Source organism: Leuciscus leuciscus (genome assembly GCF_965113295.1).
Source record: "Leuciscus leuciscus genome assembly, chromosome: 7".
NCBI classification, from domain to species: domain Eukaryota; kingdom Metazoa; phylum Chordata; class Actinopteri; order Cypriniformes; family Leuciscidae; genus Leuciscus; species Leuciscus leuciscus.
In genome coordinates, this window is record NC_138731.1 from 13,317,036 (window position 1) to 13,605,393 (window position 288,358).

At 42.2% G+C, this 288,358-nt stretch overlaps 4 protein-coding genes and 2 long non-coding RNA genes across 6 annotated transcripts in view; 3 read left to right on the forward strand and 3 right to left on the reverse strand.

The window, feature by feature from the left end:
- Positions 1–86,880: 86,880 nt before the first annotated feature.
- On the forward strand, positions 86,881–88,617 carry LOC309503356 (uncharacterized protein; the record flags this gene model as incomplete). The annotated part of the gene is made up of 2 exons (XM_082176153.1): positions 86,881–88,315; positions 88,352–88,617. 2 exons carry the CDS (start codon positions 86,881–86,883, stop codon positions 88,615–88,617), a joined length of 1,701 nt encoding a protein of 566 aa, XP_082032279.1.
- An 8,557-nt stretch (positions 88,618–97,174) lies between these two features.
- On the forward strand, positions 97,175–223,881 carry kcnj3a (potassium inwardly rectifying channel subfamily J member 3a). The gene is made up of 4 exons (XM_082176189.1): positions 97,175–97,514; positions 99,556–100,224; positions 101,579–101,795; positions 222,760–223,881. The coding sequence occupies exons 2-4, from the start codon at positions 99,562–99,564 to the stop codon at positions 223,350–223,352; spliced, it is 1,473 nt and encodes a 490-aa protein (XP_082032315.1). The 5' UTR covers positions 97,175–97,514; positions 99,556–99,561; the 3' UTR covers positions 223,353–223,881.
- On the forward strand, positions 126,029–127,354 carry LOC309503595. The gene is made up of 2 exons (XR_014207766.1): positions 126,029–127,072; positions 127,108–127,354. It is a non-coding gene; the product is annotated as an uncharacterized lncRNA (long non-coding RNA).
- Positions 137,108–140,468, reverse strand: LOC309502556 (uncharacterized protein; the record flags this gene model as incomplete). The annotated part of the gene is made up of 4 exons (XM_082174959.1): positions 139,486–140,468; positions 138,439–139,230; positions 137,697–138,264; positions 137,108–137,175 (listed from the first exon to the last, which is right to left on the reverse strand). The coding sequence occupies exons 1-4, from the start codon at positions 140,128–140,130 to the stop codon at positions 137,108–137,110; spliced, it is 2,073 nt and encodes a 690-aa protein (XP_082031085.1). The 5' UTR covers positions 140,131–140,468.
- On the reverse strand, positions 166,609–169,823 carry LOC309503483 (uncharacterized protein). The gene is made up of 5 exons (XM_082176323.1): positions 169,749–169,823; positions 169,608–169,674; positions 168,288–168,456; positions 167,376–167,876; positions 166,609–167,171 (listed from the first exon to the last, which is right to left on the reverse strand). The coding sequence occupies exons 1-4, from the start codon at positions 169,794–169,796 to the stop codon at positions 167,747–167,749; spliced, it is 414 nt and encodes a 137-aa protein (XP_082032449.1). The 5' UTR covers positions 169,797–169,823; the 3' UTR covers positions 166,609–167,171; positions 167,376–167,746.
- Positions 223,882–250,725: 26,844 nt separating the features above from the next.
- LOC309503548 overlaps positions 250,726–288,358 on the reverse strand; it is a 454,680-nt gene continuing 417,047 nt past the window's right edge. Inside the window, exons 2-3 of the long non-coding RNA XR_014207717.1 lie at positions 272,641–272,923; positions 250,726–251,474 (exon numbers count right to left, since the gene is read on the reverse strand). This is a non-coding gene — a long non-coding RNA (uncharacterized lncRNA). The remainder of the gene's footprint in view (positions 251,475–272,640; positions 272,924–288,358) is intronic.

Here is a 288,358-nt window from a genome sequence, read left to right on the forward strand (position 1 = left end):
CGAGAGCCAATGAGCGTTTGATATCACTGCCGTAAAACATGTCGTAACGCTTCTTGAGGGCGCAATTTTTGAATTTGAATTCATCACGAGCGCGGGATTTGACAGTTACGGACTGCGCTGCTGTGATAGAGACAGAGGCTGCGTCCGAAATCGCGTACTATGTGAGTAGGTACTACATTTAAATTAGAACGTACTTCGCGACCGGGTCATTCCACGAAATTGGTGCCTTTTGTGTCCCTGAGAAATAATCAGACTTAGAATTACTATAACAACAAATAAATTTGTGATTTAAAAACATAATAGTACTATGTATTATTTCCTCAATATTACATTAAATTAAAGTCATTTATATATTATTTTAAATAATTTAAATTGCATTTATGCTGATAAGGGTAAGGTTTTTGGCCTGTCCCTCCCTGTGATTGTTCTTTTTCAGCAGGACTTTTAATTTGCAAATTGAAGGCAAAATTATACAAAAATCACATTTTCATATTGTTCTAAGTATAGTGTCACTGTTAAGCAATGTTTTGGCATAAATATACATTATTTTTAATAAAATATAAACCATTTTATCGGTGTCCCCTGATTTCATGTCACGCCTGTTACCCTCACCAAAAACCCCTTGTAAAATAATGGTACATTCCTGTGACATCACTTCAAGGGAGTTACATCATCTCTCAATCATTATTCCAACAGTTAAAACACAAGTAAGTTTCTCTCTCTCTTCTATAATGCTCTATTTTGATGATTTATTAGGTATAACTGAGGTGGGGACATCATGCAATGTCAAAACTGTTACTGATTTTTAAAGTATAAATTTAAACAATTATTTATTTAACTTAATGTAATCAATATCTACAAGTAATATCCTTTCAAAGTGTACAACATGTGCTTTTATGGCCTTGCCCTAATAGCTAGCAATTAGCAAATTAGCTTGAATTTGTCAAACCTGTTACTGTCAGGCCTGTTACTTTTGTATAGTAACAGGTTTTGACATGTGGGGTAACAGGGATGACATAGATTAGGTGTCACCTTGGCCACACCGTCTCAAGGCAGGTGTTGCTGATTTGCAACAGTTAAAAACTAACTACCTTATTACTCCAGATACATATTTTATGAGTTTTTTTTACTCAGAAGTACCACTGCAGGACTTGGTTGTCCATTAGCAACAAACAGTTTCCCACTTGCTCACCAGATGGCAGTGTAGTCTCCCTTCCAACATGTCTGTTTCCATGGGTTCCCTGAAACTGATTTTCTTGGCATCAATTTCGTGTAAGTATCACTATCAACCTCCATTAATTTGAAACTAAAACTGCATAAGAAGAATCATAAGTGTATATAGACACAGTAAATGCCAATTAGTAGATTTTATCTCTTCTGGATTTTTCCCCTGGTGCAGCTCTATTTCAACGTTGCAGATTTGCAACGTGTGGCCAGATAGGTACCACTGGATCCCACATGCTTTATCTACTAGTTTGCCTATATTTTGAGCAACAGTTTATACTAGGGTTATTTTCCTATCACCAGTGTTTACGTATTACTTTGAGGTGTCACTGAGGGTATATCATATGGAAAATTTAATAATTTGGAGCAGACGAAAGTTTTACTCAGCCAGGGAAGTCATTGAGTACATTTGCCTTCCTGATGGTGCTTTATCTGACACAGAATCCATTCCAGACGATAAAATTGCTGCTCCTTGCTCCTGAAGCATACGAGTCTGACTCCAGCTTTGATGATGATAAGCCACTGGCAGCAATACCAAAAGCTAATCTCAACCACCTTGATGTTGAAATTCGTGGCATGCATGCGGGCGGTGGCACTGGGGTCCCGGATGGCGGTGGGCCTCGGCCGGGCCCGGCTCCGGTCGGCGGGGGGTTTTCTTGGGGGCGGGGGGGCCCCCGGCGGCTGGCATGGGCTCTTCGTTCCGGGGGCCTGCATTCTTGCCTCCCCCGGACGGGGTGCCGGGTCCGGGGTGGTGTTTTGATCAGTTCGTGGACGGGTCTGTGTTTGGACGTGTTTCTCGCCGGTCTGGCTTGTGTGCAGTTGTGAGGGGTGGCCCGGAGCTGGGGGCGGCCCCTTCTGGGGTGGAGCGGTTCATTGGTTTGCGCGTCTTGGTGGCCGTGGTGCGTGTGCCGTCGTGCCACGTGTGCTGGCGGGCGGCGGCCCGGTTGCGGCAGTCGTGGGACATGGGCGATTTGGTGGTCTGCGCGCATGCATTCACGTGGGCGGCGGTGCCGGTGTGGGGCGGGGGGATGTACCTGGATGCGGTCCGTTGTTCGGGGTGCGTCCGGTTCTTGGGGGGGGTCCGTGCCGGCTGTTTGGGGGTTGGGCCGGGGGGGGGGCGCTCCGTTGGTGGGCGGATGGTCCCCTTCGGGGGAGGGATTGGAGTGGGGCAGTGTGTCGGGGGCGGGCCGCGTGGGTGGGGGGTCGGGGTCTTTGCTCGTGCGGGTGTCGCTGGACTGGTCTGTGGCTTTGGGGTGTGCACTGGGGGGGGGGGCCGTGGCCGGTGAACTTTGCACTTCAGGCAGGCCATTTGCGTGTAGCCATTCTTGCGCAGTCTGCATCGTCCACGCCGGGTCCGCGCTCGTTGGTCGCGGTCCCTTTTCCGGTGTGTGCTTCGGGGTCGTGGACTGGTCCAGTGGCACCTGCGCGGGTGGGGGCCTTGGTTCCCCATTTGTGCGGCTTGTTCTTGGTGTGCTGTTTCGTTCCGGTCTTTCCTTTGGGGGGGATCGTCTGCTCGTCGGTGGGGTGGTTTTCTTCTGGTTCGGCCTTCGGGCGGTTGGCGCGGACTTTCTTGGGAGTTGGGCGCGCCTTGAGTGGTGGATCGTGTCCGGGCTCGCCCTTTTGCTTCGCATTGGTGTTGTCGTTCGTGTGGATGTGTGTGCGCGGATTGTCGGGTCGCTTGCGTCCCGTGGCTGTCGCGGTTGGGTCGTGGCGGGTTGCCGTCTGCCGGTGCGTGCGGTGCGGTGGCGTGCGTGCTGCGGTCGTCGGGGTGTGTGGACCGGTGGGTTGCTCTGTTTCGGAGGGGGTTGTTTTCGGTTCTGGGCCGTTCTTCGTGGCTGCGTGCGGGTTGGATTGGTGGGAGGTGTGTTCGGGCACGGATTTGTCCATGGGCTGGTCGGGGTGCCGCTTTGGGCTTGGTGTTTCGTCTGGGGGGGGGTGGGGGTGCGGGTCCTCGGGGTGGGGGGTCTGTGTCGGCTGCTGGGGGTTTCCTCTGCCTCCGGGGGGGCTCTTTGTTGGCTCCGGGGGGGCACTTTGTTACATTGTTTGAAAAGTTGTATATAAAAAGTTATTGTTCATATCATATTCAGTCGTCAGTGTCTAATTACCACACTGGGCCAATGTTGCAAATCTGCAACATCCCAGAACGCCTTGCATGTGAAAGTCTCTCTAAAAAAAAAGTCCGGATTTTATTGTACTACCCCATATGATAATTTTCCCCAAATATCAGATTTTTCCTGTTACTAAAACTTAATTTGAGCCTGAGAGGGTTAAAGAACAGTGATCTTTAAAAATCTTTAAAACATTTTTAAAGGTCATCCTGGGTGTTTTATTGAGCTAATGCCTATATCATTCAGAGTTGGTATTGCTGGTGCATCTGGCAATTAAAGTATTAACCCTCTGATGGTCTTTGGGGTCTTTTTGACCCGCAAATGACTTTTGCTCAATTAAAAAAAAAAAAATTATCTTTGCCTAAATGGCATGAAACTTTGTACGGCTCTCAACCCTTTCTAGATGTACAATAATAAAAAATGTTTTTATGTTAGCGTGAAAAAAAGGTGACTTTCGTGGTCTTCGGGGTCTCCAGAGACCCCAGACAATAACATGTAATTTTGTAGCAGAATAATTTTTTATTAATTTTTTTACAAATGTAAATTTACTCTGTTTATTAATGTTTTTACTCCACATTTGTGCAGTTTTGGGAGGATTTATGATATATTTTAAATTTATATAAATAAATTAAAAATGTTTTTTTTTTATAGGTTTTTATACAAAACAGTTCATACAGTTTTTTTTTAATGTAAAATTCACTTTATAAATTTCTAAATTTCATTCATGGGGATAACATGGATAATTTGAAATGGTTTTGTGTAAAATTTTTGCCCATATTTTGGAAAATGTAGTTTTAAAAGTAAAAAATTATAATTTTAGCTACTAGATGGCTATAGAGCCCCATTATATGCTATTTGCTATTTGACTAACTGAAAGATATCTTTTCACAAGTTTTTTCCAGTTGGATTCATATCTAAATATTATGAAATCAAAATTCTAACAATAAAAATGACTTTTTTGTGCGATTACAAACAATAGCAGTAAGGTGACTGCAGACCCTCGCCCCAATCTTGTAATGTTCAAGAAAGTGAAACCAAATGTTAGCATCTGTTTTCAGATCATCATAGAAAGACCAAGATCTGATTATCTTCCTTGCCTAATAATTGAACCAGATCAGTATATTTTAAGTTCTGTGAGGGGACATACTCACAGAGACAAACAGATGGACGCATGGGTCTAATTACTCTAATTACAATACCTTTAAATCTTTAGATCTCTTAGAAATGTAATGTGCTTCACTAATACAACTATGTCAAGTAATACAATTTAAAAAGGTAAAATTTTACAAAATTATGTAAACAAATATGTGCAGTGTATGCTGAAGAATGTGTGTCCTGTCATCCCTGTTACTCTGGTCAGTCCTGTTACTATGATGTCAATCCTGTTACTGTCATTAATTTCATAAAAAATATAAAAATTATATTTGAAATGGCCTTCCAAGTTTTTCCATTGTAACCCTATCTATATTGTATTTTTGACAAAGCCCTTCTTTTAATATCTCTCTTGTAAAAAGATATATTTTTCTTAATTGACATGTGATCACCCTCCAAAATTTTTATGTTCTTGGTCATCTGAATGACAAATATAATATTGAAAAAAAAAATCAAATTTTTTAAACAATTCCAGTGAAAAGAGGGACTAAAATACTGCTCATATATGTGGAAACTATAACATATTTCTAATTAAAACTATAGTATATAGTAACGCATGTGTCTGTAACAGGCATGACAAAAATATCAAAACATGAGGTAGATAAATAGTCATAAAATAAAAAATTACATAGCCTGAGATGGCACAATATGATTTCTTGTTATTTTATGCTGTCTTCATTTAATGGATTTTTTTAAAAATTGTTTAAACTTATTTTATATTTTAATTTTTCAAAGTTGAAAAGGCACTGATTTCGTGGAATGACCCGACCGTTAAAAAAGTACGTTCTATATAGTATGAATACAGTTAGTATGAATGGAGTCCGGACGTACTACATGCCATGTTGGTATTGTCACGTTACATGCGCAGTCACATCAGCGCGAAAAATGTAAAGAGCCCGTTCCACTGACTGCAATGTTTTTAGTTCTTCTTTCCGCTTTCGTCTGCGTTTTTACGTTGTTCGTGCTCACAATTCAGAGTCGTCGGTCAGTTGCTCGCAGTTTTAAGCTTTGTATTCTGTATCCATTTAAAAGTTAAATAATATACAAAAATAAAGCAAATACATTTGAAAGGTGTCTGGAGTGTGTGGGTATTTCTCTTCAGTGTGGCACTCATATTTTTCATACCTGCAATTTGCTTGTTTCAAAAAACATATGGAATCTGCCACAAAATAAGTGCACACAACACCCTTTAAAAAAATTAAATACTCAATGCCACATATTAAACACTTTACAACTGACAATCTAACTAGGCTACTGTAAATCCCTGGGAATTAAGTGTTTTGTAATAAAACTTGCTAAAACAGCATTACAAAATGAACTTACTAACAAATAAATGGAAAGAGAGTGTGAAACATTTGTTTTCTTTATTAATTTTTTTAGCAATTATTTCTAAAAGCTGAAGGACTCTTTCCTCTCTCTCGTCGCTCTTTCTTTTCTTTCCTCATCCCTTTCATTAGCCACTCTCCACTAAGAACACAGGTGTGTTCATCAGCCCCCTGCAAAATCAACACAGAATTTAACATTAGTGATGAACCATGGTCAATCTATTATTATATTAATATTACATGGACAAGTTGAGGTACGTTACACTTGAAACAGTAGCTTGCTACGTAGCCAACACATTACATATCAACACTGGTAAAGGAGAAATAAAATCGTTGTAAAATTAAAAAATAAAAGTTTTGTAACTCTCTCATTTAACTGAGAAACAACGTCGTTGTTTAAATAAAACAGTGTTAACTAGCTGACAGGCATTAGCTCGTTCTGTTCGGTAATAATAATAATGATAAAATTGTCATTTTGCAGCCAATTCACAAACTTGTACCCTCGATTTACATTCTTTAAACTTTTAACAAGTCAATCGTTTACTTATATGATGTTAAACGAATACAATTTAACCTCAAATAAACAAAAAGTGTTTTGTAAAGTACTTACACTTGAAAACAGCCGCGTCTCCGTTTTCCGCCATTTTCAAATATAACGACGACAACTCCTCTCCCGTGGCATCATGGGATAGTAAAGTGTCCATCGTATGCGCACTTCAGAATCTCGCCGGATGTAGTAGGTCATCCGGGTACTTTTCGCCTACTATTTTTCGAATTCTTTGATTTCGGACATACTACTCTGCTCGCGTACTGTTTTTCGCATACTATATAGTAGGGAAGTATTCGATTTCGGACGCAGCCAGAGCGTATTTAGGCCACGCCCACACCCAGGGGGAAAACAAACCAACTGTCTCCATTGACTTTGCATTGCGAGAGGCTGCCTCCTTGTCATTCCTTGCTTCTAACAAAAGACAGAAAAATGCCTAAAAGCTGTTGTGTGACAAGGTGTACAGCAAAGAAGCTAAAAAACCCAGAAATAAGTTTTTATTAGCTCTCGACCCCAAAAAACGAGTGTTTAGGACATAAAAGTGGATACAGGCAGTTGAGACAGAGCGTCACGTGTCTCATTACTCTGAGAACTAACGTACGTCCGCTGGAGGAGACCGTAATCGGCAACACAGGATAGTTTATCTTACAGAAATATAATATATAAAACTGACATTTGGATATTTGGCTCACCAGTGACCAAATGTTTAACTTACTGCACACGTGGTGTATTTTTAGTGCAGGATCCCACAATTTACCCATTTGTTCCAGCCTGTATCCACTTTTATGTCCTCAAACGCTCGTTTTTTGGGGTCGACAGCTTATGAAAACTTATTTCTGGGTTTCTTAGCTTGTTTGCTGTACACCTTGTCACATAGCAGCTTTTAGGCATTATTCTGTCTTTTCTTAGAAGCAAGAAATGACAAGGAGGCAGCCTCTCGCAATGCAAAGTCAATGGAGACAGTTGCTTTGTTTTCCCCCTTTGTGGGCGTGGTCTTCAGATTATGACGCGTTGCGCTCTGTCTCTATAGCCTGTGTGAAATGGAGATGAAGATCACTCACTGGATAAAGGGCTGAATTTGGATCTCTTTCTTGCAAACGTATGGATTCTAAAGATTTGGATTAACGTTATATCAAGTATAATAAAATTGATGTCTTTTGTGAATTTATGTTGGGTTTTGGTGTATTATTGTTCTATTGGAGAAAACTCATTTTGTGTCTCACTGTAAATAAACTAAATATTAAAATGGTTAAACGATTAAATAAGGTATTTTTAAGGTTTTAAAGTGTATTCTTGTTTAACTGCATGAAAACGTAATTGATAAGACATTTGAATGCAATAGAATCAAAACATTAATGCCACGATTTTAATATGCATAAATAAGAATACTTAACGTTACAGTTGTTCATACGTAAATAATTTACGTTTTTGTGCTGTTAATATGCAAACATTTTATGTTTTAGTGCTGTAAATACGTCAGTATTATACGTTTCTGTGTGTATAAAACGCAAGTAAATGTACGTTTGGTAGAATTACACTTTACTACGGTGGCCGAGAGAGCTCAACGCGCTGCAACTGAAGAAAACACATGCAAATAGAAAAACACCTGCAAATTAAGAAAACATCTTCATCAGTTTCACAACACATGTGTGCTCCAAATACTCAAAACACAACCAAATACAGAAACGCGCTGCAAAAGTTCAGAACACAACCAAATACAGAAACGCGCTGCAAAAGTTCACAACACAACCAAATACAGAAATGCGCTGCAAATAGGACAGAACACAACGGAAATGTTTCCGGGGAACCCAATAAGTGACGGACCCGGCAGGGACGTTTTTTATTGCTCGTGAGCATCACCTATGTCCTAACGTTACTCCCTTAAAAGGGCACTTTGGAGGGAGCGGGGCACTTGTGTGCCATTATGTAGCCGTTTGGAACGGACTTGATGAAGGGAGCAACGAAAGCCAATGTAATTTCCTCATTATTTTCACCTGGGATGTTCCCATGACAACGCAGCCGTCTCATATTTGGACCTCTTATATACCCTACTGTCTATGATTTGGACCCTTTATTTCTTATGAAACTTATTTTAACATAACATGAATGTGTACAATGTAAATTATGTATATATTAATATCTTTCCCTCATGTTCTTTTTCTCTATCTTTTTTTCTTTAATTTGTTTTAGTCTTCAGCTTGTTCTTTTCTGATTAGTATTCTTATGACATTGAACATATTATAAATACATTTTGTATATTGTAGGCTATACAAAGTTGTGTGTCATAAACGTGTAATCTCTGTATGTTTTGCAACAAAAATAAAATAATAAATTAAATTAAATTAAAGTAGACAGCTGTAAGCACGTCCCAGTCAGGTCCGTTACTTATTGGCTTCCCCGGAAACATTTCTGTTGTGTTCTGTCCTATTTGCAGCGCGTTTCTGATTTGTTTGTGTTGTGAACTTTTGCAGCGCGTTTCTGTATTTGGTTGTGTTGTGAGTATTTGGAGCACACGTGTGTTGTGAAACTGATGAAGATGTTTTCTTAATTTGCAGGTGTTTTTCTATTTGCATGCGTTTTCTTCAGTTGCAGCGCGTTGAGCTCTCTCGGCCACCGTACTTTACGTAAAAATACACACATATTCTCATGAGATCACGTTGAACATTCTCAGTAAGTAAAGTGAAACTGTACTGTAAAAGAAAGCCTTTTTATTTCCATGGAATTAATGGGATCTTTCTTACCCTATAATCTGTAATAGCTACAGTTACGTAGCTATTACAGACTATAGGGTAAGATCCCAGTAATTCCATGGAAATAAAAAGGCTTCCTTTTACAGTACAGTTTCACTTTACTTACTGAGTAAATTGTCATGTTTTCCTTGGTAACGTTGCAGGACATACTGTCACGGGTGTGTGGTGTGGGTTGAAGGAGACTCAAAGTCCAAAAGCTTCAATATAAATGATTTACTTAAATCTTACTCAAAAGTACATACAGGCAGGATGACAGGCAGGATAACACACACTATGAACTAAGTAGAACCGACAAGGACTGACTGAACAGAGGGAAACTAAATACAGATACCAAAGAACACTAACGAGGTGAGGACAGGTGACACAGATGATGAAGACGATGAACAGGTGTGTAATGAGGGAGTGAGTTCAGGTGTGAAGACACGAGGGATGCTGGGAAGTGTAGTGCAGACAGGACGGTGACAGACGGTGAATGTGACATTACTCCCCCCTCCCGCAAGGCGCGACCCGCGCCGAAGACGGCAGCATACGGGAGGGGGGGTGGGCATCCTGGAGTCCGTGACGGGAAGGTGGAACAGGTTCAGAAGTACGGACTCCAGGATGGTGGCAGGACAGACAGAGGAGGAGGTGATCAAGACGGTGCAGACAGAGCAGGGTACCATGGCGGTGAGGACCCTACAGGTGACCATGGCTGTGCGGACCCTTCGGGTGGCCATGGCGGTGCGGACCCTTCGGGCGGCCATGGCGGTGCGGACCCTTCGGGCGGCCACGGCGGAGAAGACCCTTCGGGCGGCCACGGCGGAGAAGACCCTTCGGGCGGCCACGGCGGAGAAGACCCTTCGGGCGGCCACGGCGGAGAAGACCCTTCGGGTGGCCATGGCGGAGAGGACCTCTCAGGCGACCCTTCAGGTGTGAGGCTTTGTGCTGGGCAGATCCAGCGGTGAAGGCCTTGTGCTGGGCAGGACCAGCGGTGAAGGCGTTGTGCTGGGCGGGACCAGCGGTGAAGGCGTTGTGCTGGACGGGACCAGCGGTGAAGGCTCTGGGCTGGACGGAACCAGCGGAGAAGAAGGCTCTGTGCTGGACGGGACCAGCGGTGAAGAAGGCTCTGAGCTGGACGGAACCAGCGGCGAAGAGGGCTCTGAGCTGGGCGGAACCAGCGGCGAAGAGGGCTCTGAGCTGGGCGGAACCAGCGGTGAAGGCTCTGTGCTGGACGGGACCAGCGGTGAAGGCTCGGTGCTGGACGGGACCAGCGGAGAAGGCTCGGTGCTGGACGGGACCAGCGGCGAAGAGGGCTCTGAGCTGGACTGGACCAGCGGCGAAGAGGGCTCTGAGCTGGACGGGACCAGCGGCGAAGAGGGCTCTGAGCTGGACGGGACCAGCGGCGAAGAGGGCTCTGAGCGGCGAAGAGGGCTCTGAGCTGGACGGGACCAGCGGCGAAGAGGGCTCTGAGCGGCGAAGAGGGCTCTGAGCTGGACGGGACCAGCGGCGAAGAGGGCTCTGAGCTGGACGGGACCAGCGGTGAAGAAAGCTCTGTGCTGGACGGAACCAGCGGAGAAGAAGGCTCTGTGCTGGACGTGACCAGCGGTGAAGAGGACTTTGCGGGTATGACGCTCACTGTCTCAGGCGCGGCGGGCATGACGCTCACAGTCTCAGGGGCGGCGGGCACGACGCATACTGTCTTGGTCTCGGCAGATTTGACGTGAAGTGCGGACTCGGCTGGACTGGCGTGAAGTGCAGGCTCGGCGGGACTCTCGTGAAGTGCAGGCTCGACTGGACTGGCGTGAAGTACAGGGTTGGGTGGCGTTCTGGACCGGGGCGCAACACTCTCCAGACACCGGATTACCGTCTCCTTCCAACTCAGTCCGGTGGTGTCTGGGAGGTTGAGAGGACGATGGAAAGTGGCCCCGATCCAGAACAGGTTGCTGAGGGTTTCGTCCTTCAAAGAGCTGATGAGGGCGAGCTGCCAAAACTTAGTGGAGAAACTACGGAGATCTTGGTCCTCCTGAGCCAGAAGGATGAAACTGAGGTGTTCATCCATTACTTGGTCGGTTCTTCTGTCACGGGTGTGTGGTGCGGGTTGAAGGAGACTCAAAGTCCAAAAGCTTCAATATAAATGATTTACTTAAATCTTACTCAAAAGTACATACAGGCAGGATGACAGGCAGGATAACACACACTATGAACTAAGTAGAACCGACAAGGACTGACTGAACAGAGGGAAACTAAATACAGATACCAAAGAACACTAACGAGGTGAGGACAGGTGACACAGATGATGAAGACGATGAACAGGTGTGTAATGAGGGAGTGAGTTCAGGTGTGAAGACACGAGGGATGCTGGGAAGTGTAGTGCAGACAGGACGGTGACAGACGGTGAATGTGACACATACGAGGTAAAAAAAAATGTGACTATGGATAAGGGAATGATCAAGTTATATGGTACAATTCCGGTAATACCATGGAAATAAACAAGGCTTCATTTTACAGTACAGTTACACTTTACTTACCGAGTAAATTGTCATGTTTTCCTTGGTAACGTTGCAGGACATACAAGCTAAAAAATTGTGACTATATGGAAAAGGGAATGATCAGGTTATATGGTACAATTCCAGTAATACCATGGAAATAAACAAGGCTTCATTTTACAGTACAGTTGCACTTTAAAGTAAATTGTAAAAACATCTGCAAGAACATACAGTACCCAGTATTTAAGATGTGCCATGACATTAGGGAAAACTGTTCCTGCGGGGTAGTTAGGTAAGTGTAAGGTAAATTATTTGATAAACCCTCTATAAATGGGTGTAGCAATGAACAACAATTATGTAAGACAAGATAATTTATTGGAAACTACCGTCTTAATTTCAAGATAATAATAAATAAACATGGACTGTTACCAACATAACCCTAGGATAACTACAAACCTAACTTGAATTGATGGGTAATACTGGAGGTGTTTCTAAAAATTGGCTGCCTACATTCTGAGGAAGTACACAATTAAATCTGAGTTATTACCAACCTAAACAGGTAACAAGTACACAGTACTTTGTTGTGTTGATATTTAACAGTGGTGTTTTTTTCCCCTGGTAGTTTCTCTGTAATTGCATACTAATCACCTTAAGTAATTACACACTAAAATACTATAATTTACCATATGCTTACCAGGTAAATACTTAGTAATTAGTTTCTCTGCATTTACATACTTGTTACCTGTGGTAATTACCAATAACCAACTATAACTTACCATATATTTACCCGGTAAATACCTAGTAATTAGTTTGTAGTTTCTCTGCATTTACATACTTGTTACCTGTGGTAATTACCAATAACCAACTATAACTTACCATATATTTACCAGGTAAATACCTAGTAATTAGGGGACTGTAAAAGGAAGGGTTACCGGATATTGATGCTGTGAGGGCTTTTCCCTCCAATTTGACGAGTCGACTGATATGGTGGATGTGGCACAATTGTGTGTTTTCATCAGGATGGTTTTTGAAGACATGAGCGCCAAGGATGAGCTACTCACAATTTTGCCATTAAAAGGACACACCAGAGGTGAGGATATTTTTAATGTTTTCATGGGATTTGTTAGCGAGACAAAACTGCCGCTCTTCAAGCTGATCTCCATCACAACTGATGGGGCGCCTGCTATGATGGGCCACACCAGTGGGTTCATTGCACTGTGCAAAGAAAGTGAATCTTTCCCGGATATCCTGAATTATCATTGTATAAATCACCAACAAGCATTGTGTGTGAAGATTTTAAATATGAAAGAAGTGATGGATATTGCAATGAAGACTGTGTGTTCAGTTCGGGCCAGGAGTCTGCAGAGAAGGCTTTTCCGTGCTCACTTGGAGGAGAATGATGCTGAGCACACAGACCTGCTGCTTCACATGGATGTTAGGTGGTTAAGCAGAGGTACATTTTTGGATTCACGGAGCTATTGCCTAAATCAAGGACTTCCTGAAGCTTTCAAAACATGTGGATTACCATACAAAGCTAGAGGACCACCAGTGGCTTTTACTAAATTTTTTTCATAGGGATTTTAAAATAGTCTTCGTTAAAGAGTTTAAAGCCATGAACCAAGCCACTCAGCTACAAGGTGAATCACAACACTACAAACTTTGATTTGAAGATTTTTATTTTTCTATTTTTTTAAATCAGACAAAGTTGCAAGATGTCTACTTAAAGGGACAATGTGTAGCTTTTTAGGTATTTTATTATCTAAAATCTATATTTTTATTCATAAATATGCCCTCAATGGTGTACAAATACCTATGCCAATGTTCAGACTAATCCTCGTAAACGAAGAATTTATTATCTTTATATACATGGGACGGGTAAGTCCACGGAGGCTTCCATGTAGTTCCGCCATCTTGAAAAACTATAATAGCAGAGAGAGACAAAAAGTACTAGGCCAACGCGTTTCCACAACGTGTTTCGTTCAGAGCCAGCGTCACGTGACTGAAGCCAGCAGAAGCGGAGGAGCAGAGCAGTGAGAGGCGCTTGTCACTGCCGCGGCAAGTTTAAAAGGCTGCACTGTTCCGCCATCTTGAAAAACTATAATAGCAGAGAGGGACAAAAAGTACTAGGCCAACGCGTTTCCACAACGCGTTTCGTTCAGAGCCAGCGTCACGTGACTGAAGCCAGCAGAAGCGGAGGAGCAGAGCAGTGAGAGGCGCTTGTCACTGCCGCGGCAAGTTTAAAAGGCTGCACTGCACGGTTATTTATACACCGTTCATTCATACATACATATGAGTCACAGGATAAGGAGTCCTCGTCGTCGAAAAAGTCCAAAATAGATCGTAAAAGGAAACGTGACCGGAGATTACAAAAACAAGGGTTACTGTCAGGATAGCTAATGCAGGAGAAAGCTTTCAAAAGAGACCCTGAAGTTGCCTGCTTTCTTGTTACAGTCTTAATTACAAGCTTTTTTTTCATTGCTTGGTTGTGTACTTTATTATATAGACAGTCGAACATTTATAGTTAAAAGTTAAACAGGCTCTTTGATGAATAGCAGCTATTGAGTAAAGTAACGTTAGAGAAGGCTCTGATGATGATGATATCTAACAATGCACATACTTCAAAAAATATAACGAGTAAAGAAGGCATTACTACTAATTACCATAGTTAATGTTTTTGACAGTCAGTAGTTCATACTGTAACATTCTTTTTTTCGTTGTTTCAAGTTTCAGTTTGTTTTAAATAACAAACATGTTCACCCGAAGAAAAACTCGAAGTGCTATTATAAGACATCCTGTCATAGCTTTTAGGTACATAACGGCTACCGTAGATGCAGCGCGTAAGTGAGGCGCTGGAGAGAATTATTCGTTTGAATGCAAAATACAATTTCACCACTAGATGGGAGAAATTCCTACACAATGTCCCTTTAAATGTTTTAATGAGGACTACAATCTCATGAAGCATTGTGAACTGCAAAATGTGCAAACACACAAATGTTCCAGTATTTTGAAAGCAGAGAAATTGACTCAATTACATCATTCGCAGTGCTTCATGGGAGTGGGTGGAACTAAAGAGCTATTTTGGAGTGTGTTGCTTTTCGACTCTTGAGTGGTGTCATTTTGTGTACAGCATCATGGGTGATGTAGTTTTTCACCAGGAATTCCACTGTTAAACAATTATTTTAAAAACAAGGTGACATAATGTGGGCTGGCGGCTTTAGCAAAAGCAAATAACATGGATTAAAGGTGCTGTAAGCGATGCCGGGAGTCATAACTTCTTGTTGACATTCAAATTGTTGTCAAACAAAACGGAGGCTAGCTAGACCCTCCCTCCTCCTCATCCCGTCTCCTCCCTCCTCCCCTCCCTTCCAATATTATCCGTAGTAGTCACTACAAACAAAGTTAAGTTTTACTGATACTTCATTCAATGTGTAATGTCGCTAAGTTTGATAAAGGGTTTTATATAATGCAGAACAGAATGCAGAAAAAGAGAAACATTATTTTAAAATCGTTTCGCCACCTGAAGCTATAACTATAGCTCCCATACAAGGACGCAATAATAGCAAGATAACGTAGCTTCGCGTTTCCCAGTGAGAATAAACAACGGCGGCGTCGTAAACAAATTTTGTCAAAGTTGTCAACAGCCTATAAATGAACATTCAAATTCATAACAAACAGTGGATGAAAACAATCATTCACACAAATTGTTGCCCTACTGTGAATTTGCTTGATCATTTACAATAGAGATTGATCGCTAGCTGCTAGAAACATAACGTTATATGTTGTATTCACCAAAGTTAACGCTGACTGCATAGTTCTAGCTAATTACATCCTTGTGTTGGTTTGGCGAACATGAACGTCAGTTTAGAAAGAAATATGGATTTACCTGTTCTGCAAAAACAGAGCAACTGAATGTGGATTGGAAGCCCTTCTGCCGGCGGAGTTCTCGCCACCTTTAAAAGTTTTTTCCGATGTAAATTCGGTATTTCGCGCGTTCCTTATCCTCGTCCCTTATCCTTGTCCCTCTTCTTTGCAATTTGTTCATCGGACACCTCTTTGGTCGTGTTTCTGCCATAATTCAAACTTCCCTCTTCATGCTTCTCTCTCCTCCACACACCCCCCTTCATGTGCACGCACACTAACCCCCCAAACCCCACCCTCAAATACTTCTTGTCGGTGATTGGCTGGAGCACTGTTTGGTGTGTTTTTGTTGCCGTTTGTGGAGCCTGTGGTGTCTACAGAGACCGCGTTTTTTTACAGTGTGTTCAGGGGACAGGCAGCTATCGGATAGTGAGGAGATGTTTGCTGTATGTGACAAAAAATGTTTTGGCCTAAAAAACGCGTGGCATCGCTTACAGCACCTTTAACAGCCCTGTAGCTCACAGTAGGTCTGTCTTTAAAGGTTTATAAGTTATCGTCCAAAACCAATTTCCTTGTGATTTCCGAAACCTTAACCCAAAATACCACTTTATTTTCTTGTAGTGCTATATTCAATATTTTTGATGACTGTGGCTCAAACAAACTTACTAACTTTATTGTATTAACAAAATCTAGTTTGGGACTGCTATTTAATAGCCTTACTTTATGTGATGTATTCATCAGTGTTAGTGATAGAGATAGTCTTACAATTGATGTTTTTGATTTGACATGATATGAAAAAAATGTCTTTGGTTCAAATTCCTAAAAATGTGGGTTGTGGCTTAATGATCATGGGAAAATGTGGGTCCCATGGCCAAACCATTTGAAAACCACAGCTCTAGAACATTAAAAGCTCCCTGAAATAAATGAGAAGGATTTTAGAAGAGCACTGCAATTTTTCTCTCATCTGATGCTGCTCAACATGCCTCTGGTGCCACACAACATAGACCCTCCTTTTAACCATGGAAACACAGCCTTATCCTTCTTACCATTCTGGGCCAGCTTTAAGGGTTTGGAATAATAGTGGGCATTTCAGACTGTTCTGTTGTAACGACGTAACCCTGGAGGCAAGTCGAAGTGAACCCAAATGCAACTTTAATTAACAAAACAAACATTAAACAAAGGCTGGAAACTGGAAACAAAGACAATAACCTGGACAAACATGCAAAACTAGACAAAGACACAGGGCAAACATAAGGGCTTAAACAAGACTAACGACAAGACAAGGGACACCTGTGAACAATAATAAGACGATAAACCAATGACAAGACACATGGCAGGATCACATGACAAACAGGGAATCACATGACAAGACGAGAACCAGGAACAAGAAACAAAACCTAAAACGTGACGTCTGCTGTCCACCACTGAAACTCTGCAACCAAAGCTAATTCTAAATCATCTGTCCACATCCTTCTAGACCGGTATAATACTTTCGACACACCACATCTTCCTGTTCACCCTTTTTGAACTGGGTGTCTTCACTGGTTTGAGTCCAACCTCAAGATCCTTTGAGGTTTTTTGAAAGGTAAGTGTCTGAGTCACATTAGCTAACCAGTGGGGTGCCTCAAGGTGCTGGGCTCCCTCTTCATCTCTATATATACACAACATTTTATCACAGGGTGAGCACCCACTTACCAGCACAGCCTTCCATCGTTCATCCATCATATGCTAAAACCAAATTGCAACTTTGAAAGAAGAAAAAAAATTGCTGAAGACACTTTTTTACTATTTACTTTTTTTTTCAAGTTTACTTGTTTTCCCTCTTTTTCTTTGCTTTCCTGCATTTTCACTATTGTAAATATGCTGTTGTTCTGTGAATTGTCATATGCTAAATCAAGCCATTTTAACTGGAATTCATATGATCAGGAATTTGACTTTCGTTATCACATTTTTTTTATTATAATTTTTTTATGGTTGTCTACATTACAATAAATTGTTTGTTATTTTCCTAATTTTTGAGAAATGCGTCTGCAAATGAATGAATCAAAATGAAAGATTCATGAGACCAAAACAGTAATTAATTATTTTTCAAATTAAAGGGATACTTCTGGATTTAGCATTAAGCTTTGTATTAGTAGAAAACCTGTAGTATTTTCGAATTACCGTGCTTTCCACCCTCATAGCTTTTCACCCCTTGAGACGAGAGATTTATGTATATTTTGTCTGGAAAAAAATCCTCCGATAACGCAAAAATCTTCATTTTGCGTCATCTGAGGATTTTTTGGCCAGAGGCTAAAGACTACAGCTAGTAGTAGGGGCTGTCCCGCATGTTTTCAACCCGCCCATAGAGGGTGGGATCTCACTCACAGAATGTATACATAGTGTCATCCATCTTTTTTTGATAGCTAAGATAGCAGGCTCTTGTTCTGTGGAGAAAGCTGAGTAGTAGGAGAAAGCTGAGTAATAGGGGTTACCATCCTCTTTTTCCCGGACATGTCCGGCCGTCGAGATAGTCCAAAAAGTTCCAGGATTCTGCTTTTGCTTTCTGCAGTTGCCATTCATTATTTACATGCACACCTTTTGTTTCAATCTAACTGAAATCATTCCGATTGGTGAATCTGAATGTAGTGTTTACATGAACGCTAAACAAGTGATCGGTCGATGTGCGTTTTAACATTACTAAGAAAATTCCCGCTCCTCCGTGAGAGATATGAGACTGGTGCGTCTCACAGGTGCCGCTCATCAGTAATCATGCCACCGGCCTCGCGCCGTTCTCCCGCAGCCCTAGCCTCGTCCTGCTCGCCACAGTAAACATAATGAATGCCGACTGTAGAACGCAAAAGCCGAATCCCGGACATTTTGGCCGATCTCGAAATTCCGGGCAGACTCGTCGTCACAGAGACTCACTAGTAGCCTAGCCTGCGCTCTCTTACCGGTAGGCGTGGCTTGGGAGTGGCCTCCTAGGGCGGCGAAGCAAGTGCATTCTGGGAGTTGTTGTCTTTCATCCACATAAGCCAAAAATATTTTCAGTCAGTCTAGAAAGCTCCAAATTCAAAAATAATTTCACATTTCTTTTACATAAATGACCCATTTTAAAATACACATTCATCTTTCCGGAGGTGAAGTATCCCTTTAAAGACCTCGAATTAGTAAAAGCTTTGACGTATATCAACCTGATATGACTATATTAGGTATGTTTTTGGAGCTATTAAAAGTGTCTCCATGAGAATGCCGTTTTAATTTTTTTCATGATGTCATCTCAATGGATAGAAAATCTGGTGTCAGATGTGACCTGATGTTACAGTTAAACTATATTACGGAGAAGAGATCAGCAGATGAACTGACAGACCTCCTCTCTAAAACAGGCTGGTTAATAAGACCCTCTGTTTCACGTTTAGGCTTGTTTTGTGTTTCTTTAAATAACACTGCAAAATAACTGCTGAAGATTATTTCTCCAGGGAGAAAGACAGTGAGGCAGAGGGAGACATGATGATAAATACAGTGTCTGGACATTTTGTGTGTGCATTTTGTGTGTGCATCTCCATGGGTATTGTGGTTTCATAAATTTGAGATGATTATAAAAATGTAAAAAAAAAATAAAAAAAATAAAAAACCAACAACAATTGGTCAAATTGGTCGTGAGGTAGCGTTGGTAGATAGGAATCATGGTGAGGCTGTTAGCCCATGTGTAGCCCACTATGAATCTCATTAAAACCGCCGAGCCAGTTCCTCATGCAATGCAAAAACATATTTATATTATTAACATGTTATAGAGGTTTATTATTGATTGTTACTTTTTAAAGATGTACAAATACATTAGAGTATGTTATAATGCTTATCAGGGTTATTATCTTTAAATTCAAACTAAAACCAATAACAAAATGTTACTTGAAATTAAATAAAGTTGAACTGAAATTAAATAAAATATAATATTAAAATCTTATTGTGTTTATTTTAGCTAGTTGCCAAGACATCATTTCTCATTTTATTTTATTTTAACTTTAAGTATTAAAAAAACACAAACAAAAACTTAAACAAAAAACAAGAACTATAGACATATAAAAAACTAATAAAAATGATAAAAACACTGCAAAATTACTAAAAATAAAAACTACTTCAGAATATTAATAAAAACTATAATAGTAATGATAATGAAATAACACTGATGCCTATAAATACTAAGATCGGGTTACAATCACAGTGGTCAAGTGATGCTGTACAGTCCTAATAAAGTAAGCCAGATGGTGGTAATCTGCTGTATTCCTTACAACCTCATACATTTAGAACTTAAACATAACTTAAACAAATGACAGTGGGCACAAAGTATTTTTTAGTGAATTGCCCCCGAGCGTTATAGTGGATACTGTGCATTGTAAAAACAAAAAAGTAAGCCGCATGTTACACCTCTACTGATCTTTGGACTCACTGAAATGTTTCTAATTTGCTATGGACAAAAAACAAAAAACATTAAACAAAAAACAAGAACTATAGACATATAAAAAACTAATAAAAATGATAAAAACACTGCAAAATTACTAAAAATAAAAACTACTTCAGAATATTAATAAAAACTATAATAGTAATGATAATGAAATAACACTGATGCCTATAAATACTAAGATCGGGTTACAATCACAGTAAAAGACTCACCTGGTGGTGAGTCTTTTACTCACCACCAGGTGTCTCATGTAATCGTCTGATCACCCAGATCTACGACTGCAATATTACAGAACATAGATAGAGTATCAACAAAACAGACAATACATTTCAGAGAAGATTGAAAATAGGTTGTGTATAGCATTTCCTCTGTGAAGATGAAAAGCTATGACCCAGAAAGCTGTTATTGGTAATCAATACCTTCACAACAGAACAACGGATTCCAATATCTGTGAAATAGCTAATCCCACACTACCCCACCAGTCTATGAGAGGTACTAAAGAAGACTCTAATAGACCTTTTCTGAGCTCACAATGGAGGCAAACAACCTCATGCAATAACTCTGATGAGAGTGATTAAGGCACGCAGTGGGAAACGAGAGAATGATTGTCTGGAGTGATTGGCTGAGTGACCCTGCATGGAAGTGCTGCGAGAGAATTGAACTCAGTCATTTTGTGTCCCCTTTCCTGGCTGATTATATTAATAAGATAAATCCAACATCCCCTACCAGGCCTTAACCCGACTATTTTTATGAAATGGGTTACACAAATCTCTTTCCCTGGTCTCTGGAGAGTGGAGTATCAGTTTTAGAGAGGAGATATAAGGGATCATTACTCTCAGAGGATTTGTCAAAGATTGGAAATAAATAGAAATGGGGCGGCAAATCGAAGTCAGAAATAGATAGAATTGGGGTTGCCAATCAGATTTTTCTGCCCCAGAATGGCACAGACCTAATTAGTGGTGTTTGTGCTACTGACATAAATGATCCCTCAATCATACGGCTTGATAAGAAGAATGTTTAGTTGCTTTTCCTCGTGGATGATGCAATGAGTGAAAAATCATAAATTCCATTAGACATGCAATGAAGGTGGATTCCAAGCATATATAGAGATGAGAATATCAAAAAGACACGTTGCAGTCACATTTACCATTGCTTGGTGTAATGTTTCTGGCAAAATTCAGTCATAGGAATCTGTGAGATTCATGTGAGAAACATGGGGTTTTGCGTGAGGGCAAAAAAGTTCCCCACACAGATTTAATGTAGCTCATGTTCAGTTTGGTCACATGAATTCACCACGCTGACCAACAGAAAGCTGCTTGGTTTGAAAGTGGCTTCTGTGTGAGCTATGCCTTAAACATCACTATGCTATTGACAATGGACATTGGACATATTTTTGCAAGAAAATTTCTCCCTAAAGTGACTGTGACTTGTGCTGGAGTTTCTGCTGGATTTAATGCATAAATCAGTGTTTACACATTGAATGCATAAGTTGTTATATGTATGTTAAATATTGCCGTTTTGACATTTTCATTGTGAATAGATTGCCCGTGTTTACAAAAGATTATTAAATTGACACTTATCTTTACATTTTAGCATTGTCAGAGGCATTGAGCATAGTTTTGTGTAAATGTAGCTTTAAGAACACATTAGCAACCACATAACATCACCCTGACGACTACCGGAAAACCCTAACATTGTATCTCTTTCTTGTTCAGCTAAATCAATCTGTCTTTATTTCATGCTCTTTTTCTTTTATGCCAAATGGTTCATTGGATATTTCTGACAGAATCTGTATCTCTACTGCAAAAAGATTCTTCACCCACAGCACCCCCTCATCTCTGGAAGATTTTTTGGCTGCTGTGTTAACTGCGAAAGTTTAAAATGCATTAATTGCTCCTCGCTGATGGGAGATAATCTGCACAATTAAAATAATTGTTCTGCTGGAGCTGTGCTGGAAGAGTCCCCTGTCACAGCTCTTGCAAGAGGCTGGCCATAAATAGCAAGATGCTTCTCACCATATGCTGTAGAGCTCATAGGGGACTGCTCCAGTTCAGACTGTCCTTATGCGCCACTTACTGTAAGAGCAAATCTTAGAGATAACAGCAGTCAAATTACATTTGTAACTGGCTGTTTTTGAGCATTACAAAGATCAAGATAACGTGTAAAGTCTTACCAGGAAATGTGATGTGTTTGTTTTACTTGAGTGAATGTGTGTGTGTGTGTGTGTGTGTGTGTGTGTGTGTGTGTGTGTGCGCGCGCGCGCGTGCGTGTAGTATGTTATGCTGTGTATTATGTATTGCCAGAAAGTAGAAGCCTGAGCTTCTTTTCATTGTTTGTTATGCTGCTTGTCATTTAAAACAAAACTGTTTTTAACCCTAGTCAGTTAACTTCTATGGAGGACACTTTCTGGTAGTGTTGTAGTCAAGACCACCTAAACTGAGACCAAGTCAAGACCAGTAAATTGAGGGGTTGAGACCAAGACAATACCAAGACCAGAAAAGACCATCTAAAAGATCCACATTATTTACTGCCTGTGACATGTCATATTTTTTATCAGTAAATACACCTAGAATAATAATACACTAGAGCTGTTACCAATCAAATGAAATCACTAAAAACAAAAGTCATATTTGCACTGCAGAGGTGGCACATGTCATGTGTGGCTGAGTAGAAACACACTACGTAGTAGAATATTAAAAAAACAAACAGTCTTAATTAAATCCAGACAAGAGAATTGCTGGAGAATGGGAAAACACAACCACATAACATTGACGAGACAGGACAAAGAACTGAACAAAACAGCAATATACCAGACTAAATGAGGGAACTAATGAGCTAATTAATGTACACCAGGTGAACTGAATGAAACTGACACAGACTTGGAAACTAGGGTTACGTTCAGACTGTCAGTCCAAATCCGATTTTTGTGGATATCCGATTGAAATCCGATCAGAATTAGTTAATGTGAACAGCAAAAAATCACATGAAATTTTTACAAATCCGGTTCAAGCTACATACATATGTGGTTTGAAATCCTATTCAAATAGCATTTCTGGAAATCCATTTCAGTCTGACAGCTCTGATCAAACACAACTGAACAGAAAATAATCCTAACATTACCCCTCTGGAAAGGCACATCCTTGCGCCATACAAGGTCCAACTAAGGAGGGAGCAGTCAGCAGGCAATCAGGAGAAAGAGTGGCAATGTAGGAACCAAGAAGTTCAGCCAGCCAAGAAGGAGGCCCACAGCGGCGTCGAGTGAGGGAGGAGCCATGGTGGAGAAGGGGACGGCATCATGGGGACACATCGATGACTCTCCGAGGAGGAACCGGGGTACCAGAGTGCTGAGGTGGAGCCAGAGCAAATGAGGCCCAAAATGAAGCCAGAGGGAGGGCGGAGCCAGACGGAGCTGTAGTGAAGTTGAGATTTAACCCTCTGGGGTCAAAGGTGTTTTTGGGGTCCTTGAGATTTTTTGACATGCCCTGACATTTGTGCTTTTTTCAGTTGCTTATAAACATATTATCCTCCTGGGGTCAGCGATCACGCCGCCGTGATCTGCCCGCTTTTTTTCTTATCAGTGCAAAAGAGACTCAAAATACTCTGTCAATTTTGATCTTACATATAAGTGTTACACATCATTCGATCCAGTTAAGTGTCTATTTTTTTTTGTGTATATTCACAATAAAAACAAAGTGTTGTGCTTTTTGCCAAATAAAGAAAAATAAACATGATGCGAGTTCTGCCTTTTCTCTGTCAGTAAAGACCATTCTGAAACGCGTCCGAAAATGAACTGTAACTCAGCGAAGACTCAGTCACATAGGCATACAGGCACACAGGCATAAAGCTTGAATTCTCTTCTTTTAAATTAAGTAATTTATATAAAAAACAAATATTCTCAGTTTATGTAATCTGTATGAAAAGAGAGAGATGTCAGTCGTGCTCATTTCAGCTCATTAAGTGCTAATGTGAACACGCCCACGGAGAGTGTGCGCTATTCAAACACAAATTATCTGAGGCAATCCATGCAAACGTGTCAACGCCCACATCAGCTCGATAAAACACATCAAGTGTAATCAGACTCATGCACTTTACGTCGTCTTGCTTCGCTGTGAGGAATAATCCTGGGAAATTTACCTCAGAATTGCGGTTTATTTTCACTTCGAGGAGCAACGGATCCAGCTGAGGACAGTGAATAGTAAGTTCTGTATTCTTAAGTGCTTTGTTCTAATCGCGATATGCAATAGTGTCTGTAAACCGCAAAAAGACTGTTTAAATATGAATTGCGTATCTGTGTGTGAGTGAATGAACGTTCATTCACACTTGCACTTACATTAGTAAACGTTATTTTTACATGTATACATCTACTAGTTTAGCTTTTACCAAACCATATTGCTATCCTGAGATGAGTAAAAATCGCCTGAAATATGTTGAAATAAAATGTCTTTGTATAAGCAACGTCTTAAATGGCAAATTAACATTTATATGCTAATATATCATAAGTATATGTGTTTCATAAATATGAATGTTTAGACAAGATTTAGTTGATTAGTTTTGGATGGATTATAAAGATTTTACTGCAAAAAAAGACTACTGTCACACACCTGAATGAAAGGCTCATTATGCAGCTCATTATGTGGGTTATTGTCTTCTCAGCTGTGAACCACATCATTATTCATGATCATTCACGCCCCCATACATATTGCCTTTCCAAACAAAATGTGTCTTACAAAGTTTAAATCAATGTATTGTTTTATGTGAATGATTAGGCAGGATGACTTTCAGATCATTTTGAAGCAAAAACTCTAGGCAACAACATCCATCAGTCAAAAGTCTTGTGGACACATATTTAGTATGTGTTTTGTGGCCATATTTCAGAAAGAAACTTTAATTTTTAGTTTCTTTTTTTCAATAACCATGCATAAACATTATTCTCTCAAAAATACAAACATGTACATACATGTTGCTCACATATTATGGTAGCCCTGTTTGTGCTAAATAGAGTGTAATTACACCTTTGCCATTAATATGTTTATAAGCAACTGAAAAAAGCACAAATGTCAGGGCATGTCAGAACATCTCAATGACCCCAAAAACACCCTAGACCCCAGAGGGTTAATGGCAAAGGTGTCAGAGAAGACCAGAGAATTTTAATAGATTATGATAAAATCTATTTAAAAAATAAAGGAAAATGTTCATGTCCGGTATACATTGACACAACAGGGTAGACATGTTATGTTTTATGTTATTAGTTAAGTCTCCTAAAAATGAGGAAACAAGAGAAAAGTGGATGACTAATACCAAGGGGCCTGTCCTAAAACCCTCACTTGTGGTATTTGCATTTCACCACTTGTCTAGTTACATGATGTATTTCCTGTATTTGGCCCAAGAGTTCAAGTGGGCGCAAAGACCACAAGTTTGCATATAACTTTTGATTACCCAATAAGACATGCTTCTAACATAGTATTGTAAAAAAGCAAGAGATTTATTTAAATTAAACATTTTGATTTGCAATACTCTTTAAAATAACATTTAGATTGTCTGTTCTGTCCCTGTGTAACAAACACAATTTAAAAAGGTTAAAAGATTAATTGTGGTGCTTATAATTAAGCGATAAAAAGCAGTTGCAATTTTTTTTTTTCAAAATACACATATCTCTGTACCAATAAAATTTCCACCACTTTACATTTCACTACCAGGTTATATGGAATATCTAATTAATTTAACTTACACTGGAAAGTTTTTCTAGACATGTAGCAAAAATCGGGGCATGCAAGTTCCTGAATGTGATATTAGAGATAGTGTGGATAAAGTGTAAGGGTGAATATCCTGCAGCTGTTCAGTCTGCAAGACTGCCGAATGACTAAAGAAATGTTCTTAACAAGATGGTAGAAATCTGGACATTTCTTGTCTATACCACCCACTGCCACTTATACCAACAAAATAAGCACAGTTACAATAGCTAAATATGTGGGAGAGCGTTGCTATATAGAGTGACAATATTTTATTGCAATAGGTAGCACTTCAAAGTCAATACCAAATCAAAACTAGTTAGCACATTATTTGTAATTGAAAAGTTTAATGACAAAATATGGTTATGGTTACTCTTAAAATAGTCACAAAATAGATGTATGAGATGATGATAACTTATACCAATAATCTTACCCAGCATGTAAAATGTTACGAGAGAGAGAGAGAGAGAGAGAGAGAGAGAGAGAGAGAGAGAGAGAGAGAGAGAGAGAGAGAGAGAGAGAGAGAGAGAGAGAGAGAGAGAGAGACCCAAGAAAGGGAACCAGAGAATAAGAGAGCCAGAGCACCAAAAAGAGGCAGAGCATCAGTTACAATCTTGTTTTATCCTTTCCCAGACCATGTGACTAAAACTCAAATGTGAGACATTCAAACTGACCAATCAGATAATTACAACTTCCCCCACCACATTAAAGGTGTGACAATTCATAGACCCCCAAAGTACAAACATCTTGGCCTACAGGCTTTGATCACTATCTGTGTCTTTGGGACCTCCAAATGGTCCTTGTGGTAGAAAGAGGGGGTAGAAAAACAGGAAAGCAAATGTTTGAAAGCTATGTTAGTTTCAAATATCTTGGATTATTTTCAATCCTACTAAAGTGTGAATTCCAAACTGCATTTTTGCTTCCTTGAAGGGCACTCTGGGAAGGGGATGACATTTGGAGGGTTGTTCCAAATGAAAGTTAACACCTGAATCCCTTCACGAAGGACCCTTCCACAAGTCGGTTACATTCGATGGTCACTTCAAGGAAGTAATTTTATCATTTATGGTCATGTGACCCAGGGTGGCGATTCATTTAAAAAAAAAAAAATGTTTGTGATATATTACACAGTTCTCTTACGAGAGGTCTCTCGTACTGCGTAAGATATCTTACGCTAGGGGAAAATCCTTTTTTCCGCGAGATATTGAAGCCAAAAATTATCCTTAATTTTGTAATAATGCAAAACGCGTTGCGGCAGCATGCAGACATAGGCGAGGCAGCTCGCGCGCCTATTGGCTGCTCTGCGGCAACTGCAGCAGCCTATCGAGCGAGGCCTGGCGTGACGGCAGACCCAATCAGGGCACTTCGCGCCCGCTGCGTCACGTCCCGCCGAAATGGGCGTGGTCTAGGCCTATAAATACCGCTCGCAGGCAGCTATTATCAGATTTTTTCATCCTTCAAGCGAAGCACACGCATCGCTGGAGCTGGATAAGAAGCCGCGCCGTCTGAAAGAGAGCACCTTCAGCGGGACGAGTCACTGAAGTCGCTGGCCGCGCCGCCTTCCTTGCCTTCCTGCTGCGCTATCCGGCGTTATATCCTTTCTCTGCTACTGTGTTTATGTATGTGTGTGTGCTCGCCGCCGCGACACACACTCCCATTGCACTAAAAGAGCTGGGCGTCTTTTTCAAGACGCCCCTTTTCCTGATCACGCAGCTCTCGCACTCGCTGACGGCGACTGCCCTCACTGCGAGTTAGTTACTGCCTATGGTGACTCTGAGGACTCACCTGGCATCCTTCTCCGAGACTGCTCCTCCCCCCGCAACCCGCAAAGCTTGCCGGTTCGCCCGCTTGCCTTGCCTGCTTGGGGGACGATATCTGTTCTCCCTCTGTTCGAGCCGCGCACACCGCGCCGCTCACAGAGGATGTCAGGAGCGGGCGGTCACGGGGCTAGCTTTCTCTCTCCCTCTGTTCAAGCCGCGCAAACTGCGCCGCTCACAAGGGAGGCTGGAAGCGGACGGTCGGGGTTAGTTTTTCTTAACGTTATAAGAAAGCTACCCTGCCTTCTGCGCCCCATTCATGCGTCACTCACCGGCGAAAGGAGAAAGGTGTGTTTTTAGTCCCTCCGAGGATGGACTGACCTTCAATTTCTCATACATTTCCCAGTTCCCTGATCATGCGACTGGAAATATCAATATTGCAGCAGGCGAGCCTGTTTTAATACAAGCGCGCCTGCAAGCATACGCTGAAGAAAGCATGTGATGCTCTTATATGCTCGTGCATCCAAAAGCCTTTGTGTTCCCCCCTGTGGCTCAGTGGCGGAATCATTGGTTTTCCTCACGAGAGACCGGAGTTCGAATCTAGCGGCAGTTAAAATTATGCCGCCAATGCTTCGCTCTGTCAGTTCCCTGAAAAGCGACTGCAGATGTGCATTTTGCAGCCAACGAGCGCGTTGCACAACCCGCTCGCCTGCACCCAAACACCGTTTCTATGGTTTCCGTGCGTCACTGGCGAAAGGAGAAAAGAGCGTTTCTGGTCCCCCCGCGGACGGACCGACCTCCTCTTTCTCGTACATTTCTCATTCCCCTCTGAAGTTCGGGCGACTGGAAATGTCAGTATTGCAGTGAGCAAGCCTGTTGTAATACACGCATCCCTGCAAACAAACGCCAGCACGTTGACGCTCTCTTATAATACTCGCGCTAACTGAGTTACAATGTGTCTCCCCCTGTGGCCCAGTGGCAGACTCTCAGGTTATTGCACGCGAGAGACCCGCGTTCGATCCCCGGGTCTACCGGCAGATAAAATTATGCCGTCAATGCTCGCTCTGTCAGTTCCCTGAAAAGGCGACTGCAGATGTGTATTTTGCAGCCAACGAGCGCGTTGTACAACCCGCTCGCCTGCACCCAAACACCGTTTCTATGGTGTTCCGTGCGTCACTGGCGTAAGGAAAAAAAAAGGGAGTTTTTCTGGTCCCGCTGCGGACGGACCAACCTCCTTTTTCCTATACATTTCCCATTCCCCTCTGGAATTCAGGCGACTGGAAATGTCAATATTGCAGTGAACAAGCCTGTTGTAATGCACGCAGGCCTGCAATAAACGCCAGCATGTTGACGCTCTCTGTTTCTATGGCAACTTCTCGCTCGTTCAGTTCCAGTAAATGTGACTGTTCCAGTGTATCCTGCAGTAAACAAGTCGGTTCTGTCACCCGCTTGCCTGCACACAAACGCCGTTTTTACGGCTACCCAGATAAATCCCATAAGTGTGAATTTTTCTGGTGTCCCGGCCACGGCCGATGGTGCTTTTATGTGTAGAAAGAATGCCCACTGCCCAGTGCCCATCTCTACACACAAGCACAGCCCGTCACACAGGGCTCGCGCACATGAATCGACTCAAACAAGCGCTTCAAACATGGTGAATGTGCCCACTAACACCACGTTATGCATGTCTCACGGTTTCTGTAAAAACGAAACCAACGTGCATTCGCTTCACTCAAGCGAACGATGCTTTCAGTGTGGTAAATGTGCCCGCTGTCCCGCGCCCACATCCACACATAGACATGACAGTTCCTACGGGAACCGCCCAGCCCTCCCCCTCGCGGTTGACCACCGCAGAGGAGTCGATCGCGGGAAATCTGCCCGCTGTTATCAGCGCGCCCCATGCCTCAAATGTCACGAGCGCGACGCTTGTGTTACAGCACTCCGAAGCCTCCCCATCACTGAGCGAGCGGAGCGTGCTTCGTATTCAACCCCTAGCTATTCATGCGGACGCATGGGCAAAGCTGCCCGGGGTTTCAAAGTGGGTGCTGAACATTATAAAAAGAGGCTATTCGCTACAGTTTCGCCGACGCCCTCGCCGCTATGTGGCGCGCGTCGAGACCACGGTAAAAACAGAAGTAGCACATTTACTTCGAGCCGAAGTGGCGAAACTATTGAGCAAAGGGGCCATAGAGCCTCTCTCTCAAGTTCAGAGCGAAGGAGGGCTATACAGCAGATACTTCCTGGTACCGAAAAAAGACTGGGGTCTCAGACCCATACTAGATCTAAGGCAACTGAACAAAGTGCTTGTGAAGCGACAGTTCAGGATGCTCACGACCAGACAAATCCTTGTGCAGATTCGCCAAGGAGATTGGTTTGTGTCAATAGATCTGAAAGACGCGTATTTTTCAAATACAGATAGCGTCACGTCACAGGCGATATTTGAGATTCGCCTTCGGGGGCCAGGCATATCAGTACACAGTCCTGCCGTTCGGTTTGTCCCTGGCACCCCGTACATTTACGAAGTGCATGGATGCGGCGCTCGCACCCCTCAGAATGAGAGGCATGCGAGTACTGAACTATTTGGACGATTGGCTGATTCTAGCGCAATCTCGCGCAGTACTCATAGAACACACGACCATTTTACTCGATCACCTCGAGGATTTGGGTCTCAGTGTCAATTGGGCGAAGAGCTCTCTGTCACCCAGTCAGAAGATATCTTTCCTTGGCACAGAATTGGACTCGCTGTCCATGATAGCGCGACTATCACCACAGCGCGCGGTAGACATTCAACGCACAGCGAACTCGTTTCGCTGCGGCGCGTCTGTCCCGCTCAAGAAATTTCAGAAGATGCTAGGTCTCATGGCCTCAGCATCATCAGTGCTCCAGCTGGGCCTGCTCCGCATGCGCCCGCTGCAGTTTTGGCTGAAAGCGCGAGTCCCACGCAGAGCGTGGGCATCCGGTTCGCTTCGCCTCAGGGTCAATCAGAAGTGCGTCACAACTCTGAAACCTTGGAGAGCGAACGACTGGTACCAATCAGGTGTAAGCCTGGGGACTTCCTCGAGGGTGAGAGTGGTGTCCACGGACGCGTCCACCTCGGGATGGGGAGCGCTGCTCGAGGGCAGACCGTTCTTCGGCCAGTGGTCGGAACGGGAAAAGCTCCTGCACATAAACTGCCTCGAAATGACCCACAGACAGTCCAACTGCTGTGGAAGAAATTCGGCAGAGCGGAAGTAGACCTGTTTGCGTCTCAAGAAAACGCTCACTGTCCGGAATTTTTCTCCAAGAGCAGGAACGCGCTGGCCCATGTGTGGCCCCGCCGCCCGCTCTATGCTTTTCCCCCCGTCTCTCTCCTGCCTCAGGTGATAGAACGGATCAGGGAAGAAGGATGCTCAGTATTGCTGGTGGCACCGTTCTGGAAAAACCAACCTTGGTTCCCAGTCGTGATGTAGTTAGCAAGTACTGCCCCGTGGCCAGTACCAGTGAGGAGAGACCTCCTCTCACAGGCCCACGGCTCGATCTGGCATCCTCACCCGGAACTATGGTCCCTTCATGTCTGGGCCATCAACGGGTACATGTTGGACTCCCTAAAGGAGTATTAAACACGATCACGCAGGCTAGAGCTCCGTCTACGAGACGGCTCTACTCCTCGAAATGGTCAGTGTTTTCGGGCTGGTGCACAGCCCGTGGTGTGTCACCCACAGACTGTGGTGTGACGGAGGTGTTTTCCTTCCTACAAGAGCTGTTGGATGAGGGCAGGGCCCCCTCCACGCTCAAAGTTTATGTGGCGGCTATAGCAGCGTTCTCAGGAACAACGCTTGGTCAGTCAATAGGAAGGAACGATTTAGTCATCCACTTCCTTAGAGGGGCTAAGAGACTGAATCCTCCCAGACCTCCCTCAGTCCCCGTATGGGACCTTTCTACGGTTCTGGAAGCCATGAAAGGTGCGCCATTTGAGCCTTTACAGTCAATTGATTTGAAACACCTGTCTTTCAAGACGGTGTTTTTGCTGGCTCTCGCTTCAGTGAAGCGCATAGGGGATCTACACGCGCTCTCTGTGAGTGCGGCGTGCATGGAGTTTGGGCCTAATGACTCAAAAGTTATACTCAAACCTAAGCACGGTTATGTTCCAAAATCCCTCAACACACCGTTTAGGGCGCAGGTTATCTCCCTGTCAGCCCTACCGGTCCCTGATGAGGAAAGAGACGCGAGCCTCCTTTGCCCAGTCAGGGCATTACGAGCTTATGTGTCTCGCTCGTCTGTTTTCAGACAGACGGAGCAGCTCTTTGTTTCATTTAGCGGGCGTTCTAAGGGACTAGCCGCGTCGAAACAGAGCCTATCCAGATGGATAGTTGATGCTATAGCGCTGGCATACGCCTCCAAGGGCATGCAGTGCCCGTTGTGTGTCAGAGCGCACTCCACGAGAGGCATGGCCTCTTCGTGGGCCTGGTCAAGTGGGATTGCCTTGCAAGATATTTGTATGGCGGCAGGCTGGGCCTCCCCGTCTACATTTATAAGGTTTTATAACCTAGAGGTTCCCGCCCTGCAGGCCAGGCTGCTGTCGGTCTAAGTTTACCAGTATTATCTGACCTGATGCTATCAGCTCAGAATGCTGCGTCTACTGAGCACAGCTCAATGTTCGACAGTAAAAAGTAGCAGCACGAGATGTGCCTGGGCAGACTGTGTAAGACCCACATTCCCCCATCAGTTCAGGCCGTACCCCGCCCTGTCTGTATGAAATTTGCGTCTCAGCGACGCTGCCATATGTGGAAGAGTGCGGCTTCGCCCCTCCCTCTTCCCGGACTCCCTGTGAGTTCCCTGAGTGATTGTGCACTATATGTACCCCGGCTTTCGCCCTTGGGTCTTTGGTGTCAGATCTCAGCATGCACGGCGTTTTGCATTGGGTCCCCTAGCGTAAGATATCTTACGCAGTACGAGAGACCTCTCGTAAGAGAACGTACTCGGTTACTAACGTAACCTCGGTTCTCTCTAGAAGAGGGAGCGGGCGTTCTAAGGGACTAGCCGCGTCGAAACAGAGCCTATCCAGATGGATAGTTGATGCTATAGCGCTGGCATACGCCTCCAAGGGCATGCAGTGCCCGTTGTGTTTCAGAGCGCACTCCACGAGAGGCATGGCCTCTTCGTGGGCCTGGTCAAGTGGGATTGCCTTGCAAGATATTTGTATGGCGGCAGGCTGGGCCTCCGCGTCTACATTTATAAGGTTTTATAACCTAGAGGTTCCCGCCCTGCAGGCCAGGCTGCTGTCGGTCTAAGTTTACCAGTATTATCTGACCTGATGCTATCAGCTCAGAATGCTGCGTCTACTGAGCACAGCTCAATGTTCGACAGTAAAAAGTAGCAGCACGAGATGTGCCTGGGCAGACTGTGTAAGACCCACATTCCCCCATCAGTTCAGGCCGTACCCCGCCCTGTCTGTATGAAATTTGCGTCTCAGCGACGCTGCCATATGTGGAAGAGTGCGGCTTCGCCCCTCCCTCTTCCCGGACTCCCTGTGAGTTCCCTGAGTGATTGTGCACTATATGTACCCCGGGCTTTCGCCCTTGGGTCTTTGGTGTCAGATCTCAGCATGCACGGCGTTTTGCATTGGGTCCCCTAGCGTAAGATATCTTACGCAGTACGAGAGACCTCTCGTAAGAGAACGTACTCGGTTACTAACGTAACCTCGGTTCTCTCTAGAAGAGGGAACGAGTACTGCGTATCTTGCCGTGCATGCACACGCTCTGGTTGCTTCGATGATGAAAAACCAGATAATAGCTGCCTGCGAGCGGTATTTATAGGCCTAGACCACGCCCATTTCGGCAGGACGTGACGCAGCGGGCGCGAAGTGCCCTGATTGGGTCTGACGTCACGCCAGGCCTCGCTCGATAGGCTGCTGCAGTTGCCGCAGAGCAGCCAATAGGCGCACGAGCTGCCTCGCCTATGTCTGCATGCTGCCGCAACGCGTTTTGCATTATTACAAAATTAAGGATAATTTTTGGCTTCAATATCTCGCGGAAAAAGGATTTTCCCCTAGCGTAAGATATCTTACGCAGTACTCGTTCCCTCTTCTAGAGAGAACCGAGGTTACGTTAGTAACCGAGTACGATTTATGCCTCTGTACAGGATGCTGCTTAGATTTAGGCTAAAATTAGTTTGTATTTGATTTGCTTATCATCATTATATTCTATTAATGTTGACAGATTAATGTTTCTTCCTTCAGTATGCAGATAGGAAGCCTTCAAATTCTGTATTTTTTAGTAGTTCACAAGGGTTTGGAACAAAGCTTGTTTACAATAAGATATAGCTACAATACAGTTATGTCACACTGCTCTTATTTTAACATCTCTGCATTAGGCTAAAGTTTTCTCTCTCTTCTTGCTGGCTTCAGAATCCATGTTTAGAGACTCAAGACAAACAGAACCTCTTCTGCTCATTAAGGAAGGGAAGAGCAGACGTTACACTGACCCGCTCTCACCCGGAACTCATTAATATCACTGACGCTTCCGTGAGCCGGGGCTGCTGCTCCTCTTATCTGACATCTCGCCATATTTAAGACTTAGAAGACTGGCCACAGGAAAGTTCATTATCTCTGAAGAAAAGGAAAAGGCCAAGAGAAACTGAATACTAATTGGATATATCTGTATATTATTGAAATAAAAATGTTCCCATTACATGACACATTAGGCTGAGTAAAAGTTAATAGCAGTGCATGTGGACACTTCTAGTGACAAACGATGTGTAATTTTTTTTCATTATATAAAAAATATAAAGATTTTTAATTACAGACACCAGTATATTTAATTTAGAATGCTATGAAGAATTATTCCCACTGTCTTCTGTACTGATATTATATACAGTATGTACTATACCATCATACTGTTTATGGAATTCATCATGGTGCTGCTCTTCTCTCTGGTAATATGGAACATAGTCTTAGAGCTCAACCATGACGATTTGGGGCTCAGGTCAGGAAGCAGACAGACTGGCTAAACCGACCACACTGTAAAAAAAATCCCGTTGTTTTTACGGAAAAAAACTGGCAGCTGTGGTTACCAGAACAATACTGTAAAAAACACATCAAACCGTAAACATACTTACGGAGTTACATGTAAATTTAACATTTTAAACATGTATATTTAACATTGGATTTCAGTAATATGATATAATGTTAATTTACCGACCTATTGAAGTGTTAATATCTGTTTTGTACCATAGTATTACACTGACAAACCAACAATCTCAGCAGCAAAGAGAGTCACATGATTAATCAAAGCTCATCACAAGTCGTTCTTCCACAAGACCGTTTATATTAATATATAGAAGGTGCACAGTGTGATTCACACAGACATTAAACACCATCATGGTAACACACATGAAATTTTAAAAATACAATAAACATTAATTTAACAACATTAAATGTAATCTAAAACCCTAATTTACATACTGATTATAAAAAAAACTAAGAAAACTATGACGAAACATAGTTATTTCAACAAAAATACATAAAATGTGAAGTGTCACGCAGGGAATTGTGGGAATGTCAATTCACGTTTTTTCACTGTAAATTATACAGTGACTTGTTCATTTTTACTTCCAAAATCTGTAAATTTAACGGTATTAAATGTATTAGATCTATCACAGTTATTTACCGTATATAGTACGGAAACTTTCTGTTAACCAATTAACAGTTTTTCACTGTAGCATTTTTACAGTCTTTTACTGTTAAAATCACGATAATTTTTTACAGTGTGGGCTAGCTGTCTCACATCACTGAGGTCAGATAAATCCCATCACATAGAGACTCTTTAACCTAGATATCATCATTTATAGAGACTGTGTCTGCTCCCCGAATTAGGAAATTCAAAGAACTCCCAAACCCATTTAAGGGTAAAAATGTAATTGATGTTCAACAAATAAAAAATAGGTATAATACAGATGAACAAAAAGTAAAGCTCGGGTTGCTGAATATTCGATCCCTTACTTCAAAAGCACTTATTGTTAATGATATGATTACAGATTATAACCTAGACATGTTGTGTTTGACAGAAACATGGCTAAAACCAGATGATTACATTACTTTAAATGAGTCCACCCCCCAAGATTACGGTTATAAAAACGAGCCACATCTGAAAGGAAAAGGGGGTGGTGTTGCTGTAATCTATAGTAATATCTTCAAAATGACTTAGAAGTCTAGTTTCAAATATAATTCTTTTGAAGTTTTGGTGCTTAATGTAACACTATCTAGTGTAAATGATAAATTGCGCTTTACATTTGTGCGATTTACTGTATAAAGGCCACCAGGGCACCATACAGACTTTATCAAAGAATTTGCTGATTTTTTTATGGGAGTTAGTACTGGCTGCAGATAAAGTCCTAATTGTTGATGATTTTAATTAGGGCTGTCCCCGACTATGGATTTTCATAGTCGAATCAGAATCGTCATGTCTTGCCTATAGTCGAATCATGTGTATGGGGGTGGGGGTGGGGCTGGGGGCGGGGCTTTAACGTTTCAAAGCCGCGATGTACAGAAAATCACACAAAGATATAGAAGAAAATGTATAAAAACATTTTTGATCAATAAAACTAAGAAATAACATAAATAACTCCAGAAAGGCCACACTGCAGATTTGCATTTCACATGCAAATCAAATTAAATCGGCTAAATTACCTGTGCGAGCAGGCCAGCCTACAGCACAACATCGATGCACCGAAAAAATAAACAATTAATTTACTAAATTAAATTAGAACAGAATATACCTTTCTAATAAATAAAAATACAAAACGAAATAAATCAGAATTAAGTCACAGGATGAGGAGCAAATGTGTGCAAAATGCCTAAAGTGCAGGGGAACATTATATTCAAAACACAAGCCACAAATAGTTAGATTAGATAACCCTGACAGATGAATAAATAAAATAAAAATAAATAAATTATTAAAATAACGATAGTAGCCAGAATTTTCAACTTTGTCTTTTTAACTGCAGAAACAACAATGCTAAACTGGAGAGGCAGTCTTTTTAGCTAAAAATGTTCACAGCATCCAAAAATAAAATTAGAACCGGCTGAAAAGTTTTGAAATCACTTGTACCTGATTGAGATAACAAATCCTGAAAGTCTTTCACTCTGTCTGTCCGTTGGAGTCTTTTCAAATTGTGCTCGCGGATAAAATACATTCTAACGTGAAACCCAGTCTATGCGTGAAACATGTTAACGTTGGCCGGCAGAAGTGCGATCATGGTTTTCCTGATGCTAAATCCAGCCTTGGAGAATATCCTTTCTGATGGTGTACATCCACACTTTAGATTTTCGTATCCCATACATTGTTAAAGATTTAAATCCTTGCCGCGAAGACGCTCCTCTGTCGGTCACGGATTGAAAGTGAAACTTAAATCTGTCACGGGGTGTTTGGATTTATTCACGCACGTTAAAAAATATTTATTAAAAGCTTCTTTCTTTGCATATATTTTATAGGCCTACAGCATTATCATAATAGGCTGAATATTAACGTATTGACATAAAAGCTAGTTCTATGTGAAATCAACGAGGCTGAATCCAGCTTCTTATTCGCAGCTTCTTATTGACGCTATCCGTTCCACCTTAAATGACGCGAACTTCCGCGTTTGCTGGCTTCTTAGGCTACGTTCACACTGCAGGCTGAAACGACCCAATTCCGATTTTTTTGCCCCTATGCGACCTGTATCTGATCTTTTCATGACAGTCTGAACGACACAGATCCGATCTTTTCAAATGCGACCCAGGCCACTTGGGTATGTGGTCCCAAATCCGATACATATCCGATCTTTTGAAATGCGACTTCAGTCTGAACGGCCAGGTCGCATGTATCCGACCCGCACGTCATTGATACGCGGAAAACGTCATAATTCTGCGTTGAAGTAGTCGTCGGTTTGAAAACGGACTGCATATTCGTCGAGCTGAGGTAAATCTGCCGAACGGGTCGACCTCGACGAGCCCGTTAATAAAAAATAAAATAAAATAAAAGCCCACGGCCATACGTTATGTTAACTTATTTGTGCTGAATCTTATATTAGATAGGTCAGCGGCTGCTGTCTGGCTCTTGCGTAATGGTCGCTGCGCGCGCTCGTGTATGTGTGTGTGTGAGAGAGAGAATCACAGTTAAAGTTTAGCTACTTCCGCAAACAACAAGTGACGTCGTTGACCGTTGAGTACTCTTCTGCGCATGCGGGTCACTTCTGGGTCATTTCACGTTCACACAGGAGATCACAAAAGGTCGCATTTAATTGGAAATGTGAACGGCCTTGCAAAAAAATCGAATTTTTTCAAAAAATCGGAATTGAGCATTAAGCCCTGCAGTGTGAACGTAGCCTTATTGACGCTCAACTTAGGGACCGTGCGGTTTTTCTCTTTTTCGCGTTTTTTAACGGAATTGTGTTACTTTTGTGTCTATTTTCAGAAGAAAAGAATACATTTTTTTTAAAATGCAAATAACACTGATATATCAGCGAAAATGGACTGTAAAAATATTTTTCTCTTACTTACACTTTTTAGGGACCCTGTTTATATTGTAGGCCTATCTATTTTCAGAAAATAATAATACATTATTTTGAAAGGTAAATAACAAATAATAATAACATAAAATGACTGTAAAAAATATAATGAGGCCTATAGGCTACATCAATCTTTAATTATTGCAAATAACATCATTTAAATGTATTTAAAAATAAATATATTGAATACTTTTATTTATTTATTTTTATTATTATTACAAATTAAAATTTCACAAGGTAACCAGAGATTATGCTCCAGCTTGGATCCAGCCCCTTATGAAGACTGATTATATGATAAATATATATAAATTATCATTTTATCATTGCTTTAAACTGCACATTAATTTTGCTTAAAATGCATGCGTTTGTAAATACTAATTTGTTCTATCTTATAACTGTACTTTCTGATATCTCATAAAATCCTACTGTGGTTTTGTAACAGAAATCTGCATTTTCTGTAAAGCTGCTTTGAAATATGTATTGTGAAAAGTGTTATACAAATGAATGTATGTATGAATTAAATTGAATTGACTTGAAAGAGCCATTGCATTGTTACTGTACATTTTTAAGTTATGGACCCAATCTGACAATACAGAAGAGTTATCACATTGTTGGCCCATTTGGGGGTGTTTCACTGATGCTTTATCCTGCATCTGTGCTTGAATATAATCATGCACAATTTCAGATATTTATACTGTAGAATTTTGAAATTATGGACCCATGAAAAAGGCCAAAATTACCCATTGCCCATTGGGGGATCTATATCTCAGCTGCCTTTGAGGGTGCGTTAAAAGTTGCCTCAATTATACCCATTGTGCTTGACTGTCACCATAAACAAATTTAGACATTTTTACTGTAGCATTGTGAAGTTAGTAGAGCTACTACTCTAACGAAATCCAAATTTTAAGCATTTTTTATTGTAGTATTATTTTTGTATGAATTTCTGAACTTGACATTTCACAATGGAAAATAATCCGCCTATTGCATTTTCTGCACAATTCGCGGCGCTGTTTCTCGGCAACCTCAGAGGGTGCGTTAAATTGGACATTATCCCATTATAGTAGAGCTACTACTCTAACGAAATCCAAATTTTAAGCAGTTTTTACTGTAGAATTATTTTTGTATGAATTTTTAAACTTGGCACTTTACACAATGTATAATAATCCGCCTATTGCATTTTCTGCAAAATTCGCGGCGCTGTTTCTCGGCAACCTCAGAGGGTGCATTAAATTGGACATGATCCCATTATAGTAGAGCTACTACTCTAACGAAATCCAAATTTTAAGCAGTTTTTACTGTGGAATTATTTTTTTATGAAGCTTTAAACTTGGCACTTTACACAGTGCACAATGAGCCGCCTAATGTATTTTCTGCCCATTTCGCGGCGCTGTTTCTCAGCCGCCTCAGAGGGTGCGTTAAATTGGACACTGTCCCATTATAGTAGAGCTACTACTCCAACGATATGCAAATTTTAAGCAGTTTTTACTGTGGAATTATTTTTTTATGAAGCTTTAAACTTGGCACTTTACACAGTGCACAATGAGCCGCCTAATGTATTTTCTGCCCATTTCGCGGCGCTGTTTCTCAGCCGCCTCAGAGTGTGCGTTAAATTGGACAAGATCCCATTATAGTAGAGCTATTACTCTAACGAAATCCAAATTTTAAGCAGTTTTTACTGTGGAGTTATTTTTTTATAAAGCTTTAAACTTGGCACTTTACACAGTGCACAATGAGCCGCCTAATATATTTTCTGCCCATTTCGCGGCGCTGGTTCTCAGCCACCTCAGAGGGTGCGTTAAATTGGACATGATCCCATTATAGTAGAGCTATCACTCTAACGGAATCCAAATTTTAAGCAGTTTTTACTGTGGAATAATTTTTTTATGAAGCGTTAAACTTGGAACTTTACAGTGCACAATGAGCCGCCTAATGTATTTTCTGCCCATTTCGCGGCGCTGGTTCTCAGCCGCCTCAGAGGGTGCGTTAAATTGGACATGATCCCATTATAGTAGAGCTATTACTCTAACGAAATCCACATTTTAAGCAGTTTTTACTGTGGAGTTATTTTTTTATGAAGCTTTAAACTTGGCACATTACACAGTGCACAATGAGCCGCCTAATGTATTTTCTGCCCATTTCGCGGCGCTGTTTCTCAGCCGCCTCAGAGTGTGCGTTAAATTAGACAAGATCCCATTATAGTAGAGCTATTACTCTAACGAAATCCAAATTTTAAGCAGTTTTTACTGTGGAGTTATTTTTTTTATAAAGCTTTAAACTTGGCACTTTACACAGTGCACAATGAGCCGCCTAATGTATTTTCTGCCCATTTCGCGGCGCTGGTTCTCAGCCGCCTCAGAGGGTGCGTTAAATTGGACAAGATCCCATTATAGTAGAGCTATTACTCTAACGAAATCCAAATTTTAAGCAGTTTTTACTGTGGAATAATTTTTTTATGAAGCGTTAAACTTGGAACTTTACACAGTGCACAATGAGCCGCCTAATGTATTTTCTGCCCATTTCGCGGCGCTGGTTCTCAGCCGCCTCAGAGGGTGCGTTAAATTGGACATGATCCCATTATAGTAGAGCTATTACTCTAACGAAATCCAAATTTTAAGCAGTTTTTACTGTGGAGTTATTTTTTTATGAAGCTTTAAACTTGGCACTTTACACAGTGCACAATGAGCCGCCTAATGTATTTTCTGCCCATTTCGCGGCGCTGGTTCTCAGCCGCCTCAGAGGGTGCGTTAAATTGGACATGATCCCATTATAGTAGAGCTATCACTCTAACGGAATCCAAATTTTAAGAAGTTTTTACTGTGGAATAATTTTTTTATGAAGCGTTAAACTTGGAACTTTACACAGTGCACAATGAGCCGCCTAATGTATTTTCTGCCCATTTCGCGGCGCTGGTTCTCAGCCGCCTCAGAGGGTGCGTTAAATTGGACATGATCCCATTATAGTAGAGCTATTACTCTAACGAAATCCAAATTTTAAGCAGTTTTTACTGTGGAGTTATTTTTTTATGAAGCTTTAAACTTGGCACTTTACACAGTGCACAATGAACCGCCTAATGTATTTTCTGCCCATTTCGCGGCGCTGGTTCTCAGCCGCCTCAGAGGGTGCGTTAAATTGGACATGATCCCATTATAGTAGAGCTACTACTCCAACGATATGCAAATTTTAAGCAGTTTTTACTGTAGAATTATTTTTGTATGAATTTTTAAACTTGGCACTTTACACAATGTATAATAATCCGCTTATTGCATTTTCTGCACAATTCGCGCCGCTGTTTCTCGGCAACCTCATAGGGTGCGTTAAATTGGACATTATCCCATTATAGTAGAGCTACTACTCTAACGAAATCCAAATTTTAAGCAGTTTTTACTGTGGAATTATTTTTTTATGAAGCTTTAAACTTGGCACTCTACAGTGCACAATGAGCCGCCTAATGTATTTTCTGCCCATTTCGCGGCGCTGTTTCTCAGCCGCCTCAGAGTGTGCGTTAAATTGGACAAGATCCCATTATAGTAGAGCTATTACTCTAACGAAATCCAAATTTTAAGCAGTTTTTACTGTGGAGTTATTTTTTTATAAAGCTTTAAACTTGGCACTCTACAGTGCACAATGAGCCGCCTAATGTATTTTCTGCCCATTTCGCGGCGCTGGTTCTCAGCCGCCTCAGAGTGTGCGTTAAATTGGACAAGATCCCATTATAGTAGAGCTATCACTCTAACGGAATCCAAATTTTAAGCAGTTTTTACTGTGGAATTATTTTTTTATGAAGCTTTAAACTTGGCACTTTACACAGTGCACAATGAGCCGCCTAATGTATTTTCTGCCCATTTCGCGGCGCTGTTTCTCAGCCGCCTCAGAGTGTGCGTTAAATTGGACAAGATCCCATTATAGTAGAGCTATTACTCTAACGAAATCCAAATTTTAAGCAGTTTTTACTGTGGAATTATTTTTTTATGAAGCTTTAAACTTGGCACTCTACAGTGCACAATGAGCCGCCTAATGTATTTTCTGCCCATTTCGCGGCGCTGTTTCTCAGCCGCCTCAGAGTGTGCGTTAAATTGGACAAGATCCCATTATAGTAGAGCTATTACTCTAACGAAATCCAAATTTTAAGCAGTTTTTACTGTGGAGTTATTTTTTTATAAAGCTTTAAACTTGGCACTCTACAGTGCACAATGAGCCGCCTAATGTATTTTCTGCCCATTTCGCGGCGCTGGTTCTCAGCCGCCTCAGAGGGTGCGTTAAATTGGACATGATCCCATTATAGTAGAGCTATCACTCTAACGGAATCCAAATTTTAAGCAGTTTTTACTGTGGAATTATTTTTTTATGAAGCTTTAAACTTGGCACTTTACACAGTGCACAATGAGCCGCCTAATGTATTTTCTGCCCATTTCGCGGCGCTGTTTCTCAGCCGCCTCAGAGTGTGCGTTAAATTGGACAAGATCCCATTATAGTAGAGCTATTACTCTAACGAAATCCAAATTTTAAGCAGTTTTTACTGTGGAGTTATTTTTTTATAAAGCTTTAAACTTGGCACTTTACACAGTGCACAATGAGCCGCCTAATGTATTTTCTGCCCATTTCGCGGCGCTGGTTCTCAGCCGCCTCAGAGGGTGCGTTAAATTGGACATGATCCCATTATAGTAGAGCTATCACTCTAACGGAATCCAAATTTTAAGCAGTTTTTACTGTGGAATTATTTTTTTATGAAGCTTTAAACTTGGCACTTTACACAGTGCACAATGAGCCGCCTAATGTATTTTCTGCCCATTTCGCGGCGCTGGTTCTCAGCCGCCTCAGAGGGTGTGTTAAATTGGACATGATCCCATTATAGTAGAGCTATCACTCTAACGGAATCCAAATTTTAAGCAGTTTTTACTGTGGAATTATTTTTTTATGAAGCGTTAAACTTGGAAATTTTACACAGTGCACAATGAGCCGCCTAATGTATTTTCTGCCCATTTCGCGGCGCTGTTTCTCAGCCGCCTCAGAGGGTGCGTTAAATTGGACACTGTCCCATTATAGTAGAGCTACGACTCTAACGATATGCAAATTTTAAGCAGTTTTTACTGTAGAATTATTTCTGTATGAATTCTTGAACTTGATACATTACACAATGTACAATAATCCGCCTATTGCATTTTCTGCACAATTCGCGGCGCTGTTTCTCGGCAACATCATAGGGTGCGTTAAAATGGACATTATCCCATTATAGTAGAGCTACTACTCTAACGAAATACAAATTTTAAGCAGTTTTTACTGTGGACTTATTTTTTTATGAAGCTTTAAACTTAGCACTTTACACAGTGCACAATGAGCCGCCTAATGTATTTTCTGGCCATTTCGCGGCGCTGGTTCTCAGCCGCATCAGAGGGTGCGTTAAATTGGAGGGGTTGGGCAATTGGACATTGTCCCATTAGAGTAGAGCTACTCCTCTAAGGATATCCACATTTTGAGCAGTTTTTACTGTAGAATTATTTTTGTATGAATTTTTGAACTTGGCACTTTACACAGTGCACAATGAGCCGCCTAATGTATTTTCTGCCCATTTCGCGGTGCTGTTTCTCGGCCGCCTCAGAGGGTGCGTTAAATTGGACATTATACCATTATAGTAGAGCTACTACTCTAACAAAATCCAAATTTTAAGCAGTTTTTACTGTGGAATAATTTTTTTATGAAGCTTTAAACTTGGCACTTTACACAGTGCACAATGAGCTGCCTAATGTATTTTCTGCCCATTTTGCGGTGCTGTTTCTCGGCCGCCTCAGAGGGTGCGTTAAATCGGACATTATCCTCTTATAGGAAAGCTGTTCCTCTAATGAAATCCACATTTTGAGCAGTTTTTACTGTAGATTTTTTTTTTTATGAATTTTTGAACTTGCCACTTTACACAATGTACAATCCGCCTATTGCATTTTCTGCACAATTCGCGGCGCTGTTTCTCGGCAACCTCAGAGGGTGCGTTAAATTGGACATTGTCCCATTAGAGTAGAGCTACTCCTCTAACGAAATCCACATTTTGAGCAGTTTTTACTGTATATTTTTTTTTTATGAATTTTTGAACTTGGCACTTTACACAGTGCACAATGAGCCGCCTAATGTATTTTCTGCCCATTTCGCGGTGCTGTTTCTCGGCCGCCTCAGAGGGTGCGTTAAATTGGACATTATCCTCTTATAGGACAGCTGTTCCTCTAATGAAATCCACATTGTGAGCAGTTTTTACTGTAGAATTTTTTTTTTATGATTTTTTGAACTTGACACATTACACAATGTACAATAATCTGCCTGTTACATTTTCTGCACAATTCACGGCGCTGTTTCTCGGCCGCCTCAGAGGGTGCGTTAAATTGGACATGATCCCATTATAGTAGAGCTACTACTCTAACGAAATACAAATTCTCAGCAGTTTTTACTGTAGAATTTTTTTTAATGAATTTTCTAACTTGGCATTACAGTGCATAATAAGCCGCCTAATGCATTTTCTGCCCATTTCGCGGCCCTGTTTCACAGCCGCCTCAGAGGGTGCGTTAAATTGGACATTATCCCATTATAGTAGTGCTGTTCCTCTAATGAAATCGAAATTTTGAGCAGTTTTTACTGTAGAATTATTTTTTGATACATTTTCTAACTTGGATTACACAGTGCACAAGCCGCCTAATACATTTTCTGCCCATTTCGCGATGCTGTTTCTCGGCCAACTCAGAGGGTGCGTTAAATTGGACATTATCCCATTATAGTAGAGCTACTACTCTAACGAAATCCAAATTTTAAGCAGTTTTTACTGTAGAATAATTTTTTTATGAATTTATGAACTTGACATTACACAATGCACAAAGAGCCGCCTATTGCATTTTCTGCACAATTCGCGGCGCTGTTTCTCGGCAACTTCAGAGGGTATGTTAAATTGGACATTATCCCGTTATAGGACAGCTGTTCCTCTAATGAAATCCAAATTTTGAGCAATTTTTACTGTGGAATTATTATTTTATGAAGCTTTGAATTTGACATTTCACAATGCACAAAGAGCCGTATTGCTCCTTAGGCCCATTTGGCGACGCTGTTTCTCGGCCGCCTCAGAGGGTGCGTTAAAGTGGACATTATCCCGTTATAGGACTGCTGTTCCTCTAATGAAATCCAAATTTTGAGCAGTTTTTACTGTGGAATTATTGTTTTATGAAGCTTTGAACTTGACACTACACAATGCACAAAGAGCCGTATTGCGCCTTAGGCCCATTTCGCGGCGCTGTTTCTCGGCCGCCTCAGAGGGTGCGTTAAAGTGGACATTATCCCGTTATAGGACAGCTGTTCTTCTAATGAAATCCAAATCTTGACCAGTTTTTACTGTAGAATTAATGTTTTATGAAGCTTTGAACTTGACATAACAATGCACAAAGAGGCGTATGTGTGCATTGTGTAATGTGTCGTTAATTGATTGATTGGTTAATGAGTATGCTCCTAATTATTGTGGATTCCTCTCAGGTGTGTTTGTTATGTGTCCATGCCATGTGATGTTCTATTTAAGCTGCACCTGTACCAATAAATGATTGATTGTGTGTTCTCACTGCAACCTGTGTAAAGCATGTTTATTCTCTGTCTTTAGCTCTGTTTAACATGTCAAGTTCAAAAATTCATACAAAAAGAATTCCACAGTAAAAACTGGTCAAAATTTGTATTTCATTAGAGGAACAGCTGTCCTATAACGGGATAATGTCCACTTTAACGCACCCTCTGAGGCAGGCGAGAAACAGCGCCGCGAATTGGGCGGAAAATGCAATAGGCGGATTATTGTGCATTGTTTAATGTGTCAAATTCAAAGCTTCATAAAACAATAATTCCACAGTAAAAACTGGTGAAAATATGTATTTCATTAGAGGAACAGCTGTCCTATAACGGGATAATGTCCACTTTAACGCACCCTCTGAGGCGGGTGAGAAACAGCGCCACGAAATGGGCCTAAGGCGCAATACGGCTCTTTGTGCATTGTGTAATGTGTCAAGTTCAAAGCTTCATAAAACAATAATTTCACAGTAAAAACTGGTGAAAATTTGTATTTCATTAGAGGAACAGCTGTCCTATAACGGGACAATGTCCACTTTAACGCACCCTCTGAGGCAGGCGAGAAACAGCGCCGCGAATTGGGCAGAAAATGTATTAGGCGGCTTATTGTGCACTGTAATGCCAAGTTAGAAAATTAATTTAAAAAAAATTCTACTGTAAAAACTGCTCAAAATGTGGATTTCGTTAAAGGAGTAGCTCTACTATAATGGGACAATGTCCAATTTAACGCACCCTCTGAGGCGGCCGAGAAACAGCGCCGCGAAATGGCCAGAAAATGTATTAGGAGTCTTATTGTGCACTGTGTAATGCCAAGTTAGGAAATTCATAAAAAAAATAATATTACAGTAAAAACTGCTTAGAATTTGAATTTCATTAGAGGAACAGCACTACTATAATGGGATAATATCCAATTTAACGCACCCTCTGATGCGGCCGAGAAACAGCACCGCGAAATGGGCAGAAAAAACATTGGGCAGCTCATTGTGCACTGTGTAAAGTGCCAAGTTTAAAGCTTCATAAAAAAATAATTCCACAGTAAAAACTGCTTAAAATTTGGATTTCGTTAGAGTATTAGCACTACTATAATGGGATAATGTCCAATTTAACACCCTATGAGGTTGCCGAGAAACAGCGCGGCGAATTGTGCAGAAAATGTAATAGGCGGATTATTGTACATTGTGTAATGTATCAAGTTCAAGAATTCATACAAAAATAATTCTACAGTAAAAACTGCTTAAAATGTGGATATCGGTAGCTCTACTATAATGGGACAGTGTCCAATTTAACGCACCCTCTGAGGCGGCTGAGAAACAGCGCCGCGAAATGGGCAGAAAATACATTAGGCGGCTCATTGTGCACTGTGTAAATTTCCAAGTTTAACGCTTCATAAAAAAATAATTCCACAGTAAAAACTGCTTAAAATTTGGATTCCGTTAGAGTAATAGCTCTACTATAATGGGATAATGTCCAATTTAACGCACCCTCTGAGGCGGCTGAGAACCAGCGCCGCGAAATGGGCAGAAAATATACATTAGGCGGCTCATTGTGCACTGTGTAAAGTGCCATGTTTAAAGCTTCATAAAAAAATAATTCCACAGTAAAAACTGCTTAAAATTTGGATTTCGTTAGAGTAGTAGCTCTACTATAATGGGATAATGTCCAATTTAACGCACCCTATGAGGTTGCCGAGAAACAGCGCCGCGAATTGTGCAGAAAATGCAATAGGCGGATTATTGTACATTGTGTAAAGTGCCAAGTTTAAAAATTCATACAAAAATAATTCTACAGTAAAAACTGCTTAAAATTTGGATTCCGTTAGAGTAATAGCTCTACTATAATGGGATAATGTCCAATTTAACGCACCCTCTGAGGCGGCTGAGAACCAGCGCCGCGAAATGGGCAGAAAATACATTAGGCGGCTCATTGTGCACTGTGTAAAGTGCCATGTTTAAAGCTTCATAAAAAAATAATTCCACAGTAAAAACTGCTTAAAATTTGGATTTCGTTAGAGTAGTAGCTCTACTATAATGGGATCATGTCCAATTTAACGCACCCTATGAGGTTGCCGAGAAACAGCGCCGCGAATTGTGCAGAAAATACAATAGGCGGATTATTGTACATTGTGTAAAGTGCCAAGTTTAAAAATTCATACAAAAATAATTCTACAGTAAAAAATGCTTAAAATTTGGATTTCGTTAGAGTTGTAGCTCTACTATAATGGGATAATGTCCAATTTAACGCACCCTATGAGGTTGCCGAGAAACAGCGCCGCGAATTGTGCAGAAAATGCAATAGGCGGATTATTGTACATTGTGTAAAGTGCCAAGTTTAAAAATTCATACAAAAATAATTCTACAGTAAAAACTGCTTAAAATTTGGATTCCGTTAGAGTAATAGCTCTACTATAATGGGATAATGTCCAATTTAACGCACCCTCTGAGGCGGCTGAGAACCAGCGCCGCGAAATGGGCAGAAAATACATTAGGCGGCTCATTGTGCACTGTGTAAAGTGCCATGTTTAAAGCTTCATAAAAAAATAATTCCACAGTAAAAACTGCTTAAAATTTGGATTTCGTTAGAGTAGTAGCTCTACTATAATGGGATAATGTCCAATTTAACGCACCCTATGAGGTTGCCGAGAAACAGCGCCGCGAATTGTGCAGAAAATGCAATAGGCGGATTATTGTACATTGTGTAAAGTGCCAAGTTTAAAAATTCATACAAAAATAATTCTACAGTAAAAAATGCTTAAAATTTGGATTTCGTTAGAGTTGTAGCTCTTCTATAATGGGATAATGTCCAATTTAACGCACCCTCTGAGGTTGCCGAGAAACAGCGCCGCGAATTGTGCAGAAAATGCAATAGGCGGATTATTTTACATTGTGAAATGTCAAATTCAAAAATTCATACAAAAATAATTCTACAATAAAAAATGCTTAATTTGGATTTCGTTAGAGTAGTAGCTCTACTAACTTCACAATGCTACAGTAAAAATGTCTAAATTTGTTTATGGTGACAGTCAAGCACAATGGGTATAAGGCCCCAGTGCAACTTTTAACGCACCCTAAAAGGCAGCTGAGATATAGATCCCCCCAATGGGTAATGGGTAATTTTGGCCTATTTCATGGGTCCATAATTGCAAAATTCTACAGTATAAATATCTGAAATTGTGCATGATTATATTCAAGCACAGATGCAGGATAAAGCATCAGTGAAACACCCCCAAATGGGTCAACAATGTGATAATTCTTCTGTATTGTCAGATTGGGTCCATAACTTTAAAATGTACAGTAACAATGCAATGGCTCTTTCAAGTCAATTCAATTTAATTCATGATACATACATTCATTTGTATAACACTTTTCACAATACATATTTCAAAGCAGCTTTACAGAAAATGCAGATTTCTGTTACAAAACCACAGTAGGATTTTATGAGATATCAGAAAGTACAGTTATAAGATAGAACAAATTAGTATTTACAAACGCATGAATTTTAAGCAAAATTAATGTGCAGTTTAAAGCAATGATAAAATGATAATTTATTTATATTTATCATATAATCAGTCTTCATCAGGGCCTGGATCCAAGCTGGAGCATAATCTCTGGTTACCTTGTGAAATTTTTATTTGTAACAATAATAAAAATAAAAAATAAAAAGTATTCAATATATTTATTTTTAAATACATTCAAATTATGTTATTTGCAATATTGATGTATAGGCCTCATTATATTTTTTACAGTCATTTTATGTTATTATTATTTGTTATTTACCTTTCAAAATAATGTATTATTATTTTCTGAAAATAGATAGGCCTACAATATAAACAGGGTCCCCAAAAAGTGTAAATAAGAGAAAAACCACATGGTCCCTAAATTGAGCTGATGACATGTACAATTATTAAAGAATACTGTAGCCTAATTATGTGCCTTTATATTTTTACAGTCCATTTTCGCTGATATATCAGTGTTATTTGCATTTAAAAAAATATTATTCTTTTCTTCTAAAAATAGACACAAAAGTAACACAATTCCGTTAAAAAACGCGAAAAAGAGAAAAACCGCACGGTCCCTAAGTTGAGCGTCAATAAGAAGCCAGCAAACGCGGAAGTTCGCGTCATTTAAGGTGGAACGGATAGCGTCAATAAGAAGCTGCGAATAAGAAGCTGGATTCAGCCTCGTGTGAAATCAGACATTGAGCGCCCTCATATAGCCAAAGTGGCATGATCCTCGTTTCATAACACCTCTGCGAAGATTCGACCGTGAGATCGGTAGTCGAATCAGGCTCCTCCAATCGAAGCATCGAATCTTCGACTATTCGGGGTCACCCCTAATTTTAATATACACTGAACAAAATTATAAACGCAACACTTTTGTTTTTGCCCCCATTTTTCATGAGCTTAACTCAAAGATCTAAGACTTTTTCTATGTACACAAACAGTTTGTGCAGAAATTCTTTGGTTATGCAAATCGATTGTTGCAGCAGCTGTCCGGGTGGCTGGTCTCAGACAATCTTGGAGGTGAAGATGCTGGATGTGGAGGTCCAGGACTGGTGTGGTTACACGTGGTCTGCGGTTGTGAGGCCGGTTGGATGTACTGCCAAATTCTCTGAAACGCCTTTGGAGACGGCTTATGGTAGATAAATGAACGTTCAATTCACAGGCAACAGCTCTGGTGGACATTCCTGCAGTCAGCATGCCAATTGCATGCTCCATTAAAACTTGCGACATACGTGGCATTGTGCTGTGTGATAAAACTGCACATTTTAGAGTGGCCTTTTATTGTGGCCAGCCTAAGGCACACCTGTGCAATAATCATGCTGTCTAATCAGCATCTTGATACGCAACACCTGTGAGGTGGATGGATTATCTCGGGAAAGGAAAAGTGCTCACTAACACAGATTTAGACAGATTTGTGAACAATATTTGAGAGAAATAGACCTTTTGTGTACATAGAAAAAGTCTTAGATCTTTGAGTTCAGCTCATGAAAAATGGGGGCAAAAATAAAAGTGTTGCATTTATAATTTTGTTCAGTGTACATGTAGATAATGAAAAAGACGCATTAGGATTGGCATTTAGAGACATTTTGAACTCTATTGGATTTAGACAACACGTGTCAGGACCCACTCATTGTCATAATCATACTTTAGATCGAATATTGTCACGTGGAATCAATGTTAACGCCGTTGAAATTCTGCAGCAGAGCAATGACATTTTAAATCTAGAAACACATCTCTTTAACCTGGCATACACATAAAATGATATATTCCTATTATTCAAATCAGTAAAATGATTATCAGGCTGCATAAATTAGGTCAGCCGGAACTGGGAACACTTCCTATAACACCCGATGTACTCGTTACATCATAAGAAGAATGGCATCTACGCTAATGTTAGTCTTTCTGCTTATTCCGAGGTTTACTGTAATCAGCTGGATCCAGGCCGTATCCAGATCAGATGGTGGACCTGCGCCTAGACTAGGGTTGTAACGAATTCTAATCTCTATCCCCCGCCGAAAAAAAAAGTTAAAATCTGCAGTGTGGGGATACTTTGGTTATCCGAAAAATGAACGCAGGGTTTTCTTTGAAGATGGATATCCAGCTGTGTCCAGAAATGTGGACGAAGAGTGGCTGCAAAAGGAGGAAATACGTCAAACATGTTCTCCCATATTCGGGAACACCATCCCTCCCTACAGATAAAGTTCCATTTATAACTTAAGGCTGTATTATTTCCGTGTTGCTGAGGAAATTTATAATATAACACAGATGTCACGTAAAATGTGCGATTTGATAGATGGATGAATAAATCTAAAATATAGCTGTGCCACAAATCAAATCGCTATATGCGTGTGTCGATTAATATACAGTGCAAAAAACTGCTATATACTGTAAACCTATATTCTGCTTGTTCTGCGTGTCTGTGTGAATGAGCAGCGCCGTTTCGTCTAGTACATAGGCTACTCAAGTACAGATGGTGGACAACCAGAATGAGACTTTTACCGCCGCCGTTCCCGCGGCGGCAAAATTGGGATGTGTATTTGCTGCCTTTTACCGCTGAGTGGCGCTGTAATCACAGACTTCGAAAAGTGTCAGTTTATTCTCTTTATGACGTAATCTGCCGCGGCAGTAATCTGAGCTGAGGTCACAGATAAATTCAAGATAAATCTTGTGGTTAAACGAATTCAAATTCATTAAATTTAAAAAAAGTAGACACACGTTAACATTGTGTGCCCAGTTTTTCTATAATTTAGAAAGGCTATGTCAATAGGTTACTTGTCATTTACTTCGTGTTATTTTAATGTGTTTGTAGATTTATTAACTGAAACATAACAGTGAAATAAATTAAAATAATTTACCGTAAAATTAAAACATTTTCAGGACTTGCAGTTAGGCTACTAACCGATGTTAGTCGGTTTAAGCATTCTTTGTTATATTCAGAATTAAATAGGCTTACTTGTTGTTATGATTATCAATTGAATTCTTTAATAAATAATCAACCACAATGCCTATTACTGCCGCAGCAAAAATAAACCAGTCGAATTTCAAAGTCGTTCGCGAAATGACTAGGCTATACCGGGTGGCGCAAGTGACAGGGCAAAACAGCAGCAACTGCGGCATTTTAAAGGGTAAGTTTCCTATCTGTTTATTATATATATATATATATATATATATATATATATATATATATATATATATATATATATATATATATATATATATATCATTATTTGAACAAAAATGAGACTGATTGAATATGTAAAAATATAAATCTGCTAAATAATTTTTTTGGGTGTGTGTGAATCATTCACGAGATTGAGATGACTGACAGTGATACCCGGCCATAGCAACGGAAGACATTTTTCAAAACAGATCGAACAAATCAGAAAAATACTTTCAATACAGTATTGCTTTCAATTAAAAAATAAACAATGAAAATGTAAAAGAAAATAAATTAAGTTTGAAAACCCATCGCACATTTCAAGGTATGAATAAAGTGTCGGGACAGTTTATTTATTTAAACAGGGTTGCATCGATAGTTTATTCCCTTTGTGATGCAAAATAAGAAACACAGAATCTTATTCTTGCAACATTTAAAATTTCTATTGTCAAAGAAATTGCAGCTAAATTAAAAAATTAAAACGGTACAAAACGAAAAAAGTTCAAAGCAACATAAATTAAGAACAGGCGTTTTTCTTTGCCTCTCTCGCGCTGGATATTTTTTTAGTAAGTTTGCTCTCCCTCACTGCGCGCGCGGGTCTTTCTCGAAATTAAGCATTTCAGCGTAAAAAAAACACCATACAGCTGATAATACTGTATATGTCGCTGTGTGTCATCCACACAAATCACGAAAGAAAAAACTGTAACAAATAGCTTTTGTTCCTTCAAAGATAGGCTACAACATGCCTTGCTGAATTCACCTTACAATAAAACGAGGTGGGTCGCGAATTAAAGAGCTGCTAAATTGAAATTGTTTGTGGAAAACCTTTAAATACAATCAATAAAACTACAATATAAAATTTAATAAGATATAGGGCTACTGTACATAGGCTATGGACTTTTGGAGATTTTGAGATTAATCCTTAGAATTTTGCCTTTGCCTGCTCATCAGGCTGGCTCCGACACTCTCCATATGAAAGACGGAACATTAACACCTCTGTCCTGCACCCCCACGATAAAGCAACTATTGCCTTCTCCAAACCCCCCACAGGCTAGCTGAGTTTGCAAAACAAAACAAAGAGTTTGCCACTCGTCGTGGTGTGCCAAAACACTTAATTATAAACTTCAATATTTCATTCAAAACAATCTCAAAACGCTTTGTGACATTTTGAAAAGCCGTGGATGCATTACTGCCACTGGAACCATGAACGCAACAGAATACTGGTTCTGATTTTATTGTTTGTCGTTTAAACGTCATATATATATATATATATATATATATATATATATATATATATATATATATATATATTTTTTTTTTTTTTTTTTTTTTTTTAACAGAACTGCTTTTGAAATTACGATTGGAATTATTATAGGTTACAGAAGAAAAGTCATTGTATAATATTTGTTCCTTGGTGTAAAATGGAAATGCATGGTGATTTTATTTTGTAAATAGGCTATAAGCAAAAAACTATGTTTTAGAACTATAGACAAATCTCTCTGCATCAACAATAGACTATACAATACGGAAGCCCTGAACCGCAACGTAAAAAAAAAAAAATTACTAAAAAAAAAAAAAAAAATGTAAAAAAAAAAAAAAAATGTAAAAAAAAAAAAAAAAAAATGCTATCATTTCGAGATTAAAGTCGAAATGTTTCGAGATTAAAGTCGAAATGTTTCGAGATTAAAGTCGAAATGTTTCGAGATTAAAGTCGAAATGTTTCGAGATTAAAGTCGAAATGTTTCGAGATTAAAGTCGAAATGTTTCGAGATTAAAGTCGAAATCTTTCGAGATTAAAGTCTTCCGTAGAAGTTGTGTGTGTGCTTGCCGTTATTTCACATTGCCGCACAGGCATTCATGCGTGTGCGTGTGTGTAAATACATGCTCTTGTGAAGTCGAACTGCCGTCTATAATAGACACCGTACGTTCTGGATACATTTTAAGTGCATCATTCTGTATCCAATCATTTGGCCGGATCCCGTGATTTCCTCAAATATAATAACCACTGGTGGTTGAGGAAAGATTCCCTGAAATGATTGTAAAGCGCTTTTAAGTGTAGGCCTACAGTAGACATATGAAAGCGCTATATAAATGCCTCATTCATGCATTCATTCATTCATTCATAAAGCTGGATATCTTGATCCAGTCTGACAGTATATTTTATAAAGTCCTATAGCCTAATGTCATGTTGTAGAATATCCCTTTGTTGAAAGCCCAGATAAAAGTAAAAAGCTATTATTTTGTATAGATCCAGTTCACACACACACACACCAGTGGCGGATACAGAATGTCATTAATAGGTGGGCCTGGTGAATATACGGGGGGGCCTCGGATTTTTAAGCTTATATACACGCCCAGTGGCGTAACTTTGCTAAATTAGATATATGTACATTGTACAATAACATTACGATGTCCAGCAATCGATTTAAATAGTAGGCTACATGGTGTTTAATTTGTCGTTTAATGAGATGTAGCCTTATATATTTTGTCAGTGCTGACAATTTTTGTGTGACTAAAGTACATAGATTCGCCTATTCAAACAACGTACACCTAAATGGTCCAGTGGTAGAACTTTCGCCAGCAGTGTCAGAGGTTGTGGGATCTAATCCGCACCAGTTTAGTTTTTTTTCTCATCAAAACTGATTATGTTCATCAGTGGTTGTATATCAAGGAGGGACATGTGTGCATTATGATGTGTGATTTCACCAGAACGAATAGAGTATCCGCAACGGATTGAAGCGCGCGTCCGGATTGAAGCACGAGCCACACGAGAGAACACTGTATCAGCGCCACTGATCGCAGCGGCAACGAGCACTTTCATCACTTGATTTAAAAAACACAGTTCAGCGCTAGATCGTCTCTTATTTAACAAACGAACGAAATGAATGCTCTGCTGGTTAACTGGAGATGTTTAATGTATTTGTAGAATTGGTACATTAGTGCCGCGAGATGTTTAAAAAAGTGGTGGGGACATGTCCCTCGCCCCACCCGCAAATTACGACTATGTAACACGCCTGATAAATATGTCAACTATAGCAGATCAGTACTTAGGTAGTGAATTTAACTACCTTGTACTCATGTCAGTCAGCCCTCCCGGCTGCTTTAAACCTGAAGTTCATCTGTCTGTTATGCGACTCGCATGTAGACTATCACAACGTTAAGTCAGTGCGCGCACAGAGAGCGGTGTTGCGTGATAGCATCACTGGACTGACACATGATATGCCGACATAATATTTTTCTTTTGTAGCTATTTTTCGTAGCTATTGTACATAAATGTCCTCAGGAAACTATTACAATGACATTATTTATTAATTCATTATTATTATTATTATTAAAATTAAAAATTAAAATTGTTTTTATTAATCTGATTGGGCGGGCCACCGGTCAATCTGGGTGGGCACGTGCCCACCCAGGCCCACCCATAAATCCGCGCCTGACACACACACACACACACGCATGAATGCCTGTGCGGCAATGTGAAATAACGGCAAGCACACACACAACTTCTACGGAAGACTTTATTCTCGAAATATTTCGACTTTAATCTCGAAACATTTCGACTTTAATCTCGAAACATTTCGACTTTAATCTCGAAACATTTCGACTTTAATCTCGAAACATTTCGACTTTAATCTCGAAATGATAGCATTTTTTTTTTTTTCATAATTTTTTTTTTTTTTTTTACGTAATTTTTTTTTTTTTAACGGATTTTTTTTTTTTTTTACGTTGCGGTTCAGGGCTTCCGTAATACAATGCATTAATAGGCTAATATAAAAATATCAGTAGTCTAAGTTAGTTCGGGTTTCGAACCCGTGTCATCTAAATGATCGTAACGTAAGTTCAACCACTCGGCCACGATTCACTCGTTGCGACATGGCCTAACGTTCGAGTGTGTGTTCGCTCACACGAGCGAGAAGCGCCGCCGCGTTTGTCGAACACTAATTCAACATGCTAGAATAAAACCTGGCTTTAGAACAATGCATAGCGCCACTCGTCGTGGTGTGCCAAAAAATTTACAATACTTTAGTTTCATTTATTTCAGTGTTAATGTTTGAGTTAAAAAAATCCTCTACAGATTAAATTAACACAAAGTCGGCTATAAGAATCCTTTATAGGCTACGAAAAAAGCAAAGGGCTTACAGTCTTAACATTTAGGCTACTTTGCTTAAATTCGATTCATTTATTTTCAGTAGGGCCTAATACATTTGTAGGGATGTAATTTCAGTATGCTTTACCAACGCTATGTATTCAATTAAAGTTCCAAGAGGTCTGGTCTCTATATTTCCTTCCCAGCTGACACTAATATGCAAGTGCACAGCAAAAATCACAACTTGTGCTTGCTGCGAACGCAAGTTATTTAAGGTGTCTCAACTGTACACAGTCTACCCTACAGTGTGAATTCGTTACAAGGTTTCATTTAATTAAATTAATGTGCAGCAATTTGTACAAATAGACTCTATAGGCCTACTATACTGTTGTAGCCATTAAATAATCTCATTTAGTATCATATTTGTTCAAATATTATAATGTTATTTTTTTCCATCTATGTTGAATATGAAAAGTGAACAGCACGAGTAAGATAGGATGCATTATATCGAGAGATGGATATGGAGTGGGTCAGACATGATTTTGACCACTTCATTAAGTTTTGTTTTGTAGAAAACCTTTCTTTAAAGTGAATTTCGTTTTCTATAAATTGTATCTTAATTTTAATAAATTTTTCATCAACCAATTGCTGGATTTAAGAGATAAGTAAGAGAAGCAAATATAACAGACACTAATCATGGAGGCGCCCGCGCGGTCACTTGCATTGCACGTCAGCTGGAGCGCATCTCATCCTCCTAACTTAACGAAACTCAGCGTATGCCTCACACAGACATGATAAATACATCAAATACACAAAGCTTGAAATGTCTTCAAACGAAATAATTCAAAACGAAAAGAAAAAGGCTACTCTCTGATTATGTCTTTACGTGCATTTCTCTCTAGGTGCGTTCACTACAAATATGGCGGCGATCGTCAACTTCATCTTTGCAGTCGACACTGTCAGAAAACACTAGTTTATTGATAAAAATCAATGCACGCATCACCGGATTTACAAATACACATCTTGCTTGTTGCACGCACATATTATGTCGAAAAAACGAAATATTATGTTGAAATAACATTATTATTAATAATACATCTTTTAGAATATTTGATTAAATGCTGCTTGTTCAATTTAATAAAATTAAAACTTTAATTGTGATAATTAAAATAATTGAAAATTAAATATTTAGTGGCCAAGTTTTGCTAATTTATTATATAGGCTATTATATGCCTATTGCCTATATTAAGTCATATTAAGACAAGGCATATATTAAGTTATTTTAGCTGTTATGAGAAAAAAAATCTAACGAAATCTAAAATCTAAAAAAAATTCTAACGCCAATTCAACATGCCAGAATAAAACCTGATTTTTGAACAATGCGTAACGCCACTCGGCCTGGTGTGCCAAAACACTACATTTTAAACTTCAATTTTTAATTCAAAACAATCTCAAAACGCGTTGTGACATTTTTTTAAGCAGTAGCCTAGCCTATATAAGGGCATTGAAACCAGGATCTTAACTAAAACGCGTTCCGCGTAATCTCTCAAAAATTATGCCTAACTACTCCATGTATTTTTTTTTTAAGGACTGCTTTTGAAATCACTATAAATTACTATGCAATTGTATCGCTCACGAGAGCTCTTCATTTATCTAATTCCTCAATAGAATAGTAAAAATATTCAGCGTCATTGCTCCTAATATTGTCTCTATTTTTAACTTTTGATTCTATTTTTTCAGTTCTAAAATTGATTCTATCTTTGGTTCTATTCTGTTGTAGCCTAATAGGCCTATTTATATATATGAACAATATGCCTATTAGGCTTAGGGTTTTATATTTAACCCACTTACAGTTTAAAATACGGCAATTGCTGCTGTTTTGCACAATGTCCCTTTGCGCCACCTGGCGGTCATTTCGGGGACGACTTTGAAATGCGGCTGGTTTATTTTTGCCGCGGTGATTTCGCCGCGGCAGCTGGCGCGGCGGTAATAGGCATTCTGGTTGTCCACCATCTGTATGTGTCACGTTCATGGCGTTTAAAGCGTCTGCCGTCTCACTCTCTATATGAGGACGTGAACACATGAACATATCCAGAGCTGCTCTGAGAGAACTAAATGAGCATTTCATAATTTTATTTAAAAGAATCATCGTCAAATACACTCTGACTGAAACTCATAGGAGTTTAGTGCAATCTGTCAAAAGCAAAGGCTTCCCTGCAAAGGCAAAAGACCTTAACTCGCTAGAGTGTGAAACTGAGAAAAATGACTTTAAAGTTTCTGTTTTGTCCAGACAAAAGTATTATAGGTAGGACTCCCAAAATGTTACAACTAGTTGCTATAATGAAGAAATGTTTGTATGCAAAAAATCTTGAGCTCAAAATTGACCTTTGACCCTTGTTTGGCAGTTACTTTACTCTGCCAAAAATAAGGAGTTGTGCAAAGGCAAAAGGCAGTAACTGACATATAATCAATATTTGCTTGCTGTTCACCATACTTACATCCATTATAAGAACACCTAACCAAGGTCTAGTCATCATGATATTTGTTTTAAATTATATAGAAGACCTTTGGTTGTTCCTATTTAGTGCTATAATGATCAGGATAGTGTGGCAACACTAACATGGTTAAACAGAATGACAGATAAGTTACTTTGCAGTACAGAATGAATACATACAAGAAATATTTTCTCAATAAAGATAATTTAATTATAATTGAATACAAAGGAATATTTATTTAATTGCAAGATATAGAGTAATAATTAATTAAACATTAGACCAAGACATTAGAGATTAGAGACTGTTCATTCTTCATCCTCCATGTTCACAGGCAGCGAGACCCAGAAGGCCCTTCTGCTGGAAGGCATAAGAGGACACAGGTTTTTAATAATTTCAATCTTCTTGCCCTCTTCAATCCCCCAGTCATGTGACCTGATGAGAGAGGGTATATTCATGCTGAACAACTTCTGGAGAAAGTCCAATTCAATGAAGCTTTCATCTGTGTGGGTGAGCTTGTAAAATAAACTCCTTGGCCCACGTCGCAGCTGAATTTCAGCCATTTCGCTCAACTTGTGGGCCATCTTGACCTTCGTAGTGGAATGGCCATCCCTCCAATTCAGTATATTGGCATTTTTCATTTGTAAACCCTCCACTTTTCCGGAGTTGGAAGTGGCCACTACACTAACAAAGTCCTCATAGTCACAGACAGCACCGCCAGGCCCAGCTTTATGTTCCAGCTCTACGAAATGGTGAAAACTGTCGGCGCTCATGAAGGTGTGTCCCTTTTCAAAGTACTTCAATGTGATATCCTCCCATTCCGAGGTAGCAGCATTGATGGTGCAGACTAACGTACTCAACAGACACTAGTTCTTGTTCTGGGATGCACAATTGTCCACCCAGAGGATGATGTGTCTGACATCTTGCTCTTTCTCCAATGCCATCACATAAGCTGATGCTATTTCTTGAGCACTTCTGCGCGCCATGCCCTCATGCCAGACCACAGAGATGGTGTGTTTTTTATTCCCTTTCTTCCCCACTGAGGCATTGGTCTCATGGTATGCCACTATATGCCGGGTGAAGATGGCAGTTTTAACTCCAAGCATGCATGGCAACATAATAACATTCTGGAGGTCCACACTCCTCACTGATGTGTCTGCTCTGCAAAGCAGAATTTTTATGTTTGCGCCAACGCTCATATTGCAAGCAGTCCATGACTTCATCATCACAAGCATGTTCATGCTGTTCATGTAGCAAGCACTCCTCACATTCCTCCTCTCCAAGCTTTGTGAAGCTGATGTTTTTTTGCCACACTGTTTTGCGATAGGTTTCGTAGGAGCACCTGTTGCCCTTTTCCAGCCAGTCTGCTTACATCAGTTTGCTGCTAATGTCACTAGGGAGATAGCGGCGATGGGGAGCATGTTCCCTCCGATAATGACTGACGGAAGGGTGAAAAGACTCAGGGCCCTATCTTGCACCCAGCGCAATTGACTTTGTACACTGACGCATGTATCATTACTATTTTGCACCTGCGCAAAGCGGACTTTTCCCTCCACAGACGCACGTCGGTAAGTTAGGAAATACACTTGCGCTCCCCAGGGCGGTTCAGCGCAAAGAGGAGGCGTGTTCCGGCGCAAACGTTCCTTCATGCTATTTTGCAGGTTTAGAAAACAATTGCGCCACTAACCAGGAAAAAATTGTTTTAAGTCAGTGGCGTGTTGCGCATGTTATTCATATGCTATTTTAAGGGCGCATGCTTGGCCATAATCAATGTAGCGTGTGCACAACGCGCACTTTGATTCTCTCATCTACACAGAAGCAGCAGTTTTCATTTTTGCAAATCATACATTATTACGATAGATAGATAGACAGACAATTTATTATAAAAGCATACATCTAGTTTACACATTTACCCAAATTATCATACGCCTGTTAACCGAAGTTAATTTGGGTGGGTTTCTCCATCCCCAATGTCCCTGACGAGAACGTTGGTCTCCTCGGCTGTGAACCGCTCCTGGCGCGTGCCTGGCAAATCCGCCGTTATAATAGGAATCCGCTTTAGAACAAGCACGCCTGCTCTTAAAGGGAATGTGAGATGTCGCTCTGATTGGTTTATTTCACGTTAAGCCCAAACCACACGCACCTATGAATAATGAAGCTACTTCAGACCAACCCCTTTTAGATTTGCCACGGGCGCAAGAGGCATTTATCCCGCCGGGAAAATAGCAACAGCGCCCAAGACCCGCCCACAAAGTTACTTGCGTTTTGCGCTTGACACTTGCGTTTCAGATCGTTAAAATAGGGCCCTCAATGTGATCCAACAATGGCTGCAGGTCCAGTTTGTTGCCCGGTATGTGTCTCTCTCTTTGATCCTTTGGGATCCCCTCATTTCCCATATCCCTTCTCATCACGACAGGACCAGGCTGCCATTTGTTGGGTGGTACCCCAAAGTGGCCAAAAAGCAATTCTTGGAGACCTGCTGTGGAACCTGATCCTCATATTTAAGCCTGTGAACAAAATACCTGTTGCACCGACTCGTTCCTTTTGGGACAAACAATCTTGCCGTTGGTAGCTGGTTTGTTTCAGAACATAAATGCACGTTTTTCGGTGTAGTCCATGTTCCAGTACATGGCCGAAATCTTCTTTCGCCATTCCTCACTAAATCTCTCTGAACATTTTCTCCTGTATTTCTGGCCACATGGTTCCCTCATCGGAGGGGCCGAGGTAGACAGGGCTCCGTTGGTGTTGGAGGCAGGCAGACAGGCAGGAAGAGTGGCTGAGACGAGGGCCCCGGTGGTGTTGGAGGCAGGCAGAGTGGCTGGGATGAGGGCCCCGGTGGAGTTGGAGGCAGGCAGAGTGGCTGGGACAAGGACTCCGGTGGTGTTGGAGGCAGGCAGACAGGCAGGCGGAGTGGCTGGGGAGAGGGCTCCGGTGGTGTTGGAGGCAGGCAGACAGGCAGGCAGAGTGGCTGGGACGAGGGCCCCGGTGGTGTTGGAGGCAGGCAGAGTGGCTGGGACGAGGGCCCTGGTGGTGTTGTCGACAGGCAGAGTGGCTATGTCTGGACTACTGGAGAAATCCAGAAGCGCATTTAAAGAGGTATCAAGCTGTTAAACAAGCTATCTGAACCAAATTGCGGGAAACTGATGTCCAGACAACTATCCAGGATTGCCCATGTTTTCATATCATCTTCTCGAACACAGTAATCCTTAAAAGTCTGAAATGAAAATTATAATTAGAAAAATTATAATTAGAGACATGGAAATCTCAAAAATATGAATATAAGACATTATGACATTAATTTGAATGAAAAGGCATTGTCTCATTGTCAAGAATTATCTTTTTTGTTGTGTTTGGTGCTTCTGGACCACATTGAATAGGCTTGTCCCTTCAAGGTTCTGAAATGATATGAAACAAGGAGATGATTAATACTGGTATACTAGTCCTTCTATTAATAACAACAACTGCCATGAGCCAGAGGGGCCCACAGTCTGCAAATAGCCAATTCAAGTGGTCGTGACGACCCACTGTGGCTCATGGACTATATGCCATCTAATGCACGGATGGCAAAGTTACGTTCATTTATATTTAAATTTCTTAGTTGATGCTTTTGCCCAACACAACTCATTTTATATTTTGCATAGGGACCTAACAAATCACCTGAGGAAGGAAGTTTAACCATACCCTCCATACTGGAGAAAAAAAAAATTGCCCATGTTTACAAACGACCTATCTGTGAAAAGAGCAGCACCTTGTGACCAAGCTGGTCAATAAAATTTAAGGGTTAAGGGTTAAGGGTGTAGGATTACAAATTTAAGAATATGTTTTAGATCTGCTGATCCTACTCCCTTACATAACATCACATAAGAAAACTAAGAGTTGAACTGTGTGTGAATGTTACATAGTCTTAGTTCTCCTGACCATGTGTTGTTTATACAATTTGGGGGGTACCATTATCTCAGTTGGGGGTAATTGCCTCTATTGTCTTTAGATGATTAGATTTAGTGATCATCCCTAAGGCTGTGTGTAAGGTCAGCATGTTGTGGGATGTGCCTCCAATGTGTTTAGTTTAGGACAGCTCAGTGTGTGTGTGTGTGTGTGTGAATGAGAGTGAGTGAGTGAGTGCGCGTGTTCGAGGCGCGCCCCTCCCCCCTGTATGATCCCCGTGAAGCAGCGGATGAGAGAGAGTGTGAGAGAGTGATACGGTGACCGGTGCAGGTAGTTAACGTTAGCTGTGTGTAGTGTATTTCAGTGCAGCCAGCAAAATAAAGCTCCTAAACTCTTCGGCAAGACGGCCTCTTTGTTTTAAATGCTACCATCACACTAAACAGCGTGAAGTTTAGGGAGTTAACACCGGGAGGAGAATTTCCGGCCCTGGAGAAGATGGATCTCCCCTGTGTCTCCCAACCACGGTTAGGAAACAGAAACAGGAAAGGTTAACATTGGCGACCACGAAGGGACCGTCACGTTGTTAAAAGACTGGTGAGCATTGAAAATAAAAGGGCAATAAAAAGTAAAACCGAGTGACTGTAATACCACTGTAATAGCGGCGCGGCTAAGTTAATACAACATGGCGGCCGCTCGCTATCCCTCCGATGTTTACGGACGAGAAACCAACTACTCAAACCCGTTTATGTCGCTAACCAATGTGGAGGACAACAGTCAAGGTACTGTGAAAGCTTATGAACGCAAGGCTGAGAGAAAACACGAACATTATAACCCATTCCTGTGTGATGAAAGTTGCACTAACACACTTGCTAATGGAGAAGATCTGTTTGCGCCGTTCAACAGCCCCGCCCATTTTTCGCGCACAAATCCCTTTTGCAGAGGCAACAGTCAAGGCCACAGCTCCGGGGAAAGGCCAGACAGTCACATTTTCACATATCCCGCTCCAGACAGGCCATTTAAGGGGCACTATGAAATCACAAATCCCTTTGCCAATGCTCACATGGGAAGTTTTGTACAAAGCACACCAGCTATATCCAAACCTGAAGCCAGTACGCTTCCCATGCCCTATTCTTTTATTAATCCCGACATGACTGTAAAACATGGACATTTCCCATTGCGCCAGCCCTGTCCCTCATCTCCAACACGTAAGAGCCGCTCTGCGTCCCGTCAGCCTCCTCTGTCGGACAGTGATGAGGACTATAACCCCAAAGAGAGAGTCCCCACTCTACGTCCTGGCCAGTACGACGGCAGCACACCGTGGAGAGAGTTTCTGCACAGGTTTGAGAGCTGTGCAGAGACAAATCACTGGTCAGTCAAAACAATGGCCATTCAGCTGAAATTCTGCCTCACCGGAGCTGCAGGCGCAATCGTCCACAGAAACCCTCGTTCATCCAAATGGGACTACCGCCGCCTGCTGGAGGAACTTGAAACTGCTTATGGCCCTTCTTCAGATCATGCAGCGGCTGTAGCAGTAGAGCTGAGGCAAAGAGTGCGTAAACCTGGTGAGGCGCTTCATGTGTTCAGAGATGACATTTATGGAAAAGTAGCTATAGCTTATGGTGATTGGTCAGAGGCTGAGCAAGACGCTATAGCTGTTGAAGTTTTCACAAACGGCCTGGGTGACGCGGAGCTAGTTCAAAGGCTGCTAGAAAAACGTCCAGCTACACTAGCTAAAGCTTACGAGATAGCCCACCGTCATGACACTACCAAGAGAGCTGCTTCCTATGTCACCAGCATCATGCAGCCAGGGGCCCGCAGCCTCACTGAACGCAGGCCCCGGGCCGCAGTTGTCAGAGAAAGAGACAAAAATGAGACTGTGACTACCACTACCCCTGCAGTTAGCCTATCACCCAATCACTTTGTCCCACGTACATCTGCAAAAACACTAAAGCAGCACAAGAACTTTAAAAAGGGTGACATTCGCTGCTATAACTGTAATGGTTGGGGTCACAAACAGAGCCAGTGCTCATCCCCTCAAAGAAATACAAAGACTTTCCTTTCAAGCGCCGACAAAGAAAGCCCGCTGACCACTGTGTTCCACCTTAAAAGCCAGACTCGTGAAATGAATATCCACATGCGCATATCTGAGCTGGAGGTATGTGCCGTCCTGGACAGTGGAGCGCGGAGGAACGTGCTGCCCCTTCACCAATACAACGCCATTCACCAAGACCTGAGACCACCGCTTCAGTCATCCATCGTAGAGACTTTGCTTGGGGTGGGACCAGGAGACTTGCCAGTGCTTGGTGAGGCCAAGGTACCGGTCAGTATCAACAACCGTCAAGTTGAAGTGGACTTCCTTGTAGCGGACATAGAGGGCAATGAGGTGCTGCTTGGCCATCCCTTCCTCACCCAAGCTGAGGCCCGCCTTGACTTCGGTAAGCACCGCATAATTCTGTTTGGAGAAGAAGTGCCCTACTTTCACCCAGAAACTGTTCCAAAGTCACACGCTGTAAGAGTAGCCCGAACTGTTGTGGTTGAAGCGGGACAAGAGTACCTAGTCAAGGGCAACGTTCACTTTTGCAGAGAAGCTCAGGGAGACATGATGCTTAGCCCCACAAAAGGCTTCATTGAAAAGCACAAAGTACTCATTGCCAGAGCCTTAGTCAACGCACAGCCCACCAACATCGTTCCATTACGCCTCTTTAACCCTGGCAACAAGGCTGTGACTATTAAAGAAGGTGCCATTGCAGGCCTCCTCCAGCCAGCTGAAGCTCTGCCCACGTCCAGTGTCCCCACAGCGGCAGACTTTCCAGCCAGCCCACCTGCAATTCCAGAGCACCTCCAGGAGCTCTATGCCCAGAGTTCCACTGACTTTAATGACAATGAAAAACTTGAACTATCTAACCTGTTGTGTGCCTATGAAAGTGTCTTTTCCAGGGGACCTGGTGATCTGGGCCGGACCAGTCTTGTGCAGCATGACATCATAACCCGGCCGGGACCTCCAGTGAAGCAGCCTCCTCGTCGTATGGCTGGGGAAAAGCAGCGAAGCGCAGAACGGCAGATCAGTGAGGGCCTCCAGAGCGGCATCGCCACACGCAGCCACAGCAGTTGGGCCTCACCGATCGTTATGGTGCGTAAAAAGGATGGGACTTATGGCCTTTGTATAGACTACAGGGCACTCAATAACCACACCATCACCGACGCGTACCCGCTACCCCACATCCAAGACACGCTGGACACTCTCGCCACCGCCAAATGGTTCAGCACTTTGGATCTTGCTTCAGGTTACTGGCAAGTTGAGCTAACACCAAGAGCCCGCCGTGCAGCCGCCTTTTGCACCCGTAATGGACTATTCGAATGGAACGTTATGCCATTCGGCTTATGTAACGCCCCGGCGACGTTCCAACACCTTATGGACCGCGTCCTTGCCGGCATGCAGTGGGAGACCTGCCTCGTCTACCTGGACGACATCATCGTGTTGGCCAAGGATGTACCCGAGATGCTGCAGCGACTGAGACAAGTGTTCCAGAGACTTAAATAGGCAAATCTCAAACTGAAACCAGCCAAATGCTGCCTGTTCCGCCGCCAAGTTGTCTATCTAGGTCATATTGTGTCCGAGCACGGTGTGGCCACTGACCCCAATAAAGTCAACAAAGTCCAAGCTTGGCCCACTCCCACATCAGTCCAAGAGGTCAGACGTTTCATTGGCCTCGCCTCCTACTATCGCAGGTTTGTGAAAGACTTTGCCTCCATTGCCGAACCGTTACATAACCTGACAAAGAAGAATGCACACTTCCAGTGGCACGCTGAACACCAAGCCGCCTTCGACACGCTCAAGCACCACCTCACCACAGCCCCTGTCTTAGGCTATCCACTGGACCATGGTGAAATGATCCTGGACACCGATGCCAGCGACACAGGTATCGGCGCTGTTCTGTCGCAAATGCAGGTGGCACGGAACGTGTGTTGGCGTATGGTAGCCGCAAACTAGCCAAAGCTGAACAGAACTATTGCACTACGAGACGGGAGCTGCTAGCCATTGTCGATTTCACATCTCACTTTCGGCAATACCTACTTGGGAGGCCTTTCAAGGTACGAACCGACCACAGCAGCTTGCGCTGGCTCACGCGAATGAAAGAGCCGGAAGGTCAGTTAGCCCGGTGGCTTGAGAAGCTAGCGGAGTACGAGTTCGAAATCATCCATCGCCCAGGTCGCTTACACACTAATGCTGACAGTCTCTCCCGCAGGCCCTGCCGCCAGTCCTGTCCTTGTAATCTGCAGGACCCTTCCACGCAGCCGAGAACCACAAGTCACCAAGCAATTCAGTGTGATTTGGACTCTGACACTAGCTCCCTATTGCTGAGTCCGGTGGGGGTAAGCGCTGTCAATGTTACCAACACAGACACTTTAAAACAAACAGAGATTATTTATGTGACAAACACAAACGAGACCAGACTGTTTCCTGGCTGGACTATGGAGGAGTTGCGCCAGGCTCAAGCTGCTGATACAGACATTGCACCAATCAGAGCTTGATTAGAGGTCAGCAGTGAGCGGCCCCCGTGGGTCACAGTCTCCCCATGTAGCCCAGCCACCAAAACGTACTGGAGTCAATGGAGAAGACTGTACTTCAGAGATGGAGTTCTGGTCCGCCGCTTTTACTGTTTAGACGACACACAGTTCTATCCTCAAATTGTTCTTCCCCGCAAAATGCAACCCGATGTGATGCGCCAAATGCATGAAGGGCCAGTAGGTGGACATTTTGGTATTGAAAGGACTGTGGCCAGGCTTCAAACCAGATACTACTGGTACCACATGAGAGAAGATGTGGCCCTCTGGTGCCGGACTTGTACAAACTGCGCATGCAGAGCCAGACCCCACAAGACTCCACAAGCACCCATGGGAACTGTCAGAGTTGGAGCCCCCATGGAGCGCATTGCACTGGACATTATGGGCCCACTCAATGAGACAGAACGTAAAAACAGTTATATACTCGTAATACAGGAGTATTTCACAAAATGGACTGAAGCATTCGCAATCCCCGACGAAAAGGCTGTGACAGTGGCAAATGTTGTTGCAACTGAGTGGGTGTGTCGCTTTGGGATGCCTCACTCTCTGCACAGCGATCAAGGACGCAATTTTGAATCAGAGGTATTCCAAGAAATGTGCCGTTTGTTTGGCATCGACAAAACCCACACTACACCATTCAGACCGCAGTCCGACGGCCAAGTGGAACGTTTCAACGCCACACTCCAAAAGATCCTGGCCTCCACTGCAGAACACTGTCACTGGGATTGGGACCTGATGATCCCATATGCAGTTATGGCCTACAGAGCGACCAAGCACAGCGCTACTGGTTTCACCCCCAACTTTATGATGTTCGGCCGTGAAATAAGTGAGCCAGTGGACCTTGTGGCTGGTTTGCCCCCGGACTCTGACCATGCATCTTCAGCCCCCGAGTATGTGCAACAAATGCGTGAGCGGTTGGAACTGGCTCACAACATCACCCGAGAAGCCCTCGGTGAGTCAGTCACGCGTGCAAAAAGACAATACGACAAAAACGCTTGCCACACACAGTACAAAGTCGGCGACGCGGTGTGGTATCTAATCAAAGGAACACGTCATGTCAAAAACAAAGTCAAAAAGTTCCTCCCCTCCTACGAAGGACCTTACTTTGTTATGGGACATTTAGACGATCTAGTCTACCGGATCCAAAAGGGCCCCAGAGCTAAGGTCAAAGTCGTCCACCATGATCAACTCAAATGCTACCGCAGCCGTGAGCCCCTGGACAACACCTGGGTCCTGGACCAATCCCAGAACTGGACGCCTTCTGAGGTCCTGCCACCAGCTGTGGACGGGCACCCAGCAGACCTGGAGGATCTCGGCCTGCTCAGCCTCTACTCTACTGCCTCGAGTGATGGCCCCAGCGACTCCCGGCCGTCCACCCCACCTGCTACTAATTCTCACATGATCTGGTCTCTTCCATCCACTCCTTCCCATGTGATACTTGGCCATGGTGGGGGTGTGGTGGGAGAGCCACACAACCAGTCTTCGCGCAAACCTCGGCCCCAACGTCAGCGCCGAGGACCACTCCGGTATGGGGACTGGGTCACTGAGTGAGTCACCTATGACAGTTCATATTTGCACTAGAGACTTTACAGTTTACGTTTTTTGGACTCTAGTCTAGTTTGTTCTATACTTTTTTTTTCTACAAAAAGCACTTTTTCACGTAAAAAAAAAAAGAGAGAAAAAGCTGAAGAGCATTCCAATGCGTTTACGTGCTTGCACTTTATTGCATCCAATGTATGTTTTGATTATTACCGGATTAGTCAGACAGTATTACCTCTGGTCACCGAAGAATAGGATTTAAAAGGTGATGTACTCTTATGTTTTATTAGGGACTATTGCATTTCTATTAAGTTTTCACTCCTGTGTTCACTGTTGAATGAGCTTTAGAACTTTTAGCACTGTTTAGGCACTTGTTAAATTAGAATAACCTACCTATTTGGATTTATACTATTTGGGACACAGCTATCTCTTCACATTTTAAGCCTACAGATAGAGAGTGTGTGCTAACTACATTTAGATGGAATGGAATTAGTGTTAATTGCCAGTCCATGGTGGGGGTAGTGTTGTGGGATGTGCCGCCAATGTGTTTAGTTTAGGACAGCTCAGTGTGTGTGTGTGTGTGAATGAGAGTGAGTGAGTGCGCCTGTCCAAGGCGCGCCCCTCCCCCCTGTATGATCCCCGCGAAGCAGCGGATGTGAGAGAGTGATACGGTGACCGGTGCAGGTAGTTAACGTTAGCTGTGTGTAGTGTATTTCAGTGCAGCCAGCAAAATAAAGCTCCTAAACTCTTCGGCAAGACGGCCTCTTTGTTTTATATGCTACCATCACACTAAACAGCGTGAAGTTTAGGGAGTTAACCCCGGGAGGAGAATTTCCGGCCCTGGAGAAGATGGATCTCCCCTGTGTCTCCCAAGGACAGCCCACTGAAATGCCTATAAGAAACCATGTAACGTTACGTTAGTTAGACTGTTGGAAGAACTGCAGCAACGCTCAGCGAAGTCCTCAATAAAGAACAACTTCTGCTTGAACGCGATCCCAACGTCTCCTGGTCTTGCTTCGATGACGGAATAAAGTTTCCAAAAAGGGCCACCAAACTGCTCAAGATGCACAGTCAACGAACTCGACTTGGATTACTAGTTTTTTAATTCTGAGATAACATAGACAGAGTTGACCGAAAGAAAGTTGGAATTACTTTTATCATTTAGGTTAGCCTACTTTGTATGGACGTTAGCGATAACTAGCTTAGTGCTATTATGGATTTGTGTAAGATCTGACATGAACACCTGCAAGAAGGAAATATGGCTCAAAAACGTATGGATTGTTGTGGATACAGCAGATGACATGCATTGCTATGGATTATATCTTCCATGGATTATATTGGATTGCATGGAAAGGTAGGATGCCTGTATATTTAATAATTGGTTTTCGGTGTCTGATGTGAGGCTCCGCCAAGTGAGGAGGTGTGTCAGCATCAACTTTAGCGCTACGTGACACAGATTAAACTTAGCTAGCTCCGGGCTGTCACTGACATTGACAGATCTGAACCATCACCCTGAACGAAAATAAAAACATTTATGACAACCTATTAGCTTGCATACCATCTAAGTGTGGCTCTTTCACCTCGCTTTGTTTCTGATTGCATACTTGGAGCAGTTTGTCTGGCCTGCTAAGTGGTGGTATGTTGTTCTCGCAAGCTAGCTGAATTAAGCAGAATGCAATCGAAAATGTATCATGTTTTTAATCAAATTCATCATCTTTTTGGTATATTCTTACCTTGCTCTTGATGTCTGCGTTTCAAGGCCATCTCCACCAACATTTTTCCACGAGAGTAATGGGCCATTACGCTATCACAGTGTGATAATACAAACAAGCACTCGGCAGTCTACACTTTATTTCAAAGATCGGTCATGTGAATGTTACGTGGTTTGGTGACAATTAAAGAGCGGCAAAATTTGACAGTGTGACAAAGCCAGAGTACAGTAACATCACGGCGGCACAGTAACATCTCTCTTGATTCCTGGCTAAAGTCAGAACACCCTAACTCAACTTCAGCGTGCCGGAACAAAGGCTAAGAGCCATATTAACTGTTGCAGCATTCTGCTGTGGTTTCTCGTATGGTTTTGGAAGTTACGGTTGTCATAGCCCTTGATTTTCTCGTTAAAATAATCAAATTGACTCATGATATTTATTCACATGATAAAGGAGGTCTCGAATACCCCAAAAATGACATTAACAAATTTTTGACCAAACATGATGTCACGCCGTTCCCTTTCGAAGGGAACTCAACACTACGTCATAGACGCTTTGGGGAACGCCTCAGGCGTGACAGGTGTCTGAAATCAAATATCAACTCACGGCAATCATCTTGACCGGCGACAGCCCGTGAATCATCAGCTTGATTGATTAACGCGCGACCTGGATGTATAAAGGGGAGCCTTGAAAACATGACAACATTCTTTTCGTCTTCAGGGACTGTTTGTTTGTTTAAGAGAATATCGCTTTTAAGAGGCATTATGAAATGCACAGAGAAGAAGGAGAATTTTCGCAAGTGTGCAGACCCATGCCCAAGATATTTGACACCGGGTGACACACACGATCTGTGCGTTTTTTGCTTGGGAGAAGAGAACGCACGGGAGGCTCTCGAGAGAGCCTCTTGTGCAAACTGTGAGCGTTTTTTCATTTGAAGATGCTCCGCTCTCGTCTGACCCTTTTCTTGAGGGAGGAGGGTTCAGTATCTGAGCCCCGTGATGCACGCAATCTGTGAAATAATACTGTTTGGGTGTGAGGCATTCACAGTCAGCTCCTGAGGGTGCTGGCAGAGTTCATTGAGAAATATCTCGGCGCGCATGCATTTGTGCGTTGTCGGATGTTTCAACCTCGCACCTGTTGACTTTCTTCTCGAGGGATGAAAGCCAAATATATTTGAACGGCAGTGTGTAGATTACGAGAACGTATAAATAAATATTAAAATAGTATTGTCTGGTGATTATGGCTGCATTTAATTCGGAGGAATTAAAATGATGGAATATTATCTGACTTTAAGAAGTTAGATATTTTAATTCAGCCTACCATCCAGACCGTTTTTCACTTATCCAGTGTTTTTGGCTGCATTTAATTTGGAGGAATTAAAATGATAAAAAAGAAGATCCGCACGCTGCAGGTGTACTGTCTGGTCTTTATGTAAAATGTTTTTTTGTGCGCAAATAACATATTCTGTTTTTCTTACAGACCTCGTCTCCTGTATAGAGTTTGGGGCATGTTATGGGTAAGAAAGTAAAATCTAAATGCTTTTTCGGAGGCTGCATGGTCAGGTAGTAGGCCTTAGCAGGCCTCCTTGACCAGACAGTCCCCATTTTGCAACTGGACAGCACTTGGGCCTCCCTGAGGTGAGCTCCCAGGAGTTGGCTGTCAAGGAGTATTTTCCACAAAAAAAACCCAAAAAAAACAAAACATATGTGGTGTTCAGGTAATAGGCTTCACCAGGCCTTCCTGAATATGAGCTCCCATATACTGTGGCTTATCAGGTCAGAGGCCTCACTAGGCCTTCCTGAGTATGAGCTCCCACATACTGTGGTTAGTAGGTTATAGGCCTCATCAGGCCTCACTGAATATGAGCTCCCACATACTGTGGTTATCAGGTCATAGGCCTCACCAGGCCTTCCTGAAGGTAAGCTCCCACATAATGTGGCTTATCACCAGGTGATAGGCCCCACTAGGCCTTACTGAGTACGAGCTCCCACATACAGTTGTTATCAGGTTATAGGCCTCACTAGGCCTTCCTGAATATGAGCTCCCATATATTGTGGTTATCAGGTCAGATGCCTCACCAGGCCTCCTTGAAAGTGAGCTCCCTCATGTCATGGTTGTCAGGTAGTAGGCCTCACCAGGCCTCCCTGGAGTTGAGTTTCAACATACTTTGAGTTTCCACTTAAGGTGGTCTTCTGGTAACAGGTAGTAGGCCTCTCCAGGCCTCTCTGTAAGTGAACTCCCATGTACTGTCGGTCGTAGGCCTCTCATGAGGCCTCCCAGTTAGATCAGTCCTTAAGTCCTCACAGGTCTCCTCAGTGTTTTGAAACACAAACACTGGGTAGATCCGTGGATCGAGTAGAGAAACTCCCCTCGCTGGCAAGGATTGTAAAGCACTATGCTGAGTCATACTCTTCAGGATATCCCGTCTCTGAGATCCGGGCAGAGTGGTTCACTGCCTGCTTCGCAGTCCCTCGGGTTGGATGCCTTACCTAAAGGCAAGTGTCCAGAGGCTCTGTCTTCAGACAGACAGGAAGTGGCCAGACTGTAGTGTCTTATGTAGTGACACCAGGTCAGGCCTGCCTGGTGGCATTTAAGGTGGCACATTCCCCTGAATAGTGACTGGCTGGGGTTCCCTCAGGTTCCCTAGCCACATTCCCTAGAAGGGACCCCTCTAAGAAGTTAAAGTTATGGTCCTAGGCCCTTGAGCAGGCCCATATAGAGTTTTCTGTGGTATCATATAGCTTGGGCTATGACCGTAGGGAGTGCTGTCACTGACAGCCCAGTGTGACCTGAGGGGGTTCTAACGTTCACTGAATTGCTGGTTCTGACAGTTGCCACTGCCTTTGGGTATGCACTCCCCTCAGCATGACGGAGTGGGTATTTCGTTCCCCAAAGCGTCTATGACGTAGTGTCGAGTTCCCTTCGAAAGGGAACGTCTCAGGTTACGACTGTAACCTATGTTCCCTGAGAACAGGGAATGAGACACTACACTGTAAAAAAAATCATCGTAAAATAACGGTAAAAAGTCTGGCAGCAAAGTTGCCAACCACTTACCGTAAAATTAAAGTAAAATATCTTAATTCCAATAAAGTGCAAAAACTATAATTTTACAGAATTTTTCATTAAAAGTTTTAGAAAAAAAAATACAGTTTTTTTACAGGTTTTTCCTTGTTTGAATTAAGATATTTTACCTTAATTTTACGGTAAGTGGTTGGCAACTTTGCTGCCAGACTTTTTACCGTTATTTTACGATTTTTTTTTACAGTGAACAACTTTTATTTTATGGATTTTTCCAATATTATAATGACCAAACACCTTTAATAAAGTTATGGCACTAAAAGTTCTACTGAGAAACACTGTTATTTTACAGGTATTTCCTAAATTATTACAATCAAACAACTTTAATAAAGTGATGGCACTAAAAGTTCTACTAAGAAACACTGTTATTTTACAGGTATTTCCTAAATTATTACAATCAAACACCTTTAATAAAGTGACGGCACTAAAAGTTCTACTGAGAAACACTGTTATTTAACACACCTTTCCTAAATTATAACGATCAAACACATTCAATAAATTGTCAAGACGTGCTCAAGAATGTAATAAAACAGTTTTATTTTAGAAGACATAATAAGTCTGTAAAAAAACGGTATAAAACTGATTAAAATCATCTCAAACTTTAATTTGCAGCACTTGTGTTTACATATAATTTAATAGTATTTAAACAATGTAAACTTGTAATCTAAATAAAATGGAATTATTCAGACCCCTGGGGGTCACATAGTTCTGATATTAAATATTATATGGTCTTTACATTCAGAATCCTTACTATACAAGTTTATTAATAAGTTAAATCAAAACATACAACAAAAGTGTACCAGTAGTGACAGATACAGCAAATAAACAGCAATCCAGCAAACGGCCAGTAATCAGCTTGGTGCATCTGGGAAGAAGAAGAAAAGGACACACTATGATTCTCTCAAAATGATTTCAATTATTTTTGTTTCCTTTAAACAAGCTTAATACATTTTTATTTAAATTGTCTGTTTGTCTTCTGATTTGTCTGGTATCTAAAACTTATGTCCGATTGAAAAATGTGCATCACCAAAAGAAGGAACATGTAGATTCACAACAATGAACATTCTTTTCCAGAGGTATCATTGCAAGGTAAACGCCTAAAAATGGCAATTTGTAAAAACAATATTTGTATTAACTGGAGGTGTTTTCAGACTGCTGTGATATGGGTAATGAGGGTCTTTCTCTCATTCTCCAGGGAATTAAATATATGATATGTGTTTTAAAAAAAAAGGTATATTCTCTAGGGCTGTACCCGAATAATCGAATATTCGAATATTCGTTCTGTGGGTTGGTATTCGATTTGAAAATTTGACATTCGAATATTCTTTTTTTTTTTTTTTTTTTTTTTGCACACCTGGGATCCCCCGCGAAACAGTTCTCATTCGCGCTTGAATAAGGCCGGCGACACACTAGCTGAGCGTCTGCGTGGCGTGTCCGTTTTTTTTTTCGCTCCCATGTTAACAGGTTGGAGTTTGCATGCATTCTAGAAATAGAACCGACGTCTATGTTCCAGCAACGGGAGTGTTCTCTGGCTAGAGCGCAGAACAGCGGCATACGTTTGAATGGACCGAAGTTCATGCCTGAGCTTGTGTTTTGGGTTAAGCTGCGTTGCTTTGACATTGTGGAAAATAGAATAGGCTAATATAAACAAAAAGTATTAGCCTTTTTACCCGTTATTATCAATCTAAATTAATCTCGTTTTTAATTTAACTTAATTTCGTTTTTCTTTATTTAAATTTCGTTTTTTCTTTATTTAAATTTCGTTTTTCTTTATTTAAATTACGTTTTACTTTATTTAAAATTCGTTTTTCTTTATTTAAAATTCGTTTTTCTTTATTTAAAATTCGAAGGGCGCTATTATCTGCTATTATCTGATTATTCATCCTTCAAGCGAAGCACACGCATCGCTGGAGCTGGAGAAGAAGCCGGGCCGTCTGAGAGAGAGCACCTTCAGCGGGACGAGTCACTGAAGTCGCTGGCCGCGCCGCCTTCCTTGCCTTCCTGCTGCGCTATCCGGCGTTATATCCTTTCTCTGCTACTGTGTTTATGTATGTGTGTGTGCTCGCCGCCGCGACACACACTCTCATTGCACTAAAAGAGCTGGGCGTCTTTTTGAAGACGCCCCTTTTCCTGAGGATCACGCAGCTCTCGCGCTCGCTGACGGCGACTGCCCTCACTGCGAGCTAGTTACTGCCTATGGTGACTCTTAGGACTCACCTGGCATCCTTCTCCGAGACTGCTACTCCGCCCCCCCCCCCAAGCCGCAAAGCTTGCCGGTTTGCCCGCTTGCCTTGCCTGCTTGGGGGACGATACCTGTTCTCCCTCTGTTCGAGCCGCGCAAACCGCGCCGCTCACAGGGGATGTCAGGAGCGGACGGTCACGGGGCTAGCTTTCTCTCTCCCTCTGTTCAAGCCGCGCAAACTGCGCCGCTCACAAGGGAGGCTGGAAGCGGACGGTCGGGGTTAGTTTTCTTTACGTTATAAGAAAGCTACCCTGCCTCTGCGCCCCATTCATGCGTCACTCACCGGCGAAAGGAGAAAGGAGTGTTTTTAGTCCCTCCGAGGATGGACTGACCTTCAATTTCTCATACATTTCTCAGTTCCCTGATCAGGCGATTGGAAATATCAATATTGCAGCAAACGAGCTTGTTTTAATACAAGCGTGCCTGCAAGCAAACGCCGAAGAAAACATGTTGACGCTCTTATATGCTCGTGCATCCAAAAGCCTTTGTGTTCCCCCCTGTGGCTCAGTGGCGGAATCTTAGGTTTTCCGCACGAGAGATCGGTGTTCGAATCCCGGTCTAGCGGCAGTTAAATTATGCCGCCAATGCTTCGCTCTGTCAGTTCCCTGAAAGGCGACTGCAGATGTGCATTTTGCAGCCAACGAGCGCGTTGTACAACCCGCTCGCCTGCACCCAAACACCGTTTCTATGGTGTTCCGTGCGTCACTGGCGTAAGGAGAAAAGAGAGTTTTCTGGTCCCGCTGCGGACGGACCGACCTCCATTTCCTATACATTTCTCATTCCCCTCTGAAATTCAGGCGATATTGTCAATATTGCAGTGAACGAGCCTGTTGTAATGCACGCAGGCCTGCAATAAACGCCAGCATGTTGACGCTCTCTGTTTCTATGGCAACTTCTCGCTCGTTCAGTTCCAGTAAATGTGACTGTTCCAGTGTATTCTGCAGTAAACAAGTCGGCGACGCAGCACGCTTGCCTGCACACAAACGCCGCTTTTACGGCTACCCAGATAAATCCCATAAGTGTGAATTTTCTGGTGTCCCGGCCACGGCCGATGGTGTTTTATGTGTAGAAAGAATGCCCACTTCCCAGTGCCCATCTCTACACACAAGCACAGCCCGTCACACAGGGCTCGCGCACATAAATCGACTCAGATCGATTGCGCATCAAACGTGGTAAATGTGCCCACTACCCAGTGCCCACAAACACTACGTTATGCATGTCTCACGTTTTCTGTAAAAACGAAACCAACGTGCATTCGCTTCACTCAAGCGATCAATGCTTTCGGTGTGGTAAATGTGCCCGCTATCCCGCGCCCACATCCACGCACAGGCATGACAGTTCCTACGGGACTCGCCCAGCCCTCCCCCTCTCGGTTGACCGCCGCAGAGGAGTCGAGCGCGGGTAATCTGCCCGCTGTTATCAGCGCGCTCCTGCCTCAAATGTCACGAGCGCGACACTTGTGTTACATCCCACCGAAGCCTCTCCATCGCTGAGCGAACGGAGCACGCTTCGTATTCAACCCCTAGCTATTCATGCAGATGCATGGGCAAAGCTGCCTGGGGTTTCGAAGTGGGTGCTAAACATTATAAAAAGAGGCTATTCGCTGCAGTGTCGCCGACGCCCTCGCCTCTATACGGCGCGCGTCGAGACCATGGTAAAACAGAAGTAGCACATTTACTTCGAGCCGAAGTGGCGAAACTATTGAGCAAAGGGGCCATAGAGCCTCTCTCTCAAGTTCAGAGCGAAGGAGGGCTATACAGCAGATACTTCCTGGTACCGAAAAAAGACGGGGGTCTCAGACCCATACTAGATCTAAGGCAACTGAACAGAGTGCTTGTGAAGCGACAGTTCAGGATGCTCACGACCAGAAAAATCCTCGCGCAGATTCGCCGAGGAGACTGGTTCGTGTCAATAGATCTGAAAGACGCGTATTTTCAAATACAGATAGCGTCACGTCACAGGCGATTTTTGAGATTCGCCTTCGAGGGCCAGGCATATCAGTACACAGTCCTGCCGTTCAGTTTATCCCCGGCACCCCGTACATTTACGAAGTGCATGGATGCGGCGCTCGCACCCCTCAGAATGAGGGGCGTGCAATACTGAACTATTTGGACGATTGACTGATTCTAGTGCAATCTCGCTCAGTGCTCATAGAGCACACGACCATTTTACTCGATGACCTCAAGAATTTGGGTCTCAGAGTCAATTGGGCGAAGAGCTCTCTGTCCCCCAGTCAGAAGATATCTTTCCTGGGCACAGAGTTGGACTCGCTGTCCATGATAGCGCGACTATCACCACAGCGCGCGGTAGACATTCAGCGCACAGCGAAGCTCGTTCCGCTGCAGCGCGTCTGTCCCGCTCAAGAAATTTCAGAAGATGCTGAGTCTCATGGCCTCAGCATCATCAGTGCTCCAGCTGGGCCTGCTCCGCATGCGCCCGCTGCAGTTTTGGCTGAAAGCGCGAGTCCCACGCCAAGCGTGGGCATCTGGTCTGCTTCGCCTCAAGGTCAATCAGAAGTGCGTCACAGCTCTGAAACCTTGGAGAGCGGACGACTGGTACCAATCAGGTGTAAGCCTGGGGACTTCCTCGAGGGTGAGAGTGGTGTCCACGGACGCATCCACCTCGGGATGGGGAGCGCTGCTCGAGGGCAGACCGTTCTTCGGCCAGTGGTCAGAACGGGAGAAGCTCCTGCACATAAACTGCCTCGAAATGCTGGCAGTAGACAGCGCGCTGACGAGTTTTGTCCCCAAATAAAAGGACGCCACGTCCTGGTCCACTCGGACAACATGTTTGTGGTGTCCTACATAAATCGCCAGGGTGGCCTCAGGCCCAGGAGCCTGTACAGGCTAGCAGAACGCCTCCTGGTATGGGCTCAGCGCAACCTGCGCTCGCTCAGAGCAGCGCATGTGCCAGGGCTCCTAAATATAGGACCAGACAGACTGTCCAGGAACAATGTTCCGGCAGGCGAATGGTCTCTACACCCACAGACAGTCCAACTGCTGTGGAAGAAATTCGGCAGAGCGGAAGTAGACCTGTTCGCGTCTCAAGAAAACGCTCACTGTCCGGAATTTTTCTCCAAGAGCGGGGACGCGCTGGCTCATGTATGGCCCCGCCGCCCGCTCTATGCTTTTCCCCCCGTCTCTCTCCTGCCTCAGGTGATAGAGCGGATCAGGGAAGAAGGATGCTCAGTACTGCTTGTAGCACCGTTTCTGGGAAAACCAACCTTGGTCCCCAGTTGTGATGCAGTTAGCGAGCACTGCCCCGTGGCCAGTGCCAGTGAGGAGAGACCTCCTCTCTCAGGCCCACGGCTCGGTCTGGCATCCTCACCCGGAATTGTGGTCCCTTCATGTCTGGGCCATCAACGGGTACATGTTGAACTCCCTAAGGGAGTATTTAACACGATCACGCAGGCTAGAGCTCCGTCTACGAGCCGGCTTTCAATTTTTGAATTTTTGGCTTCAATATCTCGCGGAAAAAGGATTTTCCCCTAACGTAAGATATCTTACGCAGTACTCGTTCCCTCTTCTAGAGAGAACCGAGGTTACGTTAGTAACCGAGTACGTTTTTCATATATGTGAGGGGCCATTTACACGACTCAGTTTCCAACTAAAATCGTCTCGGTCTAAACTACTGAAATGTGAATCTGTGAAAACGGTAAAGGCATGCATATGCATATTATGCGTTTAGTCTATAGGCATGCGTGTGTGAATGCGAATGTGCACAGGCGTGGTCTTTCTTTACAGAGTGACATCACCAGTTACTTTGTGGCATGGATAAAACAGCGATTTAGACGTTTTCGCCGATCTGTGCGAACGGGAATCGTTTTAATAACGTTGTCATCTGTACAAAGAAAAAAACTTTTCTGTTTTTAGTACATCGTTGTTGTGTAAAGTTCCTAAGTTTGTGTGTTCTTGACGTCTTTTCTTTGAACCCTGCAGGTAGTTTCATTTAACGTGTCTATTAATAGTTTTACCTATGGAACTTTATATGAAATGTATGATGAAAATGTGTGTAATATAGCAAACCCAAACAAACAACTCAAATTATTCTGTTAAATTGAACTCTTCCACCATATCTAGTTTTAAAATGAATCACTGGGACTTGCCATCCTAGGTCACATTACCATAAATATAAAATAAAATTACTACAAGATAAAATTACTTCAGTTAATTTACCATCGCATGTACCCTTTGCTAACGCATTTGTGGAAGGGGATTCTCCCCTCATTTACTCTCCCTTATGCCGTCCGAAAGGTATATGATTTTCTTTCTTCAGATGAACACAAATTTTAGAAAAAATAAACTAGACTTTTAGAAAAATTATCCATCTCTTGTGTTCGTGTGTCGAATAATGCAAGTGAATAGACAACAAAATGCTGAAGGTCAAAAAAGGCCAAACACACATCCCGACAATAATCCAAGAGCATTGTAAAGCTCATATGATAAGTGCAGAAAACTTCCTGTGTGAACAACACAGCAGGCTGTTTGTAGGCTGTATGTAGTTTATGGAGCATGCACTTGCATTAGGCTATATCGGCTTACAATAATGGATAATTTGTCAAAAAATCTCTGTGGAAAGAAAGTCAGATATACATCTGGGATGGCACGAGGGAGAAAAAAAATAGATAATTTTTTTTTTGGTTTTATATACTGCAGTGGATACTTGTGATGGGCTTGTTTCTCTGTTGGTGCCTGTTCTGCTCCGTAAACATTGTTCCAAGGCTTGATCTAAAAAATATATTTTTTAAAAAGTTAAAAAGTGTGTTAATTATTACCTGTGTTAACAGACTATTGATCTGGGTGACATAAGACCCTTTTTTAACGTGTTCCTTAAGTGTTACATACATCTGGAGAACTCTTACTAACATTAACCATTAATCAAAGGGGTGGTGTGGCGCAATGGATAAGACACATGCCTTTGGTGTGAGAGACCCGGGTTCGAATCCACTGTGAGACACCAATGTGTCCCTGAGCAAGACACTTAACCCCTAGTTGCTCCAGAGGCGTGCGACCTCTGACATATATAGCAATTGTAAGTCGCTTTGGATAAAAAGCGTCAGCTAAATAAATGTAAATTAACCATGGTTTTGCTACACTAACTAAATGGTAACAAAGTATTGTAATCAATCCACCATAAAAACATGGTAAACTTTTACTATAATAAAAAACCATGGTTAATTTATCAAAGGACCCTGGGAACACGTCCTTAAAAGAACAGCTCATCCAAAAAATAGAGTTCTCTCATTATTTACTCCATGTTGTTCCAAAACTGTATGAATTTATTTTGTATAACCTTAATTAAGATATTTTGAGAAATGCCTTCATTGTTTTGTTTTGTTTTCCCATACAATGGGTTAGAGCTTAGATTCTCTGCCCGAGCCCAAGCCCGGACTCGACCCGACCCGACCCGACCCGCGGGCCGGGCCGGGCCGATCTTTCCCGCCACTGTCCTCGGGCCGGGTCGGGTTGGGCCCTTGATAAAGCACGTCACGTGTCATGCGCAGCGTCTCGTCCACTCGCACTCGCAGTCTCGCACGCGTGACGCATCACACCTGCTGTGGTGCTGTACTATTCTGTAGCTTAAGTGCTTGAAGAAGCAAAGAAAAAAATTAAAACAGGAGAATTAACTTTGAGCAAGTTTGGAGGAAAATCGAAGGTATGGAAACATTTTAAACTAGTCGTGGGGAGTGACAACATATGTGTTGGCTTTGTCTCGTGCATTAAATGCGGCACGCTGCTCGCCTATGACAGCAAAAAAACGGGGACTTCGACGATGAACAGACACATGAAGCAGTCTTGCCATGACAGAAATTATGATAGTAGTCAGCCTCAGCCCTCGATGTCCTCTTTTGTTACTTTTCCGATCCATTCAATTATTTATGAATAAACAAACAACGCAGTTTACATGCTTCTTCCTTGTCGTATTATTCATTAAGATAATAATTAATAAATGCACGCACAATTATGAATGTGATAAATGTTACAGATATGTTTTATGCACAAACAAATGCCTTTCATGTGCAAAATTCAGAATTAAGTGAATGTGCTGCAATTTGTTCAAAAAGAGAGTCTGTAGTAGCCTATACGTGTTTTAGCCATTGAATAAGCACATTTAGTTTCAAGTTTGTTAAGTTTTGTTTTGAAGAAAGCTTTTCTTTAAAGTGAATTTCGTTTAGTATAAATTGTATTTTAATTTTAATACATTTTTCATCAATCAATTGCCTAGATTTAATACATAAAAAGCAATTTACCAGACAATATAATCATGACATGGAGTCGCGGGCGCGCTGCGGTCACTTACACCATTTGAAACTCGCGCTGTCACCGAATTTACAAATGCACATCTTGCTTGTTGCTCACACACATATTATGTTGAAATAACAATATGTTGAAGTAACATTATTAATAATAATTAATCTTTAAGAATATTTGATTGAATGCTGAATGTTGTGCTTGTCCAATTGAATAAAATTAAAACTTTAATTGTGATAATTAAAATAATTGAATATTTAATATTGAATGGCCAATTTTTGCTCATTTATTAATAGTATTTATATAATATATAATATATATATATATATATATATATATATATATATATATATATATATATAACTGCGCAGCTCCCCCCTGTAGCCTAAATGATCTAGCACAGCAGCACCTGTTAAAAAAAATCCTGGCGCCGCCCCTGGTTATAAGGGCCCACATATTAAAAATGGTCGGGTTTAAATCGGGCTCGGGCTCATAATTATAGTGAACGTGTCGGGCCGGGCCGGGCTCGGACACAATGGGCTCGGGCTCGGGTAGGGTCGGGCTTGATTTGTTGGGCCCGATCTAAGCTCTACAATGGGTTCCAATGTTGTTTTATTCCCAACATTCTTGTGTTTCACAGAAGTCATACAGGTTTGAAAATACTTTCATTTTGAAAGGACATTTATTTTTGGGTCAGCTAGGCCAGACAGGTAAAATATTGTCTGGAGGGTTTGAACCAGTGTGCCTTTGAGCAGAGTTTACATGTTCTGCCTCTATTTCACGTGTATTTTAATATAACAATACTCACCTTATCTGAAGATCATGTGGCTGGATCATATTTATTCCCAAAATTCCTGGATCATGAGGGAAACACACACATACAAGGCAATATTAGCTATTTGTATATTAGCATTTTACTAACAGAGACATTTGCGAAAGCTTGCAAAATTTTACTCACCAACTCATATAACGTTACTCAAAACATAGTATGATGACTGATCGGTAACGTTAGGCCTAGCAGCTAACGTTAACGTTATATCCCGCGATCAACAACTATTCAAAAGCCTAGTTTGCATATTCTTCTATAGTCAAAGAGTGTGGTTCGAGTTCCTCTCTGTCTAAAGAGACAATGTTCTCTTACGAGAGGTCTCTCGTACTGCGTAAGATATCTTACGCTAGGGGAAAATCCTTTTCCGCGAGATATTGAAGCCAAAAATTATCCTTAATTTTGTAATAATGCAAAACGCGTTGCAGCAGCAATGCAGACATAGGCGAGACAGCTCGCGCGCCTATTGGCTGCTCTGCGGCAACTGCAGCAGCCTATCGAGCGAGGCCTGGCGTGACGTCAGACCCAATCAGGGCACTTCGCGCCCGCTGCGTCACGTCCCGCCGAAATGGGCGTGGTCTAGGCCTATAAATATCGCTCGCAGGCAGCTATTATCTGATTTTTCATCCTTCAAGCGAAGCACACGCATCGCTGGAGCTGGATTAGAAGCCGCGCCGTCGAGAGAGAGCACCTTCAGCGGGACGAGTCACTGAAGTCGCTGGCCGCGCCGCCTTCCTGCCTTCCTGCTGCGCTTTCCGGCGCTTATATCCTTCTCTTTATTACTCTGTATTTGTGTGTGTGTGTCGCCGCCGCGACACACATTCTAAAAGAGCTAGCGTCTTTTTCAAGATGCCTTCCTGTGGCTCATGCAGAGCCACACTCAGCGACGGGGACCGCCACGTGATTTGCGTTTCCTGCCTGGGTGAGGAACATGCAGCTCTCGCGCTCGCTGACGGCGGCTGCCCTCACTGCGAGCTGATGGCAATGGCGACTCTGAGGACTCGCCTAGCCGTCTTCACCGAGACTGCTCCCCCGCCCGCCGCGGCGTCGCGCCGTAAAAAGCGCCGTGCTCAGCGGGCCCCGGAACCCTCCCTCAGCCGCCAAAGCTCGCCGGTTCGCCCGCTTGCTTCCCCGGCTTCGTCTGTCTCGCTTCCTGACGGACAGCGGCCGCCGTCTGCCGCCGCTTCCGTTGACATCGCGGATGAGGAAGCCCTGCTGGGAGAGGATGATTCCTGCTCTATCCTGGCGTCAGGCAGTGAGGATTGGGCGGGCTCTGAGGACCCCGCACCCCCTGCCCGCACGTCGTCAGGCAAGAGAGCTTCCATTGAGACGGAACTCATGCGAGTACTCGCACAGGCCGCGGCGAGCCTCGGCCTCGAGTGGTCTTCGCCTGAGCAGCCCGCTCACAACCGGCTGGATGGATTTTTCCTGCCTGGGGAGCGCACTTCGCCTGCGTCCAGACCGGCGCCTTTTCTTCCTGAGTTACACGAAGAAGTCGCCAAGTCCTGGAACTCTGGAACCTGGAACCTGGAACTATTCGGCTAGAGTGCGTCCTGCTGTTTCTTTGGCATTCTCCGCCGTTGACGATGCCAAGAACAAAGGATACCTTTCGCTGCCGCCGGTTGAAGAGGCGATAGCGGCCCACTTATGCCCGCCCTCCGCTGGACGGCGCGCTAAGCCGGCCCTACCCTCTAAAGCTTGCCGCACGACGTCAAGCCTGCTCCGCCGCGCTTTCTCCGCCGCCGGGCAAGCTGCGTCAGCGTTGCACACCATGGCAACGCTCCAGATCTTCCAGGCCGATCTCCTCCGTAAGCTGGATGAGGAAGGACCTGACGCGATCTGCATGCCGGACTTAAGGAGTGCCACGGACCTCGCTCTCCGTGCTACTAAGTCCGCAGCGCAAGCCATTGGACGGACTATGGCTTCTCTCACCGTGTCTGAGAGACATCTTTGGCTGACGCTCTCGGAAATGGCCGAGTCTGAACGCACCGCGTTCCTCGACGCCCCGCTTCCCGCCACAGGCCTCTTTGGATCCTCCGTCAAGGACTTCGCGGAGAGATTCGCAGAGGTACAGAAAGCGTCTCAGGCTATGAAGCACTTCCTCCCGAAGCGCTCCAGCTCTGCAGCAGGCCGTGCGAAACCGTCTGCTCAGAGCTCACAGCCACAGCCACCGTCCACTGCCTCCACTTCACAGCGCCGCCAGGCCAGAAGCGCGAGACCGCGCTCCCGCTCATCCGGTCGCCGCCCCGCAGGACGTGGCTCGCGACCTAGGATCACGGTGAAGCCCGAGGCCCCGAAGTCGTCCTAGCACAGCTAGGAAAACGACGGTGTTCCAGTCCCGCTGCAGCCGGACTCACACCAAAGCTATTCGCTCGTCCAGTTCCAGCAAATGTGACTGTTCCAGTGTTTTCTGCAGCCAACAAGTCGGTTCTGTCACCCGCTTGCCTGCACACAAATGCCGTTTTCACGGCTACCCAGATAAATCCCCAAAAGAGTGTATTTTCTGGTGTCCCGGCCACGGCTGATGGTGTTTCATGTGTAGTAAGAATGCCCACTGCCCAGTGCCCATCCCTACACACAAGCACAGCCTGTCACACAGGGCTCGCGCACATAAAACCGACTCAGATCGGTTGCGCTTCAAACATGGTGAATGTGCCCACTACCCAGTGCCCACTAACACCACGTTATGCATGTCTCACGGTTTCTGTAAAAACGAAACCAACGTGCACTCGCTTCACTCAAGCGAACGATGCTTTCGGTGTGATAAATGTGCCCGCTGTCCCGCGCCCACATCCACACATAGACATGACAGTTCCCACGGGAACCGCCCAGCCCTCCCCCTCGCGGTTGACCACCGCAGAGGAGTCGAGCGCGGGCAATCTGCCCGCTGTTATCAGCGCGCCCCATGCCTCATATGTCACGAGCGCCATGCTTGTGTTACAGCACGCCGAAGCTTCTCCATCGCTGAGCGAGCGGAGCGCGCTTCGTATTCAACCCCTAGCTATCCATGCAGACGCATGGGCAAAGCTACCCGGGGTTTCGAAGTGGGTGCTGAACATTATAGAAAGAGGCTATTCGCTGCAGTTTCGCCGACGCCCTCGCCGCTATGTGGCGCGCGTCGAGACCACGGTAAAAACAGAAGTAGCACATCTACTTCGAGCCGAAGTGACGAAACTATTGAGCAAAGGGGCCATAGAGCCTCTCTCTCAAGTTCAGAGCGAAGGAGGGCTTTACAGCAGATACTTCCTGGTACCGAAAAAAGACGGGGGTCTCAGACCCATACTAGATCTAAGGCAACTGAACAAAGTGCTTGTGAAGCGACAGTTCAGGATGCTCACGACCAGGCAAATCCTTGTGCAGATTCGCCAAGGAGATTGGTTTGTGTCAATAGATCTGAAAGACGCGTATTTTCAAATACAGATAGCGTCACGTCACAGGCGATATTTGAGATTCGCCTTTGAGGGCCAGGCATATCAGTACACAGTCCTGCCGTTCGGTTTGTCCCTGGCACCCCGTACATTTACGAAGTGCATGGATGCGGCGCTCGCACCCCTCAGAATGAGAGGCATGCGAGTGCTGAACTATTTGGACGATTGGCTGATTCTAGCGCAATCTCGCGCAGTGCTCATAGAACACATGACCATTTTACTCGATCACCTCGAGGATTTGGGTCTGAGTGTCAATTGGGCGAAGAGCTCCCTGTCACCCAGTCAGAAAATATCTTTCCTGGGCACAGAACTGGACTCACTATCCATGATAGCGCGACTATCACAACAGCGCGCGGTAGACATTCGACGCACAGCGAACTCTTTTCGCTGCGGCGCGTCTGTCCCGCTCAAGAGATTTCAGAAGATGCTAGGTCTCATGGCCTCAGCATCGTCAATGCTCCAGCTGGGCCTGCTCCGCATGCGCCCGCTGCAGTTTTGGCTGAAAGCGCGAGTCCCACGCGAAGCGTGGGCACCCGGTTTGCTTCGCCTCAGGGTCAATCAGAAGTGCGTCACAGCTCTGAAACCCTGGAAAGCGAACGACTGGTACCAATCAGGTGTAAGCCTGGGGACTTCCTCGAGGGTGAAAGTGGTGTCCACGGACGTGTCCACCTCGGGATGGGGAGCGCTGCTCGAGGGCAGACCGTTCTTCGGCCAATGGTCAGAACGGGAGAAGCTCCTGCACATAAACTGCCTCGAAATGCTGGCAGTAGACAACGCGCTGACGCGTTTTTGTCCCCAAATAAAAGGTCACCACGTCTTGGTCCATTCGACCAACATGTCTGTGGTGTCCTACATAAATCGCCAGGGCGGCATCAGATCCGAGAAACTGTACAGGCTGGCAGAACGCCTCCTGGTATGGGCTCAGTGCAACCTGCGCTCGCTCAGAGCAGCGCACGTGCCAGGGATCTTGAATATAGGACCGGACAGACTGTCCAGGAACAATGTTCCGGCAGGCGAGTGGTCTCTACACCCACAGACAGTCCATCTGCTGTGGAAGAAATTTGGCAGAGCGGAAGTGGACCTGTTTGCGTCTCAAGAAAACGCTCACTGTCAAGAATTTTTTTCCAAGAGCAGGAGCGCGCTGGCCCATGTGTGGCCCCGCTGCCCGCTCTATGCTTTTCCCCCCATCTCTCTCCTGCCTCAGGTGATAGAACGGATCAGGGAAGAAGGATGCTCAGTACTGCTGGTAGCACCGTTCTGGAAAAACCAACCTTGGTTCCCAGTCGTGATGCAGTTAGCAAGTACTGCCCCGTGGCCAGTACCAATGAGGAGAGATCTCCTCTCACAGGCCCGCGGCTCGATCTGGCATCCTCACCCGGAACTATGGTCCCTTCATGTCTGGGCCATCAACGGGTACATGTTGGACTCCCTAAAGGAGTATTAAACACGATCACGCAGGCTAGAGCTCCGTCTACAAGACGACTCTATTCTTCGAAATGGTCGGTGTTTTCGGGCTGGTGCACAGCCCGTGGTGTGTCACCCACAAACTGTGGTGTGACGGAGGTGCTTTCCTTCCTACAAGAGCTGTTGGATGGGGGCAGGGCCCCCTCCACGCTCAAAGTTTATGTGGCGGCTATAGCAGCGTTCTCAGAAACAACGCTTGGTCAGTCAATAGGAAGGAACGATTTAGTCATCCGCTTCCTTAGAGGGGCTAAGAGACTGAATCCTCCCAGACCTCCCTCAGTCCCCGTATGGGACCTTTCTACGGTTCTGGAAGCCATGAAAGGTGCGCCATTTGAGCCTTTACAGTCAATCGATTTGAAACACCTGTCTTTCAAGACGGTGTTTTTGCTGGCTCTCGCTTCAGTGAAGCGCATAGGGGATCTGCACGCGCTCTCTGTGAGCGCGGCGTGCATGGAGTTTGGGCCCAATGACTCAAAAGTTATACTCAAACCTAAGCACGGTTATGTTCCAAAATCCCTCAACACACCGTTTAGGGCGCAGGTGATCTCCCTGTCAGCCCTACCGGTCCCTGATGAGGAAAGAGACGCGAGCCTCCTTTGCCCAGTCAGGGCATTACGAGCTTATGTGTCTCGCTCGTCTGTTTTCAGACAGACGGAGCAGCTTTTCGTTTCGTTTAGCGGACGTTCTAAGGGACTAGCCGCGTCGAAACAGAGCCTATCCAGATGGATAGTTGATGCTATAGCGCTGGCATACGCCTCCAAGGGCATGCAGTGCCCATTGGGTGTCAGAGCGCACTCCACGAGAGGCATGGCCTCTTCGTGGGCCTGGTCAAGTGGGATTGCCTTACAAGATATTTGTATGGCGGCAGGCTGGGCCTCCCCGTCTACATTTATAAGGTTTTATAACCTAGAGGTTCCCGCCCTGCAGGCCAGGCTGCTGTCGGTCTAAATTTACCAGTATTATCTGACCTGATGCGATCAGCTCAGAATGCTGCGTCTGCTGAGCACAGCTCAATGTTCGACAGTATAAAGCTGGGCAAACTGTGTAAGACCCACATTTCCCCATCAGTTCAGGCCGTACCCCGCCCTGTCTGTATGATGAAATTCGCGTCCCATCGACGCTGCTATATGTGGAAGAGTGAGGCTGCACCCCTCCCTCTTCCCGGACTCCCTGTGAGTTCCCTGAGTGATTGTGCACTATATGTACCCCGGGCTTTCGCCCTTGGGTCTTTGCTGTCAGATCTCAGCATGCACGGCGTTTTACATTTGGTCCCCTAGCGTAAGATATCTTACGCAGTACGAGAGACCTCTCGTAAGAGAACGTACTCGGTTACTAACGTAACCTCGGTTCTCTCTAGAAGAGGGAACGAGTACTGCGTATCTTGCCGTGCATGCACACGCTCTGGTTGCTTCGATGATGAAAAACCAGATAATAGCTGCCTGCGAGCGATATTTATAGGCCTAGACCACGCCCATTTCGGCGGGACGTGACGCAGCGGGCGCGAAGTGCCCTGATTGGGTCTGACGTCACGCCAGGCCTCGCTCGATAGGCTGCTGCAGTTGCCGCAGAGCAGCCAATAGGCGCGCGAGCTGTCTCGCCTATGTCTGTATTGCTGCTGCAACGCGTTTTGCATTATTACAAAATTAAGGATAATTTTTGGCTTCAATATCTCGCGGAAAAGGATTTTCCCCTAGCGTAAGATATCTTACGCAGTACTCGTTCCCTCTTCTAGAGAGAACCGAGGTTACGTTAGTAACCGAGTACGTTCTCAGTCATTGTAAAGCTCCTATGGTGAGTTTTTTTTTTTAACCTAAGTTAGCTGACAATACACATGCTAGCAACACATAACATTAGCCTAATACATTGAAACATATACTAATATCGATATTGCTCTAATCGCGTTTAGATGATCAATTTAACACACTATATTTTGATGTAGCAGAATTGTTTTTATAAAATAAAACGTTATTTACCTTCCGCAGATTGCAATATGTCCGTTACACGTTGTTAAAATGCGTTGTCCATATATATTCCTTGTTTGTTCTTAATTTACATCCCGCAACTCGCTCAAAATAAAAATGTAGCAGTCCGATGTAAAATAATCCATGTTTTAAACAGTATAACGTTAAAAGCCACAGATCCCAAGCAGCAGCACACACACACCCACTCACTCCAACAGACGTATTCAAACATGACCTGTAAAAGGCGCACATAGCTGTCATTGGCCAGATTCCTGGATGACAGTCTGAATAACCAATCATGCTCAAAACAACTCGGAGAGACAGCCAATAGTGTGGTAACATTGCAACTACAAGAAAAGATGACATGTTTTAAAAGAAAGAATAGGAAAACACACGTTCTATTTATTTAGCTGTATTTGTAAGCTGGCTGTTATATTTATTCAATTGGTTAAATGGTGTTTTCATTGCAGTGTATGATTAAAAATTATATATATATATATATATATATATATATATATATATATATATATATATATATATAACAACATATATTTACCACTGCTCTGCTAAACAGCAATTTAACAGAGCAAACAGATTATATATTAAACAGAGCAAACACTGCATATGTATTCATGTAAAATTCTGTATAGACATATGAAAAACTAATGGATTGGTATACTCTGGGTGACATTAGTTACATCCATGTGACCCATAATGACCATTTTGCACTTTAACAAATTATTGTCCTTTCCTTTAGAAACACTCTTATGCCTAATAATGTATTGCTTTTCACCCTGTGTGGCACTGTTACACAACCTGTTGGTTTAGGGTTAATCCTCTGTCCAACACAACACTTTGCTAACATTGGCATAATTCTATACAAATTGCAACATACCCCGGGTTTCACAGGCAAGGCTTAAGCCTGTAGTCCCAGACTAAAATGCACATTTCAGCTGTTTTACCTGAAAGCAACTTGCACTGACTTATCTTAAAATATGTCAGTGCCATTGTTTTGTCTCAAGATGCACACCAGTAATGTGAAACCGGGTCTGGGTTAGAAACTAAGGGTTAAGGTTAACCCTAACTCTAACCCTAACCCTTGTCTACAGACCTTTATTTAACAGCATAGATACTCCAAGGTGTTGACTGCAGTGGTTAGGCCTTTAGCGTTGATACAGGACAAAGAACTTCTCGCTGCGACAGTCTGTAATGTAATTTAAGAGTAGTTGTGTGGATTGTCCCTAAGATAGAGCTATTGGTGCATTCAAGTCATGTCATAAAGATCGTATTTACGAGTTGAACGCACATAAACGCCACCACAATGATGAAAATATGAGTAGGAAGCTCAGAATTTTCTTTAACCCCGTGGTGTGTCAGTGCGAAACATTGAGGAATACCACAATACTTATACTGTAGCAGTGACATTGTCAGGCTTTTCTATTTACAATGAAGTAAGCTAATGCCTGCACAAAATATGAGCATTATAATATAGCAATATAATATGTAATGATACAGTGGCTTCATAAATTAATTTAAAACATAAAAAATTAATAGTAAAACCTCATGAATACAAACTTCCCAGGAGGACCTAAATGCACCATATGTTCCACCATGATCCCTGTTGGCCTGCTGTCTGACCAGCAAGGTCAGTTTAACAATAATTGTGCAGTTTGCTTGCATTAAATTTGTATCCAGAATTACAGAGTTTAAATGTAAAAATACACTTAAATGTAAAACTAATAACATTTACTTTAAAATGACAAGGAAATATGTTAAATTGTTAGTATGGATATAAACCTTTAATATAATGAGCTACATATTTAATTACACAATTTTATTGTAATTTTACACAACTTTGTATGTAATTTAAAATAACAGAAAAATACTGTATAAATAATACAGTAATTGTCCTGTGAAAAAAATAAGAATCACTGTAATTTGTAATTAATGATATAATCCTTAAATTAACAGTCAATTAATTAATTTACAGATATTCTTTGTAATTTTACAGAGTTTTGAATATAATTTAAAATAACAGAAAAATACTCAAAAAAAATTAGAGTTATTCTCTGTAAAATTAGGATTTTTTTTTACAGTGTACGTCTCCCTGCCATGCATCGGGGCCTGCCTACCAACAGTCCCTTCAGACGATAGGATGTTGTCATGTTTTCAAGGCTCCCTTTATACATCCAGGTCGCGCGTTAATCAATCAAGTTCACGGGCTGTCGCTGGTCAACATGATTGCCGTGAGTTGATATTTGATTTCAGACACCTGTCACGCCTGAGGTGTTCCCCAAAGCGTCTATGACGTAGTGTCTCGTTCCCTGTTCTCAGGGAACATAGGTTACAGTCGTAACCTGAGACGTTTTGCCTATGTAGGGCAGTATATATATAAATTAACTAAATTAATAACTTTTTTACAACAAAAATGAAACATCACTGAACTTACTTAAGCTGGACTGTGACGCTATTTTCTTCTGGAAACAAACTTTGTTGCATTATTTTCCTGTTATCTCTGTAAAGCTGCTTTGAAACAATCTGTATTGTAAAAAGCGCTATATAAATAAATGTGACTTGACTTGATTTGACATTGATCATTTTAAAGAAGGCAGACTAAGAAAATGCTAAATTAGGAAAATATCTTTACTGAAACTTTCTGGCCAAAGTATGATATCAACATTGATTTGAAAACTGATATTACAGGAGGTTTGTTTTAGCTGTTTGCACAGTTTTCTTAATTAAAATGAGCTAAAGCAACACAAATCTATAAATTTTACTTAATTGTCATTTGCACTCAAATGTATTACCTTTTCTATTAGTTTATTTTTTTTCTGAAGATCTACTGTAGTTAACACAAATAGCCAACATACTCACAAAACTAACACAACTTAAGAACAAGCTCCTATCCAACATAACAAGACATTAAACGCTTAAACACTAACAGATCTTTCCTTTTCCTCAAAAACTCAGAAAACTCACAGGGCACAAATCTCTGCTCTGCACAGGGCACCAATTTGACCATTGACAGCACTCTGGTTGGATCAACAAGAGTGAATTATGTTTAGGGAAATTAATAGTGATGGGAATAACACAGTAACATGAGATTATTTTCCCATGTATTGACTGACAGCTCTCTTGTCCTCATGTTGAACAAAATCGTGAGTAAGCACTGTGTAAACATGATGGTTATTGTAGACCTAGACTAAATGTGAGCATGCATTTACTCGCTGAGTCGCTTGCACAAAAACAGATTCAGTATTCCTCAAAATTGAATAAAAACAGTGAAATGAAAACTTTTTTCACATTTTTCTGCAATCCAGAATGGCACAGCTCTGACGGTTTGTTTGAGCTGAGCCCTCTACTGTACAGGCGTGAATTTGCATTTCCTTTAGACTGAGGCTTATTCTTTTCACTTTTGGTGTGAGAGAAAAAAAAAAATATATAAAAAATATATATATATATATATTTTATAAAACATAGAAGCAAGCCCAGCCCAGGTGAGAAAAAAGTATTGGAAAAGTAATGTAATGCATTACCTTCCATTTAAAGTAACTAACCAAATTATTTACATTTTAGGGAGTAAGGCAATATTGTAATGCCCCAACACAGCAAATGAAATTGGTGTGATTTCATTGAATTAAGATTCATTTTACTCATCATTACAAGTATTCTAGTTTCAGTTAATAAATCTATTCAACTGTGTGGAAATGTGTGTCATAATTGTATTAATTTAGACCAACAAGATATATATTTTTGAGTGTGTGGCAGGGAGTAAATAAGACAATAAAAAACAAAATCAAAAGGGAAAGGGAAAGGGAAAGGGAAAGAAGCAAGGAGCATGAAAGGGAAAGTGCAGATCAGGTCGCGCAAGGGGACAAAGAGATCATTGGTTTGTTTTTTTTGGTGAGAGAGAAAGAAATGCACAGCCAGCAAAGAGATTATTTTCTTTTATAGTATGTAAGATGCCACAATGGAATCTTTAAAAGCCTATTTAAATCTACTCAACCAAAGACTTTTCAGCCAAACATAACAATAATAAAAATATAAAGCATAAAATTAGGTCAATTTAAAAAAAGAATTAAAAAAATAAAAATAATAATCCCTTGTCATGAAAACAGTCAAGCATAACATTTCAGTTAAAAGTTATCTTCATTATAATCTCTTATCTGAACACCAGTGCGGTTTTGGTGGTTTAGAGATCAAAATTCACTAAAGATATTGTAATTGTATACTTCATTGTTTGAAACCAATATAGAAAATAACACTTCTTGACAACTGGCATTTCTGTAATTGGACATTTGACTCAAAACCTTCCAGTTACTGAGATATAACTCTTGTGACAACTTCCCAGTGGCACAATATGTGTCATATCAATGAAGTCTGTCTTTATCTAAAAGGAAAAACCAGAGTGAGGCAGATAAATCATTATTTTTCTTTGTGAGCTCTTTGATGTAAAGACAGCACTCATATTATATATTGCTATATCTATACTTCCAGTAGCTAAACTTCTGAGTCCGTTTCAGTGGTTATTGTGTCTTGCTTTAACAAGTATAGATCAATAATCTATTTGTCCTTGAATGATGGGAAGAGCTGCTGCTCATTTTTTCCAGGTGTAGTGGAATGGAAAATTTCTCTTGATTTGTGACACAAGGCATACACACACACACACACACACACACACACACACACACACACACACACACACACACACACACACACACACACACACACACACACACACACACACACACACACGCACACACACACACACACGCACGCACGCACACACACACACACACACACACACGTTGTGTTTTCATGTTTTATGGGGACTTTCCATAGATATAATGATGTTTATACTCTACAAACTTTAAATTATATCCCCTAAACCTACCCATATATAAACCTTCAAAAAACATAATTTAGTCTGATTTATAAGCTGTTTTCCTTATGGGGACCAAAAAATTTCCCCATGTGGTACAGGTAAACCCCTACGTTATGAGGACAAAATGTCCCCACAAAGATGGCAAAATAACCAAAATCCTTGTCCTTGTGGGGACATCTTGTCCTCATAATGCAACCCAGTTTACCTGGAACACACACACACACACACAACATAAAAACAATTTTAGAGTAAATATGCTGTTACTGCCTTGATAAATCAGGATAATGTATGTAAAATAATATATATATATATTTTCAGAAGGAAAAAATGTGCAAACGACTCTCTGATAGAAAAGATAATTTCAGCTGACTGCCTCACTTAGGCTAGGTGTAATCCAAAGAGCTTTTCTGTTTACAGAAAGTATTGAGATTCTTCAACGTGTCTCTAAGTCTACATCCTCAAAAGGCCTCAGTAAATCAGACTGTCAACACAAATCAAATTAGGCAGGTAGACTACAGCGATATGTCAGGCAGGTGGCTGGTCATCACTCTCCTTTGATGGGTAAATTACATTTGGCATCCACACAAGCTATAAATAGACACACACATACACACACAACAAGATGTTTGATCTTGATAAAAGAAAGATTATAGCAATCTGACAACAGACTATAACATAAATCATGCTTTATCTCTGCTGTTGTTTGACTCAAAGGTTTTCAGCATTAGTGTGTTTAATTTGTTGTGTAACCAGAAACCATAATTTGCTTAAGGTGAATATGCTGAATGCAAAGAGGATATAAACGTCCCAGATGTTCAGCTGCATTTGGAGTAGTCCATGAATGTGTATGTGTGTGTAGCCTTCATAGCATTGCTGCTGCACCATTGAGACATGTAGTGGTACAATGGATGTGAAGACTCAAATGCACCTGATGTGCGGTGTATTGAATTTGCTCACTGGATAACTTATCTCAACATAAAATAACATTTTAATAATCAGAATAATCATTTTCCGCAATAAAGTACCTTTTGTCCAATGAAAACGTGCCATGGATGTTAAAGGATGGATCCATAGAGACCAATAAAGAACCTTTATTTTAAAGGGGGTATACATAAAGTTAAGATCAGGAACTTGTATTAAGAAAGGGTTTCTTTTGAATTAATGTCAACTACATTAGTAATTACTGTTTATATGTTACCCTGGACCACAAAACCAGTCACATGGGTAATTTTTTGGCATTTGAGATTTATACATCATATGAAAGCTGAATAAATAAGCTTACCATTGATGCTATGGTTTGTTAGGATATGACAGTATTTGGCCGAGAAACAACTATTGAAAATCTGGAATCTGAGGGTAAAAAAAAAAAAAAAAAAAAAAAAAAACATTGAGAAAATCGCCTTTAATGTTGTCCATATATGTTCGCGATTGTGCTGCATTCACTCACAAAAATAAATGTTTTATATCTTCACTGTAGGAAATTTACAAAATATCTTCATGGAACATGACCTTTACTTAATATCCTATTTGATTTTTGGCATAAAATAAGTTTTACACCACTGGTCACCACCCATCGATTGCGATCGACTGGTATATAGCCTAGATCTGAGACTGTCCCTGTTGCTCCCGAAAATAATAGAAAATAAATACACAAATAGCTTACATTATGCCCGACTATAATTTACTGTGCAGTGTGCATCGAGCCTCTCTAAGGCGCTGAAACACCAAATCCTGAGTTGCAAGCATATGAATTCCTTGCTTCACTCTGAAACAGGCAGCATAGGCTTATAGCCTATGTATTTAAACCGCCAAAAATAAAAGCTTGATTGTTTAACGTTTGGAAATTACGAAGTGAGGACATGAATATTAGTAGGCTACTCTATTTTTTACAGTGCGCAATATATATTTTTAATAGGCTACTCAATTGTTTAAGTTATGACCATTTCATAATTTATAGTTTTATAAGGCTGCACAAGATGGGACATAGAACTGCACTTCGCTTAATTGAGAATTTTGTTCGCACACATTTCATTTCTAGTTTATAAAATGATAATGGTAAATGTAATTATTTCAGAAGCTTCAGTGGATAAGCATAAAAGTGAACAGTGGCACTTATGATCTGCTCACTGCAAGTGTTTTGCAACCACTGCACTTGGTTGCATCAATAAAAAAGAAAAAATTTAATTACTGAAATTCAAACACAATTAACCTGAAGTCAAATTCCTTGTAAGTATAACTTCCTTAGCCAATAAACGCGAATTGTCATTGTGAAGTTCCGCCCTCCCCTGCTGAATAACACACCTCAGTATCCTGTGAGGAGCATCAGACGCTGCGAGAGAAACGCTAGTGCACAGGGGAACTGAAGAGACAAAGAACAGCTTCACACACTCGCGCTGAGGGTCTGAAGGACACCCTGGCCGTCCCTGCAACCATTTCGGCTATTTTATTTCATTCTCTTGCAGCGAACTAGATAACACAGGAACAACAGAGCTTTGGGTTTGCGAGCAAAACATAGTGCAAATCTGTCTGTCCGAGGCGCGCCCGTCAGTTTGGTTTCACCACACAGGCTCTGAGCAACATAATCTGATTAAGTTGCAAACGTTCTACTGGTGAACATACAGAGGTGGAGAAAATCCAGCGAGATGTTGAAACGCATCTAGACTAGTTTTTTTTTGTATCCATCAATTGTTGGGCAAATCGGTGGACAGACGGACGCGCTAATCTATGATCGGACTGACGAAAATCATCCACAACTATGAGCTTCGGTTTGTGAAACTCAAATGAACAGACGAGTGAAGACAGACTGAGTGTTTCAGGACTCGAGCCGCTGGACAGCGCCTGTGGAGAGTTTCCTGCTTTCATCTCCAACGAGGGAACATGTCTCTTTACTCATTTTCCGTAAATAAACAAACGATTGCTTCCCTTTAAACTACGCTTTAAACTGAGATGATACGCAGGTTATGAGAAGAGAGGAGAAATCACTGTATGGTGAAATATAGGTAAGACTATTGTCTTTTCTTATGATTTTTCACATTTTCATTGGACCAGGTCTATTTTTCTACAATTTTTCTACAATTCCCTCTGATTATTTATCAGGTTTTGAAAAGTCAATGTTTATGTTTTATGACTACAAACAAGCTATTGGAATTTTCCATGCAAAGAGGTTAATTCACTATTATAGATATAATCATGGAATCTGCAGTGAAACGTTAACTTTCTTCTATTTAAAGTACAAAATCTATTTTCCACAACATGTTTCTAAAATATTACAGGCTATGGTTTTACAAAATGCAAACAATTAAAGAATTATGGAGCAAAAAAAGTTAATGAAACAGAGGAAAAAGCTAATAATAATAATAATAATAATCATATATATATATATATATATATATATATATATATATATATATATATATAAGACAAACATTAAATGGCACAACTTTATTTTGGTGTATTACGCATACAAGTTTGCTATAGTAAAAACAACAGTAAATGATGCATAATTATAAGCAAGTAATCCTAAACAACCCCCAACCCTAAAACTATAGTAGTATAGTAGTACCTATGTTTTTTTTTTTATATTACTTAGTGCTCCAACGGGGCTAAAGGCACACCTTAAGAATAAATGTGCTTTTCACTATTCCCATAGTGTATGATAGCAGAAAAATATATGTTTGTATTGAACATTTATGGAGCAACATATTTTGTGTGAAAATAAATCATAAAAGTGGTTTATTTTGTTTAAAAATCGTATAAATGGATGAGGTCCTGAGGGGGGCCTTTTTCCACACACAAGGCTCACCAGCATGGGGCAAAAGGCACACATTATTAATACAAATACGTAAACTAAAATGATATGTTTTAATAATGTCTAAGTTAGCACTTGTTCAAAATAATCACTTTAGCAAAGTTTGCACTATTTTCTATTTATTTTGGTAATAAAATGATTAATGTTTTGTTCAATAAATACACTGTCGTTAAAATATGTAAATATACAAATATTTATTTTTCAAATACATAAAAAAATAAATAAAGTAAAGATCCTGAAAGCATTGAATGAGATCCTATAATAATATATATTTAGAGTAGAACAATTAATTTTTTTATTTTTATATATGATATGATTAATATCATATTTTTGAATATGATTGTTTGATTCTAATTATGGTGATTATCTCTGAGGAGGACACCCAACTTAATATATGATACTTACTATCTCAATCTAACCATGTCATCAGATGGAAAAGACAGCCAGCTCTTTATTATCATGTTAATTATTATGCCTTTAGCCCCAACAACTGGGGTGCCTTTTACCCCAAATACCATACTTTTACATATTTTTCTTTTTATTGAAAACTGTTGCTTTAATTAGCTTGAAAATCTAAAAATCATTAAGAAACATTAACTGAAAATCATTAAGAAGACCTTTGTCTCAAAATATATTCAATAATTTTTACGATTCTCATTTGCTGCTTAAATATTGCCTTAAAAAAAAAAAAAAAAAAAAAAAATTATCATATTACTATATCAAATTATCGCAGAATCAACTTTGCTGCCAACGATCATGTCAAGGCTCTGCCTAATTTCCATGTGCTGTGGAAAGTTTTTGTGCCATCTACTGGTTTAGAGGAAAATAAAATCAAAGGAGCCTTTAGCCCCGTTGTACACGGGCCTTTTGTCCCGTTGTATTTGTGTAATTACACTGTGACAGATCTTAAAATAAACTGTAACCTGTAAAACTACTGTTCCGGTGAAATTGTAATAAATCAACTGAATAAATTTACTTTAAAACACGCGTGAAAACTTGCCCCTACCTGACATATCAGCCTTTCAGTAATTTGACTTTTGACTCAAAAGCTTGAACGATAAGAGATAAAGATCAAGTGATAAATTCTTCATGTGACAACTAGCTTCAGTCTCTTCTATTTCTGTGGTCTTGTTTTTACTTGTAACATCTTTATCCACTGAAATGGTCATGACAGGTCTAATACACTGCTAAAATATCAGACAGTCATGATAGTTTTACTGCTGTATCTGCAGGATAAAATGTCTGCACTTCGTAAGAAATTTGGAAGCGACTATCAGGTAGTGACCACCAAATCCTCCAGCCATCAGAAGGACAAGAGGAGGAAACGACAACGATTCGTGGACAAGAATGGACGATGTAACGTCCAGCATGGAAACCTGGGTGGAGAGACCAGCAGATATCTTTCAGACTTATTCACAACTTTAGTAGACCTCAAATGGCGATGGAACCTCTTCATCTTCATCCTCACATACACAGTGGCCTGGTTATTCATGGCTTCAATGTGGTGGATCATTGCATACATCAGAGGTGACCTGTACCGAGTCCACGATAATAAGTACACGCCGTGCGTGGCCAACGTCTATAACTTTCCCTCTGCTTTCCTCTTCTTCATTGAGACAGAGGCCACTATAGGATATGGCCACAGATACATCACCGATAAATGTCCAGAAGGAATTATTCTCTTTCTATTTCAGTCTATCCTGGGCTCCATAGTGGATGCCTTTTTAATAGGCTGTATGTTTATTAAGATGTCTCAACCAAAGAAGAGGGCAGAGACTCTGATGTTTAGTGAAAACGCAGTCATCTCCATGCGTGACGGCAAACTCACGCTGATGTTCAGGGTGGGAAATCTGCGCAATAGTCACATGGTTTCAGCACAGATCCGGTGCAAAATACTCAAGGTAAGAGCCTGCCTTTTGTCAGATTTTAGAAATTGTTAACTTGTAATTAGACATGTATGTACTGAGTAATATACATTAGCAGCATGTAAATACAGTAATTTGTTGCCTACTAATGTTGTGAAGCTGCATGTAAATATACTTTTTGTGTGTTTGCAACTATCTTTGTCTAGGTCTAACATGGTCACTGTAGATAAAATGATTATATCCAGATATGTTATGTTATAAGAGAAGTATCTTATGTTCACAAGGCTGCATTTATTTGATAAAAAATACAATAAAAAAAAGATATGATTACAATTTAAAATAACTTATTTAAAATGCTATTTATTCCTGTGATGGCAAATCAGAATTTTCAGCATCATTACTCCAGGCTTCAGTGTCACATGATCCTTCAGAAATCATTCTAATATGATGATTTGCTGCTCAAGAAACATTAGCATCGGTTAATAACAGTTTTTGCTGCTTGTTATTTTTGTGGAAACTGTGATACACTACCATTCAAAAGTTCGGTAAATAAGATAAAAAATGGAAGAAAAAAAATACTTTTCTTCAGCAAGGACACATTAAATTGATCAAAAGTGACAGTAAAGACATTTAAAATGTCACAAAAGATTTCTATTTCAAATAAATGCTGTTCTTTATATTCATTAAACAATCCTGACATTTTTTTTTATCATGGTTTCCACACAACCATCACAAGAATAAATGCCATTTTAAAATATATATTCAAATAGAAAACAGTTATTTTAAATTGTAATAATATTTGACAATTAAGTTACTGTTTTAATTGTATTTTTATTGTATTTATTTGCAAACAAAAAAATTGCAGCCTTGGTGAGCATAAGAGACTCAAGAGACAAAAACATTTAAAAAAATATTCCAAACTTTTGACCAGTGGCGATTTTCTACACTGTAGCTGCTGAAAGTGTTACTCTGCCCTCTGTTGTCCATCAAGAGACTCAGCTAATGCTTGGATGTGATACTTGACATCCTCCTCATTTAATAATAATAAAAAAAACCTTATAAAATGTTATGTCAGAAAATATGTTCTCAGTCCTTTAGACTGAGTTATGGCTGCCTTATATGCAGGCCTATATTTTAGTAGCCTACACTGGCCAAAATCTCGTACAGTAACCAGGAGACATGCTGCATAGTGTCTCCCTGACATCTTTGTTGTATTCAAAAACTAAACTAAAAATATAACATTGGTTCCCTTATTGTAAACGTTGAACTTTGATTTGATTTCCTTCCTGTCTCTCCTTTGATGACTGACTGTCTATCCTCACAGCTCACTTCACCGTACAGTTTGTAAAGCATTGTTTACGCCCCGTCTCCCCTCTTCTCGCTCCTGCAGTCCCGACAGACACCTGAGGGTGAGTTCCTCCCCCTGGATCAGCTGGAGCTGGATGTGGGCTTCAGCACCGGAGCGGACCAACTCTTTCTCGTGTCACCACTCACAATCTGTCATGTGATCGACACCAAGAGCCCCTTCTATGAGCTCTCTCAGCGATCAATGCAGACGGAACAGTTTGAAATAGTTGTGATTTTGGAGGGTATTGTTGAAACGACCGGTAAGTTATTTCGTCTGCTACTTTAATCTTGTATTGTCTTTCGCATTTTGATTTTAAATTTAAAAGGCCTCTGAAATGTAATTATACTACACAACCTTTGTCCTGCTTTTTGCCCTGATTTTGCCCGCATGAGTCAACTTTAGTTAGTAGTCAGTATGCAGATTCTGGGCAGTAGACTTTTTTAGCTTCAGATTTTCATTCCATCCATCAGAGGATATCAAACATATTGATATTTTGAGCTGATTTTAGAACACGTTGTTTTCATTTTCCATGCGTCTCTTAGAAACTAAGTGCATGTTTCTGCGTAATTTCTTTTTCATAATGTAGTGTGTGATCAACAGTCATTTAGAGTATGATGCTCTGTTTATCTCTGTAACCATTTACAAAGTCAGCAAGTGTATATGTTCTGACCTTCTGTCCATTTCTGTTCCGATTTTAAAAGTTGTGTCGAGTATTCCAGCCTTAAGCTGAATGCACAAGAACAAGGGACATTGTACTGTTTATTCATTTAGAAAGACTACCACATCCTGTTAAAGCGAGTGACTAAAATAGGAGGCATTGGGTCTCACTGGCCTTGAAGTGCACATGATTGATTTTTTTTTTCTATTGATCAGCAATGAAGTGTAATTGTAGACATGCTGCTTGGGGAAGTTGGTAAAACCAGTGTGGTGTCAGTGTGTATCCCTTAGGATGAAAATATAACATTTAACAGGGCTCAGTAGTTCACACACACGTCTTAAAATCAAAATTACAAGTTACTTCTAAAAATGTAAAATGATCTGATTCTCATATTTATTTTATTGTTGTTTAGTATGTCCATTTAACTCTCAGTGTGCTACAATTTACTTTTATTTTTTGTTAAAGGTAATAAAAAAGTTCAGAGCTTAATAGCAAATATTCTTGAGGAAAAAAGAAAAGCACTCGTATTGCATTCTGGAACACACTTTATTTGCCTTAGCTTTTGAAAATCACATATATATATATATATATATATATATATATATATATAAAGCTAATTTTAACAGGTGGTTGTCAGTTTTATAATTATATTCTATTTATTTAGGATAACTGTTATGTTGAGATATTATCAAACATAAAACAGTACTGTTGGATGTTTGGAGGTTGGCCAGCACTACGAGTTTTCAATCTAATAGGGTTAAAAAAACTGGTGACTAATAGCATGCCAGCATATTGATACTGCCTTCATGTTAACAGATTTGCCATTCTGTCAACAACCCAAAGGAAGTCTCAAATACAGTCTTTTCCAATATCTTGTTATCTTCCTCCAGGGGCCTCATGTATAAAATTTTACGTAGATGTCATCCTAAAAGTGTGCATAGATACAAAAGCAAGATTTTGCGTATACACAAAAGTTTTCAGATTTATAAAACCCTGCGTACGCCAGAACCTGTGCAAAATTCCCTTTATGAAACCAAGTCAGCGGAAGATTGTGCGTACATGCATCTCCACCCCTTCTCCTCCCTGAAATAACCATATATGGAGCTTACATCACCTCATTTTACTATGCATAACATCTGCATATCATTTCCATGCATATTCCCATCCACATGATACCATGTTTAACACAAGGCATTAGGAAAATATGAGATAAGGGCTATGTGCCGTTACATTACATTACTAAAAATCATTCAGTATCCTTGCCTTGATTTAGAATAAATAAATATTGTATAGAATACATTTCAGTGAAAGTTTTTAAAGAAGAGTTATTCTCAATCTAAGATTTTTTAATAGAAACAGATAGGCCTTATTTTAAATAATTGTCTGACTCGGCTCATCATTGACAAAACATTTTAAAAACTAAAACATGCATATCTTACCATTTCCTTCAAATTCTATCCTTCAAATACAATAGTATTTTTCAAAATACTGGGAAGACCCTGGAAATGGTTATCATTAGGCTACTGACTGTCTGTGCATGACACCAACAACACCTGCGTGCAGCAGAGGTTTTACAACCTTAGGTCAACTATATATTGTCTATATATTACGGAAACTGTGCATCATTGTTCGTGTGCAAATATTTTGTTAGTTCTGCTATTTAGAACACAATTCAAAGCAGAATTATCATGCACCAAGCAATCCTCGCTGTAGTTAAAACATTAAAACACAGCATTTCACATTTATAACTAGTTTTTTTTTAATTATTAATCCCGATATGTGCGTGGAAAATTAATGTATAAATGTTGCATACACACAAAAAAGGCATTGACGTGTGCGGGCCCAACGTTTATACATCAGGCTCCTGGACCATTATTTGAAAGTAAAAAATTGTTTTCTTTTTTTTCTTGTCGCCGGCTAGTGACGTAACAATGTAGTCGATACAATTGTTATTTGAAATGTCATATTACTTTCTAAAGGTGGTTTACTCTATTTTGGTAGCTTACGTAGACATCAGTGTTTATTTCCGAACTATACACTTTTATCCTAGTTCTTCTGTGATAATATGAATATTTATAACAGAAATAGCAATACATCATTATCATATATTATTATATGTGTGTGTGTGTGTGTGTGTGTGTGTGTGTGTGTGTGTGTGTGTGTGTGTGTGCAAACCACTAGTAGTTCCTGCAGAGTGAACACTTGAGTAATTGATGCATTTTATAACCATGTTCTGATAAAAAGTCAATCTTCAAGAACTACTTTTGAAATATATACATTTTAAATTGAGTCAACATTAATGTGAGATATTTATATATACTGGTCCTGAAGAATGATTGTAAATTAACCGTGCAGTGCATTTTCTATCTTTCACATATCTTTGATATCAATTCAGTCACTGCAGAAGTCATTGAGTCCAATCCCCAACATCTCAGACATCACTTGACAAGCATTTTATGTGGCATGAGCAAACGGCAACGTTAAATAACTGATGAACATTGAAAGTACAGAATCCCAAGAACACTGGTGGCTTTAACACTGTTTCTATGGTAACCCATTTTGAAAATCCCTTTTTTTTTTTTGCAGCCTTTGAACATATGATTGTTATGAAGCCCTGAAAAAAGTGTGTGCAAAGCACTTTTTTCAGACAGCAGAGCAAGAATGTGCATCAAACAGAACATAGAAAGAGGCAGGGGTACAGAGAGAGCAAAAGTGCCTTGACATTGGTTTATTAGATACAGAAAAGAGGTACTTTTATGTTCAAGTATTGATAGTTTATTTCATATTGGCAGTTTCTACAGTCTGAACAGAATAACCTCAACTCAAACGGGAGTAGGTGATCGTAAAATGTACAAATATCTGGTATTAATAACCATGCACATTTGGCGTGTTAACAGATGCGTGAGTTCCTCCTTGTGCCATTTCCAAAATGTATCAAACGTTTTCAAATATGTTCTGTGAATACATAGCCTATTGTGCAATAAAATGTTCTTCTGCACTCATTATACAGTATGTGTATTTCAGAATATTAAAATATATTAGTTTATACCATAAATATATATCGTCTGCTCTCTACAGAGAGTCTGCTCTTTAACATTGGATGTTGAAAAATACATTTCAGTCAGCCACTATTTATATTGGTGTGATCCATGTGTGTGTGTGTTGTGTACTGTATAAGAAACAGATGAGGAAACATTCATCAGCATCAAACCTCATCTTTTTTAAACACTTACAGAGCACTTTTTTTTCAAGGAGATGTATATTTTGAGAGCTCTTAGTTCGCTCAGCAAATATTCCTCAATAGTTCTGACACAACAACAAAAGCTTTGGAGGTAGATTTTTGAATCCGTCATGCTGATTTGAGAAATTTTGTAAGTGAATACAGCACTCTTTTGAATGTCATGAAAAATAATCTCCCCAGACTGTCAAGGCTGTCGCTGATAAAGTCTATACTAAAGATTTTTCAGTGAAATTAAGCTAATTTATTCTAATTCAGGGAATTTAGAGCAACACCTTTCATTATACTTCACTATACTTTCATCCTTTTTTTTTTTTTTTTTTTTTAGAGGTTGAGCTTTCTATGTTTATATACATGTATACAGTTGTAATTGAAATGATTAACCCCCCATTGCTAATAAGGTTTATTGGCAACATTTTTAGCTGTTTGCAATGAAAAAAAAATAAACAAAAGTAATTGAAATAGCTCAAACCAAAAAATGTTTCAAGTGGTTTCCCCAAATTCAGCTGGAAATGTAACTTTTAATGACTTCTGCAGTCTCAAAATTATTCAACCCCTTCAAGGCAAGCATCTTTAGTACTTAGTAGAACACCCTTTTGCTGTTATGACCTGTTATGACACTTCACACACTAAAGATTGCGTAGTGATTTTAGAGGTTTATGTTGGCTATAATATTGTGCTGTCCCCTGGCTCACCTGTTATCGAGCAAACACGAAGAGTGACTGCCTGCTGATTATTTGTTCTATTATTTGGTAGAATTTGTAATTCGTTTTCGAACATCCCTAATCTGCACCCAGCACATTTGTTTGAGACTGAGTAAACATTAATAACTGGTTTATTTGTCTTTCCTAACGGGTGCATGATGATTTTGTATTGTAGAGGGTTGCATTGCAATGCCCCGTTACTTTGACGTGTTCATGACCTGTTTCATCTTTGAAGGTCTAAATGCAGCTAATTTTGGCTTGCACTTCTGTAACCGGAGCTAAATGTCTTTTCCCATGTAACGCATCAGCCATTGTCCCACTGGCTCGACACCCTCTGGCTCAGCCTGCCTGCCACAGAAGTCACACCCCAAAGGCTATAGAGGGTATGCATTGATGTCACTTTCCCACCAGAACATTAAAAAAAACAGCCAAATGATGAGCCTTGAGTTCTAGAAAGATGGATGTTTGGGTAATGTTAGACAAACCCAGTTTTCCTTACAAAGCAAGTTTATATAGATAATAACTTAGTAGCACAAATGAGTTCTTAAATAAATTCAGCTTACAGCACAGAACTCAGTATTGTCTGCAAATATCTGCATGACGGTAACAGCTGACTGTTATCCAGGACTGAGTGGCAAAGCATACTGCAACATGACTGGATTTAATAGGGGAAACTGTGAAAACTGGAGTAAACCAAATTATTATCTTCTTAAATTAAAGGCAGCTGGACTCGACAGTGATCCTTCCAACTTATCAAAGAACCAGTGGTCCATGGATATTGGCATGTGGCCAGCAATCGAGTTTCCTGACATTTATGTGTCTGATTTGACACCTGGGAAATATATAAAGCAAAGCCTGTGTACGCTTTATCTGCACAATAAATACAATATAGTACAACATATCTGACACAAAACGGTCATTTCAAATCCACATTTATCCGCCTGTATTCCAGTTGTTTCTGAGAATTGCAGCAGTCCGTTTGCTTCTCTTTTGGCTTTCAGCAGTCTGTAAAAAGATAGCTCAGATTGATTGTTGAATCTATATGTACAGTCAATCGCGAAGCTCTTTCCCATTTGAGATGTGTTTTGTTGTAGTTTGTGTTTTTCGTGGCATTCAAGCTGAACACCAATGCTGACGCTCAAAAACACATAAATTAACACTTCATTTTAACATTTACTATCTGAGTCAGAAGTAAAGTATGTTCTGCTTACTGTCACTGGATACTGGATGTACAGTATTTCATTATACAGATTGACTACAATACAATTCAATAATTTACTACAATAACAGTTACATATATAGTGCTTTTTTTTTTCTTGCTTTTTTGTTGTTATCTAAATATTTAGCTTCAACCCCTCAATGTTTTAGACAGTCTGTGCTGCCCCAGTCCCAACAACGACTGGTCATGCTTAAGAACAAGCAGCCCCTATCTGACATGACGATGAAGACAACTTAGAGTAGTAGCATTTTGTGTGTGTGTTGTGTGTTGTGTGTGTGGTGTGTGGTGTGTGTGTGTGTGTGTGTGTGTGTGTGTGTGTGTGTGTGTGTGTGTGTGTGTGTGTGTGTGTGTGTGTGTGTGTGTGTGTGTGTGTGTGTGTGTGTGTGTGTGTGTGTCTGTTTGTGGGACATCTTTCGGGTGAAAATGGCTTGGTAATTGTCTCTTTAGGGATTTGCTATGGCTTGAGTGAATGGTGATACATTATTTGAGGGTGTGCAGTGGCACACAACCCCATGTGAACCCTGTTTGGTGAGGAAAAATATCTTTCAAGGATCTGTCATAGACAGAAAGGAGGAAGGGAAAAATAATTGGCTCAGCAGTGCAGCTGATGTTGTTCTGTTGTATAAATGATTTGTTCTGTACAGAGTTCAGGGATGGGCTCATGGGGTTTTACAGTCATACATGTTGTGATTAGCCCACCTGCACTGCAAACATTAGAACACTCAGTCAGTAACCCGTCAAAAAGTAAAAGCCTTTTTTTTTTTTTTTTATCTCTATCAGGCAATAAATGTTACAATAAACATACTTACATGACCATACTTACAAACATACACACTTTATACATACAATGCATATAATACAGTAGCAAGGTGGACCATTGCTCTACTTGGAAACACAGAAGCTCGTCTCACATTTGTAGTACTGGGATGATCGTACAATCGTGAGCTTAGAATTATAAGGTTCTATCTCCGTTTAGGGTAGTTCTGAGATATTGAGCATCAAAGTTTTTACATCCCAGCTGGCAAAACTGTTATGTAGTATAATCTACTATTATAGCTCAACAAGACCATCACCCTACAGGTACTTTGAGGATAGAATATCAAAATCCTGGCACATTTGGAAATGGGATTTTTTAAGATGGCCCAAATGGAGATAGAACCTTATAATTCTGAGAGCTCTGATTCTGTTTGGAATTATAAGGTTCTATCTCCACTTTTACAAATAAAACCCCACATTTCAAAGAATAAATGTATATAACCATTGATTTTAATCAATTTATATATTTCTAATACAAGCACACAGCTTGATTGGATTTTTGATTTTGATTGGATATTGAATCTACTGGAGATAGAACCTTATAATCCCAACTCGGTTTATGTTTTTGTGAGATGGAACCTTTTTATTTGATATATATTATATTTATATTATATAGGAAGATATTTGGAAGAATGACAGAATCAAACAGATCTCGGTCCCCATTGACTACCATAGTAGGAAAAAAATATACTATGGTAGTCAATGGGGACCGAAATCTGTTTGGTTACAAACATTCTTCCAAATATCTTCCTTTGTGTTCAGCAGAACAAAGAAACTCATACAGGTTTGGAACAACTTGAAGGTGAGTAAACAATGATAGAATTTTCATTTTTGGGTGAACTATCCCTTTAAGACATCTGTCCTAATAAAAGTCTGGACTTAAACCCCATTGAAATGCTGTTGCAGGACCTGTAATGCACAGTTCAGGCTTGAAATCCTACAATTGTCACTAAACTGAAGCATTTCTAAATTTCCATAGCATTGTGAAACACTCATAAATAACTACAGAAAGCATTTGGTTGGTAGAACCAAATTTGCTTGTAAATTTCAAAATTAATAAAGAAATGGCAAGTAACACATTTTAATTAATCATGAATGTAACGAGGTTAGTTGTTGTAGGAAGAAGGAGGCGAGAACCGGCGAACATTTAACAAACTTTAATAATCCAAAAATAAACCAACAACAAAATGAAAGTAAATGTGGCAACCCCTCACGGTCGACAGCCGCCACATATAAACAAAACACAACATAAAAGTCCTGGCCTGGTCCTCTCTCGTCCTTTACTGTCGTCGCTCCTCCTTTTTTTCCTCCGTGAGAGATACGAGACCGGTTTTACGGATACAAATACATTTTTCTCACGGCCCTCTGCCTCGTCCTGGTCGCCATATACCCCCATTGACCCTTGCAGGCCAGGGGGTACTCACGAGATTGCGCTTTATGTTATGTTTTGTTTGTACACTGAACAAAATTATAAACGCAACACTTTTGTTTTTGCCCCCATTTTTCATGAGCTGAACTCAAAGATCTAAGACTTTTTCTATGTACACAAAAGGCCTATTTCTCTCAAATATTGTTCACAAATCTGTCTAAATCTGTGTTAGTGAGCACTTTTCCTTTGCCGAGATAATCCATCCACCTCACAGGTGTGGCATATCAAGATGCTGATTAGACAGCATGATTATTGCACAGGTGTGCCTTAGGCTGGCCACAATAAAAGGCCACTCTAAAATGTGCAGTTTTATCACACAGCACAATGCCACAGATGTCGCAAGTTTTGAGGGAGCGTGCAATTGGCATGCTGACTGCAGGAATGTCCACCAGAGCTGTTGCCCATGAATTGAATGTTCATTTCTCTACCATAAGCCATAAAGGCCATGAAGGAGAAAATTGTACCAGCTTTTGGTATGCTTCGGGCCCCCTAAAAAGGCTGCCCGGCTACTAAACAGACCGTAAGAAGGTGGATCGTTGAAGCTATCTCTATGGCTTATGAGGTGAGCGGGCTGCCCTCACCTCTGTCAGTTAGAGCTCATTCCACCCGAAGCATGGCTTCTTCAAAGGCACTGTGGTCGGGACAGTTTGGACCTTCCGGCGACCCCAGGATCTCAAGCAATCATGTCCTGAGTTGTGCCTCATTTCACTCTGGGACAGACTTTCGTCAGCATGTCGAAGTGGACATATCATTCCCCAAAGTGTCGTCATTCGACGCAGCGCGAGTTCCCTCGAAAGGGAACGTCTCAGGTTACCCATGTAACCATGGTTCCCTGAGAAGGGAACGAGACGCTGCGTCCCTTTGCCATGCTTCCTGCACACCTGAGAGCGGCTTGCTTCAGCCGATCAGAAGGCTGACAACAGCTGTGACGCTCCTTAATAGCTTCTGCATTCCGCCGGCGCACGTCACGGATGACGTTGCACCAATCAGGATTGGACTAAGTTGCATATTATGAAGACATTTACAGAGGAATTTGTAATATCATTCCTAGCCTGATTTATATAACATTTTATTCCAAAAAACATGGCGAAAAATTTTTTTTTAAGGCTATTGACAGTATATTCTGATTTACAGGATAACAAAAGTAGATATCCGTAAATCCCTCTGTAATTTTAGTAGTGATTTTATGTGGTCTCGGTCTTGTCACGGCCTTGACGGTCTTTGGTCTTGGTCTTGTCTTGGTCTCGGACCTCTCGGTCTTGTCTAGGTCTCGCTGTCTCAGACCGACATAGTGGTCAGGGTATTTAGCAATACAATAGGCCTACTACAATATCCACGACGACACAACGTTCGATAATGCAACATTATTATCCGCAACGGAACGGATTGAAGCGCGCGTCCGAGTGAAAGTGCGGCGTGTGCGCGAGCCACACCAGAAAATACTTTATTTACTGATCGCAGCGGCAACGAGCACTTTGATCACTTGATTTAAAAAACACATATCAGTGACATGATGGGTTTTAACTTCATTCAGGAGATTTTGGGTAACTGCACAACTGACAGATGACTTTGAGCGCACCACCAACGGTGTGTGTGTGTGTGTAACCATAGCGACAAAACGACCAACTTTCGGATCCTGCACTTAAGCCTATAATTTCGTTTTTAAAAATTGAATTATGTATTTAAAAGTTGCAGAATGGATTCATTTGGAGACTCCGAAATCGGCAGAGATAGGGAGGCATTTGCTTAGTTGAATTTGTGACTTTGATATCTGTGTGTGTGTGTGTGTGTGTGTGTGTGTGTGTGTGTGTGTGTGTTGTTTGATTACAGTATTGTATTTAAGATGGTGTTAGACTAAATAAATGGTCTTTTAAATATCATATGCATATCCCCGTTGTGTTGACCAAACATTAGGCCTAATCCAAGTTTATAATTGTGTATCTTTAATTTGATGTTACGATTTCATCTACACATTAAGTATAATTTCAATTGGTTACATATTTCTCATTCTTTAGACAGTTTATGGAGGAGAAAGATGGTGTTGGAGGTGTTTGATGTTTTGTCAGATGAACCAATCAGTACCAGTCATGTCAGTCCTCAACAGTACACAAACGTTAAGGGAGTCTCAATCCTCTAATAGTGCAGTTACAGCCGTCATGCAATTGCTACACATAGTTGACCCAGTCTGCAAAAACATTTACAGTGAGCTCACAGTCACACACATGACATGGTCTGTCTCTGTATTGTTCTGCCTGTGTAGTTGAAGTAATACCGTCTAATATGTATTGAATGTAAACTGCGGCTGAACCATAGTATGCTGCTGTTCTTGAATTCATACAAGTTGCTTAGCTTCAACACTAGTCTGTTTTTTTTTTTTTCCTCCGGTCTCGACTTGGTCTCGGTCTTGGTCTCGACTTGGTCTTGGTCTTGACTTGGTCTGTCTTGGTCTTGGTCTTGGTCTTGTCTTGGTCTCGATACCCTCTGGTCTTGGTAGTGTCTTGGTCTCGGTTTAGGCGGTCTTGACTACAAGTCTAAATTTAGATATGCAAATTAGCGCATATTTAATTAGATATTGCCTAATTTGCATATTTAAACATTCAATTACAGAAAACTTGTAATACATTTTTTTCTCATCTTAATGTAGGTAATCAACTGGGACAGTTTCATGGTGATATCTGCTAGTTAAAAAATTTACCCTATTCACCTGTAGTGTCTCGCTTTAATTCAATGAATATACTTAAAGCAAAATTACTATAAACAAAGCATTACTTTTATTAAATACTTGGATTCTGGTCTCATTTGATTTCACTTAAAAGCTGGCCAAACTTGGTCATAAAAGATGGCAATACAAGCATCTAAAGAGGGTAACAACACTTAAAAAATTAAAAATTAAAAATACAATAAACCCCAAACGAAATTAAAATTTTCCTACACACCACACTAATTCACACACACACGCACACGCGCACGCACGCACGCACGCACGCACGCACGCACGCACGCACGCACGCACGCACGCACACACGCACACACACACGCACACACACACACACAGAACTCGAACATGCACCACACTTGAACAAATAAAAGTGATTATCTCCCCTCTTTAGCTACAATATATGCAAAGCTGTAAGTAATGGCCTAGCTATAGTACAAAAAATAAACCATTTAAAAAGTGTAATTGACTAGTCATGTGCCAACAAACAAACAGACAAAAAATAATAATAATAACAATAATCACAAAACCATAAACTATTTGATAAAAAAGCACAACAGCCATACACACTTCCTAAAACAGGAATACTAATTCAATACTTCTCTACGAGTAATTTGTCTTGATGTGTACAAAAGGTGTGCTACTGATCAGTTCACAAAAAAAAACTATCCGCTTTAACGACAAATTGTAAACACTTACATGCAGTATGCTGAACCAATCATTCAGCATCTGCAGTTCATCCAACTCAACATAACCAACATGAGGGCATTTAAACCACACTTCTCTACAAAAGATACATTTTTCTTGATGCGTACAAAAGGTGTGCTTACTGATAATTTCACATAATAAAACAATCTACTTTAACAGTAAATCATAAACACTCACGTGCAATATGCTGCAACGATCATTCAGCATCCACTGCTCATCCAGCTCAACATAATCAGCATGAGGGCATTTAAACCACACTTCTAAAAATCAACTAAACAGGAAAAGGCCATCAAATGATTACACACTGCTGGCATTATCCCAGACTGTTTGCATCAAAGTCGTTGCCACTATAAGGTCGCTGGCTTTAGGCCAACACATCAAAATGATCACAAATCATTATGAATGTGAGCACTAAAAACTAGTCATGGCAATTTCAAAACACTGCTTCATGAAGCTTCGAAACCTTTACGAATCTTTTGTTCCAAATCAATGGTTCGGAGCGTGTATCAAACTGCCAGAGTCACGTGATTTCAGTAAACGAGGCTTCATTACGTCATAACTGTTTAGAAATGTTTCGAAACACTTCGAAATTTCAATGGTTCACCGCTGGGGACAATGATCTCTGTCAAATCAATAGGAGTCACTGAGAACCAATGAACGAGTGTCTCTGATCAGTTTTATAAATTTGTAGACATTAGAATAATTAAAATGTATAATGGTAGTTACTGTAATAGTCTCTCATCGGCCTGTTTAGCTGAGCCATTACAGTTTTTTTCGATTGCTAAACGACAGTGGGCACAACTGGAGTCACATGTGCAAAACTCTAACTACAGTCTGCACAGCAGCAGTTCATGTGGACCAAACTCTAGTTCGTTTTTCATTGCTTGAACACAGTTTTCAAAACTCTACACACTTATCCCATGACTTTAACCTCAACCTGCACAACACTGTGGATTTACAGCACTTTGTTCAAATGCTAACACACTGCTGTCAAAACTGTGAACCACACATTCAAAACAGAATAGATTTCAGCCTTGTGCCTTTCAAACACTGCTGACTGCAATTTCAGCTGAAAGGCTAAGCAGGGGTCTTTTTTTAGACTTGTTTGTGAACACACACACACACACACACACACACACACACACACACACACACACACACACACACACACACACACACACACACACACACACACATATATATATATATATATATATATATAGGTAGAGCTCAGAAAGACTAATTTTGGAAATGAAACAAGGAAGACGGGTTGGTCGAGGGAGAAGGGTGGCAGGGAGAGGGCGGATGCGTGCCGGATGTGAGGACACGAGTCCAGAGGACTGCCAGGGATGGATAAGGCACTCCAGAAGGTTCTTCCACAGGTGCATGGCAAGAGAGAACATTAGATGTGATGTTGATGAAAATCTGTGGCCTGATGCTAGAGAGAGGCAGGATTAGCCCCTCAATTATTTGTTCGAATTACAGTACAATTATGTACTTTTAGTTTCTACCTTTTTTTTTTTCTCATTACTGTAATTCCATAAATTACTACAGACTATTGAAGCAAACTGCTAATTTTCATTTACCTTAAAGAATTGTTATGTTCTAAAAGAATTTATAAATAATGTGAAAGAATGTCACTCTTTTCTTTGAAGAAAATATTACTTTGTATGAAGTCACTGAAATTGTTCAAACTGTAAAGATGAAAAGTTAGTATTTTCTGTATTGGTGTTTGATGCTAGTGTTTTTCCTCTAAGTGTGTTCTGAGTGACAGTGTGTGTTATCTCAGTGAGGGTTGTGTATAGTGTTTGGCTGCACTGAGCCTGTTTTGAGCCATGTGCTAAGAGTTGTGTTGCTTGGAGTGAGTTTTACAGGTGATGTGAACTGTTTAGCTCAGGTGACTGTTGGTAGTGCAGACTGTAGTTAGAGTTGAGTTACAGTGAGCACATGTAGCTCCAGTTGTGCTCACTGCGTTTAGCAATCGAAAAAAAAACTGTAATAGAACAAACAAAACAAACCCTGACAACTGATAAAATAATATAGACACTTGATAATCTTATTAGATGATTAGATAATTGCATCTGAAAGATTTTACTTTCAATTAAAAACTTGCAACAGATTTGTAATAGATTTGTTACACTGTTCTGACCACTAGGGTTCACCGTGGAGACGGGTGTGGTTTTTTTTTCGAAGCCTCGACACAATACGGCACATTTGCTTCAACTGTCTCAGTGTTCCACGAAGCCTCGATCTTCTCACCACTACTAAAAACTCTCTGCTCGTAAAGCCAGAACACCCATTAAAAGAGATGTACCATAACTTGTTCTTCCAGCGACCAACAACCACCTGCACGCCAAATAATTCAGGCACTGAAATTATTCAGTGCCCCCCCCCAATTAATTTGGCTACACATAGACATAGGAAACAGGAACAAACACAGGAAACTGAACTGGAAACAGTGGTGAACCAAACAAGAACACAACTAAAACAAAGTTAAGGGTACGTTTACACAACACCGTTTTCAAATCAAAACTTTGTATGCATTTTGACAGTTCATTTACAAAACAACTGCATTTTGGGGGCCTGAAAAAGCTAACTTTTGAAAACGGGATTCAAAGTTTTTGAAAACGATACCGTTATTGTCTCTGTGTAAACTACAAAAACGTGAATTTGTGGAAACGGTGATGTCATGTGCATGCGTACTACGTCTTTACATGTTCAGTCTATAGGTGCGTGGTATTTCTTTACAAAGTGACATCGCCAACTACTGGCCTGGCAGCATAATACAGCGTTTTTAGTCATTTTCGTGGGAACGGGGATTGTTTTGACACGTTATTATCTGTACGCCAAAAAATACAAAGGAAAAACTGTTTCTGTTTCTGGTGCATCATTGTCGTGAAAACGTACCCTGCAACATAGATCAATCAATTAGGTATCAATTTGTTATAAAACAAATTTATATTATTTACTGTGGCATTCTGGGTCAAGTATTGGTTGATGACTATCACATAAATGTCTGAATTGTCCCCTGGTCAATTTAGAACTGTAGCCTTTGAGTTTGGGCCTTCAGTGCTATTGATTGATTGTGTCTGAACACCTCTGAAGAGCACTTTAATCAATTGCAGATAAACACATGGGCTCATGAACATTTTGTTTGCTGGAGTGGCTCCTTGTGAGGTGATCCTCTGGGAAAGATAGTTGCTATTTCAGTCCTATTGTTATGCTACGCCTGTCAGAGCCCTGGTTAAGCCTTTGTCAAAGGGAACGAGAAAAGGAATGCTCTTTTTGCTTCTTTTCTCTGACCTCACTTGATCTACAACCTCATTTATTCTGTATCTCTCTCTACCTATCCTAGTTACACCATACATACAAATCTTTTCTCTCTTCCTCAGCTTTACTTAAATGAAAAGGAAAACCATTCCAATAAAAAAGGGTTGGGTTTGAAGCTCCAGGAATCAATAGCCTTTTTAAAGTAGAAACAAGTGATACTTTAGCTGTACATACATACATACATATATATATATATATATATATATATATATATATATATATATATATATATATAATACTGCATATTGCTGCTGCTGCAGAGCAAGTATGGGACTTGCTACTGCCAATACATACACAACACAACGCTGCTGCTGCTGCTGCTGCTGCTGTAAGATATAGTGTACATAGATTACCCTTAGCAGATTACACAGGTGGAGCTGGGGAAGCTGGAGGGTTTCTGGAGATGTGCTGCACTGCTAAGGCAAATGCTACTCAAGCATTTGAAGGTTGGGCATGCGAGCTTATTGGCTACTGAAACAGCAGGAACCAATCAGCTGTGCCCTATAGATAAAGATGTGATTACAGTCAGGTTGAGTTAAAGGACCTATTAGCCTGTGCCATCTAGAGTTTCATGACAGAACTTTGTATATATAAAAATTGACCTGGTAATGTAACATGGCTGGAATGCTAGATTGATGTATAGATGTGAGACAGACGAGTAAATGGCTAACAGAAGCAAAACAAATGTCATGTGCAAAGAGCATGGTCAACGGACATGACCCAGACCATGTGTCCATACAAAAATGTAGTAGGCCTATGCCAGGTACCATGGTCCTCCCATTTTATCATTTAATTTTTTAAGAAATAAAGAATATTTTTGTAATATTTGTAGTATTTTTCCGAAATGAAATAATAGTAAATAATCAATAAATAATTTGCAACAAATAACTGTATTTATATGTTCACTGCCTTGCATGTTGCGAGTGCCTCAAATTAATTATTAAAGGGAAACTGACAGGATGTGCTATTTTTCGCACATGAAAGATGCAATTCTCAGACGAAGACCACTTAGACAGCAAGTGCTATTACGTTTGTGTGTGTGTGTGTGTGTGTGTATATATATATATATATATATATATATATATATATATATATATATATGGTGCCTGTTTGAAGTCGATAGAGTCAGCAAAGTCCATTTTACAATACAATACAATATGTATTTATAAAGCACATTTAAAAACAACCAAGGCTGACCAAAGTGCTGTACAGGGGCCTGTTTCAGAAAGGAGGTTAAGTGAAAACGTACTCGGTTACTAACGTAACCTCGGTTCTCTCTAAAAAGCCCGGGGTACATATAGTGCACAATCACTCAGGGAACTCACAGGGAGTCCGGGAAGAGGGAGGGGTGCAGCCTCACTCTTCCACATATAGGAGCGTCGATGGGACGCGAATTTCATCATACAGACAGGGCGGGGTACGGCCTGAACTGATGGGGAAATGTGGGTCTTACACAGTTTGCCCAGCTTTATACTGTCGAACATTGAGCTGTGCTCAGCAGACGCAGCATTCTGAGCTGATCGCATCAGGTCAGATAATACTGGTAAATTTAGACCGACAGCAGCCTGGCCTGCAGGGTGGGAACCTCTAGGTTATAAAACCTTATAAATGTAGACGGTGAGGCCCAGCCTGCCGCCATACAAATATCTTGCAAGGCAATCCCACTTGACCAGGCCCACGAAGAGGCCATGCCTCTCGTGGAGTGCGTTCTGACACCCAATGGGCACTGCATGCCCTTGGAGGCGTATGCCAGCGCTATAGCATCAACTATCCATCTGGATAGGCTCTGTTTCGACGCGGCTAGTCCCTTAGAACGTCCGCTAAACGAAACAAAAAGCTGCTCCGTCTGTCTGAAAACAGACGAGCGAGACACATAAGCTCGTAATGCCCTGACTGGGCAAAGGAGGCTCGCGTCTCTTTCCTCATCAGGGACCGGTAGGGCTGACAGGGAGATAACCTGCGCCCTAAACGGTGTGTTGAGGGATTTTGGAACATAACCGTGCTTAGGTTTGAGTATAACTTTTGAGTCATTGGGCCCAAACTCCATGCACGCCGCGCTCACAGAGAGCGCGTGCAGATCCCCTATGCGCTTCACTGAAGCGAGAGCCAGCAAAAACACCGTCTTGAAAGACAGGTGTTTCAAATCGATTGACTGTAAAGGCTCAAATGGCGCACCTTTCATGGCTTCCAGAACCGTAGAAAGGTCCCATACGGGGACTGAGGGAGGTCTGGGAGGATTCAGTCTCTTAGCCCCTCTAAGGAAGCGGATGACTAAATCGTTCCTTCCTATTGACTGACCAAGCGTTGTTTCTGAGAACGCTGCTATAGCCGCCACATAAACTTTGAGCGTGGAGGGGGCCCTGCCCCCATCCAACAGCTCTTGTAGGAAGGAAAACACCTCCGTCACACCATAGTTTGTGGGTGACACACCACGGGCTGTGCACCAGCCCGAAAACACCGACCATTTCGAAGAATAGAGTCGTCTTGTAGACGGAGCTCTAGCCTGCGTGATCGTGTTTAATACTCCTTTAGGGAGTCCAACATGTACCCGTTGATGGCCCAGACATGAAGGGACCATAGTTCCGGGTGAGGATGCCAGATCGAGCCGCGGGCCTGTGAGAGGAGATCTCTCCTCATTGGTACTGGCCACGGGGCAGTACTTGCTAACTGCATCACGACTGGGAACCAAGGTTGGTTTTTCCAGAACGGTGCTACCAGCAGTACTGAGCATCCTTCTTCCCTGATCCGTTCTATCACCTGAGGCAGGAGAGAGACGGGGGGAAAAGCATAGAGCGGGCGGCGGGGCCACACATGGGCCAACGCGTTCCTGCTCTTGGAGAAAAATTCCGGACAGTGAGCGTTTTCTTGAGACGCAAACAGGTCTACTTCCGCTCTGCCGAATTTCTTCCACAGCAGTTGGACTGTCTGTGGGTCATTTCGAGGCAGTTTATGTGCAGGAGCTTTTCCCGTTCCGACCACTGGCCGAAGAGCGGTCTGCCCTCGAGCAGCGCTCCCCATCCCGAGGTGGACGCGTCCGTGGACACCACTCTCACCCTCGAGGAAGTCCCCAGGCTTACACCTGATTGGTACCAGTCGTTCGCTCTCCAAGGTTTCAGAGTTGTGACGCACTTCTGATTGACCCTGAGGCGAAGCGAACCGGATGCCCACGCTCTGCGTGGGACTCGCGCTTTCAGCCAAAACTGCAGCGGGCGCATGCGGAGCAGGCCCAGCTGGAGCACTGATGATGCTGAGGCCATGAGACCTAGCATCTTCTGAAATTTCTTGAGCGGGACAGACGCGCCGCAGCGAAACGAGTTCGCTGTGCGTTGAATGTCTACCGCGCGCTGTGGTGATAGTCGCGCTATCATGGACAGCGAGTCCAATTCTGTGCCCAGGAAAGATATCTTCTGACTGGGTGACAGAGAGCTCTTCGCCCAATTGACACTGAGACCCAAATCCTCGAGGTGATCGAGTAAAATGGTCGTGTGTTCTATGAGCACTGCGCGAGATTGCGCTAGAATCAGCCAATCGTCCAAATAGTTCAGTACTCGCATGCCTCTCATTCTGAGGGGTGCGAGCGCCGCATCCATGCACTTCGTAAATGTACGGGGTGCCAGGGACAAACCGAACGGCAGGACTGTGTACTGATATGCCTGGCCCCCGAAGGCGAATGTCAAATATCGCCTGTGACGTGACGCTATTTGTATTTGAAAAATACGCATCTTTCAGATCTATTGACACAAACCAATCTCCTTGGCGAATCTGCACAGGGATTTGTCTGGTCGTGAGCATCCTGAACTGTCGCTTCACAAGCACTTTGTTCAGTTGCCTTAGATCTAGTATGGGTCTGAGACCCCCGTCTTTTTTCGGTACCAGGAAGTATCTGCTGTATAGCCCTCCTTCGCTCTGAACTTGAGAGAGAGGCTCTATGGCCCCTTTGCTCAATAGTTTCGCCACTTCGGCTCGAAGTAAATGTGCTACTTCTGTTTTTACCGTGGTCTCGACGCGCGCCACATAGTGGCGAGGGCGTCGGCGAAACTGTAGCGAATAGCCTCTTTTTATAATGTTCAGCACCCACTTCGAAACCCCGGGCAGCTTTGCCCATGCGTCCGCATGAATAGCTAGGGGTTGAATACGAAGCGCGCTCCGCTCGCTCAGCGATGGGGAGGCTTCGGAGTGCTGTAACACAAGCGTCGCGCTCGTGACATTTGAGGCATGGGGCGCGCTGATAACAGCGGGCAGATTGCCCGCGCTCGACTCCTCTGCGGTGGTCAACCGCGAGGGGGAGGGCTGGGCGGTTCCCGTAGGAACTGTCATGTCTATGTGTGGATGTGGGCGCGGGACAGCGGGCACATTTACCACACTGAAAACATCGTTCGCTTGAGTGAAGCGAATGCACGTTGGTTTCGTTTTTACAGAAACCGTGAGACATGCATAACGTGGTGTTAGTGGGCACATTCACCATGTTTGAAGCGCAATCGATCTGAGTCGATTCATGTGCGCGAGCCCTGTGTGACGGGCTGTGCTTGTGTGTAGAGATGGGCACTGGGCAGTGGGCATTCTTTCTACACATAAAGCACCATCGGCCGTGGCCGGGACACCAGAAAAATTCACACTTATGGGATTTATCTGGGTAGCCGTAAAAACGGCGTTTGTGTGCAGGCAAGCGGGTGACAGAACCGACTTGTTTACTGCAGGATACACTGGAACAGTCACATTTACTGGAACTGAATGAGCGAGAAGTTGCCATAGAAACAGAGAGCGTCAACATGCTGGCGTTTATTGCAGGCCTGCGTGCATTACAACAGGCTTGTTCACTGCAATATTGACATTTCCAGTCGCCTGAATTCCAGAGGGGAGTGGGAAATGTATAGGAAAAAGGAGGTTGGTCCGTCCGCAGCGGGACCAGAAAAACTCCCTTTTTTTTTTTTTTTTTTTTTTACGCCAGTGACGCACGGAACACCATAGAAACGGTGTTTGGGTGCAGGCGAGCGGGTTGTACAACGCGCTCGTTGGCTGCAGAATACACATCTGCAGTCGCCTTTTCAGGGAACTGACAGAGCGAGCATTGACGGCATAATTTTATCTGCCGGTAGACCCGGGGATCGAACGCGGGTCTCTCGCGTGCAAAAACCTGAGAGTCTGCCACTGGGCCACAGGGGGAGACACATTATAACTCAGTTAGCGCGAGTATTATAAGAGAGCGTCAACGTGCTGGCGTTTGTTTGCAGGCATGCGTGTATTACAACAGGCTTGCTCACTGCAATACTGACATTTCCAGTCGCCCGAACTTCAGAGGGGAATGAGAAATGTACGAGAAAAAGGAGGTCGGTCCCTCCGCGGGGGGACCAGAAAACGCTCTTTTCTCCTTACGCCAGTGACGCACGGAAACCATAGAAACGGTGTTTGGGTGCAGGCGAGCGGGTTGTGCAACGCGCTCGTTGGCTGCAAAATGCACATCTGCAGTCGCTTTTCAGGGAACTGACAGAGCGAAGCATTGGCGGCATAATTTTAACTGCCGCTAGACCGGGATTCGAACTCCGGTCTCTCGTGAGGAAAAACCAATGATTCCGCCACTGAGCCACAGGGGGGAACACAAAGGTTTTCGGATGCACGAGCATATAAGAGCGTCACATGCTTTCTTCGGCGTATGCTTGCAGGCGCGCTTGTATTAAAACAGGCTCGCCTGCTGCAATATTGATATTTCCAGTCGCATGATCAGGGAACTGGGAAATGTATGAGAAATTGAGGGTCAGTCCATCCTCGGAGGGACTAAAAACACACCTTTCTGGGGGGGGGGGGCGGAGGAGCCGTCTCGGAGAAGAATGCCAGGTGAGTCCTCAGAGTCACCATAGGCAGTAACTAACTCGCAGTGAGGGCAGTCGCCGTCAGCGAGTGCGAGAGCTGCATGATCAGGAAAAGGGGCGTCTTGAAAAAGACGCCCAGCTCTTTTAGTGCAATGGGAGTGTGTGTCGCGGCGGCGAGCACACACACATACATAAACACAGTAGCAGAGAAAGGATATAACGCCGGATAGCGCAACAGGAAGGCAAGGAAGGCGGCGCGGCCAGCGACTTCAGTGACTCGTCCCGCTGAAGGTGCTCTCTTTCAGACGGCGCGGCTTCTTATCCAGCTCCAGCGATGCGTGTGCTTCGCTTGAAGGATGAAAAATCAGATAATAGCTGCTTGTGAGCGATATTTATAGGCCTAGATCACGCCCATTTCGGCGGGACGTGACGCAGCGGGCGCGAAGTGCCCTGATTGGGTCTGACGTCACTTTTTCATTATTACAAAATTAAGGATAATTTTTGGCTTCAATATCTCGCGGAAAAGGATTTTCCCCTAGCGTAAGATATCTTACGCAGTACGAGAGACCTCTCGTAAGAGAACTCTGAGTATGTTAACCCTGAAATGAGGGAAACTCTGGGTTTTCTGTTTCAGAATGGGAGGTATGTTAAACCTGAGAAAGCAGAGTAAGTCAAGCCCGTTTCTGAAAGAGAGGTATCTTATACTCAGAGTCAGTTACCATGGTAACTTACTCTGTGAACCTAACCTGGTCGGGAGCAGGTTTTCTTCGGTAAACCCAGAGTTTCTATCGGTCTCCTCCCCTTTTTTAAAGAGGAAGTGGTGTTTAAACACCTCATTAATTCTTTCAGTACATTTTTATTAATAAAATTAATATTTTATTAATAAATAATACATCGCTATTTTTACTGCAGTTTTTTTCAATTTTTTTAATAAGATGAAGTCTATATAACTCCTTTACAACTGAAAATACAGTAGTAGATTAGAGTTACATAATGTAGTTCTAAACAAATTCTACAGAATTAAACTGTGGCATTTACTGGAAATCACTGAACTGTGCTAATCTGTGCACCAGAAGTTGATGTTCTTCCACACTCTGGGGGCGCAGGGAGAGATAAGAATACCCGTCGTTTATACTTGATTCTATAGGCTACTCCACATAAAAATGTGAAATAATCAGAATGTGTAGATTGTTTGATGTGTAGACACATAATATTACCTCTGTAGGCCTCTAAAATAGCCTATATAAAAAATAACACATATGTAAACCTCTACATTTTATGAAGGCCCTTGGATCTTCGGGAGTAACTGGCTCTGAAGTCCCTCCAGGAATTCCCTCAGCCAAAAATGCTGCTGCACTGCTAGACACTGGATGCTTTAGTTATTTAATATGTCAAATGTTTGTAAAGTCAGGTAGCCTACACCCATGATATGCTCAAGCCTTACTTGATTGAATTATGTTTTTATATTTAATTTTCAGCTGCTGCCATGTTCTTTTAATACCTGCAGAATCTACATGGAAATTAAAATTAGGTTGAATAACATACTGTTCTTCCAGTTTCACCTCTGATATTATAACAGTTGGGTAAGTTACTTGTATTACTAACTACACATGACATCTTCAACAGTGTAATTAGATTATTGTAATAATGACTATCTTTAGAAAGCATTGGTCTACTTATTACTAAATCCCATATCAACCTCAACCATTTGAATAATACAAGGAGAGACAAGAAACTGCACTTTTAATGCTTTCAAATAAACAATAGGCTATACAATTGCATGAATTATTCTTGAATTGACCAAAGTGTGTAGAGGGAGAAGGTTACATAAAAAATATACCTTTTAAAAATGTATGTTAAATATGCAGAATTGTTCTATAGTCTAATGCAATTACATCAGATTTTACTTTAAATTACAGAAGAATTAAGAGTAATCCCTTTAATTACATGACAGTATTAATGTTCTAATACTGTAAAATTACAGTAATAATGTTCGTACTGGTGAGAAATATGAAGACCTCTTTATGTCTGGCGCTGTTGCCATGGTGACTCATAATATCTGCGCTCCATTGATAATGGCTTTTTATAGTTGTGTTGCACGCGCTTAACTCAGAGTCAGTCAACTCAGAGTTGATTGAACTAACTCATTTCAGCTTTTCTGAAACCGAAAACTCAGAGTTTCCCATCTCAGGGTAAGTCAACTCAGAGTTCAAGTTTTAACTCAGAGTTGGTTGAACCTCTTTTCTGAAACAGGCCCCAGAACAGAAGGGGAAAAATAATAATAATAAAAAATAATAATAAAACAACCAATAAGGTAACACAAAACAATAAATAAGCAATAATCGTATCTGAGTCAAGGAGTATTAAAAACCAAAGAAAATAAATAAGTCTTTAAAGAAGATTTGAAGGTGGAAACAGAGGGAGCTAATCTAATGTAGAGAGGTAGACTTTTCCAAAGTTTTGGACCTGCAGTCGCAAAAGCACGATCGGCTCGTTTTTTAAGTCTGGATCTAGGCACAATGAGTAGACAGTGATCACTGGATCTCAGAGTTCGAGAAGGAGTGTACGGACAGAGTAGATCGGTCAGGTACTGAGGAGCCAATTTGTTCAGGGCTTTATAAACAAATAATACAATTTTAAAATCAATTCTAAATTTTACAGGTAGCCAGTGCAGTTTGGATAGAATAGGAGTGATCGACTCATACTTGCGGGTCTCAAGTTTCATATGGGGCAAGAGAACCACGGTCAACATCAAGCACACAGTTCCCTTTCAAGGGAACTCGCGTTGCGTCGAGATTTGACGCTATGGGAACATTTGCGTGATGATGTCTTGAAGCACATGTAAAATCAGCCCAATGGCGTGGCGGAACATCAGATGCGGGTGACGTCACGTACCAGGAAACTATAAAGCCTGCTTGAAAACAGAGAGCGGCAGCTTCTGTGTCTTCAGTAGCGCTCTATGTGAAACTGTCCCATTTTTTGGTGTTGTCTGTCTATATTACATTTATATATTCAGTATGGCGAGCAAGCAGCAGTATAGGTTGTGTGTGCACCCCTGCCCGCGTTATTTAACAGGTGGGGACACTCACGTCCTTTGTGTTGCCTGTTTGGGTGAGGAGCATGCCCAGTCAGCACTCGAGGGTGCTGGCTGTGAGCATTGTGACGCGCTGCCTTTGCGTACGCTCCGATCCCGCCTGGCATTCTTCCAGAGCGCTCAGGATCGCGTTCCCCAGGGCTCTGGTCCCGGCGCTGCCAAGGCACAGCGTCGATCACAGACCTGGGGTTCGCAAATGGATCTATCAGTGGATGCTGAGACGGGCTCTGCCTTATCTCAGTCTCCTTCTGATAGACCCAGTGCCTCTCATCAGGGTTCGGAAGCACGCGCTGCGGTTTCTTCCGCCCCGATGGAGGCACCAACACTGCAATTGTCCAGCTCTGAGGAGTTGGATGTTGTTAGTGTTGATGCTGAGTCTGAGGATTCGCCACCTCAGTCTCATGCGTTCGAACAATTATTAGAGGTTGTGACGAGAGCTGTCGAAAGACTATCTATTGAGTGGCCAGAAGATCAGCAGGACGTTCGCTCGAAAAGCAAGCTCGACGAACGTTTTCTGCCATCTCGTGCACAGCCTCAGCGCAGATGCCTTCCGTTTTTCCCCGATCTCCACACCGAGGTGTCGAGATCGTGGGGGAAACCCATGTCATACAGAGTTTACAGTGCACAAACATCACACTACTCCACAATTTCCAATTATAAACAGCATGGTTATGGGGAGATGCCGAGGGTGGAGGAGACACTTGCGAGCTATCTCTCTCCATCAACGGCATCTTCCCTGAAGGCTCCTATGTTACCCACCAAGCCAGTCAGAAGCTATGTTTCCATCAACACGTTTTTATCCGAATTATGTGATATCGAATGAAAAATGCCTTATGGAAACAGTAAAATTCGATTGAATTTCTTGAATATCGACTAAAATGAAATACGGTCGGTCTCATCGGATTTTATCTTGATCGATGTACGGTTTATGCGATAAACGCTGATGGAAACGTTATTTGACGAATAAATAATGGATTGCGATTAAGTTTTAGGTCATTTTATGGGTACAACCCGCCACAAAAGAAGAAGTTTTAGTTAATTTCCGCCCAGTTTGTACCCATTATATACTGTCTGGTTTGCACACATGGCCGGTGTCAACAAAGTGGACAAACGAGGAGACGAGATACTTTTTGAATTTAATTTAACAGAAAAATAAAACGGCTATTATAGCAAAAATCTAAGAAATGCCATAATAGTCAAATAATGTCGCTATCAGCTGTCACATAAGCACCTAGAGTCCTGCAATGGGTTGGGTACCCGCATAAAAGTGGCTAAAACGGGTGGATTGTGACATTCCTAAAATTCACAGGCGGGGACGCGGGCGGATAATGAACTCCTTGCGGGCGGGTAGCGGATGAAAAATATGTGCAATATTTGTATGTCTAAATTGCCATTACACACTGGCAAATATGTGTTTTGGGCATCCTTAAAAATATTCTTGTTTGCCGTTACCCGACCGATCATGTCAATTTAGGACCGACCCAATTAATTTTTTTCCCCTTTTAGTCCGACCGACTGGCCGGTTGTAAACTTGCGTTAAGATCAACCGTTTTTTTTTTTTTTTTTTTTACTCTTCAAACAACTAATACAAATGCAATAAAATAATATTAATTATATTTTAGTAGGCCTAAGTATTGTGTAGGCTACGCTCTTTCTTTTAAATAAAAACCCGTCAATCAAGCAAAATAATATTCAATGATTGTAGGGCAGGCTAATAAGCCTATGTGTTGTAGCCCAGTCATTAAAAAACTATTTAGTTTCATATTCATGTTTAAATAAAATAATATATATATATATATATATATATATATATATATGTATGTTTAAAATTGCATGTTGATTATATGAAAAGTGAAAAAAGCATGAATAAGATAAGATGATCCTGAATATCGGGAGACAAATGGAGTGGGCAGACATGATTTTGACCACTTTATTAAGTTTGTTTTTGTAGAAAGACTTTCTTTAAAGTGAATTTCGTTTTGTATTAATTGTATCTTAATTTTAACCAATGTTTAATCAACCATTTTCCTTGGATTTAATAAATAAGAGCTAAATATAGCAGGCAATAATCAGGACACGGAGAGGCGCCCGCGCGTGAACTGGAGGTAGCCTAGGCTACTTGAATGGCCCAAAACAAAGCGCACTTTAGCGCTCATTAGCCCATTCATGAGGCTATTGTGATGTTGAGAGAGGTGCGAGATAAAAAATAAAGCACTTTAAATGGAATGATTTTAGCTTGTGTGCGATTTATCGCGGGCACGGGTCTCCAAAAATGGACCCGTGCAGGACTCTGCACTATTACAATATTGAACATTTGTTGGTAGATTGCGCGATCCATTTTGTCTATCAAAACTTTTTTCGCAAATGTTTGCTTGAATGTTGTGCGATTCAGTGCGAAAATGAATGGAAACACCTTAAAATGTCTCAAATCAATTCGATATACCAATTTGATCGCAAGACAGCATGTTACGTCATTACGCACAGGTTTTTATTCGCTTTAAAGCCGTTTGATGGAAACACACTTTCACAAGCTTTATTCGCATGATTTTTTTTACCGAACTTCAGATAATTCGATTGACAAGTTGATGGAAACATAGCTAGAGTCACTTCTTCCCTGGTTAATAAAGCATATTCCGCCGCTGGTCAAGCTGCAGCGTGTTTGCATACTATGTCTTTGATGCAAGCTTACCAGGCAGAATTACTGGGTGATTTAGATGGGGATTTAGAATTTAGATTTAGAATAAGGACGGGGGATTGCGTCCCATTTTAGATCTTTGAGTTCTGAACGAGTCAGTCATGCAGCTCAAGTTCAAAATGTTGACGCTGAGACAAATCGTGCCGCAAATCAGGTCCGAGGACTGGTTTGTCACGATAGATCTCAAGGATGCATATTTCCATATTTCCATATTTCCATCCGTCCGTGTCATTGGAAGTTCCTGAGGTTTGCTTTCGGGGGCAAAGCATACCAATATCGAGTCCTTCCATTCGGTCTAGCTTTATCACCCCGCACTTTCACCAAATGCGTGGATGCAGCTCTGGCGCCCTTGCGCCTTCAGGGTATTCGCATAATGAACTACATCGACGATTGGTTGATTTTAGCTCAGTCGCATCAGTTGGCGATTTGGCATCGAGATGTCGTCCTCGCCCATATGAAAGAGCTGGGGTTACGGCTGAACGCCAAGAAGAGTGTGCTTTCTCCACTCCATGAACCACAGGACCACTTTTTTAGGCGTGGTTTGGGATTCAGTGTCGATGCAGGCGCGCCTGTCACCGCCACGTATAGAGTCCATCCTTGCAGCTGTAAAAAGGATAAAGCTAGGCCAGCTACTCACTGTCAAACAGTTCCAGAGACTGTTGGGTCTCATGGCAGCAGCTTCCAACGTGATACCTTTTGGACTGCTGCACATGAGGCCCCTGCAGTGGTGGCTCAGGACCAGGGGGTTTTCCCCGAGGGGCAACCCATTTCGCACAATCAAGGTCACGCGGCGATGCCTATGTGCCTTGGCTATGTGGAAGAAACCTTGGTTCCTGTCCCAAGGCCCAGTGTTGGGAGCTCCTTGTCGTCGCAAACTGCTAACGACGGATGCTTCCCTCACGGGTTGGGGAGCGATTCTAGAGGGTCGCTCATCTCAAGGTCTGTGGGAAGACCATCATCGTGCATGGCATATAAATCGCCTAGAGATGTTAGCTGTCTTCCGGGCTCTGAGGAGCTTTATCACAGATCTCAGGGGACACCATGTGCTAGTACATACGGACAACACGTCGGTAGTCGCCTATATAAATCACCAAGGGGGTTTGCGCTCACGCCCATTGTGCAATCTGGCACGCCATATCCTCTTGTGGTCCCAGGGGAAGCTGTTGTCACTCAGGGCAGCTTACATCCCTGGGGTCCAGAATATAGGAGCAGACACTCTGTCGAGACAGGGCCTGAGGCCCGGGGAATGGAGGCTCCACCCCGAGGTGGTGGAGCTGATATGGAGGGAGTTTGGCCAAGCACAAGTGGATCTGTTTGCGTCTCAAGAGACATCTCACTGTCCACTTTGGTTCTCCCTCACGCATCCAGCTCCTCTGGGACTGGATGCTATGGTACAGACGTGGCCGAGGCTACGTCTGTACGCCTTTCCCCCAGTTGCTCTGCTCCCGGGAGTTCTGGAAAGAGTTCGCAGGGACGGGGTCCATCTACTTCTTATAGCCCCGCGCTGGCCGGGCAGAGTATGGTTTCCCGATCTTGTGTCTCTCCTCGACGGGCCTCCTTTGGAGCTACCTGTCAGGAGGGACCTTCTGTCCCAAGCAGAGGGCTCGATAGTTCACCGCCAACCAGAACTGTGGAAGCTGTGGGCTTGGCCTCTGAGGGGGCACAGCTCATAGAGTCAGGTCTCTCAACTGAGGTTGTTGAAACCATTCTACAGTCCAGAGCTCCCTCCACGAGGAAACTTTATGCCCTGAAGTGGAGAGTATTCACTTCTTGGTGTAGTGACCGTCGGTTGGACCCAGTTAACTGCCCAATTGGTACAGTGCTGGAGTTCCTGCAGGACCGGTTCACTGCAGGTCTGACCCCGTCCACTTTAAAGGTTTATGTGGCGGCCATAGGTGCTTACCACATTCCTTTGGGTGGAATGTCTGTGGGGAAAGACCCCTTGGTATCTCGTTTCCTTCGTGGCACCTGGAGGCTGAGGCCTGCAGTTCGCTCTAGGGTGCCACCATGGGATTTGTCCATTGCGCTGCAAGGCCTTTCCCTGGCCCCCTTTGAGCCTATTGAGGAGGTTCCTGAGAAGTTCTTGACATTGAAAGCTCTGTTCCTTCTAGCTATTTCTTCTCTCAAGAGAATAGGGGATCTTCAAGCATTGTCGGTTGCTCCGTGATGCTTAGAGTTTGCACCGGGTATGGTTAAAGCTTTTCTGCATCCGAGACCGGGTTATATCCCCAAGGTCCCCACTAATGTGGCTAGACCTATTGTTCTGCAGGCCTTCTGTCCTCCTCCCTTTCAGAATGCGGACCAGGAGACGAATAATTTGCTTTGCCCAGTTCGGGCGTTAGACGCTTATGTCCACAGAGCTGCCCTGTGGCGTAAAAGTGATCAGCTGTTTGTATGCTTTGGGTCCCCTAACAAGGGATCTCCAGTGTCTAAGCAAAGAATGAACAAGTGGGTGGTTGAGGCTATTTCACTTGCTTATGAAGCGGCCGGGCAGCCTTCTCCTATGGCTGTCCGGTCGCACTCTACAAGTAAGTAAGTAAGTAAGTAAAATTTATTTATACAGCGCCCTTCACAGACACAATGGGTCACAAGGCGCTTTACAATAGACAATAAAACATAATAAAACACTTTGAAATCAATTGAAACAGATAAAATTAACAACATCTACAACATAGATCACCCAAAAGCTAACTTAAACAAGTGAGTCTTCACATGTCTCTTAAAATTGTCCACATTCTCAGCAAACCTAATACTGATGGGTAAAGCATTCCATAGACGAGGTGCGATAGCGGCAAAAGCTCTATCCCCACCTGTCTTTAGGCGAGTTCGTGGCGTAGCTAGCAGATTTTGATTATTAGATCTGAGGGACCGGAGAGGTGTATGAAAATGAATTAAATCCGCAAGATAAGAAGGGGCCTGGCCATATAAGGCTCGATATGTTATGGTGAGAATTTTGAATTGGATCCTGTAAGTTACAGGAAGCCAATGAAGGGAACAGAGTATTGGGGTGATGTGGGTGCGCCTATTTGATCGGGTAAGTAACCTAGCAGCTGAATTTTGAATGGATTGTAGTCGATGAAGAACAGATTTATTGAGTGAAGAAAAAAGTGAGTTACAATAATCAATACGGGATGAAATAAAAGCATGAATGAGCATCTCCAGTTCCGACTGAGAGACCACAGACCTCAATTTACTAATATTACGTAAATGAAAAAAACAAGATTTGGTCAAGGATTTAATGTGGGTTTCAAAAGATAAGGATTTATCAAATATAATCCCAAGGTTCCTTAAACTAGGCCGCACAGCAGATGCCAAAGGTCCAATGTCCTGTATAATCAGAGGTATAGCGTTGTCTGGTGCTACAATTAAAACCTCAGTCTTATCTGGATTCAGCTGCAAAAAACTTTCGGCCATCCAGCTGTTTATGACATCTATACAATCTAAAAGCCTCGAAAGTTTGGATGACTCATTTCGCCGGAAGGTAAAGTGAAGCTGAATGTCATCTGCGTAAAAATGATAGGAAATATTAAAATCTCGTATGATCTGACCCAGAGGCAACAAGTATAAAATAAACAATATTGGGCCCAACACAGAACCCTGTGGAACATCACAAAGCAGGGGTGACGAGGCAGATTTAAAATCACCAATAGATACGTCAAAACTTCTATCTGTAAGATATGAGCTAAACCAATCTAGAGCCACTCCTGACACGCCGACCCACTCTCGCAATCTCATAATCATAATATTGTTATCCACAGTATCAAAGGCAGAACTCAGATCCAAAAGTACCAACACTGAACATAGGCCTGCATCCGATGCCACTTGAAGGTCGTTATTAACTCTCACTAAAGCGGTCTCAGTCGAGTGTCTCTTCCTAAATCCTGACTGAAATTTATCATACAATTCCAAGTTCTCTAATACAGCAGTAAGTTGATTAGCAACAACCTTCTCTAGAATTTTAGACAGCAATGGCAACTTTGAAATTGGCCGATAGTTCTTCAAAACTGCTGGATCTAAATTAGGCTTTTTTATTATAGGATGAATAGTGGCATGTTTAAAATAAGACGGAACACAGCCTGAGGCCAGTGAACAATTGATAATATCTACTATACTAGTACCAATTGCAGGGAGTGCTTTTAAGAATAATGAAGATGGTATAATATCTTGTGGACAGGAGGATATATTCATTTTATTAATCAAATTTAGCAAATCTGGAAGAGTGATTGGTTTAAAAGACTCAATGGTAATCGGCCTAGCTGAACGAATCTCATCGTCAATAAAGTGTGGTCCATGCAGAATATTTGATCTAATAGACTGCACCTTATCAATAAAAAAGGACATCAGTCTATCACAATCATTTTGAGGATCAATTGTTGTCACAGCTGCTGGGGGTGATACAATATTATGTATGGTATCAAATAATATCTTAGGGTTACGCTTAGAGGAGGAGATTAGATTAGAAAAATAGGCAGCCCTGCATTTCGCAACTAAATCGTTAAAATCCTGCATAAGTTCCTTAAGATACAGGCGGTGCACTTCAAGCCCGGTTGATTTCCACAGGCGTTCGATGGTACGGCACCTCCTCCTGAAACAACGCACATCTTCCGTCATCCAAGGCGTGGTGTTACAGATGGGTTTAGTTTTTATTTTTAAAGGGGCCACTTCGTCCAAGACGGAAGAGCAGACATTATTAAAAGATTGCATTAAGAACTCAACATCATTTTTACAACCCATCAAATTAAAATCACAGTCAAATCGAGAGCTAAATTGCTCAACAGTTGTTTGCGTAATAATGCGTGATTTTATCAGACGATTCTGACAAAGCGGGTCTGCAATAGTAGAAAGATTAAAAAAGATGCACTTATGGTCACTAATCGACATATCTTCACAACATAATGCATCGACATCCAAACCTAAAGTAAAAACCAGATCTAATGTATGACCACCAGTATGTGTGGGTCCATGAACATGCTGCTTTAGATTATGTGAATCCGTAATACTAAGAAACTCTTTTGCAGCATGATTATCAGCAACTTCAGTGTGAAAATTAAAATCCCCAACCATTAATAATTTTTCAAAACGATAAATGAGGATGCAGTAGAACGGCTTTATCCGACCAACTCTCGTGATTTGAAGTTCAAAAGAGGAAAAAGTTTCCACGCTCACCAGTTGACAGTGGTAGCTATCTCTCCATACCATGGCAAGACCTCCACCGCGGCCAGAAAGACGAGTGGATCCAATATACGAGCAGCCAACAGGACACAGCTCATTTAAATGAATAAATTCCGCGTTGCGTTGCCAAGTTTCTGTAAGTAATAGAAAGTCCAGATTTTGCCTTACAATCAGATCATTGAAAATATGCGCCTTATTCATGACAGAACAGGCATTTAACAAGCACACATTCACAGAAGAAATGACTGAGTCTTCAGAAATGGCAGATGATGTGCACTCGATAGTCCTAAGCGCAGACAGTCCACGACGGGCCCAGCCAAGGTGGGGGGGAGGTGGGTGTCTCTTCAGCAATCCACCGGACGCATCTGGAAACACTGGCTGCAAATAGGATGCTCTTTCGGGGATCCAAGGCCAGGCAAAGCCCGGTTGGTAGAAAAGTAAAGGATTACAATCCACAAGCAGGCAGTCCGTCCGGTCAGCAAGGGAGTATATCCATAAGCAGCGATTCTTAACCTGGAAACCTGCTCTGGTCCCTCGCCTCCTCCGTTTCCCACGCTTCTTGGGCAGGTACGCTGACTTTCTTCTCCCGTCGCAGTGCAGCGTGAGATTGTGACCAGGTATGTACAAACGAACACAGGGTGGTAATGGAGGTGGATCATCGATACCCATACAACCGGTCATTTCAACTCTAATTCGCATTAGCAATTGCCGATCGTAAACCAAGGTTGCTGATACTTTTGTGGACAGGAATAGTGGCATTAAAAGGCATATTAAAATAAGTATCTGGGACGCGGCAAAGCCAAACACAGGCGCCATCGTCACAAGAAGCTCAACCGCACCATACTCCATACAAGGAGTATGGCGGCCTCCAAGGCCCTTATTTCGGGAGTTTCTCTCCAGGACGTGTGTGATGCGGCAGGCTGGTCCTCACCGCACACCTTTGTCAGGTTTTACTCCTTGGACCTGGACTCTACACCAGGGTCTCAGGTCCTGTCATCCTAGTGCTGCTCTTTATGATTTCACACAGGACAGACACTTGTAGCTATGGTGGCGTTGGTATAGACGTTCCCATAGCGTCAAATCTCGACGCAACTTAAGTTCCCTTGAAAGGGAACGCCTCGGTTACGACTGTAACCTCGGTTCCCTGAAGAGGGAACGAGCGTTGCGTCACCTTGCCATATCTCCTTCATGCCTGTCAGCTGCTACTTCAGACTTTACGAAGCTGCCGCTCTCTGTTTTCAAGCAGGCTTTATAGTTTCCTGGTACATGACGTCACCCGCATCTGACGTTCCGCCACGCCATTGGACTGATTTTACATGTGCTTCAAGACATCATCACGTAAAGCGTTCCCATAGCGTCAAATCTCAACGCAACGCTCGTTCCCTCTTCAGGGAACCGAGGTTACAGTCGTAACCGAGGCGTTTTCCTTGGGCCCAATTTTTCGTTTAAATTTAGAAAATTACTTGAAAGCCAAAGCTTAAGGTCATTTAAACAGGCCAGCAGGAGTTGTAAACCTTTTTTATCGTTATGTTTTAAAGGAAAATAGATCTGAGTATCATCAGCATATAGAAGAAAGGATACTCTGTATTTATTAAAAATGGAAGCCAGAGGTAGCATATACAGGGTAAACAATACCGGCCGAAGGATTGATCCCTGTGGGACTCCACAGTTTAGAAGTACACTAGAGGAGGATTGATGACCAATACGAACACTAAAACATCTGTTGGTCAGATAAGAACGGAACCACTGTAAGACTACGCCTCGAAAGCCCACAGATATCTCCAGACGTCTCAACAGGATCTCATGGTCGACTAAATCAAATGCAGCACTCAAATCTAATAAAACTAAAGCCATTGATTTCCCAGAATCAGTTTCTGTGAAAATATCGCTTGAAACTCTTAAAAGGGCAGTTTCAGTACTATGTAAAGCTTTAAAACCAGATTGAAACGTTTCGTGGAGAGAATTTACAGACAAGTATTATTGTAATTGAGTCTCTCTCTCAAGGATCTTCGAAATAAAAGGTAAATTAGAAATAGGATGGAAGTTAGAGAGAGAGGAAGGACCCAAATGAGTTTTTTTTAAGATATGGCATCACCACAGCAACTTTAAGACTGTTAGGGAAGGAACCAGTAGACAGGCATTTGTTAATTACAAGTAACAGGCCTGGACCAACTGTGTCCATAATTTGTCTCAGGAAAAAAGGTGGAATAATATCCTGAGGACAGATAGTAGGTTTTAGGTGACCAACAATTTCATTACATGAGTCCAGATTAATCGGCTCAAACTCAGACCAGATGGAAGAACATAATGGAACATCATGCATAGTATATACAGAGTTAGACAACAGATCTTAAAGTGGTGATCTTATCAACAAAAAACTTCCCAAAGTTGTCACAGAGAGCAGTCGAGGGCTCTGAAATAGAATGCAGAGAAGGATTTAAAACAGAGTTAATAGTAGAAAATGTTCTCATTTTGAGAAAAATCGAGTTAAAGTTTTCTGAAAGTTCCAAAACAAAATCACCTAGCAACCATACCTTAAAATTCCTGGTAATAACACCAAATTTGAAACAAACCAAGTCAAAACCAAATATTTCCTATATATCTATAGGAAAAAATATATATATTAAACTTTTTTTCCATGATACCTCAATTATTTGATTAACATTAATGAAACAGACAGCCTAAGATCTACTTTACTCCACGGATCTAAACTAATGTTACACATCAGATGTTTTTCCAGATATTTTGAAATACTATACTTCTGTGTATTATGTGTATATTGGGATCACAAACTGTCTTTGTGCACACGCTTCGGGTCTGTCAGTCAGCACGAGTAAGATCGTTTTGTTTACATCAGCATGAGTTTGAAAATATCATTTTAATCCTCCTTCTCATTTCTTTGATTCATTCTGGCAGAGCATGCTGGGAGGTTCTGGACTGGAGGGTCCCCTTGCTCTTCTAGTTGTATGAGAATGAGGTTTTATACCATTGAGGCAGATCTGTTGTCTTAACACAGTAATGAAGAGAAGAAGAAAAAAAGTTCCATTGTGGTATCTAATAGTGTTGTTGCCATAGAAACAAATTTCTCAATAAATCATGCAAGTATATTTGTAGAGTTAGAAAAATCAGTATGTTTGTAGATTCCTAACAGTCTTATTATTACTATTGCATTACTCTTTCCAACTCTTCAATTAAAATATATAGGCATACACTAGTAAACTAGTATTTATTCTGACCATTGACTAACTCAAGCTTAAATGTGTCTGTCAGTGATAGGTCACTTCCACTTTCAGTTGTTCACTTTCAGTTTTTAAATATTTGTATTCACCTCCCCCAGAGTAGTTCAATTGCCCTGCGGCATGTTAAATAAATATTTTAAAGACAAATATTCCATGTAGTCTCTCCAAGTATCACAAACTGATACCATTAAATAACTGATAATCATAAATATGACTAAGACTTGTTAAAGCTTGTTAAAAATGCTTGTCTTTCTGTTAGGTAGCGGTAACACACTACAGCAAAAAACGGATATTCCTGTAGTCCCAAATAATAACTGCAAACTGAATTAATAATTTGTAATAGTCTTGCTAATTTTCCAAGCTGAAATGTATATATAATTATATAAAGTAATGAGTAAAGTAATGAGTAAATTACTACTAAATGACTACTCATTTGTGAAATCTGACCCCAGTTAAATAACACCACGTCCGTAAATAAAAGGACAAACAAGTCACATTATGAACATCTGCAAGAAATGTTATGGATCTGTGAAGGAGGACTCAAATGCAGGATGACAATTAACAGCTTTATTGACAAACAGATGACACGACGAGGTGGGAGAAGGTAGCAATCCAAACAATAGGTAGAGATGAGACAATGACAACAGCAGAGCAGCAGATGTAATGAGGTGTCCGTAGGCTGGAGTGTAGATATGGCAGAACAGAGTGAGACCAGAGGTAACCAGCTAAAGCCAGACAGGAACTTCTTACAGCTTGGCGCTCAGGTATCTGAGGCTCAGAACAGGACTGCTTGCTGGACAGGACTTGGACAGAACTGGAACAGGGTAACAAGACAGAGCCAATGGCAGTAACCAGAGCACTAACAAACTTCTACAACAAAACACTAACGATTTAAGAGGAACGATACTGAGACACAGTAGTACTCTGAGGTACAACATTTAGCAAACTGGCAAACACAAGAGGGAAAGAGCAAACATATAAAGGGAGCAAAGAACACGAGGAACAGGTGAACACTCAGACAAACAAGGACTTAACGAGGAGACAGGTGCTAACACTCAAACAAGGACTCAACTAAACAAGGGGGCGTGGTACCGGGAAACAAGGAGGAAGGGACAGAGGAGCACATGGCAAACACAAACAAAGACACAGCCATGTGTTTAAGCACAACATAAACATAGATACATTAAACAGACAACACAGACAACGCTGCCAGGGCAGAACCCTGACAGTACCCCCCCTCTAAAGGACGCCTCCAAGCGTCCAAAACAGGCAGAGACCATGGAGAGAACAACTGGGGGGGAGGGTAGGGCGTAGACATGAAAGTCCCAAACTAACCAGGGAACACAAAAGGTGGCATATGGCAGGTGGGAACAGAACCGGGGAAAAGATTAGGAGCTGACAAAGGGGATACTGGCTTATAACCAGGAAACACAGAGGGAGACATGGAAACTTGATATGGGGCACTTTGGGGATCAGGAACTGGCCTAGCTGGTCTGGGCTTCCAAGGGGGCTTGACAGACCTGGGGGCAAAGACAGGGCTGGTAGGGTCAGGGAAGGTCTTGGGAACAGGTAAGGGGAGTGACTCGGGGACGCCCTCCTGGGCTGTGCAGACATGCACGGGGACTGACTCGGGGACACCCTCCTGGGCTATGCAGACGGGCACGGGGACTGACTCAGGGACGCTCTCCTGGGCTGTGCAGACATGCACGGGGACTGACTCGGGGATGCCCTCCTGGGCTGTGCAGACATGCACGGGGACTGACTCGGGGACACCCTCCTGGGCTGTGCAGACTGGAGCAGAAGGCTTGGAAACAGTGCTTTCTATAGCTTCAGCGGGCGCTGGGACAGCACCTTCTGTAGCATCAGTGGGCTCTGGGACAGCACCTTCTGTAGCATCAGCAGGCTTTGGGACAGCCCTTTCAGTTGCATCAGCGGGCGCTGGGACAGCACTTTCAGTAGCATCTGCGGGCTCTGGGACAGCACTTTCAGTAGCATCTGCGGGCTCTGGGACAGCGCTTTCAGTAGCATCTGCGGGCTCTGGGACAGCGCTTTCAGTTGCATCTGCGGGCTCTGGGACAGCGCTTTCAGTAGCATCTGCGGGCTCTGGGACAGCGCTTTCAGCTGCATCTGCGGGCTCTGGGACAGCGCTTTCAGCTGCATCTGCGGGCTCTGGGACAGCGCTTTCAGCTGCATCTGCGGGCTCTGGGACAGCGCTTTCAGTAGCAGAGGGCTTGGGCAACGCCCTCTCTGTAGCTGCAGCGGGCTCGGGAAACGCCCGCTCATTAACAGCGCTGGGCTCAGTGAATGCCCTCTCAAAAGCAGACTTGGGACTAGTGGACAAGACAGGATTGACAGGCATCTCCAGGATCTTGACAAGACTAGTTAGAAGTTCAGATAAAGCCTCTGCAGCAATGACAATAGGCATCTTGGGACTGGGATCAGTAAACATAGCAGGACTGGTAGAGGTTGTCTCGGCGGGAATGACATTGCTTATCAACGGTATGGGAATAGAACTCACTTGGCTTGACACCTCAGAAACCACTGGATCTGGGGCTTGGGAATGGAGAAATGGAGACTGTTCAGCACGTACCCTTCTCTTCTTCCTCTTACGACGAGCTGATACTGCTTGCTGGGCTGTTTCTGTAGTATCTGTAGCCAACTCGGCCAACCCAGGCGGAGAAGCAGTAACCCTCGTAGAATCAGCACTGACTGAAACAGATTGAGCAGGCTCTGAAGAGACAGGATAGTTCTCGTTAGTAACAGGGAAAACAGAGGTTAAGTCGACAGACTCAGAGATGACTGGAACAGGCGTAATTGACTGAGGGAAGACAGCGGTTGACTTGGCTGTGTCATGAAGAACAGATGGAGACTCAGATCTTGAAGTGACCGGGAGTGACATAATTCTCTGAGAGATGACTACGGTGGATCTGACAGTGTCTTGAATAACAGACAGTGACTCCGATCCTGGAGTGACTGGGGCTGGCGTTATTGTCTGAGAGGTGACAGCGGTTAATTTGACTAGGTCTTGAATAACAGTTAGTGAGTCAGATCTTGAATTGACTGGCGTTATCGTCTGAGAGGTGATAGCGGTAGATTTGACTGTGTCTTGAATAACAGATGGTACCTCAAATCTTGAAGTGACTGGAACTGGCATATCTGTCTGAGAGACGACAGCGGTTGATTTGGCTGTAGCTTGAATAACAGATAGTGAGTCAGATCTTGAAGTAATTGGCATAGTTGACTGAGAGATGACAGCAGTTGACTTAGCTGTGTCTTGAATAGCAGATAGTAATTCAGATCTTGAAGTGATTGGGACTGACCTGGATGTCTGAGAAGTGGTGGGGGTTGGTTTGACTGGCTCTGAGGTAGATGTGGTGGACTGGACTGCCCTATTCCGTCTGGATCTCAGTCTCCTCGTAGAAGCCAAAGGAGGATCATAAATGTGACGAGACAGGCGGGGAAAGTTGAAGGCAGATGCAGGTGGGCTTGGCGGCATTCCCCACTTACTGCGATTACCAAGGTAACTAACGAAACCCCAGAAATCCAGAATATGAAGAGAATCCATCTCCCATGCAGGCAAGGGGTCATCCAGGCAGGAGTTAAAGATATGCTTGAGAGCAGCATCATTATAATCTAGCCCCCTAGACCAGGTCCAAAACATCTGGGCAAAACCCCCAACTCCTAAGCCATCCTGGCGAAGAGCAGTGAGACTACGATGACGGGCCATTCTCTCTTGCATGTTGGCAGGTGGCAGGACCTTGATGCTCATCCTGCTGAGTCCTGTAGTGGCCAGTTTGTTCTGTTATGGATCTGTGAAGGACGACTCAAATGCAGAATGACAATTAACAGCTTTATTGACAAACAGATGACACGACGAGGTGGGAAAAGGTAGCAATCCAAACAATAGGTAGAGATGAGACAATGACAACAGCAGAGCAGCAGATGTAATGAGGTGTCCGTAGGCTGGAGTGTAGATATGGCAGAACAGAGTGAGACCAGAGGTAACCAGCTAAAGCCAGACAGGAACTTCTTACAGCTTGGCGCTCAGGTATCTCAGGCTCAGAACAGGACTGCTTGCTGGACAGGACTTGGACAGAACTGGAACTAGGGATGGCTGACGCGAAACAGTCGTTCCGAAGCTTTGCGAGATCCCGAAGCGCAGATGTTTCGAAACACTGATCCGAAGCGTGATTCAAAACACCCATGTCACGTGACTATGGCCAAACGAAGCCTCGAAATGTTTCACTAAGTGTTTCATCAGGTGTGGTCCGCCGAATCAGCGTTTGATTGACACGGTCGGGAACAGACCACACAATCGCACATCTGTATAAAAGTGAAATCAACGCATATTGACCTCGTGGGTTTTTGTGAGAGGAGTTTGATTTTGAGATAGCGGACTTTTGGTGATATAGTGACATAGTGCGATTTGATTAGTTATAGGCTATTTAGGCTTACATTTAAATTTACACAACACATTGACTGATAGGCTAGAGACAGACAGAGTATACATAGTGACAAATGAATAGATACATAGATATAAATATATAGACAGCTAGATTAATAGATAGATACATATATAGATAGATTATATATAAATACATAGATAGATTATAGATAGATACATATATAGATACATAGATTATATCTAGATACATATCTGTACATATCTAGATACATATTTAGAAACATAGATATATTATAGATACATATACATAGATAGATTCATACATAGATAGATTCATATAGATAGATACATAGATAGATAGATTTGGATAGATAGATAAAATGGATGCTCCCCAGAAGAGATGCTGTACATCTGTGGTGTGGGAGCATTTCCGTTTAGAAACCCCAAATAAAGTGAGATGTGTGTATTGTGATCGGCAGCTAGCCTACTGCAACAATACATCATCCATGATGCGCCATTTGAGGAGAATTTGAAATTTGCGTATTTGCCCAGAACTCATGATCCCCTAACTTACTGGAAAGAGAGAGCAGTAATCTTTCCTCATTTGTATGTCCTTGCTAAAAATATATATTTGCACGTCAGCAACAAGAGTCCCTTGTGAGAGGATTTTTTCAAAGGCTGGAGAAATTATCTGTAAAAAAAGAAGTCCTTCCACAGCAGAGAAATTAATATTTTTAAATAAAAATCTCAAAAAAAGTGAGACATTGTGGCTTGATTTCTTTTATTAATATTCATTTTGCAGGACCAAAATAACATTATGCACAGTGAGGAGCCAACAGGTTACAAGCTTCACATATTAGACAAATACAATAATAAAAAAACCAACACATTTTTTTAATGGCTCGTCAAGGTTGTTTCAGATCAACACCTGCAAGTGACCACTCGGTGTCACCGTTGAGACGGGTGTCGGATTGATTCGAAGCCTCGAAACAATATGGCCCATTTGGTTCAAATGTTTCATTGCTTCACGAAGCCTCGATCTGCCCACCACTAACTGGAACAGGGAAACAAGACAGAGCCAATGGCAGTAACCAGAGCACTAACAAACTTCTACAACAAAACACTAACGATTTAAGAGGAACAATACTGAGACACAGTAGTACTCTGAGGTACAACATTTAACAAACTGGCAAACACAAGAGGGAAAGAGCAAACATATAAAGTGAGCAAAGAACATGAGGAACAGGTGAGCACACTCAGACAAACAAGCACTTAACGAGGAGACAGGTGCTAACACTCAAACAAGGACTCAACTAAACAAGGGGGCGTGGTACCGGGAAACAAGGAGGAAGGGACAGAGGAGCACATGGCAAACACAAACAAAGACACAGCCATGTGTTTAAGCACAACATAAACATAGATACATTAAACAGAGACAACACAGACAACGCTGCCAGGGCAGAACCCTGACAAGAAATACATATCATAAAAAAACATATACCTGCACAGCTGTATTTATGAGTTTTGGTAAGTCTTAATAAAAACAGAATTCTGAGATGTATTCATGTGTTTGTTGGAAGTTGAAGTCAAGATGCAATTTGCTTACCCCACTTTTCTCCCTTCATCTCCTCTAATATGAAATCATGAAATAATATGTAATCATGATAGAAACAGCATCACTGTGACATCACTATTGTGGTTTGCTTTGCTGAGTTTGCTTTGCTGAGATTTTTTTTTCTTTTTTGTATTTCTTACACTTTACTTCTCTTAAAACCTCTGGGATGAGGACAGGCAGATGGCCTCATTTGAATCTCTCTCTCTCTCTCTCTCTCTCTCTCTCTCTCTCTCTCTCTCTCTCTCTCTCTCTATGTGTAACAGTGAGATAAAACAGAGTGTGAAAACACTGCAAATATAAATACCTTTCCTCCATTCATCTTAATCTTTTATTTCCACACTTTCCATCCTGGGAGCTCTACTCCACAGCACAGAACCTCATTTTGCTTGTGGAAATGTATATTTTTGATGTTTAAACCATGTGTGTTTAACTGACATTCAAATAGAATTAGTAGAAGAATAAATGTATTGCAGAAAGGAGATGTAGGCCGAGCATCTTCCTCAGTCCTTGTATATTTTTGCACATGAAATGATTAGTGTTTGTTAGCTTTCATGCCAGGTCACTGCCTGAGAAGCACTGGGATTTTTTTTCCCATCCTTCTGCTGCCCTAATCCCAAAAGACTGAATTTTCACCTCACATTATCAAGGGAGTCCCTCTGCTTTTAGTTTAAGGGTGTGAAGGACTGGATTCCTGTGTTAGCACAATTCACCTCCATTTCCAGCTGTTATTTAAAGGATGTTACAAACACTTTCCAGTCACTGCCTTTCTTTGAATCCTGAATAATGCCTGGTTATTTCTGCTTTAGTGATTTTGTACACACATATTTTAGGAGTTTATTGTCAAAAAGACATAACTAAAGAAATAAAGAAAGCAATAAATAAAGAAAAAAAAGAGTTACATATATTGCAGAGCAATGCATTTTAACTAATTCTAAAATAATATTTGTATTTGAATTTAATGAAGTAAATATGCTTGATTTAGCATAAACACCAACGTTCATTAATGAGATTAGGCAAGGGTGCCCTCTGCTGACTGATTTAACTGCTGAATTTATTCGCTTTGAACCTCACAGACACACACAAAGACCCTGATTCCTTTATTTAGCTCCAGTTGGTTTTTATTCAAATTAGCACATGGGAAGTCTCCATTTAGCAGTTATTACTGATTCTTTAATTTTATACAGTTCCCTTTTCGCCTAAGGAAAATACATTATAGTGTGTTGTTTACTGAATTTCATCTTTGGGTAGTTTAGAAATTAAATCATGTTGTGCTTGTGTAGCCAGAGGAGAACTCAGGGCACAGGGCATCAGATGATTTGATAAACAATTAAATAAAAAAAATCTGCTTTTATACATGTTATAGCTGACAAGGTAATTCATTAATTTATACTGTAGGAATAAAGCACATAGGAGTTTTGGCACTCTTACAGTATGCTCTACACCACAATGCAGCCCTGCGTCCAGCTGAACACAATCACAAACGTGTGTTATGTGTTGCAACTGGCTGTGAAACATCCAGAATGCACTGTTTGTCTTTGGGAAACAGTGGTTCCCTTTTGTGGTCACTACGAGTTACGTCGTGATGACGAATGGAGATTCGCTTAAAAAGCCTCTCACCTTTGAGAAATAAATGAGCCAATGGCAAAGAAATGCCATGGATCTGCGGAATTTGCATAGCATAACTCCAGCAACATGCAGATATGTTTTCGCTTCGGAGCCAAGTTTACCACTCCACAAGCCATCCTGAGATCTTCTTCATCTCTACACTCTTCGAGACAAGCTTCTCTGCAGGTGTTGGTGTGCCGGTGAGTTCCAGCAAGTGCACATTCCCTGCTGATCTGTGCAGTGATATGCCAGTGTTTGTGTGTTCTCTCCCTGGTCGCTTCAACACTCTGCGGAGTCTTTTTCCTCTCACAAAAGAGCTTGTGCATGGCACGTTTTTTTAAAGATGTCTCACCCGTGCACTTCTGGTTGCGGTCGGACTGTTTACGAGTTTGATGAGCACATTCACAAGGTGGGCAGGAGTCCTCGGGAGATGATGATTCGGCTGTGCTGCCGCCCTCGGGTGTGCCAGCATTGCCCAAGTCAGATCCCGAGCTGACGGCCATGCTTTCCCGGGCAGCAACGACCATCGGACTAGAGTGGAACCCTCCGCCCTGTCCTGAGCGCTCACGGCTGGACGATTGTTTTGTGGGCACGGCCAATACCATTCTTCCCGGAGGTGCATGAGGAGGTCACGATGTCCTAGAAGGCACCCCTATCTTCCCGTGATTGTTCGGCGACCATCCACGCCTTTCCTTCCCTCGACGGGGCCGCTGCCGATATGAGAGATGCCGAGCGAACCCGTTTCGACACTCCCATATCCCAGACTTCGCCCAACAGTTCTCGACCGCCCAGAAGCAGACTGAGGCGATTAAACATTCTGCCCAATAATGCTGCTGCCTCCACCCAGCCATCGGCACAGAACCCTCAGCCTGCTCGCCGCCGAGGGTGCCCTCCTGCAGCTCCCGCTCAGCCCCAGCAGCAGCCTTCACCCGGGCCGCGCCGTGGAGGTAGTCGCAGGAAGTCGCCCCAGCCTTCTCCAGCCCTGCGCCCTGCTAAACGCCAGGCTAAGCGGCGCTCCTGAGATGGGCTGCTCAGAGATGGCAATCAGTTCTTTCTGGGAGATGGTAGCAGGGCCACTCCTTCCAATCTTTTGTTCTCCACCCCCCGCTGCTCGCCCCCTAAGACCGCTTAAACTCTGGCTTCGCGATCGAGTCCCGAGGGGGGCATAGCAACAAGACATGCTCCGAGTACCAGTTACTCCGACCTGCCGTCAGACCTTCACCGCTTGGACGAACCTCAGCTTTCTACGGGCCGGAGTGCATGTTGTTGTTTCAACAGATGCCTCCACCACGGGCTGGGGCGCCATGTGCAATGGACATGCTGCTGTGGGCTCCTGGACAGGACCCCAGCGCCTTTGGCATGTCAATTGCCTCGAGTTGCTGGCAGTATGTCTGGCTCTGCACCGCTTTTTTTTTTACCTTATTGGAATCAAAATTAGGAATCGATAAGAATCGGAATCGTTAAAATTCAAACGATACCCAAACCTAGGTCCGGAGCTTTCAGTTCTTCAATTTCAGAGGCTGTTAGGTCTTATGGCAGCAGCGGCCAATGCTATTCCACTAGGCCTACTGCACATGATCCAAGTTCTGGCTCAAAAGCAGGGGAATCCGTCCTCTTTGCATCACTCCAGGGTTGCAACCGTTATGAAAAGAAAATAAATGTCCCTATATATGAAGGATCAATATATTAAATTATTTAACAGTATATTTGAAAATATACAGAATAATATAAAAGGAATTGCCGCTGTTCATATATTGTAAAATATGTGATAATATATTTACTAATATATCTTAACCCTCTGAGGTCGACAAACACGCCCCCGGGTTTTGCTGGATTTTCTCCACATTGTAGCACTATAAACTTAAATTACTCCGTCATTTATGGTCATACAGAAAAAAGAAATATAAAAAAAGAATCTGTGATATTTCTCCTTTTGTATGTGTCCACTTACAATCAAATCAAAACATTGTGCTTTTGTAAAATAAAGAAAATATACAGGGTGTGCGTTCTGCCTCTCCGTCACGGTGAACTTTTTTTTTCTTGAGCACGTCTATAAACTGAAACAAAACTCAGCGAATACTTGTCACACATTTATGAGCCATATACCTTTATAAACATTTAAGTGTGTACTTTTAAATGATCGGATTCAAAACAAAAACAAATATTCTCTGTTTAAGTAATTTGTATAAAACCAACAAGATGTCCAGCTTCTCAAACGCTTGCTCATTACAGTTAATTTGGCCACGCCCACTCGCGCAAAAGATATTCACATGCAAATCTCCACATGGAACGCGAACTCGCTCATTACCTCAACAACAAAACACTTCACTTCACTTTTCGTCGAGTTTGAAAGACGTGCCTGAGCTTACATTGGATTTAGGCTACCTCAGAAGAAGAAGAACGCGATTTGAAGACAAGAAAGATGTAAGGTAAGAAATTCTTACATATTAGTTTGTTATTGTTGCATAAATGTCACGTTGCAGTTGAACTGTTGCTAGATATATGGGGAATATTATAATATTTAGACCCATGTTTACTGTTACTGTGTTTGTGGATATCTGCTCAAACGTAGATACAGTGCCCTCCACAATTATTGAACCCCCTGGTAAATATGATCAAAATTGGCTGTAAAAAATAAATCTGCATCGATTATCCTTGTGATCTTTCATTAAAAAAATGTGCAAAATTCTAACCTTTCATTGAAGTAAAAGAATTGAAAGTGGGGGGAAATCACATTATGAAATAAATGTTTTTCTCCAAAACATGTTGGCCACAATTATTGAAACCCCTAGAATTTTTTACGAGTAAAATATCTCTGAAGTATATTCCCATTAATATTTACCTTTTTTAGTACACCAGGGTGACTAGGAACATGAAACTGTCCAGCTATGACTTCGTGTTTCACAGGAGTTTAAATATGAGGAAACACAAAGGCCAAATCCCCTTAATCATCCATCACAATGAGTAAAACCACAGAATACAGTTCTGATGCGTAGCAAAAGATTGTTGAGCATCACAAACTAGAAAGTGGCTGTAAGACAATAGCTAAAGAATTGAAAATCCCCATTTTGACCATCAGGGCAATAATTAAGAAGTTATAACCAACTAAAGATGTTATGAATCTGCCAGGAAAAGGACGTGTGTCTATACTGTCTTAATGCACGGCGAGTATGAAAGTTTGAGTGGCCAAAGACTCTCCAAGGATCACAGATGGAGAATTGCAGAGATTAGTTGAGTCTTAGGGTCAGAAAGCCTAAAAAAAAAATTATCAAACAACCCCTACATCCCCACATGTTGTTTGGGAGGGTTTAAAAAAAAAACCTCCTCGCTCATCCAAAAACAAATTCCAGCAAATTTAATTGTCAGACACGACTGGATCTTCAAACAACACAGGGTTCTGTGGTCAGATGAGACTAAAACAGAGCTTTTTGGCAGCAAACACACTAGATGGGTTTGGTGAACACAAGGATAAAAAGTACCCCATGTGTACAATTTAATATACCATTGGATCTTTAATGTTGTGGGCATATTTTTCTGCTGGAGGTCCTGGACTTCTTGTTCAGATACATGGCATTGTGGATTCTATCAAATATCAACAGATAAAAAATCAAAACCTGACGCCTTCTGCTAGAAATCTTATAATGGGCCGTGGTTGGATCTTCCATCAGGACAACGATCCAAAACAAACATCAAAATCAAAACAAAAATTTGTTGTGGAGCACAAAATGAAGCTTCTGCCATGACCGTCTCAGTCCCCTGACCTGATGAGTGGGCTGAACTGAAGAGAAGAAGCACCAACATGGATCTGGGAATCTGAAGGATCTGGAGAGATTCTGTGTGGAGGAATGGTCTCTGATCTCTTGTCAGTTATTCTCCAAACTCATCAGGCATTATAGGAGAAGACTCAGAGCTGTTATCTTGGCAAAAGGAGATTGCAAAAAGTATTTAATAAAAGGGTTTCAATAATTGTGGCCAACGTGTTTTGGAGAAAAACATTTATTTCATAATGTGATTTTCCCCCCACTTTCAATTCTTTTACTTCAATGAAAGGTTAGAATTTTGCACATTTTTTGAATGAAAGATCACAAGGATAATCGATGCAGATTTATTTTTTACAGCCCATTTTGATCATATTTACCAGGGGGTTCAATAATTGTGGAGGGCACTGTATGTATATGGTAACCATAATGTTTTATATTTGAGCGCGATCGCGTTTGAATGTATCATATTTTGGATAGCGATCGCGTTTGAATGTATCATATTTTGCAGCGTGATCACGTTTGAATGTAGGCTATCATATTTTGGATCGCGTTTGAAAGTATTATATTTTGCAGCGCGATCGCATTTGAATGCATCATATTTTGGATGAAAGCAAAACGCACCAAACGGCTTCATGTTTTTATTATTATCTGGTGTTCATTATATTATATATTGTTGGAAACATTTGTGTGTGTGTGTGTGTGTGTGTGTGTGTGTGTGTGTCTGTGTGTATTCTGTGAATTTTAAAAAGGAATTTTAAAAAGCAATTTTAACCAGAAAAATCTAATATTTATTTCCAAAATCGTGCAGGCCTTTCTCTTGATATCAGTATGTTCACTTTTTTTTTTCAGGGCCCAGATGCCACTGAGGACTTCAACATTCACATGAGTCTCTGTACGTGAACATGGTAAAGTGAAAATCTTGGAAATGAAAGGTATGTACAATGTTTTTAGGAATGGCACAAAGGTCTCTGTCTTTGAAATGCTTTTTTGGCATTTGTTGTGTATCTTTGGATTATGTTGTGTTGTAAATAAATCCAAACAATTTAAAAGCCATTCTTTTTTAAATCTCCTCATTTACAGTATTGTGCAAGGTTGCTCAGAATGACAGGGCCTGATAGCTCCTAATAGGGCCGTTAGGGGAGGTTCTTTGTCTTTCTCAGGTGTGAAAAGCTTACATATTAATGAGCTCCCGCATAAAGCTTTTTCACACAAAAGACGTCTTAATTTTTTTTAAATCAATATATTGTCTTATCTGAATGAGCAGTCAGGGTGATTTTCACATAGTTTTGCAGCAATTATTCTAGGCTACGTCATACAATTTTCAAAAGTCTTGTGAAGAAATAATCAGTATGGGTTTCATGGCCTTATTTCAGTGAGAATTTTTTTTTGTATTTTCACAAACCACGCATAAATGTCATTATCTCAAAACTACAAACTTTTACATACATGCTGCTGATATATTATTGTAGCAGAGTTTGTGCTGATTACAGTGTAATTAGACTTTAGCCATGAAAATGTCACAAGTAACAGAAATAACCAGAAATGTCAGAGCATGTCAGAACACCTCCAGGGCCCAGAAAACAGCTCAGACCTCAGAGGGTTAATGTATGTAATTTTATATTCAGTAATACACTTTATACTATATAGATATATACGTGATCAGATGGTACAGCATGTGTAATATATTGCAGATATTTACTCATGCAGCATAAACTCACATATATAGAGAAATATATAATATTAATATCTCTCATATTCTTTAATTATTTACATTATAAATGTTTCATATTTTCAAACTAGTTACAAAAAGCACAAGCACACTTGCATGTACTAAAGTATTTACAAATATTGAAAAATATAAGCACTAGTTTCCCATAGATAGAAATATATTGCATTATATTTTGCAGTATATTCCCATATATTTTTGTTCCATAAGGGAAGGCTCATGTGCCGCAGCCTCTGTGCTCTACAAATTTGGAAGGAGCCATGGTTCCTGAAAAAAGGTCCATGCTCTCGGGGAGTGTTGCGTTGCAAGATTCTAACGATGGACACCTCCCTCACAGGATGGGGTGCTATTCTCAATGGCTTTCCAACCAAGTGGGCTGTAGGGGGGCCTTCATCTTCACTGGCACATAAATTGTCTAGAAATGAGGGCAGTGTTTCTAGCTCTGAAACACTTCCTCATCATGTCTTAGTCTGTACAGACAACACATCTGTAGTCTCCTACATACATTTATACAATAAAACAATGAAATAAAGGATAAATAGACAGACATTGTCAGGTTAAACTGGGTTATCATAAATATCACCACCATGAAATCCAAACACCAGTTGAATGAGGAAAGACAGCTGTCCATCACTGCATTTCCGACTGAAGGTAAGCCCCTTCCTTTAAGTTTTGTCAAAGAAAGACAAGTTTAAGAACATAAAACATGAAGTGCTGTTAGAAACTTAGAAAGTTCCTTCGATGGCTGGCCAGCCTGTGGTCTTGAAGGCTTCCTCAAGTCCTTCATGGTTGATCCAGTATTAGCTTGCACTCATATCTGTCTGTGCAGAATCACAGCCTTGTGGGACAAGCACTTCCCCGTGGCGTGGTGATTTTGTCATTAAAGTTTCCATAGCGTCTAGCCATGACAATGTTAAGGTCCACTAAAAAGGGAACGTCTCAGTATGTAACCCGTACTACGCTACGTCGTCATGCTCAGCCAATTGCCGATTGGTGTGTGTAAACTTCAGACACTGGCTCATGCAAAGCATTCCCATAGCATCAAGCCATGAAGTGCCGTTGAGTTCACCTCTCAGGGAACCGGCTTACATACGTAACCTGAGACGTTTTGACTGCATGAACCCTTTTGCCTATGTTTGGCATTATAAGTGGTGTTTGCAAGCATTTCTTTTACTATTCTTTATTAGTAGGTTTTGTGATTTGAACAAAGCCACGAACCTTAACTCTTGTAATGGTAACACTTTACAGCAAGCTTCCAATTGTTAACATTAGTTAACTTAATTAAAGGTGCAATAGGTGATTCTCTTGAGAAATATTGTTGTTATGCTGGTTGAAAGTCTCATATCCTGATAGCAATCACTATGCTAAGCGGTCTAAATGTATTTTTATAAATGTATATATCGTCTGTGGAAGGCGTAGGACCATAAAATGTTTTTTTTTTTATAATTGCATTTGGTCCGAATTAAATGATAGCATCTTTTCCCTGTCAGTTAACGTGGGTTTAACCATGGCTCAGCCTGTTCACGTAGACATCATCAAGCGTTCACGTACGCTGTATACACAAAATGAAAATGGCAGGCTGACAGCAACAATTTTTCTTCTGAACTGACAACAAGTGTCACTGGCAAAGGATCTACAAAAAGAAAGACATCTTCATCGGAGTCAAACAGACTCTCATCATTGAAACCCTGGCATGCAAGAAATATTATTACACACAGACACGCTTTGCTAGCTACACAACCGAAAACTGCATCTAATTCAGTTTTTAAAAAGTAACTGAGGTAAGCCGTCTATGTTTATTAATGGGAGCATCATCATATGAGCGAGTATGGGAGAACAGCTTTGGATGCAAGAGCTATGCATGTGTACATGGCAAGATTAGGTTTCCATAGAAACACAGTGTTGTAGTTCCCTTTCGTGTGAAACTCAATGGAGTGTCATGGTTTGATGCTATAGAAACGCTCCACGTGAACTGGTGTCTGAAGCACGTGTTAACACACACCAATCAGTGATACAAATTTGAAAGTTATATTAATTTGTTATTGTAGTACTGTTACTCACTGTACAGTAAAGTTTTCTCACCGGTGAATGACACATGATGTAATCCAATAATGTTGTCTCTGGTCGTCTTGCTTCTGGTCTGTGCGCATTCATGAGTTTTGGAGAAGTGTGGCTTTGGACAGTGATTTGTACGGAGGGTGGGATCGTATGCTTTCAATGCTAGCAGGCTTAAGTTTGCATTTCCCAGATCACCTATTGCACCTTTAATTATCAAACAAACAAACAAACAAACAAACAAACAAATAAATAAATAAATACAAAAGCATTTATTAATCTTAGTTTGTTCATTTCAACATTTACTAATAAACTATTAAAATCAAAAGTTGTATCTTTTAATATTATTTAATTGACCTGAGCTAACGTGGACTAACAATTAATAGTTGTATTTTTATATATGAACATCAACAAAAATTAATAAATGCAGTAACAAATGTATTGCTAAACTGAATTAAATAACATTTACAAACATTGGGCAATAATATGGTAACTAAAGTTATATAGCAAACAATGTGGTTATGTTACTCTCATAAACAGGCAAATAAACAGAGTATTTAGTAGCCTACACATGGAATTTCTATAATCCACCTTTGTAACATTTTGATGAGTTCAGGGTTGTGCACTCAGAAAGTAATTTTGTACTTGAAAATCAGAAGACTACAATACTTAGCCAATAAAAGTCAACTGGCTGAAGGCAGCCTGGGCCATGCTGATAACATGGGCTTTTTGCTTCTGTTCTTGTGAGGGTTTTTATTAATTATCTTCCTCCTTATTACTTTTTGTATTGAGGTCATCTGCTTTTCATGACAGACATTGTACATTTTTTATTGAGGTCAGATATAAGCAAGCTCAAACTGGATTTTGTTCATTTGAAAGAGACAAATATTGAGCTCATTTCATGTGACCCTCGTTTTATTGGTCTAATCAGGGTATATCAGAAATCTATCTGTGATATAAAAAATTTAAATACGCCTCTTCTTTCATTTTTATGTGTATTCTTTATTATTACACTGACATAAAATGTAGAAGTACACAGATAACCAAAAATAAGTCTTTGAACGCATTTCATATGTTTATAAGACTAGTTGGTTTTGTTAGCATATTTAGATTGCATGATGCATTGCATTATAACTCAACATGTGAAAATAGGCTACATAAAGCACTAAAACAAATCTTGCATGTAAACTGGATAAAAATATTAATCTATCAAAGCAAAAGCTTTCCAACACTCTACAACGGTTCAGAGAGAGAGAAAAAGAAATTGATTTTGAAAAAAAACTTTATTTATAATAACCTCAACTTTATTTACTCAATAACCCTTTACAAAAGGATTAAAAGCAGCTCTAGAATAAAGTTTGATTGATTCACTTCCGTTGCAAAGATCATTAGTTATTAACTTAAGGGCACCATTCTAACAGAAAACCCTTAATGCACTCCGGGCTACTCATTTGCACAACAACAGTGTTTGGTGCTCGAGAACGCAAACCTTGAAATAGGTTCCAAGGTGCAAACGTTGAACAATTTTGAAAACCGCTATCATCTCTGCGTAAACTTCAAAAACGTGAATCTGTGAAAACACAAAAAAAGTGTAAAGATCTTTCATAATTTTATAAAACTAAAAATTAATCAACACTCTCGATTTGACCAAAGTTAAAACACTCACATCATCACTAGACCTTTGTTCGACCTTGTTTTTCTAGCTAATATACATGGCCAATTTAGGTTGCCAATTTAAAATAAAACACAGGCCATTAACCCTCTGGGGTCTGGGCTGTTTTTGGGGCCCTTGAGATGTTCTGACATGCTCTGACATTTGTGCTTTTTTCAGTTGCATATAAACATATTAATGGCAAAGGTGTAAATTCACTCTATATAGCACAAACAGGGCTACCATAATATGTGAGCCACGTGTATGTACATGTTTTCATTTTTGAGAGAATAATGTTTATGCGTGGTTATTGAAAAAACTAAAAACTAAAATTTCTGAAATAAGGCCACAAAACACATAGTAAATATGTGTCAATAAGACTTTTGTCAATAAGGATGTCCTCGCCTAGAGTTTTTTCTTCAAAATTATGTGAAAATAGTCTTGCTTTATCGTTCACATAAAACCATACATTGATTTAAATTGATGTAAAACAGGTTTTGCTTGGAAAGCCAATATGCGAGGGGGGCGTGAACTAGGAGTGGTTTACACCTTAGAATACACCCACTCTGCATAATGATGAGCCATTCACTCAGGTGTGACACACTGACTGAGCCACAATGCAAGGACAAAAGATATATTTAGAAGAAGACTTATATTGACCATTTAAGATTTTGCTTACATCTATCTTGTAAATATGTTTTGCTATTTTATTAAAAAGGTTACAATTACAACAATAATTACAATTTCAACAATATTTCAAGTGTACTCTTTCTTTGTAAAAAAAAATTATTATAGGCCTACATTTTATCTATGTATTCATTAGTTTGAATATAGTCAACATTGGAACAGCTAACATCTTAGTTGATGACTTTATTTTTGACAAAAATAGATATAGAAATTGCTAAACAAAAGCTTATTTGACGTGGCAGTATATTCTACAGTAAAAACTGTACCCAAATCTAGTCAACAAGATGTTGTCTTTCATATTTCGCCTGACTGTAACGTTGTTTTCATGAAATATTAGGGCATATTGTTAATTTGCAGTTTAATACGTTGCTTATACAAATAGCCTACATTTTATTTCAACATATTTCAGTCGAATTTTCCTTTCCTCAGTATAGCAATACAGTTTGCTAAAACATCATCATTCATTCACACACGCAATTTAAATTTAACTTTTGGCAAAGATGAAGTTGACGATAGGCTATTGACTCGCGATCTTCACAGTAGGCTAGTGAACGCACCGGAGAAATGCACATTTATTAGGCTACTGAACGCACCGGAGAAATGCACATTTATTAGGCTACATAGTTTTTTGTTTTGGATGGTTTTGTTTAGAACCAGCTTTCTGTAAATATATTTCACATTTTTTAGACATGTGAGGCGAGTAGGCTACGGTCTGGTTAATGATGATCTCCAGTTCAAGCACCTTATGTTGTGATTGCTAGCCTAGATTTACTTTAAATCCAGGAAATTTGTTAATGAAAAAATTATAAAAATTAAGATACAATTGATACAAAACGAAATTCGTTTTAAAGAAAGGATTTGTAGTTTCTGTTTTGAGGTCTCTGTGAAAGTTTGAAAGTCTTTTAGTGGCTTTCAGAGCGCTCGCGTCCATAATGGAGAACTGTCACGTAATATTGTTTTTTCCTCATAAATGCGAACACGAAAAATAAAAGACAAAAGACTTTTAAGTAAAACTTACTCCGAAATTGTGTCCTCGGCGGAATTCGCTCTTCAAAATGCTGCCGTTCGTAGTCTGAGTTACAATCTTCCTCTGAGGAAACAACTTCCTCGCTGTCTAGAATCATCTGAAGGGCGTCTTTACTGGAGAAGCGTGCCATACTCAAAACGCGATGAACTATCAGTAAGTCTGATGAAGAAACTGTTTTTATGGCATTGATCGGGGGGCGTATGCGATGCATACTAGATTACCTAAACTATTTACCATTTGAATAGCGCCGGGGGCGGGGCGGCCTCAACTCATTATAGAGATAATGAGGCAGAAGGAAAAACGGTACCTCTCCTTGCTTTCAAATGGATTACATGAGTTGAAAACATTTGTTTTTTATATAAATTACTTAATTTAAAAGAAGAGATTTCAAGCTTCATAAAGACATATCTCACGTGTCTGTGTGAGAAGTATTCGGTGAGTTATTGTTCATTTTCGGACGCGTTTCAGAATGGACTACACTGACAGAGAGAAGGCAGAACTCGCTTCGTGTTTATTTTTCTTTATTTGGCGAAAAGCTCAACACTTTGTTTTTATTATGAGTATACACAAAAATAATACACATTTAACAGAATCGATTGATGTACGAAACTCCTATGAAAAATCAAAGTCAACAGAGTATTTATGAGTTTATTTTACACTGATAAAAAAAAAGCGAGCTGGTATCGCCGGCGATACCGTAGACCTCAGGGGGTTAATGGCCACCAGAATCATTGCTTTACTAAACAGCTAGTGCGATTTACTCCTGGATGACAAGCCACATTGGAGCAATGACCCCCATCGAATAACGTCGGACCGTAACCTCTCCGGAACAAACAATCGATTCGGTGGGCAACCGGGCGGAGGCGTTACCCCTTCTAAGGCCGTCTTGACCTTTGATTTGACCTCCCATATGAGTGTGGAGATAACTACTTTCTCGGGTAAAATGCACTCGGGAGTAACCGGGCGTTCGGATGGATCAAAAATACGAGATAAGGAATCGGGTTTGATGTTCTTGGAACACGGGCGGCACGAGAGAGAAAAATCAAAACGTCCGAAAAAAAAGTGCCCACCGAGCCTGCCTGGAGTTGAGTCTTTTAGCAGATCTAATATATTCGAGGTTCTTGTGATCGGTCCAAACGATAAAAGGTACCCCTGACCCTTCTAACCAATGACACCACTCCTCCAACGCTAACTTGACGGCCAACAACTCTGTTACCAATGTCATAGTTACGTTCGGCAGGTGATAAACGATGGGAGAAAAACGCGCAATCTTGCGATGCATCTTGCCGTTTGAGGAAGCGCGTTGGGAAAAAACTGCACCTACCCCCACCTCTGACGCGTCGACCTCCACCTCAAACTGACGTGTGGGATCAGGGGTGACTAAGATGGGAACCGAAACGAAGCGGCTTTTAAGGTTGGTGAATACAGCCTCGGCTGTATCGGACCACCTGAACGTCGTTCTGGGGGAGGTCAAGGCGGTCAGAGGCGCGGCTAGTTGGCTGAAGTTGCAAATGAAACGCGTTTAAAAACTGGCGAACCCCAGAAACCGCTGTAGGGCCTTACGGGAATCCGGACTTGGCCAATCTATCACAGCCTTAACCTTGTCAGGATCCATACACACTCCCGCAGAAGAGACGATGTAACCTACACGCATTTCTCCACCTTGACAAAAAGCCCATTCTCTAGCAACCTTTGAAGCACTCGCATGACGTGTTGAACGTGTTCCTGGAGAGACGAAGAAAAAATCAATATGTCATCCAGGTAAACATATATGATCTGATCTACCATGTCTCTCAACACGTCATTGTCGAGTGCCTGGAAAACCGCTGGGGAGTTGGAAAGACCGAATGGCATAACCAAATATCCAAAATGCCCCCTGGGGGTGTTAAACGCGGTTTTCCATTCATCCCCCTTCCTAATGCGAACCAAATGATAGGCGTTACGTAAATCCAATTTTGTGAAAATGGATGCTCCCTGCAACCTCTCGAAGGCTGAAGACATCAACGGCAAAGGATAAGTATTCTTTACCGTGATGTTGTTCAGCTCTCTGTAATCAATACAAGGTCACAGAGAACCATCCTTCTTCCCAACAAAAAAGAACCCCGCCCCCGCAGGAGAAGAAGAAGGTCGGATGAACCCCGTTGCTAGAGAATCAGAAATATATTTATCCATGGCCTTCCCTCTCAGAAACAGAAAGAGAGTAAAGCTTGCCCTTAGACGGAGACTTACCTGGCAATAAATCTATTGCACAGTCATAGGGACGATGTGGAGGGAGAGAAGCAGCGCGAGACTTACTGAACACTTCCTTCAGGTCCAGATACTCCGTGGGCACGTTTGACAGATCCGCTGCCTTCTCCTGAAACACAGAACCAGACACAGACAGACAAGCAGAAACAAGACAGGACTCATGGCAGGACTCGCTCCACATGGAAATTGAGTTAGAGCCCCAATCCACCCGAGGGTTGTGCTTAACCAGCCATGGGTGGCCCAACACAATGGGTGCAACAGGGGAGTCCATGAGGAGAAAAGGGATGGTCTCAGTGTGGTTTCCGGAGGTGACGAGGGTTATGGGGCCAGTAGTTAGTGAGATGTTTGGGAGTTCTTGACCATTTAGAGCACAGACAGAGATCTGGTGAGAGAGAGACGTGATGGGAAGGTGTAATTTGTGTGCAAGATGTAGGTCCATGAAATTACCCTCCGTTCCAGAATCCAGAAGTGCTTGACAGGTGTACAGTTGGCCCATCTCAGTCTTACCGGAAGCAGAGTGGATGGTGAGAACTTCCCGGCGGAGATCCCATCCGATAGTAGCCTCAACTTTACTATCGGGCTTGCTCTTTTACCGGACAAGAGCGTAGAAAATGTCCAGAGTTACCACAGTAGAGGCAGAGTCCATGGGACCTCGGCCTTTCTCTCTCCTCCCGGGAAAGCCGAGCTCCCCCCACCTGCATGGGCTCGTGATCGACGAATGGACCGACCGTGTTCTCCTCACTGCTGCCTCGAACCCCAGCGCCTCCGGGAGTGCGAGTGGGTCGAGCATCAACCCGTAGAGCCAAGTCAATGAGTCCATTGAGTCTAGAAGGTAGGTCCAGCATGTATATTTCCTTTTGAACACGGTCGGCCAGCCCATGCAGGAACATATGCCACTGCGCCTCCTCTTTCCAACTGTACTCTGCCGCCAGCGTGCGGAACTCAATCGAGTAGTCAGCAACCGAACAGTCGCCCTGTTTGAGATCCGCGAGTCTTCTGGCAGCCTCCTTGCCGGCTACAGCCCGATCAAAGACCCTCCTCATTTCGGCAGCTAGTGCGTGGAACGAGGCACAGCATTGGTCCTTGTTCTCCCACACCGCCGTTCCCCATAAGGCTGCACGTCCCGTAAGTAGCGTGAGAACGAAGGCCACTTTGGACTCCTCCGTCTCGAACGCTCTGGGCTGCAGCGAGAAATGCATCGAACATCTGGTGAGGAATGCTCTACAGAAGTTTGGCTCACTGGCATAACTCTCTGGAACAGGTAGGCGTGGTTCCGGTCGATGACTCGTCTCTGGTACAGCGAGGGGAACAGGCGATGTGGGCGGCGCAGCGGGAATGCTTAGTTGTTGGATCTGCTGGGTGAGCTCGGACACCTGCGTCATGAGCGCTTGAATTGCGCGTCCGGTGTTGGTAATGCTCTCCTGCTGCTGATCCATCTGGGAAACGCTGTGGTTGATGAAATCTGTCAGCGAGGTTGAGCTTGCTGCTTCCATAGTTGGTCAGATCGTTCTGTAATGATAAATAGTACGGAAGCAATAGCAAGCGCAATAAAGTTTATTGAACAGCAGTTCACTCAAAACACCTCAGAACATGTAGAAGAATCACGAAGAATACAGAGCAGTAGAAGATCATCCAAACCATGGGTCAGATCCGGAACACAGACAGCAGGAGAGCGTGACGCAGGGACTGAGACGGGCGATCCTGAAGTGAGTGAGGTGATGAAGGTGAACCAATGGTGAAGACGGGAGTGAAGCGATCCGTCTCCAGTGAACAGGAAACACGAGGAAGACGGGAACAGGCACGAACACGGGAAGCTTCAACAACGATCTGACAAACATGAGATGAAAGACAGGGCATTAAATAGGCTGGTGAGATGACATACAGTTGCCACTGATCACTGATAATCAGCGGTAACGCCCACATAAAACAATCAGCGTAACGAGACAATTAACACACACACAAACACACAAGACTAGAATGAGACAGCGGATCTACCAACCGTGACACTTCTGGATTTATCACCTAAATAAATAAATAAATTCACAGCAATGGCACCATGGATAATTATCCATTGTATGTCACCTAACCTCTTTGATAATGGTGGCCTATATAAGGATCTCCATTTAGGTTTTACATCATTGCTCAGTTGTTGAAGTAGCGGCTCAATTGCCAATGAGTACAACATTCCAGACAGAGGCGAACCAACACTGAGGGAGGCCCCAGGCAAAATTAATCAATGAGGCCCTTTTTTATATATATGTATTGTATGTATGTTTTATATATATATAATTTATAAGATTTTTTTGTTAATATATCTTCATTACCTAGAGATATTATTATAAAAAATTCAAAAAGTAGTCAAAACACTAACATAACATAAGTTGTTTAATTTTTACAACATTATGTGCTTTTTTTTTTTCATCTTTATCTTCATCTCAATCTTCATCTTTATAACAGAAGATACAATACAATACAACAATCTTCAAGATACAGTAAATCTTCAAATGTGTAACAGATTGTCACCTTAAAAACAGTAATTTGCGTGGTGGAACAAGCAATGCTAAATAGAAATATATAGTTAGCATCTTAATTTAATCTTTATTATATTATTTTATTAGTTTTAACTAATTGTTAACTCAACAAATTTAACATAAAGAGCAGGATACTTATTACTAATTAAATAATGTCAACTATAGTAAATGTATTGATTAGAGTTGCCATTGACTAAAGATTTTTCTGGTCGACTGATCGCACGTTTATATAAATTTCTGCTTAAATACTGGGTGCATGGAGGAATATAGCCTATTCTGCACTCAAGCGCATGCATACATCTTGCTGCAAAAGCAGGCTAATGATTATAAATATGTCTTAAAAAATAACGAGGCATTTTAATTGTTTATTAATTAACTAGTGTTTTCTAAATCAGTGGCTGCAAACATATCTCCATACATCTCCGCTGTAAAGTAGATGCGCCTTTAGAAAGAAATGCATCTTTCATACGGATCACATAATCAGATGATATCTGCTTTCGATTCGATTTTTTTCGTTTAAAAGTGGACATATCAAACTTTATATAGGTATATTTATCATGTATGTGAGGCTAGTATAGCCTACGCTGTGCTTCTGTTTGTTTTTGAGACGTGCTCCAGTTCACGGAGACCATGAAAGCGCGCCTTTATTTTATTTTACGAAAGTTTTCTTGTTATTGTGAGTTTACACAAATAAAAGTAGTTGCGACTGATGCATTATTCTTTTCTGTATGGCCAGAAATGATGGAGTAGCCTATTTTAAGTTGTTTCCACTGTTTATAGAAAAATACAAGTAATCGCGTCGGCGCCTCCATTTCATGCACCACACCCATTGCATGCACCATATGCACCACAAACACTTGGATTTGCACCTAATAATAGCGCACATTTATCTAGGTTAACGTTAGAGCGAGCGGCCATGCCAGACTGAGTCCTTTTCATGTTTAACAAATTAAATCATGCATTTTCTACATACCTGCGTAAGCGCTGCTCCAGTTTGAAAAAGACTGCTGAGGCGAGCCGGTAAAAGCATAACCAGCGTAACGAGAGAGGGGCCCCACTAAGGTGGATGCAGAGATGTTGCTGCGTCTTTATATTAACATTCCTGATTGTTTGAATTATCAGCCTTCGGCAATTGCCTGGCTTGCCTGCCCTAATGGAACGCCTCTGATTCCAGACAAGGATCAACCTTGTCTGATACCTCTAAGAACCTGAAATGGAGTGCATAAACCACCATTTATTTTCAGTGCACTCTTAACATCACTGTAGATTACTCTGATCATGTCAAAAAAAAATTGGCAAAAACCAAAAGCTATTAAATTATTCCACAAATAAGAATGCTCAACTCGGTCATAAGCCTTCTCCTGATCTAAAGAAAACATGCCAATTTAACAATTTAGAGACATGAAATTAAAGAAACATTATCAAAAATAGATCTACAGGGGACACAATATGCCTGGTCTGGTTTGATGACCTGATCCAACACTCTAGCCAGTCTATTAGCCAAGGCCTCGGAAAGCAGTTTGTAGTCACTAAAAAGAAGTGAGACAGGGTGCCAGTTCTTTATATCAGTAAGGTCCCCCTTTTTTGGAATAAGAGTGATTACTGCTATTCGGCAACTCAATGGCAAAATGGCCTCCGACAAGCTGTCATTGAGTACCTCTAGCAGATCCGCTCCCAACTCCAACCAGAAAGCCTTATAAAAGTCAACTGGGAGGCCATCCACTCCTGGTGCTCTCCCAGACTCCATACTTTGCAGGGCCTTATGAAACTCTCCCAGGGTCAACACTCCCGAAAGAACCTCATTATTAGTAAATAAAAAGTTTCTGCCCATTCTTTTTTTTCCATGCTAAAAAAAAGTATTTGGATGGTGCATTCATCTGATCAATACTTTGAAAATGTGAACGGAGCAGGCTTCTTAGAGCAGGCTTCCAAAAAACGAGATTCAACAGTAGATTGAGCCAATTGTTGAGATTCAATGATCTAATGACCGAGTCAACTCTTTAGTGACATTGTGCGTATACTGTTGAGTAAACTGCCTTATTTGGACCTTGCCAAAATCCCACCACTGTTGTAATTTATGAAAAGAACCCTTCATTGTTCTGTAAACTTCCTAATAAGACTTAAAATATTCCTTTAAATTTTTTTTAACAAATTGGTATTAAAGTGCCAGTATGCACTTTTTGGTTTAATCAAGCTTAAAGCAGCACTCAGTAGCTTCGGGACTTCTTCGCTGTATTCTCGCTTTTTGCTCGCAGGTTTCTCTCTAGAGCTCCCCCCACCGCTTCGGAATAGATATTTGACAACACTGTTGTAAAAACTCGTTGTTGATTGTTGCAGAGGCTAGTAGATCAACGACATCAAAGCAGATGGGACGTTCTTTAAAACGTCTTCTTCATTCGGGTTCGGACAGCGTGAGGGAGCGCAATAATGACAGCATTTTAGCAGATTTCTTTTGGCCGTAAAGCAATTGTTTACATCGCGAGACCTGATATCACGCGAGACTTCCTGACGCAGCGGCCGGCGGCCCGCCGGCTCAAAGTTGCAAGTGCGGATTTTCCGCTCACGGGCACCAGGGGGGTACGAAACGACCACCATTCAACCCGAAATAAGTAATATAACCATTCCAATGACTCCGAAGCTGTTCAGTTAAGGTAAAAAAGTTACTTAGTTCACCTTTAAAGCTGCCGTCGGCAACATTTTTTTGATCGTATTCAGTGTAATCGATACTATAATCCGACAGAACATAAATAAGGTGGTTTTAGAAAAAAAACCCGAGCTTCTAACTCCACCTGGAGCGTGTTATTTGTTTTGCAAAAATCCACCGCTCCCGCTTCATCAGGTCCAATCAGCGCAGGGGGGTGTGAGATCTGACTGTCAATCACAGGTCGTGCACACGCCACAGATCCACCCTCACTCGTGCACGTTAATATCACATGCACACGCCACGCCTGAAGTTCGCCTGGAGATTGCATGAAGCGTGATGGCGGAGAGAAAATCTACTAACAAGCTTCCAATTCCTCGGTTATTGCTATCTATGGATAGATTAGCCAGGGCAGCCTACCTCCGAGTCCATGGTGTTGATAGATGCTGAAGAGACGGACGCGTTCACAGAAAATCAGGTACACACGCACAGTGACGCACTGACGAGCACGACCTCGATGGGATAGTGCTCGCTGGTAGTGGGGAGGGGCATGAGAGTTGTAAACATTAAAAATTTTGGCTAATCGACCCAATCTGCCAGACTTGCCGACTGCAGCTTTAAAATAAATTTACAGTGCACCATACTATGGTCTGAAAAACTTACTGCCGTAATATTACACTTATTAAAATTGTTGAGGTGGTAAAACTATAAAATCTATCCAGTCTGGCTAAAGATCGTCTCGGTTACGTATGTAACCCTCGTTCCCTGAGTAGGGAACGGAGGCGTTACGCTGTGACGACGAATGGGGTTTTGCTTAGAAAGCCTCTCAGCTTCGAGTATTATAAAACGAGCAGATGGCAAATAAATGCCTTGGGTCTGCGGAATTTGCATAGCGTAACTCCGCCCCACCTCGGGGGTATATAACGAAGTACGCTGGCAACATGCAGTTATGTTTTCTCGCTGAGGAGCCGAGACTGAACTCAGGCGTTTCCAGCCGTACAGCAGAAGTGGCAGGGAGACGTAACGTGTCTCACTAGATAGTGGACACCATTGCTTTGGCATACCAGCAGCACGGTCGACCGTGCCCCCTTGGTGTGAAGGCACACTCCACCCGGAGTCATATGTGGGTTGCGGGCCATATGTGTATTCTGTAAGCCGAACAAAGTGTGTCTAAAAAAACAAATTTTCAACTGGTGCAGTTGGAACATACACACAGATAACACATAATTTTCAAAAATTGCTCTAACTTTTAAAAGCCTACCTTTACCTTTTCGTCAACCTCATAAGAGACAGGACTACAATTATTTGTAAATAAAATAGCAACTCCCCCACTAATTGAAGTATTGAGTATTGTAACACAGGTATACCATCAAACTCCTTCGCCTAGTCAACTGCATTGTTCAAATCACTGTGAGTTTCTTGTAAAAGAGCAACATCAATATTTTTCTGTTTATTTACTTCATATATAATTGTTCTTATTCTAAAATATTTTAATTACTTCATACACAATTGTTCTTTTTCTAAAATATCTTGCATCAATAACATTCAATGTAGCTAAATGAACTTCACTCATAACTAACAAAAAAGATTGTGTGTCTGTCAGTCACCGCGCCGGTGTGGATACTGTCATTCGGAATCACAGATTCTACTTTTTAGAAGTATGACCAACACAATTTCATCTGAACAAGTAACATCCACTTTTGTTCTGACCAACTAAGGGGAAAAAAGCATTGCAGTAAATTGCGCTGATTAAATCTAACGATCGCTTATCATATCACGTCAAACCGTGCAAATTATACTTTGTTCTCAAATTGTTCATGTTAACAACATCAGCATTGCTTGACTACATTTAACCCTCTGGAGTCTGAGCGGTTTTCTGGGCCCTGGAGGTGTTCTGACATGCTCTGACATTAGTGCTTTTTTCAGTTATTTATAAACATGTTAATGGCAAAGGTGTAAATTCACTCTATATAGCACAAACAGGGCTACCAAAATATGTGATCACCATGCATGTATATTTTTTAATTTTTAAGAGAATAATGTTTATGCGTGGTTATTGAAAAAAATAAAAATGAAAGTTGCTGAAATATGACCACAAAACTCATAATAAATATGTGTCAATAATACTTTTGACTAATGGATGTTGTTCCTTCGAGTTCTGGCTTCAAATTTATGTGAAAATAGTCTTGCTTAATCGTTCACATACAACTATACATTGATTTAAATTGATGTAAAACAGGTTTTGCTTGGAAAGCCAATATGCGAGGGGGGCGTGAATGAGGAGTGGTTTACACCTGAAAATACAATGTCCCACCCACTCTGCATAATTAGCCATTCATTCAGGTGTGACACTGACTGAGCCACAATGCAAGGACAAAATATATATTTAGAAGAAGACTTATATTGACCATTTAAGATTTTGCTTACATCTATCTTGTAAATATGTTTTGCTATTTTATTAAAAAGGTTACAATTACAACAATAATTACAATTTCAACAATATTTCAAGTGTACTCTTTCTTTGTAAAAAAAAATATTATAGGCCTACATTTTATCTATGTATTCATTAGTTTTAATATAGCCAACATTGGAACAGCTAACATCTTAGTTGATGACTTTATTTTTGACGAAAATAGTATTTAATATATATAGAAATTGCTAAACAAAAGCTTATTTGATGTGGCAGTATATTCTACAGTAAAAACTGTACCCACATCTAGTCAACAAAATGTTGTCTTTCATATTTCGCCTGACTGTAACGTTGTTTTTATGAAATATTAGGGCATATAAATGTTAATTTGCAGTTTAATACGTTGCTTATACAAATAGCCTACATTTTATTTCAACATATTTCAGTGGATTTTTACTCATCTCAGTATAGCAATACAGTTTGCTAAAACATCATCATTCATTCACACACGCGATTTACATTTTTTGCGAGCTGTGGTAAACAGCGCGCATCTCTGCCGTTCATTCATTCACAAAACAGAAACGCGATTCACGTGAGAAGGAAAAAAACTTACTACAGTTTTCCTCAGCTCAGTCGGATCCTTGCTCCTCGATATACCCGCACTTCTGAGGGACATTTTCCATTATTATTATTCCTCACAGCGCTGCGAGACGGTGTAAACAAGTAATGATCTGAATAAACTTGTGTTTTCTCGAGCTGATATGGGGGCGTTCACAGGTTTGCGTGGATTGCCTCATTCATTTGCGTTTGAATAGCGCGCGCTCTCCGTAGGCGGAGTCACATTACATTTGAATGAGCTGTAATGAGCTCGACTGGAATCGCTCTCTTTTAATACAGATTTCACAAGATGAGAATATTTGTTTTTTTATATAAATTACTTCATTTAAAAGAAGAGAATTCAAGCTTCATGCCTGTGTGTCTGTATGCCTGTTTGACTGAGTATTCGCTGAGTTATTGTTCATTTTCGGACGCGTTTCAGAATGGACTTCACTGGCAGAGAGAAGGCAGAACTCGCTTTGTGTTTATTTTTCTTTATTTGGCAAAAAGCACAACACTTTGTTTTTATTGTGAGTATACACAAAAATAATACACATTTAACAGAATCGATTGATGTATGAAACTCCTATGGAAAATCAAAGTCAACAGAGTATTTATGAGTTTCTTTTACACTGATAAAAAAAAGCGAGCTGGTATCGCAGGCGATACAGCCGACCTCAGGGGGTTAATGCCCTTCCGATATTTATCCTTGTTTTCGCATGGGCCTGTTTGCAGTCTCTCTCCTTTTTTTTTTTTGCCACTCCGAAGTCTTTTGCATTTTATAGCGGGTGAGTCTCCACTTGTCACTGGTGATTGTTGTTTGAATCTTTCTGGATCCACCATCAAATTGATAAGTTTAATTATATCAAGTGCTGTGAGGAAAGGCTATAAATCTCCACCTCCAACATCCTCACACGCAATATAGCCTACTAGCCAGGACATCTTCTTTATGTGTACAGATGTGACGTAATGATGCAAAGACATGCTTGAATTTCCCACGGAAATCCACCAGTACCACTGGAATTAAAACCATTATTACAAGCTAACCACACTGTAAAAAATTTACTGTAAAATTTACAGTAACTTACTGGCAACTTTGGTTGCCAGTAAAACTGTAAAATTTACAAGAGTCCTGTAAACCATTAACTACAATTGTACTGTAAAATGTACAGTAACTTACTGGCAACTTTGGTTGCCAGTAAGACTGTAAAATTTACAAGAGTCCTGTAAACCATTAACTCCACATAATAAAACTCACAATAACAGGTTTTCATTAATATAACAAATTTATTGAGCAATAATGTCTATTTAACATAAGCACCAGATTCCCAAATATATTTGGAAAAACAAAAATAAAGATTGCACAATACATGAAAGGCTTTAGCCTTAGAAAGAACCACTGAGAACAGCAGCACTTAAAGGATTAGTTCACCTCAAAATGAAAATTTCCTGATAATTTACTCACCCCAATGCCATCCAAAATGTTCATGTCTTTCTTTCTTCAGTGGAAAATAAAGTTTTTTGACTAAAACATTTCAGGATTTGTATCCACGCAATGGATTTCAATCGCAACCAACATGTTGAAGTCCAAATCAATGCAGTTTCAAAGGGCTTTGAAGTGCTTCAAATGGCTCTGCACAATCCCAGCTGAGGAATAGGGTCTTATCTAGAAAAACGATCGGCCATTTAAAAAAAAAAAACTTAAAAAAAAACACAAATGCCTGTCTTGTACAATCTCCGCGATGCGCTACGTATTACTTCACGTTGGAAAGGTCACGAAAAAAACTAAAACAAAGATTTCTGACGATTTTTAAGTTGGAGAAAATTAGATAAATTTTTCGCCCTTCCCTACCTTTTTTAACTGGAATACACAAATCAAACAGATGACGTGACCCGTGACCTTCCCAACGTGATGACGTAATGCCTGGCGCATCACATACCAGCACAAGACGAACAATATTTTTTTTTTTATGACCGATCGTTTCGCTAGATAAGACCCTATTCCTCAGCTGGGATCGTGCAGAGCCGTTTGAAGCACTTCAAAGCCCTTTGAAACTGCATTGATTTGGACTTCAACATGTTGGTTGCAATTAAAATCCATTGTGTGGATACAAATCCTGAAATGTTTTCCTCAAAAAACTTTATTTTCCCCTGAAGAAAGAAAGACATGAACATCTTGGATGGCATTGGGGTGATTCAATTATCAGGAAATTTTCATTTTGAGGTGAACTAATCCTTTAAGTATCAACTATACAGGGCACACAAGTGTGACTGAACTTCAGTCATAAACAAAAGAAATGGTCTGAACTGTGCCTACCTTCAGTTTGCCAAATCCAAAAAAGGCAAGAATGAATATTAACTAGAACAGTTATGAACTTGGAAATCAGGTCAGAGTCTCTTGTATCAATTCCATTGGAATACTTTTGTTTAAATGGCAAGCCATTCAAAGTCCATTAGTTTCCGTAACAGTGTGCATACATGTGGGTTCATTCCATGCATTTTCTTTTTTCCAGCAGCAACTTTTGTTCCAGTTTCTGGGTTAATGCCCACAAGTCCTCTGTGAAAAAAACACAACATCCAATTATCAAAAAAACAAATACAAAATTTGTCAGACAACTCATAAATTACATTTAATTTCAATTAATAAAGAGTTAGGGTCATATGTAATTTTATCCAAAATTTTAATATAAAAATATTTAGCCTTCCATGTTTACAATAAACAAAATGTACAGATTATATCATTATTATACAGATTTAGTTTTAGTAATTTTAGAATTAGTTATTCATGCAGTGAATAAAACAATTCTCTATTCAGTGTGTGGTTAGCAATTTTTTGTTGCTCATTTGAAAACTTTTCCATAAAATATCTAATCCTGATAAACTATCCTAAATTGAAAACCAAAAAAAAAGTCAAGAAAATTTGAAAGTCCACAGTAAATATCGAGTAAGATTTTATGCTCTGAAATACCTCTGAATAAATTCCAGCGTGCATGCAGCGTCATCCTGATAAGCAAGATTTAGGTTGTAATAGGTCGCAAACAATGCTGCCAGGCCCTCAACAAATGCCTCTGAAAATGGGCCCAGGACAACTTCCCTTTCGACTGACAACATCCACTTGCTTGGGGTCATGGATTCGCCTGTAAAAAATAGAAAAAATATGGCAGGGCATAGATTAATAAGTGTTGTAAAAGTATGGTTCATGGGTAGCTCATGTTAAAGGGACAGTCTGAAAAGAATGAAATGAAGTGAAAATTACCATGATTTACTCACGATATCCTAGGAGTAAATTATTTTCTTCTTTCAGACAAATACAATCGGAGTTATATTAAAAAATGTTTTAAAGACAAATTTCTGAGGATTTCGATATATGAGAAGACCTTGAGTTTTTTACACAGCCCTATTTGTTTGAACCACCAGAGGCGTTAGCTTACACTGCTCCTACGTCACACATCATGTCAGGAGTTACTTTCTTTTGGCATAAGTCGACTTTAGTTTAACAATGTATATTTTACTTACACAAACACATCGCTTCGCTTCAGAGGGCCTTTATTTACCCCCTGGAGTTACTTTTTACTGGATTACTTTTATGATGGATGATACACTTTTTAGAGCTTTAAAATCTCATCCTCCATTCACTGTCATTATAAAGCTTGGGAGAGCCAGGACATTTTTTTAAATAACTTTGACTGTATTCGTCTAAAAGAAGAATGTTATACACCTTGGATGGCTTGTGGGTGAGTAAATCATGATGTAATTTTTGATTTTTAGATAAAGACAATGTAAACTATGGATTTATAATGAAGATCAATGTTACTAATAAGGATTTGTGTTTCTAAGGAGAGAGAATGGTTCAGAGATAAAAAAAAAACATGGCACAGAGAGAGCTAACTATGGAAGGACTATAGGAATGAGAATAGAATTGTGAAACAGAATACAGGAACAGGTGGCAAAAATGTGTATTTTTAAAAAGGCCATTAAAGGTATAGCGGAGGATGTTTTACTTCCTGGTGGGTAGTCTAAACTATTGGTCCTCCTAATTGTCAATCATTCTGGTGAATCAATCAAACTTTTCAAAAAGTGGAGAGGGCGGGTCTTATCTAAAATTTGGAAAGATCCTCCGCTATACCTTTAAAGTGAGAAGAAAAAACATTACAGGACAAACAGTTATCCATTTATAATAATAATAATTTATTATTTTTATCATTTAAAAGCTATTTTTATCATTTAAAAGCTAGAGAGCAAAGAAACGTGTATATGATGGAGACAGACACAAAGTAAAGCAACAAACCTTGGATGATCAGTGCGGGTGAATCCGGTAATCCCTCTCTTTCCACGTCGGCTGCAGTTGCTGCTGCCTAAGAAAAACAAAAATTAATTTAGTATTACAATTAAATCTTTAAGACATTAAAAATCTAAATTTTATACTTACATCAGCTTCAATTAGAAGGGATTCTGTTCTCTCTTTAAAATGGGCCATTAAGAGTTGCAAGATGCACAGGACCAGAGAATTTCCCTCTTGATACTTCGACAGAACAGCACACACCTCATTGTTTGTTGGCTTTTCTTGAAAAAATCTTAGAATCCTCTTTCCTTTCCCTTCAATGCTCTCCATGATTTTGTGTAGCAGTGAGATGTCAGTAAGCAATTGGAAATGTAAAAAGATCCCCTTCAGACAAAACAGGTAAGGCCATGAGTTCTTTAGTTCAGACAGTGGCGGAGGTGGAGTGGCGTTTATATCACGGCGCTGACGGTAATATGTGACCTCCATCAACTTGTGAAGTTCTCCTCTATCGGCTCCAGACATTCCTTCAGTAGAATGAAGCAGTACCATTTGCTTGCGCTTCTCTTCTAGAGTGTCATCATTTTCTCCTGCAGGAAACTCCTCTGGCTGCCAACTGACACAACCATATTGATCAGCCAGCCTTCTTGAGCCCTGGCTTATGGTTCTACACGATGATCGTAGTCGTTCTTTTCTCCGACGAGCTAATGTGTTGTTCCTGTTTACATGTTCAACACGGGTTTTAACTTGCAAGAGCAAAGAGGCATACCCACTACCTATTTTTGTTCCATCAGACAGAACATCAGCAAAGCTGTCCGGGTACTGCTTAACAATATTCTGCACTACAATCTGACACTGTGCCTTTGATGGGTTTACTTCATGTTTTTGCATGTTATCCACTAACATTCTAACTAGCTTCCTTCGATCAGCTGGTGATGGTCTTTTTTTATTTGCAATGGCCAGTTTAATTCCAGAAGGCATGACTTCCCAAGGCACCTTAAATGTTTCAGCCCAGGCGCAAGATGCTGAAAAGCAAGCCGTAGAACGAGATGGTGTAGAACTTGAACTCTCTGATCCTGGGCTTGATATATCAGAAAGAACTTGACGCGATGAGCGTTGGGGAGTCGAGCAGCTGGATTGTTCTAACACAAATAGCCAATTAAAAATATGAAATTTGAACATGAAACATTTTACAATATTTGTCAAATGGACATTAGTCATTTTAAATAAAATTAAATAAAAAAATACCTTCATTTTTCCATGCACTCAGTAGTTTGCGGCATTGTATAGGCCTGAGGAATTCCATGAGGTCTTCTTCTTTGACATACTGGAGGTCATCTTTTGTCTCAACACCAATAGCAGAGAGCCCATGGATAAAATTTTGAAGCGTTTCATCAGAGAGGCCAGGTAACGAAGAGGAGATGGCAAGTTTTATTTCCTCTAAATTAGACATACCTTAAAAAGATGGAAAAGAGTGGTGTAACACAATCACAGACAAGCCACATGTGTTATACTCCTGGAGAGGGTAATAATCTAATAGCTCCTCTTGAAGTACACAGACATTCCTTGGGTCCTCATCTGTTATGCAGTATACACCCAAATCCACCAACTTCACAGCACGCCGTTTCTCAGACACAAAGTAAACCACTGAATTCTGGTGAACAAGAATTAGTTTAATTCTGCCAACCTCCAAACCCTCCTCATTACTGGCCAAAAGAACAACCATGCCTTTCCTGTACTTTGTTCCTTTCAAAGTGATTTCAGTAGCTACTAATGTATTGCCTGGCTGAAAATCAAAGTGATCAACTGATTCCCTGATTGCTTCGTTAAAATCATAAGAATAAAATTCAGAGCCTTTTTCAACTTGCAGAGAAAGCTGAAAGAGGTTTCCAGCACTTAAATAGGCTTGGAGAAGCTGGTGCCTTTCTGCAAGTGTTGCGCATACATTTTTGAAGTTGTGCAATTTTCTAGCACATTGTTTAAAATAGGTATGTTTGCTCTCAAACCGCATAGTCCATAAGCGAATGAGTGGTCCAAATTGTTTTATAAGCTCTGGGTAATGGCACAAGTAGTGATGTTTAGGCTTGAGAGGCTTAGAAGGGAAAGTCACACACCTAAAATGAATGTACTCATCAATGAGCACTTTCAGATAAGCGACCTGATCTGCCAGTATTGCTGGTGCACAAATTAGGTCTACAATTTGTCTGAGGAGTAGAATGAGCTGCCACACTTCTGATTCTGGATCCTTAATTCGGTGTCCAACAATGACTGGTAAAAGTCTTAGAAGACACCAGTTCTGAACAGCGTGACCACAAAGCTTCTCACTCCCCGAGTTAACCTCAGCTGGTTTATTGGCAGCATCATTTCCTGTGTACTTAAACTGTTTAATATAGCGATTTAGCTCTGTGAAAGTAAAGCATTTCTCTTGATTTACCAAGTAATCAATGTACAACTTAAGATCTGATGCCACAACACCCTCAAAGAGGTCATGTCCAAGGCAGGGGGGCAAGCCAGGCTGACAAACATGAAAAGAATTCAGCTGATTAAAAGGAGAGTTAAATTTGACTCCATCAACTACATTATCGCCAATGGTAGCAAGTTCCTGAATGTTTCTCTCATAAGACTCTACAGTTCGCTTCATAGCAGGTTCTAAAGGTGTGGCATGGAATGAGTCTCTCTCAATGGTGCAATACCTGCAGAAATGTAGGCTTCGGCTAAAGTTCTCGACAAAACCACCAATCATGTGGGATCCCAGGTTGTCACCTACGATGGAACACAAAGAAGCTTTCAAAGTTTTGCCATCATTCACAACAACTCCATTCTCCTCAAGATCTTTGAGATCTTCAATTAGTGATCTAAAAACATGAGCTGGTCCAAAGTTCTTAAAATCTTGCTCATTACACAAATGAACAAGTTGCATGTGGTCTATGTTTGACCTGTTGTGAGGTAAAATATCAGACAAGGTCAGATAAACTGCCAGTAATTTGTGTTTTTTTCTAGCTGAGCCTAAAGGATTTACCACCTCAAATGAATCCTGGTAAATGATCAAACCTAGAGATGATGGATCAGTTTGAAAGAGGGAATTTTCAGAAAAATTCGTACCATCCTTTACATCCCGAAACAGATCATTTTCAGCTGTTTGTGAGTGCATCTGTTCATATTGATCCCTCACAGACTGGCACTGAAACAGAGCGCTGATGGTCTGCTTAACTGGGACATATTGAGCAAAGCACTCTTTCCCATTTCTTTCACTGACTCCTAATAAAATAGGGACTGGCTCAACATAGTGGAAATCTTGCTTGAAAGTAGTCTTTCTCCTCTGTGCTGTACTTAGAACTCCACTATTACAAGCTGTCAGCAAATCCTCCCTAGACAACTGATCAATCACATCATTAATCCTTTCCTCTGGTAATTCAAGCAAAGCAAGCTTTTCCCTCAGTTTGCTAAGAAAATATGACTGCCCAATGTCATGGATGTTTTGAAATTCTTCAACAATGCCTTGAATGGTAGACTCAGGCAAAAGCAATTTAGCTTGCAGTTTCAGATAGAAGAGGGTTAAATTTCTTAGAAAAAGAGATTCATCCACAACTTCAGGAAAATTTTGCTCTACAACTTCTGATCTCTCGCTCTCAGACACGACATCTGAATCTGGAGTTTCCGTGGTCATAGCAGGCTCTATCAGATGGTTTACAGAGCACATTTTATGTGTCCGTGATACATGTGATGCAAACGTAGATCTCACCTTAAATGTCCTGTTGCAACCAAATGGGCACCGGATCTCCAGACCGGACTGAATATGGCTCTTTAAATGAGACAAAAGCTGTGTTAGGGTCCCACATTGAACTTCACAAAAGTCTACATGGCATTTAAATGTTTTATCACACATCTGTGCCTGATGCTCTTTAGCAGCAGACCGGTGATGTTCCCTGTGATTTCTGTATATGTGAGACTTCAATGAAGAAAACTTAGTGAAAATATGTGGGCAATCAGGTACACCACATTTAAACCCTGATTTAGGCACATTTCTATGCAATTTCATATGCTGCACAAAACTCAGGATTGTACTGCTCTCGTTATTACAAAAGTGACATATAAACATGTTCAACTGCAAACAATTTAAAACTTCACAAGCTAATAAATGCACAGCAATAAAGCATGTGCACAGCAAATACCAATGTACTTTCTATTTAACAACTAAATTACAAATATGAATACCAAGCACCACTTACAAGTTATATTAACATAAAACTAAAACAAAAAATACTTCTTTACACCATTTTAAATCGAACAAAAACGTAATTAGCTAACGTTAATGGCTTGGCAGTCAAGTTAAACACTTTAGTTGCATAAAACCAACACAATTTAAATGCAATGTTTAAAAGCTTACATGTCTATATTATTGTGGTACATTTATACTGAACAGTTATCAAAAATGTAATAGTAAAATGGCAGCCCGGCCACACTTTCACGGTGAAGAAAATATAGCCAGCTAATCGTTCATCTGTGACTGCACTCATTAAGCAAATTCATAAAATTGGACAAATAATCTAAATGATCCATTTTGCAACGTCACAAAATAAAAATAATAGTTAAGATATTATGGATGTAACAGGATTTCACGTTTACACTAGAGCATGAATTACTAGCTACACACCTCGTCGTCTCACTCTCTCTCTCATTCGAGGTCCTCCTCCGAGTCCGTTAATCGTAGCGCGCATGAGGTGAGCGCGAAAATTGAGTGGTGATGATGATGCAGCAGCGCCGAGCGCGTGGAAAGTCCCAAGATGTCCACTGAAGATGACGATTGACGAAATGACATCACACGCACTGCGCTACGCCGATGTCGTTGTTTAATCATGAGAGTTTTTAAAAGCCAACAGTTTTAAAGTACTAGATGTGTACGTTATATAATCAAATGTCAGAGTTTAAATGGTGTAAATAATTCGCTAAAAAGGCTGTATTTATTACGTATTTATTACAGTTGACTATTAGTATTATTGACTTGTGAAGCGCCAAAACCTTCTTAAAAAAATAAAATAAATTACAATGGTAAGCATGATAACCAGTAGCATTTACTGCATAGCCTAATCATGTTTCCAGAAGTCATAGTAACATGCAATAACAGTGGTAACTTTAAAAAAAAACACACTATCTTATTGGACCTCTATAATTCACCGCAATTATGCATGCTCCCACATGGCAAAATACAGTAATACTGTAAATTTAAAAATACAGTAGTCTATTGTAAATATTTACTGTAAAAACTACAGCAATTTTTTACAGTGCATTTTGAATCGAGCTAAGGCAAGTAGATAGTTTTGAACACTGGCTGGTTATGTACTTGCTCAAATTTATTTTGGATCATTTCTAACCCAAAAAAGTTACGGACTGCAGCTTTAACAGACATCATTATCCAGGGCATAGTTGAGATTCCTCACAATTTTCTTTAATCGATAGTGTCACGACCTGGCCTAGAACTCAGGTCTCTTGTGTAAGAGCTAGGCTGTAATACCACTGAGCCACCAGAAAGCAGGGGTAGGATCCAATCGCAACACAGGATACGAGGTCTGAGGTAAGATGGTTTAATAAACAAAAGATGATGTCAAAAACTCCAACAAAGGTTCTCCTCAAAATGGAGCTATAAAACGAAAGGAAGAAAACGAAAACCAAAACTCCACGAGGGGAGAAAAATAAACAGATGCAAGAGAACTTCTTTAAATAACTTAACCCTCTGAGGTCTGAGCTGTTTTCTGGCCCTGGAGGTGTTCTGACATGCTCTGACATTTGTGCTTATTTCTGTTACTTGTGACATTGTCATGGCTAAAGTCTTATTACACTGTATTTAGCACAAACTCTGCTACAATAATATATCAGCAGCATGTATGTAAAAGTTTGTAGTTTTGAGATAATGACATTTATGCATGGTTTGTGAAAATACCAAAAAAAATTGTCACTGAAATAAGGCCATGAAACCCATACTGATTATTTATTCACAAGACTTTTGAAAATTGTATCACGTAGCCTAGAATATTTGCTCCAAAACTATGTGAAAATCACCCTGACTGCTCATTCAGATAAGACAATATTGATTTAAAATTTCTAAGACGTGTTTTGTGTGAGAAAGCCATATGCGAAGAGGCGTGATCATCTCATGAATATGTAAGCCTTCAACACCTGAGAAAGACAAAGACACTCCCCTAACTGCCCTATTAGGAGCAATCAGGCCCTGTCATTCAGAGCAACCTTGCACAAAGAATGAGGAGATTTAAAAAATAATGGCTTTTAGATTGTTTGGATTTATTTACAACACAACATAATCCAAAAATACACAACAAATGACAAAAGAGCACATTGAAAACAATGATCCAAAGACAGAGACCTTTGTGCCATTCCTAAAAACATTGTACATACCTTTCATTTCCAAGGTGTTTGATTTTCACTTTACCATGTTCATGTACAGAGACTCAGAGCAGGACTCAGTGGCATCTGGTCCCTGAAAGAAAAGAAAAAAAGTGAACATACTGGTATCAAGAGAAACTAGGCCTGCACGATTTTGGGAATACATTTGAGATTTTTCTGGTTAAAATTGCTTTTTAAAATTCACAGAATACACACACACACAAAAATGTTTCCAACAATATATAATATAATGAACACCAGGTTTGTTGTGCCTTGTAGGCATAGGCTATGCGCAGTGCTGCATAAAATAATAATAACAATAACCTATAGCAGCCTATAAATCTTTCATAAATCTAAGAATTTCAGTAACAACTATGCTAGATAAAAATATATTGATTATCATATGTTACTTCAAATGTTTCCATTCGTTATGATGATATGAAATGATATAATAGTAAAAATATAAAGCCTATTGTTTGGTGCATTTTGCTTTTCAAACGCGATCATGCTCCAAAATATGATACATTCAAACGCGATCGCGCTCCAAAATATGATACATTCAAACGCGATCGCGCTCCAAAATATGATACATTCAAACGCGATTAACCATTATGGTTACCATATTTTACATATCTACGTTTGAGCAGATATCCACAAACAGTATTTAACAGTAAACACGGGTCTAAATATTATAATATTCACCATATATCTAGCAACAGTTCAACTGCAATGTGAAGTTTATGCAACAATACCATAAACTAATAAGTAAGAATTTCTTACCTTACACCTTTCTTGTCTGCAAATTGCGTTCTTCTTCTTCTGAGGTAAATCCAATGTAAGCTCACAGCGCGTCTTCCAAACTCGACGAAAAGCAGAGACTTGTGAAGTGTTTTGGTGTTTTGTGTTTGAGGTAACGAGGGCGTTCGCGTTCCATGTGGAGATTTGCATGTGAATCTCTTTTGCGCGAGTGGGCGTGGTCGAATAAAAAAATAATTAGCAAGCGTTTGAGATACTGAACATCCTGTTGGTTTTATACAAATTACTTAAACAGAGAATATTTGTTTTCAGTTTGAATCCGATCATTTAAAAGTACATACTTAAATGTTTATAAAGGTAAATGGCTCATAAATGTGTGAGAAGTATTCGCTGAGTTTTGTTTCAGTTTATAGACATGCTCAAGAAAAAAAAGTTCACCGCGACGGAGAGGCAGAACGCACACCCTGTTTATTTTCTTTATTTTACAAAAGCACAATGTTTTGATTTGATTGTAAGTGGACACATACAAAAGTAGAAATATCACAGATTTTTTTTTTATATTTCTTTTTTCTGTATGACCATAAATGACGGAGTAATTTAAGTTTATTGTGCTACAATGTGAAGAAAATCCAGCAAAACGCGGGGGCGCGTTTGCCGACCTTACTACAAAAAAAACTTACTATTTCACAGGGTCTCAAAAAATCCTAAGAAACTCAGGGCGCCAGGCAGACATCTCATACAAAGACCAAGTAACAAGGGAGAACCAAAACACAGCTAAAATACACAGGGGGAAACAAGGTGCAGGTGAAGATGATTACACAAATGAGAGACCACAGGTGAGTGACATGACATCTAGTGGCAGAACTAAGGAAACAGCAGTCCCAAATGCTGACAGGACACCCTCCCCTAGGGAAGGCTTCTGACGTTCCTTCCAGAACATCCAGGTCTCCGGCACGAAATTCCCGGATCAAGCTGCAGTCCAGGATGTCCTTGGTCGGAACCCAGGAGCGTTCCTCTGGCCCGTAACCCTCCCAGTCCACCAGATACTGCAGGGAGTTCTGGACCCTTCGCGAGTCCAATATCCAGCGGACCGTTAAGGCTGGCTGGCCGTCAATGATCCTGGGGGGCGGAGGGGGTCTGCGTGTGGGGGCAAAAGGAGAAGACAAAACAGGTTTTAACAAAGACACATGAAAGGTAGGGTACAAGGGAATGAGGAAGGTACAAACGGTAAGAAACAGGGTTTACTTTCCTGGCAATACGGAAAGGGCCAATGAACTTCTGGGCAAGTTTCTTAGACTCAACCCGAAGAGGTAAGTTCTTGGTAGCCAGCCAGACCCGTTGGCCGGCCCGGAAGCTGGGAGCCCTTTGTCGATGATGGTTAGCCTGATGCTGGTACCTCATGGAGATCTGGAGAAGCGCACGTCTGGCCTTCTTCCAGGTCAATTGGCAGCGTCAGACGAAGTGTTGGGCAGATGAGACACCGACCTGTGCCTCATCCTCAGGAAACAGTTGAGGGAGATAGCCAAACTGACACTCGAAGGGGGACAGTCCCGTGGCAGATGATCGGAGGGTGTTGTGGGCATATTCTGCCCACACGATGAAGGTGGACCATGAGGTGGGGTTGTCTCGAGGTCCTGGTTGACCCGTTCTGTCTTGCCATTAGACTCAGGATGGAACCCAGATGACAAGCTGGCAGACGACCCGACCAATTTACAAAAGGCCCCCCAGAATTGAGATGAAAACTGTGGGCCTCGATCGGAGACGACATACTGAGGAATTCCAAAGATTCTGAAGACGTGATTCATCAGGAGCGCGGCAGTCTCCTTGGCTGAAGGCAGTTTGGGTAAGGGAATGAATCAGGCTGCCTTCGAGAACCGGTCCACAATAACCAGGATGACAGAGTTGCTCTGGGATGGAGGGAGGCCTGTGATGAAATCCAGAGATATGTGCGACCACGGTCTATGGGGAACAGGCAAGGGGTGCAGGAGTCCTAAAGGCCGCTGGCGCCTCGACTTCCCTTGGCAGCACACTGGACAGGCCTCCACAAAGCTCCTTACGTCCTCTTTGATGGAAGGCCACCAGACCCGCCGCTGGAGGAAGTCCAGGGTACGTGCAATACCAGGGTGGCAGGTCAGGGGAGAGTCATGACCCCACTGTAGAACCCGGGCTCGGACGGATCGAGGAACATAAAGGCGACCTGGGGAACGACCTCCTGGGTCTGGTTCTTGGGCTTGGGTCTCACGTATCTCCCTTTCCAGTTCCCAGCGCAGCGGCGCGACGATCCAAGCCTTAGGGATGATCAATTTTAGTGACTTTTCTTGTGACTCAGGAGAGTAAGCTCGGGACAAGGCATCCGGCTTGACGTTCTTGGTGCCGGGCCTGTAGGACAGAAGGAACTGAAAATGATTAAAAATAAAGACCATCGAGCTTGGCGCGGATTGAGTCGCTTAGCCTGCTGCAGGTACTCAAGGTTCTTGTGGTCTGTGAGAACCTGGAAAGGATGTTGAGCCCCCTCAAGCCAGTGGCGCCACTCCTCCAAGGCGAGCTTCTCCGCAAGAAGTTCCCGATCCCCGGCGTGGTAGTTGTGTTCCGCTTTCGACAGGCAACGAGACATGAAGGCGCAAGGGTGCATCCTACCATCCTCCCCTCTCTGAGAAAGGATGGCCCCAACTCCCACGTCCGATGCATCCACCTCTACCACAAAAGGTCTTTCAGGATCTGGAACTGAGAGTATAGGTGCCGATGTGAAGCGACACTTGAGGTCACGGAAGGCTCCTTCTGCCTCTGAGGACCAGCAGATCTTGGTGACACCTCCCTTAGTCAGTGCAGTTAAGGGTGCAGCCACTGAGCTGAAGTTCTTGATAAACCTCCTATAGAAGTTAGCAAAGCCGATGAAGCGTTGAACTTCCTTGACTGTCGTAGGGGTAGGCCATTTCAGGACTGTCTTGACCTTCTTGGGATCCATCTCAACATGACCTGGGGTGATGATAAAACCGAGAAACTGAGCAGGGGTGACATGGAACTCACATTTCTCAGGTTTCACATAGAGATGGTTATTCAGGAGGCGTTGGAGAACAGCACTGACATGCCCTTCATGCTCCTCGAGAGACCTCAAAAAGATGAATATGTCGTCCAAGTAGACGAAAACAAACTTGTTTAGCATGTCCTGGAGTACGTCATTTATTAGGGCCTGGAAGACTGCTGGAGCGTTGGTGAGCCCGAACGGCATCACCTGGTACTCATAGTGACCCATGGGAGTGTTGAAGGCCGTCTTCCATTAATCCCCTTGCTGAATCTGCACAAGATGGAAGGCGTTGCGTAGATCCAGTTTGGAGAAAATGGAAGCCCCTTGAAGCAGCTCAAAGGCGGAGGCCATCAGAGGAAGGGGGTAGCGATTCCGAGCCGGGATTTTATTAAGTGCCCGGTAATCGATACACGGCCTGAGTCCTCCATCTTTCTTCCCCACAAAGAAGAAGCCCTCTCTTGCCGGGGAAGTGGAAGCACGGATGATGCCAGCCGCTAGGGACTCCTTGATGTACTTGTCCATAGCGATGCACTCGGGAGGAGACAGGGAAAAGATCCGACCTCTCTTGGGACAGGTGCCAGGGAGAAGGTCGATGGTGCAATCATATGAGGTAGGGAAGTGGCTCGGGACTTACTAAAAACAGCCTGGAAGCAGTGGTAGACACTAGGGACTCGAGACAGGTTGATGGGTTCTTGAGATTTGGGACTCGGGGCTGGGGGACTCGAGAGGGGACAGGTAACTTGGCATGCAGTACCCCAACTCAGGATGGTTCCAGCTAGCCAGTCGATGCAAGGGTTGTGTTGGTGCAGCCAGGGATAACCCAAGATCACAGGGAACTCAGTAGAGTCAATCAGATAAAACTCTTCCATATGTTGATTTTGGAGAACAGTAAGACGAAGAGGGTAAGTGATCTCCGTAATGCAGCCCGGTTCCAAGGGTCTGCCGTCCAGTGCTTGAAGTGGGGGGAAAAAGGTCCCGGTACTCTCTTGCATTGGCAAGTAATCATGACATTTGAGATTTCTACAGTGAAAAAAAAAAAACTTGGAGATATTGCTGGTACAACAACAATTTACTGATATTTATTAACAACATAAATGTATTTAAACAAGTCATGTATGTGTGTGTGCGTGCGTGTGTGTGTGTGTGTGTGTGAAAACGGAACTACTCCAAGTCTGCAAGTCCAAAAATACATTTATGGTGAGATTACTACATTTTATTTAATTAAATGCATTTATAGTGAGATTATTATATTTTCATGTCATATTCTGTGTTAATTTTGACCACGAACCATGCGCTGTCACTTTAATTCAGCACGTACAGCACAGCGAAAATAGACTCGGTGCAGAAACGATCGTTGCACTGCTGAATACGCACCGCTCCTGGAACGCATTGCCGGACCGCATCCGCATGCAGTGTGAAAGCTCTAACCTGTTAATATGGGTGCGGGGAAAAAAATACGCACCGCATACGCACTGCAAACGGAGTATATGTGAAATGGGCGTGACACTGACGCTTTTTCTGTCAGTGGTAGAGTACCGGCTACATGCAAGAAGTAGCGGTACGCAAGAAAAAGTGCAGGTACGCTTTGGAGTAAAATGCAGAAGTGCCGGTACTGCGTACCGGTGAGTACCGCCCCACTTCGAGCACTGCTGCCGTCTAGGGCAGTAATGGTTTGGGGTCAAGGAAGTAATTGGGTAGGTACTCCAAGCCTCCTGACCAGAGACCGGTCCAGGAAGTCACCAGCAGCCCCGGAGTCGATCATGGCTCGGACTTGATGTTGATGGCCCTCCCAGGAAAGAGTTACAGGAACGGAAAGCACTGCATTGGGAGGAGGAGCACTAATCTTCCCCATCACAGCCCTCCTGTAACTAGACGGGGATGGTCGTTTCCCGGAAGCTCGGGACAGAAGAGACGGAAATGCCCAGATACACCGCAGTATAGGCAGCGATTCTCCCTCATGTGGCGATCCCTCTTGGCAGGGGAGAGTCTGGAACGCCCCAACTGCATGTCCTCCGGGGGCTCGAGCTTCTCAGAACTGGGTGAGGAGATGCGTACAGGATAGGGTTGCCTGTTTCCAGACAATCAGGGCAGAGACGTCTTGCGACAGGTTGACTCTCTCTCTCTTAGCCGATTGTCCAGACAGATATCCATGGTGATAAAGGTCTCGAGATCAGTCGCGGGTTCCAGAATGGGTCCGGACAATCCTCCCTGGAAGCAGGCCATTAGAGCTTCATCGTTCCATCCACTACCGGACGCAATGGTCCGGAACTCTATAGCGAAGTCTGCAGTGCTACGTGATCCCTGCTTAAGGGTGAGTAGTTGCCTGGACGACTCCCGACCACTCACTGGATGGTCGAACACCCGCTTGAACTCCTCCACAAAGAGAGCGTATGTGCCACAACAGACATCCTGAGATTGCCACACTGCAGAGGCCCAAGAAAGTGCCTTATCTGCAAGGAGAGTGATGATGTAGGCGATCTTAGAGCGGTCAGTAGGGAAGCTTGAGGGCTGGAGTTCAAATGTCAAGGAACACTGAGTCAGGAATCCTCCACATGAATTGGCATTCCACGAAAAGGGCTTAGGAGGTGGAAGCCGAGGCTCAGCGACTACTTGGGGTCCATCAATGGGAGGCGGACGTGGTGCTGAAGGATACGCTACCTCATGCTGAGCCATCCCTGCCACCAGGTCCTTATAGGTGAGTGTTTCTGGATCCATGTTGACTTGGTCTTTCTGTCACGACCCGGCCTAGAACTCAGGTCTCTGGTGTAAGAGCTAGGCTGTAATACCACTGAGCCACCAGAAAGCAGGGGTAGGATCCAATCGAAACACAGGATATGAGGTCTCAGGTAAGATGGTTTAATAAACAAAAGATGATGTCAAAAACTCCAACAAAGGTTCTCCTCAAAATGGAGGTATAAAACGAAAGGAAGAAAACAAAAACAAAAACTCCACGAGGGGAGAAAAATAAACAGATGCAAGAGAACTTCTTTAAATAACTTAAACAAACAAAAAAACGTACTATTTCACAGGGTCTCAAAAAAATCCTAAGAAACTCAGGGCGTCAGGCAGACATCTCATACAAAGACCAAGTAACAAGGGAGAACCAAGACAGAGCAAAAATGCACAGGGGGAAACAAGGTGCAGGTGAAGATGATTACACAAACGAGAGACCACAGGTGAGTGACATGACATCTAGTGGCAGAACTAAGGAAACAGCAGTCCCAAATGCTGACAGATAGACTTCTTTATTTGTAATTTCTAATTGTGCCATTAGGCCTCTTTCTGTTTCAACTGTTTTAGCTCAGGAAAATATTTCTGCACGTGCAGACCTCTTATTTTTAATCGATCTAAGAAATAACTTGATATCAACAAACTCACTCTGAGAAAGTGGAGTCAGAAGACTCTTCATCACTTTTTGTATTCTGATCCGCATCCTTATGCACTTCACTTTTTGTTTTTTACATATTTTGGCATCAATTACTTTGTTAATTTTCTTTCTTTTTTGGGGCATTTTGAAAATAGTTTTCTCTTCATCCATTCTAACACAATCCACCTCACTTGTTTTTTTTTTTGGTTTGTTTTTTTGGTTTTTGCAATGGCACTGAAGTTTTCATTGAAACGCTACCATTTTGCCCATCTCTTTTGTTTCCAGAAAACTGTGCCACACTCGCTAAATCCTTTACACCAGTATCTGAATGTGTTTCGCTGTGGGGCGTACAAAGCCTGAGTTAAAATGTCATTGCTCACAAAAGGTGGAACGTTTGTGAAAGTAACTCGCTTAGCTGGCAGCGCAAGGGGAAGAACAGGGACAAGTTCACCGCTAATTACTATTCCATGCTCAACTATTTCATTGGCTTTGTCAACACTGTCAACACTAAAACGGCACTATTCATTCAGTATATTATCATCCCTTCAATAATAGTTTTAACAAGACAACCTTTTAGAAATTCTTCTGTTTTTTTCAATACTAACTTTTCTATGTGGAGATAAAATGGAGAGTAATTCCAGCGCTCAGATTTGTACCTTGGCTAAGTATATGCTGACCTTTCCACCACATCCCCCACTCTGCTTCATTATCAATATCACTATGGGTTTCTTGCAATAAAATGACATTATTTCAGACACTAAGGCTCGTTTATGTCTATCCCTCCCTCCATTAATATTTAATGAACCCACCCTCAAAATATCCATATATAGGTTTAGGAAGGAGAGAGAAAAGACAACAGCAGAAGAAAACAGTGTAAAAAAAAAAGAAAAAAAAAAGACAAGAACACCACATGATGCATGGCTTATCACATAAGAATGCTTTTAGCCTCTTCTTTTTATCCACCTTTTTTCATTTTCTAATGACTGTAACATGTTTTTTTAAATGAAAATGTGTCTTTACACTCAACTGATCAAGACACATTATTTTAAAGAAATACCACCGACCCCTCAAATTTTTCAACATCAGGAAAAAATTAAAAATTAAACAAAATCGGTAACACTTTACAATAAGGTTCATTTGTTAACTTTAGTTAATGTATTAAATAACCAAGAGTTATTGTCCAATCCATGTGTTACTGTATTTATTCATCTTAGTTAACGTTAGTTAATAAAAATACAGCTGTTCATTGTTAGTTTGTGTTAGTTCACAGTGCATTAACTAATATTAACAAGATTTTAATAAAGTATTTGTAAATATTGAAATTAACATTAACAGAGATTAATAAATGCTGTATACGTGCAGTTCATTATTAGTTCATGTTAACTGATGTTTAATAACGAACCTTATTGTAAAGTGTTACCAAAAAATCTTTCAAATTGACTTGTTTTCCAAACATCTCATCAAGAAAGCCATTAATTCCCTCTAATGTATACTAGGAGTATATTTAATGGACATATATTGAGAATCACCTTCAGGTCATCATACAGATCCTCCTTGTGAGTCACATTCATAATCAAGAAGATAACCATTTTCATCAGATAAAACATCTTCCATTGCACTACCATAATTGCTAAGACACAGCTCTCTCTTTCTTGCAACCAAACAAACAGGCTCCTCATATCTACTTGAACTGGGCCCTGCAATTACCACAATGTTATCTTGCTGCTCATTTGGATTGATATTTTGTACAGGATTTGTATTATTTTCATTTTGATGACGTTCATTCACATTAGCATCTATATTAGTAACTACAAGCTCATGTAGTTCCATAGCGGATGGCGCCGCATCAGAATTGGTTACATCAGATGAGCCTGTTTTTTCCTCTTGAGCAGTGTGCTCCGCCCACATCTCCCTCTCCTGAGACAGTGGGCCTATCCTCTGGTGCACGCTCTCTTTGTGGGCATGCAAACCTGTGGGCATTTTGTGACCTATATCACTGCATTCTAAGCACCTTAAACTACTAGTTGTTGCATACACCATATAAGTATTCCCTTCGTGTCTCACTCAGAATGAAACATCCAGCTTGTTCTCGGGGGAGTCTAGAAACATAAACACCTGTCTTCTGAAAGATTTGACGTGTTTCAGAGACAGGCATTTACAGCCTAGCGTAATTGTTTTGAAACTACTGGGAAATTTCCCATATTGTACTAATTCCTGTTCCAGCATCCGAAACTGGATGCATTATCTGCATCTGCGTCATCCGGAATAAAAGGTGGAACATTCTATACTGTAATTTTCGCTGTCGGAGCATGTAACGGGGTAACCTGAACAAAGTTGTCGTTTATAACGAGACCATTCTTGATAAACGATAAACAAAGTTTTGTTCTTTCCCGCCAGTCGAAATGAACACATCTTCCACTGTGATCTTCCACAGAGAGAGAGAGAGAGAGAGAGAGAGAGAGAGAGAGACTGATTTATAAAACTCTTAAATTAAACATATACTACACCATTAAAATACAATATATTCTACCCATGCAATGCTACAGTGTGCATATGCAAAACAAATCTCAAAATCATAAAAAGACCATCAGACATCACCAGTTAAACACCATAGTTCCACCTTCACATATTGACAATAAAGCATCATTCACACACCATTTAAACTCAAATTCAAGTAAATTCTTTGTGATTTGATAAAATTTGTGTTCCACTCTGATTCTCGATTCAACCAAAGCAGTACAAATTTGCAATGCACTTATGTTTTTACATTTAGTCATTTAGCAGACGCCTTTATCCAAAGTGACTTACAAATGAGGAATACAGCAAGCAAGTCATCATGAAAAGGCAAACAACGCAAGAAGTGCTCAAAATACAGTTTCAGACATTGCTTAGCCAGACAAGGAAGGAAATCAAGGAAAAGGAAAACATTTTTTTTAAAACATTTTTTTTTTTATGAGGTTAAGTGCTCATGGAAGAGATGAGTTTTCAGCTGTCTTTTGAATATTGTCAGGGATTCTGCATTCCGGATTAGGCTGGGGAGATCATTCCACCAGCAAGGAACTGTGAATGAGAATGTTCTGGAGAGTGATTTTGTAGCTCTCTGTGATGGTACCACAAGCCGTCGCCCATTGACCGATCGTAGGCTTCTGGTAGCCTGTGGTCTATCTGTAAGCAAGCGTCAATGCCTTGAACTTGATGCAAGCAGCGAGTGGTAGCCAGTGCAGAGAGATGAAGAAAGGTGTGACGTGGGCCTTTTTGGGCTCGACGAGCTGCAGCGTTCTGAATCATTTGTAGTGGTTTAATTGCACATAATGGAAGTCGAGCCAGAAGAGCATTGCAGTAATCCAGCCTAAAAATGACCAGGGCCTGGACGAGAAGTTGTGTTGCATACTCGGTTAGGAAAGGCCTGATCTTCCTGATGTTATGCAGTGCAAACCTGCATGATCGAGCTGTCTTTGCGATGTGGTCTTTGAAGGTCAGCTGGTCATCAAATAGTACTCCAAGATTTCTGATAGACCTTGATGGGGTGATTGATGATGAACCTAGCTGGATGGTGAAATCGTGCTGGAGAGTCGGACTGGCAGGGAAGACGAGAAGCTCAGTCTTTGCCAGACTGAACTGCAGGTGATGTTGTTTCATCCATGCCAAGATGTCCACCAGACAGCTTGAGATACGTGTAGCTACTGTGGGATCATCTGGTTTAAATGAGAGGTAGAGCTGTGTGTCATCAGCATAGGAATGGTAAGATAAACCATGTGCCTATATAATGGGTCCCAGCGATGTAGTGTAAATGGAGAAGAGGAGTAGCACTGAAACCTGGAGAACCCCTGTGATTAGTTGATGTGCTTTGGATGCCTCCCCTCTCCAGGCAACCATGAAAGACCTACCTATGAGATAGGATTCAAACCAGTGGAGTGGAGTTCCTGTGATGCCCAGTGATGAGAGGGTGGACAGAAGTCCAATTGTACGAAAACCAGAATTTAAATATCTACTGGACAGTCCAAAAGAGAAGAAGAAAGAAGAGTATAATTTAGCTTGGTAGACAAGAAGAGCTGGGTGTCATCCGCATAGCAATGAAAGCTAATACCTTATTTCCTAAAAATTTAACCAAGAGGTAGTAAGTAAATGATAAATAAAAGAGGGCCTAAAACAGAGCCTTGAGAAACACCAGTAGTAACAGATGAAGAGTATGACCTGAAATTTTTAAGAAGGACAAACTGAGTGCGCCCGGAGAGATAAGATCTAAACCAGGTGTGAGGAACACCAGTGACACCTATAGAGAATAGTCAATCTAGAAGAATTTGATGGGAAATAGAATCTTTGACTTTGACTTTGACTTTGACAAATCTGTTGACTTTGATTTTCCATAGGAGTTTCATACATCAATCGATTCTGTTAAATGTGTATTATTTTTGTGTATACTCACAATAAAAACAAAGTGTTGTGCTTTTTGCCAAATAAAGAAAAATAAACATGATGCGAGTTCTGCCTTCTCTCTTTTAGTGAAGTCCATTCTGAAACGCGTCCGAAAATAAACTATAACTCAGCGAATACTCAGTCAAACAGGCACACAGGCATACAGCTTGAATTCTCTTCTTTTAAATGAAGTAATTTATATTTAAAAAAAAATATTCTCAGTTTATGTAATATGAAAATAGAGAGATGTCAGTCGTTCTCATCTCAGCTCATTATAGCTCATTAAGTTTTAATGTGACCCCGCCTACGGAGAACGTGCACTATTCAAACGCAAATTATCTGAGGCGATCCATGCAAACGTGTCGACGCCCACATCAGCTGGATAAAACACATCGAGTTAAGTACATGAGTCAGACAGACTCATGTACTTTACGACGCTGTGAGGAATAATACTATCTTTATAATAATCCTGGAAAATTTACCTCAGAAGTGCTGGAAGTTTCATTTCGAGGACCAACGGATCCAGCTGAGGAATATGTCAGTTCTATATTTTCTTTGTTCTAATCGCAATAGTGTCTGTACACGCAAAAAGACTGTTTAAATATAAATCGCGTTTTTGTGTGTGAATGAATGAACAGCTTTTACCAAACTCCATTGCTATACTGAGATGAGTAAAAATCGACTAGAAAAATCAGATAGATTATAAAGTTTTTACTGTAAAATACTGCCACATCAAATAAGCTTATAATGTTGCCAATTTCTGCTCATATGTTAAATATATATATATATATATTATGTTTTGTCAAAAATAAAGTCATCAACTAAGATGTTATTATAGTGTTTGTTCCAATGTAGGCTATAATATTCAAACTAATAAATCCTTAACTTTGAAATACGTATGATAAAATGTATACTTTAGTTTTTACAAAGAAAGATTACACTGGAAATATTGTTAAAATTGTAATTGTTGTAATTATAACCTTTTTAATAAAATAGCAAAAAAAATATATATACAAGGATAGATGTAAACAAAATCTTAAAAGGTCAATATAAGCCTTCTCTTTAAATAATTTGTATTGTGTTTTATTATATAGTGACACATTTGGGGAGAGAATATATTCCAAAACTTTCTGAAAATATAGTATGAGAAGAATTAACTGCACAATTACTAGAAATGTTTACCTTGGATATTATACAATGTGAAAAAAAACAACAACTGTGTTTCCAACTGTGAACCAATTTTGTATTATATATATATATACTGTATATATATTGTCAAGTCAAGTCAAGTCACCTTTATTTATATAGCGCTTTTTACAATACAGATTGTATCAAAGCAGCTTCACATTGAAGAAAATTGCATCATCGTCCAGCCATAATAAGGCAGATCAATAATATTGTTGAAAATTAAATGTCCTTGCATTCCTTCTTGTGGCTCAGTGACACAGCTGAATGAAAGGCTCATTATGCAGCTCATTATGCGGGTCGTTGTCTTCTCAGGTGTGAATCACGCCCCTACGCATATTGCCTTTCCAAACAAAAAGTGTCTAACAAAATTTAAATCAATGTATTGTTTTATGTGAATGATTAGGCAGAATGATTTTCAGATCATTTTGAAGAAAAAAACTCTAGGCGACAACATCCATTATTCAAAAGTCTTGTGGACACATAATTAGTATGTGTTTTGTGGCCTTATTTCAGAAACTTAAATTTTTCGTTTTTTCAATAACCATGCATAAACATTATTCTCTCAAAAATAGAAACATGTACATACATGTTGCTCACATATTATGGTAGCCCTGTTTGTGCTAAATAGAGTGTAATTACACCTTTGCCATTAATATGTTTATAAGCAACTGAAAAAAGCACAAATGTCAGGGCATGTCAGAACATCTCAAGGACCCCAAAAACACCTTAAACCTTAAAAGATGAAGGAACCACACCTGAGGTGAGAGAAGAATATATAATACCAGTTATTATACCAGATAGGGGAGATAAACAGGCTTTGACCTAGTGAGTTGGAAGTGGATCTAACTGACAGGTGGAAGACATAGGCTACGTTCACACTGCAGGCTGAAACGACCCAATTACGATTTTTTTGCCCCTATGCGACCTGTATCTGATATTTTCATGACAGTCTGAACGACACAGATCCGATCTTTTCAAATGCGACCCAGGCCACTTGGGTATGTGGTCCAAATCCGATACGTATCCGATCTTTTGAAATGCGACTTCAGTCTGAACGGCCAGGTCACATGTATCCGACCCGCACATCATTGATACGCGACAAACGTCATAATTCTGCGTTGAAGTAGGCGGGAATGAGAAGATAAACAACAGTAACACTCACATCAGTATCTCACCACTCCTGGCTGCGACTCCGCACCTACACGTTTCTCTGTACCGACGTTGCTACCACTGCTCCACAAAACGCCATGGCCAAAAATCTTGCTGTCCTCCTTCTTTTTAATTTTCTTCTTAAAACGAGAAGATTGTAATTGTGCTGGCTCCGTTGGAAAAATAACTTTAATATCGCTAAACGAGCTCCACTGTTGACATCCATGTTTAGCTACTTCCGCAAACAACAAGTGACGTCGTTGACCGTTGAGTACTCTTCTGCGCATGCGGGTCACTTCTGGGTCATTTCACGTTCACACAGGAGATCACAAAAGGTCGCATTTAATTGGAAATGTGAACGGCCTTGCAAAAAAATCTAATTTTTTCAAAAAATCGGAATTGAGCATTAAGCCCTGCAGTGTGAACGCAGCCTTAGATTGTTGAATAAGACATGATATTTCATCAACAGTCGGAAGGTCAAAACTATAAAATAAGGACAGAAGACAGTCATGGGAAGTCAGATACAACAGATTACATGCCATATTATTTTGAGGAGATAGTTGATGAATATTGTCCATTTTGGTATTAAAAAAGGTCATACATTTGTTACATAGATCAATAGATTATAGGTGAGAAGGAAGGGTATCAGGTGAGCTTAAGATATGATTTACTGTATTAAACAACAATCTTGTGTTCCCTTCATCTGACCTAATTTTTGTAGAATAGTAATCAGATTTAGCTGTTAACCCTCTGGGGACCAAAAACGCGCCCGCGCGTTTTGCTCGTTTTTTTTTTTAGCAATGAAAAATAAACACAAAATGCTCTGTTAATTTTGATCTTTCATTTTCGTGTAATACATCAATCGATCCTGTTCAGTTTCTATTTTTTTTCTGTATACTCACAATACAAATAAAGTGTTTTGCTTTTTGACAAATAAAGAAAAACTAACATGATGCTATTTCTGCCTTCTCTCTGTCAGTAAACTCCCATTTGAAACGCGTTCGAAAATTATCTATAACTCCGCGAAAATTCAGTCAAACAGGCAAACAGACCCACGGGCATAAAGCTTGAGATCGCAGCTTTTAAATGAAGTAATTTATATAAAAAACAAATATTATCAGCTTCTGTAATCTGTATAAAAAGAGAGCGACTCCAGTCGAGCTCATTAGGAGCCATTCAAAAGTAATTTGACCACGCCCCGGAGAGCGCGTGCTATTCAAACGCAAATTCTGAGAACCATTTCAGTCTGTGAAACGCCCTCACATCAGCTGTAAACAAAGAGGCATAATATAGCCTACCTTATGGAGAAAATTTTCCGTGCTGATATGAGGAGCAGATCCCGCTGAGGAGTGAGGTAGGCTAAGTTATCCTTTCTCAAGTGTTAATGTGGAATAACGTTATGGAATAACGTTGTAGGCTTATGTAAACAAAAAGATGAATCGCGTTTCTATAATATGAATAGCGTTTCTGTGAGATGAATGAAGGGTACATATTTGTAAAGACTGTTTAGCCTAAATATGAATCGCGCGTCTGTGTGTGAAAGAATAAACTGCTTTTACAGTTACAGTTACTGCGTTACAGTCAGGCGAAGTATGAAAGACAACATTTTGTTGACTAGATTTGGGTACAGTTTTTACTGTAGAATATACTGTCACATCAAATAAGCTTTTCTGCTCATATATATAAAATACTATTTTGTCAAAAATAAAGTCATAGACTAAGATGTTCCAATGTTGGCTATATTCAAACTAATGAATACATATGATAAAATGTAGGCCTATAATCTTTTTTTTTTTTTTTTACAAAGAAAGAGTACTTTTTTTGCAGAAATATTGCTGAAATTGTAATTATTGTTGTAATTGTAACCTTTTTAATAAAATAGCAAAACATATTTACAAGATAGATGTAAGCAAAATCTTAAATGGTCAATATAAGTCTTCTTCTAAATATATAGGCTATTTTGTCCTTGCATTGTGGCTCAGTCAGTGTCACACCTGAATGAATGGCTAATTATGCAGAGTCATTATGCAGAGTGGGTGGGACTGGGTAATCTAAGGTGTAAACTACTCCTCCCCCTCGCATATTGGCTTTCCAAGCAAAACCTGTTTTACACCATTTAAATCAATGTATTTTTTTTTTGTGAACGATAAAGCAAGACTATTTTCACATAATTTTGAAGCTAGAACTCCAAGAGAAAACATCCATTAGTCAAAAGTCTTGTGGGCACATATTTTGTATGAGTTTTGTGGTCTTATTTCAGCAACTTTCATTTTTATTTTTTTAAATAACCACGCATAAACATTATTCTCTTAAAAATACAAACATCTACATACATGTTGCTCGCATATTATGGTAGGCCTGTTTGTGCTATATAGAGTGAATTTACACCTTTGCCATTAACATGTTTATAAATAACTGAAAAAAGCACAAATGTCAGAGCATGTCAGAACATCTCAAGGGCCCCAAAAACAGCTTGGTCCCCAGAGGGTTAAGAGAGCATTATTGTAATAGAGCATGCAATCTGTATACATATGTTTATGAACAGTCCAGTTTTAATGCATAAACGTTCCAAGCGACGTCCCTTAGTTTTAAGTTGTCTCCGTTCAGGTGTAAACCAAGGTGCAGAATGAGTGAAACAGACAGTCCGAGTTTTTAAAAGTACAAGTGTATCAAGCAGCACACTATGCAGTCCCTCATTATAATAGGAAATCAAGTCATTTTAAGTAGAAAAGGCATCTCTCTTGAAGAAATTGTCAAGTCCAACAGAAAGAGTGGATAGATTAATGTTGAACAACCCATGTACATTTTTTCTACCATTAAGTTAACAATGAATGATATTAACTAGTGATCTGAAATGGGTAAGTCCGATGCAAGACAGTTAGGAGTTACATCAGAGCAGCAAATAAGGTCAATAATGTGGCATTTACAGTAAATTGTAAAAATTAACACACTGTTGTCTTCCAACACTATCAAAGCATGATATCAAATCTCTAGTGAGGGTGTTATTGACATTGTCCATGTGTATAGTAAAATCATCCAGTATAATAACATTGTGAGATGCAGAATTGCGTGATCAGAAGCATCAGATTAATTAGTCAGGTACACATTTAAAATCATTAAATTGTTGATGCTAATCAAGCAATAAAACAACAAAGCCTTCAGAGAGCAGTGACAGCAGTTCGCGCCAGCGTTCACTCATGTCATTTGACTCATTGTGCTATTCCCCCATTGTGGGGGAAAACATTACATAATTGGCGATAAGGTGGATTAACTCATTACGAAGCTTCTACAGTGAGTAGTTAGGCGTACTGCAACTTTTATTTTATTTTCTCTGCATAGCTAAAGTGAGCTAGGTTAGCTAGGATGGCTGCTACTATTGGCCAAACAGAAGGTTGATGAAAAAACCGTGGACCACTTACATTAAAAGATTTGACCACTTTAGAAGCTAACTCCACTGAGGCTGACAAGAAAGTGCCTGTGCTACTCAGTGTGATCGGAGGAAAAACATATGGATTACTCTGCAGTCTTATCATGCCGGACAAACCGAGAGAGAAAAGCTTCAAGCACATAACAGACACGCTACAGCAGCACTTCACTCTGCAGCCCCTGGCCGTCGTGGAGCGTTTCCATTTCCACAGGCGGAATCAGGAGGAGGGCGAGTCGGTGACGCAGTGTGTTGCAGTGCTTAGAGGATTGTCAGAAAAATGTGAATTTGGGGGACATTTGGATGATGCACTTCACAATAGATTTGTGTGTGGCTTGAAGAGTGAAGCTACACAAAAGCGCTTGTTGACTGAGTCTATGGACCATCCCGACCATCCCGTCGCCCATCTCATACATCTTGGAGGGATGCCCCCGACCACAACACCCTTGAACATGCCATGCTTCAAGTGGAATGTGCTCTAATTGACAGAGGTGAGGGCCACAAGCACAGAGCTCCATCTCTGATCCCACAAGTGAAGACGCTGGGTTGCTTCAGCAACCGTGGGACCAGCACCGCGTGGGGCACAGAGCTGGCCGCTTTGATCAAATACCGCTAGTCGAGAGCAAAGTGTTCTCAATGGTAAACACTCGCAATGCCAGCAATAAACCCCCTCGAGGGCTGACCGAATATGCTCTGCTCCCAAACAGCTTACACAAAGATTGCGTGCATCCCCATCCGGAATAAAACAAGGACAGAGTGAACACATTTCTTAAAGTTTTGCTGTTCACTCGCCATTTTTATGTTTTCCTACGCTTCACGGGTTGAATTGCACCAATCAAGATTGGACTAAGTTGCACAGGTGCTTCAGGAGCGCTGACATTGAAGGGATTCCCCAGAGTGTCATCAGCAATGCAGCGTCTCGTTCCCTCGAAAGGGAACTATACTAGCCCTCATTATCATAATATAATTAAAAAGACTATACCTATTAACAGCATCACGACAACCATTGATATTGAAAGAGCCAAATCTCAAGGATGCCATGAGAAAAAGTTACCAAAAAAATGCATCTAAGCCATATCACTTTTTGCCTTGCAAATGCAAAGTACTTCTTACATTACAGAGAAGCTTCTTAAGGTGTTACCGTTTTGGTCTGTCAAGCTCATCAAAGGTTGCCTTCTGCTTAGCTACAGTACAAGATAACAGAAATAGTTTTAAATCTGAAAAGTACGACTCGATACTGGGCTTGCGAAGTCCTTTTGTATTGTCAAGAAAAGTATTAATCTGTTGTACTGAATAAAGTTCCGAGTACATCACATCATTCCCATCATATTTTTCCTCTTCATCCTTATCGAAATCCTCCATCTGTAGCCTTAAGCAGTCAGGCCGATTATGAATGTAATTTGATACTTACGACCGATCATGCCCAAACGCACTGAGCCAGAGACAGTTGCGTTCAGTCGGTGTTCGCAGTCTGTGTTTAAAATCTGCTGCCTTAGAATGTTTCAGCTAGCCGTTAAGTGTGTCCCCGACATTAAATACATCACTTCCTTCAGTCCTTCAGATTGTGTTTGTTTTTCATCCCCGGTGAGTCGGCATCATGCGCTTCTTTTGCATGCACCTGCTCCGAACCTAAATCTGGCTGTGTGACTGCAGGCATGTCATTTTGGTCGGCCACCTACCTCAGCTACCTCCACGGCCCTATTGCTGGAATTAGCCGACAGGGATCTTCCCTCGTGCGCTTTGTGCAAGGTACTCTGTGTTGATTCCACTCCGGCCTGTGGAAGTCGTTATGACGCAACGTCCACAATTATATCAGAACCTCACGCCCAACCATCTTCCATATTATTAGCCAAATCTCCATTTGTCACGATTAGGTTCTGTTTGGTTTGTTTTACCAAATTGCAAATTAGATACTGCATCCTCCCCTGCTTCAACCTGCATGTGACACAATTAACGTCATTATTTCCATTACCATTTAGACAAGTTAGGCAAGACTGACATTTAGCCAAATTAGCCACAAATAAAACATTTAATTGTATAAATGCTAATAAATAAATGAACTCATAAAAATAGAGTAATCCTTACTCTCAATGGTTAATTTTGCTGGGTACAAGGTTCAAAGGATCACTCTGAGAATTCTGAATCATGACAACCTGGCGCCGGATAGACATTACATGTTTATGTTCTGGATTTTTGCATCTGAGCGTAACCATCTTAATGGGACTCACTAATTTACCATATCTCTTAAGTATTTCCTTGAGTTTCTAATTTTTAACAAATGGGGATTCATTTGACAAGACAGTCTTCTTTGATGGGCTCGACAGAGGCAAAACGGGCACAGACATTTAATTTATCATTAATCTGCTCTCTATTAAATCATTTACCATTTGGCTTTGACTCAGGAAAATAACTATTGCCTTGTTCATACAAGAGGAAGATCTGATATTAATGCCACCGACTGCAGCACTCACGGCCACCAGGCAATCCTCTACTGACACAGACGCATCAGACATGCATTTACATCCATGTCTAAGGCCTCGTTTACACTGTCAGTGAAATGTGACACAATTCTGATTTTTTGCTCATATGTGACACAGATCGGATGTGTTCTATGACCATGTAAACAGGATAAAAACACATGCATTCGTATATTTCGAGATTGGTTTCAGGCCTCATTCAAATGTGGAAATAAATCAGATATTATTCAGATATGTGCCAATGCGACTGTCATGTAAACAGGCAGATTGAATTTTCTGAGGCATTAGGCAACGTCTCCGCGGTTTAATAACGAGAGCAATCCCGACGCGCATCTGCAAACTGGGATGGATGGCCGACGGAACATCATGTCGTCGTAGGAGAGGAATGTGGACAAACGTTGACACAACATATCAAAGGTTGGCTTGCTCTCATCCTAAAATTTCAGACCCACTGCTCCTCGTTAAAGCCAATATTTAAACACCATATGCTCCCTCCACTCCTGAGATCTCTCTCGCACACAATAACTGAAGCATATGCGCAGGCTGCAATGATGGCACTTTTCGTCCTCCTCCGCCTCAAATTCATAGTGATGTTTGGCGAACTTCGCATATATCGCAGAGCTAGCATCAAGCAAATTTCACGTTCGTCTATATGTACAAGAGAAGTTAACCCTTTAAGCATGTGCAATGTTTCAGATAGTATGGCAAGTGTAAACACATAAATCGGATATGGGTCACAGTTGAAAGAACATGTAAATGGACGGTCACAAAAATCTGATAAAGGTAACAAATCAGAATTGGGCATCAAGACCTGCAGTGTAAACGAGGCCTAATAGTCAGTTGCTATAAATCAACCGCATTTGTCCACATTTTCCCCACTCACTGATCGAAGTCAGCCCAAATAATCATTCCACTTTACAAAACACGATTCAAGAAAGGGAAAAAATGGAAAAAAAGGTAAACTCCAACACAACAACTCTCACCAATGCCAACATCTGTTCACTCACTCCCAGCATGCAACACCCATAGAGACAGAGAGAGCAACATTTAGCTAATCTGATTTTCTTAATCTGTTTCTATTTGTTCTGGCTTGATGGTGCCTGAATGCTTAAGCAGTGTGAGACAATAGAAAGTGAGGCTTACAAGATTTACATTTATGGATTTTTGTGACCCAGGCAATTATTAGTGAGATTTCATATTTATTTATTTTCCTCCATAAGAGGCAAAAGACCACTTGCACCACTGATATAAAAATGATAGAAATGTCTTTGAAATTAATAGTATTTAACATATTTCAAACTTTTTTTCCCTAAATCATTATATTATAGTTATGCTTTATTCTGCTCAACATAGCCATAAATTAAACATAATTTTTTTTTTTTCAAATTGGCTATGGATGGTGCCACGTCACCCGTGTGGACAGAATTGTCGCTGCCATTGTAGACTGGGTGTTGTGGGGTTTCTTGGATGGGAAAAGGTATACAGCTCCTAGGGGCCAGTTGCATAAACTTAGCCAAGACTGTGGCTTAAAAACTAGTATTACCTAGCATTTTTTTTCCCGCAGCTAGTGTATTTTAAAAATTATTTTCAAAGGGAGCACCACGTTTTTTAAACACCAGGAGCCTAAAGAGGCGCTGAGTGTCTATTTAACGCTGAAGCCCTGAGTGTCTATTTCACGCGTTTTTTACTGATTGCCGAGAGTTGAAGAATATTCAACTTTGGGTAAAACGCAGAGCTCACCACTGTCACTTTTTACTCAGCTGTCCAATCACAGTGGAGGAGGGGCGGGAAAAATTCCATACTGACCAACTGTCACATTCTGCTAGCTAGTACAATGTGAACAGATGACACCAACAAGCCAAATAACAGAACAAAATCATTTAAAACAAGAACCAGCAAATACTTTACATTTTATCGACATTTGTATATACAAACAATACAGAAACAAGCTATATGTGAAACATAAAGATACAAGTAACACTTCCGCAGATATAGTATCATAACAAGCAAAGCGTCTCAGTGAAAGAAAACGCTGCGCTGCCAATACTCTCTCAAGCGCTAACAACTAGGCGTTTTCAGCAGAGCGCCTGGCATTTTCAGCAGAGCGCCTAGCATTTTCAGCTGGCTAAAAACACTTTGGTGGACACGCAGCCTTAGTTAGGGGTAGTGCTGTAGTCAAGACCACATAAACCGAGACCAAGTCATGACCAAGACCAAGACAGGCCGAGACCGAGACAAGACCAAGACTTTGAAGGGTCGAGATACTCGAGACCAAGTCAAGACCAAGACCAAGACAGGCCGAGACAGAGTCAAGACCAAGACCAGTGCAAGTCCCCACACTGCATGACACACTCATGATAAAATGTGGAATATGCATAGGCCTATTAAAACTCAAAAAAACTCAAAAAACTCAAAACTCAAAAGTTACGTAAAAATGCTAATCTCGATGAGGTATTACTCTAGACACAGTCCATTAGGCCTATGTCTTATATTAATGTGAAAAACAGGTGGTGGAATACATATCATACATATCCATGCATTAAGTCTTGCCTAGTAGGCAAATTATTTTATACATTTCATTTACATGTTGGTACATATTGTGCAGCTTTATTGTGCTATGGGGAAGGAAACCCTGTATTTCTATTTTGATTACAGTTTGTAAATATCTCACATGTGGTTTGACTTATGTTTTTGGTTAATATCGCACAGTTTGGATTGGGGGGATGTAAAAAATCAAATAAAATAAATTAAAAATCTTCCATCACAATAAGTGTATTGTGATTGTCAAAACATTTTAGTAAATTTTAGTAAACAGAATTTTATTAGGTTTAGTGACAACATGTTACAATGTTTACATGGTACACTTTCTGGTAAGCTACAATTTGTATTGCTTGACACAAATTTCACAATTTAAATTCAATTAAATTCTTGTGATTTGATTCAATATTGACTCATTTGGATAAATATTAGGTACACAAAAAAATCTCACATAATGCTGTAAACATACAGAGAGCCCTATCAGCTGCTAGTATTATTTAAGGTTAAAAATAACTCAAATTAAATATAATGTGTTTTTTATTATAATAACAAATTTACTAAATGATATAAGTAAAATATAATAAATATGTAATATAGCTACACACATTTAGCAAAATAATCACTTTTGTTTTGTTTTTTTTAGCCAACTAAACGTGTTATATAGGCCTATTATTGTCATTTAATGGCTTTCCTGAGGTAAATGTAATGTGACAATTGTTCTGCTGTTTTACCTCTTTCCACGGTTGAAAAACACTGATTGATCGATATTATATATGAGGAATATACATTTCGGTAAGTTATACTGTATCTTTCAACATTGTTTAATTCGTGTTTATTTACTATTAGCTAGTAGAGATGATCGGTTCACGTGCCGCTTGAACTGAGGCACTATCACATTTGCAAGCGCCAATACAGTATTTATTTATAGCTGATTTTTTTATCATAAGTAACCTGCTCTGTCTTGTCTGTCGGTCACCGTGTCCTCTTTGCCTCGCGATTTTTCTGTGCGTAAGAAAATGGATGTGTGGCGTGAAAGCGTGTGAAAAGTGTAAATTGCGTGAGTCTCACGCTGAATGGAGTGGGTGTGCGGGGTGGGCAGGCATTGCCACCGTAAAACAATCAGTAAAAACGAAAAACATTTAAAATTAGACATGAGTCAAGCTCTTGGTCGGAAGTTTAACGTCTAATCACAGTAATGATTTTAACAAATAATTTTGTGATACGCCACAGTTGTGGTCTTGAAATAAAATCCTGAGTCCTCTTCGTCTGAGACCGAGACGAGGCCGAGTAAAAATGCAGTCGATTCCAAGACGAGACCAAGACCTTTAAAAAGTGGTCTTGAGACCGGTCTCAAGACCAAGACCGATCTCGAGTACTACAACACTAGTTAGGGGTAATCAGTCTTACTTTTTAGTATCAAATTAAACCAATCTATGTTTTTGTAACAGTTATGAACAGTCTTAAAGAAAAACAAAATGGATGACAAACTTGAAAGACTAGTCTTAGCAGTTTATGCAACTGGGCCCTGGTCAAGAGTGTCATCACTGCATTAATGTCAGGTGATGCTGGATCTATGCTGGATGCATAGGCAGGGGTGAACAGCCAATCATCTGTCTTGCCCACCATATCGGACTTTAGGCTTTTTTAGACTTTTTTTTGTGCATTGATTAAAAGCAATACGAAGTGGACTGTGTGTTGAGAAGTTTGAGAAGAGCTGAAAACTGCCCCAACCAATTATAACACTGGAAATTTGCTGTATTTGTCCTTTATTAGCGGAAAGTAACTTGTGATTGTTTGACCATTACTCTACTAATTATCCAGCCTTTTTCACAATACTTCCGTTAGAAAAAATATTATTTGGATGACATGACAAATCACAATTAAAGGAGTAGTCCACTTTAAAATGAAAATTCCCCCATGATTTTATCAGGGTGTGTGTAGGCAGAAGAAGACAGAAGGCTCCAATACAAAGTGTTTACTTACAAATATAACTCAAGCGATACAAAATGGCATGATACACACAGGTTGCAACGTTACATAGACAAGAACGGACCAAGACTGACTGAACAGAGGGAACTAAATACAGACACTGATGAACATAAACCAGGTGACACAGATGAAGGTAATTGACAAGACACAGGTGATGATGATGAACTAATAATGGTAGACATGGCAATGGATAAGTGGCGGGAAAACAAAAGACATGTGACTACTAAGACTAAACAGGAGCACAACTGTTACAGATTTACTCACCCTCAAGCCGTCCTAGGTGTATATGACTTTCTTCTTTCAGAAGAATACAATCAGAGTTATATTAATAAACACCCTGACGCTTCCGAGCTTTATAATGGCAGTGGATTGCAACCATCAGTTTGAAGCTAAGTGCATCCATCCATCATAAAAGGACTCCACACGGCTCCGGGGGGTTAACAAAGGCCTTCTGAAGCAAAGCGATGAGTTTGTGTAGGCAAAATATTCATATTTAACACATTTCAAAGTAAAATTCTAGCTTTTGGCCAAACGGCCATACGCAGTCTACTTGCGTCTAAAGCGCAACTTATGACGTCGGAAGTAGCGTAGTGTGTCATGGCGTAGCGTAAATATGAGAACTTGCGCTTTAGACTGAAGTCGAATCATGATTATTATGCATTCATTAATTTCACAACACTACGTATAAAAATCACATGAACGGTCTTTAGATTTTAAAGTGTTATTTATTGCTGCCTTTTGAAACAGAAATAACACACTAACAAAATAATACAGCACAAAAATAATAATAAAGACAAGCAAAAGTCCATCTCTCCCTTTTGAATTAAAGAAAGAATTTCTGCTCTGTAAACATCCATTTCAGAATTTCCATTATGAAAATAACAAATGGAAATAGATCACAAAATTATTTCACCTTTTTTGTTTGTGCATTCTTTCTACCTCAGGACCTGAGGTATAAAACTTGGAAACATGGTGAAAAAAACATCTTGTTTATGTCAGGATTCAGAGAAGGGAGGACCCAGATGCAGAATGAGCAGGTGGTGATATGTATTAACAAAAGACAGAACACAAGATAGATGAGGCAGGAACACAGTCCAAACAATATAGGGCAAGAGAACAGGCTGGTCAGGGATGAGACAACTCCAGGCTCTATGGCAACAGTGGAAACATGACAAGACAACAGGAGAGACAACAAGAGATAAAAGCAAAATAAAAATAAGACTAGAGATACACTTGACAAGAATAAAAGAAAAACACAGAAAATGAAATAAATACAAAACGCCTCGGTTACGACTGTAACCTCGGTTCCCTGAAGAGGGAACGAGCGTTGCGTCGAATTGACGCTATGGGGAACGCTTTGCGTGATGACGTCTTGAAGCACATGTAAAATCAGTCCAATGGTGTGGCGGAACGTCAGAGGCGGGTGACATCACGTACCAGGAAGCTATAAAAGCCGGCCCGAAACAGAAAACGAAAGCTTCGTAGAGTCTGAAGTCGTGCTGACAGGCATGAAGGAGATATGGCAAGGTGACGCAACGCTCGTTCCCTCTTCAGGGAACCGAGGTTACAGTCGTAACCGAGGCGTTCCCTTTCAAGGGAACTCGCGTTGCGTCGAATTGACGCTATGGGGAACGTCTATACCAACGCCACCATAGCTACAAATGTCTGTCCTGTGTGAAATCAATTGCGCAGCACTAGGAAGACAATAATGAGTAGAACCTGACGAAGGTGTGCGGTGAGGACCAGCCTGCCGCATCACAAACGTCCTGTAAAGATACTCCTGATATAAGGGCCTTAGAGGCCGCCATACTCCTAGTAGAGTGCGACCGGACAGCCAAAGGAGAAGGCTGTCCAGCCGCCTCATAAGCAAGTGAGATAGCCTCAACCACCCACTTGCTCATCCTTTGCTTAGACACTGGACCTCCTTTGTTAGGGGGCCCAAAGGGAACAAACAATTGATCACTCTTACGCCACAGGGCAGCTCTGTGGACATATGCGTCTAACGCCCGAACAGGGCAAAGCAAATTATTCGCCTCCTGGTCCGATTTCGAAAGGGAGGAGGACCTCCAAGTGCCACGAGGGAAACGAGATACCAAAGGGTCTTTCCCCACAGACATTCCACCCAAAGGAATGTTAAGCACCTATGGCCGCCACATAAACCTTTAAAGTGGACGGGGTTAGACCTGCAGTGAACCGGTCCTGCAGGAACTCCAGAACTGTACCAATTGGGCAGTTGACTGGATCCAACCGACGGTCACTACACAAAGAAGTGAATACTCTCCACTTCAGGGCATAAAGTTTCCTCGTGGAGGGAGCTCTGGACTGTAGAATGGTCTCAGCAACCTCAGTTGAGAGACCTGACTCTATGAGCTGGGCCCCCTCAGAAGCCAAGCCCACAGGTTCCACAGTTCTGGCGGGGGTGAAATATTGAGCCCCCTGCTTGGGACAGAAGGCCCCTCCTGACAGGAAGCTCCAGAGGATGCCCGTCGAGGAGGGACACAAGATCGGGAAACCATACTCTGCCCGGCAGCGCGGGGCTATAAGAAGCAGGCAAACCCGGTCCCTGCGAACTCTCTCCAGAACTCCCGGGAGCAGAGCCACTGGGGGAAAAGCGTACAGACGTAGCCTCGGCCACGTCTGTACCATAGCATCCAGTCCCAGAGGAGCTGGATGCGTGAGGGAGACCAAAGTCCCTCCATATCAGCTCCACCACCTCGGGGTGGAGCTTCCATTCCCCGGGCCTCGGCCCCTGTCTCGACAGAATGTCTGCTCCTATATTCTGAACCCCGGGGAGGTAGGCTGCCCTGAGTGACAGCAACTTCCCCTGGGACCACAAGAGGATATGGCGTGCCAGATTGGATAATGGGCGCGAGCGCAAACCCCCTTGGTGGTTGATATAGGCGACTACCGACGTGTTGTCCGTATGTACTAACACATGGTGTCCCCTGAGACCTGTGATAAAGCTCCTCAGAGCCCGGAAGACAGCTAACATCTCTAGGCTATAGAATGCCAGGAACGATGATGGTCTTCCCACAGACCTTGAGATGAGCGACCCTCAGGATCGCTCCCCAACCCGTGAGGGAAGCATCCGTCGTTAGCAGTTTGCGACGACAAGGAGCTCCCAGCACTGGGCCCTGGGACAGGAACCAAGGTTTCTTCCACATAACCAAGGCACGTAGGCATCGCCGCGTGACCTTGATTGTGCGAAATGGGTTGCCCCTCGGGGAAACCCCTCTGGTCCTGAGCCACCACTGCAGGGGCCTCATGTGCAGTAGTCCAAAAGGTATCCCGTTGGAAGCTGCTGCCATGAGACCCAACAGTCTCTGGAACTGTTTGACAGTGAGTAGCTGGCCTAGCTTTACACTTTTCACAGCTGCAAGGATGGAATCTACACGTGGCGGTGACATGTGCGCCTGCATCGACACTGAATCCCAAACCACGCCTAAAAAAGTGGTCCTCTGAAGTGGAGAAAGCACACTCTTCTTGGCGTTCAGCCGTAACCCCAGCTCTTTCATGTGGGCGAGAACAACATCTCGATGTTGAACCGCCAACTGATGCGACTGAGCTAAAATCAACCAATCGTCGATGTAGTTCATGATGCGAATACCCTGGAGGCGCCGAGGCGCCAGAGCTGCATCCACGCATTTGGTGAAAGTGCGGGGTGATAAAGCCAGGCCGAATGGAAGAACTCGATATTGGTATGCTTTGCCCCCGAAAGCAAACCTCAGGAACTTCCAATGACAAGGACAGATGGAAATATGGGAATATGCGTCCTTGAGGTCTATCGTGACAAACCAGTCCTCGGACCTGATCTGTGACACGATTTGTCTCAATGTTAACATTTTGAACTTGAGCTGAATGAATGACTTGTTCAGAACTCGAAGATCTAAAATGGGACGCAACCCCCCGTCCTTCTTTGGAACTATGAAGTACCGGCTGTAAAACCCGGTTTCCCTGTCGGGGGGAGGTACATATTCTATGGCCCCTATCTCTAACAGAGTGTTTACTTCCTGTTCCATAACCAGAACCTGCTCGGGCCCCACCACTGTGGGCAGGACCCCCATAAACCGAGTTGGGCGTTTCTAGAATTGTATCTGATACCCTTTTGCCACGGTCTGCAGGACCCAACGAGAAACATTTGACAGTAGCTTCCACGCTGTCAAAGATTCTACTAGACGTACCAGCCTCTCGAGACTGGTTTCTGGATTGTGTTGCTGTTGAGTAGTCGGTTCGTCGCCCTGTAACGGCGCACCGGCAGGGAACGACCGAACAGACTGCTCTAGCACCCTCCTCAGAGGGGGCGGGCATCCCGAGGCCACTACGTTTCCGGGTGGACCTTGAGATATGTGTTCGCCGGAGACCGCTGCGCCCTGTAACACCGGAGGCGGCAGGGTTGGCAGAACGGTCCCCTGAGGGCACCGAAGAGAGACGGGCACCGTGAAAAGAGGTGTTAACCGCTCTGCTTCGGGGGGACTACCCTCATTTGTCCTGAGCCCTCAGACATCAGGACTTTTTCCCAGCAGCCTTCTTGGCGGTAATAACGGTCCGCAGATCCGTTTTACCCCTCGAAGACTGCTGGGTTTTAGAGCGCCCTCCGTGTCCCCGAGCTTTTTGTGGGGGAGCACGGGAGGAAACGCTCTGTTTCTGAGTGGCACGGTGCTCAGCGCTCTTTTTAGATGAGTGAGGCTGCTCCCGCTCAGCAGCCTCAATGAAAGAACGGCGGGGGAGAAGTTTCTGAAGTGCAGCTGCCTGTTTTGAAGCTTCTTGTGATTTAGTTACAGCACTGTTAACTGCATCTCCAAATAACCCTTAAGTGGAAACTGGTGCATCTAAAAGAACATGTTTTTCTTTGTCCTTTATGTCACTTAAGTTGAGCCACAGATGCCTCTCAGTGGCCACCAGGGCTGCCATAGAGCGGCCGATGGATTTAGCCGTCTCCTTGGTGGCCCTGAGAGACAAATCTGTGGCTCTACGCAGTTCAGAAACCGTATCAGCACTAATACCCCCGCCATCCTCAGAATCACCCAATAACTCAGCCTGGTAAGCCTGCATTATGGACATTGTATGTAAACACGCTGCAGCTTGACCGGCGGCGGCATAAGCTTTATGAACCAGGGAAGATGTAACTTTTACTGGCTTGGATGGAAGTGCAGGAGCCTTCAGAGAAGATGCCGTTGCTGGAGAGAGATAGCTCGCGAGCGTCTCTTCCACCCTCGGCATCTCCCCATAACCATGCTCTTTATAATTGTGAATGGATGAATAGTGTGATGTTTGTGCAGTATACACTCGATATGACACTGGTTTCCCCCACGATCTCGACACCTCGGTGTGGAGATCGGGGAAAAACGGAAGGCTTCTGCACTGAGGCTGTGCATGAGATGGCAGGAAACGTTCGTCGAGCTTGCTTTTCGAACGAGCGCCCTGCCTATCTTCTGGCCACTCAATAGATAATCGCTCGACAGCTCTAGTGATAACATCAAGCAATTCTTCAAACGCATGAGACTGAGGTGGCGAATCCTCAGACTCAGCGTCAATACTAACAACGTCCAACTCCTCAGAGCTGGACAATTGCAGTATTGGTGCCTCCATCGGGGGGGAAGAAACCGCAACGCGTGCTTCCACACCCTGATGAGAGGCACTGGATCTATCAGAAGGAGGCTGAGATAAGGCAGAGCCCGTCTCAACATCCACTGATAGATCCATTTGCGAACCCCAGGTCTGTGATTGCCGCCGTGCCTCGGCAGCGGCGGGACCAGAGCCCTGGGGAACGCGATCGGGATTGAACCGAGCCAAGCGGGATCGGAGCGAACGCAATGGAAGCGCGTCGCAATGCACACAGTCACCACCCTCGAGTGCTGACTGGGCATGCTCCTCACCCAAACAAACAATACAAAGAGCGTGAGTATCACCTCCCGTTAAATAATGCGGCCAGGGATGGACACACACTCTAAACTGCTGCTTGCTCGCCATACTGAATATATATATATATGATATAGACAGACAACACCAAATATACAGACAGATTTCACACAGAGCGCAACTGAAGACTCAGAAAGCTTTCGTTTTCTGTTTCGGGCCGGCTTTTATAGCTTCCTGGTATGTGACGTCACCCGCCTCTGACGTTCCGCCACACCATTGGACTGATTTTACATGTGCTTCAAGACGTCATCACGCAAAGCGTTCCCCATAGCGTCAATTCGACGCAACGCGAGTTCCCTTGAAAGGGAACTAGAACTGGCAGAGAAATTAAATGTAGCACTGACTGACAAGCAGGGGATATTTACACACAATAAAAACAATGAACCAGCTAACACATCTTCTCCTTCTTCTTTTTTTTCTATTGGCGGGAGGCATCTAACAATTTAGGTTTATATCCACCACCTGCTGTACTGGAGTGTGGGCCAAAGATTTGTGTTTTCTTAAGAAATATAAATAAAAAAATAAATACATAAATAATAATAATAATAATAATAATAAAAATAAAAAAATAAAAAAATCATTAATCCAGTTTATTTCAGAAAAAAAAATACAGCTTTATTTATCTGGTCTTCATTAAAGGGATACTTCACCTCTGGAAAAATGAATGTGTATTTAAAATAGGTCATTTATGTAGAAGAAATGTGAAATTATGTGAATTTGGAGCTTTCTAGACTGAGAAAAGCCAGAAGATGTATTTTTGGCTTATGTGGATGAAAGACAACAACTCCCAGAATGCACTTGCTTCGCTGCCCTAGGAGGCCACTCCCAAGCCACGCCTACCGGTTAGAGAGCGCAGCTGAAAACAAGAAGGCTAGGCTACTAGTGAGGCTCCGTGACGAGTTTGCCCGGTATTTCGAGATCGCCCAAAATGTCCGGGATTCGGCTTTTGCGTTCTACAGTCGGCATTCATTATGTTTACTGTGGCGAGCAGGACGAGGCTGAGGGCGCGGGAGAGCGGCGCGAGGCCGGTGGCGTGATTACTGAGACGCACCGCCGGTCTCGTATCTCTCACGGAGGAGCGGGAATTTTCTTAGCAATGTTAAAATGCACATCAACCGATCACTTGTTTAGCGTTCATGTAAACACTACATTCAGATTCACCAATCGGAATGAATTCAGTTAGATTGAAACAAAAGGTGTGCATGTAAACAATGAATGGCGACTGCAGAAAGCAAAAGCCGAATCCCGGACATTTTGGACTATCTCGACGGCCGGACATGTCAGGGAAAAAGAGGATGGTAACCCCTACTACTCAGCTTTCTCCTACTACTCAGCTTTCTCCACAGAACAAGAGCCTGTTAGCTTAGTTTCCAAAGAAAGACGGCTGATACTCTGTGTACATTCTGTGAGTGAGATCCCACCTCCTATGGGCGGGCTGAAAACATACGGGACAGCCCCTCCTACTGGCTGTAGTCTTTAGCCTCTGGCCAAAAAATCCTCCGATGACGCAAAATGACGATTTTTGCGTCATCGGAGGATTTTTTCCAGACAAAAAATACATAAATCTCTTGTCTCAGGGGGATATGAGGGTAGAAAGCACGGTAATTCGAAAATACTACAGGTTTTCTACTAATACAAAGCTTAATGCTAAATCCTGAAGTATCCCTTTAAGTATATTCCATTCCACAATCACACATACCCAAAGGATGCTTTCTCAATAAATACATTGTTTTATTTAACCCAGAATGTCCTAACCTCATCCTTGACATTATGGTTTGCTCTCTGGGATTTCTTCCTGTTGCTATTATTTTTCCTACTACTTGTTTTATCCTGTATACATGATGTCCTTTAATTTCTTCATCCCATTGTTTTTGCCATGTATTCATTATATTAATACGTAATATTGTTTTCATTTCTGCTTTACTATATGATAGTAAAGTCTTGTTTTGAAGCTTGCTTTGCTAAAACATCTGCCGTCTCATTCCCCTCAATTCCCCTATGGGCTGGAATCCACATAAATCAAACTATTATATTATTTCTATATGATTTAATCTGTACAGAGTTTCATATATTTCATAAACAATTGTAGGTGTGTTATGAGATGATAAAGACTGCAAAGAAATCAAAGCTGATAAACTATCTTACCATATTACTGCAATTTTAAGCTTATTATGTTCTACCCCTTGTAATTCCTTTAAAATAGCTAATATCTCAACTGTAAATACTGTTAAATGATCAGATGTTCTTTCCCTAATATATATCTTCAAATCTGGAATAACAAATGCAAAGCCAGTATTTCCACTCTTAGTCTCCTCAGATCCATCAGTATTTTTTTTTTTTTTTATTATAAAACATTTATAAAAACATGTATGCATTGTTCTCAATCTTTCATCTACTATATCTGCCCAATGTCCTGTCCCTTTAAGTCTCTTTATTTAATCTTGTATATGTAAATCTAAAATAATTTGGGGAAACATCCAAGGTGGTGTAATTGGATAAGGAACTGAAGGACTATACTTTTTTCTCTTGTAATCCCATTTCTTTTGCCATATTATTAGATGAACAAGCAAAACATTCTCCCTTTGCTTTGATACTTTCCCAACATGGGCTAGGGGCCTTTACTGTATAGGGTGTTGTTCTTCATTGTGTCCATTTGAATTTGCCCAATAACTCATCATCAGCTGCTCATATCTTAAATTCAGAGTTAATTCACCCATCTCACACAAGCTGGGGAGGACTTTATAGCCCCACAGCAGATTCTCAGAGCTTGATTTTGGATTACTTCCAATTTCTTTAGTAGTGTCTTTGCAGCTGATCTATACACTACACTTCACTACACTTCCATACTCTATCACTGGTATTATTACAGCAACATATACATCTCTCAAAGCTCTTTTAATAGCACCACAATCTGAATCTGTTAGACATCTCATTATATTTAAAATCATCTTGCATTTTTTCTCAATCTTCTTTATATGATCTCTCCAAGTGAATCAGTCGAATAAAACCTAAAAACCGAAATGAGTTTACCTGTTCTATTTGTCTCCCATACATCAATATCATTGCTTCTTTCTTCTGCTTTCTTCTAGATCGTCTTTCTAGTAAAAAACATCAACTTTGTGTAGCGGTTGTTCCTCTGCATTGTGTTATGTTGATGTTAATAAAAGGATTTTCAACACAAATCTGGTCGTGCTTAAGGTGAATTTAATAGCAGTGCCTGTGTGGTAAAACACAAACAAACAGGCACTGATATTCACGGTGTCCGAGAGAGCTAAACGCGCTGCAACTGAAGAACACACATGCAAATAGAAAAAACACCCGCAAATAAAGAAAACATCTTCATCAGTTTCACAACACACGTATGCTCCAAATAATCACAACACAACCAAATACAGAAGTGTACATTGGTGTCCCAATGTCCCAATGGTGAACAGAATGGTGAACAGAACGCTGTGAACTTCCTGTCATCTGCATGCAATGGGATGTTATAGTACCCAGAAGTCCATTGTACTAAAGTATGCGTTCAGCCACCTTCGCATTTTTCCTCAACAAAATTTCTGCATTGGTTGGGTTGATCATTTTTACTGGCAGCCAACCATCACTCCACAAAGGTGAAACAACCCTCCCAACTAGCACATTCCGATGCACACAACGTGAAGTACTTGGTTCGATGACTACAGTGCTCCCTACAGACCAACAGACCTGGAGGCCAATGATCCCAAACATGGTGTTCGCTCCTTGGCTGGAGTGTCACTGCTGACCTCAGTCTCAGAGAACCCACCTTGTCATCTTTCTATACACGAAAAGCATGCGTAAAAATTGCCTATTTTCAGATTGTATATCCGAGTCAGGTCTTTTTACTACCCTCCAAAATTGGTCTGTATGCTTCATCTGACTTAGAGGTTTCAAGACATTTGTGCCGAGTATGATTGGGTCCTTTTGACCGCTCACAGTCAGAACTGGAACATTGAAACTGACCCCGTAAAACTTCAAGCTTCAGATTGCATACACCATCCGCACTAATTTGTTTGAACCACAACTGACCAAGACAATATCTGAAGAATTACTGTTTTTGTTTTGCCAATACTTTCACAGAAAAAGGAATAAACAGACTCTATATCAGTCTCAGAGGAATTACTACACAGCCCCACCTCTACCTCTGCCCGAAGGGAGCTGTCTAGTTTCCCTGAGACTTGACTTTGTCTTGCTGACCGGAACCCACCCTGGACGTAGTTCTGTGACTGTCACAGTTGTAGCTCGCGTGTTGAGCTGCAAAACACTTGAAACACAAGTTATACATTTTACAATGAGCATTCGTGCTGTGCTCACTGCTTTGGTACACTCTGCATTCTCTAATCTTATTGCCCGTTCATTTAGGCCAGGGGAATTGCACAGACTTGTAGCGTGGCCACATAAGGGGAAGTATATTCATAGTAGATCGACTAATAAAGTGAAAGTGAAAGTGAAAGTGACACGTGACGGCCAAGTATGGTAACCCATTCTTGGAATTTGACCTCTGCATTTAACCCATCCAAGTTAATGCACACACATTAGGAGCAGAGTAGTGAGTAGTTAACACACACACACTGCAAACGTGGATACACACACCCAGAGCAGCGGGCAGCCTTTGTGTGGCGCCCGGGGAGCGATTAGAGGTTAGGTGCCTTGCTCAAGGGCACCTTCAGTCATTTTCCCACCGGTTCTGGAATCGAACCAGCAACCTTTGGGTTACCAGTTCTGACTGCCCCAAGAGTGTTTGGTTAAGAGTGTTTGGTTGATCATTTTGTTTTATATGCTTTCTCCTGTATCTGTATTTCTCCCTAATGTGTTTGTGTTGTTGGGCTGCATCTCCCGTCTCGCGAGATGCGTTCCGGGCGAGACGGGGTGTCACGTGATTACACGTCACCCAAACAGGAACTGAGAGGGTGTTTTTAAATATATAGGACCGGCATACCGGCAATCGGGTGCGCGCTCATTCATTTACGATACGGACACGATCGTAGTGGATTACCTGTCTTTTTTGCCTGGCTGTTTTTGGAGCGTCGACTGCCGATCCTTTGTGGAGTATATCCTTTCATTGGAGTGTGGATTACTTATCCGGGGAACTTTAAACAGCTGGAGACACCACAGATTCTGCTCACGGATTTACCATCCTTGCCGGTGAGGCTGATCTGACTTTGCAAATAGTACACGCTGGACTGAGAGACTTGTACACATTCACACACACACACACACACACACACACACGCACACGCACACGCACCTTTATTCACGAGTGTGCAATTGGTATACTGGGTTTATACTGTTGTCTTATAAATACACTTTGGGCTTTTTTGCTATTCTATTTGTCTTATTTTGTGTTTAAAACTCCTCCATTCTTTTTGATTTATTCCAACGGGACGACTGTTCTCCTTTTATAGTGTAAACTCCACTTAGTTCTTAGGGGAGTGTTACAGACTGAGTTTTGCACACCAACGCTTTTTCCAGCAAAGATAAGACTTTGTCCAATGTGTTCTCGTCAGTTACGCCCGCACCCTGTTCAGAATTAGAAGGCGAGAAAGACACATCAACATCTGGCTCTGAGACAACCGTGGTGAATTGTTTGACAGCTTGATTTGTCAACTTCCGTTCTCTTAACAACTCGTCAAGTTGCTCTTGCACCTCAGATGCATTCCATAACTGTACAGGTTTACTCAAACAAACTCCTTATCAGGACAGTTACAAATTTACATAACTGCTACCCTTTTTCTCCAGTTAATCAGAGTTCTGCCTTCCCATTTTAAACTTTGCTCAGCTATATTTGCTGCCTTCTTCAGTCTTATCCAAAAATCCCAAGCACTCTCTCTGGGATATGGTCACACAGAATAGAAGTCAGCCAACGGGATACCCGAACTGCTCTGGTCCCCAAAGTGCTGCTTCAAAACAGAAAATACAGAGTCAACAGTTGGAGTCGTTGAACCATTGCGCCGCCACACTCTCATTACATCTCTGGCCGGCCCCATTACTCAGTTCATTATCTCCTCAACCTTTTCAGAATCTGTCACCTCAAGTTTGTTCAAATATACCCTCATTGTGTCTTCCCATTCCATGATTGAATATTTGTCTGAACAATCACCTCTAAAGTGAGGTGGTGCTGCCAAAGTTCATTTTGGATGCATCAATGACAGTAGTATTTGATTGGTCAGTCACATGGCCACTGACACCTTCTTGGAACTTATTAGCAGATGTGAAATTTGGAAATTCAGGTCTCATCATGCTTTCTCTAACTGACTGCCCAATCTCGATCTCAATTTGTTTAATAAGGTTACTTTTCCAGACATTTCTGACCCTTGAGGGGCGTACTCATAGTTACTGGCTGCAGTGATTGGACTACCACACATTTGGACTCTGTCATACCCCGGCCTATACTACAGTAATCAGGATCCTCAAACATCTTTGTTTTGTCAGGCATGTTCAAAAGACTGCCCCGCCCTCTACCAGCCATAAATGGTAAATGTATTGTCCCACCCTAAATCGCTTCATCTGGCAGCCATTCCCCTCAGGCGTCAGAATACACGTAAAAAAAAAAATGAACTAAATAAAATCAACCTGTTTTTTAACTCAGAAATGGAGAGAAAACAAAAACAAAAAAACAACTGTCCTTAAACCTCATATAAGACTGTTCACTTTTGTTTCACAGTTCTCCAAAAACCCAGTCAATTGATGATGCAATGTACCTTCATCTACACAGTTCAGTAAAAACAAGTTAGTTGGCGACTCCTCGATGGTCCAGCAGGCTGCTTGCTTGATCAAGCTAAGCCTCAACTCACCATTCCAACTGACTGTACAATCGTCCACCCGCATCTTCAGCATTGAATTCTCGCAACACAATTCATCAGCAGTCTTCTCCTAGGCACAGCTCAAACCATCTGACATTCAAAAGCCACTGAAGAAATATCAATAGATGATTGAACTGATGGCTGAAGTCCCATCTCGCTTACAGCTCCTCTCAGTGCCAGTCAAACTCCAGGTCAGCAATCCCGGCGGTCGACAACGATGAACCATTCGATGGGTCACGGCACCAGTTTTGTAGCGGTTGTTCCTCTGCGTTGTTTTATTTTGATGTTAATAAAATGATTTTCCACACAAATCTGGTCATGGTTAAGGTGAATTTAATAGCAGTGCCTATGTGGTAAAACACATAAACAAACAGGCACTGATTTGGCTCACTGATTCAGCAACTGTTTGGCTCTTTTGCCTCTCCTCTCTAGTGACAATGCAGGAAAAAGGATGATCACCGATTGCACTGCCGTTTAAACCACTGACCTACACATGACGTCAGCCGACGTGCATACTGTGATTGTTACCTCTAATAGAATTATGCAAACTTCTTTCAAGATAAAATGCCCAAAAACAAATAATAATTAAAACAAATAACAAACAAAAAAAAGATGTATAATCTGGTGTAGCAACATATCCCTGCTACATCTGTATTTTCTACTGAAACTTAAAACCCTGTGAATAAGATCATTTCTCAGTCATTCTTATTGCTTCTTGCATCTTCTTTTGTATTAACATTAAATTCTTCCCATATTTCAAAAGAGCAACATCATCAGCAAACAGTGATTTACTAATATCATATTTTAATTCATAGAACACATCATTAATCATTATGGTAAAAAGTAATGGGCTGATCAAGCAACCCTGTGGAGATGTATCTCTGTAACTCTGTATCTACTGGACAGTGTTGTTCCAATTTTAACCAGGATATACAGTATATTTCATATTAAAAAAATCTTTGATCCAATTAACAGCTCTTCCCTTTAGTCCAATTTTGCCTTGCTTAATCAACAGTCCCTCTTTCCATACCATATCGTAAGCTTTTTACGTCCAAAAATATTGCCATTAACGATACCTTGTTAATTTGGGCTTTTTTTATTTCTGTTTCCAGACACACTACTGAATCCATTGTTCCCTTTCGTGGTCACTACGAGTTATGTCAGTGACGACGAATGGGGTTTCGCTTAGAAAGCCTATCACCTTCGAGTATATAAAACGAGCCAATGGCAAAGAATGCCATGGGTCTGCGGAATAGCATAACTCCGCCCCACCTCGTGGGTATATAAGGAAGTACGCCGGCAACATGCAGATATGTTTTCGCTTCGGAGCCAAAATATAGGATAGTGGTCACTTGTTGATTTTTCCCAAATCTCCCCCTGCCAGCTCTTTCGACACTATTGTTAAAATCTGTTCTATTATCTGCCCATTTATATCCGTTCCCTTTCAAGGGAACTCGAGCTGCGTTTGAGACGCGGTGGGAACGCTCTGCGTGATTGCGTCGTGAAGCACGTGTATAATCAGCCCAATGGAACGAAGGAACGTCATCAGTGACGTCACCGACCAGGAAGGTATAAATCACTCTTGAGATCAGACCAAACTAGCTTCTGTGTCTTCAGCAAGCGCTCTCTGTATATCTGTCCCTGTCATATTTATTGTTGTCTGTCAACTCAATATATATATATATATATAAAATGGCGAATAAGCAAGAATACAAGCGTTGTGTTGTGCCCTGCCCTCGTTTCATCACGGGTGGGGACACACATCTGCTTTGTGTTTTTTGTTTGGGAGTGGAGCATGCCCAGTCAGTTCTCGAGGGAGCTGACTGTGAGCATTGCGTTAAGCTGTACTTGTGGACGCTCCGCTCTCGCCGGGCGTTCTTTGAGGAGGACGGTTCGGTTCGCGTTCCCCGAGGTGCGGGTCCCGCTGCTGCCGAGGCACAGCGGAGGCTTTCATCTTGGGGTTCGCATATGGATTTAGTAGCGGGGTTGAGACGGGCCCCGCCCTTTCTCAACCCTTACCTGCTGAATCCGGTGCTTCAGGCCAGGAAGGAGCCCGCTCTGCGGCTTCTCCTCCCCAGGCTGAGGCACCAATGTTGCGGCTATCCAGTTCTGAGGAACTGGATGTCGTGGAGGTTGAACGTAATATTGAAGACGAGTGTTCGCCAGCTCGTATTTCTGGGGATGAGGAGCTTATGGAGGTTTTAACTCGTGCTGTTGCCAAGTTAAATATTGAATGGCCATCTGATAATGTTGAAACTGTTTCAAAAAAGAGTCTTTTAGATGAACGTTTTTTGCCATCAAAAACACGACCTCCTCGTCGGGAACTGCCGTTTTTTCCCGATCTCCACACTGAGGTGTCGAGATCGTGGATTAAACCAGCATCTTTCAGAGTGCATAGTCCACAAACACTGAACTATAGTAACATTAAAGATATTTCCCACTATGGTTATTTGACGATGCCTCCGGCGGAAGAGACGCTTGCGAGCCATCTCTCTCCCGAGTCATCGTCATCACTGAAAGCCCCGACGTTACCCACCAAGCCATTAAAAGCCACATCTATTATGGTGGGTAAAGCATATGCGGCAGCAGGTCAGGCAGCAGGATGCTTACATACTATGTCAATATTACAAGCGTATCAGGCTGACCTGCTGAGGGACATGGATGATTGGGAGGAAGTTAGTGCTGACGCAATTCGAGAATTGCGTCGGGCGACAGATCTATCTCTCCGGGCCACAAAGGAGACGGCTAAATCTGTGGGCCGTTCTATGGCAGCCCTGGTGGCCACGGAGCGCCATTTATGGTTAAATTTGTCTGATATAAAGGATAAAGATAGATCTGTTCTTCTGGATGCCCCGCTTTCGCCTTCGAGTTTGTTCGGCGATGCTATAAATTGTGTTGTCGATAGATTTACTGAATCTAAGAAACAAGCGGCGGCATTCCAGAGGTTTCTTCCTCGCCGATCCAGTGTCCCAGGGACTGCTAATGTTAAAGCAGAGCAGTCCCGACCGTCTACGAGCTCCTCACAACAGCAGCATAGAGTTCAACAGAAACAAAGCGTCGCCTCTCGGGCTCCTCCACAGTCTGGGGAGCCCAGGGGGCGGCCGCAGTTTAAGTCAGTTAGAGGTAGACAAGATCTGAGGACTGTCCTCTCTAATAAGGCTTGGGACAAGAAAAAGTCCTGATGCCCCAGGTGTCAAAATGTTGAGGGTGGTCCCCTCGGGGGAGGGACGGTTTCGAGGAATCGTTCCTCCTCTGCGCCCTCTGGGGGGCGGTTCTCTGAGGAGAGCCGCAGCGCTGCCACATCGGTTGTTCCCTGCCGGTTCGCCGCTTCAGGGCACCGAAATGTCTGTTCAACTAAATCCAGAGGCCAGTCTCGAGAGGCTGGTTCCCTTAGCAGAATTTCTGGTAGCGTGGAAACTTCTACCAAATATTTCTCAATGGGTCCTGCATATAGTGGAAAAGGGTTACAGAATTCAGTTCGGTTCGTGTCCGCCCAGATTCCAAGGGGTTCTGCCCACAGTGGTGGACTCCGAGCAGGCTCTGGTTATGGAGCAGGAAGTAATGACGCTTCTTCGAAAAGGAGCTATAGAAAGGGTCTCTCCTCCCAGCAGAGAGTCAGGGTTCTACGGCCGTTATTTCATTGTTCTAAAGAAGGATGGGGGGTTGCGTCCTATTCTAGATCTGCGTCAACTAAACCGCAGAGTTCAGAAACTCAAGTTCAAGATGCTTACGCTCAAACAGATTGTATCACAGATTCAGTCCGAGGACTGGTTTGTGACAATAGACTTGAAGGACGCATACTTCCTTGTATCGATTCATCCTCATCACAGGAAGTTCCTGAGGTTTGCTTTTGGGGGCGAAGCATACCAATATCGGGTTCTTCCCTTCGGCCTAGGTTTATGACCCCGCACTTTTACAAAATGTGTGGATGCAGCGCTGGCTCCTCTGAGACTCCAGGGCATTCGCATATTAAACTATCTAGACGATTGGTTGATTCTTGCTCAGTCAGAGCAGATGGCAGTTCGGCATCGAGGTGTCGTTCTGGCTCATATAGAAAAGTTGGGGTTACGGCTCAACTCCAAAAAGAGTGTGCTCCTCCCAGCACAGAGGACCACTTTTCTAGGAGTAATTTGGGATTCAACAACAATGCAGGCACGTCTGTCTCCTGCACGAATATCAGCGATTCTCACAGCCGTAAAAGGGGTAAAACTAGGCCAGTCACTCACTGTCAAACAATTTCAAAGATTGTTGGGGCTCATGGCAGCTGCGTCCAACGTAATTACTTTTGGCCTTCTGTACATGAGACCTCTGCAGTGGTGGCTCAGGACCAAGGGGTTTTCCCCGAGGGGAAATCGCGGCGATGCCTTCGTGCTTTGGTCATGTGGAAGAAACCTTGGTTCCTTGCCCAGGGCCCAGTGTTGGGGGCTTCTTGTCGACGCGTAACGCTTTCGACAGACGCTTCCCTCACGGGGTGGGGCGCAGTCATGAGCGGACGCTCAGTGTCAGGTCTTTGGCAGGACCATCAACTGTCTTGGCACATAAATTGTTTAGAAAAGATGGCCGTATTTTATGCTCTGAAATACTTCCTGCCAGACCTGAGAGGCCACCACGTGTTGGTCCGCACGGACAACACGTCGGTGGTCTCATACATCAACCATCAGGGGGGTCTGAGGTCTCGACTACTGTGCAATCTGGCTCATCAGATCCTCCTATGGGCCCAGGGGAAATTACTGTCCCTCAGGGCAGTAAATATTCCGGGGCATCTGAATGTAGGAGCGGATATTCTGTCAAGGCAGGGGCTGAGGCCCGGGGAGTGGAGGCTTCACCCCGAGGTGGTGGAGCTTCTATGGAAGAAATATGGGCGAGCCCGAGTCGACCTTTTCGCATCATCAGACTCAACCCATTGTCCCCTTTGGTTCTCCCTCACACATCCAGCCCCTCTCGGACTGGATGCAATGGTGCAGGTGTGGCCGAGGCTACATCTGTACGGGTTTCCCCCAGTATCTATGCTCCCGGGAGTTCTGGAGAGAGTTCGCCGGGAAGGGGCTCATCTACTGTTAATAGCTCCGTACTGGCCGACCCGAGTTTGGTTCTCGGATCTGGTGTCACTTCTGGACGGCTCTCCGATGGAGATTCCCGTCAGGAGGGACCTGCTGTCCCAAGCAAGGGGCACGATATTTCACCCTCGCCCAGAGTTGTGGAAGTTGTGGGCTTGGCCTCTGAGGGGGCCCAGCTCATAGAATCTGGTCTCTCAACTGAGGTCGTTGAGACCATCCTTCAATCCAGAGCTCCTTCCACGAGGAAACTTTATGCTTTGAAATGGAAATTATTTTCTACATGGTGTAGAGATCGTAATTTGAATCCTGTTAACTGCCCTATTGGTACAGTTCTCGATTTTCTACAAGACCGTTTCTCTGCTGGATTATCTCCTTCCACCTTAAAGGTGTACGTAGTGGCTATATCTGCATATCATACCCCTCTGGCGGGTACTTCAGTTGGGAGAGATCCTCTAATTATTCGTTTTCTCCGTGGCACTTTGAGGTTGAGACCTGTATTGCACTCTAGAGCACCGGCATGGGATTTGGCCATTGTACTGGAGGGTCTGGCTTTGGCTCCCTTCGAGCCCATTGAGGAGGTTTCAGAAAAGTTCCTTACTCTAAAAACTTTATTTCTTCTTGCTATTTCCTCTATCAAGAGAATTGGTGATTTACAAGCCTTGTCGGTGGCTCCATCATGTCTGGAATTTGCACCTGGTATGGTGAAAGCATTTCTTCACCCTAGACTGGGTTACATTCCTAAGGTGTCCCTACTAATGTTGGGGGCCCAATAGTGCTGCAGGCCTTTTATCCTCCACCATTTAATACCCCAGACCAGGAAAACCTGAATCTGTTATGCCCTGTGCGGGCGTTGGATGCTTACGTCCACAGAGCTGCCCTGTGGCGTAAATCGGAACAATTATTTGTCTGCTTCGGAGCACCTAAGAAAGGTTGCCCTGCATCAAAACAGATAATGAGCAAGTGGATAGTTGAGGCTATTTCACTGGCATATGAAGCGGCCGGACAGCCTTCACCTTTGACTGTTCGGGCCCATTCTACGAGGAGTATGGCTGCCTCTACGGCTTTAATTTCGGGAGTTTCCCTTCTAGACATTTGTAATGCGGCAGGATGGTCCTCTCCGCATACATTTGTGAGATTTTATGACTTGGACCTCTCCACTCCTGGGGTCAGGTTGCTTGCTTCTTAGTATGCTCATGGTACTTAATACAGAACAGGCACATCGTCATTATGGCTGAGTGGGTATGGGGTTCCCACCGCGTCTCAAACGCAGCTCGAGTTCCCTTGAAAGGGAACGTCTCAGGTTACGTATGTAACCCTGGTTCCCTGATAGGGAACGAGACGCTGCGTTCGCCTGCCATACTTCCTGCTTGCCTTGATCGACTTGCTTCAGGCTTATCAGAAGCTAGTTTGGTCTGATCTCAAGAGTGATTTATATCTTCCTGGCCGGTGACGTCACTGATGACGTTCCTTCGTTCCATTGGGCTGATTATACACGTGCTTCACGACGCAATCACGCAGAGCGTTCCCACCGCGTCTCAAACGCAGCGTCTCGTTCCCTATCAGGGAACCAGGGTTACATACGTAACCTGAGACGTTTTCTCCCCTCCCCATTATGAACTGTAAGCATTTAAATCTCCACAACAAAAATGTGATTATTAGCCTTCCGTTTGGATCCGACTAATCTTTCAAGGGTCATAAAAGTTTATAATGACAAACTGGTCTTGTTTAGTCCATAAGTCTAAAATTCTAAAATCTAAGCTAGGTGTCGACCAAGTTCCTTGTATGCAAATTACATCAGGTAATACTGGTAACATTTCAATAAAATGATTATGTTCTTGTCCATTTGCCACCAAGCTTCTTGCATTCCATTGTAATATAATAACCATATTATCAGCCAACAAAAGGCTTCTTGACTCTCACTTCTTTCCATGATAATTCAGTAAAGTTCAAATAGTTTACTGCTGCCTTTACTATTATTTGTATCTTTTCTGTTTTTGATTTTGACTCTGTTGTAGCATTAATGACTCCCGCTATGAATATGATTAATTTATTTAAATCAATCAGTACTTTCCCTTCCTTTGGTCATTCTTGTTGTTTTTTACACTGTATTTAATTAATCTTTTCTTCATCGCTCTCTCCTCCCTGCTGTTCACCATCTTGACAGCATCTGCATATGAGATCTTATTTTGCACTCTGATCTGCTGAATTTCTACCTGCCTTTTTTCATTACTTTGCATCCTCCATATGCCACAATATGGTTTACTCCACAATTACAACATTTTGGTTGAATCTCTTTCCTACATTTCTCATAATAATGGTCCTCTCCACATCTAGCACACATTCTTTTCCCTTTACAAGTTGAAGCAGTGTGTCCAAATCTCTGGCAGTTGAAGCACCTCATAGATTTAGGGACATATTCCCTCAAATGATATGTCATGTAACCTAGACATACTTTGTTTGGGAATATTTCATCCTCAAACACCAACAGTATTCTTTCGCTGTCTTGTTTTATCCCATCTCTAAAGGACTTTAATCTTCATGCATCTTTCCTCCTTTCAAATTTGCCTTTATTTCATCCATGTTAACCTCAACAGGTATTCCCCAAATCACACCTCTGTTCCACACGTATCTCTTCTCCACACGTCTATCACTTGTCACTTTATGTTTTCTTACTTCTCTTATCCTGCAAGCTCTTTCCCTTTTTTCTTCGTTATTGCACGTGATTTCTCAATATTGTAGTAAATTTCACTGGAATTTATCATCTTCAACCCCCGTATTGCCACTTCATCTTTAAGATTTATTAATCATATTTTTTAATTTCTTTATACCCACTTTTTCAAATGAGTTTCCTCGTTTCTCCCTAGTTTTTTTTTTTATTTTGTTTTTTTTTGTTTTTTACTTCTCTGGAAAAGAAAATTCTCTGGTAATATGAAAGAAGGAGGCGGGATGAGAGGAGCACATGGCCAACACAAACAAAGACAGCCATATGCTAAGGCACAAGACAAACAAAAAAACATTAAACAACGACAAAACAGACAAGACTGTCAGGGCAGGACCCTGGCAGTTGGTTTTTGACTTAAACATAAATAATACTATAACAGGGATAATAAATCACAATGAAAATAAAAATAAAGTTAATTATTATAAAGTTAATTAAATAAAGTATTTGTATCTTTGTAATTAATTATAAGCTACATAGTAGCTATGTATTTCCCTTTTAAAGAAAACAAATGTAGTCAAATGCTGCTGGACCACTGTTTTAAAGGCTCTTTTTATCAACTATATTACATATGTAACGTTAAAAGTTCACTGACTGAAGGTCTTGAGAGGACTACATTAGAGACGTTCGTGGGGCGGATTTTTTTGCTCCTGCAGGATATATGATAATATATGCTTCGCTCCTTCCCGCAACACTCATGTTTTGTCCCACTCCTTTATGCAAAAGCCTGCATAAAAGTATAAAGCACCAACATTCTCAAGCCACTGTTAACATAAATGCAAGAATAGGCTACTGCCTGCATGGTTTGCCATGGCAGAATGCGCACAAAGTGCGCTCCCTTAATAATCCTTAAAGGGGTCATCGGATGCAAAAGTCACTTTTATATAGTGTTTGCATATAAATGTGTCTTTTGCATTGTGTGGACACAACCACCATACAATGAAAAAAATCCATTCACTCCTTATTTTTAATCCTCAAAAAGCCTAAACACTCTCAATAATCAAGCCGTTTGGATTTTCTGAGCAAATAGATGTCATATTGCTCATGCGCCGCCCACGACCACTGACGGACTGTCCCGTATTAGCATATTTCCGCCCTCAGCCATTTGTTTACTGTCCACCAAGGCAGGTTGCCAAGGCAGCACTTTATGTGTCTTGTGTGACACCCCCCATGGAAGAGAAGGGTGGGGTGAGCAGTGGCTCATTATCATTTAAAGAGACATGCACCGAAACGGGTCGCTGTGAACAGAGCTGTTTTGAGGAGGTAAAAAGGGTGTTGTTTTACACAACCATTGATGAATTTTAACCAAAGTATGTTACAAAACCCTAAAGTTCAATACCCTAAAGAATCATACCAACTTGTGGAAGATGGGCATCCGATGACCCCTTTAAAAAGCTGACATCTCAGTTGTTCGTGGTCTCACAAAGCTCAATTATAACCAATGAATCTGCACAGTGATTCTTTCACCGATTAATTAACCATGACGTTTTAAATCATGGTTAATTGTGAAATTGGTTAATCAATGCATCCCTAGGTGCAGTAGCATAAACTGAAAGATTAGAAAAGGCAATTTATATTGTGCAGTTTCTATAGCATTTGCTTTAAGCTGTCAAACCAGAAAAGGACAAACTTGTTACTGGAAAAATGTCTATACACAATGTATCTTCCAGACAAGGGTCAAGTCATCTTCACATGTTTAATGTGTTTAATACGTATAGGTTTAGAAGTTTAGAACCAATTCTCAACCAAAAATTGAGGAATATCAATACAGTTATGCCTTCCAAGCACTGTAGTAATCAAGAGAGTTGTGTATGATACTCTAAGTGAAGCAATGCTTTTCCCAGTTCCATCTGATTGATTAATCCCTGACCATTTCTTTAATTCTTTAATTTGTTCCTTTTCATGTGTCTTCTCTCAAAGGCATGACTTGTCAAGCACGGACATCGTACACAGAGGACGAGGTGCTCTGGGGCCACAGATTCTTCCCGGTCATCTCTCTGGAGGAGGGATTCTTTAAAGTGGATTATTCTCAGTTCCACGCTACATTTGAGGTTCCCACAACTCCCTACAGCACAAAGGAGCAGGATGAGGCATTACTCATGTCCTCTCCACTCATGGCCCCATCACTGTGCAACAGTAGAGAGAAGAACAGCTCCCTGGACTGTCTGGAGCTGCTGGAAGATCTAGAGAACACCAGTAAATTACCAACCAAGGTACAGAAAATGACAGGTAGAGACGGGCTGCCCAGGAAGCTACTGAGAATGAGTTCCACCACATCAGAGATGACATATAGCCTTGGCGAACTGCCCATGAAGCTCCAACGCATCAGTTCTGTGCCTGGGGTCTCAGAGGAAATGCATGTTACCAAGGCGACTAAGATTTCCACAGAGGCCATCAGCAAATCGGTTGCAGACTTGCCGCCGAAACTTCAGAGAATGGCTGGGGGAGGAGGTCGCATGGACGGACACCTGCCACCCAAACTCCGAAAGATGAATTCTGATCGTTTCACATAGAAGAACTTTCTTCTTTAGCAACAGTCAAATGGGCCCTCTTATAATTCAAGATATTTAACGTGTTTATGCTACTAATGTAGGTTAATGTAATTCAGAACATCTGTTCCTGTGGTGGGTTCATATGCAGTACAGAGACTCTTTCAGATTGTTGTTACTACAAGCACAATCTGGTATGGATGACACCCTCAAGTGCATGTTAAAATATTTCTCGCTGTACATATTTATTTGCCAAGGAAATGTTAGCAAATATTATTTTATCCAAGCCATATGGTGATATAACGGACAATTCCTCCTACGTGGCTAATTAGCGATTATTCATGTCATACAGTTAAGTTGTTCACCATAATACCTCTATACTGAGCTTATCTTACAATGCATGTGCATAAACATGATTAGATAAGTAATTATTTAGAATAGTAAAGCTATTGATGAACACTGAAGAAACATTATTACTGAGACTTGTCATTACTGAGCTTTTTATGACTTTTATATTTACTGAGAATATCAGAAAAAAAAAGAAAAAAAAGAATAATAGGGAAATCAATTGGTAAAAGCTGGTATCTGTCACCTCATTCAGAATAGTTCACCCCAAAATGCTTTTGTTTCTCTCCCTCAGGTTGTTTGAAAGCCATCTTGCTTTCTTTGGAGAAACACAGTCCATGCTGCAGTTCCAGGGGCTGTCAAAGTTAAAATAAGAAGAAAAGAAAAAGGAAAGAAACCTTCAAAATAATAATAATAATAATAATAATAAGGTCCAAAAGAATGTATACTATATTCCAAGCTGAACATTTTCTCCTTCACATTAATGGGTTTGAAAGAACACGAGGACAGAAATTCCATTTTTGGACGAACTATTAATTTTACTGTAACAGAGCAATAATTTAATGGCTGATGAGTACCAAAATCAGTGCTACCATTTAGCAAAATTACCTGGAATTTCAACACAAATTTGTTTATATGTCTTGTTTAAACTTGGGACATCTAATACTCATTTCACTACAGGTAAAGTGTGAATATTTTTAAATGTTAAAATACTGCCTAGTACACCAGGTACATATAAGCCATTCTTAGGTTGATTTCTCTAAAAAGATTAAACACTGTGGTTCTGTGGTATGGGGTGCCAGTTACCTGACTAATCATTATATTTCTTGTTCACAACGGTGAATGTACTTTTCATTTCATCAATAACATATAAAATATGTGCCCAGTTTGCACAAAATTTGTTTTATTTAAAGAACACTCTTTCAGTGGAGGATATTTTGTGAATAAATTGGTCTTCTAAATTTGGTGACACTAGAGGCACAAAAATTACACTCTTCACCTTAAGAACTGGACATTTTCAATGTAATTTAAAGCAAATAGTTTCTAAAGCATATTACTTGACAGTCTTTGATTTGCTTTCAGGACTTTAGGGCTCAATATAATTTTCCACTATCCACATTATTAAATTATTTCCTCATAATAAGTCGAGTGAAGAATCAAGGAATGAAAAATCTGATTCTGCCTCTTCAACTTTTAATAACCCTGGACTTAAGTGCACCTTCTGCCTTTATTGAAAAGGATTTAAAGGAAGGTTAATTTAATCCCCCCACCACCACCACCGTTCTTTCAGATTTTAAATGTAAAGTTCGGCATCTGTGCAATCAGTGAAGTAGAACCGAGCATTATAAGTCTTGATTGGCTTATCCTTTAAAGTGTTGAGGTGGTGTCTAAATCATGTTAATGCTTCCTCACTGAGCACCTCTCTCCCGAGAGATTTTTTTTTTTTTTTTTGCATGGATTGCCATTAAGGTCTCTACACTTATGTCCATTAGCCACAGCATCTTAAAAAAAAAAAAATGTGTACTTTGAGTGTTGCACACATGCACCCTTAAAGATCATCACTGCTGTATAATAAATGATAGGTGGATTGAGATCTTAAAACACTAAATAGATTAACTCCATCAGACCAACCCCTCACTATCATCATCTCTACCACTTCTAGCTGACTCTTTTATTGACGTCTTTTTATACCACTCTGACTCTCCATTGCAGGTCTGTGCTCATTATCACTGAAGAAAAGAATGAGGATTGAGGCAGGAACCAATACCCAATTAAATGCTGTCTATAAAACCAGTCAATCAGTCATTAATGAACTGTCTGTTAATTAGCTATATTGATTTCAGAGCTGGGTCATTCTTGGGAAACACTGCAATTAGTGCCTGGTAATTTCTACAAGGTGGCCTTTATATGTTATCGGAATTATAATAAATATGAGTTGACGATTTGGAAATTGCACATAGGTTGATCTCCCCTTATCATAATTATGACTGGAAAAATCTGATATTAGAGGTGGTATAATCAGTAACAAATAACAGAAAAGTTTCAGTAGTGAATGGTAAGTTCATTCATACTTCTAATACTTAATGAGCTTTGTGGCAAGAACAAAAATAAGTCAAAATAAGTTAAATATTGATAGAAATTTGCCTTTGCTTCAACTTTGCACAGTTCAAAAAATATATATAGTTTGAATACAAAAAGTGCAGTGACAAATACAAATTCACAAACATTTAAGAGGAAAAAAGGAAGCTAAATAGACAAGCAAATTTAAGGTAGGATACTTTTATAGGTGATATTTAGAACATTTGAAAATACATTCAATGTTAAATATTTCAAATAGTGTGAATGTCAAATAGTATCAAAAAGTTCATTATCCTCTTAATTACCAAGCAAATGCCACTGTTTCCTAACAGTGGCATTGTTGTCAAACATGTTTTAATAAATATATTTAAGCAATATCACACAACATACAGAAAATAAAATAAAATAAATTAAATCCAGGCAATGTTACATGACTCCTCTACCCAATCTGCTTTTACTTCAAACCACTCACTACTCAGGTCTGGAACCTACTTCAAACCACTCACTACTCAGGTCTGGAACCCTTGAAAAAAAACACAGAGACATTGAGTGGAATGCCGCTTGGCCAATATGTAGTATTGAAGTAGCATAATATCCTTTAAAATAAAATAAAAAAGTAGTATAATATCCTACATCAGAAACATTTTTTATATTATATTATATTGCATTGTACAATGTCAGACATTTCCTGTTGCAGTGAGAGTGTGAGTTAAATGAGCATACTTTACTTTTATGCCTAAGTGGAATGATATGGACAAATTCTCAATACACACCATGACTATATTTAGGTAAATATTTTAGGTAAATCTGTATGGAATGTTAGCATATTCCTATAGCCATGTTAGGTACTGTATATTTGGGGTGTTAGCTGAGGAAGAGAGTGTGTGGGGATATCTGCACAATTTACTGCAGATATTGTAGAGTGATGAATTGTATCCAAAATAAACAAAATAAAATTACTTAATCTGTCCTTTAAGTGACAAAAGTATTTGCTTGCTTGTTAATTATCTGTATTATGGATGTGACCAAAGCCGAATACCTTTCTCGGAAAGGCATGGATAATGGCTTCAAAACAAATAAATTCTACCGAATAACAGGACAAATATTTGGCAGACACATTCACTCCTCATGTTTGCTGCATAACAGATGAGCCAGGGGACAGCACAATATAAAACCTCTAAAATCACTACACAATAATGAGTGTGTGAAGTGAATGAGCATAAACTCTGTGATTGAAATGAGCACAGTACAATCACAAATCAAATAGCCACGTTTCTGTCTCTGTGTGTCTTTCAGAAATCAAGTCAAGTCACATTTATTTACAGTATATAGCGCTTTATACAATACAAATAGTTTCATATCAGCATATCAGTGATAAACAGGAAAATAATGATTCAGTGAATGAACATGGTGTGATTTAATTCCAGGCTGCATCACAAGTCAGAATGTGGATTGATATCATTCAGAATATTTCATCCAGTTCTTTCTGCTTAAATTGGGGTACATCACACCGGCGTATGGAGGGAGGAGGGGTTGAAGCTGGCCATAGGGTCTGTGCAGATTACTTGTCTGGTTCTCTTGGTCTTCGCTGAGGATCTGTGTCAATGGCTGTCTAGACGACAAGGTCTTCACAGAGCTGAGCACCTACCCTGCACCATTCCCAGGTGGTCCATCTGATATGGAGTCGATTCGGGGAAGCACAGGGGGACCTTTTCGCCTCCCCGGAATCCTCCCACTGTTCACTGTGGTACTTCCTAACCGAGGCCCCCCTCGGCACAGACGCATTGGCTCACAGCTGGCCCTGGGACCTGCGCAAGTATGCGTTTCCCCTAATAAGCCTCACTGCACATACTGGCCCTCATTTATCAAAAGTGCGTACACCAAATTTCCAGCGTACACCTGGCGTACACCCAAAACCACAGTGACTTTGAGATTTATCAATATGGACGTTGGCGTACGGCACGCTCAAATCCTACGCCAGCTCAGGAGGTGGTGTACATGTACGCACGTTTTGAGTTAGTGCGGAAATGCGCAGAAAAACAATTCCTAACACCACAAAACGCACTGACAAACTAAAAGATATGATCTATTATGACCCACTGTAAAAAAACAACAGCAGTAATTATAAACTTCAGTGTTTATTTTTGTGCAACATGGACTTCAGTGTTTAATTTGTGTGACTTTACCAAAGCATTTGATTTGTAGGCATATGTATTCCTTCAGTTGCGAGCCTGTGCGCTTTACCTGACGTTTCAAGCCTTGTTTATACTTTTGCCTGGCTCCGCAGCGCGAGTCTCCGCAGACTGCGCGCGCACCTCCCCAAACAGACGAGGCGTTTATACTCGACGCGCTCGCCGTTGTACTATTCTTTGAAGCGATGGTTAGGCCAGGGTTAGGCCCGGCAGGTGCGCACGGACTGGGTTCAGTAATGAAAGGCTTTCAATGACCAAAAAATAATTCAGACTGACAAAATAATAAAAATGACATTCTTCTTCTTTTAAATAATAATAATAATAATAATACAAATAATAATAATAACGACATTCTTCTTCTAAATAACAATAAGCGTCATTAATAATAAAAATCTAGAAATCAATTTAGTTTCTTTCCACTTCCCTGGTTTCTCTTTCTCTTTCTCAAAGAAGTTTCTCTTCTTTGCCGTCTTCCGTGTGTCCATGGCGTAAAATGAGGGCGTGGGGGAAGCGGAGACTTGAATATATAGGGGCGTGTTATTCTAATGACGATCGTTTTCAGCCGCGGCATTTATCAACGGCAGGTATCGCGTACACCTGGATTTCAAAGGTACGCACAGCTTCATAAATCAGGTGGTGAGAGGAGTGTAAGCATAATCTTACGCCAACATATACGACCGTTTCTACGCAAGAATGATAAATGAGGGCCACTCTGTGCAAAGTCAGGGAGGAAGAAGTACAAGCCCTAATGGTTGTGCCATACTGGCTCAACCAGACTTGTTTCTTAGACCTCATGCTGATTGTGTCGGCTCCTCCATGGTGGATTTCTTCTTAGAAAGAAGGTCATTCTTGAGAGTTCACACACCTCTTTAACTCCCTGGGGTCAGCAAAGTTGCCGGCACCTTCACTTGCGTTTTTTCCTGATAACTGCGAAAGAGACTCAAAATACGCCGTATATACGTTGTGCTTTTCTCAAAGTAAAGAAAACTAATACGATGCACGATCTGCCGTCTCTCTCTCTCCCTCAATGAAGTCCATTCTGATTACTCAGAAAATCAAATGTAACTTGAATACTTGTCACACAAACATGAGACATATGTCTAAAGAAACGTTGAAATGTCAGGTTTTAAATAATGTAAGTTGAATGCAAATCGAAAACAAACATTCTGTATTATGTAATCTGTTTGTAAAGAGAGAGATGTCAGGCCTTTGCGAGTAACCTCATTATCCGCTAATGTGGTCATGCCCACAGAAAATGTGCACAGAGTGCCCACAGGGTCAATGCCCGTATCAACTCGAAAAAACGCATCAAGTTTAGTCAGATGCATGTAGGGTTGTAGTACTCGAGTCCGGACTCAAGACCGTTTTTCTATGGTCTCTGACTTGTTTCGGACTCGCTGGTATTCGGACTCGGACTGTACTGGGAACATAATAATATTGGAAGGAAAGTGAAACACTGGCCACCTAATAACTGGGGGCATTTCGGCTCTTTTTCGTGAGCCTCTTTTGACTCACAACAAATAAATGTTTTAACTCGCTGAAAGTCCACCGCTAGTGCAACGTGAATATTCACATTTTTAATTGTCCATAACAACCCGAAAACGTACCTGATTGCCTTGCACATCTAATTAATTACCTTCTTTTTTATTTTATTTTATTTATTTTTATGTGGATGTTATTGAGCTTGTAGAATTTTAGCTCTTGCGTTCTTCTGAACATCTCGCTGAATGACATCTGAACATTGCCCAATGTAATTTCTGAGTCATATCACTCCATAATCTGCCTCTCTTTTAAATGCCTATTCCATGAGTGGTAGGCTACAATGACTGGCTGTTTTAAAATATAGCTAATATCGAAACAAAATAACCCAGGCAGTCTCATCTACGAGACGTTTAGGCCTCCTCCAATAGTACTGACAGCTGGGCTCATAGCTTGCAGGTTTGCTTAGTGGCAAACTTTTTTCATTTGATTGGTTCAACCGCCACCCGCCCAAATTTAATTAAAATATTATTTTCCGCCTGATCCGCGATGTATCCGCATCTCTAGAGTGTGTGTGTGTGTGTGTGTGTGTGTGTGTGTGTGTGTGTGTGTGTGTGTGAGTTGGCTCGGCCGTCCCTCATGCAGTTTAATTGGTTGACATCGCGTGTATGATTGACAGGAACAGAATGTGAGGCTGATCAGACAGTCGAAATGATTGTGTCATCATTCTGTTTTCTTTAGATTAGAAGATTATATGATATCAAGGGGAATGTCTATAGCCTACTTAAAAATCTGGGGTGTTGTGACACTGTTTTTGCTTTCAGATCAACAAATAATAACCCAAAATTATTGTCTTGATAATGTCATGCATAAGACTTTTTTTTCCTGTCCTGGACTCGGTCTTGACTCGGACTCAAACCTCTTTGGACTTGGTCTTGACTTGGACTCGACTAGTCCTGGACTTGGACTTGTCTTGGACTCGACAAAGGTGGTCTTGACTACAGCCCTAGATGCATGTATTTTACATCGTTCTGAGACGCGGTGAAGAATAATGCTGGAAGAATTTACACTAAAGGGTTAGTTCACCCAAAAATGTAAATTCTGTCAGTAATTACTCACCCTCATGTTGTTCCAACCCCGTAAGACCTTCGTTCATCTTCGGAACACAAATTAAGATATTTTTGATGAAATCTGAGAGCTGTCTCACTTCTTCATAGGCTTCTAGGCAATTTCATTCTGCCGGTCCAGAAAAGTTAGTAAAAACATTGTTAAAATAGCCCAAGTGACTACAGTGGCTCAATCTTAAGTTTATCAAGCTGCGAGAATACTTTTTGTGTGCAAAAAAACAATAAAAATAACAACTTTATTTAACTATTCATTTTCTTCTGTGTGGGCCTCTGACGCGAGTTGCCCTCACTGCGAGCTGATGACTATGGCGACTCTGAGGACTCGCCTGGCCTTCTTCGCTGAGACTGCTCCCCCGCCCGCCGCGGTGTCGCGCCGTAAAAAGCGCCGTGCCCAGCGGGTCCCGGAACCTTCCCCCAGCCGCCAAAGCTCGCCGGTTCGCCCGCTTGCTTCCCCGGCTTCGTCAGCCTCTCTTCCTGACGGACAGCGGCCGCCGTCTGCCGCCGCTTCCGTCGACATCGCTGATGAGGAAGCCCTGCTGGGAGAGGATGATTCCTGCTCTATCCTGGCGTCAGGCAGTGAGGATTGGGCGGGCTCTGAGGATCCCACGCCCCCTGCCCGCACATCGTCAGGCAAGAGAGCGTCCATCGAGACGGAGCTCATGCGAGTACTCGCACAGGCCGAGCCTCGGCCTCGAGTGGTCTTCGCCCGAGCAGCCCGCTCACAACCGGCTGGATGGATTGTTCCTGCCTGGGGAGCGCGCTTCGCCTGCGTCCAGACCAGCGCCCTTTCTTCCTGAGTTACACGAAGAAGTCGCTAAGTCTTGGAACGCTCCCTATTCAGCTAGAGTGCGTCCTGCTGTTTCTTTGGCATTCTCCGCAGTTGACGATGCCAAGAACAAAGGATACCTTTCGCTGCCGCCGGTCGAAGAGGCGATAGCGGCCCACTTATGTCCGCCCTCCGCTGGACGGCGCGCTAAGCTGGCCCTACCCTCTAAAGCTTGCCGCACGACGTCAAGCCTGCTCCGCCGCGCTTTCTCCGCCGCCGGGCAAGCTGCGTCAGCGCTGCACACCATGGCTACGCTTCAGATCTTCCAGGCCGATCTCCTCCGTAAGCTGGATGAGGAAGGACCTGACGCGATCTGCTTGCCGGACTTAAGAAGTGCCACGGACCTCGCTCTCCGTGCTACTAAGTCTGCAGCGCAGGCCATTGGACGGAATATGGCCGTGCGTGGCCCGCGACCTAGGATTACGGTGAAGCCCGAGGCCCCGAAGTCGTCCTAGCACGTCTAGGAAAACGACGGTGTTCAAGTCCCGCTGCGGCCGGACTCACACCAAAGCTATTCGCTCGTCCAGTTCCAGCAAATGTGACTGTTCCAGTGTTTTCTGCAGCCAACAAGCCGGTTCTGTCACCCGCTTGCCTGCAAACAAATGCCGTTTTCACGGCTACCCAGATAAATCCCCAAAAGAGTGTATTTTCTGGTGTCCCGGCCACGGCCGATGGTGTCTCATGTGTAGTAAGAATGCCCACTGCCCAGTGCCCATCTCTACACACAAGCACAGCCTGTCACACAGGGCTCGCGCACATAAAACCGACTCAGATCGGTTGCGCTTCAAACATGGTGAATGTGCCCACTACCCAGTGCCCACTAACACCACGTTATGCATGTCTCACGGTTTCTGTAAAAACGAAACCAACGTGCATTCGCTTCACTCAAGCGAACGATGCTTTCGGTGTGATAAATGTGCCCGCTGTCCCGCGCCCACATCCACACATAGACATGACAGTTCCCACGGGAACCGCCCATCCCTCCCCCTCGCGGTTGACCACCGCAGAGGAGTCGAGCGCGGGCAATCTGCCCGCTGTTATCAGCGCGCCCCATGCCTCAAATGTCACGAGTGCGACGCTTGTGTTGCAGCACGCACGCCGAAGCTTCTCCATCGCTGAGCGAGCGGAGCGCGCTTCGTATTCAACCCCTAGCTATCCATGCAGACGCATGGGCAAAGCTGCCCGGGGTTTCGAAGTGGGTGCTGAACATTATAAAAAGAGGCTATTCGCTACAGTTTCGCCGACGCCCTCGCCGCTATGCGGCGTGCGTCGAGACCACGGTAAAAATAGAAGTAGCACATTTACTTCGAGCCGAAGTGGCGAAACTATTGAGCAAAGGGGCCATAGAGCCTCTCTCTCAAGTTCAGAGCGAAGGAGGGCTATACAGCAGATACTTCCTGGTACCGAAAAAAGACGGGGGTCTCAGACCCATACTAGATCTAAGGCAACTGAACAGAGTGCTTGTGAAGCGACAGTTCAGGATGCTCACGACCAGACAAATCCTTGTGCAGATTCGCCAAGGAGATTGGTTTGTGTCAATAGATCTGAAAGACGCGTATTTTCAAATACAGATAGCGTCACGTCACAGGCGATATTTGAGATTCGCCTCCGAGGGCCAGGCATATCAGTACACAGTCCTGCCGTTCGGTTTATCCCTGGCACCCCGTACATTTACGAAGTGCATGGATGAGAATGAGAGGCATGCGAGTACTGAACTATTTGGACGATTGGCTGATTCTAGCGCAATCTCGCTCAGTGCTCATAGAACACACGACCGTTTTACTCGATCACCTCGAGAATTTGGGTCTCAGTGTCAATTGGGCGAAGAGCTCTCTGTCACCCAGTCAGAAGATATCTTTCCTGGGCACAGAATTGGACTCGCTGTCCATGATAGCGCGACTATCACCACAGCGCGCGGTAGACATTCAACGCACAGCGAACTCGTTCCGCTGCGGCGCGTCTGTCCCGCTCAAGAAATTTCTGAAGATGCTAGGTCTCATGGCCTCAGCATCATCAGTGCTCCAGCTGGGCCTGCTCCGCATGCGCCCGCTGCAGTTTTGGCTGAAAGCGCGAGTCCCACGCAGAGCGTGGGCATCCGGTTTGCTTCGCCTCAGGGTCAATCAGAAGTGCGTCACAGCTCTGAAACCTTGGAGAGCGAACGACTGGTACCAATCAGGTGTAAGCCTGGGGACTTCCTCGAGGGTGAAAGTGGTGTCCACGGACGCGTCCACCTCGGGATGGGGAGCGCTGCTCGAGGGCAGACCGTTCTTCGCATAAACTGCCTCGAAATGCTGGCAGTAGACAACGCGCTGACGCGTTTTTGTCCCCAAATAAAAGGAAGCCACGTCCTGGTCCGTTCGGACAACATGTCTGTGGTGTCCTACATAAATCGCCAGGGCGGCCTCAGGTCCAGGAACCTGTACAGGCTGGCAGAACGCCTCCTGGTATGGGCTCAGTGCAACCTGCGCTCGCTCAGAGCAGCGCACGTGCCAGGGCTCCTGAATATAGGACCAGACAGACTGTCCAGGAACAATGTTCCGGCAGGCGAATGGTCTCTACACCCACAGACAGTCCAACTGCTGTGGAAGAAATTCGGCAGAGCGGAAGTAGACCTGTTCGTGTCTCAAGAAAATGCTCACTGTCCGGAATTTTTCTCCAAGAGCAGGGACGCGCTGGCCCATGTGTGGCCCCGCCGCCCGCTCTATGCTTTTCCCCCCGTCTCTCTCCTGCCTCAGGTGATAGAGCGGATCAGGGAAGAAGGATGCTCAGTATTGCTGGTGGCACCGTTCTGGGAAAACCAACCTTGGTTCCCAGTCGTGATGCAGTTAGCAATTACTGCCCCGTGGCCAGTAGCAGTGAGGAGAGACCTCCTCTCACAGGCCCACGGCTCGATCTGGCATCCTCACCCGGAATTATGGTCCCTTCATGTCTGGGCCATCAACGGGTACATGTTGGACTCCCTAAAGGAGTATTAAACACGATCACGCAGGCTAGAGCTCCATCTACGAGACGGCTCTATTCCTCGAAATGGTCAGTGTTTTCGGGCTGGTGCACAGCCCGTGGTGTGTCACCCACAGACTGTGGTGTGACGGAGGTGCTTTCCTTCCTACAAGAGCTGTTGGATAAGGGCAGGTCCCCCTCCACGCTCAAAGTTTATGTGGCGGCTATAGCAGCGTTCTCAGGAACAACGCTTGGTCAGTCAATAGGAAGGAACGATTTAGTCATCCGCTTCCTTAGAGGGGCTAAGAGACTGAATCCTCCCAGACCTCCCTCAGTCCCCGTATGGGACCTTTCTACGGTTCTGGAAGCCATGAAAGGTGCGCCATTTGAGCCTTTACAGTCAATTGATTTGAAACACCTGTCTTTCAAGACTGTGTTTCTGCTGGCTCTCGCTTCAGTGAAGCGCATAGGGGACCTACACGCGCTCTCTGTGAGCGCGGCGTGCATGGAGTTTGGGCCTAATGACTCAAAAGTTATACTCAAACCTAAGCACGGTTATGTTCCAAAATCCCTCAACACACCGTTTAGGGCGCAGGTTATCTCCCTGTCAGCCCTACCGGTCCCTGATGAGGAAAGAGACGCGAGCCTCCTTTGCCCAGTCAGGGCATTACGAGCTTATGTGTCTCGCTCGTCTGTTTTCAGACAAACGGAGCAGCTCTTTGTTTCGTTTAGCGGGCGTTCTAAGGGACTAGCCGCGTCGAAACAGAGCCTATCCAGATGGATAGTTGATGCTATAGCGCTGGCATACGCCTCCAAGGGCATGCAGTGCCCGTTGGGTGTCAGAGCGCACTCCACGAGAGGCATGGCCTCTTCGTGGGCCTGGTCAAGTGGGATTGCCTTGCAAGATATTTGTATGGCGGCAGGCTGGGCCTCCCCGTCTACATTTATAAGGTTCTATAACCTAGAGGTTCCCGCCCTGCAGGCCAGGCTGCTGTCGGTCTAAGTTTACCAGTATTATCTGACCTGATGCTATCAGCTCAGAATGCTGCGTCTACTGAGCACAGCTCAATGTTCGACAGTGAAAAGTAGCAGCACGAGATGTGCCTGGGCAAACTGTGTAAGACCCACATTCCCCCATCAGTTCAGGCCGTACCCCGCCCTGTCTGTATGATGAAATTCGCGTCTAAGCGACGCTGCCATATGTGGAAGAGTGCGGCTTCGCCCCTCCCTCTTCCCGGACTCCCTGTGAGTTCCCTGAGTGATTGTGCACTATATGTACCCCGGGCTTTCGCCTTTGGGTCTTTGGTGTCAGATCTCAGCATGCACAGCGTTTTGCATTGGGTCCCCTAGCGTAAGATATCTTACGCAGTACGAGAGACCTCTCGTAAGAGAACGTACTCGGTTACTAACGTAACCTCGGTTCTCTCTAGAAGAGGGAACGAGTACTGCGTATCTTGCCGTGCATGCACACGCTCTGGTTGCTTCGATGATGAAAAACCAGATAATAGCTGCCTGCGAGCGGTATTTATAGGCCTAGACCAAGCCCATTTCGGCGGGACGTGACGCAGCGGGCGCGAAGTGCCCTGATTGGGTCTGGCATCACGCCAGGCCTCGCTCGATAGGCTGCTGCAGTTGCCGCAGAGCAGCCAATAGGCGCGCGAGCTGCCTCGCCTATGTCTGCATGCTGCCGCAACGCGTTTTGCATTATTACAAAATTAAGGATAATTTTTGGCTTCAATATCTCGCGGAAAAAGGATTTTCCCCTAGCGTAAGATATCTTACGCAGTACTCGTTCCCTCTTCTAGAGAGAACGTCTCAGGTTACGACTGTAACCTATGTTCCCTGAGAACAGGGAACGAGACACTACGTCAGAATGACGCTATGGGGAACGCCTCAGGCGTGACAGGTGTCTGAAATCAAATATCATCTCACAGCAATCATGCTGACCGGCGACAGCCCGTGAATCATTAGCGTGAATGATTAACGTGCAACCTGCAAGTATAAAAGGGGCGCTTTGCAAACATGACAACATCCTATCGTCTGAAGGGACTGTTGCAGGCAGGCCCCGAGGCATGGCAGGAAGACGTAGTGTCTCGTTCCCTGTTCTCAGGGAACATAGGTTACAGTCGTAACCTGAGACGTTCCCTTTCGAAAGGGAACTCTACACTACGTCAGAATGACGCTATGGGGAACGATATACCAACGCCACCATGCTAAGGGGAGTGCCTGCCAAAAGGCAGTGACAACTGTCAGAACCAGCAATTCAAATGAACGCTAGTACCACTCACCCCCAGGTCACACTGAGCTGTCAGTGACAGCACTCCCTACGGTCATAGCCCAAGCTAAATGACACCACAGAAAACCTCCATAAACATAGTTTAGTGAAAGGTCTACCTGGGCCTGCTCAAGGGCCAAGGACCACAACTTCAACTTCTTAGAAGGGGTCCCTTCTAGGGAATGTGGCTAGGGAACCTGAGGAACCCCAGCCAGTCACTATTCAGGGGAACGTGCCGCCTGAAACGCCACCAGGCAGGCCTGACCTGGTGTCACTATATAAGACACTACAGTCTGGCCACTTCCTGTCTGTCTGAAGACAGAGCCTCTGGACACTTGCCTTTAGGAAGGCATCCAACCCGAGGGACTGTGAAGCAGGCAGTGAACCACTCGGACCGGATCTCAGAGACGGGATATCCTGGAGAGTATGACTCAGCATAGTGCTTTACAACCCTTGCCAGCGAGGGGAGTTTCTCTACTCAATCCACGGATCAACTCAGTGTTTGTGTTTCAAAACACTGAGGAGGCCTGTGAGGGCCTAAGGGCTGATCTAACTGGGAGGCCTCAAGAGAGGCCTACGACCGACTGACCAGACTCAGGAGACCACATACTCATACTGACTCTCAGTGAGGGGAGGAGCATTAGATCTACCTGGTAGGCAACCAGGCTGTAGCAGGAAAAAGAGGTTCCAGGAGGGAACCCGTAGCAGAGAATAAAAACTTGAGTCGAGCCAGGGCGCAAGCTCACCTTCGCTAGCTGCCTGATAAGGTCTGCTAAACTGAAAGTAAGCGGCCACTAGCTTACAAAAACCCAGCATCACTGTGAAACTACTCTCAGGGAGACCTGGAGAGGCCTTACTACCTGACAACCACAGTATGTGGGAGCTCACTTTCAGAGAGGCCTGGTGAAGCCTACTATCTGATAGCCACAGAACGTGGGAGCTCACTTTCAGAGAGGCCTGGGGAGGCCTACTACCTGACAACCACAGTATGTGGGAGCTCACCTTCAGAGAGGCCTGGTGAAGCCTACTATCTGATAACCACAAAACGTGAGAGCTCACTTTCAGGGAGGCCTGAAGAGGCCTACTACCTTAAAGACCATGCTAAGTGGAAACGCACAGTAAGTGGGAGCTAACCCTCCAGGGAGGCCTGGTAAGGCCTACTACATGACAACCACAGTATGTGGGAGCTCGACTTCAGGGAGGCCTAGTGAGGCCTACTACCTGATAACCACAGTGCATGGGAGTTCACTTACAAAGAGGCCTAGAGCGGCCTGCTACATGACAACCACAAAACGTGGGAGCTCAACTTAAGGGAGGCCTAGTGAGGCCTACTACCTGACAACCACAGTATGTGGGAGCTCACCTTCAGAGAGGCTTGGTGAAGCCTACTATCTGATAACCACAGAACGTGGAAGCTCACTTTCAGAGAGGCCTGGAGAGGCCTACTACCTGACAACCACAGTATGTGGGAGCTCTCCTTCAGAGAGGCCTGGTGAAGCCTACTATCTGATAACCACAGAACGTGGGAGCTCAAGAAAAACCACATTAAGTGGAAACTCAAAGTATGATGGAACTCAACTCCAGGGAAGCCTGGTGAGGCCTACTACCAGAGAACCATGACATGAAGGAGCTTACTTGAGAGGTCTGGAGAGGTCTGGAGAGGTCAGCTGACAGTGGGCCAGACTGGCAGTCCAGTTGACTGTCTATGGGGCTTTGCCTTCAGGGAGGCCTTATGAGGCCTACTAGCTGATAGTTCAACCTCAGGGCCACTTAGTACCACAGTATGAGGGATTCAGCCCTCAGGGAGGCCTAGTAAAGCCTACTACCTGATCCCCACAAAAAAATGTGGTAGCCCATCTTCAGGGAGGCCTGAAGAGGCCTACTTCCTGAAACGGTCTAATCAGCTGGATGTGTACTGCTGCTGGGGACTCGCCTAACAGGGAGGCCCGGTCGAGCCTACTAGCTGATAGCGAGTCTTTCTGCTACTTTAATGAACACTGCTGGAACCATACTAATAAAAAACTTTCCTACAGTTTTGACCTAGTGTATGCTCCACAATGTTGTGACCCACCTCCGAGGAGGCCTGTTAAGACCAACTACTCGGTAGTGAGTCTTCTGCCCGAACTACCAGGGCCAACCAACAAAGGTGAGCTGGCCTAGGAGCCCTATCTTAGGGGCTACCCGGTCAAGGAGGCCTGCTGGGGCCTACTACCTAACTGTGCAGCCTTCAAGGCAGAAAAACTGTTACTACAGCGCTTACAGCATCCTGGTACCTAACCACATCGCCAAAGGCAGTGTACTCAGCACAAAGCAAAACCCCCATAGCAGGGGAGTACAACATACGCCACTCTGCCTAGTGGAGGCCCCATTTCAAGGGCCTACCTACTAAATGCATGGGCGTCAGCTCATGGCAATGCCCTGGCTTCAAGGGAGCGGAGTTCAAATACCGGAATGAAATGTAGTTAGAACTGCCTGCTCAACCGGAGCCATCGTGGTGTGAGGTAGATAATACAGAGCTGAGAATGGATTACTCAAAACTACCCCGCGTTTAGTGGGGGAGTAACACCATATGCCCCTGAAATGTTAGACAGGGAGCGGGCCTGCAAGTGGCTCCAAAGGGTAACAGGGATTTGTCCTGTGCCCAGCCTGGGGAAGCGGGGCTTGCTTGCAAGCCAACCAACCTTCACCCCTCGTTCGAGTGGCTCAGCTCAACGGGCTGAGTGGAGCCAGCTCTAGAGGCCTAATCCAAGTAGCTCTGTTCGGCAGGGTCTGGCAAACTATCACATCGCAGAGCGAAAGACAGCCTAACCCTGCCTGAATGATCATACCTCAACTACCACCCTGCATTACTCTACCACCCCTGAATGCAGTGAAAGGGGCGGGCCTTGGCCAACAACTCCCATTTAAGGGAGGAGGCTGAAATCTAGGGGAGGAAGCCTAACACATAATGAATGTGGCAGCTATACTTAGCAGAACGCCTCCAACATCCCAAACCTAGCCTAGGCCAGCTACAGAGGCGGCCCGGCTAAATATTTAAATAAAAAAATATTTAGCAGCATAGCAGTTTCCAACATTGATAATAAATCAGCAGAAAACTTTAAGATTAACAGGGTTTTTTTTTAGCAGCCAATCACATCATGCCTCTCTTTCAATGTCTTTTTCAAATGCTGCTTTAACCACGCTCTTCACTTGCTATTACTAACCAGATTGACTTTATTTCTGTCAGATGTCTACAGAAGCTCTTATTGAGAATTAACAGGTTTTGGTGTTGACGATTCATTGAATGTTTCATTTGAAGTCACCAGAATCGTGATTAGTGGCACCTTTATTTGGGCTCTTGACCCTTGACTCTTTAACATTAGTTATTCTGTTTGTTAAAACTGTGTATTTATTTTGCACATTTGAAATGGCAAGAATAACCATGAAAAAAATATGATCAGATGATAATATTATCATCATGTAGTTTTGTTAAGCTCAGCAAGAGTTAAATATCTGAAAGATGACCTTTAAAAAGGTTTAGCAAGATAAGCATGTTGCAATTAGTTTAAAATGACAAACGAAAAGTTTCATGCCACAATGCATGCTGGGTGCCACCATAGTACAAAACACATCCATGACTCCCAGCATGCATTGCGGCATGAAGCTTTTCATTTGTCACCATTGTTGAGATTCATGTGCTGATTCTTGATGTCTGTGTTTGACTAGTTTCTGCTGCAGCTCAAAACTTTCTGAAAACATTTTCAAGAAATCATTCTGCACTGCTGGATAATGTAGTTTCAGAAGACCGTTATAACTAACAGCACATAAATAAAATAAATGCACACCATCCATATACTCAAATACTTGATCAGATCAGTACTTGCTGATTATAACATCATCAAGAAACATCTGATCATATTATCTCTCGCCATAACAAATGTGTTTTATTAAAATACAGTTACAGCAGCCAGAGAAAAACAAAAAGAAGAGTAAAGGGTCAAGAGCCCAAATAAAGGTGCCATTAATCACGATTCTGGTGACTTCAAATAAAACATTCAATGAAACAACAATATCTAAACCTCTGTTCATTCTCAATAAGAGCTTGTCTATGTAGATTCATGATGTCTAAAACATTCAGGTAATAAAATGTTCAAACAAACTCTTTATAAAACATCACTGGACCACATAAAAACAAGTTAACAATACGTTTCAGTTTTCATCCAAACACTCAGTTAAAAAAACACACAAAAAAACAAACAAAAAAAAAACACAGGAAGTAACTCTGGCAAATATACACCTACGACAGTCACATGTAACACATATCTGACACAGGTTGTGTTACTATAACACATTAGTGTGTAAAAGCTTTCAACACACTTCTGTGTAAGAGAAATAAAACATTAGTTGTGTTAAAGGTAACACAAAATGTGTAGTCCTTATATAAACACAGAGATGTGTTAAGAAAGACACAGGTTGTGTGTTAAATTTGACACAACATGTGCTGTCTCTGAGCACACACACTACATGTGTTAAAATCTACACAACATGTGTTGTCCCTAAGCACACACACTGCATGTTAAAATCTACACAACACGTGTTGTCCCTGAGCACACACACACTACATGTGTTCAAATCTACACAACATGTGTTGTCCCTGACACTTTAGAATTAACACTACATGTACATGTGTCATTTTTAACATCTCTTTTTTCAGGTTGTGTTGTTTTCAACACATCATTTTATAAGAGCGCGCCGACATTCACCATCAATGTGCATTGTATGCAGTGTTTGCTATGTTCTCAAACAAACAGGCCAGTGTAAATAAAAGTTATTTATATACAATATTTTGACAGTTGCTAAATTGTAATTTAATTCAAAGTGTAAACTCAGTAAACTGTTATCTCTTCATGAACTTTTCTCAAAAGCAGCATTATCAATTAGGGGTTGAAGCATGAATAATTGAATAATGTACAGTACAGTGAGCCTGTCCAGTCATTGAGCTTGAAACATTGTCTTGTACTTTGTGTGCACATGCATTCTGTAGTCGACTATTGATTAAATGGTTAATGTTTTTTTACATCTGCCCCTTTCGCTTTATTTTTAAAATTACATCTGAGTATGTAATTACCTGACACAATTTGTGTGTTAAAATGACTTAAACATTTATTGTGTTAAATTTGACACAGCATGTTTTGTCCCTGAGCACACTCACTACATGTGTTAAAACGTACTCGGTTACTAACGTAACCTCGGTTCTCTCTAGAAGAGGGAACGAGTACTTGCGTAAGATATCTTACGCTAGGGGAAAACCTCTTTTCCTCGAGATATTGAAGCCAAAAATTATCCTTAATTTTGCAATAATGTAAAATGCATTGTGGCAGCATGCAGACATGGGCGAGACAGCTCTGCATCAGCCTATCGATAGAGGCCCCTCATGACGTCAGAACCAATGAGGGCGCTTCGCGCCCAATACGTCATGTCCCGCCGAAAGCGGGTGGGGCTAGGGCTATAAATACGGCCCCGAGAGGCTGGTTTGGTCCGTTTTTTCATCGCTGAGGCGAATCAGAACGTGACGCATGCACGGCAAGATACGCAAGTACTCGTTCCCTCTTCTAGAGAGAACCGAGGTTACGTAAGTAACCGAGTACGTTCTCTTACGAGAGGTTCTCTCGTACTTGCGTAAGATATCTTACGCTAGGGGAACACAGTGTAAAACTCCGTGCGTGCTTGAGACATAACACTAAAGTCCCAAGGGCAGGTGCCCGGGGCTCATATAGTGCCTAATCACAAGGGACTCACAGAGAATCCGGGAAGAGGGGCTAGAATAACATCATTCCTGTAATATAGAGCTCTGATAAGAGCGTATTATATCAAGTGTTCCACACAGCCAGGGCGAACACGGCCTGGACTGATAGATATATGGGGGACTTACGCACTGCCCACAGAAGTATATATACGATCAGTGATCGACGCTCTGGCGGTTTCAGCATCCTGAGCCGATAAGATTCGGGCAGGCCATACTGAAAATTTAGACCGAGAGCAATCTAGCTTGTAAAGCGGGGACCTCGAGGTTATAAAACCTTATAAATGTAGACGGGGAGGCCCAGCCTGCCGCCATACAGATATCTTGCAAGGCCATGCCTCTTGTGGAGTGCGCTTTGACACCTATCGGGCATTGCAGGCCCTTGGATGTGTAAGCTAGCGCTATAGCATCAACTATCCATCTGGATAGACTCTGTTTTGACGCAGCTAGTCCCTTAGAACGTCCGCTGAACAAAACAAAGAGCTGCTCCGTCTGTCTGAAAACAGATGAGCGAGACACATATGCTCTTAATGCCCTAACCGGGCAAAGGAAGCCTGCGTCCCCTTCCTCCTCAGATACCGGCAGGGCCGACAGGGAGATAACCTGTGCCCTAAACGGTGTGTTGAGGGATTTAGGAACATATCCGTGCTTTGGTTTGAGTATGACTCTCGAGTCATTCGGTCCAAACTCCATACACGTCGCGCTCACTGAGAGCGCTTGCAAATCCCCTATGCGCTTCACTGAAGCGAGAGCCAGAAGAAACACTGTTTTGAAAGACAAGAGTTTCAGGTCTATTGACTGTATTGGCTCGAATGGGGCACATTTCATGGCTTCCAGAACCGTGGAAAGGTCCCAAACGGGGACTGAGGGTGGTCTGGGAGGGTTCAGCCTCTTAGCTCCTCTAAGGAAGCGGATGACCAGATCGTTCCTTCCTAATCTGGTCAGGTGCTGGTTTTTGCTTCGGTGCTGTAAGCTCCGTCTTAGTCTCGTATTTCCTTGTTTTGAACCAGAATTTACTACAATTTCTAGTTGTTTATACTACTACTAAATACGGCTTGCCCAACATCGCTGGCTTCCGTTGCTACTAGCACAACACGGTATAATTCGCTAGCCTGCTAACGCGCCACCCGTGCGCTCAGCTATTTTTATTTATTTATTTGTCTCTCGCGCGCTCGCGCCTTTGAGTTCATAAAAGCTCAGGTGAGTAAGAATCACTCAACAAACACGGTGAGTAATGTCTTGTCCTGTTATTATCATGCGTCGCGTCTGAATGCGTTGTTGTTTTTGGAGCTCTATCGATTTGATTTATAATTCTTGATTTTTCTCGCTGCCTGCTGTGAGTGTGTTTGCTTCGGAGCTGTAAGCTCCGTCTTAGCCTCGTATTTCCTTGTTTTGAACCATCATTTACTACAATTTCTAGTTGTTTATATTACTACTAAATACAGCTTACCCAACCCTGACGCATAACACGCTAGTAATTCGCTAGCCTGTTAACGCGCCACCCTTGCGCTCAGCTATTTTTATTTATTTATTTTCTCTCGCGCCTTTGAGTTCATAAAAGCTCAGGTGAATAAGAAACACTCAACAAACACGGTGAGTAATGTTTTGTCCTGTTATTATCATGCGTTGCGTCTGAATGCGTTGTTGTTTTTGGAGCTCTATCGATTTGATTTATAATTCTTGATTTTTCTCTTTAAACCCGCTTACAACGAACATTTTCTACTCTTCCTCACTGAGAAGCACTACTGCTCAAACCTCATTGTTACAACGCGGACTGTTGAGCAGACGCGTCTCAAGCCTATTAGTGATCCAACGCTGCATACTCTTAAAGGTTACGTCCGTGGATCACGGCTGAACGAGTCTTCTCCACACTCACTTATAAACAAACACTTTTTTTTCGCCTATCGTGCGTCTACTCTACACCCCTATCACTAAAAAACCTCATAGTTACAACGCGGACTGTTGAGCAGACGCGTCTCAAGCCTATTAGTGATCCAACGCTGCATACTCTTAAAGGTTACGTCCGTGGATCACGGCTGAACGCGTCTTCTCCACACTCATTTACAAACAAACTTATAATATAAATTAGTATTAATATTGATAGCATCACTGGTAGCTTCGTTGCTAACTCACTGTCCATCTGTTAAAATGGCGAATATATCAGATGTAAGTAGTCTACCGCTTGGTGCAGGTGAGGACACATTTGAGCTTCACGCACTGCAGTCTGAGCTGGAAGCTGTTGAGAAACAGATCCACAACCTTTTATTGAGACAGGCCGAGCTGAGAGACCGGTGTTTGGCTCTTGAAACATCACGCGCCGACGCACACAAATCAGTGTTTAACGTTACTAACCCGCTGACTCCGACCGCGTCTACTCCGTGCGTTCCTCAGCATCGGTCGCAATCAGCCATGGTCTCGTTCACTCCGGCTCCAACACGCCACCACGAAGCCTGGGTGGTTCCGCAGCGGAAGACGCGAGTCAGGTTTAGACCAAGACTTTCTCCGACCCTCCCGGTTTTCGAGTTATCGACACAAAACCGCTTCTCCCCTCTACGCGAAACAGAACGCGATGCTGTGATCATCGGCGATTCCATCGTTCGGCACGTACACGCTACGTTAGGTACAAGTAAGGTGCAAAGTCACTGCTTCCCTGGTGCTCGTGTTTCTGAAATCGCTGCTCGCGTTCCCGAGATCCTGAACGGTGACGAGCGCGTCGGAACTGTGGTCCTGCACGCGGGAGTGAACGACATCAGGCTGCGCCAGACGGAGATTCTGAAGAAAGACTTCAGGAATCTAATCGATACGGTACGCAGCACATCGCCTGAAACAACGATCATTGTGTCAGGACCGCTTCCCACGTACCGACTAGGGCATGAAAAATTCAGCAGATTATTTGCGCTAAATGAATGGTTAATGTCATGGTGCAATGAGCAGAAACTGCTCTTTGTAAATAATTGGAATCTGTTTTGGGAGCGTCCTAGGCTTTTCCGTGCTGATGGCTTACACCCAAGCAGATTCGGAGCGGATCTTCTGTCAGATAACATCTCCAAAATGTTAAATACCCTTTGACTAGTAACCAAAAGTCCAAATCATAGTCTCTGCTGCACCAATTCAACTGATATAAATACTAGTGTAGAACATTGCATAGAAACCGTGTCTATTCCTCGTTTAGTGAGATCAAATAATAAATCTAATGCAGGATCTAGGAAAAATCTAATTGTTATTAAAACAGAAAATGTTGCTATTAGTAAACAAAAACTATTTCTAAAGCTAGGTCTTCTAAACATTAGATCACTCACACCTAAGGCAGTTATTGTAAATGAAATAGTCACAGATAATAGCTTCGATGTACTTTGCCTTACTGAAACCTGGCTTAAACCAAATGATTATTTCGGTATTAATGAGTCTACTCCTCCTGGATACTGTTATAAGCATGAGCCCCGTCTGATTGGTCGTGGCGGAGGTGTTGCAACCATTTATAAAGATATTCTAAATGTTACTCAGAAAACGGGTTATAAGTTTATTTCATTTGAAGTACTTGTACTAAATGTTACGCTCTTAGATGTTAGAAAAACATCCCTATTATCTCTAGCCTTGGCTACCGTATATAGACCGCCAGGGCCTTACGCTGATTTCCTAAAAGAGTTTGCAGATTTTCTCTCAGACCTATTAGTCAATGTCGATAAAGCATTAATTGTTGGAGATTTTAACATACACGTAGATAATCCAAATGATGCGTTAGGAGCTGCGTTTACAGATTTATTAAATTCATTTGGGGTCAAGCAAAACGTCACCGGACCAACTCATCGTCTTAATCATACACTCGATTTAATTATATCACACGGAACCGATCCAACCGATATAGATATCATTCCACAAAGTGATGAAGTCACTGATCACTACATGGTAACTTGCATATTACGTACTGCTGTAATATGTCATGCGGCGTCGCGTTATCAACCAGGCAGAACAATCCTCCCATCCACCATAGATAATTTCTCAAATTGCTTATCTAATCTGTCTCAGCTGCTGCCTGAACCCAAACAAACAGATGAACTAGAAGAACTAACTAGCACTATGAGCACCATTCTCTCTAGAACATTGGATGTGGTTGCACCTATTAAATTAAAAAAGGTCAGAGAGAAAAATAAAGCACCATGGTATAACAATACTACGCATGTTTTAAAGAGAGAAACCCGTATTTTAGAGCGTAAATGGAAACAAACTAATTTAGAGGTCTTTAGAATCGCGTGGAAAGACAGTATGTCACGTTATAAAAAGGCCCTAAAAGCTGCCAGGGCTGAGCACCTCCGCAAACTAATAGAAAACAACCAAAACAATCCAAGGTTTCTATTTAACACCGTGGCTAGACTAACAAATAAACAGACGTCACCCGAACAAAATATCCCGTTACAGTTCAGTAGTAATGATTTCATGAACTACTTCACTGAGAAAATAGAAAGCATCAGAACCACAATTATAAACGTTCAATCTTCAATCGCGCCTTACAATTCAGCTTCAATTATCACCCCGAAAGAACAATTACAGTGCTTTACAACTATAGAACAAAAAGAGTTAAATAAACTTATCACTTCATCTAAAACAACAACATGTTTATTAGATCCTATACCAACTAAACTACTGAAAGAAGTGTTATCTGTAGTGGAAGAGCCTCTCCTCAATATTATTAACTCGTCTTTATCTCTAGGTCATGTTCCAAGAACATTTAAACTGGCAGTTATAAAACCTCTCATTAAGAAACCACAATTAGATCATAATAATCTAGCAAATTATAGACCCATTTCAAATCTTCCATTTATGTCTAAAATATTAGAAAAAGTGGTGTCCGCTCAACTGGGCTCTTTCTTGCAACAAAATGATATCTATGAAAAGTTTCAGTCTGGATTCAGACCGCATCATAGCACTGAAACTGCGCTCGTTAAAATCACAAATGATTTACTTTTAGCTTCTGACCAAGGCTGTATCTCAATACTAGTTTTACTTGATCTTAGTGCTGCGTTCGATACTATAGATCACACAATACTCTTAGATCGACTACAAAATTATACTGGTGTTCAAGGACAAGCACTAAGCTGGTTCAAATCATACCTATCTGACCGCTACCATTTTGTCTATTTAAATGGAGAAAAATCGATCATAACTCCAGTAAACTATGGAGTGCCGCAGGGATCTGTATTAGGCCCCCTGTTATTTTCAATATATATGATGCCACTTGGAAATATTATAAGGAAACATGGAATTAGTTTCCATTGTTATGCTGATGACACTCAAATATATATTTCATCACGGCCGGATGAAAACGCTACATTTTCCAAATTGACAGAGTGTGTTAAAGATATAAAAGATTGGATGACGCGTAATTTTCTTTTATTAAATCCAGACAAGACAGAGGTAATACTTATCGGTTCAAAAAACCGCCCACAAAACCTCGCACAATACAACTTTAACATCATAGGATGTCCTGTTACTTTATCCTCTACAGTAAAAGACCTGGGTGTTATACTCGATTGCAACCTGTCTTTTGAAAATCATATTTCTTATGTTACAAAAACAGCCTTTTTCCACCTTAGAAACATTGCTAAGCTACGTAATATGCTATCAGTTTCTGATGCAGAAAAGTTAGTTCATGCATTCATGACCTCGAGACTGGATTACTGTAATGCTTTATTAGCTGGTTGTCCTGCATCCTCAATAAACAAGCTACAGTTAGTCCAAAATGCCGCCGCTAGAGTTCTTACGAGATCAAGAAAATATGATCATATAACACCGATTTTATCATCACTGCATTGGTTACCTATAAAGTTCCGTATTAATTACAAGGTATTGCTACTGACTTATAAAGCCCTAAACGGCTTAGCTCCAGTCTATTTAACGGATCTTCTATCGCCCTATAATCCATCGCGCTCTTTGAGATCACTAAATTCAAGGCTTTTGGTCATACCTAGGATATCCAGAACCACCAAAGGAGGGAGAGCATTTTCACATTTGGCTCCAAAACTCTGGAATAGTCTTCCTGATACTGTTCGTTGCTCAGACTCGCTCTCCCAGTTTAAAACTAGATTAAAGTCGCATCTCTTCAGCCAGGCATTCATATAATCCTACAGTTCAAACTACAATCCGGCCTCTATCCAATGCCAGAGGAGAACTGGCCCCCGACTGAGCCTGGGTTCTCCCAAGGTTTTTTTTTTTCTCCATTAAGGCACCTGATGGAGTTTTAGGACACCATTAGGTCACTTGATGGAGTTTTTCGGTTCCTTGCCACTGTTGCCTTTGGCTTGCTCAGTTGGGGATATTTTGGGGATATTTAATTTAATTTTATCAATCAATAAATTCCTCTTGAAACAAACTTTGTTGTATTATTTTAATTTAATACTGTGAAGCTGCTTTGATGCAATCTGTATTGTGAAAAGCGCTATACAAATAAACTTGACTTGACTTGACTTAATGACTGGCCAAGCGGTGGTTCAGCGAACGCTGCTATGGCCGCCACATAAACTTTGAGCGTGGATGGGGTTCTGCCCTTATCCAGAAGCTCTTGTAAAAAGGAGAGAACCTCTGGCACTCCACAGCGTGAGGGTGCAGTGCCACTCGCTGTGCACCAGCTAGTAAACACAGAACATTTTGAGGAATAGAGCCTCCTCGTAGATGGAGCTCTAGCCTGTGTGATCGTGTTTAACACTCCCGCTGGGAGGTTAACGGGTACCCGTTGATGGCCCACACATGTAGGGACCAAAGCTCCGGGTGAGGATGCCAGATCGAGCCGTTTGCCTGCGAGAGGAGATTCCTCCTCACCGGTATCGGCCACGGGCGGTACTTGTCAACTGCTTCAGGACTGGAAACCAGGCTTGGTTTGTCCAAAATGGGACGACGAGTAGCACTGGGCATCCACTCTCCCTGATTCGCTCTAACACCTCGGGTAGGAGCGTGACGGGGGAAACGCATAGAACGGGCAGCGGGGCCAGACGTGAGCCAGCGCATCCCTGCTCTTGGAGAAGAATTCCTGACAATGAGCGTTCTCTTGAGACGCAAATAGGTCTATTTTCGCTCTGCCACATGTCCTCCATAGCATTTTGACTGTCTGTGGATGTAAAGACCATTCTCCTGCCGGCAGATTGTTTCTGGACAGTCTGTCTGGTCCCACATTCAGATGGCCGGGCACATGCGCTGCCCTGAGCGAGCACAGATTGTGCTGGGCCCAGACCAGGAGGTGTTCCGTCAGCCTGTGAAGGATTCTGGATCTGATACCTCCTTGGTGATTTATGTAAGCTACCACTGACATGTTGTCCGAACGGACCAAGACGTGGCGTCCTTTTATCTGGGGACAAAAACGCCTCAGCGCGTTGTCGACTGCCATCATTTCCAGGCAGTTTATATGCAGAAGCTTTTCCCGTTCCGACCACTGGCCGAATAACGGTCTGCCCTCGAGCAGCGCTCCCCATCCCGAGGTTGAGGCGTCCGTAGACACCACCTTTACACTCGAGGAAGTCCCCAGGCTTACACCTGACCGGTACCAGTCGGTCACTGTCCAAGGTTTCAGAGCTGCGACGCATTTCTGATCGACCTTGAGGCGCGCGAGACCGGAGGTCCACGCTCTGCGCGGCGCGCGCGCTTTCAACCAATACTGCAGCGGGCGCATGCGAAGCAGACCCAGCTGAAGCACTGAGGATGCTGAAGCCATGAGACCCAGCATCCTTTGAAACCTTTTGAGCGGGACTAAAGCGCCGTGGCGAAAAAGCTCTGTCATGCGCTGAATACTTTGTCTGCGCTGCGGCGACAGCTGTGCTGTCATAGACAGCGAGTCCAGATCTGTGCCCAGGAAAGATATTTTCTGACTGGGAGACAGCGAACTCTTCGCCCAATTGACTGTGAGACCTAAATTCTCAGTAAGTAATATTCACGAGTAATATGGTCCTGTGTTCTACGAGCTCCGACTGTGATCGAGCTAGAACCAGCCAATCGTCCAAATAATTCAGCACTCGTATGCCTCGGAGCCTGAGGGGTGCGAGCGCTGCATCCATGCACATCGTGAATACGCGAGGTGCCAGGGATAGGCAAAATGGCAGGACTGTGTACTGATATGCCTGGTCCTCGAAGGCGAATCTCAAAAATCGCCTGTGACGTGACGCTATTTGTATTTGAAAATAGGCGTCTTTCAGATCTATCGACATGAACCAGTCCCCTCGGCAAATTTGCGAGAGGATTTTCTTGGTCGTGAGCATTCTGAACCGTCGTTTCAGAAGTGCTTTGTTTAGTCGTCTTAGATCTAGAATGGGTCTGAGACCCCCGTCTTTTTTGGGTACCAGAAAATATCTGCTGTACATGCCCCCCCCTTCGCTCTGAGCTTGTGATAAAGGTTCTATAGCCCCTTTGCTCAGTAACTTCGCTATTTCGGCTCGAAGTAGGTGAGTTACTTCCTTCTTTACCGTAGTCTCGATTCGCGCCGCTTTGCGTTGCGGGCGTCGACCGAACTGTAGCGAATAGCCTCTTTTTATAATGTTCAGCACCCATTCTGATACACCTGGGAGCTCTGCCCACGCTTTCGCGTGAGTGGCTAGGGGTAGAATGATATCTGGGCTCTGGTCGCAATGTAGTGGCGAGCGGAGAGCAACGGTGTGCTGTAACATGAGCGCCGCGTTCGCAGCGTGTGAGACTGGGGGCGCGCTGATCACAGCGGGCAGCTTGCCCGCTCTCAGCTCTTCTGCAGCGGTGCGCTGAGAGAGAGCGAGCGTGGTGAGCCCCGTGGGGTGTAATATGTCTGTGAGCGAATGAGGGCGCGGGACAACGGGCCCATCTATAACGCTGAAAACACCGTCTGTTTGTGCAGACTGTATGTGTGTTGGTTTCGTTTTTACAGAAACCGTGAGACATGTAGCATGTAGTGTTTGTGGGCACTGGGACATGGGCACAATCACTACATTTGGTGCACAACCGACATAAGTCGATTTTATTCGTGCAGGCCGTGTGTGGCGGGCCGTGTCTGTGTGTAGGAATGGGCACTGGGCAGTGGGCATTTTTACTACACTCATAACACCATCGGCCGTGGCCGGAATACCAGAAAATACACTCTTTTTGGGATTTATCTGGGTCGCCGTAAAAACGGTGTTTGTGTGCAGGCAAGCGGGCTGTGCTGCCGACTTGTTTACTGCCGAATACGCTGGAACAGTCGCAATTACTGGAACTGAGCGAGCGAAAATTTTTGGTGGAAGTCCGGCCGCAGCGGGACTTGAACACCGTCGCTTCCGTAGACTGGCTAGGAAGACTTAGAGGCCTCGGGCTTTACCTCGATCTTTGGCCGTGGCCCACACGGCGGGGGGTGGCGGCCGGCAGAGCGGGAGCGCGGTCTCTGATCCTTGGGCTGTCGGCGCTGCGAGGCGGCGGCAGCTGAGGGTTGCGGCTGGGAGCTGCGAGCAGACGGCTGTTTTGAGCGACCTGCTGCGGAGCTTGAGCGCTTGGGCAGGAAATGTTTCATGGCCTGCGATGTTTTCTGAACCTCGTCGAATCTGTCTGCGAAGTCCTTGACAGACGATCCGAAAAGGCCAGCGGGGGAGACGGGGGCGTCGAGAAACGTAGAGCGTTCCAAGTCCGACATCTCCGAGAGCGTTAACCACAGGTGTCTCTCAGCAACGGTGAGAGAAGCCATGTTCCGCCCCATGGCCTGCGCGGCGGATTTAGTGGCGCGAAGGGCGAGATCCGTCGCGCTCCTTAAATCCGGTAGGCTCACAGCTTCCGGTCCTTCCTCGTCCATTTTTCGGAGAAGGTTGTCCTGGAAGACTTGGAGTATGGCCATTGAGTGGAGCGCCGAAACAGCCTGCCCGGCGGCGGTGTAAGCGCGACCGAGCAAAGCTGAGGAAGTGCGGCAGGATTTAGATGGCAGCGCCGTCTTAGCACGCCGTCCAGCAGAGGGCGGGCAAAGATGGGCGGCTACCGCTTCCTCGACGGGAGGAAGAGAGTGGTACCCTTTTTCCTTAGCACCGTCAACTACGGAGAATGCTGCGGAAGCGGGGGTACGCACTCTAGCTGAAAAGGGAGCGCTCCAAGACTTAGCGACCTCTTCATGAAGCTCAGGAAGGAAGGGGGCTGGTCTTGAAGGCTGTGAAGTACGGTCCCTTCGCAGAAATCAGCCGTTCAGGCGGTTGAGTGCAGGCGGCTGGGGCGTCGACCACTCAAGGCCGAGGCTCTCGACGGCCTGCTCGAGGAGACGCATAAGCTCCGCCTCAATGCTGGCTCTCTTCCCAGAGGGCGGGTGAGAAGATGGTGCGAGGTCCGCGGAGCTCGACCAGTCCTCACTGCCCGACGCTAGGATAGAGCAACTATCGTCCTCCACCTGTACGGCTTCCCCGTAATCCTCAATGGCGGCAGCGGCGGCAGACGGCGACCGCTGACCGGCGGTGAGAGACTCGGGTGAAGCAGGCGGCGAAGCTAGCGGGCGCACCGGCGAGCTTTCGCGGGATGGAGGAGGTTCAGGGACCCGCTGAGCGCGGCACTTTTTACGGCGCGGCAGCCCGGCGGGCGAAGACGCAGCTTGGAGAAAGAATGCCCGGCGAGTCCGCAGAGTCACCATAGACATTAATTCGCAGTGAGGGCAGCCGCCCTCGGCGAGCTCGATAGCTGCGTGATCCTCACCCAGGCAGGAAACACAGATGACATGGTGGTCCCCGTCGCTGAGTGGAGCTCGGCATGAGCCGCAGGAAGAACGAGGCATCTTGAAAAAGACGCTTCGTGCTCTTTTAGGAAATAAGTGGGCATGTCGCAGCGGCGAACACACACACAGCAATGAAAGGATATAGGTACGCCGGAAAGCGTCAGCAGGAAGGCGACTGAAGGCGGCGAGTTGTCGACCAGCAGCTTCAGATGCAGATAAATCCCGCTGGGTGCTTGAGTCAGACGGCGCGGCTTCCTCTCAGGATCCAGCGATGCGTAGTCCGCTGAAGAGATAAAAAACTGACCAAACCAGCCTCTCGGGGCCGTATTTATAGCCCTAGCCCCACCCGCTTTCGGCGGGACATGACGTATTGGGCGCGAAGCGCCCTCATTGGTTCTGACGTCATGAGGGGCCTCTATCGATAGGCTGATGCAGTTGCCGCAGAGCAGCCTATGGGCGCGCGAGCTGTCTCGCCCATGTCTGCATGCTGCCGCAATGCGTTTTACATTATTGCAAAATTAAGGATAATTTTTGGCTTCAATATCTCGAGGAAAAGAGGTTTTCCCCTAGCGTAAGATATCTTACGCAAGTACGAGAGAACCTCTCGTAAGAGAACTGACACAACATGTGTCATTTTAACATCTCTTTTTAGAGTGTAGTTTTCTTTAGAAGGATGTAGTAACACTTGAGTCATTACTATAAAAAACCTTACAAAAACCTCAAAAGCGTACAATGACTTCAGTCAATACTAGAGAGTTATCATGATTTTCACTTTAGAATACTGTTCCAAATAATTAGTAATTCCTTCTAAAGGATTTGGTAATACTCGAGGCATTACTAATGGGTTACCATGATCTTAACTTTAGAATTAATTATACATTATGCATTCTTCATGTTAATTATGAACCTGTATAGTCTTAGTAGTCTTCTGGGAGGTATGAAAAATAGTAGTTATTGATTAGCTAATAGTTAAGTACCACATTAGACTAAGTGCTATTACTTACTAATCAGAGTTTATTGTTAGTTAATAGTAGTTACTTGAGTTTTAATAATGCATTACTCATTTGTTGCTTGTTTGAACAGTATTCTAAAGTGTTACCAGAAAGAATAATAGTAAGATAGAGATTCAAATCAACGCTACACAGAGCTACAATCGCAACATAAAAGTCAACAATTTTACTTACTCTCACATGAAGCACCTGTTAAGTAGAAGCTTCACAGGTGGAACCAAATTAATATTGTCAGTTTTAGTAACTTAACTCAAGGTTTGTTCGACTACATGCAGTGCTGCGCAGACCGATCGGCGGCTGACTTGAAGCAGTCCGACCTGAGACAGCGCCAACGCTGTCACTTTGACGTATGCCATCAAAGTACCGCGAGAACGATTCTAGAGCAGACGGCTGACTCAGCTTGCGCAGATTCTCAAGAGCGGCTATACAAGCTCCAATGATAGCTGTTTCACGACTGGCCCGATTCATCGCATGACAACAATCATGTGTGTTTCATATTTATTCCACTGATCAGTGGTTTATTCTTACACTTTCAGTTTCACTAATGCTGACAAATCTGTATTTTTATAACAGTAAAAGCTCTTTTCATGTAGGCACAATGTTGTATTGTGTCATGTTTATCAAAACAAAACTGATAATAAATGTAGACCCCACTAGTATAATAGTATGTATAAAATGGTATAGGCTTATGTTGAACTGTATTCTTGTAAAAACAGACACTGTATTAAAGGGTTAGTTCACCCAAAAAGGAAAATTCTGTCAGTAATTACTCAACCTCATGTTGTTCCAACCCCGTAAGACTTTCATCGTTCTTCGGAACACAAATTAAGATATTTTTGATGAAATCTGAGAGCTGTCTCACTCCTCCATAGGCTTCTATGTTATTGAAACTTCCCGGCCCAAAAAAGTTAGTAAAGACAACGTTTAAAATAGTCCAAGTGACTACAGTGGCTCAACCATAAGTTTATCAAGCGACGAAATACTGCTTGTGCGCAAAATGAAATAGATGCGTTTACATCAGTTTTGAGGGTTTCCAAACATAGTTATGAATGGATTTGTATGGATTTGTATGGCCTCTTTTTCTTTCAGACACCACTCAGACACCATCCAAAGTCAAGTCAAGTCAAATTTATTTATAGAGCGCTTTTTACAATACAGATTGTTTCAAAGCAGCTTACAGAGATAACAGGAAAATAATGTAAAAAAGTTTGTTTTCCAGATAAAAAATTGTGTCACGGTCCAGCTTAAGTAAGTTCAGTGACGTTTCATTTTTGTTTTAAAAATGTCATCGTCTAGCTCAGTTCAGTTCTTGTATAATAAGTGTCAATGCAGGCAGATCAATATTATTTTTAAATATTAAATTAAATGTTACATTTAATGTCACCAACTAAGCAAGTCAAGCCAATGGCAACAAAGGTGGAAAAAGGCGACAGTGGCAAGGGACCAAAACTCCATCAGGTGGCAGAATGGAGAAAAAAAAACCTTGGGAGAACCCAGGCTCAGTCGGGGGGCCAGTTCTCCTCTGGCCAATGAACGAACAGTGTATGATTATGATTCAGGCAGCATTATAGGTCAGAAGTCAGATTGGTTTGGAACAATCAGAATATTATCCAGTTCCGATTATCCGGTTGAAGATCGGAGTCACGCCGGAATGGAGACGGGTTTGTTGAGGATCAGTGTCGATTGCTGTCGTGTCGATGAGGCCTTCACAGGGGAGAGTCTAGTTGGCAAAATCTCTGCTGACACTTCAGGGATGCGTTGTGGTCGTGTCTAGGTGCAGGCCCTTCATCTGGTCTGGATACGGCCCGGATCCGGCTGACTACATCATGCATTGTGGTCGTGTCTACACACAGGTCCACCATCTGATCTGGATACGACCTGGATCCAGCTGATTACAGTAAACCTCGGAATAAGCAGAAAGACTAACATTAGCGTAGATGCCATTCTTCTTTGCCATTGTTATAGGACATGTTCCCGGTTCTAGCTGACCTAATTTATGCAGCCTAATAATCATTTAACTGATTTGAATAATAGGAATGTATAACAAGGCACTTTTAAGTAAATAATAAATAAAAAAATACTTACCAAAATGTGTTTTAATCCATTAGTCTCGCTGTAGTCAGTTATTTTTTTCTATTTTTTTTTTTCAGTAAGCTTCCGGGATGCTGTAGATAGTTCCATAGATATCATATAATAAAGGATTATATATGGATATATATATGGATATCTATGGATAGTTCTACAAGACGGGCTTTGGTTCTACTAGCGATTTGATTGGAGACCAACAGCCAATCACAATTGACCTTTAATTTTCCGATTGGTTGATTTTGTGGCACACTTGTAACGCTGTTGCAAGTTGAGCGAGCGTGTGTGTCAAGAGTTGAGCGCGCACAGAATTAAGAGAGAGAGAGAGAGAGAGAGAGAGAGAGAGAGAGAGAGAGAGAGAGAGAGAGAGAGAGACTTGACAGGAGCGCAGAGAATAAGTTTGTGAGAGAGCACCTGAGTAAACTGCGTGAGAGGGGTTATTATTGCACGTTATGGATAATAGCAAACAAGCAAATACATTTATTGAGCACGGAATCGTTTTTTCTTTGCTCAAACGAATTTTTTTTTTTTGCGATTGTTAATTTCGGTTCAAAATATAATGTTATGTGCTTGCAAAATATAGTTCTCTGTGCTCAAAACGTACAATTACTCCCTCAGGATTGAGGCACACATATAACGCCATAGCGCACTTCTTATAACTCACTGTGTTTACTCAGCTCTTACGGTGATTTTCTGAAGTAAAACTGACGTCCGAAGCAGACTTGTAGGCTATTAATAGTGGATACATACAAGCAGATGACAAATACGTTATAACCGTAATTAAACTACTAAACTATACCTGTTCCATCTCTATACCGCACTCTGACTCTGTAGGCATTATTGTCCGACTCCGGGTCGAAATGAACACCGTTACTGAGAGTTTCTGATATTATTGTCATCATCATTCCATGAGATGAAATTGTCCTGAGAGACTGAGCGCGAGCTCATGAAGCTCTGCCCCCTGGGCCGTGCAGCAACAGCTTATTTGCATTTAAAGGGCACACACTAAAACAGCGTGTTTTTCTGAGCCCCAAAAAAATGACAATTTAAACATGCTTTAAAAAATGATCTGTTGGGTATTTTGATCTAAAACTTCACGTACACACTCTGGGGACATCAGAGACTTATTTTACATCTTGTGAAAAGGGGCATAATAGGGGACCTTTAAGATAAAAAGACACCCACAGAATGTATTTTAACAGGAATAAACTAAGTTATAAAACAGGTATTATAACAGTCCCAGCTTCTTTGCACTGGTCAAGCTACATTTCAAAAGGGGGTCACCTTGTGTGCAATGCTCAATTGGTCTCAGTTGAAAAATATCTAAAATAAACTCTTATACACATAAGTGTAGTGTTTCTTTCTTCATATATTCAAAGCTTTACTAATTCATTATCCAAAAACCCAATATCTCACAAAACATACTGTATACAGAGATACAATTCATTCATAAGCTAGTATATACATGTGGGTGTATCGAAATGTCCAACACAGTCCTCTGAGGTTCACGAACCCCAACAGTTCAGAAAATTAAAGAAGCCAGTCTTATCTGTAGTTTGAACATAGGTGCAAAGGTGGATAGTGATGAATTAGAAGGTTGTCCAACGCTTAGTTGTTTGGTGAGTCGTAAGGTTTCCCAGCAAACGAATCAGAAGAGTGCTTCAGTAGTATAAGCAGGGTGTTTGGTCATAAACACTTAGCAGTATCCACAGCTGATGAGCAATGGTTACATCCCAAACAAATCCTTTACAAGAAAACATCAAACACATACATTAAACTATATAGATTCCACATCAGTTCACCCAAACAATTCATACAAACAATTAAACTTACATTTGAGCAGGAAACAAACAGATTCTCAAACAGGATTGGGAAACAGTAAGCAAACAACCATGAGGCAGCATCAAACAGACCTTAGCACTAACTCTACTGCTTCCTGTTTTATCTCATACAATGTGCCCTCTTGTATCCCCCTAGTGGCAAGGAAACAAATAGCACCCACAACTGGACTAAAAGAAACCCTGTGACAGGCGGTGACTGTTACAGTATATACTGGCAACACTGTTGCCAGTAGTTTACTGTAAAATTTAGTTTTGTGGGTCACCATTGTGCTGAAGAGTAGAGCCTGTACTTCAGTCCAGGAGAAGATCTAGAAACATTGAGGATGTGCTGCATGTTGCTTTAATTAACAGATGGTGTAATCTCTTTATTTACAATATTTTTTTAGTGGTCTTAAATGAAAGTCCACAGTAATATGTTGCTCACATTATTAGTGCATTATGAATTTTAGTTAATACATTTAAAACGACAGTTGGTCAATTTAAAGCAGTCGGTTTCTGCAAGTGAAATTAGTTAACTCATTTTAATTTAGTGCATGGTATTTTTACAGTAACATACTGTAGATTACAGTAAAGAACTGTACAATTAACAGTAAATTACTGTATTCATTACTGTATTCAGAACTCTAGCTGCTGTGTTTTGGACCAGCTGTAGTTTGTTTATTAAGCGTGCAGGGCAACCACCCATAAGAGCATTACAATAATCTAGCCTTGAGGTCATGAACGCATGAACTAACTGTTCCGCATTTTTTCATTGAAAGCATATGTCGTAATTTAGATATATTTTTAAGATGGAAGAATGCGGTTTTACAGATGCTAGATATCTGATTGGTATTATATATTGGTATCAAAGAGCACATCCAGGCTCCTAACCGAAAACGAAGAATTGACAGAGCAGCCATCAATTGTTAGACAGTATTCTAGGTTAGTGCGTGCAGAGGTTTTTGGTCCAATCATTAGAAACTCTGTTTTTTCAGAATTAAGTAATAGGAAATCACTAGTCATCCAAATTGTTAAATGCAATGCAGATTCATATTGTTCATTAATGTAAAGGTGGCACATAATTTTTGGAGGCTTTACTACATCAAATCATTAAGTTTTCTCTGCTGGGAAAATTACTACCATTATCCACCAATCAACAAAATAAACTGAATTTTAAACAAGTAATTCATGTAAGTTAACTACATCCAAAAGCTGCTCTATTTCAATAAAATGTTCTCACACACAGTTTCTTTGTACTAATAGTCTGATATGTCAGACATTGATTTGCAGTCTCAAAATTCCTCATTTCAGCAAGAGCAGCTCGAACTGTCCTAGGATAAATTTAGAGTGTTGACTTTGTGTCAGTTGCTGAGCGTGGCTGTTTTGTTGTGCTGTTGACCAACTGCCGAGTGCAACTTGCATGGATTTAAATTTTCTAATCTACTCGAGCTGTGGTGTGTTCCAAATAGAATCTCTTACATGTTTGGTTTTGTTCTGTCTGTCCTTGAGACAGAGATATAAAGTTGAACTACCCATTATGGCATCTGCTGAATTAGGTGCTCTGCTGAAATGCAATATCATGTCAAATGTTGTATCAAGAGTAGTCTTTTCTTCGAAAAAATGCAATTCAATTATCTCATTCATCCAAGTGTTTGGCTCAAGACTCAACAAGCAGACAGATGTCTGGCACTTTCCCTAAAGTTTCTTCTGTTGTTGTATCTTGCTGTCCTGTAGCATGATTTCCCAAACTTCCATTACAAAGTAAATAATATGATTAAATATTTAAAAATTGTACACAAATTGTACTGTTTGTTAACTGTTTTGTTTACTTTTATTATGCATTATTTCTTGTTTATTTGATGCTTATTGCTAGAAAATTATAAAATGACATAAATAAGGGTTTCAAACTTTACGCATACATAATGATGTTGGCAAAATATATAAAAATAAACATTAAATAAAATAACCAATATAATAATAATTAGACTGACCTCTTCTGGTTGAGAAACAACATTTTATTTATAGTTTAAGTACTTCCTTTCACTGACACTTTGTAAAAAAGATACAAAAAAGAGAAATTTTTAAGTTTAATATTGTGTACCCTGTTTGTGGAACATGGCATTAGTACTTTTGAGATTTCTTTTTCAAAATATGTTATTTTCTGAGAGCTCAGAACGCATAATCTTTGGGTATACAATATGGATGATGTTTTCAGAAATGGCACTTCATTTTTTTTTTTATATAAAGGCATCACACAGAATGTATGGGTAACAGAGCTTATTAAATAATTATCAATCATTAGTCTTTCCTTAATCTTCTTTTTGTTCTCTTAGTACATTCTATCCACACTTCCTTCTTTACTTTCATTCCCCCTTTTCATCCTTCTCTTCATCTCTCTCTTCTCCTCATCCTGTCCCTTGTGAGAGCACCTCTGTTAGCCGCTCTGACGTACATGTGATTAGTCTGAGTTAGGCTGCAGAGATGAGGGAGAATATTTGATTCACAGCAGCTGCACTCTTTGCTGTGGAGTGTACAGATGGGGTGCACCTGCGTCCCTCAGTCTTTTCACATACACACACCCACCCACACATTTTGTATCCGTATTGAGTACACATCATGAAGCTATGCACACACAAATACATAAACTCAAGCACATACACATTCACAAATTTACAGATTCTTAAATAAAAACTTAAAAATCTCATTTACATTTATCAAATTATGCAGCTTTTTTTCATGTTCATGTATTCTATGTATAGGCGTTTTTTCACTGCACGGCTCGGTGTACGGCTCATAAATAGTGTCACTGATTGGTCAGAGAGAATCGTCACTACCAGCGTCACTGGATTTGCAAAACGATACACCAAACCCGAACAAACAAACTTCTTTGTCTTGTAGTTAAAAACATACACATGTGTAGCGCCTCCTTCAGGTCACCAGGACACCACGGCCTAATGGGCACCGAGGTAAGTCATACAAGAGGATACGTGGACCAGTACTCTAGATTCGTAGGGAGCAGCAGTGAGAGATTAAATGACCAGAAAGACAAAGGTAAGTTAGAATAATGTTGCAAAATTTATATAAAAAAAAATAAAAAAAATGAATTAACGAATTGTCTCTCAGGAAAGAACAGAAATGGCAGAAAAGAAAAATGGTCAATGGAATAACAGTGAAACCACAGATTGTCAATAAATGCATGACAAATAAAACAATTAAATAAAATGGTTTCTGGGTTTCTCTTTTTCCTTGTTAGAATTATTTATCCCCTTTTAATATATTTATTTTTCTTATAGGAGTTAGCCTATTTATTTCCCTTTAATCTCTTTTTGAAATCTAATTTATTGCAAATTTTCTCTATTTTAACTCTTATTTCAATATTTTATTTTTACATATTTATCTTTTAGTGTTATAGTTCCTTATTTGAACTAATTTTAGGTTTTAGGTTTCTTAATCGAAATCCACTCTAGGTTAGTTTCCCTTTTGCTTCCCAGTTCAACTAAAAATGGGTAGTTGACAAATGGCCAAGAAAAAGTACTTTTTTGGAAAACATAACTTTTTAACCCTCTGGGCTTCTTCATAATTGGGTCACACTTAGCTTCCTCCCGCCCGAAAACGGACGAAGCCTTAAAATTTCACATTACTTTTTCCCAGGATAACCAATCAAATATATATTTGTTCTATAATGTTTTCTGATTATTATTTAGAATTTTTAGAATTTTTTATGATACTTTGCATTAATTATATAATTTTTATGAGCTATTTTTTCCATTAGAATTAATATATATATTTTTATTTTATTTATTTTATTTTATTTTTCAATAAATGCAACATTTCACATCAAAATAGAGTGCAGGCCTAAAAAAAAAAAAAATTCAAGTGAGAAGAGCGCCATCTAGTGGCTTCAAAATGTATTAATTTATGTCATGTCCTATAACCGCCTATAGGCGGCCTATAGCTTTTTTATTTATTTATTTGATTTATTCCCATTCGGAAAGAAAACATTTAATTACTAAGCAACCACTGAATGGAACAACACAAATTATATATCATTTTAAAGCTTAGGATCTCAGCTTTTTAATGCATCTAATTACTTTTATTAACTCCTACCGAGTGCTGAGTAATCCCTCTAAAACCGAGTGTACCGCCAGCAGGCGCCACCTAGCTGCGAAAATATTCATTACCATATTTTTCTAAAATCTTGCCTTGATTAACACAAAGTTGATGTCATTTGAAAGCTTAGAGTCTGAGCTTTACAGTGAATGTATCCACTTTGAAAAACTCTTAAGTATTGCTGAGTTATTTGCTGATAAATAGAATTTCTTTTTTTTCATAATCTATAAAATAATGTACTGCAATGTGTCAAAAACATCATACAGCTCATGAAACATTCACAGATAATTTAAAATGGCACTTCATTTTTTACAGCATATTATTACAATTAAAATGAGCCCAAAATTAACATAATCTATTGCTTTTATGACAAGATATTCTTCATGGAGAAAAAATTGCCCATGAGGGGGTGTCAAAGACTGTACAAAAAGGCTATCTCTTTTCCAAATGCTGTAACTTTTGATTCCTTTATCCAAAATTTTTTATTTTTTTATCCAAATGAAGCTAACATGTAGGGGGACTTCACTAAAAAAGAATTTTCCTCCTACCTTATTTCCTTCCGGAGTTATTCCTTGACAAATAAGAAAGATATGCAAAATCATAATAAAAATTATATATATATATTGTCTTTTATCCGCCATTTCTTGGCAGGACAATGTCTAAATGTAATGTAATTTATATTTTCAAAAAATTTAAAAAGAGTTCTTTCAAACGATACCTAACTTTTGATTCTCCTTGCTATAGTTTTGGATTTATTCTGATTATATAATTTTTATATAGTTTGGGGCAAAATTTGCTGTTTCAGTCTTACCAGTTCATTTCTCTGTGTGTGTGTGTGTGTGTGTTTGTGTGTGTGGGGGGGGGAGGGTGTCTTATTTGCACTCTTGATGTTTTAGAGTGTCACCCCTTCATTGCTGTACACTTTTTTTCAGCACAGTTGCTGATCTGTAGCTTGTACCACCAAAAGTTTCTCTGAGTTTTCCTATTTTTTCGTATTTCCCATTCATTTCCTATGTCGCCCGTTTTCGGGCGGGAGGAAGCTAAGTGTGACTTTTTTTTTTACGACCCTTTAACATATCAGAATCATCTCCTTGATTTTTTTGTGTGTTCATATAGGTAATACAACAAAAGTCACCAAGTTTCACCCCCATCCGATGAAGCAAAAAAATTAAACAATTCAAAACGTTCAAGTTTTCGCCCGTTTTCGGACGAAGAAGCCCAGAAAAAATTGTATGAAAACTGCAGTTTCAGAAAATAGTAGTGGTCACTCATTTTGTCAATGACTTCACATATTTTTTTCACGTTTTCACTCAACATACTGTAAAATGTGTCCTATGGTGTGACATTTAAAAAGTACTAAGAAATGATATTAAATAACATTTTAAAAAAAATACTTGAGACAGAATTGGTCACATTATTAAAACATTATTTTCTTAAAGTTATATTTATTTTACATGAAAGTACTAATTAGAATCATTTTCACCATGAATAGATGAACTTGATCAACTTTTCCCTACGAATGTCAATAAAACTTTTTTGCCAACCTTACAAAACTGTTTGAAATTGTACCTATCTAAGAGGAGATATTATTATAACTCCCCTAATGCCAAACTTGTCTCTTTTTTTAAAAGATATTTTAAAAGTATATTTTTCTGTTGTTTTATGTTTGTCATACCATAGGACAAAATGTCACACCAAAGGACAAAGATAGTCATTGCATAAAAAGAGTCAGAATATAGAGTGTTTATTAGCCTGGGAAAACCCAGACAAACTTCCGCCAAATTTAGATTTGCTCTGCAAGTAGTCTGGCAAAGAGCCCATTCAAGCCGATTTCTAATCCGTCCAAATCGAGGCACCAATCAGAAACGTTGAGGCGGGCTTTACACGATGACGATCGCTCTGATTGGTTTTAGGTCTATCCAATTGCGCCCAGAGGCATTTGAGCGACGTCCGTTGGTGAAGCACACCAACTTTTAAATGCATTATTATATTCAAATTGCAAACACATTAGGACAGTCTCCATGAAAGACCCACTGGCAGATGAAAGTGCTACTACATTTCTCTCCGAAACGGTAGGAAATTAAATTAGATTTAATAGAGGAATTTAACTGTGACAAGATGATTGACAGGGCAGTTTACGTGACTGGATGCACGCGACAGATCCGTCCGATAAAGATGACGAAGTAGTATGTTCCAAAGCTTGCCTACTTTTTTGATACACATTCTTTTATGGCGTGCATACTTTTATGGCGTAGTGTAACTTAGGCGAATTGGGACACAGCATATGGCTTTACACGATGACGATCGCTCTGATTGGTTTTAGGTTTTTCCAATAATTGCCCAGAGGCATTTGAGCGACGTCCGTTGGTGACGCCCCTTTTTTTTATTAATGAAGCTTTGCCAGACCATAACTCAGTTACTACTGAGAATGGTCTGGTTTTAACCAGGCTAAAGTGTTTATTGTAACAATTATAAAGGAGGACTTTTTTTTCTTTTTTTTTTTTACTTTATCTATTTGTTTTAATAGCTTCTTAAGGAGGTATTGTCCTTTTGTGTGACATCTGTGTTCTATGGTGTGACAGGCTAAATTGTCACACCAAATGACATTTCCTGTCACACCAAAGGACATTTGAGCTTTTGTGGCAGTTAATAACCATGCTAATACTAGCGGAACTGTCATTAGCAATTGGCATGATTCATTTGCATAATATTACATAGTCCTGCTGTTAGAAATACAAATTAAAAAAAAAAAAAATGAAATTTAGGGGTGTCACACCAAAGGACAAAAAAACCCTTAACTTCAGTGGTCTGAAAACATAGTTAAATATTTGAACAATTCTGAGAGAAATACTTACCATGTGCACTGCTCATGGGCTTCATAGGGGTCTTCAGTCACATGACCTTGAATGGGGTCTTTAAACTAAATGTAGTTGTCCATTATATTGCCCAACTGGTATATTGCAATCAGGTTATTGCATAACACCAAAGGACATTTTTTTTCTGTGACAAACTTTATTAACCCTCTGAGGTCGGCAAACGCGCCCCCCGCGTTTTGCTGGATTTTCTTCACATTGTAGTACAATAAACTTAAATTACTCCGTCATTTATGGTTATACAGAAAAAATAAATATAAAAAAAGAATCTGTGATATTTCTACTTTTGTATGTGTCCACTTACAATCAAATCAAAACATTGTGCTTTTGTAAAATAAAGAAAATAAACAGGGTGTGCGTTCTGCCTCTCCGTCGCGGTAAACTTTTTTTTCTTGAGCACGTCTATAAACTGAAACAAAACTCAGCGAATACTTGTCACACATTTATGAGCCATATACCTTTATACACATTTAAGTGTGTACTTTTAAATGATCGGATTCAAACTGAAAACAAATATTCTCTGTTTAAGTAATTTGTATAAAACCAACAGGATGTCCAGTATCTCAAACGCTTGCTAATTACTTTTAATTCGACCACGCCCACTCGTGCAAAAGTGATTCACATACAAATCGTCCACATGGGCCGCGAACGCCCTCGTTACCTCAAACACAAAACACCAAAAAACTTCACAAGTCTCTGCTTTTCGTCGAGTTTGGAAGACACGTCTGAGCTTACATTGGATATAACTCAGAAGAAGAAGAACGCGATTTGAAGACAAGAAAGATGTAAGGTAAGAAATTCTAACTTATTAGTTTATGGTATTGTTGCATAAACTTCACATTGCAGTTGAACTGTTGCTAGATATATGGTGAATATTTGTCACGATCTCACACACAGGAAATAGGGCGAAGATCCAATCGCAGTAAGTATGTTTATTATAGGGAATCCAAATCGTTGTCATACAGGCAGGGGTCAAACTCCATATAATCAATCTAATAAACAAGAAACAAGAACAGGCTAGGATAGAGCTGAAACAGACCTCAAAGTGGTGGACAATATACAAGGACTCCATGACACATACTAAAACAGACAGGGTTATATACACAGGGAAATGACAATGCTAATGGGGAACAGGCTGAGTGCAATGATCAGTGATAAGGGACAGCTGAGTGCAATGAAAAGACAGGGATCATGGGGAATGTAGTTCAAGAGTGTGATGGACACCGTGGGGAAGGAGGACATCTAGTGGTGACCCAAGGAACATAAACCAGACACTGTGACATAACCCCCCCTCTACGGAGCGGCTACCAGACGCTCCAAGACGTGACAGACAAACAAGAGTCCAGGCGGGAGGTGGACTGGTGGAGGATCAGGGGGAGGGATGGGGGGCCAGGTCCATGGAGGGAAACGGGGACAGGGAGGGACAGTTCATCTGGCGGCCAGGGCGGAGACGACAGTCCATCGGGCGGCCAGGGCAGAGCAGACAGTCCCTCGGGCGGCCAGGGCAGAGCAGACAGTCTATCGGGCGGCCACGGCGGAGACTTTCCCTCGGGCGGCCACGGCGGAGACTTTCCCTCGGGCGGCCAGGGCGGAGACTTTCCCTCGGGCGGCCAGGGCGGAGACTTTCCCTCGGGCGGCCAGGGCGGAGACTTTCCCTCGGGCGGCCAGGGCGGAGACTTTCCCTCGGGCGGCCAGGGCGGAGACTCTCCCTCGGGCGGCCAGGGTGGAGACTTTCCCTCGGGCGGTCAGGGCGGAGACTTTCCCTCGGGCGGTCAGGGCGGAGACTCTCCCTCAGGTGGCCAAGGCGGAGACGACCCCTCGGGCGGCCAGGGCGGAGACGACCCCTCGGGCGGCCAGGGCGGAGACTCTCCCTCGGGCGGCCAGGGCGGAGACTTTCCCTCGGGCGGCCAGGGCGGAGACTCTCCCTCGGGTGGCCAAGGCGGAGACGACCCCTCGGGCGGCCAGGGCGGAGACGACCCCTCATGGCGGCCATGGCACAGGAACAGACACCACCGGCACAGGAACAGACACCACCGGCTCAGGCACTGGAACAGACACCACCGGCTCAGGCACTGGAACAGACACCACCGGCTCAGGCACTGGAACAGACACCACCGGCTCAGGCACTGGAACAGACACCACCGGCACAGGCACTGGAACAGAAACCACCGGCACAGGAACGGACACCACCGGCACAGGAACGGACACCACCGGCTCAGGAACGGACACCACCGGCTCCAGCACAGTGTCTGGGGTTCCAACCGGACTGGAGGCTGCCACCTTGGTGGTGTGTGCAGCCCAGGCACGCAGGACAGCAACCATATAAAAGATGAAGACAGCCCTCTTGGCCGTGGCAGGACTGACAGGTACAGCCTCCAGCACAGGAACAGTCTCTGCATCGACAGACTTGACGCAAACAGTCTCTGGATCGGCAGACGTGACGTGAACAGTCTCTGGATCGGCAGACGTGACGTGAACAGTCTCTGGATCGGTAGACATAACTTGAACAGTCTCTGGCTCGGGAGAACCCATGTGCTTTTCCCATGCCCGCAGAACGGCCAATGCGTAGAAGGTGAAGACAGCCCTCTTGGCCATGGCAGGACTGATGGTGGGGACGGTAGGCTCCGGGATAGTCCTCCTCCTCCGCCGTTTACGAGGTTGTGACGGTGCTGCCGCATCTTTGGCCACCACCGGACTTGAGACCACCAAACCAGGGACCACCGGAACTGGGACCACCGGAACTGGGACCACCAAACCCGGGTCCACCGGAACTGGGACCACCGGACTCGGGACCACCGGAACTGGGACCACCGGAACTGGGACCATTGGACTCGGGACCACCGGATCTGAGGCCACCGGAACAGTCACGGAGGGAGTCTTCCTTCTCTTCCTCCGTTTCGGGACCACCGGAACTGGGGCCACCGGACTCGGGACCACCGGACTCGGGAACGCTGGAACAGGGACCACCGGAACAGGGACCACCGGAACTGGGACCACCGGAACTGGGACCACCGGAACAGTCACGGAGGGGTTCTTCCTTCTCCTCCGTTTCGGGACCAGCGGTGAAGGCTCTCCTTTCAGCTGACCGCCGTCTGCCGTGGTCTCCTCCTCCTCCATAGTCCTTTGAGCGCACCTAGCGAAGTATTCCAACAAGGAAATTGAAGACCCTTTATCCTCTCCCTGAGGAAAAATCTCACTCAGCTGTATCCACATTCTTGGCTGGTTCGTTCTGTCACGAAATAGTTAACATGAGACGAGGATACAAATGCAGAGGAAATTTATTAGTGACATGCAGACAAGGTACAAAACTCAAAACTCAGGAACTCCAGGAACGAGAAACTCGGACAAACGAACCAGCACAGGACTAGAAACACAGGGAGGCTAAATAGGGGAACAAACAAGGAGGGTAACGAGAAAGACAGGTGGGACAAATTAACCAATAATCAGATAACAAGATGGGAGGGGCTAAACAATAGACAGGAGCATATGGCCCAAAATAACAAAACACCCATGTGCAGCACAAGACAGGACAGGCATGTGACAATATTATACTATTTAGACCCGTGTTTACTGTTAAAGGGGTGGTTCGGGATTTTTGACATCGGACCTCATTTTTAAGTCAGCCTGGTTGTTATTCATCAGTGGAGACATTTTTTTTTCAAAATTATCCAGTCCTTATATTTGGATAGTTAGCCGATGCTAGGCTAGCGCGAGTCAATGGTATATGTTAGCCAGCCATTAAAAACCGTTTTACCCACTCCACAGTGCACCAAACGCAAATCAATTATAACACTAGACTATCGATGCAAATGTCCGTTGAGAGAATAATGTTAGAAATCAAACTTACCTTTCATCTCAATGATCCCAAAGGAACTAGTTTCTCAGCAGCTGCGGAATTTTACTTTGCTCTGGTAAGTAATGCGGCAAAAAGTAAACACAGAACAGAAGCGCACTACAGTCGTTACATCCAGCTAACGTTAGCTAGCATTCCTCAGCGATATCAAAGTCGCGGCAGGTAAATACACTTGCGTCATGTGTGTACCGGCTCACTCGGTTGCCTAGGTAATCAATATCACTCCGCTGCTGCTGTAGACAAGGCTTATGATTACAGGGAACAAATTATAACTAATGCAATGTGATGAAAAGGTAAGTTTGATTTCTAACATTATTCTCTCAACGGACATTTGCATCGATAGTCTAGTGTTATAATTGATTTGCGTTTGGTGCACTGTGGAGTGGGTAAAACGGTTTTTAATGGCTGGCTAACATATACCATTGACTCACGCTAGCCTAGCATCGGCTAACTATCCAAATATAAGGACTGGATAATTTTTTTTTTAAAATGTCTCCACTGATGAATAACAACCAGGCTGACTTAAAAATGAGGTCCGATGTCAAAAATCCCGAACCACCCCTTTAAATACTGTTTGTGGATATCTGCTCAAACATAGATATGTATAACCATAATGTTTAATATTTTGGAGCGCGATCGCGTTTGAATGTATCATATTTTGGAGCGCGATCGCGTTTGAATGTAGCCAATCATATTTTGGAGCGCGCTGTGGGTTTGAATGTATCATATTTTGGAGCGCGATCCCGTTTGAATGTATCATATTTTGGAGCGCGATCGCGTTTGAAAGGAAAAATGCACCAAACATTAGGCTTTATGTTTTTACTATTATCTCATTTCATATCATCATAACGAATGGAAACATTTGAAGTAACATAAGATAATCAATATATTTTTCTCTAGCATTATTACTGAAATCTTTTGGAAGATTTATAGGCTGCTATAGGTTATTGTTATAATTATTTTATGCAGTACTGCACATAGCTTTTGCCTACAAGGCACAACAAACATGGTGTTCATTATATTATATATACATTATATAACATAGCACAACTACGGCAGCCCTAAAGGTACTAAATGATTTTATTGAATCTGTTGATAACAAGAAACACTGTGCAGCCTTATTCATCGATCTATCAAAAGCATTTGATACTGTTGATCATACTTTACTGATACAACGACTTGTCAGTATTGGATTATCTAAATATACGATCGGTTGGTTTAATAACTATCTTTCAAACAGAACTCAATGTGTACAGGCAGAAGGTCTTATCTCTGGTTCACTCAATGCCACTAAAGGTGTGCCTCAGGGGTCAGTCCTTGGACCACTCCTATTTACTCTATATATAAATAATATTGATCATAATGTTCATAATGTAAAGTTTCACTATTACGCTGATGATACAGTCATATATAGTTCAGCATCCACACCCAATCTGGCTCTCTCTCAGTTACAGCTTGCATTTGATATTGTTCAGCGTAACTTATTTGAGTTTTAAATGTTGATAAAACAAAATTCATGTTGTTTTCTAAATCCAAATCAATCCCTCATAATAATCTTCTGCCTATTACTACGTCCCAAGGTTCAGAAATTGAGTTTGTGTCTCAGTATAGGTATCTGGGGATTTTAATTGATGACGCTCTCTCCTTTGGCCCTCATGTCCAGCAACTGGTGAAAAGATTGAAAGTAAAATTGGGAATTTACTTTAGAATCAAATCCTGTCTTTCCTTTGAGGCAAAAAAGAGGCTTGTTGCAGCGACTTTTATGTCTGTACTGGACTACGGTGATGTTATATATATATGCATGCATCTTCACAGTGTTTACATGCTTTAGACACTGTTTATCATGGTGCACTGAGGTTCATAACAAATCTTAAAACCCTCACTCATCATTGTGTGTTGTATGCTCGGGTTGGCTGGTCTGCGTTGTCCATCCGAAGACAAAAACACTGGCATGTTTTTATTTACAAATCTATTCTCGGTTTTCTTCCTTCATATCTTTGTACATACATTTGTAAAAAGTATGCTTGTAGCTATAGCCTCCGGTCACAGGAATTATTATTACTGTCTGTTCCAGTGGCACGTACAGAATTTGGGAAAAAGGCATTTAAATTTGCTGCTCCCTCTGCCTGGAATTGTTTACAAAGTACATTGAAACTGAAGAAACTGGTTTCGTTGGACACTTTTAAAGTATTTTTAAATGATTTGGAGAAGGAAACATCGGGCTGTAGATGTTTTAGCTAGCTATGTAGTGATATTGAAATTTTATTGGATTTGCTTGTGTGTGTATATGTGTATGTATCGCTGGATGTTTGTTAAACTCAAACGTGCTGTGTCTGTCAGTCTTGGCCAGGACGCTCTTGTAAAAGAGATTCTTAATCTCAATGTGCTTCTTTCCTGGTAAAATAAAGGTTATAATAATAATATTATATATTGTTGGAAACATTTGTGTGTGTGTGTGTATTCTGTGAATTTAAAAAAACAATTTTAACCAGAAAAATCTAAAATGTATTCCCAAAATCGTGCAGGCCTAGTTTCTCTTGATACCAGTATGTTCACTTTTTTTTCTTTTCTATCAGGGACCAGATGCAACTGAGTCCTGCTGACTTCAACATTCACATGAGTCTCTGTACATGAACATGGTAAAGTGAAAATCAAACACCTTGGAAATGAAAGGTATGTACAATGTTTTTAGGAATGGCACAAAGGTCTCTGTCTTTGGATCATTGTTTTCAATGTGCTCTTTTGTCATTTGTTGTGTATTTTTGGATTATGTTGTGTTGTAAATAAATCCAAACAATCTAAAAGCCATTCTTTTTTAAATCTCCTCATTCTTTGTGCAAGGTTGCTCTGAATGACAGGGCCTGATCGCTCCTAATAGGGCAGTTAGGGGAGTGTCTTTGTCTTTCTCAGGTGTTGAAGGCTTACATATTCATGAGATGATCACGCCTCTTCGCATATGGCTTTCTCACACAAAACACGTCTTAGAAATTTTAAATCAATATATTGTCTTATCTGAATGACCAGTCAGGGTGATTTTCACATAGTTTTGGAGCAAATATTCTAGGCTACGTGATACAATTTTCAAAAGTCTTGTGAAGAAATAATCAGTATGGGTTTCATGGCCTTATTTCAGTGACAATTTTTTTTGGTATTTTCACAAACCATGCATAAATGTCATTATCTCAAAACTACAAACTTTTACATACATGCTGCTGATATATTATTGTAGCAGAGTTTGTGCTAAATACAGTGTAATAATACTTTAGCCATGACAATGTCACAAGTAACAGAAATAAGCACAAATGTCAGAGCATGTCAGAACACCTCCAGGGCCAGAAAACAGCTCAGACCTCAGAGGGTTAAATTCCTACACTTTTAGAAATGTATGTATAGGAAAAGTGATGGCCACTTAGTGAAATAGACACTTGCACAATTATGCCAGGAGTGTTCATTAAGATTTGTAAACATTATTTTGTTTATTTATAAAAGTTAATATTTATTAAATAATTTTGTCTACCGTCACACCATAGGACGATTTTGAGATTTGGCTCAAAGTTGTAAAAAAATAAAAAAATAACTCGGCTATTAAAAAAACAAATTCATGTAAAACAAGAAAATGTTTAACCATTTACAGTATTCTAAATGATGACAATGTGAAATAAATTATTTTTTATCTGCTGTGATGGTGAAAAAGCCACGTCACGTCAACTACCCAAATAAAAATAAAATAAAAAATAACAATTATATTTCAATTATACTACAGGGCCGTTGAATGCTTGAATCTGATTGGTTGACGAACGTTCTAAGGTGTGCATTATTTTCAGGGAAACGCACGGCTAAAGTAAAAATGGACTGCATGGTAAATGGACTGCATTTATATAGCGCTTTCACAGACCCAATGGCCACCAAAGCGCTTTACAATATTGCCTCACATTCACCCATTCACTCACTCATTCATACACCGACGGCGGTGTCAGCCATGCAAGGCGATCCAGCTCGTCGGGAGCAGCTGGGGTTAGGTGTCTTGCTCAAGGACACCTCGACACTTGGTCAGGTGGAACCGGGGATTGAACCACCAACCTTCCGGTTTGTAGACAATCTACATGAACCACTGAGCCACTGCCGCCCCTGCCGAACTTAAAAGTAGCTCCAGGCATGTCTTGACCGCATTACAGTTCCATATCACTTCGCGTAGTCAACTGTAATAACGGAAAATAGGATACAATTCATATCAAGAAAAAGCATTTAGCCCCATGCGCTTGATCTGCAATTTTCAATGTCTAGCTTCACAATCAATAGAAACATGCAGTTTAACCCTCTGAGGTCGGAAAACTCGCCCCGCGTTTTGCTGGATTTTCTTCACATTGTAGTACAATAAACTTAAATTACTCCGTCATTTATGGTTATACAGAAAAAAGAAATATAAAAAAAGAATCTGTGATATTTCTACTTTTGTATGTGTCCACTTACAATCAAATCAAAACATTGTGCTTTTGTAAAATAAAGAAAATAAACAGGGTGTGCGTTCTGCCTCTCCGTCGCGGTGAACTTTTTTTTCTTGAGCACGTCTATAAACTGAAACAAAACTCAGCGAATCCTTCTCACACATTTATGAGCCATACACCTTTATACACATTTAAGTGTGTACTTTTAAATGATCGGATTCAAACTGAAAACAAATATTCTCTGTTTAAGTAATTTGTATAAAACCAACAGGATGTCCAGTATCTCAAACGCTTGCTAATTACTTTTAATTCGGCCACGCCCACTCGCGCAAAAGAGATTCACATGCAAATCTCCACATGGAACGCGAACGCCCTCGTTACCTCAAACACAAAACACCAAAACACTTCACAAGTCTCTGCTTTTCGTTGAGTTTGGAAGACGCGCTGTGAGCTTACATTGGATTTACATCAGAAGAAGAAGAACGCGATTTGAAGACAAGAAAGATGTAAGGTAAGAAATTCTTACTTATAGTTTATGGTATTGTTGCATAAACTTCACATTGCAGTTGAACTGTTGCTAGATATATGGTGAATATTATACTATTTAGACCCGTGTTTACTGTTAAATACTGTTTGTGGATATCTGCTCAAACATAGATATGTATAACCATAATGTTTAATATTTTGGAGCGCGATGGCGTTTGAATGTATCATATTTTGGAGCGCGCTGTGGGTTTGAATGTATCATATTTTGGAGCGCGATTGCGTTTGAAAGGAAAAATGCACCAAACATTAGGCTTTATGTTTTTACTATTATCTCATTTCATATCATCATAACGAATGGAAACATTTGAAGTAACATAAGATAATCAATATATTTTTCTCTAGCATTGTTACTGAAATCTTTTGGAAGATTTATAGGCTGCTTTGTAAAATAAAATTATTTTATGCAGTACTGCACACAGCTTATGCCTACAAGGCACAACAAATATGGTGTTCTTTATATTATATATTGTTGGAAACATTTGTGTGTGTGTGTGTGTGTGTGTGTGTGTGTATTCTGTGAATTTTAAAAAGCAATTTTAACCAGAAAAATCTAAAATGTATTCCCAAAATCGTGCAGGCCTAGTTTCTCTTGATACCAGTATGTTCACTTTTTTCTTTTCTTTCAGGGACCAGATGCAACTGAGTCCTGCTGACTTCAACATTCACATGAGTCTCTGTACATGAACATGGTGAAGTGAAAATCAAACACCTTGGAAATGGTATGTACAATGTTTTTAGGAATGGCACAAAGGTCTCTGTCTTTGGATCATTGTTTTCAATGTGCTCTTTTGTCATTTGTATTTTTGGATTGTGTTGTGTTGTAAATAAATCCAAACAATCTAAAAGCCATTCTTTTTTAAATCTCCTCATTCTTTGTGCAAGGTTGCTCTGAATGACAGGGCCTGATCGCTCCTAATAGGGCAGTTAGGGGAGTGTCTTTGTCTTTCTCAGGTGTTAAAAGCTTACATATTCATGAGATGATCACGCCTCTTCGAATATGGCTTTGTCACACAAAACACGTCTTAGAAATTTTAAATCAATATATTGTCTTATCTGAATGAGCAGTCAGGGTGATTTTCACATAGTTTTGGAGCAAATATTCTAGGCTACGTCATACAATTTTCAAAAGTCTTGTGAAGAAATAATCAGTATGGGTTTCATGGCCTTATTTCAGTGACAATTTTTTTTTGTATTTTCACAAACCACGCATAAATGTCATTATCTCAAAACTACAAACTTTTACATACATGCTGCTGATATATTATTGTAGCAGAGTTTGTGCTGAATACAGTGTAATTAGACTTTAGCCATGAAAATGTCACTAGTAACAGAAAAAAACACAAATGTCAGAGCATGTCAGAACACCTCCAGGCCCAGAAAACAGCTCAGACCTCAGAGGGTTAATTGTAATAAATAAAGTATATAGTCCTATCTATGATCAATAGAAAATTAAACTGAATATTGGCTAAATAAATGGATAGTCCTGCAGCACGGATTTTTATTGCAGATAATATAACAAATAAATAATTATTGATAGGCTTACTTGTTAAAAGGGCTTTGTGTTTCATTTATTTGGCTATAGATCTACTGTCATCTGTCAATAATGGGGAAAAAAAAGAATGAACGAATTAACTAAAACAAATTGAATTAATAAATAAATAATAATATTGACGCACATGCTTTTCTGTCTCATTATTGCAACATCTCTCTCTAATAATTGCATTAATAACTGCATAATGAATGTAATTTGATACTTATGACTGATCATGCCCAAACGCGTGTTCAGCGCGTTCAGTCTGTGTTCAAAGTCGGTGTTTAAAATCTGCTGCAGTCGATGAAAACAGTCAGAGAATGTGTCAGCTAGTCGTGTGTCCCCAGCATTAGTCTGCTATCAGTGGCTCAAACCTCCGTTACTAACTCTAAAATTACGTTTTGGAATTAGCAACGGAGGCATGGGATTAGATGCGTAAGAAATTTGTCCTACACAAGAGCATTTTAATGACAAAAACTTTACAAACGTCTTGAAATACATAATCTCTGCCGATTTCTCTGTGCTTACCTAAACTGTACATAGGTTTCAACGGAGAAAAGTGAAGTCAATTAGAAGCTCTCACTTCCTGATGGCTGACCGTACTGCGCAGACTCAAACTGAGCTTGACGACGTAGATGTGACGTGAGCAACCCGTCTGTCTTCTAGTAGCTGTGCCAAGAGAAATCTGAATCATTCCCTTCCGAAACTTGCAGAGACGGAGAGTGTGAGTAGGAGGTGTCCATGAGCTAGGAGCAGGAGCAACTTTTGCTAAGTATTCTGATTAATTACTTTGTCATTTTGCCTCCACGTCCCCCCGATTGCCCGCGAGCTTCTCCTCCTGTCCATGCGGTAATTTCTCAACTGTGCGACAGAGAGTTGCGTGGTTATGACGCAATCGTTAGCCTATTTTTACAAAAACTGCATCTACAGGGCCATAACGCTCTCGGTTACTAACGTAACCTCGGTTCTCTCTAGATGAGGGAACGAGTGTTGCGTAAGCTATCTTACGCTACGGGAAAAAACCTTTTCTCGAGAATACTGAAGCCAAAAAATTATCCTTAATTTTGCATTAGTTTAAAACGCATTGCTGCATAAGCAGACCTAGGCAGAGCGGCTCGCGCGCCTATTGGTTGCTCAGCAGCAACTGCTGCAACCTATCCAGGACCTGCTCGTGACGAAGCACCAATGAGGGCGCGGGCGCCCGTGCGCGTCACGTCCCGCCAGAATGGGCGTGGCTACAGGCTATAAAAGCAGGCCCGTGAGGTTGTTCTCTGGTTTTTCAATCTGAAGCGAACCAGAAGTAGCACAAGCACGGCAGGGTTACGCAACACTCGTTCCCTCATCTAGAGAGAACCGAGGTTACGTTAGTAACCGAGAGCGTTCTCTTACGAGAGTACTCTCGTGTTGCGTAAGCTAGCTTACGCTACGGGAACCCAATGTAAAACGCCGTGCGTGCTAGAGAAGGTCCACATGCACGTTCCCAAGGGCATGTGCCCGGGGACAAACGTAAGTGGTAATATCTGGGCCGATGAAGGTTGGGCCCAGGGAGAGATAACCATTCCAGAGTGTGGGAATGGGTGCTTAAAACAATAGAACAGCCAGGTACATCCGTGGGCTGAACTAAGAATGATAACACTGCCTGTCAGTCACCTGAACCCGAAGGACAGGTGAAAAACGATCACAGACAGGAAGACCTGGTCTGTCGATCTGGAGCCTGTGTATAACACAAACCACACACAGTCTGAGTCGATCTGCAGCGAGAGCAAACAGAGCTAGTATGTTAGACTGACAACAGTTTAGCCTGTAGGGCAGGCACCTCCAGGTTATAAAACCTGATAAATGTAGACGGAGAGGCCCAGCCCGCCGACATACAAATATCATGGAGCGAGACTCCGCGAGACCACGCCCACGACGAGGCCATGCCTCTGGTGGAGTGCGCTCTGACGCCCAGACGGCAGTGAAGTTTCTTAGACCTATAAGCCATAGCGATAGCGTCAACTATCCATCTGGACAGGCTCTGTTTCGATGTGGCTAAGCCCTTAGTGCGGCCACCGAACGAAACGAAGAGCTGCTCTGACTGCCTGAAAGCATCAGACCGTTCGACATATATTCTCAGCGCCCTGACGGGGCAGAGAAAATTCACATCGTCCTCACCCTCAGATCTCGGAAGAGCTGACAGTGAAATGATCTGTGATCTGAACGGAGTGGAAAGCACTTTGGGGACATAACCGTGCCTCGGTTTAAGGATGACTTTAGAGTCATTAGGCCCAAACTCCAAGCACGAAGCACTCACAGAGAGCGCGTGAAGGTCACCCACTCGCTTAACTGAAGCGAGAGCCATGAGAAAAGTGGTCTTCAGTGAAAGATACCGCAAATCCACGGACTGAAGGGGTTCAAAGGGTTCGCCCTTCATGGCTTCCAGGACCAAGGAGAGGTCCCAGGCTGGAACCAGAGGGGGCTGAGGAGGATTTAACCTCCTAGCTCGCCTTAGGAACCTAACAATGAGGTCGTCTCTACCCAGTGACCGGCCATGCAAAGGTTTTGTAAACGCCGCAATGGCCGCCACATACACTTTGAGCGTGGAGGGGGACCTGCCCTCGTCCAAAAGCTCTTGCAGAAAGGAGAGAACCTCTGCAACGCTACAGCGCTGTGGGTCTAAGTTTCGGGCCGAGCACCAGCCGGAAAACACTGACCATTTAGAGGCGTAGAGCCTTCTCGTAGAGGGTGCTCTAGCCTGAGTAATTGTGTTCAACACTGCCGCTGGGAGGTCAGCGGGTACCCGTTGATGGCCCATGCATGCAGGGCCCATAGGTCGGGGCGCGGGTGCCAGATCGCGCCCCTGGCCTGGGAGAGGAGATCTTTCCTCACCGGAATCGGCCACGGGGTCGTGCTCGTCAGTTGCATCAGCTCTGAGAACCACACTTGATTTCTCCAGAGCGGCGCCACGAGGCGCACAGAGCATTTGCTCTCCCTGATGCGCTTGATTACCTGTGGTAACATCGCGATCGGGGGAAACGCATAGAGCGGACGGCTGGGCCAGTCGTGGGCCAGCGCATCTCTCTGTTTCGTGAAGAATACTGGGCAGTGCGCGTTCTCCGTCGACGCAAAGAGGTCGATATCCGCTCTGCCGAAGATGTCCCATAGTAACTGGGCTATCTGAGGGTGCAGGGACCATTCCCCGGGGGGAACGTTGTCTCTGGACAGCATGTCTGGGCCCACATTTTGGGAGCCCGGGACATGTGATGCTCTCAGTGAGCGCAGGTTGTGATGGGCCCACAAGAGGAGGCGTTCCGCCAGCTTGTGAAGGCTCCGTGACCTGAGACCGCCCTGGCGGTTGATGTATGACACCACTGACATGTTGTCCGTACGGACCAAAACGTTGTGGCCTTTGAGGAGGGGGAGAAAGTATCTCAAGGCATTTTCGACCGCTTTCATCTCCAGACAGTTTATGTGTAGGCGCCTTTCTGAGGCTGCCCACAGACCAAACACTGGTCTGCCCTCGTAGAGGGCGCCCCAACCTGAGTTGGATGCGTCTGTCGAGATTACTTTTCGTCTCGAAGCCATGCCCAGATCCACTCCTGACTGATACCAGTCTGCCGCCTTCCAGGGATTCAGTGCTGTGACACAGTTCTGAGTCACCCTGAGGCGAACGCGGCCAGCGGACCATGCTCGCAGCGGGACCCGCGTCTTCAGCCAGTGCTGCAGCGGGCGCATGAAAAGCAAGCCCAGCTGAAGCACTGCCGAGGCCGAAGCCGTAAGACCCAGCATCCTCTGAAAACGTTTGAGAGGAAAAATGCTGCCGGTCCTGAAAGCTGCAGTTGAGCGCTGAATCTGCAGCGCGCGCTGTGACGTCAGCCGCGCTGTCATTGACACAGAGTCTAAGTCTGTTCCCAGAAAAGAGATTCTCTGGCTGGGAGACAGTAAACTCTTGGTCCAGTTGATTTGGAGACCCAAATCCCGTAAATGGTCGAGTAATAGAGCCCCGTGCGCTATTAACTCTGACTCTGACTGGGCCAGAATAAGCCAGTCGTCCAGATAGTTCAGTATTCGCATCCCCCATTGTCTCAGGGGGGCGAGCGCTGCATCCATGCACTTCGTGAATGTACGGGGTGCTAAGGACAGACCGAACGGCAGGACGGTGTACTGATAGCTCAGCCCCTCGAAGGCGAATCGCAAGAAAGGCCTGTGATGGGGCGCTATTTGAATCTGAAAATATCCGTCTTTCAGATCCACAGAGATAAACCAGTCCCTCGGGCGAATTTGCGCGAGAATCTGACGGGTCGTGAGCATTTTGAACGATCTCTGCATAAGGGCTCTGTTCAGCCGTCTGAGATCTAGGATGGGTCTGAGACCGCCATCCTTCTTTGGAACGAGGAAATATCTGCTGTAAAAACCTGCCTCGCTCAGTGTGTGAGGGACGGCTTCTACGGCTCGTTTCTCTAACAGTTTCGCAATCTCGGCGCGAAGTAGGTGTGCTACTTCGCTGTTCACCGTGGTTTCGACCCTGGCTCGAAAGCGAGGGGGTCTGCGAGCGAACTGTAGTGAATAGCCTCATTCTACCGTGTTCAGTACCCATTCTGACACGCCCGACAGCTCCCTCCATGCCTTTATGTGAAAAGCTAGAGGGAGAATAACGCGCGGGCTGTTGTCGCTGTGTGTGTGTGGCACATATCTCACAGCGCCTGAGAGAGAGCGCGCGCTCATGGAGGCGCGCGCGCTTCGCACACACATAACACAGCTCGTGTCTGGTAGAGGGTGATTTACACACAGGACACGTTTTGTGTTTATTGGCGGGGGCTCTGAATGAGTGCTTATCACAGAGCAGCCCGTGTTTGTGTGTAGGGATGAGCGCTGTACAGCGGGCACCTTTCCCACATTCAAAACACACACATGACCTACAGAGTTTATGGATATGGGCCGTGAATGAGTGTGAGTCACTGAGTCGGCCGTGTTTGTATGTAGGCGCGAACACTGTGGAGTGGGCACATGACCTACATTTATAACACCATCGGCGTGAGCCGGATAAACAGACAGAAGGCTCTTACTGTGATTTATTTGGGCGGCCGTAAAAACGGCCTTTGGGTACAGGCGACCGTGTTGTGTAACGGGCTCGTTGGCTGTGAAATACACATCTCCAGTCACCTCTGCTGAGGGAACTGTGAGAGCGAGGCGCGCTGATTTTGATGGCGGTCCGGCCGCAGCGGGACTCGACCATCTTCGTCTTCCTAACGCGGTCAGGAAGACTTTGAGGGCTCTGCCTTCAGCACAATCTTGGACCGGGGTCCCCGAGGGGGAGGCGGTCTGTGGCGGCTGGAAGAGCGTGAGCACTGGGAATCCCTCGGCTGACGGCGCTGTGAGGCTGACGGCGGGGGAGGCTGTGGCGCTGATTTCCGGTTGGGCGGACCCGTAGCGGAACTGGAGCGCTTCGGCAAGAAATGCCGCATAGCCTGGGAGGTTTTCTGAACCTCGGAGTACCGTTCCGAAAACCCCTTGACAGCCGGGCCGAAGAGACCGGATGGCGCCACGGGCGCGTCGAGGAAAGTGGCTCTGTCGGACTCCTTCATGTCGGACAGCGTTAACCACAAGTGTCTCTCGGTGACAGTGAGAGACGCCATATTCCTCCCGATGGCCTGAGCAGCGGACTTAGTGGCTCGTAGCGCTAAGTCGGTCGCGCTCCTGAGGTCATTAAAATTCTCAGGGTTCGGGCCCGCCTCGTCCATTTTACGGAGAAGGTCGGCCTGATACACCTGAAGCACGGCCATCGTGTGAAGTGCGGACGCGGCTTGACCGGCGGCGGTGTAGGCGCGACCGATCAAAGCCGAAGTAGTCCTGCAGGCTTTGGAAGGCAGTGAAGGATGAGACTGCCATCCGGCGGAAGGCGGGCAGAGGTGCGTGGCTACCGGTTCCTCGACCGGAGGAATGCAGAGGTAGCGCCCTTGTCTTTCGCGCCGTCTACTCGCGAGAGAGCGTCGAAGAGACAGTAGAACGCAGCCTGGCAGAAAATGTCGCCTTCCAGCTCTTAGTGAGCTCCTCGTGGAGCTCCGGAAGAAAGGGGGCAGGCCTCGTGTGAGGCGTCGAGCGGCGGTCTGGCAGAAAGCAACCGTCCAGCCTGCTGGGTGCAGGCTCGTCAGGAAGCGACCAATCGAGGCCGAGGTCCTCCACGGCCTTGGTAAGCAGGCGAAGAAGCTCGGCGTCGAATGTAGACCGCACACCGCTCGATTCCTGAAGAGAAGGGGCGGGGTCCGGAATGGAGCCCGACCAGCCTTCGCAGTCAGAAGCCAGGATAGAGCAGCTGTCCCCTTCTGCGTCATCTCCCCCCGACTCGATATCCACAGTGGGCGGCTGGCCAGCCGTGATAGAGGTGGGGGATGCAGAGAGCGATGCACACGGGGAGAGATCCGGCATGCAAGCGCTCGCGGCAGATGCCTCCGGTGTTCTATGTGAACGGCGCTTTTTACGGCGCGGCCCAGAAGAGAGAAGCGGAGGGGCGGGATCCGCGCTGAAAGATGCTAGGCGAGCCCGCAGGGTCGCCATAGACATCACTTCACATTCCGGGCAGCCGCCCAGGGAAAGCGCGTGGTCCGCGTGTGTCTGTCCCAGGCAGGAAACGCACAGAATGTGGCGGTCCCCGTCGCTGAGATCGGCTCGGCAGGAGCCGCACTTTTTGAAAAGAGGCATTTGCAACAACGCCTCGCTCTTTTAGATGCAAGCGTGTGTAACGTAACACGCGGAATGAAAAGGATATTCGGCGCCGGATAGCGCAACAGGAACGGCAGAGGAAGCGGCGAGATGGCCGGCTTGAGGCTCGTCCCGCTGAAGGCTCTTCGACGGCGCAGCTTCTCCGGAGAACAGCGAGGTGAGAGTCCACTTCGCTGAAGAGTTGAAAAATCAGAGAACAACCTCACGGGCCTGCTTTTATAGCCTGTAGCCACGCCCATTCTGGTGGGACGTGACGCGCACGGGCGCCTGCGCCCTCATTGGTGCTTCGTCACGAGCAGGTCCTGGATAGGTTGCAGCAGTTGCTGCTGAGCAACCAATAGGCGCGCGAGCCGCTCTGCCTAGGTCTGCTTATGCAGCAATGCGTTTTAAACTAATGCAAAATTAAGGATAATTTTTTGGCTTCAGTATTCTCGAGAAAAGGGTTTTTCCCGTAGCGTAAGCTAGCTTACGCAACACGAGAGTACTCTCGTAAGAGAACGTAAGATACAAGGTAATGGAGCCTTTTATACATTTCCGTGTTTCTTTAGAAATAAATAATGGACAAATGGAGTCTTTAAACGCCTCAGATGTAAAGTTATTCGCTGTCAAAGTGACGCCAAAATGAATGTGAGTCAATGGAATGCTAACAGCAGGTGGGGGTCCGCTAATCAATGGCGGCGCCCGGGGAAGCTTCAATGTTTTCCGAAACACTGCCCCCCTGGTGCTGTATCTCATCTCTCTCTCCGCACGCTCTGACGTCGTCATCCCCCCATTCGCGTTACTCTCTCGTGATAGGTCGTCAGTGAACTACACATCACATTCTCTTAAAGGCAACATAACATTCAAAATACAGCATACTTTTTTCATATTCACAACATGAGAAAAAATAAGAACAAAAAGAAAACACTTTTGGTTCATTAATGGAAAAAGTTTTAACTTTACAATTTTGAACTCAGTTATTAATTTACTTTTCTTTAATTTAATTTACTTCTTTTAGTAACCACTCTGGCTTACTATTTTTTTTTTTCCTTTCTTAATTTTTATTTGTAATCACTCCTGTCCTGTGTTGTGCGTTTGTTTGTGTCGTGTGTACTATTATGTCACGGTAGTAAAGGCGTTGCAACTATAACGATCAGTCTATAGTCCCACCCACTTTGAAGGGGTACTAAAGCAAGCTGAGTCGAGCCGAGTTGTACCATGCAAAGCGCCATATGTAGATGGCGCTTGAGGCATCAGTGACGTGATCAACATGTTTGCGCCATTTTTTTGCGCCAACTCGTCTCATGTTTCTTCAGGAAGAAAAGAAAGCCTGTGCTTTATTTGCTTTGACTTATGTCCAGTGGTGGACAGTAACAAAGTATTTTTACTTAGTTTCTGTTCTTAAGTAAATTTTTCAAGAAGGCTATCTGTACTTTACTGGATTATTTTTATTTTGAGAAACTTTTACTTTTGCTTAACCCTCTGAGCCTGAAGAGCATTCTGCTGGATTTTTTCCTCATGACCGCGTAAACAACTTAAAATACTCCGTCATTTTTGGCCATACAAATAAGTCATTATGCATCATTATAAACTATAAAGGATCTACTTTTATTTGTGTACACTCACAATAACAATAACATGTGCCGGTATCAAATTTTCATGCTGCGATTAATTGATTGAGCTTTTACACGGTATACAGTATTATCATGACATTTTAATTGCTCAAGAGAAACGGATGGATTGAAAAAAAAACAACTTGCATCACAATAGGTGTAATTGTGATTGTCAAAACATTTGGTAACTAAACACAATTTTACACAATTTTCACGATTTCAATTCAATTCTTGGGATTTAATTTCAATCTTGATTCAATATTGACTCTTTGAATAAATATTAGGTAGGCTACAGTATAGCCTACATGTAAATTTTTCTCAAGAAAAAATATATCTCACAAAATGCTGTAAACATACAGAGAGCCCTGTCAGCTGGTATTATTAAAGGTTAAAAATTAAGAAATTAAATTAAATATAATTTGGTTTTCATTTGTAAGATTATTTTGTAGTGATTCTGACAATTTAGCTCAAAGGAATTATTAATTCATTTATAGGGAATTCGAAAGAATCACTTATTACAACCGAGCAAATGACTCGTTCGCGGTTCATTTGAACTGGCTGTAATTATCAGCTCTGCAACGGATATACATATCCAAACTATAGTGAAACACTATAGTTAGCAAGGTAACTTAGATCAGAAGTTTAAGACATTAAATTCGTAAGCACATAACACAAGTAACACTTATCTTTAAAATACAAACAAGACTGTATTGATTATTCTGTAACAATAACGACTCGGGGTAAATGTGAATTAGCTCAAGAATATGGGGAATCTTGGGAATATTAATAATTATGACTCATGGTCATAATTCATAAGTCGCATGTACATTTATTTTATCAATTATCGAGATTTCCTTGTTCTGTAACTGGTCTGACCAACGTTTAATTCGTCCAGCGAATAAATGTAAGATCATTAAAGTTAAGAAGGGGGTATCCCTTTTCAAACTCCGAGAAAGTTTTATCTTCTGGCCACGAATATCAAACTTACTGAGTTTCTGAATTAAGAACTACTAAATGTAGTTTATATCGAGCTTGTAGCTTAGATCTTTTAAATTTCATTGACTTTATAAGGTGGGTTTTCAAACACAGGGACAATTAAAAGTATAAATGGATTTATTAATAAAATGGCACACACTAGAGATTATATAAACTACCAATATAAACGTACGTAAAAATGCAAACAATAAAACAGACAACATTTAACCAAACAAAACATAAAACATAGCGTGATCAGAATGAAATGAAATGAAAGAAAGAAAGATATAGAGAGAAGATAGAGGGTAACTTAGTTCACAGACCTAAGACCTGGACACCTGAAATCAGCGTTTAGAGAGAGATACGTTACGTGCAAGTTTCTGTGCTCTTTCAGTGTGGTGCGCGTGTCCGGCTGGTTTGCGTCTAGCTTCGTCTTCTGGGTCGTTTAGCAAGACGATGTAAAGGCTCACTTGAATTTTACGTTACCGAGAAAATTCAGATTCGTCTCCCGGGATGGGAGAGGCTGTAAATCTTAGTTGCAAAGACCGGCAGCTACGACTCGAACATGGGTTCGTTCGATGGAGAAGGCCAGGGCCTCCTTCAGATGTTCCTTGGAGAAACGCTGCGCGTGGAGGAGAAGGTCCGAAGAGAGGATGAGAGAGTTGAGGGAGAGGAAACTGAAGGTTTGGACTTTTATCAGTGTCCCATGTGCCGTCCCCTCCTTCGTGTAGGACGAATCAGCTGTCGAGATTTTTCGAGCGGGAAGATTCCTTTGTCCGGTTAGACACGCCCACTCGAATGAGTCATGATTGACTTTAACTTGAGAGGATTTTCTCCAGACATATGAACTTATAAAACAATGCGCATCACTGAATTCTGCTATCGGAATTCAACTCCGTTAGCTGGAGAGGATTACAGAGATATCAAAAATAGAATATAGGCGTTGTAGCAATGCAAAGATACATTATTATGCATTTGTATAGGCATTTGCAGTTCTATTAATGTTACAAATAGGACATGTATGCTTTCCTATGGTTTACACACACCTCTTAACACACAAATTTATATATTTAGTACATTTAAGAGTGACTTTGTGGGTAAAAGTCCTTTTCTGTAAGGGGGTTTCTGTTTCAAAGTCCAGAGTGTGTTTGTGTGTGGGTTGGTGGTCAACTTTTATGACCTGCCAATGAGATCGGATTACGGGATGCAATTCTACTGGGAGAACATTCTTCAGAAATACATTTCAGAGCCAAACACTCGAAGATCATAACTATATGATCAAAACAACATTAATCACACATGCATACAGGAAGTTCAGATACAAGTCTGAGTTACATACATTAAAGGATGTTGGTGTGTGTGTGTGTGTGTGTGTGTGTGTGTGTGTTTGTGTGTGTGTGTGTGTGTGTGTGTGCCTGCGTTGGAATGTCATGAGGCTGTAAAGTCACAGGGAGTCCATGCTGAAATGGGGGTTTTAGAGGGTATTCTCCAAAACAGGGTTCCCTATGTGAATCGAATGTCCCTCTGGGGAGCCACAAAGATGCCATTTTGACCGTTCAAGCAGACTCAGAGGCGCCATGAACAACCTCGTTGTCTAAGGAGACAACGAAGGATGTGTTGGGAGATCAGGATCTACTAATTTGAACAGCATGTGACCGCATGTCATAGTCATTGTCGTTACAATTCTAACACATAAAACTAATATCTAACACAAACACACGCACACACATTCATACGAGTTGCAGAAAGAAAGAGAGAGTGAGGAAAGAATGAGTTTTAAGAGTGAGATGATGAAATCCCAAGTTTCTATATGCACTTATAAGACCTGACCTGAACGAACCGTTAATTTAACCCTTCTTTCGTTTCTTAGGCGGTATAATATTATTAAATATATATCAATGCACCAGTTCAGCTTAAGAGTCTGGAGGCTACTTGCTTGTCTTTGCGTTCCTTTTCGGGATTCCCTTCGTTGCGTAAAAGGGGTTTTCCGGGTTCGTGGCTTCCTCGTGCTTGGATAGATGTCTGGGGCGGCCAATCACGTGGTGTGCTGGCGGATGGATGCAAAGTCTTTGTTTGAAGCTGGCTTTTTGCAGTTGAATCGTGGACCGAAACTTTGCTGCAAAACTTAACTTAGAACCGAGACTCACAACGGAAAAGAAAAGAAAACTCAGAAAAGAAAGAAAATTGAGACGAGAGTAGTTAGATGGCTTGAATGAAGTTGTTTAACCCATGTTCTTCTGATCTTGATTTGGGTTCTTTCGTCTGCGCGTTTACATGGTTACTCGTCTGTCTGGTCTCTTCTCCCTTCGCGCACCTTTTCTAAACTTTGTTGTTGTTCTTCTCTACAAAACTTTGTTCGGGTCTAAGATTTTAACTCAAGCCTCCTGGATGAGTTCTGACCAATTAAACACTGGCTTAATTTAGGAGGTGGTCTTTTCACTTCTGATCGTAAATCATGCTTATCTGTGATCCCCTTATTCCCCAGCACTAGCAGAGAGAGAAAAGAGGCCACAGTTTAGACATTATTACTATTATAAGAATACAAAACATTTTACACAGATTTCAATCAAGCCATCTTTTGAGTTAAGAACATACAATCATATTGATAGGAGACACGACACACTTTCATTCAAACATCTAATAGTTATAACAATTACTTGAATTATATGGGATCTAAGCATATTAGACACACACATATATTGTAGACACAATATAGAATTATGTAGTTGCATGATGTTTGATTATAAGTCCATCAAGAATTGTTTTGGGATGATTTTATGTATTTTGTAGTTAAAGTTTCTGTCTCTTTGGTTTTAAGAGATTTCACACCCTGGGTCATTCAGAGGTCCTTAAGAAGTATGTTTTGTATATCTGTCGTGGGAGTCAGCAGCTTCTGCTGTTATCTTGATTGAGCACTGAGCTGTGCCATCTCTGAACCAATCAGTCTTCTCAAAACCATCTAACATTGATAAGGTCTTCCGTTTGCATGGCTGTAAAAGTTCTTAGGTAGACTGGCTGGAGCCTTCTTTTATGGCTCTGGATTGGTGATTTGGGGTCTGGAATGTTGAGTTCTGTGTGGAATTATGTTTGAACAAATCACCTGGAAGATTCATTTGTGTTTGATTTGCCCTCAAATCCTACACATTATAATAAATTATGACACAAGTAAAAATATAATACAAATGTAATATAGTGCACATATTTAGCAAAATACTCCTCTCTATAGCTATGTTTTCTAGTCAACTAACGTGCTGGTCATTAAATGGCTTTCCTGAGGTAAATGTAACGTTCTGTGACATAATTGTTCACCTGCAGTTTTATTGACCTCTTTCCGTGGTTGAAAAACACTGATTGATCGATATTATGTATGAGGCATATATACCTTTCGGTAAGTTGTACTGTATCTTTAAATAAAAAAGTAACATATGATCGGTTTACTTGAACTGAGGCGCTACAGCGATCGGTCACGTCACATTTACAAGCACCAAAACGGTATTTATTGTCTTAATTTTGTAATAAAATGGACAGAACATGAGAGCTGAGAATCTTTTTCATATCAAAAGTAACCTGCTCTGTCTAGTCTGTCGGTGTCAGTGTCCTCTTTGCTCCGTGATTTTTCTCTGCGTGAGAAAATGGATGTGTGGCGTGAGAGCGTGTGAAAAGTGTCGATTGCGTGAGTCTCACACTGAATGTGTAGAGTTGGCAGCCCTGCTTTTAGAAGGGGGATAAATCGTTGGCAGCGTTCCTCCTTCCGCCATGCTTCTTCTCCATGTGAGGATTGTT

Coding starts and splice junctions, on each gene's coding strand:
- kcnj3a (XM_082176189.1), top strand. CDS start 99,562: ATGTCTGCACTTCGTAAGAAATTTGGAAGCGACTATCAGGTAGTGACC. Junction 100,225..101,578: donor TCCGGTGCAAAATACTCAAG/GTAAGAGCCTGC, acceptor TCGCTCCTGCAG/TCCCGACAGACACCTGAGGG. Junction 101,796..222,759: donor GGGTATTGTTGAAACGACCG/GTAAGTTATTTC, acceptor CTTCTCTCAAAG/GCATGACTTGTCAAGCACGG.
- LOC309503483 (XM_082176323.1), bottom strand. CDS start 169,796: ATGGCCCATTTTAAAGAGAGAACAGAATCCCTTCTAATTGAAGCTGAT. Junction 168,457..169,607: donor ACCCGCACTGATCATCCAAG/GTTTGTTGCTTT, acceptor TATTTTTTACAG/GCGAATCCATGACCCCAAGC. Junction 167,877..168,287: donor ACGCTGGAATTTATTCAGAG/GTATTTCAGAGC, acceptor TTTTTTTCACAG/AGGACTTGTGGGCATTAACC.